The 256,233-nt window shown below is 49.7% G+C and overlaps 12 protein-coding genes and 2 long non-coding RNA genes across 46 annotated transcripts; 3 read left to right on the top strand and 11 right to left on the bottom strand.

Moving 5' to 3' along the window:
- Window positions 1-11,870: 11,870 nt before the first annotated feature.
- On the bottom strand, window positions 11,871-17,857 carry LOC100732570 (GTPase IMAP family member 7). Of its 2 annotated transcripts, none has more exons than XM_003469754.3 (2): window positions 17,711-17,857; window positions 11,871-12,968 (listed from the first exon to the last, which is right to left on the bottom strand). In XM_003469754.3, the coding sequence occupies exon 2, from the start codon at window positions 12,932-12,934 to the stop codon at window positions 12,059-12,061; it is 876 nt and encodes a 291-aa protein (XP_003469802.2). In that variant the 5' UTR covers window positions 12,935-12,968; window positions 17,711-17,857; the 3' UTR covers window positions 11,871-12,058. The 2 variants fall into 2 exon arrangements, with proteins under 2 accessions (XP_003469802.2, XP_063106795.1); XM_063250725.1 differs by lacking the exon at window positions 17,711-17,857 and adding an exon at window positions 16,293-16,422.
- A 22,902-nt stretch (window positions 17,858-40,759) lies between these two features.
- Window positions 40,760-51,878, bottom strand: Gimap8 (GTPase, IMAP family member 8). Its single transcript, XM_005003596.3, has 4 exons — window positions 51,365-51,878; window positions 48,899-49,559; window positions 46,804-46,849; window positions 40,760-42,723 (listed from the first exon to the last, which is right to left on the bottom strand). Exons 1-4 carry the CDS (start codon window positions 51,430-51,432, stop codon window positions 42,008-42,010), a joined length of 1,491 nt encoding a protein of 496 aa, XP_005003653.2. The 5' UTR covers window positions 51,433-51,878; the 3' UTR covers window positions 40,760-42,007.
- Window positions 51,879-74,096: 22,218 nt separating this feature from the next.
- Window positions 74,097-80,622, bottom strand: LOC101787289 (zinc finger and SCAN domain-containing protein 2). 5 transcript variants are annotated; one of them, XM_005003474.4, is made up of 3 exons: window positions 80,237-80,622; window positions 76,856-78,182; window positions 74,097-75,755 (listed from the first exon to the last, which is right to left on the bottom strand). In XM_005003474.4, exon 2 carries the CDS (start codon window positions 78,152-78,154, stop codon window positions 77,543-77,545), a length of 612 nt encoding a protein of 203 aa, XP_005003531.1. In that variant the 5' UTR covers window positions 78,155-78,182; window positions 80,237-80,622; the 3' UTR covers window positions 74,097-75,755; window positions 76,856-77,542. The 5 variants fall into 5 exon arrangements, with proteins under 5 accessions (XP_005003531.1, XP_013007788.1, XP_005003532.1 ...); XM_013152334.3 differs by lacking the exon at window positions 80,237-80,622 and adding an exon at window positions 80,102-80,229; XM_005003475.4 differs by lacking the exon at window positions 80,237-80,622 and adding an exon at window positions 79,662-80,033.
- Window positions 80,623-86,720: 6,098 nt separating this feature from the next.
- Znf775 (zinc finger protein 775) lies at window positions 86,721-144,484 on the bottom strand. Of its 5 annotated transcripts, none has more exons than XM_063250718.1 (3): window positions 144,363-144,484; window positions 93,499-93,580; window positions 86,721-88,819 (listed from the first exon to the last, which is right to left on the bottom strand). In XM_063250718.1, the coding sequence occupies exons 2-3, from the start codon at window positions 93,527-93,529 to the stop codon at window positions 87,222-87,224; spliced, it is 1,629 nt and encodes a 542-aa protein (XP_063106788.1). In that variant the 5' UTR covers window positions 93,530-93,580; window positions 144,363-144,484; the 3' UTR covers window positions 86,721-87,221. The 5 variants fall into 5 exon arrangements, with proteins under 5 accessions (XP_063106788.1, XP_063106787.1, XP_063106789.1 ...); XM_063250717.1 differs by lacking the exon at window positions 144,363-144,484 and adding an exon at window positions 131,446-131,579; XM_063250719.1 differs by lacking the exon at window positions 144,363-144,484 and adding an exon at window positions 102,817-103,605.
- Window positions 105,154-144,380, bottom strand: Repin1 (replication initiator 1). Of its 8 annotated transcripts, none has more exons than XM_063250714.1 (3): window positions 144,363-144,380; window positions 109,072-109,269; window positions 105,154-107,840 (listed from the first exon to the last, which is right to left on the bottom strand). In XM_063250714.1, exons 2-3 carry the CDS (start codon window positions 109,226-109,228, stop codon window positions 106,120-106,122), a joined length of 1,878 nt encoding a protein of 625 aa, XP_063106784.1. In that variant the 5' UTR covers window positions 109,229-109,269; window positions 144,363-144,380; the 3' UTR covers window positions 105,154-106,119. The 8 variants fall into 8 exon arrangements, with proteins under 8 accessions (XP_063106784.1, XP_003469574.2, XP_005003535.2 ...); XM_003469526.5 differs by lacking the exon at window positions 144,363-144,380 and adding an exon at window positions 109,918-110,444; XM_005003478.4 differs by lacking the exon at window positions 144,363-144,380 and adding an exon at window positions 109,918-110,442 and having other exon boundaries at window positions 105,154-107,837.
- Rarres2 (retinoic acid receptor responder 2) lies at window positions 109,322-130,085 on the top strand. 4 transcript variants are annotated; one of them, XM_013152134.2, is made up of 6 exons: window positions 109,322-109,481; window positions 127,956-128,198; window positions 128,390-128,494; window positions 129,455-129,547; window positions 129,716-129,837; window positions 129,991-130,085. In XM_013152134.2, the coding sequence occupies exons 2-5, from the start codon at window positions 128,025-128,027 to the stop codon at window positions 129,824-129,826; spliced, it is 483 nt and encodes a 160-aa protein (XP_013007588.1). In that variant the 5' UTR covers window positions 109,322-109,481; window positions 127,956-128,024; the 3' UTR covers window positions 129,827-129,837; window positions 129,991-130,085. The 4 variants fall into 4 exon arrangements, with proteins under 4 accessions (XP_013007588.1, XP_013007587.1, XP_063106792.1 ...); XM_013152133.2 differs by lacking the exon at window positions 109,322-109,481 and adding an exon at window positions 127,078-127,221; XM_063250722.1 differs by lacking the exon at window positions 109,322-109,481 and adding an exon at window positions 127,144-127,221 and having other exon boundaries at window positions 127,932-128,198.
- Lrrc61 (leucine rich repeat containing 61) lies at window positions 130,236-131,521 on the bottom strand. Its single transcript, XM_063250721.1, has one exon. It carries the CDS (start codon window positions 131,519-131,521, stop codon window positions 130,742-130,744), a length of 780 nt encoding a protein of 259 aa, XP_063106791.1. The 3' UTR covers window positions 130,236-130,741.
- On the bottom strand, window positions 134,940-141,707 carry Zbed10 (Putative protein ZBED10P). Its single transcript, XM_013152125.2, has 2 exons — window positions 141,571-141,707; window positions 134,940-139,433 (listed from the first exon to the last, which is right to left on the bottom strand). The coding sequence occupies exon 2, from the start codon at window positions 139,385-139,387 to the stop codon at window positions 136,247-136,249; it is 3,141 nt and encodes a 1,046-aa protein (XP_013007579.1). The 5' UTR covers window positions 139,388-139,433; window positions 141,571-141,707; the 3' UTR covers window positions 134,940-136,246.
- Window positions 144,485-145,022: 538 nt separating the features above from the next.
- On the top strand, window positions 145,023-149,671 carry LOC134476453 (uncharacterized). Its single transcript, XR_010048124.1, has 2 exons — window positions 145,023-145,149; window positions 145,398-149,671. It is a non-coding gene; the product is annotated as an uncharacterized LOC134476453 (long non-coding RNA).
- Window positions 148,803-153,904, bottom strand: Atp6v0e2 (ATPase H+ transporting V0 subunit e2). The gene is made up of 4 exons (XM_003469763.5): window positions 153,696-153,904; window positions 152,389-152,436; window positions 150,569-150,684; window positions 148,803-150,096 (listed from the first exon to the last, which is right to left on the bottom strand). Exons 1-3 carry the CDS (start codon window positions 153,890-153,892, stop codon window positions 150,591-150,593), a joined length of 339 nt encoding a protein of 112 aa, XP_003469811.2. The 5' UTR covers window positions 153,893-153,904; the 3' UTR covers window positions 148,803-150,096; window positions 150,569-150,590.
- Window positions 153,905-158,857: 4,953 nt separating this feature from the next.
- Znf862 (zinc finger protein 862) lies at window positions 158,858-186,612 on the bottom strand. 9 transcript variants are annotated; one of them, XM_013152205.3, is made up of 10 exons: window positions 186,356-186,611; window positions 180,951-180,991; window positions 176,465-176,597; window positions 174,516-174,627; window positions 172,339-172,443; window positions 169,680-170,368; window positions 168,145-168,310; window positions 164,084-164,188; window positions 161,175-163,289; window positions 158,858-160,327 (listed from the first exon to the last, which is right to left on the bottom strand). In XM_013152205.3, exons 4-10 carry the CDS (start codon window positions 174,574-174,576, stop codon window positions 160,251-160,253), a joined length of 3,318 nt encoding a protein of 1,105 aa, XP_013007659.1. In that variant the 5' UTR covers window positions 174,577-174,627; window positions 176,465-176,597; window positions 180,951-180,991; window positions 186,356-186,611; the 3' UTR covers window positions 158,858-160,250. The 9 variants fall into 9 exon arrangements, with proteins under 9 accessions (XP_013007659.1, XP_013007664.1, XP_013007661.1 ...); XM_013152210.2 differs by lacking the exon at window positions 176,465-176,597 and adding an exon at window positions 173,012-173,072 and having other exon boundaries at window positions 180,951-186,611; XM_013152207.3 differs by lacking the exon at window positions 176,465-176,597.
- Window positions 186,613-190,857: 4,245 nt separating this feature from the next.
- Sspo (SCO-spondin) lies at window positions 190,858-237,953 on the bottom strand. Its single transcript, XM_063249737.1, has 101 exons — window positions 237,907-237,953; window positions 237,501-237,683; window positions 237,080-237,162; window positions 236,755-236,934; window positions 236,288-236,532; window positions 236,109-236,208; window positions 234,527-234,685; window positions 234,362-234,441; window positions 233,826-233,978; window positions 233,375-233,546; window positions 232,971-233,211; window positions 232,547-232,691; window positions 231,793-231,910; window positions 231,162-231,337; window positions 230,852-231,079; window positions 230,549-230,714; window positions 230,137-230,371; window positions 229,346-229,535; window positions 229,146-229,240; window positions 228,669-228,925; window positions 228,267-228,401; window positions 227,383-227,579; window positions 227,163-227,290; window positions 226,975-227,084; window positions 226,389-226,538; window positions 226,191-226,284; window positions 225,940-226,109; window positions 225,574-225,807; window positions 225,168-225,389; window positions 224,504-224,740; window positions 223,783-223,874; window positions 223,465-223,699; window positions 223,202-223,354; window positions 222,715-223,110; window positions 222,483-222,633; window positions 222,063-222,216; window positions 221,886-221,940; window positions 221,300-221,404; window positions 220,792-220,995; window positions 220,575-220,702; window positions 219,931-220,087; window positions 219,695-219,845; window positions 219,260-219,311; window positions 218,704-218,761; window positions 217,532-217,693; window positions 217,083-217,226; window positions 215,947-216,117; window positions 215,697-215,861; window positions 214,677-214,856; window positions 214,482-214,601; window positions 214,269-214,398; window positions 214,049-214,174; window positions 213,852-213,943; window positions 213,294-213,464; window positions 212,880-213,044; window positions 212,011-212,263; window positions 211,201-211,247; window positions 210,879-211,049; window positions 210,468-210,599; window positions 210,140-210,285; window positions 209,010-209,104; window positions 208,663-208,715; window positions 208,306-208,491; window positions 208,031-208,201; window positions 207,864-207,943; window positions 206,995-207,164; window positions 206,466-206,512; window positions 206,182-206,364; window positions 205,901-206,071; window positions 205,515-205,715; window positions 205,157-205,253; window positions 204,866-205,065; window positions 204,476-204,642; window positions 203,434-203,594; window positions 203,055-203,287; window positions 202,196-202,237; window positions 201,931-202,086; window positions 200,826-201,035; window positions 200,453-200,620; window positions 200,196-200,327; window positions 199,850-200,096; window positions 199,451-199,603; window positions 199,327-199,373; window positions 198,790-199,134; window positions 198,308-198,475; window positions 197,141-197,271; window positions 196,855-196,979; window positions 196,549-196,595; window positions 196,051-196,329; window positions 195,802-195,960; window positions 195,553-195,669; window positions 195,151-195,289; window positions 194,863-195,065; window positions 194,577-194,704; window positions 194,331-194,473; window positions 194,203-194,249; window positions 193,349-193,566; window positions 192,929-193,024; window positions 192,725-192,785; window positions 192,324-192,454; window positions 190,858-191,082 (listed from the first exon to the last, which is right to left on the bottom strand). The coding sequence occupies exons 1-101, from the start codon at window positions 237,951-237,953 to the stop codon at window positions 190,873-190,875; spliced, it is 15,513 nt and encodes a 5,170-aa protein (XP_063105807.1). The 3' UTR covers window positions 190,858-190,872.
- A 507-nt stretch (window positions 237,954-238,460) lies between these two features.
- LOC106027613 (uncharacterized) lies at window positions 238,461-239,467 on the bottom strand. The gene is made up of 2 exons (XR_001201201.3): window positions 239,285-239,467; window positions 238,461-238,563 (listed from the first exon to the last, which is right to left on the bottom strand). It is a non-coding gene; the product is annotated as an uncharacterized LOC106027613 (long non-coding RNA).
- A 637-nt stretch (window positions 239,468-240,104) lies between these two features.
- On the top strand, window positions 240,105-249,625 carry Znf467 (zinc finger protein 467). 6 transcript variants are annotated; one of them, XM_013152272.3, is made up of 6 exons: window positions 240,105-240,531; window positions 241,916-242,031; window positions 242,267-242,342; window positions 242,668-242,784; window positions 243,571-243,681; window positions 245,742-249,625. In XM_013152272.3, exons 2-6 carry the CDS (start codon window positions 242,011-242,013, stop codon window positions 247,250-247,252), a joined length of 1,836 nt encoding a protein of 611 aa, XP_013007726.1. In that variant the 5' UTR covers window positions 240,105-240,531; window positions 241,916-242,010; the 3' UTR covers window positions 247,253-249,625. The 6 variants fall into 6 exon arrangements, with proteins under 6 accessions (XP_013007726.1, XP_013007727.1, XP_063106785.1 ...); XM_013152273.3 differs by lacking the exon at window positions 241,916-242,031; XM_063250715.1 differs by lacking the exon at window positions 241,916-242,031 and having other exon boundaries at window positions 240,105-240,875.
- The last annotated feature ends 6,608 nt before the right edge of the window (window positions 249,626-256,233 follow it).

The raw sequence follows: 256,233 nt of genomic DNA, 5'->3' as shown, positions 1-256,233 counted from the left end.
TTCTTCCACACCTGACTGTTCAGTGAGAGTTCACTGGGATTTAGAGTAGCAATGACTTAGATGACCAGTAACAGATATCTAAACTATGGGAGAGGCTCTGGAACTGGGTAGTGAACTGGAAACAGGTTGAAAGTATTTGGAAGTATGTGTTAGAAAAAGCCTGCATTGCCATATTATATTAATTCTCTTTCTCTAGGGAACTCAAAGCTGATACAGGGACACCTTGGGGACCAATCCACTGACACGTGGCCCTTTCGTGATCATTCATCAACCCATAGGAGGAGGTGAGTAGATCATGAGGTTGGAGACTTCATGCACGGAATGAGTAGATTGTAAAATATCCTGGCCAAAAAAGCGGAGGAGGAATGATGCTGTCAGAAAGCCTTTCTTTCTTCTGCTACCTGGGATTAGATTAGAAGATCACTCTCTGTGAGTGGTCCTTCACCAGACATGGCATCTACTGGAGCCTCCAGAACTGTGTCTGTTGTTTAAAGACCAGCTATGTGGCATTTTGTTACAGCAACATGAACAGACTGAGATAATATTGGTCCTGAGAAGGGAGGGTGCTCTGTAACAGATACCTAAACTGTGGAAGAGGCTTTGGAAATGGGTAATGAATAGAGGCCACAAGTATTTGGAGATGCACGCAAGAAAAAGCCTAGGTTACCATGAATGGTACATTCAAATGATGATTCTGGGAAGGGCTCAACAAGAGAAGAGGGGAGCTATAGAGAAAGCCGCCATGTCTTTGGAGAATTTCTAAGAAGTCACTGTATACTAATGGAAATGTGAGTGTAAAGGTCCACTTTGATGAGATCTCAGATAGAAAATAAGAACATATTATTGGACAATGAGAAAATGACCGTCCTTATTTTATAAAGTGGTGAAGAATTTAGCCGAATCCTGTTTGTGTTCTAGTATCCTGTGGACAGTAGAACCCGTGAATAAGGAAATTAGACTGTGTGACTGAGGAGATTTATTTTTTTTTAATTTTATTTAAAGAAAGACAAGACAAATCATAAAATGGGTAGAAACAATATATACTTTCAAAGAAAAAAATAAATAGTAATAAATCACTAGTTGATGCTTACATATTGTCCTCTTACAAATAATTGTTCAAGATACAAAAGTGGAACATATAGATGGGAATTCAAACAGGGAGACTGAAAATAATTCTTTTCAACTATCTAATAAAATCTTAGTAATACAGTTATCAATCCTGTACACTTAAACACACACATTTACCCATATCTTCATTTATGTTGAGATTAAACAAACCAAAGCAGACTAAAATCACTCTGAACAAAGAATAATAGTATTGCTGGATTTCACATCATGACACTCTGGAATCAGCATTAGGTACTGTAGTGCCTTTTTTCCTTCAAAGTATTTGTTCATTTCATCATGTGTCATAAGATCAGTTCTCGTAAACTCTTTATAGGTTTTACGCATATATGAGTCTTAACATGTATTTCTATCATTTCTATATTAGAGGGAAGAACAGAACAAAGCAGGACATAACAAAACATATTCCTATAGACACATAAAACTAAAAATATATATAAAATTGCTGTACATGGAGCTCTACCATGGTTACTGAGTTGTCTCTTGTTATCATCAATATAATTGGCTATATCATCAGATAAAATATAATTGCATATGTCAGTACATAACAGTATTAATAGGAATACAACTTTGTAGGTAATGTAGAACTACAAAAATAGGTAGTAATCAAACCAGAATGTGTATCATAGTGAATAATTGTCATTTTCAGTATAGTTGTCTATACTCTCTGACTTGATACTATCAACCTTAACAGTTTTGAATAAAATCTGTCAATAACAAACAGCAATCAAGCAAATCAGATTTAACTAAAATCAGTCACGATAAAACAGTATAAGTTATACAGGGATCCAGATTAAGTTAATAGGAAATTAAAGATGATTATTGTGCTATATCCTGATAATTTTGGGATAACTGTCTGTGCCCTCAGATCCAGTGCTTGTATACAAATTGGGATGGAATAAGTTCTATCTAAGCAGAATGGTGCAAGTAATATGGATTTTAATTCCTGATACACTACTAGAAATATCTTCTGCTGTCTTTTTTTAAAGACTATTTCTCCCTTTTCACTTCCCCAGGGTGTACTGTGCATTTTTGGGTCTCACCAACACCCTCAGTTTTATATTGGGAGGGCAACTTGCTATTTATCTAAGTGTTTCTCACTCCTGGCTTGATCTCTAGTTGTATTTCTTTGCCTATTAAATCTGTCTTTCCAATCTATCTGTAAATACTGGTCTAGTTGCCCCTATTACTCTCTGGTTCCCTATCACATTGAGTTCTGTTTTCTCATATTTAACTTTTGGTCCATATACCCTTCTTCAGGTTAATCATATTTCCTATTAAAAGCATCTCAGTGGACTCTATCTCTTGATCCACTCTGCCTGCAATTCTCTCTTTTTCCCCCATAATTTAGAGTATCTAGGCCATCTATATTAGAAATTATATCCAACCTTCTCTGTCTCATTTCTGTTGTGTCTTTTTCCATCATTAGTCTGTTTGTCTGTCTTCTTCATTTCACTTTTTGCTGCATTCATTGGGGCCCCTCTGCCACTGTTCCTGAAATCCTGGTACTTTTCTCTCTCTCTCTCTAGAATGTCCTGGAGTATTCTCTGTAGAGTTAGATTGGTGATTGCGAATTCCCCCAGTTCTTCTTTATCTTGGAAGCATCTTGTTTCTCCATTAATTTCTAGGGACAATTTTTCAGGGTACATCAATCTGGACTGGAGGTTATTTTCTTTCAGGACTTGGAATACTTCACTCCATGCTCTTTTCAATTTGATGTTTGTGCTGAGAAGTCTGCCATAATTCTGATGGGCTTTCCCTTGTAAGTAATCTGTTTCTTGTCTCTGATGGCTTTTAATATTCTGTTCTTATATTGGATTTCTGGGATCTTGATTATTATATGCCTGTGTATAGCTCTGTTTTGGTTGTAGGTGGCTGGAGTTCTGTATGCCTCATATAGCTGAATATCTTTTTCTTTTCCTATGTTTGGGGAGTTTTCCTTGATTATTTTTGTGAATAGCCTTTGTAGTTCCTTTGTTTGTACCCCTGCTTCTTCATTCACATTCTTTATTCTTAAGTTATAGATCCTCTTGTCACTTCTAGCCTTTGTACTGTTACTGCTTGTTTCCTTGTTATTTTTAAGAAATTTTTCCTTTCATGATCCCACATTGCAAAACTGTCCTCCAGTTTGGATAATCTATCTTTAGTTTCTTTCAAGCAGTTTTGCCAGTTTTTAATGGAGTTTTTAATTTCCTGGTAATCTCTTTGAACCTACTTCATGTACTCTATGTTCTATTTTCTTCATCAAACAATTCTTCCCTTTTTTTGTGTTCCTCCATTCTTCCATCTGTTTTTTCTTGAGAGGTGCTTAGCCTTTCTTTTAATATTCTATTTATATCTTGCTTTACTTGGTTAAATACTTCACTTTTGAGCTCATCTATGAAGTCCCGAAGATATTGCTTTATGTCCACTGGTGCCATGTCTGATATTGCATGTTTGCTGTCCTCGGTCTCCTTTACATTTACTTTTCCTGGATCAATGTTCTCTGGGTTGGGGGCTGAGGATCCTCTCTTGTTGCTTCCTCTTATCATACTTTTTGTTCCTTCCATAGAGATGTATATAGGAGGCCCCAGTTTCTTTCTTTGTTGGTTTCAGTTCATCTGAGGCATGCTGACTAGATGCTCCCACCCACTGCAGTGTACTATGGAGGTACAGACCAGGGCAGCCTATGCTGGGCCCTCCCTTCTGGGTCAGTCAACCTGCTGAGGGCTTTACTGTATTAGGGTGCACTGCCAGGCATAGGTACTTGGTTTGGGCTAGCCTATTGAGTCTCAGTCCAGGACATAACCCAGGTCAAGCGCTCCCTACTAATCCCACTTGAGAAGGAAGCAGCTGACTGAAGTCACTGCAGATCCTTGTTTTTGCCTATCTGCCCAGTCCCAAAATGTCAGCTGTTGGAGCCCCTTTTCTGTGGAATGGTTTTATTCCCATCACTCACTTCAGGTTGATGTAGGTTCCCCGCCAGCTCAGCTCTCCGTTTGGTTCACCAACTCCCATCCTCAGTGCGAGTGCATCTCCATTGAGTTGAAGCAGAGGGATTTCAGATGGCTCAGTAAGTCGCCACCTCATGAGTTTGGGCACTGCAGCAGGAGCACTGAGACATTAGCTGTTCCAATAGTAGCACCAGGACTGTATGTCTGATTATTTCTTCTCACTTTGGGTTGAGAGGATTCATCTCCCTCTGTTAGGGATTCCCCATGCTGTATTATGTTGAATTCTAAATTGACTATCTCAGGGAGCCTTTGTAGTCTGCTATTATCTATCCCCCATCTTTATTGGAACCAGCTGAAGAGATTTCTAAGCAAAGTGTTAAAAGTGTGACTATGACTAAAATATGAGAGAGAAAAATTGAAGGCAGAGTTGTAAGCAACAAGGGAGAATGACTGTAAAACAGAGCTGGGTGTTGGGGCCCATTCCTGAAATTCATTCATGTATTCTGGAAGACTGAGATGGGAGGGCACAGGTTCAATCACAGCATGGGGAATTTAATGACTTAGTGAGACAAACCCTGTCTCAAAAATAGATAAATTAAATAAATAAAAGCCTGGGAGTACAGTTCTATGCAAAAACCATGAGCTCAAACTCTGGTACCACCAAAAAACAACTTAGAAAATTCTCAGATTAGATGCAGGAAAAAATGGCAGCTTGCTAGGGGATCGGGCGGAGAGTCTCTCTGGAGAAATCATATTAGAAGCTAGAATATGACAACATGGAGAGGGCCAGACGAATGGATAATGATTCTTATTAACCAAGACAGCACAGCTGGAGGATTTAAAGTCGTGCTGAGACTGTGAAGGCTGATAACGGGAGGCTGCAAATCCCGCACCTTTAAATCAGCAAACTGACCCATGGACCCAACAGGAAAAGCTGTGTTGGCTTTTGGTGACTGCTGGAAAATGAGACCTGGGACCCCAAGAAGCAGCCAGGACTGCCTCGCTGCACCAGAGGAGATTGTGAAAGGCTCTGGAGCTCCGAAGCCCAATGCTGTGCAGTTTTCTGACCATTCCACACTGTGCCGAGAGCACAGGGAGGGCGAGCGGTGTGGTGTGCAGTAGAACCAAGAGGAGGACCTGCACTGAACCCTGGTGAGTACTGGGGCTGCTGGGGTTGGCCAGAGAACATCATGGAACTGGGCAGTGCCTGCCACCACGGGGACATCAATAACACAGAGAGTCTGGTGGCAGACATCTTAGAGTTGGGCAGAACCTACAGCTCAGTGACATCACCGAGTCCCCCTGTAGGGAGGGCTGGTGGAAGACATCTTGAAATTGGGCAGAGCCTGATGCCGTGCTGGCTTCAGCATCATACAGAGAACTAGTGGAAGACATCTTGGATTTGGGCAGACCTGCTGTCCTGGTGCTCCTGTCACAGAGAGGTCTGGAAGAGAACAGCTGGCATTTGGGCAGAAACCTGTGCCATAGTGACATTAGTCAGCTGCTTCTGGTACAGAGAGAACTGGCAGGAGCTACTGGGGCTAAACCAAGCCTCTGCTTGGGGCCCAATAAGCAGATACAAAATAGTCACGACTCAGTGACATCCACAAAGTACAGCCTAATTTACAGACTGACTGGCACAGAGGCTGGAAGCTAGCCTGTACCGCCCCTGCATCCCAGCCTACCCCAGATAACAGCAAATTGGGGAGGGCAGCAAAAACTCAAGTCAGCACACTTCTGAAAGGCCCTAAGCAATACGGAGAGGGCCAGGGACCCCCAGGACACTCCAGTCTGAAAGAAACCAGAAACATGACAAGAGATAAAAATAAAAAAAAATCTCCAGCTGCTGAACATGAGAAAATAAGCCCAGGAGAAGTAAACACTGAAGAGAACAAGCACAGTAATCATCCAATATTCGACACAGCATCAGCCGAAATTAAAAAATACCTTCATGACCTGATAGATGAATTTAAAGGTGTACTCCTGATCCAAGTGAGGCAAGATATAAAGAGATTAATTAAAGAAATGACAAGCCCCACCCAAGAGAACACAGATGGAAGAACTGAGGAAATCAGAAAAGAAAGAGAAACTTCTGAAGAAGAATTTAAACATAACTTAAAATACATGAAACAGATCCAAAGGGATTACCTGGAAACTAAAAACTTCATTGAACACTGGCAAAATGCCTTGACAGAAACTAAAGACAGCCTTCTGAAACTTGAAGAGAGATTTATGGCATATGATCGTGAAAGAAAAGGCCTCTTAAAAATAACAAGGAACCAGAAAGAAACAATTCAAAAACTAGAAGATGACAAAAAGATACATAACTTAAGAATAAAGAATGTGAGTGAGGAAGCAGTAGCAACCAAAAATGAAATACAAAGAATATTCACAGATATATTAAAGCAAAATTTCTCACGTATAGCAAAAAGAAATGATATCCAGATAAAAGAGGCATACAGAACACCAGCTACCTACAACCAAAACAGATCTATGCCTAGACATATTATTCCAGAAATCCACCAAAAGAACAGAATATTAAAAGCAGCCAGAGAAAAGATACAGATTACCTACAATGGGAAAATTATCAAAATAACAGCAGACTTATCAACACAAACTCTTAAGTCAAGAAGGGAGTGGGGAGAAATATTCCAAGTCCTGAAAGAAAATAATATGCAACCAAAGCTCATATACCCATCAAAACTCTCTCTCAAAATTAGTGGAGAAATAAGATGCTTCCAAGACAAGGAGGAACTGTGGGAGTTCATGGCCACCAATCCAACCCTACAGAGAGCACTGAAGGACATTACAGAGAAAGAGAGGAAGAGATACCAGGATTCCAGCAACAGTGGCAGAGAGGCCTCAATGAACTGGGCAGACAGTGGAATGAGGGAATAAGGTGGACAAATTATAGCAGTAAAGTGGAGTAGCAGACATGAGGCAGAGACGGTAAGCTATAGTCTTTAGTATAGACAGCTCTGAAACACTATTTTAAAAAAGGCAAAGGTCATTGTTAATGGTGTATAAGGATTTAAAAGACACAGTAGTCTTATCACCATATGTAGTTTGAATTTAATTTGTTCTGGTCTGTCCACTCATGTCAGATTTGAGGGCACAGACATCTTGACCCAAAAATAGCAGGTTATACCATGGTAACTATCCTTACTTTCCTATTAACTTAAACTGAAATCCTGTATTACTTACATTGTCTTACTATGACTGATCTTAATTGAATCTGAATCATAAGACTATGGGTTGGCCTTGGCTGATTTTATTTGAATTTGGTATGCTTGTTAGTATCAACCCTAAAAGTAGAGGCAACTACTCTGAAGATGACAAGATGTAAAGGATATCCATACTGGTATTAACTATTAACAGCTCTCAAATCCTACAATGCTTTCAAAGTTAAGTTTTTATAAAAATAGGTAATACTATGTTTAACTATAATAAGCCGGTGTTGTGGACAAATCTATTGAAAAAAACAAGAGAAAACATAGTAACTACAGAAGATCATCTATATTGTGGTCTTATATGTCTTATCCATTGTATGTTTTTCTAGGAAATTGTTTTGCTGTCTTGCTATGACTTGGTTTTCCCTATAATACAGGGAGGATAGATATATATGTAGAAATTCACACATGGGTTTTTTTTTAAATTATTTATGGGAACAGATTATATTATGCAAGATGTAATGAACAGATACTCTGAGGAAGAGATGCTAAGAAACCCGAGGCTAATTTTGTAGTATTATGGTATGAATTCTAGCAATACTATTGTTCGCTGATTAGAATGACATTGGACTGGTTTCTTGAGTTCAATTTCAGCATATGTAGAGATGGGGACAGCTATCACAAAGAGAATGAGAGATGCGATGGTGGTTATTATTGTCTTCCCTAATGTTAGATCTTGAAGACCTAAAAAGCCTTCATCATCCTGTAATGATTTGATTAGTTCTATAATATGCAGTAAGTATATAAAGTGGGTGAAGGTGGGGACAACTATTTGTAGGAAACTGGAGACAGTTAGATAGACAGTGAAGATCTCCAGTGGACTTGCTTTGAAATCTGTATTTCCTTAAATTGTTTTTTTTAACTGTTTTGTTCTGTTTCTATATGTTTAATCTTACCCTCTTTGAGATGTAAAACAAATGTGTAGGACTGATAACCATATTACTGAGCTTTTGTTCGATCATTGAGCAGAACTGTTTGTAGTGTCACTTTTTGAATGTCATTCTAAATACTTTAATTCTGTAACCTGAGCAGCTATTTCTAAGATGACAATATGTAACTTATCAACCAGCAATTTCTTACCGTTTGTTTTTCTGTAATTTTGTATTATTTCTACCCTTTTTTTTTTATCTCCATGTATTTTTTGTTTCCTTTTCTTTATATAAAAAAAAAAGAAAATTCTCAGATTAGACACATGGGAAAAATAAGAAAGCCCACTTGGAGAGGACAAAGGTACAGTTAATTATCTGGTAAAGAGATTGGTATGGATTTGCCATCTCCATGGCAAGTCAATGCTATTCACCAGGTGAGCGAGATTAATCTATGTAGCAGATTACACAGAACCCAGAGCCTCTTCTGGAAGACAGTGTAAGATTAACTCCAAAGCCATTTCAGAAATCACCAGGGCTACCTGTGCCACTGTAATTCGAGACACCAGAGCCTTGGGATTGTAGGGTCAAGACCTTCTGAAGCTGGAGTGTGGGCAGCTGATACTCCCAAACAGACTGCTGGCATCAAAGGTTGAAAGGGCAAGGCCTTCAAGCCAGTGATCTGGAAGGCCAGAGCATTACACTGGAATAGATAATTCTTTTTTTTTTTTTATGTCTTTTTCCTTTTTATCAGTACCGGGAATCCAACTCACAACTGCCTGCTTGCAAGGCAGGCGCTTATGCCGCTGAGCTAAATCCCCAGCCCCTGGAATAGATAATTCTTGAGTCTTAAGGTTTGGGACTTGCCTGGGAATTGTCATTCCTTTATTCTTTTCTATTTCTCCCTTGCCAGTCTCACCATTATGGGTTGCATACACACAGCATATTTGATTTTACAGTAAGAAAGCAATTTGCTTCAAAATTCTTTGTAAGTTGTCTCACTCATATCTAACTTGATGATAATTAGGGTGAGACTTTGGGTATAGGTTTTTTAAACTGATGCTGGAAAAAGTTAAGACTTTGGCTGTTGTTCAAATAGCATTAAAGTGTTTTTAAGTGACTTATTGATGTGAGAAGTGGTTATTAATTGGAGTGAGAAATGCCCTAGAAGACTTCCACGAAGAAGGCTGAACAATAAGAAACGACAAATCAGCCTCTCCAGGATCTGGAATCCAGACACGGGAAAGTAACAACCTGGGACAAGAAAAGAAGGAGGAAAGTAGGCCCCTGCGACCCAGGACAGACCTGAAGGGAAATGGAAGAGACAAACCACAGCAGAAAAGGAAGGGCAATCTGTACTTTCTCCCCAGCTCTGAGCCCATGATTTGAGAAAGATTGGGTCTAAGGAGACACAGTGGGTGACTCCAGAGCCTTCAGGAAGAGATGCTCCCGGGGAAGCGCGTACTGTGCACTCAGACTGGGGAGTGACAGCAGTCTGAGAGGTCGCCATGTCCCATGGGGGGACCTAGGGAGGGGCCAAGTGAACTTGAGGCTCCCAGCAGCCACGAGTTGGCTTCATCTCAGAGCTCCCCATGTCAAACTGCCAGTGACCAGGTAAGGAATGTCCAAACTGCATGAAATGTCCATGGTCAGGGAGTTGTGGTCAGGCCAAGCAGGGGACACACAGAGTGTTACAAACTAAATGATCCAGGCTCCAATCCCACGGCCAGAGGGCAGGTTCAGCCTAAACCCCAGAAGCCTGCTGCTCTAATCCTACTACCAGCTGGTTGGTGATTATTCTGCACTCATCTGGGCTCTGACAGCCTCCTTTGTCAACCAGCAACAGCCACCAAACTATGCTACCAAGCCCTAGAAGAAAATCACAGGCTTGAAATTACAGAGAACTCTCTGTCTGTCTGTCTGTCTGTCTGGCTCTCTCTCTCTCTCTCTCTCTCTCTCTCTCTCTGTCTGTCTTGCTCTCTATCTCTCTGTCTCTGTCTGTCTCTCTCTTTCTCTCTCTTCTCTTTGTTTGGTTTTTTTAATCATTTTTCCTTGTATGGGTGTTTGGTTTTGATTGGTTTTGGTTTTTATAAGCATGAATATTATTTAATTGTGAACTTGTTTTTATTTATTCTTTCCTTTTTCCTTCTTTCCTTCCTCCCTGTTTTCTTGACCAACTTCCTGAGGCTTGGGGACTCTTCCTTTGTCTTTCAGCCTTGCTTCTAATCTCATTTTCTTCTTTTATTTTTGTTTTTTTCTCTTCCCCGTTTTAAACTCACTCAATTGAATGGATATTTACTGTATGTAATTCCCTTAGAATAGTTTATACAACTATAAATCTTCTCCTGTGGTTAAAATTGACAAATTATTAGTTGTCACAGTTTGTCTTTTTCTAGTCTGTGTTGGCTGCTATTGCTATTACTAATTGTACTAATTTAACCAAGTGACACAAGTGTGATCAGTTGATCTTCCTTGTGTGCCAGAAATGCCATAGAACATAGGTAAAGCACACATCTGGGTGTGTCTGTGGGAGTTTCCAGAGCTGACTGGATCGTAGCCGCTCTAACTCTATGAGGTGATTAACCCATGGATGAGGTCGCAATGTGGCATCATAGAATTAGGAGTGGGGGACCAGTAAAAGGAAGTGAACAGGTAATGGGGGTGTGAATGGGTATGGGGGACTGGCTTTGGGGACTGTCTCTAACCTACCTCCCTTCTTCTCTGGCTCTTTCTGTCTCTGCTTCTTGGCACCGTGAAGAGAGCAGCTGCCCTCTACCACACCATTCTGCCATGATGTGTCTGCCTTGGTGCCAGCCAACTATAAAATGAAACTGTGAACCAACATAAACCTTTCTTCTTCTAAGCTGTTTTCTGGTTTGGAGCAGGGCAACCAAAAGCTGATCACAAATTCACAAGAATTTTGTGGTCTGAATGTTTATGTCCCCCACAGTTCCTATGCTGGAATCCTCCCTCCTGAGGAACTGTTATTAGGGTGGAGAGCATTGAGGGAGGGGGTGGTTAGGACACAAAGTTTGCTCCTGTGCCACATGAGGTTAGAACACAAAGATGGCAGTCTATGAGACAGTTGGCCCCCGGCAGACCTAGTGCTTTGATCTTAGACTTGCCAACTTCCACCACTGTAAGAAACAACTCTCTGTTCTTTATAAACTACATCGTTTATGGTACACTGTTATAGTAGCCCAAATGGATTAGAAATATAGTCAAAGGAAATAAAATAGGTACCTGGAAGGATATTAGCACCTCCGTGTTCATTCCAGCATTATGTACAGTAGACAAGATGTGGAACCCAAGTGTATGTGCACAAATGAAGAGAGGAAATGGTGTGTATGAGTATGTACCCATGTGTTCAGTGGAATATTATTCAGCCTTTAAGAAAGAAGATCCTGCCACTGGCAATAATAAACCTGGGAGACACTAGGATGCATGAGTTCAGCTAAGCATGGAAAGACAAATGTTGAAAAATTTCACATCTATGCTAAATCTAAGAAAGGGTCAAACTCAGAAGTAAAGAATAAAATGTTAGTTTTCAGAAATGGAAAGGTTGGGGTAAATAAGGCATTCATCACAGAACACAGAATAAATTCTGAAGGTCTAACATGCTGACTATCCTTCATAATGCTGTACTGTATTTTTGGAATTTGCTGAAAAAGTAAGTTGTTCTCACTGTACAAAAAGAAAAGAAAACTATGTGAGACTATGGGTATATGAATTACTTTATTTTAATCATTTCATTACAAGTGCAAATTAACAATTCACAAGTTTTATTTGTCAGCTTGACCTTAATATATGGGAGATAGGGGACTATGACTGTAGCTATCTTTGGAAAAAATAATATATTACCTAACAACAGGCAGGGAATTAAAAAGAAAGAATGTAATATACATTACTTCCAAAGTTCCTCCCATATATTGTAAATGATCTCGAAAATCTTTTTGAAGACATATTTAAACACATCATCTTCAGCTTTTCCCTTTACATTTTTTATTTTCTTATCATATTGCATCTTCACAGCCTCTATCGCTTTCTTCTTCTCTTCTTCTGATTTACTGCTGCCTTGTATTTGTTTGACTTCCTCATTTAATTGTTTAGTGAAGTTTTCCATTCTGAGTTTCTGATCCTTAATCTTCTTCTCTACGCCCTTGTAGATGGTGTCTGAAAAGTAGGCCCCTCCGTTGGCCTGCACCATTTTCTCTAACAGCTCCAGCAGCTCCTGCACCTGGCTTTCCTTCTCAGACCGGCCTGCTTTGTTGTTGATGGCGAAGCAGCGGTTCCCACACTCCTCGATGATGTCTGTTAGGTTTTTATCTGCATTTTCCAGGAAGTCACTTAGGCTGCTGCCATCCAGCTCATCTTTGCGAGTGAACAAGACCACCATGTGCTTCATGGCTGCCTCCCCAAAGACATGCTTGATCAACCTGACCGTCTTCTGCTCTTCCTCTGTGTAGCGGCCCAGCTGGATAACCATGAGGATGGCGTGAGGTCCTGGGCAGGAGGCGATGACACAGCGGCTGATTTCTTCACATGTAGTTTCTAGGTTGTCCTTGGTGTCAAAGAGTCCCGGGGTGTCAACAACAACAAGGTCTTTCCCGTTCCATTTCCGGGTTTGCTTTTCACAGTTCTTGGTAACAGCTTGGGCAGAGACTCGAGAAGGAAATTTTGCTGCCCCAAGGATGGTGTTTCCTGTAGCACTCTTCCCACTTCCAGTTTTCCCAACCAGCACAATCCTCAGAGCATTGTTCTCGTGTGCAGCCATGTTCATGTAAGGAGGCTTAGGTGCTCAGGTGTGTACAGGCCTTAAGGGAAGAAAGAGAAAAGTGCCAGTTCAGATAAATGGAACCATCCTCAATTCTCCTCTTTATTTTTTCACTCTGAAAATTCATTTTATATTCTTCCATGTATATTCAGGACAGGCAGAAAGACAAACAGTGCAATTACTAGAGAACAGAGATGATAGAGAAATTAAAGAATTACTGCACAACCGAGCACCTGGTCTAGATTTTACAGGCAACTACTATTAAACTTTTAAAATTTTGGTAATCTCCAAGCTGAAATGTTCATGATGATAGAAGAATGTCCCCACTCCCACCAGCCCACATGACAGGATGCTGGCCCACTCCCAAAGCCAGAACCAAGGGTGAGTGTTCACATCCCTGCCCGTGCCACCTGCCCACGTGCTCAAGCCAGGACTGAAGACTAGTGCCCCAGACCCCTGTACCCACCGCCACTACCACCAGTTATTGCTCTAGGCGAGGTGAGTTCATGAACAACGATATAGGAATCCAAGCAGCCAAATTGATAAATTTGAAATTTAATTAGTTGAACTCAGGGCCACTCATATACAGATTCCCCTGTTTCAGAGTGCAAACAAGTGGTCCTGAACTGGAAAGTTACAGAGCTTTTAAAATAGAGAACCAAAAAAGGCATCCTAATTTAGCTCGACTCTTACATTAATTTTTGGTTGACACCTGTATCCTGCTTCTTTTGTTGAGCAGGTTAATTTTTCTCCTGCGGGTACAGCTCATTCTGCTTTTCTCATGGGACTCATACCTTGAGTAATTTTTTTTATTTTTCTGGTTCAAATACAGGGCACTAGTTAAATGCAGGGCTCAAGATGGAGTCAGTTATGCCAAGCTACAACAGTAAGGAAAACTATGCTCAGCACCCAGCCACAGCAAAAGCAGAGGAGTCTTCAGGAAAACCCTTGGACTGTGGAAGTTATCTCTTAAAAATGATAGCGGCCATTGATATGCCAGATGTAGAAATATGATCATAGGGATGTAACAAGTATAAAAAATGAAAGATGGTCTAGTGCAGTGACACACACCATAATCCTAGAGATAGAGGCAGAGAGATTAAGAGTTCAAGGCCAGCCTGGGCTACATAATGAGTTCAACCCAATCCCCATTAAAATACCAACCCAGTGACACTCTTCACAGAACTAGAAAAATAACTTAAATTTATTTGGAAGCACAAAAGACCTCAGGTAGCCAAAACAATTCTGAACAAAAAACAAAAAAAGACTCACAAAGCTGGAGGCATTACAACATACGATTGCAAGATATGTTACAGAGCCACAACCAGAAAAACAGTATGGTACTGACATAAAAACAGACACACAGACCAATGGAATAGAATACAGATCCAGAAATAAATCCATACATCCACAGTTTTACTTATTTTCAACAAAGATGCCCAAAACATGCATAAAAGACACTCTCTTTAAGAAAATGGTGTTAGGAAACTGGATATTCACATATGTAAGACTAAAACCTGATCCATATTTCTTATGCAAAAATCTATTTAAAATGTGCCAAAGTCGTAAAACCCTCAAATAACTAGAAGAAAACATAGGGAAAACACTTCCGTATGTTAGTATTGGCAGTGATTTTGTGGCTAAGACCCCAAATGTATACATAATAAAAGCAAAAATATTGGGGCTGTATCACACTGAAAAGTTCCAGCACGACAAAGGAAGCAATCAACAGAGCAGACAGACAACCTGAAGAACTGGGGGAAATTGAAAGCTAGTCAGTCATATCATAAGTGATTAATATCCAGAACATATAAGGAACTCAAAATATTTGCCAAAAAATAACCTCTCTTAAATAATCCAACTTAATGGGCAAATGATCTAAATAGATATGTCTCAAAGGAAGAAATATAAATGGCCAACAAATACGTGATTAAGATCAGTAGTCATGAGAGAAAGGCAAATCAGGATCCTAGTGAAGGCTCATCTCACTTTTGTTCAAGCAAATATCATCAGTGAGGCAAAAGGAACACTGGTGAGGATATGGAGAAAGGAGAATTCTCAGATTAATTCTCAGTCTTACACATGTGAATATCCAGTTTCTCAGCACCATTTTCTTAGAGACCAAGCCACTACTCCAAAGAGATATCTCACTCCCATTTATATTGCAGCCCTGTTCACAATAGCCAGAAACCCATGAACAGATGAATGCATGATGAAATTATGGTGCATACACACAATGAGATGATAAGTCACAATAGTGAAATCCTGTTGTTTCCAGAAAAGTGAGTAGAATTTGGAGGACTTTTTCTTAACTGAAATGCAAGACCCAGAAAAACTAGTGTTGCATGTTATTTCTCAGGTATCAAGACTTTTTTTTAACTATTTTATTTTATTTTATTTTATTTTATTTTATTTTATTTGGTACTAGAGATTGAACTCACAACCTCAGGCTTGCTAGGCAGGCCCTTATGCCACTGAGCTAAATCCCCAGCCCTTTCTTTTTTTAAAGCCAATTCAAATGCAGACTAGTGATCACCAGGGCGCTGGGAAGGTTGGGGGTGCAGAGGATAAAGGGAAGTTAGATAATAGATACCAAAACAATGTCAGATATGCGAGGGATATCTGTCAGCAGCGCAGCACCTGCCTGGCAAGCATGAGATCTGGAGCTTGAATCTCAGTATGAAAAGAAAAAAACCAGCCAAGTTAGATAGAAGGAATAAGTTCCAGTGCTCTGCAGCAGAGCAGGGTGATCATAATTCATAACAACCTACTATATATTTTATGAAAAAACTCTAAAAGAAGAGCTTAAGGCTGTAAACATAAACGGTAAGGAGGAGTTGGGAATTTAGTGCGCTGGTGGAGTGCTTGCTTGCCTAGCAAGTGCAAAACCCGGCTTTCAGCTCGCATTACCAAAAAAGAAGATACTTTTCAGAGGAAATGATGAGACGGGCGTGGTAATTACACTGATGTCATCAAGCACATTACTTACATACACAGAAACATCATCCTGAGCCCCGTGAATGTGTATGCTTTTACGTTAGTCAAACAATAAAAGATAAAAACTCAAACACTAGTTTTATGAAACAAATATAATGCCAAAAACTATAGCTGTTTCTCATTTGTGAATATTGATACAAAAATCTTAAGTGAATGATTAAATGCAAACAGATAATACACTGTGTTAAGAGATTTATTGCAAATCTACTAGTGGGGAGGGGCAGGGATATAGCTCAGTGGCACAGCACCTGCCTGGCAAGCTCAAGGTCAGAGTTCAATTCCCATCAAAAAAAACACCTAGTATGGTTACATGAAAGAATATTCACTATTAGACTATATCCCATTAATAGACTGAGGTGAAACTTACCTAGATACAGAAAAGATTTTTAACCAAATTTCATGTTGATTCTTGTTTGAAACATTTTATAAAATAAAACAAGTAGAAAAAAAAAAAGAACAAGTAGAGACTGCTTTAGGAGAATTTCAAACAAATACAAATTTCATTTTGTCATCATCTTTTTTCTGTAGAAGTAAGAAATTGATCATAACATTTATTTGGTGGAAAAAAAGTGACAGTTATCCTGGACACCAAGAAAAAGAACAAAGAGAGAAAGGTAGTTCTATCTTATTGGGTCCTGACCTAGATCCCTAATCTTCCAAATGAGTGTACAGTGAAGGCTTAAATAAAATGAGACAAGTGGTATGATTTTAGAGCTCCAGGAGGGTCAAAGCCCTTTAGCTGAACTCGAGACTCTGAGGGCTAAGACAAAGACTTCTCTGGACCACCCATTTTTATTAGGCCCAACAACAAAGGGCAGGGAAACTGAGGAAAGCACAGGCAGTGAGCAGGACTTGGGAGTCACTTCAAGAACACCTCCAAGTAATGAATCATGTCAATTTAGTAGCACTGTCATCATGAAGACATGGAGGAAGTGAGACAGTGGGAGTAATTTCTACAGCTTCGGTCTCTATCTAGTTAATTGATGTTTGAGCCAAGTGTCCGCAGCTGTGGCCTTGTCTTGCCCTTTGAAGTATCTCTGGCCTCAGAGGCCACTACAGGCCTCAGCCAGGACCAGTGATTCATAGAGGTTCTCTCACTATGAATCAGCAAGGGGCCTGGGCCTAAAACAGACTCACAGATAAACATAGAAAGCCAGTCAGTAAAATTTAAATCCTGCTCAGAGCCACTTTGTAGTGGTCTCCACCAATATTTGATAATAAACCATTGCAGTCTTCATAATTAAAAGGAATAAGATGTCCATGAATCACTAGAGATGTAGAACCATGTAACAAAAACAGAAGACTCATATGCAGACCCCATGCTCATCACATATTCATTTGTAAGGAATTTGATCATCTTTCCTTCCACGTCCATTCTACAAGGCAGCATTGCCTTCTGACTCTAAACAAAATCTGCCTTCAGGGCTGAGAACGTGGGCTAGAGGGAGAGCACTGGCCTGGCACTGTGCTCCAGGCCTAGGCTGCATTTCCCAAGTTACACAGGAGGTAATCTGCTGGGGCACACCAACTGATTATTAAAATTACCAGGCAAACTCTGCATCTACGGCCACATGCACTGATGGAAGGTCATTTGCTCAAAGTTCATCCTATTAAAATAAACTGCAGGGACACCATGCTAAGAAATTTCCTTATACCTTGCAACCATGGTGCTGCTGAGACAGCACCTTCCCCGCTGCAGATCAGAATCCACCCCCACAGAAGTGCCCTGGCCCCACTGCCCCTTGCAGCTCCTTGGCTTGGGATCCACTTCCCAGCAAAGCTCACCTTCTTCTGAAGGAGCAGATGAGTTCTCCACTTTCCTTCAAGCAGACTGAGCTGGTGTTTCTGCTTCAACTGTGAGAGCAAAGTGTTTGCACCTCTGCACACACCCCAACCAGGAAGCCCTATTGGGTGGAGTCAGCCAAGAAACTGTCTCGGTGAGAAACAAACTTATTGCCCTGCAGGTTAGTGAGTGCTTCAGTTTTGCCAAATTGAAATGTTTTTGTTTATAAGACACTAAACTAACACTAAAACTTTCAAAGCTGTGTTTTTTCTTTTGGGGTACAGGGATGGATTTTTGAAAGCTTTTTAAAATGATGCAAGCATAGTGGGAACCTGATGAGTCACCTGGGGTAAAAGGAAAAACAGGTCTTTACCTTGATGCTTCAGGCTATGGAATCTGCAGGGGCTTCTTGGTGATTTTACAACAGGAATTTTCAGGAAGATCTCGAGTTACTCACTCAAAAATTAATTGCACTGAACAACAAAGCCAAAAGAGCCTGAACCATTAGGTAACAAAAACAGGAAAAAAAGAAAGATGAGAATTTTCTAACTACCCTATAGCTTCTCTGTTTTTTCCACACTGCTCCTCCAAGTTCGAAAATATATGTAACTACACCAGTAAAGATGCACCCAAAAGCTCAGAGCTTTCTCTGCTGCTGGATACAAGGCGAATGTAAAGTTTAACTTACTAAGACATTGCAAAAATAATAAAAATAACTGAAAGGAATATTTCTTCACACTGTCCTGGCTCTTGCGCAAATGGACTTAGTCTATCTGATTCCTGTGGTTTCTGTAACAAATTAACAAAAATGTAGAAGGTAAAACAACACGAAATTTATTCTCTCACAATCCTAGAAGTCAGAAGTCCAAAATGAATCCAAAGGGAATAAAATCAAGATGGTAGCAAACTCCAGGGAAGAATCACCCCTGGCCTCTCCTTCTGGAGGCCACCAACGTTTTTTTTTTTTGTTTTGTTTTGTTTTTTGTCTTTGTCTTTTTTTTTTTTTTTTTTTTATTGGCACCCGGGATCAAACTCACAACTGCCTGCTTGCAAGGCAGGTGCTTATGCCGCTGAGCTAAATCCCCAGCCCCCAATGTCTCTTGATTAACGTCACCACAATGCCTTCCTCCTCTTTTGAACGTCTTGCGTCTCTCCTATCAGGATTTCTGTGATTACGTTTAGAGTGCACCCAGATAAATCAGGGTAATCTCTCCACCTCAAGATTCCTGATTTAACCACATCTTCACCTCCCATTTCGGTGTGCAAGGTAACATGCACAGGTTCTGGGAATTTGGATAGATGTGTTACGTTTGAAGGCACATTTATTCAGCCTGCCATGATCTGCCACCTGGTTTGCAAACATTCATGTCATGGTGAAAGAAAAGACTGTTTTAGAAGGGAAGTCAGAGTAATCGAAGGGCCTGTCATGCCCATCAGAAGCACTCAGTAATCTCTCCTCTCTGGGATTTGCAATTTGATTTGTACAATTTCTGCTACAGTCTTCATTCTTCCCCTTGGCTTCAATGGCTGGGGATTCCGCTCAGTGGCATGAGTGCCTGCCTTGCGAGTGGGTGGTCATTAGTTTGATCCCTGGTGCTGATTTTTAAAAAAAGGAAAGAGTCACCTTTTGGTTTCATTTTCCTTCTTTCTTTGTTTTTTCTCTAAGAATACCACACATGAAGTCTTCTCAACTGCCTTGCTATAAATAATAAATACTATGCATCCAACTTACTGGGAGATAAAGGAACAACTGTAATGTACATATCAGTGTATCACACCATAAAAGTTTTTTATTTCTCATAATCCCTTATATTTTCAAGAAATGAGCAGGAAATTATTATAGGCAATTCACTTGTGTATAGAAAAAACACATATCCTGCCTTAGTCACACACACTTCCTTCCTTCCTCTTGTCTTTTTATCTTTTACTGAAAGTTGTGTTCATGTCTTAGGCAGCAAAACCAGGTTACAGGTTTTGCTTTAACCCTTCTTTGTAGCTGCTGAAGAGCTCACAGGAGCTGGAGGAGGGTTTGGACAAGAAGGAATATTCTCATTGTACTGACCTGTGCTGAGAAACCTCCGAGGGCTCCTGTAAGGCCAGCCCAAGGACAAGCAGAAGAGCCTTTCCGAATCCCCAACGTAGCCCGTGGCCGTGTTCAGAGTCGCCACTGCCACTCTAAGTCTAATGACTCAGTAAGTAACAGTGTAAATGACCTTAAAATCAGCGCTTATGGTGCTAATACCGTTTTAGAGCCCAGCAATGAAATTCTCAAGACCTAAGTGCTAATAACCAGCTGAGCAGTGTCATTACTCCTGGGTATGGCTTATCATATAAAAAAAGTGACTTAAAAATGGCATGTAACTGACTCACTTCTAAACTACGAAAGGTCGTGACTACTGGAATGCTGGACACCAGGGTTTCTCTCATCCTCTACTGGTGTAACATACTTGTTTTAGGAGAACACCAAGGACTTCCAGGTCACGATACCAGCCTGGCAGACAAGGCACAATGATGATACCAAAGTCTCCACTAGCATTTTTCCATTCTAGAGCAGCAAATACAAGAAGGGAAAAATACATTTTTATTAGACCTTCGCATTCAGTGCACAGAGCAAATGTGTGGACCAAGGGAACTGAATAAAAGACACAGAAACATCCCCAGGCACATTCAGCTATGTGATCTTTGACCAAGGGGGCAAAAGCATCAAATGAGGAAAATAACCTGTCCAGCAAATGTGCTGGGAAAACTGGTGATCCATTCACAGAAAATTGAGTCTGGACCCATATCTCTCACCATCTACTGTATGAAAATCAAAACAGATCAAAGCTCTAAACATTAAAACAGAAACATTGAACCTAAAAGTATTTCAGAACTAAACTGTGATATTCCATATCACCTAGCTTATCCCTGCTAGGTATTTTCCTCAAAGAGCTACAGACATGTACCAAGACGTGCATACCAGTGTTTATAGCAGCATAATTCATACTGGCTAAAACCTGGAAGCTGCTGGTACACCTGCCAATGGATGGAAGGCTAAAGAAAATTGCTATCTATACATTCTGGAATACTACTCAGCTACATAAAAGGTTAAATTTGAGATATTTGTAGGAAAATTGGGAAATACGATATTGAATGACATGAACCAGACACACAGCTGAAAGATCATACAGTATCTCTCAGTCGAGTAAGACAAAGTACAAATAAGAGAATGATAAAGAGTGGGTAGAAGAAGATAAGGGGATAGATTTCTTGCGAATGGGAAAGAGTCTATGAGACAGAAGATGAAGAGAAAGAAGGGGAAGTTGATAGAATTTTGGCACGGCTGAAAAGATAAGAAGTATGAAATATAAATGACCTTTATTTTATTTATTTATTTTTTTTTTTTTTGGTCTTTTTCGTTTTTATCGGTACCAGGGATCGAACTCACGACTGCCTGCTTGCAAGGCAGGCGCTTATGCCGCTGAGCTAAATCCCCAGCCCCTTGACCTTTATTTTAAAAATGTGGGGAGAGACCCCCCTGCCCCTCTGGGGTCTGGCATTGTCTCCGGGGGCTGGCATCCTCTCCCTCGGACACGTGTAGCTTAGGCTTGGGGTGGTGCCTAAGGGGCATTAGTGATGCACAGGCAGCCCATTGGTATTCATTTTGCGCCACAGGTAAACTCCTAGGGGCGGGGAAGATGAGCTCAAGATCGAGCCTCTTGGTTCTGCCTCCAAGGCTTTACCAGCTACAGTGTCCGGCCTAGGGCAAGACTCTTTCAGAAGTTAGTAGAAATATGAGATGTCACATATAAGAACTTCATAACCTCAGTGAATGTAAACATTAAACACGTACTAAGTATATAACAAGAACGAAAACAGGGAAAAGAAAGTTATAAATGGAGGAAGGTGCCAATAATCCCAGTACTCAGGTGGCTGAGGCAGGAGGGTGGGCGCAAGTTCGAGGCCGACCTGGGCAGTATGGCGAGTCCAGCCTGAACTGTTAGCAACACTCTGTCTCAAAAAAAAAAAAAAAAAAAAAAAAAAAGTGGAGGGAGGTGGGTAGGTGAGAAGGAAAGGAGCTAAAAGAAGAAACAAGCTATGTTATGCCCATGTACCCCCCTCCCCAGGATGAAAGTAAACATCACGTATTATAAACGTGCACTAATAGAAAATAAAAGAAATCAAATTATTATGATCCTCTACATAGAAAACCTAAAAATTCACCAAAAGATTTTTAGAATTATCAACCAAATTCAGTAAGTAACAGGATATAAAATCAACCCACAAAAATCAATAACGTTCCTGTACGCTAATAACCAACTGACAAAGAACTTGGGGGGGAGGTACCATTCATAGTACCACCAAGAGAAATTAAATACTTAGGAATTAATTAAGGAAGTGAAAGACCTCTACAACGAAAACCACAATGCCATAATAAAGGAAATCAGACAATGGAAAGATAGTCCCTGTTCCTGGATAGGCAGAACCAACATAGTCAAAATGGCTACACTTCCAAAATCCATATATACATTTAACACAATCCCAATCAGAATCCCAATAATATTCCTTTTTTTAATTTTAAAGAGAAAAAAGATAAAAATAATAATGAAACGGAGTTTCAAAACAGGTTAGTAGGACAGCTACAATAATGAATACATTATATAATGTTGTCTCCGTAGTAGCTATTCAGAGTACCAGATACAGGAATGATATCTTGTCCAAACAATATTAGCACGAACCTTTTGTTTCAATGAGCTGAGAGAAACTGGCTGTATAACTATCTTAGCTGTCTTGTGTATACATATACATTTTTTCTTTTTTCTTTTCTTCCTTTCCCCTTTTCCTCCTCACTGTTTCTTTTCTTTTGAACAGCTTCTTCCCAATTCACAGTATCTGTTGTACATTTTGGACCTTATTTACACATTCCGTTTCTCACACTAGTGACACAATAGGATATTTACACATACAGGCTGATAGAACTGTGGGGGGAGGAGGACCGGCGGTGGCTGAAAAGATAAGAAGTATAAAATATAAATAACCTTTATTTTGGGAATGCGGGGAGAGACACCTCCGACCCCCTGGGGCGTGGCATCTCCACCCCGGGGCCTGCGATCTCTCCATAGAACGCGTGGAGTGAGGCACATAAGTAGCCTCGGCTTGGGGTGGAACCTAAGGGGGGCATTAGGGATGCACAGGTCTTTGTTTGGCACCAGGGGCAGATTCCTAAGAGTGGGGGAGATAGGAGCTTCCTGGTTTTACCAGCTACAGTATCCAGCCTGGGCCAAAACCCTTTCACAGGCCTAGCTCGAGTTGTATGCATTTACCTATAAAAGTCTCCAGTTTATCCTTCTTTGTGGCTGAGTAGTACTCCATTACACAAAAAAAATCTTTTTTTACTCATTCCTCAATTGATAGACATGTGGGTTGTTCTCAAGATTTGGCTATTACAAATTGTGCTGCTATAAATATGGGTGCACATATATTGCTGTAGTATGATATTTTCAGTTACTCTGGGAAGATACCCAGAAGGGGAATAGCTGGGTCAAATGGGACTTCTAATCTTAGTTTTCTGAGGACTCTACACACTGATTTCCAAGGTGGTTGCACCAGTCTACAGTCTCACCAACAGTGAGAAGGGTTTCTTTTTCCCCACAGTCTCTTCATCATCAGATTGTTATTGATTGATTTTTTCCTTATAGCCATTTCTTCTGGAGTGAGATGGTATCTTGATGTTATTTTAATTTGCATGTCTCAAATGACCAATGATGTTTAACATTCTTTCATGTATTTATTTGCCACAGGTATTTCTTCAGCTGAGAAGTGTGTATTCATCTCAGATGCCCATTTTTGGATTGGGTCTTTGAATTTGGGGAGTCTGATCTTTTCAATACTTTACATGTTCTAGATATAAGTCCTTTGTCTGTAGGACAACTGGCTATAATTTTTTCCCACTCTGCTGGCTGTCTTTGCACTCTGTTGGTGATTTCTTTGGTTGTGCAAATGCTTTTTAATAAGGTAAGGTCCTAGGCCAGGGGTTTAGCTTAGCGCATAAGCGCCTGCCCTGGCAAGCACAAGGTCATGAGTTTGATCCCTGTACCAAATAGTAATTAATAATAATAATAATAATAATAATAATGTAAGATCCCACTTATTCATTGTCTGTAATATTTCCTTTGCAGTCTGGGTTTTGTTCATGAACTCCTGCCTACATTTATGTCTTTGAGACATCTACCTATTTTCTCTTCCAGTAAATTTACTGTTTCTATTTTAATATTGAGACCTTCGATACATTTTTACTTTAGTTTAATGAAGGGTGGTAGCACGGGTCTAGTTTTAGTCTAGAGAGCCATGTTTTTTCAGCGCCATTTATTAAAGAGCTTTTTTTCCAAAGGACACAATGACCCCTTTATCAAAGCTAAGGTGGTTCAGTGTTTGGTATTGGATCTGCATCTTCTATTATTTTTCACTGATGCTCGGGCCTTTTTTTCCCCCAATACTATGCTAATTGCATCATAGTACCTTTGTAGTATAATTTTAGGTCTGGGATTGTGATACTCCCTGACTTGCCTTTGTTGTGCAGAATTGCTTCTGCTGTTCTAGGTCTTTTCTGGTTCCAAATGAATTTCAGGAATATGTCCTCTAATTCTGTGAGGTATGCGAGTGGTATTCTGATTGAGATTGTATTAAATCTGTATAGTAGTTTGGAGATTGTATTAAATCTGTATAGTAGTTTGGAGAGTAGTTTGGAGAGTAGTTTTGGAGAGTACAGTAGTTCGGAAACATTTTCACTATGTTTGTTCTTCCTATGCAACAGCAAGGAGTGTCTTTCCATTTTCTGATTCCAACAGAGTTCTTCACAGAACTGGAGGAAACAATCCTAAAATTCATATGGAACCAGAAGCGACCCTGAATAACAAAATGAATCCTGGTGAGGAAGACCAAGACAGGAAACACCACAGTCCCAGACCTGAAGTCATATTAGAAAGCTACAGTGGTTAAAAAAGACCATGGTACTGGCACAAAAATAGACTTGAGGATCAATGAACAGAATAGAGGCTGCAGAAACGACCTCCAGTACATAAGTATATTCAAATATTTGCCCTTTGAAAAGGGAGGCAAAAACACACTCTGAAAAAAAAAATAACCTCTTTAAAATAAATGGTGTTGAGGAAAACTATCAACACTATCAAACTATCACTATCAACATAATACACCCCCACTACTAAACAACACTATCAAAACTATCAACACTAGGGGCTGGGGATTTAGCTCAGTGGCATAAGTGCCTGCCTTGCAAGCAGGCAGTCGTGAGCTCAATTCCTGGTACTGATAAAAACGAAAAAGACAAAAAAAAAAAAAACCCTATCAACACTAAAGATTGAATCAAGACCCACATCTTCCACCATGTCCTAAGCTAAAATCAAAATGGATCAAAGAACTAAATGATAAAACAGTGATCCAGCCTGCGGATCAATCCGTGGGGTGTACCTAGAGGGGAAACGGGGATTAAATAAAGACATAGGGGAAACAAAGAGAGACGCAAGCAAGTCAAGAGAATCTGATCAAGCCCCCGTTTATTCCGGAAGTGATTACATCTTTTATAGGCCAAGGGCAGGAGGTGGGACAGGAAGAGGCTACGGAGATGAATACAACAGGGTCATCGTCACATCCGGGTATGTGACATAAGCAGGAGAGGATTATGGTTAATGTAGGCAGACGCATTGTGCCATAGGAGAGAGAGAGGCAGGGAGGCAGCAATGGGGCTGTCGCACAGCTCCCTACATCTCCTCCCTTTCTATTTTATTTAATCAGGAGTATGGCAGGCCCTGTGAGGACAGCGTCTGTCTTAGGTCAAGGACCTCATTGCATGAACCCAACCAGGCCTTACCCGTCATGGGCTTGGAGAACAGCAGTTGGTCCTGTGCCTGTCTTAGGTGGCTGATGGAGTTAACATGCATGTCCTAGTTGCCCATCTCTGACTGCCTGTCCATTGCCCCAGGGCAGTTAGGCCACATCGTCATATGGGCCATTTGTAGGAATTCCTTCCCGGTAGGTTTGTTGATCTGCCATCTCCAGCTGATGATAGTGTACCTGAATGGGTTTTGTCATAAACACGTCTATCTGGTTATTAATGAGCATCATAATCCTCTGAAAAATACAAGGACTCACAGAAAGGAAAAGCAATAGGGCAGCTAGGGGCCCCAAAAGGGGCGCCAGGTAAGGGAAAAGCTCCCCCACCCCCACCCCGCACACACACATCAAGGAGAAGGGATTGGCAGCCATTTGTTGTTGTTGTTGTTAAAGTCATTTTTTTATTTTTTGGAGCTTGCCTCGCATAACACCGGACGCAGTCTATTTGGCTGGTTTATGTTTTTCTAGACTGAGAAGAACCTCCTCTGCAGTCACAGGGGGTTGTGTGTATGGCTGTTAGCAGTTGTAGTCTGTTTGGCAGGAATCTAAATCTACCATGGGTGTGGTACGGCTCAAGGAAAAGGCTGAGTAGGCAGTATAGGGCTCTGGGGAGTTGTGTCACCTGTAAGAGAACACAGGGGATTGTGCCTCAGGAAATGACATTATTCCTGGGCATTGTATGGGGTCTTTGAAGAACTGTCTACTTGTTTTATGAGGCTCTTAGGTAGCCATCTAGCTTTTCTGTCTTTTTGAGAGTAAACACATACTGAGCCTTGTCCCCAGATAAGGACTGGGTCGGGGCCATTCCACATATTGGTTAGCGGGTCTCTCTAGAAAACAGACGCAAACCGAGTTTGAGTCTGAGTATGCCAAAATCGAGATGTCGCAGAGCAGTCTGAAGCACCCAGGGTCAGAAAATTTAAAATAAAAAGAGCATGTGAAAGGACATTTTTAGGGGACCCCGGGTTGGGTACCATGTCTCCCTTTTTATTTTATCGATGGTGAATTTAAGGGAGAGATGTGCCTTTTTAATTATGTCTTGAACTTGAGGGTTATATTGATCACTGATAATGATCAATATTAAGATGTTGACAGAAACAAGCAAAGGCAGAACTAGCATAGCCTGGGGAGAGGTATAAATGAAACCACTAAAGATATTTATAGTTACATGAACATATTTAAGATTGCCAAGCTCAGGAATGTGAGTGACATCCATTTGCCATAATGTATTGGGGATAAGTCCTCTAGGATTAACCCCAAAGTGTGGAACTGGGAGGTGCATAGCACAAGAAAGGCAATTTTTTATTATCTGTTTGACTTGTTTTTTAGTGATCTTAATACAGAATTATAGAAAAATAAATGGTAAGAAATCACCAGTTGATAAGTTATACATTGTCATCCTAGAAATAGCTGTCTAGGCTACAAAACCAAAACATGTAAAGTGACATTTAAACAGTGACACTGCCAACAGTTTTGCTTAATGATCTAACAAAAACTTAGTAATATGGTTATCAGTCTTATATACCTGTTTTTTATCTCAAAGAGGGCAAGACCAAACATATCAAAACAGAACAAAACAGTTTTTTAAAAAGATTTAAAGAAATACAGATTTTAAAGCAAGTCTATTGGAGATTTTAACTGTTTATTTAATTGTTTCTAGTTTTCTCTAAACAGTTGTCCCCATCTTTATGCACATTAAATACACACTGCATATTATAGAACTAATTAAATCATTACAGGGTGATGAAGGCTTCTCAGGTTTTTAAGATCTGACATTGGGGAAGACAATAATAACTACCATAGAGTCTCTCATTTTTTTAGCAGCTGTCCCCATCCTTATATATGCTGAAATTAAACTCAAGAGACTAGACCAATATCACTCCGATCAGTTAAATGAGTCAAAGTAATTGACATTGGAATCTCTATCTCTGGAGTCTTTTTATAAAATGACCAGTCTCTCCACAGGCAAAACAGTGTTGTTTATGCTTTTGAGACAAGAACTGTCCAACTGCAAACCCCTGTAAGGTAGCAGCCACAGCAAAGGTGTGTATATCCTCTTAGGCCTGTTCTATTTTTATGAGGTCTGATAGCGGCCCAGCAGATGGTGCCGGTGTCCTCAAAAGCCAGCTGTTTAATAAAATCAGTGCCTGCATCAGTGCGGCCAAAGACTCTGCTAGCAGCAGCAATCAAATGATCAACCTCTGAAAAGGGTTTATCTGGGCCTTGTTTAGTGCTAGTGAGAGAGGAGCTCATATTATCTTTTGTAGGCAGCTTTTCTTATGCTCGAGTACCTGCTGTTTGAATTTGAGCAAAAAGTGCTGGATTAAACTCCTTTGGGGCCTCTCTGCCGACATAGACATCTTTTATTATTAACATATTAAGGTCTCACCCATTGCCGGCTTGTGTATTGTGCCTGGCGGTCTCTCTGCAATTTTTTATATATTCTGATTTTCACAAAAGATTATCCCCACCCGATAAAGCCACTCAGGCCAATCTTTGTCAGTCTGTAGGTGTGAGCCAGCCGTCAGCCAGAGAATTTAAAACAGCAAGAGTGAAAGCAACTGTAGGGCCATATTGGGTGACTGCTATCTTTAATTTTTTTAAAGCTGCCACTGTGAATGGCGTATGTGCCCTAATGACTTGTGGAGCTAGCAACGCGGTGCCCGTGCCGTCTTGTGGCTGTGCGGCACCATCTTGGGGAGGTACATTTGTTTCCATCACCGGAAACGCAATTTTAAGGCGGGACCCATGCGGATGTGGCACAAGTGAGGCAAGCACCATTTGAAGAGTGCCATGAGGCTTGCCAGAAGCAGGCGCCATCTTAGGGGCACTATAAGGCTCTGTAGCTCTGATGGCATTGTGTGACCATCTCCTCAATCTGAGGATCTGCATGACGCTGGGCAAGCAGCTCAGAGATTAAACTTTAATATGCAAAGGTGGTCACTGGAAACTTTTTTGAACAGAAAACCCTATATAATAGTCTTTTAAAGCATCTCTTACTCTACTCCACCTCTTGGTATCTATAGAACCCTCTAGGGGGAACCAGGGGCAAACCTTATGAATAAATTGAAAATACTGCAATAATTCTTTTGTTCTAACCCTTACCCCTCTTGTCTTTAATGCCTTTATAAGGCCTCCCACAAACAATTTGTGTTTGTTTAATGCTTGACCTATGTCCGGGAAAGGGAATGGGGTCACCTTTCATTCATGGTGACTCAGGCAGGCACATCGGGTAGTTGTCTACGCAGGCCTCAGTCCTTGATTTAATATCTTTTTGCTTTTAGCTTTGATCCTTGATTTAGTTTGCTCACTTATCACTGCAGTCTTTGGTTCAATTTGCTATCACTTTCAGCCGGCTTCCTAGAATGGCTCCCTCATTGACTCCCCCATGCCAGGAGCCCCACATTGGGTGCCACTTGATCTGGCCTGCAGATCAATCCATAGGGTGTACCTGGAGGCGGAACGGGGATTAAATAAAGACATAGGGGAGACAAAGAGACATGGAAGCAAGTCAAGAGAATCTGATCAAGCCCTTGTTTATTCTGGAAGTGATTACATCTTTTATAGGCCAAGGGCGGGAGGTGGGACAGGAAGAGGCTACGGGGGTGAATACAACAGGGTCATTGCAACGTCCGGGTATGTGACATAAGCAGGAGAGGATTATGATTAATGTAGGCAGACGCATTGTACCTGTAGGAGAGAGAGAGGCAGGAAGGCAGCAATGGGGCTGTCACGCAGCTCCCTACAAAACAGAAACACTAAACCTGCTGAAAGACAAACTGGGTAAAATTCTTGAAGATGTAGGTGCCAACAAGAACTTTTTGAACAGAACAGTGGTTTTCCAGAAATAATTCTGAAAATCAACAAATGGGATCATATCAAATTAAAAAGTCTCTGCATGGCAAAGGAAGCAATCAAGTAAGTGAAAAGATAACCTGTAGAATGTGAAAAATTTGCCAGTTGTTCCTCAGAGGACTTATATTTCAGATATATAAACAATTTAAAGCATTACAACCTCTAGAATAGAAGACCTATTTGAAAAATAAGCAAGTAAAATAAACAAACACTTCAGAGAAGAATTACAAATGGCTAATAAAAACCTAAAGAAATGCTCAATATCACTGGTTCTTTTTATTTATTTATTTATTTATTTTAATTTTATTTAAGGAGAAACAGAAAAAAAGCAGAGAAAGTTTACAAGTTATACAGATTTACAGAAAAAATAAACAGTAGGAAATCACTAGTTAATGGATTACATATTGTCATCTTAGAAATAATTGATCAAGTTACAAAATTAAAGCTTATAAAGTGGACATTCCAACAGTGAGACTGCAAACAGTTCTGTTCAATGATACAACAAAACTCAGTAATATCATTATCTATCTTATACACTTAAATAAACATACAGTTATATCATTTAGAGCACTTTCTTTTCCTCTCTTTTGTACAATGACAATTACACATTTTGGGTTTTGTTGCTCCCACAGTTCTTATTACTGTTTTGGAAGAGAGTAGAACCAAATGTGACATAACAGAACAGAGTCAGTCAAATCAAAAGGGTGGACATAATAGATAATGTAAAAGCATAATACAAGGTGATCAACAATGGTTACCATAATGCCTCCCACTATCTCTAATAGAATTGCCTATATCATCAGTTATAATAAAATTGAACAAAACAGTAAAGAACAAAACTAAAACATTGGAGACATTACAGGTCTTCAAAAGTAGATAACAGTCAACCAGAATGGGCGTCATAATGAATCCCACTATCTTCACAGCTGTTGCCTAAACTTTCAAACCTGGTACTATCAAGCAAAACAGAATAGAGGGACATCAATCAAAACAAGATGGTGAGAGCAATACAGGGCTTCAAATCAAGATAATGGAAAGTCAAAGTGGGATACTATAATATATCCTGCTATTTTTAAATTTATTTTTCCCTTAATTAAAAGGATAAAAATAAAATAAATAATAAAATGGAGATTGAGATAAAAGAGGGCATAACAGCAAAACAGCGCAGATCAAGACAACCATTTAAGCAAAATAGTGTTTCACCACAAGATAATCCCGACATAAAAGTAGTTACCATATGGTCTCTTTCCTTGAAATTTTTGAGTATAACTTTGTATACTGTAGCATCAAATATATCAAAACAATATAAAACCATTTAAGAGAATGACAGTATTACAGGGTATTTAGAATCAACTAACAGAAAATGAACAATGGTTTCTGTATAATCTCCTTGTCTATAAAAGTTTTTGCTTATACTATCATACACAATAAAATCCAATAAGATACAACCTGTTTAGATCAATGGAGACAGAAGAACAAAAGCTTGATGAGACTTCAAAACAAGATGATACTAAACCAGTATTACCTATTAAGACATCATTTTCTCCAAAATAGCTGTTCCTATCATCCAATCTTCTCTGCCTCATTTCTGTTAAGCTCTTTTTTGTCATTAGTTGTCAGTTTGTCTTTTTCATTTTGTTTTCTGCTCCATTCATTGTGGCCTCTCTGCCACTATTTCTGGATTCTTTGTAGTTTTCTTTTTTAGAATATACTGCAGTATTCTCTGTAGAGTTGAATTGGTGGTTGCATATTCCCCTAGTTCCTCTTTATCCTGGAAGCACCTTGTTTTTCCATCAATTTCCAGGGATAGTTGTGCAGGATATATCAATCTTGGCTGGAGATTATTATCTTTCAAAGCTTGAATTATTTCCCCCCACGCTCTTCGTGATTTGATGGTTTGTGCTGAGAAATCTGCTGTAATTCTGATGGGTGTTCCCTTGTAAGTGATCTGTTTCTTGTCTCTGATGGCTTTTAATATTCCGTTCTTGTATTGGATTTCTGGAATTTTAATTATTATATGCCTGGGTGTTGCTCTGTTTGGGTTGTAGGTGGCTGGGGTCCTGTATGCTTCATACAACTGAGTATCTTTAACTTTTGCTAAATTAGGAAAATTCTCCTGGATTATTTCTGTGAGTAGCTTTTGTAGTTCATTTGTTTGTGTCCCTACTTCTTCTTTTATGTTCTTAATTCTTAAGTTATAGATCCTCTTATCATCTTCTAGTCTTTGTATTATTGCTGTTTGTTTCTTTGTTGTTTTTAAGAAGTTTTTCATTTCATGCTCACATATTACAAATCTGCCCTCCAGTTCAGATAATCTGTCCTTAGTTTCTTTTAAGCTGTTATGCCAGTTTTCAATAGAGTTTTTAGTTTCCTGATAATCTCTTTGAACCTGCTTCACGTATTCTATGTTTTCTCTATTTTCTCCATCAAACAATTCTCCCCTCTTTTTCTGTTCTTCTATTCCACCATCTGTTTTTTCTTTGGTGGTGCTTAGCATTTCTCTAACTATTCTGCTTATGTCTAGCTTCAGGTCATTAATAACTTCATTCCTGAACTTGTCTATGAGGCTCTGGAGATAGCACTTTATATCTATTGGTGCTGTGTCTGCTATTGCCTCTTTCTCAGGATTGGGAGCCGAGGAGTCTTTCTTGTTGCTGCCTCTTCCCATATTCTTTGTTCCTTATATATGCAAGCGTATATAGGAGGCCCAGCTTCCTTGCCTGTTGGCCACAGTCTGATTGAATTGTGCCAGCTAGGTGTTCCTGCCCACCACCACGCACCAGGAAGTTGCAGACCAGGCAGCCTATGCATGGCCCGCCCCTCCAGGTCAATCTACCTTCAGGGGCTGGGACCTGGGTTGTGTTAGCCTACTGGGTCTCAGCCAGCAGCGTCATGAAGGCTAGGCACTGCTCACCAATCCCGCTTGAGAGGGGGATACGTGACTGAAGTCACTGCAGTGCCCTATTCCCGCAAGTCTGCCTGGTCCCAGAATGTCCTCTGTTGGAGTCTCCTAGACCGTGGGAGAGTCCCAGTTTCTCTCACTCACCGCAGGTCGATGCACGGTTCCCCACCCGACCTGCTCTGTTCACCGATTCCCGTTCTCAGAGCTTCCACGTCTCTCTCCCTGCCGAGCGGATGTAGACGCAGCAGCGGCAGCGGGAAACCCAAATCGTGGCTTCCAATGGTGCGGGCTCCAGCTTTCACACTGAGGCTTTTCTGTTCCTGTTATAGCACCAGGATTGCATTCCCAGTTGGTTTCTCTCAGCCAAGTTCATTCTTGGGTCAGCAGGGCATATCTCCACTTGCTTATGATTCCTTACTCCGTACCATTCCTGAATTCTAAGCTGGGTCTTTCAGAGAGCCTCTGTAGCTGCTGCTATCTGTCCACCACGTTCTCCCAGAAGTCTTATCACTGGTTCTTAAAGAAACATAAATTAAAGTAATGCCGAGATTCTATCTTACCCCAGAAAGAATGGCCATCATCAAAAAATCAAATAATAACAAATGCGGCCAGACTGTAGCGAAAAAGATACCCTTCAGTACTGTTGGTGAGGACATAAACTAATAGAACCTCTGTGTTCTTTTGGTTTTTGTTTTTGGTACCAAGAATCAAACCTCGAACATTGTGCTTGCCAGGCAGGAGCTTGTGCTGCTGAGCCATATCCCAAGCCTTGCAATCACTATGGACATCAGTGTGGAGGTTTTTCAAAATTCTGACACTAGAAACTCAATTGGCCCAGATATTTTCTTTTTAGGTATTTCCCCAAAAGAGTTAATGACATAATACTACAGGGGCCCATGCAAACCCACATTTGTAAGCAGCACAATTCATGATAAGCAAAATTTGGAAGTGGCCTATGTGTCCATCAGCAGATGACTGGATAAACAAAATGTATTCAAATACAGTGGAGTAGATTAATTTGAGTCATTTGAGCCGGGGATTTAGCTCAGCGGCACAAGCGCTTGCTTGGCAAGTACAAGGTCCTGAGTTGAATCCCTGGCACCAAAAAAAAAAAAAAAAAAAAAAAGAGCAACTGAGTGATTTGAAAGAAAATGAACATACCTTGAAGCCACATGTTAAGTGAGATAAATCAGATACACACACTTACATACTGCATGATTTCTCTTCTATGAGAAACCCAAGTACAAATAAGGAGTAAAATAAAAGACAGGTACCAGGAAGCAGAGGGGTCTTTCTTGAAAGGCAGGGGATCAACAGATTCAAAAGGTAGGGAGGAGAGAGAGAAGGGAGAGGGGTGACAAAGGAATTAAGCTGTGTTACCCACATGTGCCAACTCCACACGAAGGAAGTAACATCATGTATCGCAAATATGTACAAAATACAAAAGGTCAGGGGTCAAGAGATGGTGGAGGGGCAGGGAAGGGGGAGAGGGAATGGGAAGGGAGTTGGGGTGTATTACGTACGCGGACCCACTCCCCACAGGGGGTGTGGACACATGAACTTATACACATGTGCTAATGAAAAAAGTGTATCTTCTGTCGGCAGAATAAAGTCATATTTGTTTTTTAATTCATACTGTGAACTTGGGCCATGTGATCAAAAAGTTTAATCCATTTATACATCTTCACAGCACAGGCAATGCATAATAAATACATGCATCGTGGAGCGTTGGTGCTTAACATAATTACAGACAAAATAGTGTATTTGTCCTCCAATTTGCTATTGGTTTTCTGCTTTTTGTCGTGGTTCTTATTCTATCTTCAATTGCCGCATTATTTTGCGTTACAGGGTAAATTCCAGGGTGGTGTTTAGGTACCCCTGTCATTTCTTTTACAGTATTTTAAATATAATCTTCTTACATTTTCTTAGTAATTGCCATGGATATTACAGTTTACATTTTAACATACAACAATTGTAGCAAACCAGTGCAGAGTAATTCCAGCCTAATTATATTGCACCCAAAATTCTGCAGCTAATTCTGACTTAGCTCTGTTCTCTCCCCATCATCTTTTGTTCAGTTATTGTTATACAAATTACATCTTTACACATTGTATACTCAGCAGCAGGGATTCGTAAGCATTATCTTATATAGTTTTAAAAATTAAACTGGAAGAACTAAAAATAAAACTGCATTTAACTTTTTTATTTGTCTACCAGCATCTATCTAATGTACCTTTACAGGCACTCTTTCCTTCTTTGTGTTGGTGTGTCTGGGGGTCCAGGCTCCTTTCCTTTTGGCCTAAAGGGTTCCCTGTAGTGTTTCCATGCAGTGAAACCTCTCAGTTTTTATCTGGAAATGACCATGACCCCTTCGTTTGAAAGACCAGTTTTTCCCATAGAGAATCTGAGGTTGGCTGCCTTTGTGTCTTTTGAAGCTACAGAATCCTTGGGCTGCCGTGGTTTCTCGTGAGACTCTGGCTGTTATTCTTGTTTGTGATGAGTCATTTCTCTTTTCCTATTTTCATGATGTTTGTCTGTTTCCTTCTTCTTCGTCTTCCTTTTTAGTGTTGTAGTGGGGATTATACCGGGGCTTTCACATTGAGCTACATCCCTTTTTCTTTTTTAAATTGTTTATTTTGAGACAGAGTCTCATTCAATCACCAAGTTACCCAGGGTGGACTTGAATTTGTGGTCCTCCTGTCTCGGCCTCTAAATGCTCTGGGTGTGCACTGCCACTCCCAGATCTATGTTTGTAATGGTCTTATTATAATGTGTCCAGCTACGGCTATTTCTGAATTCTCCTAAACCTTATTGAGTTTCTCAGATGCATAGCTGAATGTTTTTCATCAAAGTAAGAAGTTTATAACCATTGTTTTCTCAAATGTTCTTCTGAGCTCTTTCCTCCTCCTCTCTTCCTAAGATTCCTTGGATTTGCATCCCTAGACATCTCTCATGTGGCTTGTTTCCCTTCATCCTTCTTTCCGTCTCTGCTCCCCAGAACATGTATCTCAAAGACACCGATCTTCAAGTTTGCTGATTTCTTTCCTCTGCTTAATCACCTCCGCTGTTGATCTGTGCAGTAAAATTTTCACTTTATTTATTATGTGTTTTCCAAAGGTTGGGGGTATACCTCAGCAGCATGAGTACCTGTCTGGCAAGTACAAGGTTATGAGTTCAATTCCTGGTACCCCCTCACCCCCAAAAAAGTCTATTATGTATCTTTCAACTCCAGAGTTTCTTTTTATAATTTTTAAACAATCTGTATCTCTTATTGGCATTCTCTATTTTTTGTGTGTGAGTTCATACTTTCTTTTTGATTCATTAGATAAAATTTCCTCTAGTTCTTTGAATATATTTTAAACAACTGGACAAAAAGCATTTTGCAGTAAGTCCAATGTCTTGGATTCCTAAGAAGAGTTTTATTAATAGGATGTGTGTGTATCTGTGTGTGTTTGGTATTTTCTTATTTCTTTGCCTGCTTAGTGGTATTTGTTGGACATTTTACTTTATTTTTGTGGTACAGGGGATCAAACCCAGGGCTTCATGCCAAGTGCTCTACTACTGAGCTACACCCTCAGCCCTTCATGACATTTTAAATAATGGACCTGGCTACGCTGCATCCCTATCCCCCACTACACCAAGGTTTGTTGTTGCTATTGTTTTTGTTTTGTTGTTTGGTGACGTTCCTGTACTCTCCATTCTGTGTGCTCATTGTAATCTCTGCTCAGATGCATAGATCTGTTCAGTGATGAACTAATGATTGAACAAAGAGTTCCTGAAGCCTTAGAGTCTCCCAGTCTTGGGTAAGAAGCTCCATGTGCTTCTGGAGCACACGATCAACACTCAGGGAACTTCCAACTCTGCCTTATTTTCATTTCCTCTTCTGGGACTGTCAGAAATGACATCTTGAGCTTCTCTGCTCCACACTCAGCATTTGCCCAGCCCTGGACAGGTGTTCTGTGCACTTTTGCCATCTCCTATACTCCTGGGAATGTGTACAAGGTTCCCAATGTCCCAGCAATGTCTCATTCCGTGACTTTTCCTTTTAAGCTTTTTGTTTAGTCCATTGCTTCCCACGGTTCTGTCCACTGCCTCATGCAGCCATGATACTTTTAAAAATTGGTTTCAGGGGGCCGGGGATTTAGCTCAGTGGCATAAGCACCTGCCTTGCAAGCAGGCAGTCATGAGTTCGATCCCTGGTATCGATAAAAACGAAAAAGACAAAAAAAAAAAATTGGTTTCAAAAAGCATCCGTGGGAAGAAAGCAGCGTTGGTGCTGGAGAAGCACCAAGTCAGGGCCAATGAAGACAAACTTTGCTCGTAGGGTCTCCCGCAGAGCAAAAGCCAGGTCACATGATGACATTCTGGGAGGCATGAGACTGCATCAAAGAAGGAAATGCGAGCTCATGCAGCCAACAGCGGTGCCATGAACATCTCGGGGCCGGCTGGAACAGCAGCAGAAGAAATGCCATGTATGGTAGATGCTACATCCTTGGTAAACCTGGCGGTGTTGACGTCCTGAAGACAAAGCCAACGGGCCTACTGGGTTCAGAGTCCTGCTGGCCAGTCAGTAGTCTCAGCGACCAATAGCAACAGAAGAGGACCCAGGTCAGGAGCAGTCAAACCACGTGAGCGCCACATGACTGGTGATGGAAACTGCGAAGAATGCATTTAATTCTCCTCTGGGAAATGACGTGTCTAGGGAAAACAGGATCTTTCTGCAGTGCCACAGCAGCAATGAGAGGGAAGCTAAACTAAATGTTCATAATTATTATTGTCAATGTGACTTCCTATTAAACCTCACCTTTCTGTACCCTTATGAAAAACAATTATAAATGTACTTCCTGGGGCTCTTTTAGGTTGAACCTCATGGCCAGTTTTTGAGTTCCTTTAATCTCTCCTATAATGTGTGGGTTTCTTTCCACACAATCACCTACTGACTTATGTGCAGACAGTGTTAAGTGACAAGCAAAGAACAAGACACGTAGGTGCTGAGGGGAGACATGTACCATGCTGCTCCCAGCCGGGGTTTGGTGCTGTTGTTGTTGTCATTGTTTTGCTTTTTGTTTTGGGTTTTTTGGGAGGTTTTTTGGAGACGAGGTCTCATTATGTATTCAAGCTGTCCTTCAATTCACTGTGCAGCTCAGGCTGGTCTTGATCCTCCTGCCTCAGCCTCCCAAGTGCTGGGATTGCACATGTGGGACACCATGACCAGCTTACAGCTGGGTTTTATACCAGTCTCTTGGGTGTGTCCTATTTTCACAGAATTTAAAAAGGAAAAGTCGTTTCCCAAACTTCCCCCTCCCTACTGCTGCTGTTCCTTGTTTTAATGCAGTAAAAGCAGCAACTCTTGTCCTTGTGAGTAAAATTTTATAAATTCCTGTTCCCATAACATCTTATTATGCCCAAGCAGGGCCACTAAGATACAAAACTGTCACAACTTGACAAACAGCCTTTGTTCTCCTGCTGCTCACCCACAAATTCCATGCCAAAAACCATAAAACTGGAGCCTGCCTCTGTCCAATGCTAAGCCATCTTGGACAGAAGTCTGCTATCCACCTATTGAAATCCTCCTGTTTCCTGCTGGTCTCACTGACCTCTTAAATTCTGCAACACTGGGCTGGGGATTTAGCTCAGTGGCTTAAGCGCCTGCCTGGCAAGCATGAGACTGTGGGTTCAATCCCTGCAATGCTGTGTCTGTTCTCGGAAATGTGAGAGTAAACAGAATTGTCAAGGTAAAGACCATGCTGCTTCTCGGGGAGATGCTTGATCAGCCACGTTGGTGTCCTGATTGGTTGGTGAGGAGAACAGTGAGCCAGGGCGAGAGGCTGGGCCCACAGTTCCATGGACAGACAACTGTGATGACGGTGTGGGAGGGTGAGAGTCTTTTCCAAGTTGGTGGCAGTTCCACTGGAGGTAGGAGCACAGAGGTTGATAGTCAAGTGACTGTGGAACTCACTGAAGAATCCAGCTTGCTCATGGACTCCTCAGAGCACACCAGCACTCAGCCTGCTCCTTTTTAGGAATTTATACAGCATGCTCTATCTTTTTGAAATCAGGAATTATTCTGTTTTCTTTAAGATGAGCCCTCCATAAAAATTAGATTCTTTGACACATCTTTCTCCATGCATGGGAGGGCTGCTTGGAGGAAGGAGAAAGACAGCCTAACGTGGAACCAAGCACATTCTTGGTGCACCCAGCAGAAAAGGGACGCTGTGGAAAGTGGAAACTACTTCCTTAGGAGTTCTCTCTCCCACTGCCTGACCCAGAGAGAGCCACACTACTGGACATTCTGCCACGTGGAGGATCTCTTCAATCGCATGCATTGTCTCAGTGTCGTCAGTACCACTGACATTTGAGGCCAGGTCATTCAGGGATAAAGGGCTGTCCAGCAGCTTCACATTGTCCACCAACATCCCTTGAGTTTGCTGACTACACACCAACAGCCTTGACTTCCCGCAGGGACAACCAGAGCACTCTCCAGGAAGTGCCAAATATCTGGGTGGTCAGCATACTGGTGGCCTAGCTGAGATACATACGCTAGAGAGAGTGGAAGAGCAAGTCTGGTCTGCAGGCTCAGAGAGGTGTCCTTAGTGAGGGTCGGTGTCCTTCCTAAGGTGCACGAAGCACTGCATACCTGACCTCTGTATGCTACTATGCCCTCAGAAGAACACTTTGAGAACCAATAGGCAGAAGCAAGCGAGGCCATACGCACCATCATTTCCGGTTCCCCACTGGAAGGCTATGAGCTTCTCACCTCAAGTTTGGACCCAAGGCCAGGCTCTTCCCATCATTTCCTGGTGCAACCTAGGCTGCCAGTCTTTGCCCAGTGCTCCTTGCTGAGCTGGCGTGGGCTTCCTGAGCTGCCTGCTACCCTTCTGCAGGTCAGCATCACAGCCCAGCTCTCCTTCCCCAATTCTGCTGCTTCTCTCTTTTGTCCTTCAAATGCGTTACCCGCCCTCAAGCCTCTTCCTCCTCTCTTTCTCAGCATGTGCTTCTCAGAGCAGCTGATGTGGCAGCATTGTCACCCTCTGAGGGGTGAACCGACAACAGTATGCACACTAGAGCCCACCTGTGAACCGAGGCCACATTGCTTAGCCTGTGCCTCCTCCACCCGGTACAGGTCCCAGGGATACCTACCTGCTCAGCCACACTAGCATTTGTTCCTACCTTGGACCAGAAGGGGAAGAGGCACAGAATGCCTTCCAGACTTATTCTCCCCATATTCCTGATTCTAACATAGGCTGTGTTTACTTGTCCTAACTCTAATGAAATCCTGGTGCAGGAGATCTTTAAGCCACAGAGGCCTGCACACATGTAGCTGTAGCTCATTCTAAAGATAAAGACCTTGCCTGTGTCAAGAGATCTCAGTTGCTACTTTTAGGTCAGGATTATCTGGTGGTGAAACACTATTCTGCTTAAATGGTTATGTTTTGATCTGTGCTGTTTCGTTGTTATGCCCTCTTTTATCTCAATCTCCACTCCATTATTTACTTTTTTATTTTTATCCTTTTAATTAAAGGAAAAAAATAGCAGGATATATTATAGTAACCCACTTTGACTTTCCATTACCTCGATTTAAAGCCCTGTATTACTCTCACCATCTGGTTTTTAACTGATGTTCCCCCATTCTGTTTTGCTGGATAGTATCAGGTTCGAAAATTTAGGCATCAGCTGTGAAGATAATGAGATTCATTATGACGCCCATTCTCATTGACTTTTATCTATTTTTGAAGACCTACAATGTCTCCAATGTTTTGGTTTTGTCGGTTTTATTCTTTACAGTTTTGTTCAATTGCATTGTAACTAACAATATAGGCAATTCTATTAGAGATAGCGGGAGGCATTATGGTAACCATTGTTGATCACCTTGTATTATGTTTTCACATTATCTATTATGTCCACCCTTTTGACTTGACCGATTCTGTTCTGTTATGTCACATTTGGTTTTACTCTCTTCCAAAAAAGTAATAAGAACCATGGGAGCAATGAAACCCAAAATGTGTAATAGTCATTGTACAAAAGAGAGGAAAAGAAAGTGCTCTGTACTATATAACTGCATGTATATTTAAGTGTATAAGATAGAAAATGATATCACAGAGTTTTATTGGATCATTGAACAGAACTGTTTGCAGTATCATTGATGGAATGTCCACTTTACAAGCTTTAATTTTGTGACTTGAACAATTATTTCTAAGATGACAATATGTAATCCATTAACTAGTAATTTCCTACTGTTCATTTTTTTTCTGCAAATCTGTATAACTTGTACCCTTTCTCTGCTTTTTTTCTTTTCTCCTTAAATAAAATTTAAAAAAAATAAAAATAAAATAAAATAAAATAAAAAAAAAAAGAGATCTCAGTTGCCTCCCCATGGTCAGAAACATAGGAATAAGAAAGAGAATGCAAATTTATAATTTTATTCATCATTATTTGATAGAGCTCAATACATTGATACACACATTTTCAGGAAGTTCTCAGGTTAAAAGGGATGTGGCATCTACAGGTATTATCAACAATCCATGCTCTTATGAGCAAATTAATCTTAAAGGTAACCAAATGTCAGGGGAAAAGACAATGGATAACACAGAATCATAGCATAGATTCTACCCTTCAAGCATGAATACAGTGGTTATTATTAAAAACATCCAATTCCCTATCTACCCAGGATGAAACTCCATAGTTCTGATTTCACACACTGCATACCTCAGGCAGCTTCCAAAAGAATCCACTCAGCGTTGGCAGAGCATCCCTGTAGGCACCGGGAGGCAAGCTTGCCCGCAGGAGTCAGAAAGACAGGAGGGAGCTGGAACTCTGATGCCCACCAGCCCAACACTGGGTGCTCTGGGGCTTTTTGATATGAGACACACTAAGCTCTGAGTGTGTTTAAACCATTATTATTTGTTTGTTTGACTTTTAACTTATTTATTAATATTTATAAAATTTTAAAAAGACAGAGGAGTGTGCAAAGGAGTTTCCAGTAACAGAAAATCTAGAATGAAAGTCAAAATTCTGCAAGATTCTGTAACTTGGAATTCTGGTGCGCTTCTAAAGTTTGTTCCGGCCTACTTCACTGTGCTGGGTGGCAGGAAAATCTCTTGAAACTTCAAGGATGTATTCATTTTCTTGAGGACAGGAGAGGAGAGGCTGTGTGCTGCGTTCCATCTGGCATGAAGGAGAAGGATGGAAGGAGTTTCCACGTGAGGAGAGGACCCTGGGGAACCTGAAGAAAAGCAGGGAGATCAGGGAGCCAGTGGACTGGAGGACAGATGGAGCGCAGAGAGGCCCACTGGAGTCCTCTTCCAAACCAGCCGTGCCCGGCATGTGCTGGGCATCACGCTGCTCTATGCTGGATCCCATGATGGATCTGCAGCTGTCTATCATCCGCCACCACAGCTGGCCTCGGCCTTGGCTGCGGCATCTCTCTTGGCTGCATCAAATTCAAACTCTCTCTGAGATTGCTCTGCCTTGTTCTCTCTTTATTCTTTACAATCCACTCGTTCCTGCCCCAGTCTGACTATATTTTTGCCCACAAATAGCCACAGGACCCCAGTGTAGGATACATTTGTCTCTTGAGCCTTGCTAGCCACGGATTTTCCTGCCATCCCACTAGTCCGACCGTACCCACCCCTCTTTCAGCCTGGGTGTGTTCCTAATATGAAGAAATCCCAGGCCTTTCTGCTACTTCCTTAACCTTATTTCTGAAAGTCTTTATGAATGCTTTGTAACTGTATTTTTTCTGGGCATTTCTAATTGGATAGCTGATAGTTTCCCATGTCAAGGAATACCCTGAGCCCTCATGACTCTTTCTCAGGTCATTGGCTTTCTTCAAAAGATCTTTCGCCTGGGCCTCCCGGGCTTGGTCAGTCCCTCTGTTATTGAACGCACAAACTGGCCACTTGTACTTTTTAAACAGACTCTTAAGGGCTTTGTGATCTGTGTTCTCAATGTAATCTTCAATCTTCTCGCCCTTGAGGTCTTCCTCCCGCGTGAACACCACCATCACATGTTTCATAGCTTCCTCCCCGAAGATGCTCTCCAGGTTTGACAGCGCTATTTCATCCTTTTGAATGAACCATCCAAGCTGGAGGACCAGGACAAAGATCTTGGTTCCTCCCTCACATAAAGACAAACAGCGTTTGATTTCATCCTCTAACCAGGGTAGGTCTCTCTCAACATCATCCAAGAAGGGCGGGGTGTCCACCACCACAATATCTTGCCCGTCCAAGGTCCTCCTGCCACTCTGGCATGTCTGGGTGACTGGCTGGGGTCGGAGCCGGGAGAGGAAGACCTGCCTCCCCAAGATCGTGTTCCCGGTCGCACTCTTCCCAGTCCCACTCCTTCCCACTAAGATAATGCTCAGGGTTTCTGTGCAAGAGAAATTGAGAATGATTTGTGACCGTAGACTGGTGTAGAACTCATCTTTCTAAGTCATTCCTAGGACAGCATGACACCATTGTGCAGAGAAGGTGCTCAAGACAGCCTAGCAGGTTCCTGCTCTCCTGGCCAGTCTATCCACACCCCGGGGGCTGATTTGTTCCAGCTCACGAAGTCTGGACTCAGCAGGAGGATTCAGACTGCAGCCGCTGTCCAGTGCTAATCTATGAACACAGCTTGGTTTTCATCCCTGAATCTGCTCCATACCCTATGGACTTCCTCTGAGTCCCTGTGAAAGCATGGTCTTACCCATGCCCCCACTCTAGTCTACACATCTCATTTCTGTCTTCTGCTTCTGCAGTTATGGCTAACTCCAGCCTCTCCCAGGTAATTGCAAAGCTATTCTTCAGAACAGGGTTTTCATGAAACAGTAACTGTATGTACCATCAATGGATCAGCAAGTCTAGTGTTTGGATCATGCTAAAATTCATTACTCAATAAAATCACATTGAAGCCAGGTATGATGCTGTATGCCAGTAATCCCAGCTCTCTGAGAGCCTGAGGGAAGAGGATCCAGGTTCAATCTCAGGCCTAGACAATTTGACAATTTAGAAGCTATCTCAAAAACTAATTCAAGGCTAGAGCTCAGCGTGGAGGTGCTGGGCTCATTCCCTAAACACACACACACACACTCACAAAATCATATGGAGATGTGTCTTTCGCTGATGAGTTAAGGGTACTTGGTGGTTCTGATAAAAATAACCATAACTGTTTTGTGCAGTGCTGATGATGGAGAAAGACAATAAGCTTCCCTGTAGGAGAAATTTACAGAAGCACAGAGGTCCTGCCATGTGCATCCCCCAGGAGGCTCTGGTCCTCCTGGGAGGGGCTTTCTTTTGTGAACACCTTGCCAGGTTACCTCAAAGCAACCTCAAAGCAAAGAGGGCGGAGCACCCAGCCATGCTCCTCCTTCTGGAAGAAACTGTTAAACTGCTTCTGCCAAACCCACAATGTCATCACTACACTACTTACATGGCATTGCACTGGTGCTAGGTTATGCTCTGGTGCCTGGGTGTATCCTGTCCCTGCCTCCAATCCTAGCTCCTAGTCCCAAGCAGCCCAGAGATCTGGCCTTATCTCCCTTTCCTGCAGTTTTAGCATTTAGACCCCCATGCCCATCAGGACCACTGTCTTCTGCCCTTCCCCAAGAGGCACAGTCAGTTCCTCTCCTGTCTGCAAGCTGTTCTGGGATTCCCCCACTTCCTGCCTACCCATTCTCCAAAACCTGTCTGAAAGCTCTAGCAGCCTCTCAATTGTCTGCCATGTTCGTACTTTAACAGAAGTTTCCATTTCTTTCTTTTTTTATTTAAGGAGGATAAAACAGAATAAAACCAATTAAAACAACCAGTATAAGAGATACGGGACTTCAAAGTATTATAAAATCAACAAGAGTTACTGTAATGCCTTTTGATATCTTCAAAATAGCAGCAGATAACTTCGGGCACAGTAAAGATCAAACAGAACAGAATAGAAACAATAAAAACAAGACAATGAATGCAATAAAGGACTTCAAAACAAGCCAGTAGTAAATCCAAAATGGCTACCATAATGTGTCTTGCTATCTTTGAAACAGGTGTTCCTGCCATTGGATTTGACATAATCAAACAAAACAAAAGAGAATAAAATTCAACCCAACAAAACAGTGGAAATGATATAGGACCTCAAAACAAGACCATAGGGAATCAACAATGGCTGCAACCCTCAGGAGATCCCATTCTAGATGTCACACTGCATCCTCTGAACCTATGATCAGACCACTGACCCTAGACCTGCAATGTTAGTGTAACACCAAAGCACCACAGGCATCCAACTGCATTTTACCTCCAAGCTATCAACACAGCCTGTGTTTCTTGAATAAGCCAGTCACTTTTGGCAGGGGCTGGGACTTAGTACTTCTTGTTTGCTAGCCCGAGCACCAGAAGGGGCTGGAGTTCAGCTGGTCCAGTCCAGTGGCAGCCAGTGCATGGCGCTGGTTCCTAGACTGGGCTTGCTTGCTGGTGTGGCCTTGTTCTCTCTACCTCCATTCTGCCAAGGCTCCCATTTCTGATCTAGTTAATAATGCCACTCGTTAGGGTCTGGTGCTTTTCCTCAGTGAGGACATCCAAATTAGATGAGTAAGAATGGAAGGGTCTCAGCTTAGGTCATCAAAACAGGCGGCAGTCACAGAGAGTACAAAGTGGCCTGACCACTGAAGCCATCCAGTGCCAGTGAGGCCGGTCCTTCGTGAGCAGTGCAGTCCCAGTCCTTGGCTCTGGACTACCTTCGCGTCTCACTGCCTGGACTAAGTATAACTTCTACTCATGCTGTCTTTAAAATGACCTCCCATTTCCAGTGGAGCACAGAATAAGAACCCAGAGAACATCAGGCTCAAGAGAAGAGCACAGCGCTGCAGATCCCAAGCCATCTCATCCAGCGCTGAGTGCCCCACCCTCAAACTCCCTCTCTCTCCTCCTTTGGGGACTTGGTCCACGGGTTAGCACCTCACATACCTTTCAGCCTAACTTCAGCTGATGACTCAGATTCCTGCACAAATACACGCTTGTGAGAGCCCTGCCAACAGCACTATCCCCCAAAACCACACAAACAAGTTCCTATGCATTTTTCTGTATTATTCTTACACTGACTTCTTTCAAAATAGGAAAAACCAACACAGTACAGTGGTTAAAAACAGTATCTGGATCCAGGAGCAGAGCAGTGATCACCAGAGGACACGGGAGCCTCCTGTTCCTCATCCTCAGCACCAGAGTATTAGACACCCATGTCAGCAACCACACTCACTTCAAACTATGCCTGAACACAGCAGAAATTAAGAGGGTGGCCCAAGGTCCCTATCCTGGCCAAGGAGTGACAACACCAGGCTTGCTCCACACCTAGCACTTCAGAGGTAAGAATTTTTAAGACACTGGGCTGTAAAGCAACCCCACCTCCCAGCAGCACTGTGTCCAGAGCAAAGCCCCACCCCCTGCCATCCCCCAGCAAAGCTCCTGACAAGTGCCCTGCCTCTGAGATGTCCCGGGACACTGTATGTGGCTCTGCCCTCTATCTTCAGTCCCTAAACCCTGTCATGTTCAGTTGCAGGTCTGTCTCTGAGTTTGGCCAAAGGGCACAAACAGAATTATGAACACCCAGACCTGAGCTTAGATCTATAAAAAGAAGGTATTGATACTAAAACGCCTTTCTTACGGGGAGGTTATGAAGACTAATTGTGCGTGTAAATGTCCTTGTACATATGATCCTATATGCTATGAAGGTTGAATTATATACACTCCTATATGATATTTCCCAGCCTAGGACATCAACTGCAATTTGTCACTGCTGTTGAAATTATAGCTTGTTGGGCTGGGAATTTAGCTCAGCAGCATAAGCACCTGCCTTGCAAGCAGGTGGTCGTGAGTTCGATCCCTGGTACCGATAAAAAAACAAAAAAGACAAAAAAAAAAAAAAAAAGAAAGAAAGAAAGAAATTATAGCTTGTTATGTTGAGGGGGTCCATTAGGACAGGGGCTCAGAATACTCATTTCTTACACAAGACTGACTCGGAAATAAGCTTAACATGCATCCATGAAGGGCTGTGTGTCCCCAGTGAGAAAGAGGGGATTCATGTGCATAGCAGGTTGCGGGTGATAAGGTTAATGGCAGCCCAGCAGTGACCCCATCAGGTTGATGTTGTCCATGAAGGAGTGATTTCTACTTTCCTAGTAGGAGGAAAACTCGAGCAGTGGTGAAACCAGGACTAGGAAGAAGAGGTTAACAAAGAAGCCTCAGAAAGCAAATTGAACTCTGTGACACATCAGAGGAAGCCAGGGATGCGGGTACTGTGTCCAGGACCTTGGCTGGGGCTGCACCAACTCGCAAGTGTTAGGAGTTCCGTGGGGACACGCATGGGCATGAACAAGGTCTCCGGGTGTATCTGGGTTCTTATCCATGTGTGTGACTCTTGCACCTCATTTGGCTGAAGAATGCCTTGAAGGAATGTAAACACAAGCCTGCTGTCTCAAAGAGATCAACTTACCACGTGGACCAGCCATCTCCTGACACGTGGCTCCATTCACACAATCCTAGAAAATAAAGGGGCAAATAATGCACACGGATCTCTAATCTCATCTCTTCCCAGAGAAGAGAAGTGGACATTTGATTCTGCATGCAGAGTAACCTGCTGACTAGGATGTGGCCATGCCAAGGCTATGGTCCTGGACCTAGCTGGCCTTTGTAGATCTGTCCCCAGCCCCACCGATGTCACTGTGACAGGTTCCCACAGGTAGAGACCTCCTCAGTGGCTCTTGGCCTTCTGCTCCCAGCAGGGAGTGAAAACTTCCAACATGAGGTCCATCAGATGGGCAAAGGGAGACAACAGGACAGGAAATCAGGCACACAACTGCAGTCCCTTCTCCTGCCTCATCAGGCCATGCAACTGCTCCCCCCAAATAAAAACAGTGACACACAACCTTGATGGATTTGCTCTTGTGCTGTTCTCAGAAACATACCATACTTCATTTTTTTATTATTGTAATTACTGGGATTTGAACCCAGGACCTTTGCACTAAGCTATACTCTCAATCCTTTTTCATTCTTTATTTTGAGACAGGCCTGAGTAGGACTGAAGTTTATAATCCTCCTACCTCAGCCTCCCAGAGTGTTGGGATTACAGGTGTGCACCACCACACCCGGCTCTAACCTTACTTCTGCTAATTCCCTCACAGGGGCCAAGGAAATCTTCCTCTGCTTTCTTACCTGAGCCCCCTGCCCCAGTCTCTGAACCTTCAATCATCTTTCTCCTGGGGTCCGCTCCATTTAGCTCTGGTTGTCAGATTTCTTTCACCTTCCGCTGCTCAGTTTCCTGAGCTTTGAAGCTACTACCTCTACAGAACATCTTTACACAGAGTGGCTGTTAAGAGTTGGTCAAGTATGTGTCTGGAATTCAGCAGGCGCTCAATAAGTGCCACAGCTCTCTTATTTCTATCCTGTTTATATTTATTATTTACCACCTCTAATAAGTCTCTCTGACCAAAACCCTCCCTGCACAAGCTTTCACTCTCTGACACCAAGGCCCATGGAGTCCTCTGTACCAACAATTTCCCGCCTACACTGAGCTGGGGGAGAGGGAGCCTGGGTTTCTAGGCAGAAGACACTGGGTTGCAAGGTCAGCTCCTCAGAAGACAAGCCTGCATTCTGGAACCTCCACTTACTCGCAAATACATTTTTTAAAAAATCACATGAAGTACTGCCCTGGCCATTATGGGTGAAATAGATTGAGAGAAGGAGGCTCAAGAATGAAGAAGAAAATCATCAGCGAATTAAAACAGCACAGGCAAGAAAGGACACTGGCTTGGGGCAGATGGTGGTCATGGGGACGGAGAGCAGTAACTGAAACTCAGGAACGCTGAGACTCGGTGATCTCTTGATGTGAGCTAGTTGTGGTTTCAAGCTGACATCTGGGCTTTGGTGTAAAGGACACAGTACACAATCACAGAGTCGAGAGGGAAACTGAAGCCTTAAGAGATTTAAGAGGAGATCTCAAAGACTGGGCGTGGTAAGGGTGAGACAGTGTGAGCGACCCCAGTGGAGAAGCCAAGGGGTGCCTGGGTAAAGCAGTCAGAACACAACAGCCAGGTTAGGGCTACTTACTTGGGGCCAGCACATAGAGCCCCAAGGCACAAAAGCATGGAGTCAATTGCTAAGAAGACAAAACAGAGTGGGGAACGGGTCAGAATGAAGCCCTGAGAGCCCCAGCTGGGAAAGCCAGAGATTGCAGGAAGATTCCACACTCTAAAGTCACCAGAAAGAGAGGACAAAAAAAACAACAAGGGAGATTTCAGTGAAGACTGAGGAACAAATAGCATAGAGCCATTTGTGTGTTTAATAATACAAGAGATGATGTATGAAAGGGCTAGGGGCTGGGGATGTTGTCCAGCGGCACAGTGCTACCTGGCAAGCACAAGGTCCTGGGTTCAATTCCTGGTATAAAAAAAAAGGCCGAGGTCACCCTGCTGATCCCTAAGTAACTGAAAGTCTGATCCCTATTCCAGAGAATGCACAAATGTTTCCTTAACGACACCCCTGTTCCCTCACACAGGGTGTGTTCCTCTTCCCCCAAAGCTAATTCTTGCCTGAAATCCAAGACCGTCGGTTCTGAGGTTCCCATGCCACGGTCCGTGACTCTCTACCAAACGCTCGACCTTGCAGAGGAGCTGTGACACCTGGGTGGTCCGCTCGGCCTCATCGGCTTTGTTGTCCAGGGCGCAGTACCGGCCTTGGTCTCTGCCCACCAATGCTTTAAGAAACTCCGTGCTTTCTATGTAATCCTGCAGGGAGTCGCTGCCCAGCTCCTCCTTCCTGGTGAAGACTATAAGGGTCCGCCTGATGGCCTCCGCCCCGAACTCCTCCTGGATGCCCCTGAAGGTCTGCTGGTCCTCGGCGGTGCAATTTCCCACGGGCACCACCAGGAGCAGCGCGTGGACGCCAGGAGCCGAGAGCTCCAAGCACTGGTCCACGAGGCCTGGCTTGGCTTCGGCACAGGCTAGGGAAGAGAAAATGTCAGGGGTGTCGATGACCTCGACCTGCTGCCCCAAAACAACCCCACTCTCTCGCTGGCACCTCACGGTCTCATGCTGAGAACCAAACCTCGAGACAAACACAGCTCTGCCCAAGATGGTGTTCCCGGTAGCACTTTTTCCTGCGCCCCGTTTGCCCAGCAACAGGAGCCGCAGGTTGGGTGTGGAGCAGCCCTGCTCCCAGGATGGGCTCTCCTGCATCAGGCTCCTGCTGGTTCTGTGGGGACAAGAAGCAAAGGTCAGGGATTCACTCCTGCACATGCGCCACAGGCTCAGAGCCAGCTTGGTCCCCCCACCCCCGCTGCCTTCCGGCTGAGGTCTTTGGGGGCTGCTACACCACCCAGCCTCACTGGCATCCTCATGCATAATATGAAGGCAGCATCGTCTGTTTCAAGAATGTTTTTGCCAGCAGTGGTGATTGAACTCAGGGAGCACTGAGCTACATCCACTGTCATGTTTATTTGCTTTTAATTTTATATTTTATTTTGGTTTTGGGTGTGTGCACGTGTGAATGACAGGATCTTGCTCAAGTCGGCCTCAAATTTGCAATCCTCCTGTCTCAGCCTCCAGATTAGCTGAATTAGAAGCAACACACACAGGTTATTCAGTCTTCTACAAATATCCTTCAAGCTGGTTTGATTATACACACTTGTAATCCCAGCTATGTGGGGGACTGGTGGCAGAAAGATCACAAATTCCAGGTCAGCCTAAGCAACTTAGAGATCTCATCTCAAAATAAATTTTTTAAGAGAAAAGACTGGAAATGTAGCTCTGTGATAGAGCACTTCCTCAGCATGCCTGAGGTTCTAGATCCATCTTCAATACAAAAAGAGTCTCAAGATGTTGGATAAGAAAATGACTCGTCCAACAGATACATGAAAGAAATTTTCAACAAAACAACTAATCAGATAAAGTAAATCAAAGCCACAGTAAGGTATTACTGCACTCCAGCCATAATGGCTAATATTAAAAAAGTAAAAGATCACGAATATCGGCAAAGATGGGGGAAAAAGGGAAACCCACACTATTGGTGGCGACGTAACACAGGCATGGAAATCAGCATATAGTTCCCCAGGTAACTAAAAGAGAGCTGATCCATACAATCTGGCCAGCCCACTCCTGATGATACACACAGAGGAAATAAAACCAATATATCGAAGAGACATTGGAAAGCCCACGGTTCTTACAGTGCTATTGACAGTAGCCAAGAAATGCAACGTAAGTGTCCATCAATAATGATCAGGTTTTTAAATATAGTACACAGACACAAGGAACCACTGCTTAAGCATCAAAAAAAAAAAAAAAAAAAAAAAATGAAATCCCGGCTTCCTGACACAGGTAGAGCATGGTGTTAGGTAAAATTAGCCAGGCACAAAAGGCACAGACTGAGGCTCTCACTCTGACAGGGAAAAGAAGAGATGGTCCCACTGAAGTTGAGAGTGGAACAGGGTAGAAATAGAAGCGGCAGAGGGTAGGAAAGGTTTTGTCAGCAGGTCAGGCTAGAGTTAGAAGTTCTGTGCTGGGCCAGTGATGTGGCTCAGCAGCACAGTGCCTGCCTGGCAAGCACAAGGTTGTGAGTTCGATTCCTGGTACAAACAAAATAAATAAAAGAAGTTCTGTGCTATTATTATGGACAGGAGTATACACTGCAGATGACACTGTGTACTATCAGTGTCAAACGGTTAGAGGAAAGGATTCTGGATATTTTTATCATAAAGAAATAATAAGTACTTGAGAATTCGGTTTAACCCAACTGAAGCACTCCTCCTTGGGCTGAGCACCCTCTCCTGGCACCCCTCCTCTGAGGAAAGCTGTCCCCGAGGCTTCCCCAGTGCCTGTGCCTCTCTGGCCCCATGTGTCCATGCAGTTCAGACAACGTGCTGAACCAGGGCAAGCCCTCCATGGAGCCCTGAAATCCAACCCAGCTTCCATGGGTCAGGCCCATCATCATGCTCACATACGTGTGCTCACATAGCACAGCCACACTGTGCTCACCCGCACTCACACACATTACACATATACCTCAGGTCTGTCCCCTGGCCTCCCACTGTCTCGAGAACGTCACAGTCGGCTTCGTCCCAGTCCTCCATCCTCCGCGAGTGGAAGGGCTGCTGGTTCCCTTCAGGTCAGCAGCAGTGACTTTTAAGGAGGGCCTGGCTCTGGAGGCGCGGACAGCAGGGACTGGCCACCCTTCAAGGACCTGAATCCCCGGCAGGAGGATTTCTGAGTGTGTCTGTTAAGGAAGAGGTTTCTACAAAGTTTCCACCTCAGCAGAGGTGTAGAGCAGGCGCACAGGAAACGCAGGGTCCTAGGTGCAATGTAGACACACACGGCAGCAGATGGGACTGGAGAAGGGATCAGGCCACACCACCTTCTGCAGAGGCCACTGCCCTTTGGGGTCACCACACAGCCAAAGGCTGTGGGAGTGCAGCCACTCACAGCAGGCCTTGTTTCTGGGCCACACAACCTCCTTCTCACTGGGCCCTCCCAAGGTCTAGATAAAAAGATGAAGGCTTGGTTCATTTCCTCCCCCAACCTCCACCTAATACGATCCTGTAGCACTTTACAGCTTTCTGTAAGGGGGCTGCCCTGTCTACCCAAGAGTCTCCTGGAAACCCGTCGTAGCCTGAGGCCAGAGCCCACCAATCAGAGCTGCCTTGGGGTGAATGACAGCTTCTCCCCAGTGAGCAGAATTCCAAATGGCAGAACCTGATGTTTTTGAGAGAGACTGTCGTGTCCCAAAACCCCAGTCTCAACTTCCCAAGTAAGTCCAGCACTTTTCTAGAATGAAAATCATACCACATGCTTGACCCTTCCCATACAAATCACCTTCAAGTGCACAGTGCAGCAGTGCGAAATACACTATGGAGACTGGACTCTTGGGGATGCTCTATAGAGGGGATGCCAGAGCCCTGGACCACAGTCTCGCCCCGCTTTTGTCTGTGTGGTTCTGATGACTTCTGACACTTCCAGGCCAATCAGCTTCTCTGCACTGGTGGGAACCATTTGCTCCGGGGCTCCAGGTTCACCCCAAGCAAGTCTCTCCCCAAGGGTCCCTGCACACGGTAAAGAAGCCCACAAAGCTGAGCTCACACTGGCTTTGTTAGCATCAGAGCGGTGCTGAACCCTCCCAACTGCTAAGGTACCGGGAAAGCTGTCGCGTCCCCTGGGCTGACTTCCCACACCAGCCTCAGGATGCCTTGTCCACAGTACCAACCTAGAGCAAAGCCTGATTGGGCTGGGGTGGCTCAGAAGGGCTGTGGGGGACACTGAGGCCACATATCGGTGGGAAAACCTCTCAGCCTCCTCCAACCCCCAGAATGAAGAAGAGTGGGACAGGCCCCCTTCCCCAGGCACAAGGGCAACACATATAAAACCAACTCATTGAAACGATGAGACCAAAATCTCAGACCAGACCAGAGCAGTTTCTCCAATGCGAAGTTTAGTCTAGAGACTAGTCTAGAGCTCACGCCCTAGCGAGATGCTTGCCCACAGACAGAACACAGAACAAGAGAGAAGAAAAACGCTCATAAATGAAATATTAAGCAGCTGAAGAGACGTCAGAGTGAAACCAAAGCTCTGGTAACTCCTCAAACGTTTTAGCAAGGTGATTATTTGCTGAGTTGACCGTTTTGCAAAACGGTTTTTCAGTAAATTAGCTCTCAGGGAACTGATCCTTCTGATGCAAGGCCTGCTGCCCTGGATTCCAGCCCGGCAGTGAGGAAGGGTAGGGTTCCGCTGCTCCCTAGTGGCTGCTTGAGTAATGACAGGGGCCGAGAGCTCAGGTTCAGCAGAATAAGCAGCAAGCTCCTTGTCGCTGCCCCACCCAGCGAGGCTCTCTCAGCAGTGGTCAGGGGAAAGCCACTGGACCTCTGCAAATCAAGTCGCCAAGATGATGCAGGGACGCACACAAGGAAGGGTCCACCAGAACCAGCACTGTGGCACCAAGACATGAAGACTGGCGAGTCCTTCTCACTAAAAAAGGTCATAGCCCCCACATAGGGGACAGCCCACAGCTGCCTTTAGGAAGCTGTGTCGCATGCGCTGTCAGGAGATGCGCTCAGAGCCCCCCAGCAGCAAGGAGAAGTGCTGTGGACCTTACTGTCAGGTAGGTAGCTGGACATTAGCAGGCCAGGGACAAATGGGAGGAGTCTCTGAAACAGCATACATTGCCTGTTGAGCAAAGAACGAAAGATACCAGCGTAAGATTCACTTACAATCACTTACGGGTCTCAGACTCAAAGAGATTCCTCAGTGCAAGGTCACACCTTGAAGTTCACATTCTGCTGACCCCTGGCCATCTGGCCGTGGACCCTCAGGAGGAGGCACACAGTACTGCTGACTGCCACAGCCTGCAGTCCAGTCACATCAGGAAATGTTCTTTAAACACCCTCCTGCCTTAGATCTGGACCCTGTTAATTAAGAATTTATCTTTTGTGAGTTCCTCAGATGATTAAAGATCCTGAGAAAACACTGACCATCTAAGAAGTTCAGGAAGATGTTTTGCAATCCCAAAGCAACTGCTAAGTAAACTGCTGATAGGCATCACAAATAGCCCAATTCTCCCGGCCCCAAGAGTGACCCTTGGATGCATAAAACTGAATCCAAACTCACACTTAGAGGCAGATGCCTTCATGGCACTGTCTACCTTGTTGCTTGAAGGATAATTCTCTGCACACCTACTTTACGATAAATTCTACCTTTCCTTTCAAATGTGCCGTCAAGGGCACAAAGGACCACGGACCAAGGACTTGAGGGTCTGGCTGCTTGCTGCATCGGGACCCAGCTTCCAGGAGACACTCCGACATGCAAAGACAACCAAGAGAGTAAAATAAAGATAAACTCATGAGCTGCCTGTTTGCTATAGCAAGGACTGCAGTGGGGAGGATGATAAGGTCCCAGAGAAGGGAAGGCCCGTATAGGACTGGTAACATCTCATCTCCATGTTATACCAATCTGCCTGTCAGGGGTCCGAGTGAGAAGTTTCAAGCTGAGGGAGACGGGGCCCAGCAGGAGACCCAGGTAGAGCTGGGGACTTAACTAGGTAGAGGGTTTTTGCAGTTGTCCAAGCCAGAAAAGAGGAGCCCCTGAACCAATGCAGTGACCAAGGATGCTGGCAGGCAAAGAAAGAGATTTGCAACACATTTAGGAAACACAGGTAGTAAAGAAATGGCAAACAAGGTGAACTCAGAGCTGCTGTCTGCCCGCACCCCCTGCCCCGCCGTGTACCAGTGACCATATTGAAGGGAATGCTATTCACAGCATGGGCAACTTCGTATTTTGAAAAACATTATCACACATTGTTTCCCTTCAAAGATGGAAAATGTGTGTGTTTACCAGTTTGGGCAGATGGCAGTAAAGTGTCTGGTAACTAAATTTATGTGTTTTGACAACTTTGTGATGGAATAACGTGTCTTTTTCAAACACAGTCCATGTTTATGATAATATTATTAATTATGAAATTGCCCAAGCTGGGCTTGAATTTGCAATCCTCCTGCTTCAGCCTCCTGGAGTGTTAGGATTACAGGCCTGTGCCACCACACCTGGCTCCACTTTGTACTATGTGGATATTGCTTGTTTTTCTGAACTGATTCCAAGACTTGGCTGCTGATTACAGAACTGACTGAAACAAAAGCATCCAGCCCCAGGGGAAGGTGTCAGCTGGAAGCCTGTAGCTGAGTCAAGCTTCTGATACACGCTGACCTCTGCATGTAGTCCAAGACCTGACTTCCCCACAAACACCCCGAGCCTCCCCCAAAGGCCCAGGAAGGTGAGCTGGAGGTGTTAGTCCGCCTCCTTCCCAGATTACCAGCAGCCTACATCAAACCTACTTTCTTTCACCTCGACTGTCATCTCTTAGGTTTTGCCCAAAGGATGAGGTTTCTGACCTGAGTTCAGTAGCAGATATCAGTCACTTTATTCCACCACATCTACCCCGTGCCTGCAGCCCCCACCAACAGCCACAGTTATGTGGTGACTCCAAAGCACCAACGAGGGCTCCCAGCCACAGGGGGCAAGAGCACAAGTCCCAGAGGCAGTCGCCAACTTGACGTTGATCCCTCAAAGACGGTGAGACCCTGGGACAGAGCCTCACCCTCTGTTTATCCCATGATTGTATCAGGGTCCCCTGCAACCACCTGTCTCCTGAGCAGATGCTTCCAGCCCAGTCCCAACCCCACTGCCTGCACAAGGGAACCAGGCCCTCTCTCTTAGACAGCAGTGATCCCCGAACCACAGCCAAAGTGAGTCCGATACCCATTAGGATTCTGCCTGCCATCTGTGCTGGAGGCATCTCAGCTGGGGAATGCAAGATGGTAGAGACACTTCTACTCAGACAGGAGGATGCTTGGGGGCAAGGAAAAGGGAACAACATAGGATCAAGGGCCTGTGATGTCCCGGTCACCTCGGCCAGCATGGGTACCTTGCCTGTATGTCCGCACCACTCAGTCTGCCCTGACCTGACTGGCAAACCCTTTCAGGAAGGGAGCGCTCATCCTAAAAGAAAGGCAGAGAATCACAGGGGCTGGGGACACAGACTGAAGAACACCCCAGCTCTTCCCACACCCCAAGTGCAGGGCGCAAACTCCCCTCCACCTCCTCACTGTCCTCCACGCCTCTTGATCCTAGTCACTGAGTCCTCCTGTCTCTCACAGGCAACTGCGAAGATGAAGCCAGTTACCCGCAATGACTTCTGCTCTCTCTTCTTCCTGACCTGTGGGTAAGGCGGGAAGATGTTAGAAACAGTCAAAGAAGCCATTAGGGGTACCCCAGGGTCCTGCCTCCCTCCTTGCTTGGCTTTGTCAAAATTTGATCATTACTTGGTGGCCAGGAGTCTTTGGAGGCTCTGGCCCTGTGTACTGTCCACAACACCCCTGCCTCTTTTTTGTGGGTACTAGTGGACACTACACTTTCCACCTGGAAAAATGGACGGAGTCAGGCTGGCTTTATGACATTATTTCCAATAGCACCAATTCCCAGATAGAGGACGGTCCACAAAAAGGTTTTCTGTCCCCTCTACCCAACATTACGAAGAGAAAAAAAAGAGACAGCCAGACAGGCCTGAGAGGGTGGCTGGACCCCAGTTCCCAGCAGCATAACAATGTGGGATGCAGCAGGAGGGGACAAAGAGAGAAACCAGCCACCAAGTATACTTAGGAAGGTGGCTTCGTGATTCCCCATGCTCCCGGCTCAGCATGGAAGCTGCAGACACAGGTGAACCTGGGACAGCTGCATAGGCACAGACAAAGAGGACCGAGGAGCAGCTGGTGGTAGATTAACATGCACACCCAGCTGGGGATACAGCTCCGCGGCACAGACGCCTGCCTGACAACCATAAGGTCCTGAGTTCGATTCACGGTACCAAAACATAAATAAAAAAGATGAAGACTTCATTGTGGAGTGATTCATAGGGACCGAGATTCTAAAAAAATAAAGTAAAATGGGCACTTAGATTCTTCCCCAAGGAAAAATTTCAAAGCATGTGGTTTTCTTTCATAATGCATTGCATATGTGTTTAAAGTGTAATTTTGTTTTTGTGTCAGAAAGAATGGGGAAGTCAGGTGCCAACAGAAAACAAACCTCAGACCGCCCTACCTTCTGGTAATAGGATGCCCAGTGGGTTTGGAGTCAAGGTGCCTTAGGTAGGGCTAGACATCATCATCCCCCCCGTGCCCGTGTTTTGTCTTTTTTTTTGGAGGGGGGACGGTATAGGTTTTGTTTTGTGTTGTTGTTTACAGTACTGGGAATCAAACTCATAAATTGGTGCTTGCCAGGCAGGCACTGTGCCACTGAGCTGTATCCCCAGCGTTAGTTGCTGTCAGTGGACTGTCCGCTTCTCACCATTATGCACCTGTCTCTCCACTGAAATGAGGAAGGGAAAATCTGCTTAGGAAATAAAACTAAATCCTTTCCTCTTAACTGTTACCCCCAAATTGTTAAGGTTAAAAAATCAAAAACAGCCAGGCATAGTGGTGCATGATTACAATCCCAGCACTCTGGGATTGTAGGAGGATCAGAAATCCAAGCTCTATCCAGGCTCAGAAAAAAAGGGGGGACCGAAAATGTAGCTAAATGCAAAGGACCCTCCACCCCAGAGCACACACATGCCAAACAAATAAAAAATCCAAAAACAGATTCCACGGATACTAGGCAGTGGAATCTTTTGACTCAGAAGCAGTAAAAATGAAACTAAGCCAAGTGTTACAAGCGCATGTCAGGAGGTGGAGCAGGAGGAATAAGAGGGGAATGCAGGGTTCAGCTGAAGGGTGAACCCTTCAGAGAAAGGAGGAATGCACTGTTTCCATGCCAAAGAAAGTGATGAGCTTTTACGGATTTGCCAGAGTGAGCTAAAAACCCAGTAAGTTTCCACCAGCAGGGGCCATGGTTCCTAAAGATGTCTTCTTACAAGACTCAGCCACCATACCAGGCATGGTGACACACACCTGTAAAGCAGTCAGAACACAACAGCATAGTGAGACTTTGCCTCAAAAAACAAATAAAGACTCAGACTCCCAGGCAGTCACAGGGAACTTCTTCCAGGAATTGCTAGGTTCTTCTTGCAGTCTGCTCGAGGCTTATGAAGGAGTTGAGGGATGTTAGGTCCTCGGATTGTTCCTGCTGCTAAAGAAACACAAGAGGATGGGTAAAAAAGTGGGGAGAAAAAAGGAAAAAGGAAATCTACAGCTCAAGAAGTCAACAGGCCAAATGAACCTTGTATGATACATTCGAGTGCTTTGTTTCGTTTTGCTTGGGTGTCTGGTTTTGTGTTGTTCTGTTGAGACAGGGCCTTACTATGTAGACCGGGGTGGCCTGAAACCCACATCATCGATACTTCTGTCTCAGCCTCCCAAGTGCTGGTACTACAAGCTTGGGCCACCATAATCTGCTAATTTTTGAACTGAACATTTTTAAATGATCAACAGACCCAAGTGGAATCTGTTACCCAAGAGTCAGGACAGGAAAGGGGACAGGCACAATTTGACAATAGATATGGCACACTTTATCCCGTTTTAGTCACCTGTTAGTTATTGCAGGCTTTAGGGAAAAGTTGGTGTTTTCCACAAAAGTTGTTTTCAAGTTACTGTAAAGTAACTCAGGCAAGTGATATCATAACCCACACGGCACAAATGTTCTTTACAATGAAATTGTAAGGGGAAACTAATAATATATTGCTCAGCCATGTGACCTCCAGATTTAGTGATTTTTAAGTCTACGAAAGCAAGTAAAGCTAGTTTTGGTAAGATATTCTCCTAGTAACAATTCCTTTGTTTTATGTAAGATTCCTGTTTCTGTGGTTTTGTCGGTCTCATGATATAACTAAGGAAAAGAGCACAGAGATGTAATAGTTAGGTTTTCATCACTGTGACCAAACATCTGAGAAAGTCAGTTTAAAAGAGGAAAGGTTTATCTCGGCTCATGGCTTCAGAGGTTTCAGTCCATGGTCAGCTGGTTCCAAAGCAGGAACATTAGAGTGAAATGTGAGACAGAGGAGCAGCTCAATTCATGGCATCTGGGAAGCAGAAATCAGGGAAGATGCAGAGCGGGAAGAGCCAGGGACCAGAGACTGTTCCCAGGATCACCTGCTGCAAGCTACTGACAACCCCGGCAGTGTGTCTACCAATACCTAAGCATCTCCCAGACTGACAATCAAGATGAACCACGGAAAGTAGCAACACACTGTGTGCAAAGAATGGTGATTTGTGACACCTTGGCATCTATTCTGCTGTCCCACTACGGTGGTCTCTAACTATCTCAAATGTCCTAGGATACAGCCACTTGGCAGGAAGAACAGTGTGTCCTGAGCAGACCTGGACCACAGTGGGAAGAAGGGAGGCCACTCAGAAGGGAGAAGAGGAGCCCTGCCCCAGGAGCCACAAAAGCCAGCAGTGGAGCCCAGATCCATGAAGCCACACCGGCACTAGGCATGGCTTGGGGATAAAGGAAGTACATGTGGACACTTGAAGGACTCTCCAACTGGCCCACTGCATGGTCACAGATTCTCCCTGGAAATCCCGACTAAGCACCACACAAAGGAAAACTTACATTTCGCATCCCAGGGACTCCGTTCTGGACAGACCGGCCCCCAAGACAGACACACACTGCAGTGTCCAAAACCCTTCTCTCTGCTGTTAGGGGCCTTGGACATCCACCTCCAGCTAGATGCAGCAGCCAGCCACTGGGTTCATGTTGACTGTGACCTGAGCTCACGACTCCGTGCCAAGGTCCTGCAGGTGATTCACTGCACGGAGGCTGTTGATTAAGGCCAGTGGGGAAATCCTGCCTGATTCAGTGCCCGTGTTGTGCCCAGGCACAGAAGGCTCTTGCTCTGAGAAAGGGGCCTTTAAATCAGACGTGGCAGCACATGCCTGGGATCCCCGCTGGGGAAATGTCTCAGCAAAGTGTTAAAAACGAAGTGTGGCTTTTCTCAAGCACCTCAAGTAAAATATAAACAAGAAATTAAGGACTGGCTTACTAAAAAGAAGAGAACACAAATGTAAAAATTTGGAGGTGGGCATTCTGGCACATGCCTAGAATATGGGTTTTCTGGGAGGCTGAGGCAGGAGGATTGCAAGTTCAAGCCCAGCCTTGGTAGCTGAGCAACTCAGTGAGCACTCAGGGTTGTGTCTTCTGCACCAGGGCCTGGGGTTCCTTTGACCCCTTCTGAGAAGCAGAGAACAAAGCAACCCTGAGATGCAACACCAGGTCCCTGCCTCCTAGCCCACAACCCTGTCCTCCACCCCACAGCTCTTGGCTAAAGGAATAGGGAATCAAGAGTCAGGGTGGTGGGGGACCTGCAGGGGAAGGCAAGGACTTTGGGACAAAGCTGGGTTTGAGGTACCCAGAGGCAATCAAAGACTTCCGCCTCCTGATCCCAAATTACATCCTTCCTCTCCTCCTGCCACTGTGCTGGTGGGGCCTCCGGCCCTGGCTTACTCTCAGCCTGGTCGCATCCAGGTTTTCTGCCCTGGCTCCTTGCCCATGGGGCTCTCTGTCGCCCCCTTCTGGTTCTCATCAGCTATGCCTTCAGCACATCTGAACAGCAGCCCTTAGGTGTTCACATTTAAAAGATATTTTTCCCAGAGGTGCAAGGTGGTGCACACCTGTAATCTCAGCACTCTGAGAGGCTGAGGCAGGAAGATTACAAGTCTAAGTCAAGCCTGGACAACTTAACAACTTGTTAAGACTCTGTCTCAACATAAAATGTAAAAAGACGCTGGGGATGTAGCTCAGCAAGAAGGCACTGGCTTCAACCCCCAGTACTAAAAGAAGAAACAAAGAAAGAAAGAAAGAAAGAAAGAAAGAAAGAAAGAAAGAAAGAAAGAAAGAAAGAAAGAAAGAAAGAAAGAAAGAAAGAAAGAAAGAAAGAAAGAAAGAAAAGATATTTAGACCAGATATTGGTGGCACATACCAATAATCCCAGCTACATAAGAAGCCAAGGCAGAAAGTTTACAGATAAGAGGCAAACTTAACAAGACTGTCTCAGAGAGAGAGAGAGAAAGAGAGCTGGAGATGTAGCTCAGCAGTAGAGCATTTGCCTAGACTGTATGAATCCCTGGATTCAATCTCCAGTACCACAAAAAGAATAAATGAAAATACAGGTCATTTATTAGGAGAAACATTTGAAAATTGCATATCTAATAAAGACCCCCCCTAAGGGGGTCTTTATCTAAGCCAATGATGGCAAACCTTTTAGAGGTGAGTGCCCAGACTGCAACCCAAAACCCACTGCAATTAAACCTGAATGCTGAAGTTTTAGTTTTAAAAAGATTTATTCATTAACAGTTTATTCCCCAAAAGAAAAACAACGCATGTCCATAGGTTCACCACCATCGATCTAGACTATATAGAAAGAATTCTTACAACTCAGTAAAAAAAAGTCAACTGCCCAGTTTTCCACGTGGGTAAAGGTTATGGTTAGATATTCCTGCAGAGGCTAAACCTGGCCCTGTCTCCTGAAATGCATGAGCTGGCCAGGCCATTTCCTTTTCCCTTCTGTTGACTCTAAGCAATGTAAATAGGGCGGGCCGAGGTGTTGATGGGTAATCTTCGAAGCTACACACAGTCCCTGTTGCCCCACCCCATGACTCCCAAAACATGGTTGAGCCAGGTAGGATGAAAAGTCATGGCTCCAGGGCTGTCGACTGGGTTTGAGTCTCGAGATAACAGGCTATGACTTCCCAGGGCAAAAGAGTTTGCTATCTCAGTGTTGTTACACAGAATGGTCTCTCTGCACATCCTCCTCTGCATATAGCAGAGGGGCTTTCTGGCCTCCTGGGCAGCCCAGCTCACAGTGCTCAGGTACTGCCCACCATTCTCACAGTCACTCATCCCCAAGCCAAGCCCTTCTTTGTGAATTAATAAAACCTAAACTGGGCCCTGGGTGTGGCTTTGTTCTGATGAACCTTCATCCTGGCCATTTTCAGACCCCTTGGCTCCCAATAACTATAACTATGTCTCGGGGTCTTTATTCTTGCAGTGGGTTGTACTGAATCTAGTAGACTGGGATTCATTTACCAAAATTCCAATAATGTTTCCATGGGATTCCACGTATAAACTTCCCAGACCAAGATGAGGACTGGGAAGGGCTCTGTGTAATACACAATAATCACCTGAAGAGGTGTTTGACGTCAGGGAAATGCAAACCAAAACCACCTCACACCCACAGGGAGGGCTCTGCAATTAAGAAGGAGCATGAGCAACAGCAGGGTAATAACAAGTGTATGGGTCACTGGTTGCACTTCCGTGGCTGTCTCGGTGTCCCGAATGGATTCCAAAGACTTACCTTTCCTGTCATTTTGACTTTGGGAGGAGCCAGAAGCTGCACAGCGCTGCAGTGAAAGAGGCAGACAAGCCTTATTTCCACAAGCCCAGCAGCAGCATCAGCGGTGTCTGTGATCACACTCACGAAGACACTCAGGGAGGAGGACTTCCAGAGCCACCTTAAGAAGCGGCAAGCGTGTAGTCCTGTGTTTGAAATGAGGGGAAGTATTTTGAAGGAGACTAATGGCGATGGGTTTTGTGCTGTGATAAGTCTTTTTTAAAGTTTGGCTGTGTTTGTCAGTCACCTCTTGTGTTGGGGTTGATGTGAAGACAGAGTCCCTGGTGGGAATGGGCTGCCATGTTGGAAACCAGTCCGAGAACTCGCCTAAGAGTTCAACATAGTATTACCTTATGGCCCAGAAGTTCTACTCTCCTGTATATTTCCTAAAGGAAGGAAAACATGGCTACTCAAAAAATAGTACCTAGAAAGAATAGCAGAGTTACTCATAATAGACAAAAACCAGAAACAATCCACGAGTCCACCGACTGATAAGCAGTGGGTGCCCTGGGTGTGGCTTTGTTCTGATGAACCTTCATCCTGGCCATTTTCAGACCCCTTGGCCCCCAGTAACTATAACTATGTCTCAGGGTCTTTATTCTTGCAGTGGGTTGTACTGGATCTAGTAGATGGATAAGCAAAACATGGTATTTCTAAACAATGAAATGTGATTTAGCCATAAAAAGAAATGAAGAAGCTGGACATGGTGGTATAGGCCTTTAATCTCAATATTACACACAACTAAATTTGCAGAAATATTAGAGGCAATCAGACAGGGTCAGGCCCTCAGAGGAGCCAGTGCAGAGGAGGAGAACACAGTGGGACTGTGGCCGGAGATGCATCCATCACCTGCCGGGCCTCAAGATAAGGATGGACTGAGCAGGTCTGCATGTCTCCCCAGGATAAAAGATCATGGGTATCACCTGGTCCAGCAAATTCTAGATGGACCTCAATCATCCCAGTGGGTGGCCAGGACCTCCTGATCCATCCCTTCCTAAAAAAGGGTCTGTTCTTTCCACGTACACTTGTTATGCGACCATTGGATCAATGTTATCTAAGCAATTATACCGTAATCTTTTTGGCTGATCATAGTCTGACTCAATGTTGTACCCACTTTGTGATTTTGCTCTATAAAACTCCCTTCCAGAATTGGGCTCATTGGCAACGCTCCCATCTATCAGGAGTTATCTTTCTCAATAAACCTTTTCCTAATCTTAACCTCTGTTGTTCCTTCGAGTTCATTCTTTGATTTGGGGAAATGAAAACCTGGTGTAGCTGACATCTAGCAGGTTAAGAGTTGTATTATTTCCTCTATGTCACCAGCACTCTAGGAGGCTGAGGCAGGAGGATCATAAGTCCAACCTCAGTCTGGGAAATTTAGAAGTTTAGTGAGACCCTGCCTCAAAATTTAAAAGAAAAGGGGGTCTAGGGAATGTATCTCCATCACCCTAGACTCAATCTCCAGTGCTACTATAGAAAAACAAGAAAGTACTGATACATGGTACAATAGAGCTATAGCTTGGAAATATTTTGTAAGAAGAAAAAAAAAGCAGTAAGAAAAATCTCTTACATATTTTCATTTATGTGAAATATTCAGATCAGGAAGATATATAGACAAAAGTGGATCCATAGCCTCTTACAGCGGATGGGATAGGAGGCTGGGGGATGACCCTAAGGAGCAGAGTCAAGAGGGGGTAAACACTAGAAACCTCGGAGCCTCACATTTCTGACAGGGCAGCTGGAGAGTCTATGAATCATTCTCCAAGCTGCTGTAGGCAGATGGAACTCCCCCCACCCTTTCCTTAATCTTGGTGATGTCCACAGTGAGTGGTCCTTCCTTCTAGGCTCACTCTTCTCACAATGGTCCAGGGAAACTTTTAGCTCATCACAGATTCTAGCGCAGACACCCGGGTCCCTGTGTCAGGGTGGAGCATGGAGAGGCCAGCCACAGTCTGCAGCCGCAGTGGGCCACTCCTGCATGAGTTCTCTGAAAGGTGAGATGAGTTTGACACAAAGACGTGTCTACTAGTTCCCAGGAGGACTCCTCTCCAGCTGCCCAGAGTGGAAACCAGCTTCCTGTTTCCCTCTCCAGTTCCCCCTCTTTCCCACATACCCCCCTCCTGTTGGTGTCTCCCAGGATCATCCCCCACAAAATGCTCTACACCTTAGATTCTTCATTTGGGGGGATCAAATCACAGACAGCCAATCAGAGCTGAACGTTAACCATGAAGACATCGTCTGTTACTAGGCTCAAACTGAAATCAACTCAGAGGGCCAAAACATTTCCAGCCTTCTCTGTCTATTCTCAGCTGAGTAACTGAATCCTTTGCCCAGGACCCTTTCTCCTGCCCTATAGGATCCTGGACTCAAAAATTTCCATGTCTAATTTCAAACCCCAGCTCGCCACTATCAGGTGTGTCGCAGTGGCCTTCACCCCTTCAAGCCTCCGTATTGTCAATGATAAGACAGGAATGGCTCAGACAGGTCCCAGCAGCTGTGCCGCTCTGCCCCACCTGTGCCCACCTATCCTCTCATAGGGCACCTTCTCCTGGGAGTTCAAGTTCCCAGAGGAAGGATGCAGCTCTGAGAGCGCAGTGCGGCCTCTGACTGAGAAGTGGGCCCTGAGCTCACAGTTTTCTCTTGGAGAGGGGACAGGAATCACATACGCTTTCTAAATGGCATAGGTTTTCCTGTTGAGCTCTAGATCTTTGGAAAATCAGGTCCCATGAAAGACTTAAGATTGTCATCATCCAGTGTGATGGTGCTCTTGAGTGTCAACTGGATTGGATTGAGAATTGCCTAGGAAATTAGTAAAGCAGGTTTCCGAGTGTGTCTGGGAGAAGTTTCCAGGCAGACCTCTGTGTGATATGAGGGTCAGACCCTCTCTCTCTCTCTCTTTCTGGCTGCCTCTGGTCTCCGCTCCTGATCACAGAGCTCTGCCGGCTCCTGCTCCTGGGGACAGACCTTGCAAGCTGAGTTCAGCATAACCTACCCGCAACATCTGAGACAGAGTGCAAAGAGCCCCAGTCATCTGCCACCCACCTCCAAAACTGCCAGGACACATCCATGTGGTCTCCCCTCCACTCCCTGTCTCACCGACAACAGCAGGTTATTTTGAATCACATCTCAGTCAGTGCCTGCCCTGAATGATACAGAGCTTTGTGCTAACAGGAGCTCGGCAACTGTAACCAGGAAAAGGTAACAATCCAGTAATGTCAGATGTCCTGGTAGTATCCAGTCCCCCAGTAACACCTACGTTTTAATCACTGTCTCACAGGTGGAAACAGTTCGGAGCTTCTCAGCTGGTTGCCCCTGGGCTTTGTCTATTCTGACTTCATGCTTTCTTCTCTCTCCTCCTGTGCACAGCTGAGACATTCAGCTGCAGTCATGCAATCCAGTCCTCATTGGAAAATTGCTATCGCCTTTTTATTTCCTCTTAAAACCAGAAAAAAAGAGTGGTCAAGGATTGAATTCAGCGGCATAAGTGCCTGTCCCAAGAGTGAGGTCATGAGTTTGATCCCCGGTACCAAAAAAAAAAAAAAGGAAAAGAGAAAAATTTTTTTAGCGAGGCATGGTGATCCAGCACTCCTCGAGGCTGAGGCAGGAGGATCACAAGTTTGAGGCCAGCCTGGGCAATTTAACAGGATATATCTGACATCTTCTGGATTAGCAATTAACCATTTCAGTTTTAAAGGGACAATTTATTTTTATGATTCCCTCCTTAAGGGCACCCTAAAAGGATGATTCTTCTCTACATTCATTCATTTAACAAAGACTGCTGAGCCTTACGTGGCCGGACTTGGTGATACTTTCCAGCATAAACGTAGTTCCTGCGTTTTAAACAGCTCTCTGCTGGTTCTCTGCTGGTTCAACCCGCCCAAAGTCACTTCCCGCAATGTGCGCTAGAGGGCGCTATGACCGGCCGGCGTGAGATACCCGGTTTAGCTCCTCTGGGTGCACGCACAACCAACCACGCAAACAATCCTGCGCAACTTGCGCTTTAAAACTAAAACAAATTTCTTTTCTTGGCTGCATAGACAAAGAGAGACAGAGAGAAACAGCATCAGTGTCTCCAAGCTGGTTGTCATAGAGTTTTCAAGGGAATCAATTTAATATAGGATACGTAATTCATAGGATTATTTTATAATATTTATCCAAAAAGTCAAACGCAGAAGGGTGCAAGAGACCTGTCCACATCCTAGAGACCCAGAGAACCCAACTGAGGGCCCAGATACCCAGACAAAGTTCTCCACAAGTCCAGCTGGAGACCTAGCGCCCACAACAATGTCTGATGCAAATCTGTATCTGCACTGGAAAGGCGCAAAGGTCAGTGGTGGAAGCCAGAAAGTCCGCTCCAGTGGGGTGAAGGATCGGCACCAGGAGGCTGAGGGATCTGCGCTGGAGCCAGGAAGCAAAGCTCAGGGTAAGGACCAGCGCTCCCCCAAAGAGAACCGCAGCCACCCTCAAGGACCTGACAGCAGGGACCTGAGCTCTTCCCATGATGAGAACAACTGAGTTCATCGTAGGAAACCCAGCGTGACAGGCTTCTCCAGGAGAATCAACAGCACCGTCTTCCCCTCCAGTTTTCTTTTTATGCTGTTGGTAAGGATCCTCAGGTGAGCCCTCCACATCCAGAACCACACTGATTCATTGCAGCCGTCTGTCACAAGTTGACCGTTAGTTAGTCCACGACACAGGTCTATTTTCTAGGAGACTCTGTAGGCAGGGAGCCTATGCCTTTATGGGTTTCATAACATTATGAAAGCTGAAAGCTGTTTCCACTCGACACCAGAGGAAAACTGCAGTAGACACATCTTCAAGTGAGTGTCTAACGCTGCAGCTTTGCTATCAAAGCCCAGTGTGGTGGTGCACATCTGTTGTAGTCCTGGTGGCTGAGGCAGAATTGTAAGTTCAAACCCAGCCGGAGCAACTTACCAAGACCCTGCCTTGAAACAAAAACGAAAGGAAACAAAACAGGGCTAGAGATGTAGCTTAGGGCCAAAGCCCTGAGTTCAATCCCCAGTACCAGAAAAAAAAAAAAAATGCAGTCTCAAAAATATTTCATTACTTTGAAATATCAACAGGCTTGATAACTTTTCATATTATCAAACATCCTCAGTAGGCCCAATAGTGACTAAGAAAGCGGAATTTATACATACAGCACATATGTAAGGAGTGCCTGAAGTGTCCTGGTCACCGTGCTGGACAGTAGAGACTCTGGGTCCCAACCCTTTGGAGCTCATGCCAGGAGGAGGAGACAGTGAACAGGCAAATAAATAAATGTCCTCCAGAGACCCACGGTCCCCAGAGCTCGGCCCTGGTGAGAGGCGGGAGGCCTGGGGGAGACATCTCTGAAACTTTAGCAAACGCTCTGTCTGCGTCCGTTGAGATAATCACGCAAGTTCTTTTTCTCCTTTAAGCCGCTGAAGTAGTACTATGCTTCTTTAACCAATTTTCAATATTGAAACCACCCTAATATTTGTAGGCTAAAACAGTCTGCGATCAGGATACATATATTTTGCTTGTTCATGTTTTGAGTTTTGTTTTGTTTTGTAAACAGGCTTTTGTTATGTAGTTAGGCCGGCCTCGAACTCACAGCCATCCTCCTGCCTCAGCCTCCCAAGCGTTGGGATTGCAGGCATGCACCACCATGCCAAGCAGGGCATATTTTTAAATATATCTCTATGTTTAATGTCTCGTTCGTTCGTTCGTTTGTTGGTACTAAGGATTGAACTCACAACCTACCGCTTGCCAGGCAGGCACTCACGCCACTGAGTTAAATCCCCAGAAATGTGTTCTTTTATTTTGGAGTTTTGCAATTGTGGTTCTAAATGAGAGCATTCTAACACTTCTTCTCTGGTACTCTGATTAGTTTTCAATTTTTTGTTTTGTTTTTTAATATTTATTTATTTATTGGGTCTTTTTGAGATAGGGTTTTAACATTCAGTTCAGTCTGGCCTTGAACTCACTTTGTAGCCCAGTCTAACCTCAAACCCACAGCGATCCTCCTGCCTCAGCCTCCTGAATGCTGGGGTTACAGATCTGCACTCCCATGCCCAGCCTAGTTTTCAGTGTTTTGATAGCTGTGTTAAACAAATTTAATACATATACTCTCCTGTTTTCTAGGACTCACTGTGTACCGAGGCTCAGTTTTTAAAAAGGTTGACACACCGTCCCAAAAAAACTATGTGGGCCTCTTATCTTAGTTAAAGTGTGAAGATAAGGGTTGTAATTTTTTACTACTAATTAAAGTTCTCTGATAACTATAGGCATATTCAGATTATTTTAAGTATGCTGCAGTAATTTGCATTTTTGCAGAAAAGTGTTTATTTCTGGTTAAAGTGAAATTGCCATGAATTGTCCATACTACTCTGCAGTGATTTTTTCAAAATCTTTACTATATTTATAGTTATCATCACCCCCTCACTAACATCTTTATTTATATGATCTCTGTCTCCCTTTCTTCTCTGTCTCTGTCTCTGTCTCTCTTCTGCCTTTTAAATTTTCTTTTTATGTGTACCCTTTGATTCTCTTTTATTGCCTGAGCATTCCATGTATGAGAACTAAGTGGAGAGGTATCTGGCCCAGTCCGGGGCTGGCCCACAGCTACCTGCCTTGTGCCAGTCCTCACAGATCCCTCTGTCACCCTTCTGGCAGGCTGAGCCCCTGCTGGGAGGTGGTGGCAGCCCCTCTCCGACCTTAAGTCACTGCAGCCGGAGCTCTCAACTTCAACTAGGGCCCCACTACCTGCAAAGAGAATGCGGTGGCCCCAAGGGAGTCGAGGGGAACAGCACCTTCAGCTGGGTGGCATCAGGAGCTCCTAGATGCTGGCGATGGCCATCACCATCCCTCACCCCACCCTCACCCCCCCACCCCCACCTCCATCCCCACCCCCACCCCGCGGTCACACTGCCCACCAGGCTTTCCGGTCCCATGGCTGGAGAAACCAATGGTGCAGAAGGTGCCAACAGGGCCGTGGTCTGTGGTCTTTCTATTTTTGCCAGAGGTCATCTGTCCACCCCCATCAAAGAACCAATGTTGAGTGTCTTTAATATTATTGGTGGGTTCTTTCTTTCTCTTTTTGTTTTGCAGTACTGGGGATCAAAACCAAACACAGTCCCTTTGCACTGAGCTATCAGCAACCCCTTGCTAATTTTTCAATTTTGAGATAGGGTTTGCAGATCCTCTGCCCCAGCCTCCCGGAATGCTGACCTAAGCAAGTGCCACAGTGCCTATTCGATTCCCTTTTATCTCTGTGGCTATTTTTCTGCTTCACTGTGCATGTTCTACTGTTTTGCTAACTTCTTAAATTGAACTTTCGACTTTTTAACTTTCAAAAGTTCTCCTTTCCTAACAGATACACTTAAAGCCAGACTAATGACTTTTTGAGTTGCATCACAGATGTTTGGAAATGTGGTGTTTCTAGTTATTCATTTGTATTTTATAATTTCCTTTTTTATTTATTTATTTTTGTACTGGAGATGGAACTCATGACCTTGTGCTTGCCAGGCAGGCACTGTGCCACTGAGCTAAACCCCGGCCCCTACAGTTTCTTCTTTGATCTTAATTATTCATTGTTTTGAAATCCTTGGGGTAAGCAGAAGCTTCTATTTGCTCTTTTTGTTAGCAACTTCTAATTTCACTGTATAGTGCTCACCAAATTCCATCTACCAGTGGCTTTGGTGTCTGTTGGAAGTTGCTTTATTGTTTAAAATAGAATTTACAGCTGGGGATCCAGCTCAGTGGTGTAAGTGCCTGCCTGGCAAGGGCAAAGTCATGAGTTTGAACCCAGGTACCAAACCTCCCCCCAAAAATAAAAGTAAAATGGAATTTACATTAACTGGCTCTTTCTCAAATTGTAAAATTTCATGAAGAGACCCCCAGTGATGGCCAAGGAACCAGGCCCACCTCCTGATACTTTCCAGGCATCAGTTCAATTCCCAGTATACACACACACACACACACACACACACACACACACGCATGCACACACGCACATGTGTGAAAGTGAATCGGAAGCAAGCAGCAGAAGCAATCAGCAGGGTGGTAGAGAGCTTGTCTAGCATGCATGAGACTCTGCGTTCCATTCTCAGGACTGCAAAAAACAAAACCAAATAATCTGTAGAAAAGAGACAGGGCTGGGGGGATGGATATCTGTAATCCCAGCCCCTAGGAGGCTGAGGCAGGAGGATTGCCCTGAGTTCCAGGCTAGCCTGGGCTACATAGTGAGATCAAGCCTGGACTATATCAAGACCCTGCTCAAAACCAAGAACAGGGGCCAGGGATTTAGCTCAGTGGCACAGCTCCTGCCCGGCAAGTATGAGATCTTAAATTTGATTCCCAGTATCCTCCCATTCCCCCAAAAAGAAAACAGAAGGCATGCAGGATGTGTTCTAGATGAGAGATTTGTACAATAAAATTTGGGGCCTTGAGGACAAAAACCTACAGAGTAGAGCTTGACAAGCCAGGAAGCCCAAAGTACAGCTCATAACACCCCACTCTGGGAACTGTGCTGGCCGCTTCCTCCATTCCCTCGTGAGCAAGCCCCCAGGATCCCACTCTGGGCCTCTGCCACCCTGACCCTAAAAACCTGCGCCCAGGGAAGCCCAGGCCACGCTAAGCAAGCACATGGGAGGAGCTGGGGGAAAGGTGACCTTGGGCGCCTGTGAGACAGCAATGAGGGCACCAGGAACTGCTGGGGAGGAAAAGCAGAGCCACATCCTCGAGGCCCAGGCTGGAACCCGTTAGCAAGAGAAACGCACACAGGTTTATCTCACGCATGTTTATGTGACAAGGAGCTGTGGGGAACCAATGCCCTAAGGAAGAGAAAACAGTTTCGTGGACTGTCCCACAGATGTGGGCCTGGAGGACAAAGGCTGGGATCTGAAGGTGATAACCCGGCCTCCAGCAAGGCCTGTGACCAGGACTTCTCTCCCTTCCCCCGGTTAGGGAAGGCTCCTCCAGAATGAGCACCTTCTGACCCACTTCCCGGAAGGTCAGAGAACTCTTTCTTGGTCACTCTTTGTCCAGGTGACAAAGGGAGGGGACAGGGAGAGCAATTTTGTGGCTTCAGCTGTTTTCTCAAACGCCAACATGCGTATTTGGGGGTAACCAGTCCTGAACCCCATCAAAGCCAAGCACAGCGGCAGGAAGAAGGAACAAGTGCAGGCCTGGAAGGAGCGACCTCAGGAAGGAGCACTGCTCAGGGGGGACGTGGGGAGGCCCTGTGCTCTGCCCCCTGCCATGCCTGGAACCCAGTACATTTTTTTTGGTACCTGGAATCACACTCATGACCTTGCGCTTGCCAGGCAAGTGCTTAAACCCATGACTTTTTAAGATTGAATAAAGACTGAGCCCCTCCCAGCTCCTGGAGCCAGAGGCAGTTTACTGGGGCCTCCTCACACCTTCTGCTCCTGTAAACAAGGGATCTCTTGGAGTCCCATGCTTTAAAGCCAATCTTGGGGAAGCCCGACAGCCTCTCCACAAGTTTCTTTTCCTTTTTTTTTTTTTTTTTTTTTTTTTTTTTTTTTTTTTTGAGACAGGGTCTCAGTATGTAGCCTATGCTGGCCTCAAATTCATAGCAATCTTCTTGCTTCAGTCTCCTGAGATCTGGGATTACAGATGGGCCACCACACACAGCACATCCACTGCTTTTTATATACCAGAGAAGAATCAGAGAGAGAGAGAGAAGAATAAGAGGAGAAGGAGGAGAAGAAAAGACAAAAAAAGGAAAAGGAAAGAAACTAAATGTCAAAGTGGTAAGGACCTTGGTAGGACTAGATCCCAGCCCTTGACCTGGGATTTACACATCTGTCCCTGGTCTGCAGTTGAGATGTGCTTACAGTTGAGGCAAGGGGCTACCAAGTTACCATTCAGGTCCACCAGCCTGGAGAGGGTCACCTGTAATCCGTGCACCCATGGGCAGCTCCTCACTGAAGGCCGGCAGATGCCAGCATCACACAGAAGAACCCAAGAGACTGGTCACATCTCCCAGGGCTGTCAAGCTGCCTGGAGTTGGTATTCTTAAGGCTCTTCACTGCCTTACGTGTAGAGATCCTAGATGGAGGGCCCCAGATGCATTCTTGTTTGCAGGGATGAATTGCTGAGAGGACCCTGGAGGACGAGAGTGGCTCTGGACCACACAGGTGGCTCAGCGAGGCCAGTGGGATGTCCTGGGGCAAGTCAGCAGGAGACCAGTTCAGCCTGACCCCACAGGGAAGCCCTGAGCAGAAGCTGCACTACCATGCCAGCCCCGGGTCAGCTGTCACTCACAGGGAGGCTGGGATAGCACCTGCACTCTGGGTAGCTGTGAGCTATTGGCAGCCAACACTTACAACAGCTGGAAAAGCTGGGGTGGGGGGACACCCAGTGAGAGCATCCACTGCAGCATCCTCTCATGTGGGCAAGACCAGGGCAAGGACAAAGAGGCTAGGAGATGTCAAAGGAGGCATAAGAGTTAGAGACAGGAAGTGGGCGGGGCACAGTGGGGCCAGGCTTTGCTTTTCATGAGCACCTGCTACTTTGCCTAGGTCTAGCCCCCTTTTTTGCCTTTCCTTACTGGACCAGGCTCTGCACTCCCAGAAAATTTACAAAAAGTCAGGCAAGGGGTGCAATTGATGTGAGGTAATGACAGCAACTGACCCTTAGGTTCTCTTGAAAGACAGCGGCCTCTCTGTCTCTACACCCACAAACTCATCCAGGAGAAAAACCTTATTTCCTCCTCTCCCCTCCAGGCAGCAGAGCCACCAGATTCGCTGGACCCAAAGCCCTCCTCACGGAGGAGGAAACCTGAGCTTGGTCCATGACAGTAGGGCCTGTGGCTGTCTCAGAAGCACCAGGGAAAGGAATGAGCCAGGCAGGCAGAGAACGGAGCCCCGCAGATTCTGTCTGCCAGGGCAGGTGACCAGAGACACAGCAAGAGGGACTGAGGTCCTCGTCACCTCCCAGCCAGTGCCCTTCTCAGTTGAAAGAGCCGGTAATTGTCCTTTTGGCTTCAACCAGCTTGAGTCAGAGGCCTCACCTGACTCACATCCTCTGCCCCAAGGGAACCAGCTTTCAGTGCCACAACATGGTTCCCTAGCAACCAAGCCACTCCCAACCCTCCTTGAACAATGAAGGGAACAGCTGCGGCTGAAAATCCAAGTCTGACAGATCAAGGAGCTAGAGTGACCCTTGGTCATGCCCAGGCCAAGCTTCTACCGTTAACAACTGAGTCCCATGGCCACTTGGTGGCAGGTGACCCTGGCACAAGTTCACCGTCCCAGCACCAGCTGTAGGAGACAGGCTGTGAGGCAGGTGGCTGGCTGCAGTTCTCCCTTGGGCAGGAGAAGGAGGGCAGCGCGCTCTGCACCTGTGTTTATAAGGCTTCATCTGCTCAGGTGCAGGGAGCCTGTGTTTGTTCATTGCTAGGGTTTTTGATACATGTTTACTATTGTGACTGACCTCCCAAGTCACCTTGAAGCTAACTTATCCTTAAGAGATGGGAACTAAGAAAGAGGTCACCACTCTATTCCTGGCTAAGCTCTCAAGGACCACTGTTTACACCAGCTGCCATCAAAGAGAACATTTATTCCATGCAGGCAGCTCAGGCAAGTGTCAGTGACTCCAGAAGTAGCCTACCTGGCCCACCATTACATGCATACCTGCGCATCCACTGTCCCCAAGGAGGGGATGATCTGAGGCCTCCAGTGCCCACGACTGACCCAGGGAAGTCAGCCCACCCATAGCCCAATAAAATGCACCCCCTGGTTAACTCCCACACCCTCTCCTCTTGTGGCCCTCAGCCCTGCATCCACAGCCTGCCCCATCAGCCAGTTGACAAGAGATTCCTGAGAGTGACAAGCCCAACCCTGGACTAGACCCAGGTGGGATTCAAGAAGAAATGACACAGTCCCTTGCCCTCAGGGAGCTCAAGACACACACAGAGACAGAGGAAACTGGAAGGTGACAGCATGTTGTACTTGACAGTGACATGGTAAGTTAGCACAGGAGAGCAGCCAGGTGCTGGGGACGCTCAGCCCTAATGGATAAGAGGGGCTTCAAGGGAGGGCAGGGAAGGGAGACATTTCTGCAACACAGGGACGGCACAGCAGTTATGGCAGGAAGAGGCAAGCTGGACCATCAGCACATGAGAGGTTTGCAGCTGAAGCTTGAGACTTAAGGACAGGGCCAAATTGACGCTCTGGATCGTGGAGCATCTCTGGCTTCTCTGACCTCCCAAGGTATCTACAATCCCAGGAAGAGGCACATAGTAGGTACGCAGTGAGAACCAGGAACCAGATCCACAGGAGAGAGAACCACAAGACCCTAGAGCAAAAAGTTACAAGTTTTCCTCCCACCGCTGCAGGTCCCCCCTTTTCTGATGGGTGGTAGGTGAGCACAGAAGAACTACACTGACCTGCTCAAATGGGAAGCTGACTCCATGCCCTGTAGCTGGCCGGGGACCTGCTCCCTTCACTTGTGTCCTGATCCCTCAGGGGACAGGACTCATCCACTTGGTTCTCACACTGCACAGGACTCACCTCCTTCTCTTCCCCAGTCCTCCCAGAAGTACCTGCCTGGGGCTGCAGGATTGGAAGCAGGAGTACTGCTGTCTGGATGTGGTTGGGGGGAGCAGGATTCCTTCCCCAAGTGGTCAAAGCCTGAACCCCAGCCTTCTCGGCAGGCCCGCTTCCCCAAGACCTCACCATGAAATCAGAGCCTGGGTTGAACACAGGGCTCCACCACACAAACAAGCAGCCTGTTAGGCAGAACCCGAAAAACAAACCAGCCCATGGAACCTCTGGCAATGTCAGGGGACAGGGAATCAAGTTCTAAAGCCTAGGTCTGGGAGAAGGGAGTAACTAAAAGGGTTTCCACCTCAGACTTCTTTATTCCCCAACAAGAGAAGGAGGCAGGGGGGTCGTTATATGTAGGGTGGCCTTGACTCAGGGGCTCAGTGAGGAAAGGGTGGCAGGTAAAGACCCCAGGCTGAGGTTTAGGAGTCCAAGGGCTCCTGAAATTGCTTGAAATTTTTTGCGTGTTTGTTCTCCTGGGGACAAGGTCCATAGCCTTCAGCAGATTTGCAAAAGGTTGAATGACCCCACAGTATGAAAGATCTTTCTGGCTCAAAAAGGAGAATGAAATGTGAAGGGATGGCTCACTTGTGATGGGAGGGTTTGACCCTAGAGCCAGATCTGACAGCGGCTTGCTGTGTTGGCTTTGGACAGTCACTTTCTGTCTCTGAACATTAGCCAAGTGTGGACAAGGCAGGGGCGGAGAAGCCAGCTCTTCATTCAGGTGTCATCCCCACCACTGCCACACAAGAGTCAGGGTTCGTGGCCATGCAAGTTGAGAAGCCTTTGCCCAGCCAAGACTCCCACCAGGCCTGGAGAGTTTTCCCACCAAGGCTTGGAATCAGAAATCAGCCTGTAGTTCCAGGCTTCATCAGGTTCCTGCAGGTCACTGCAAGGCACCTCCTGAGGTAGGTCTTCTTAGGGGATGTGTCCTCATGCCAGGGTGCAGCGCCAGCCAGGCTCCTGTGGGACTCAATTCATAATCTCTGTGCCCAGATGTGCCCTGCACCTCCCAGGTCAGGAGGTTGTGCCCGCTTTGCATCTGTTCACAGAAACAAAAAGATCAAGGTGAGATCTGCTGCTGTGCCTGGCCCTGTCCACCCCAGCACACGTACAGGGCTAGGAAGGGCCCTCAGGTAGCCCACTCTGAGTCTGGTTAGGGCTTTGAGCAAGACCTCTCAGCCCCTTTCCAAGCACTGCCAGGATATTAACCCCATTTACTCGAGACATCTGAGGTTCAGGGCACTTATGTGACTGCTCCAGATGCCCTAAGACCCTGTTTAACTTATTCTCAGCCACCAAATACTCATCTCCATTGCAATAACCACTGGGGTGGCAGGCCAAGGACAGAGATGGATCTGCAGGACCTAGCACAGGCCTGGGCATGAAGGGACAGCTCTCAAAGGTGCTCTCAAAGTCATCCCAAGGTATGTGTCTTCTGCATGCCTTCAGCCACCTAGGCCCCTAGATAACCCAGGATCCTTTCACACAACTCCTGGCCACATGCTAAGATCCTCTATTTTCTGTTTTTCAGCAGTAGAATTGAAAGGTTACAAGGGTCTAGAACTCACAACAAAACCTTGGCTTCACCCGCTGTCCCACGGGGCACTCCTATGATTTGGGGCAAACTTGGGCTCTCAGGTTCCTCATCTGCTGAACAACAGATGAGGCCCCAAACTCAGGGCATCAACTGGCAGGCAGAGTCCTGGCTTTCTCAGTTGTCACTGCTCGACCGTGGTAAAGCAGTCTAGCTGGGGCCTCACTCTCTTCTGCTGGATCACCCTGAGGCTCCTGCTTGTCTATCTGCCCTCCCAGAGCCTCAGTTCTGAACTCATCGCGTGTTTATCATTTAAAATCTCAGATGTGCCTTCCGCCTCACCAAGTCCTTCATAAGGCATGTCTGAGCCTCCTCAATGGGCTGCTCCCCTTGAAGACATCCCTGCACAGGCTTGCTCTTCCTGCAGCAACTCTAAGTGTCTTCAAGACTGGGTACAAAGTCACCAGAGTTCCCTGGGTGAAGCCAGTCACCTCTGATCCTGGAGTGTTTTACAGGTTGCCCTATTGCACAGCCCACAGCCCTCTGTACAGGCACTGGTCACACACAGGTGTCGGTGCCCCCACATCTGGGCCCAGGGTGCTCACCTGTGGCTTTTCCCAGGGTGGAACACAGCAGAGCAGGTGGCACAGAGTGAGTTCTCAGCCAAAGCTTTTTGGACAAGTGGCATCACCCTTCTCGGGCCAATTCTCACAGCCCACGGAGCAGGAGTCTCTGGTCTCCATCCCCAACTTATAGATGCATGAACTGAGACATGAAGTAGGATAATTTCCCTAGGACACCAGAAAGGGGGAGCCGGAGGCAGGAGGCCTTGAGGGCTGAGAATGGGTTTGGGGAACTGTAGCAAGCTGTCCTCTCCAAGATGCATTCAGCTCTGACATTCTGGGACCGAAGATCTGGTAAGCAGCGGGTCATACAGAGACCTGCACCACCTGCATATCCAGGACACCCCGCACCTCCACCAGATATGGAGATTCAGCACCACACACCCCACCCTTGAACCCCATCTGCAGGGCTCACCTGCCCTAGGCAGCAGGAGCCTGCAGAGCAAAACCAATGCAGGAGCCAAATGCCACTGTGTGCACGCACAAAAACCCGGAGGGCCCTGGGTAAGGAGAGAAAAAGGGCGGCCCGAGCCCTTCGGACCCCCAAGCCAGTTCTTCCCTTCTCCCAGATGCCCATCCTGAGCGGCAACCACAGCCCAAGGTAACCTCCAAGGCTTCCAACGCGGCTCCGGGTCTGCAGGCAGCCTATGGTGGCAGACAGCGTAGGCGTCATAGCACGCTGCCTAAATGGATCGCCGGGGCCTCGGGCCCATGGCCGTGGCTGCGCTGGTGGGTCTTGAGCGAGCCCTCACGCGCAAAACTCTTGCCGCAGCGCGGGCAGAAATAGGGACGCCGCTCCCCGAAGACGCCGGGGCGGCGCGGGTGCGGTGTGGGCGTGCGTGCGTGCGTACGCTGGTGATTGAGCAGGAAGCGCGGCTCCCGGAAGCAGCGGCCGCACTGTGCACAGCGGTGCGGCTTCTCGCCGCTGTGGATGCGCTGGTGCGTGAGCAGGTTCTGCTTGAGGCTGAAGCAGCGGCCACACTCGGGGCAGGGGAAGGGCCGCTCGCCGGTGTGCGTGCGCTGATGCACCTCCAGGTTGTGCTTGACGCTGAAGGCCTTGCCGCACTCCGGGCACACAAAGGCAGCGGTGCGCCCAGCCCCGGCGTGCGCCTTCTGGTGCCGCACCAGGCTGGGCTGCTGCAAGAAGGTCTGGCCGCACAGCGGGCAGCTGTAGGGCTGCTCCTCCGCAGGGTGGTGGATGACCAGGCCTCGCTCGTCCCCCAGGCCCTCCTCCCCGTCCCCCGTAGGGGACCCGTCCTCGGAGGACACCAGCTCAGTCATGGGCGCTCTCAGCTGCAGTCACGAGCCCCTGAGGAAACAGAAGCAAGAGAGGGGTCAGAGTGGACCCAAGGGTCAGCCAACAACCACTCCAAGGGGTCGCTTACCTTCCCCCAACCTCTGATACATTTTTCTTATAGCTAAACTTCCCCTCCTTCCTCGTCACAGCCTACCCTGGACGTTTCTCAGGTGCCACCTCCACCTAGAAACCTTCCTTGACTCCTTCAGCTTCTCTGTAAACCTTGCTGTCCAACCCTGCAACTCTCATCATCATGACAGAGCTACCCTAACTGGAGCGCTGAGCACTGTGCCCGCCACACAAGTGCAGAAGGTGATATTTATGGACTCCGGGTATTTTAAGTAATGCTTTACCTATGTGCACCTTATATCTCCAACCAGACTCAAAGAAAGGCAAAGGAAAGCACACCCCAAGCTGGAGGGTCATCGATGGTGTAAAGACATTTTTGCAAAGCTTTCAGCAGAAAATATAAAACCTTGTAAACTGGGAAGAGACCCTCCAGGGTTAGACATTAAAGGCAGCTCCTCTATCAAAATAGGGCTTGAATTTAAAAGGCTACAGGGCACATGTAGAATGGAGCATCAGTCTCAGCTTGAGCAGAAGGCTTGGCCTCAGGCTGAGACACACAGGAGCTCAAAGTACAGCAAACTGCTAAGCACCTAGTCCCTTCCCCTGATCCTCCTAGGGTTCTCCTTCTCAGATCACTGCACCCCCTCTTAAACATTTCCCACTGTCCCCACAGCAGCCCTGCACAGGTATAGAGCAGATGAGTGAGCCCCATTTATAAGTGGGGCACCTGAAGCTTGATAAAGTCAACATACTTGTCCAAGGTCACAGAGCAAGGTGACTTAAGCCCTAAATCTTGGGCTCACTGTTGAAAGCTCTTCTCAGTGTACCAGCTGTTCACCACTGCACACCCTTCAGTCACACACACACACACACACACACACACACACACACACACACACACACAGAGAGGCACGCACCCACATGCACATGGAGGAACCCACCACTCCCATCCCAGCTCCTGCAGGGCCATCCATTCCTAAAAGGCCACTGCTCCTGTCTAATGCCATCACTCCCATACCCTGCAAGACAGCTCCTGGGCATGAAGGTTTCACCCATCCCACACCCCATCAAGAAGGCTCTTGGGTGCCCCCTTGAACTTCCTGCAGTCCCTCTCTACTCTTACAGCCTCCTTTCATGCACTTGCAGAGTGGACTCTCAAAAACGCACTCCTGTGTCTTCCCTGACCTTCAGGGAAGGCCTGGGTAATAGACAAGTTCCCTGGCCACGAACCCCACCCACAAGTCTCTCCCCAGGTAGCTGCACTGACATTTGTAAGGATGGACCATGCAGTTCCTCTGCCAACCTTGGCCTGGCCCTGGCTGGGCAGCATGCTCTCTTTCCCCACTGTTCCCTCGACCGAGGCCCCGCCCTTCCCGGGGTCCCAAGGCCAAGGCTTTGTCCCTCCCTCCGGGCTACACTCACAGCCTGAGCTGCACCCCAGCTCCTCCCCGGGTCTCCAGCGGCGACGCTTTCTTCTAGAGTCCGCGCCGCGTGACGCAAACACGGTGCGGCTCCCGCAGCGACTCCCGCGCCTCTGCTCCCCGCCCCCATAAAGACAGAAGCCTCCCGCAACCCTGAGATTGCTAAGCAGCTGCGCGAATCCAGAGCGCTTCCCGCACCCCGCCGACCCCGCGCACAGCATCGCCAGCTCCTCGGGCCGCAGCGTCCCCGGAGCTACTCGGTCCCTGTGCGTCGCAGCCCCACCCCCCCGAAGATACCTAGGATGCCACCCAGCCGCGGTCCGCCCTGCCCTGCTGCTGCCCTGGCTCCCCGGGGGAACCGATGCGACCCGCCTCCCGCACCCGCAGCGCCCCCAAAGCACCCCAGTGACCCCGGGTAAACCCGTAATTAAGCAGCTGCACCGCTGCTCTGGGCAGGATCAGGCGGCTCTCGCAAATACGGTAGCGGCCTGCGGTGACCCGCCCCTCGGGGTCCCGCACTGGCCTCGGTAAATACGGTAACCGCCGCCGCTGCCCGCCCGCCAGGCCCGGACTCACATGGCGCCGCCTCCCCGGCCGCGTCCCCGCCGCAGCGCCGCAGTCGCGACGTCCGCAGCCGCACAGCAGTCCCGTGAGGCTGGGAGGTCCGCCTCGCCGACAACCTGGTGGCGGAAGAAGGAAGGCTGCTAGCTGTCGCTGCGCCTGCTCTGGCAGGAGAGGAGGCCAGTGGGGGCCAGTTCAGGCCCCCAGAGTTTCCCAGCCTGCTGCTCCAGGCCACTAGGAAGCAGGATGGGGGAACCGGAGGTAGCACCCCTTTCCCTGAGAGGAAAGGTGGTAATACAGGGGCCAGCTGGAGCATCCCAGAGTTTCTGGTTCCTGGGTGGGAGATTCCAAAGGGCAGAATCACAGAGCCAGCGGCCCTTCCTGCCAGCCTTGGGCAAAGCCTTCCTCCTAGACAGCCTGGTCCTGTCACTAGGATGGCCAGAGGGGATGGGGGAAGGAATGGTACTGAGTCCTCTGAAGTTGAGCTGCAGACAGACCACAGAAAAACAGCAGGTGTGATAGGCTAAACTTCAGGTCCCCCTGCCATTAAATGATAATTCCTTTTAACTGTACGTGCCTCTGCCTTTGACACACTTTCCCCATGTATTAGCACGTGGGAACTTCCAATATCCCTGTGCATGTCTCCTTGGGCAGCTGTTATCCCATTTTATAGATGGGAAAAATAAAGCAGAGTGGCTTCCCCCAAGACCTGCAGCTCTTAAGTGGCAGAGCCTAGTGAAAAGGCAGCTTTATGACTGGCATTTGCCACTGCACCATGCTGGGCCCCAGACAGCCACTCCCACAAGACCTCTTTGACACGAAGTATGCGATGGTTCTGGGCGTGATGGCGGGTGCCTGTCATCCTGGCACTTGGGATGCTGAAGCAAGACCACTGCCTCAAGTTCAAAGCCAGCCTGGGCTGCATAATGAATTGAGGCCCAGCCAGAACTGCATGGTGAGACCCTTCCCCAAAGACCAGAAAGGAAAAAGAAAAAAAGATGATTGTAAGAATTCTGAGTTCAAGAATTCAAAATTCACATTTGACAGATAAACAGGCCTAGCAGGGAACATGACTTTAAAGTTACAAGTGCCAGAAGCATATTACATGGGTGTTATTTAATTTACATTACTGTGGCCCCAGGGGCTGGGGATTTAGCTCAGCAGTATAAGCGCCTGCCTTGTAAGCAGGCAGTCGCAAGTTCAATCCCTGGTACCGATAAAAAGGAAAAAGACAAAAAAAAAAAAAAAAAAAAATTACTGTGGCCCCATAGTGGCTGCCAGGGGAAGGGAGTCACTGAGATCTCCAAGACCCAGGCACAGTTTCTCCTGGCAAATGCTGGCTGCGGCTGTAAGCTACTTTAGCAACTTAGGCTTGCAGGGACATGAAGACTCCCTCCCAGCGTCAGTCCTACTGGTGCTCCTTGTGCCTTTGGACACTAGGACTAAAGCATCTCAGGAGAGGCCCCTGGGCGGTAGGTCAGCACCTCACATAGATACCAGACCTGGTGGCCAACAGGTCCAGCTGGCCTAGTCTGACCCATCATTGCCTTCTCCACCCCACTGCTCCTGCAGCATCTCACAGAGGTCCCTGGACATGTGCATTATCATCCCAAAAAATTTTATTTTTTTGGTACCAGGGATTGAACTCATGAATTTGTACTTGACAGGGAGGCACTTAAGCCACTGAGCTAAATCCCTGACCCTGAAACTAGTGTTTTAAATAGAAGCAGCAGGGAGGGGCATGCTGGTCAGGACCAATGTATTATCCCAGGGACAAGCTTAGACTTCCCATGTCAGTGCCAACAGGACCTCCTGACTGCTGGTGGCAGCCCACCGTCCCTCTGCTCACACGATAGCCACACCTCAGAGCACTCCAGCTTCTCTTGCAGAAGTTGTCACCTGCCTGGATACCAGGTTTCCTTATCTCCCATACACCACACGAAAAATGGAGACATTCTGTGAAGATCGAGGTTTTCAAAAGCAGAATCAGTAATATACCTGAGGATGACACTCACATATTTAACGGCACTGTCCAGGTAAGCTGTGCCCCGGGTGTCTGTGGGAAATGTCAAGGACCAAGGGTGTCCATTCTCTAATCTGCCACTGTGCCTTTGGATGAGTTGCTTCACCTCTCCAGTTTCACACACGTGTATCTCCTGCCTCCCCCAGCTCCCACTCATCCTCACAAAGCATTCTAAATCCACAGTCCTGCTGCTGCCTCTGGGCCGGACAGTGGCCAGTGTGTGTTCTCCACCATCCCGCATGGCAGGTGGCTTCTGGACTCTGGACTGTACAAAGATTGGGGCTGCCCACAGCCAAGGCATCCTCAGGAACCACTGGTGGCCCAAGGCTCCTATGCAGACAAAGGAAAAGACCGCCCAGCGGGGACTGTCCAGAGCCCTGCCCTATGTTCACCCTGGGGCACACTAGATGGGCAGATGACCTTGGTGTTATGGTTGATGCCTTGTGTGAACTTGAGCAAAAGAAACCTTTCCTTCCTTCATTTTGGGTGTTGGGTATTTTGTGCCAGTAGCAAGAAAAAAAGTAACCAAGAAACCTACTTCAAGCTTCAGACCCTACTCTGCCCATCCTGCAGTTTCTCCTGCAGAAGGCTGAGTCCCCAGGGCCTCACACTTGGAGTGACAACCACCCCACCCTCATGAGCTTCTCCTGTTCTCAGGGATCAGTGTTCCTCATACCTCTCTCGAAATCATTTGGTGTTGGCCTCAGATTTGATTCAGCACACTTTTGTTATTCCCATCAGGCTGCGAAATTCGAAGGACAAGGACTGTGTTTTTAGCATCCCTGTACATTAAAGATCCAGGATATAATAATCATCTTTGGTCTATGTCGAATGAATGAGTGAATGAATACATGAATGTCTCCAAGCTACATCTGACAGCTCAGATGGGCAGCCGGAGAAGGAAAATATGGCCCCAAGCATGCTAATGCAGACATGAGGCATTTCGGGCTGAATAACTTTAACCGGGAAGAGCAGCAGAGAATCGGGAGGGGCTGCAGAAGGGCAAAGACGGGAACTCTTGGTGTGAGGTCTCATCTGATCTAAACTTTAGAATTAAAACCCAAGAAATAACCTACGACATCCGGGCTGTGGCCTCTCCAGGGGGAGAACTACCAGCAGTTCCTGAGATCCCCGCCATGTTGGAACTTGGGGCGCTGGGAACCAAGCAACCAGGCTGCCTCCCTGCTAAGCAATAATGAGCCTACTGATGCATGGGCTGAAAGTCAATCATCCACTTCCCCTGTAACCTTCCCCCCCCCCCCCGTCCCGTTAGCAAACGGGAACCAAAGGTCTGAGCATCTCTTGGGAGGTTGACCATAGCAAATAAGGGGGATTTCCTTCTACCATCTTTTTGAAGGCAAATATTTTTATTACTGTTTTGCTTTATTAAGATTAATGGTACTGCTCTATTCAATATTGTTTTGGTAAGTTCAAAAAAAACCAAGAAATAACCTACGACATCAACTGAACCAGAACCTTAACTTGTGGCAGGCCTGCTTAACCCAGGCAAAGGTTCGCATTCTTAAACACTGAACTAAACAGGGGGGGAATATTTTCTTCTGTCTCCACAGACACACATCCCCATGCAGCCATGCATGGTATTTACTTATTTAATATTTTTGGGGGGAGGTACTAGAAATTGAACTAAGTACCTAGCACTTGCCAGGCAGGCACTGTGCCACTGGGCTGTATCCCTAGCCCTTATCTACGTAATCTTGTTTGTTTTTGCAGTAGTGGGGACTGAATCCAGGACCTTCACACTGAGCTACATCCTTAGCATTTTTTTTTTATTTTTTATTTTTTATTTTGAGACAAGATCTCACTAAGTCACAAGTTGCTGGGCCCAAACTTGTGGTCTTACTCTCTCAGCCTCCCGGAGTGCTAAGATTACTGGCATATGCCTCATATCTGGCTTACACGTGGAGCTTATTTAAAATAATTATAATAGCCACCATTTATTGAGTGCTTGTAAATGCCCAGAACTCAGTCAATGGTAGTTATTAGTATACTTTGCCAGGGTTCCATAACTTAAAGAGCAAAAGCCAGGACTATCTGACTATAGTTCTTCCAACCAAAGGATCAAAGGTCTTTTTAGATTTGGGTCATGTATGAAAAGGAGGGAAGGTGAAGAAGGGAAGATAAGGCTTCTAACTCCTTGCCAATATGAACATCTTTCCTAGGCATTTCAATGAATTAAAATGAAGACAAGTTAAAATCCGGTTTCTCATCCATGTTATAAGTCACATTAGCTAGTGGGAATGGTACTAGGGGCATAGACAGAGTAACTGTCACAACATATGCTGTTGGATAGCACTGGCCTTGGACACTTTCCCCTCCAACCTGGGTGCCCATCCTTTCTTTAGCCTAAGGGACAACCTAAGTGATACCTCTCTTCCCTCTCTGTGCTGTCCCGGCCCGCACCTAGAAAGAACAGTGATAAATGAGAACATACTATTTTTGGTACCAACATTCCTCCTCTTGCCAAAAGGTCAAAGATATTTCTTTACCCAGCTCAAACCATGTTAAAAATAATGAAAGGTTTCAGAAGCACCCCTCCTTTGCCAGTTTCTCTGCCAGGTCCCCAGTGGCACTGGGCCTGCTCTGTCCCTTGATCAGTGCACTTTTGCATGCTGAACAGCTGCTCCTTGGCCTTCCTTGGACAGATCCCCACGGCTGTGCCCTGATACCATGGGGCCCAGTAATGAGCACCAAGCCCTCCCACAAGGCCTGAAGGCCTCACATGTAGACCTGATGTTCATGTTGCTTGCCAAAAAATTGCCACTGTTCAAGTACCTAGTATTTTTCTAATAAAAGCCTGTTCCCAATAAAAGAACAAGGGATTCCAGTAATCCCAGCCCCACCCAGTGGATGTGGCTTGTTGCAAGCCTGAATCCTTTAAGATCTTTGTGTATTCATGGTTGTTTTCATTCCCCTGTGCACCCCTGTAATCTCTCCACAGTGTCTTAAATAGGAAGACACTAGGATAACAAGTCTGACCTTGTCTTTGATTTTATGAGACATCGCTTCTTGAAATATTCTGACCCACTGTTATCACTTTAAATGAAAGGAAATGAAACCTGGAGTTGATGGTGCTATGCCATTCTTAGAGAAGTCCTTGATTTTGCTACTGGACACGGGATAACTGGAGGCCTGGGACCTACAGTCAGTCTGCAGCAAAGAACAAGTCATACTGGCCCAGCCTCATTTTCCTGTCAAATGGCACCATCACTGCCCTACCAATATCACCAACCATGTGAGACAGGAATAAGAAGGCCTTGCTGAGATGTTCCAAATGAACTGTATAGATTTTCCAACTCACTGGTGTTATCAAATTGGTTTTCCATAAAGATCTTTGGGCTCAAGGGCAGGGTGTATTTTACTCATGGGGCAAGTCTAGTAACACGCCTGGCACACAGTAGGCCTGACCTGGTCAGCAAGTACACACATTGGTAACTCATCATGCTAGGGGACTTGGCCCTGCCCCCTTAGGACCCGAAGCACTGGTGTGTCAGTCAGTCACCCCGGGAAAGTAAGGGAGTGTCCTCAGGAATTTGCAGGAGTGGGAACTGCCATGAGGTCTCATTCACCTCCAGTTCTACCCACACTGCACTTTATTGTCAAACACAGGCCATTTGCGGAAGAGAACCCCCATGCCAGCTCACTCTCTCCAGCATCTGCATTGCCTGATGCTGCGGGGATCCTGTGTTCCTGCAGGTCCCACGCTGCACACAGTGGGTTCCCACCCAGGAGTGAACGATGGTGCACAGATACTTCCCTGGAGTGGGTGAGCCTGCTTAGACTGACTGTGGGATTTGCTAAGTGGCAAAGAGGAAGAAGCAAATAACTTCGGAGCTCCCTCCATGGCTAGGTTAGGTTTTAATGTAACCAAGGGTACTGTGCACCTTCTGAGCAAGTCAAAGCCCCCTGGGAAAGGGGCTGCAGGAGAGGGGCAGAGCCTGAGGGGGAAAGAAGGGACACCCCAGAACTAGTGAGGGTCAGAGGGGTGTCCAAGAAAATCCTTCTGGTTTGGTTTCGTGATTCCAAGAGCTAAACACTCAGATAGGCAATGACCCCAGCACACCTCACAGTATGGGATTTCAGTTTGTGATCAAAGAACTGGACCAAGACCAGCAGAGGCAGGCTGGAGGTGGCAAGTGGTCCAGGCCTATGCAGGAACAGATATCAAATGAACCTGAAGGACAGAAGGGAAAAAACTCCTCTCCTGAAACCAGAATTGGCAGAGGGAAGCTGCTGTGTCAGGGTGAGTTCCCTGCTCTGGTTACGGGCAGATAGATTTCCTGGAGCACTGTGTGACCCAGGCTTCAGCAAGGGTGGCTCAGAGACAATGTGGAGTAGGCCTTCATTTTTCTCTTCTCAACTCCTGGGTGGATAAGGATCCAAGTCAGCCACAGCCAGCCAGTCCTCAGCACCCTGGGCAGCAGGGACACTTAGCCATGGAGAAGAAACACCAAACTATTCAGTTCTCCAGAAATATTTATTGGACAGTCATTAAAGAAGAACAACATCCTTGGTGTTGGGAATATGCCTGTCCCTCCCTACCCACCACCTCTGCTTCATACCTGGTTTCCGGAGCTTGTGGCCACTGTCCCACGCAGACAGCCCCCAGGCTACCCTGCAGTCTGAGTGTGGCAGACTGGAGATGCAGCTCACCAATCCTGGCCGTTTCACATCAGAAGTCTCTCTCAGGGACCAGGACAGCCCCCTCACCCAAAGCCCCAGGGGCCTAAGGTCTACCTTTTGATGGTGCACAGCACACGGTGGGGCCCAGGTCTGAGGGGAGTGTAGCTCTCACCTCCTGTGTCAGCACAACCTGGCCACTTTTCGAGGCACACTCAGGATGCTGCTGGAATTCCCTTCTCAGGCTTCAGCGTCTGGAGGAACTGCCTTTTGTGTGGGTCTCTGGGGAAATGCCAGCATGCCAGCCCTCCCAGGCCCCATACATACTGCACAAGCACCCTACAGCACCTCTTCCTCCTTCATCTCCTGACAGGCACTAGGCCGGGGCGCCAAGGCTCCTCGGTGGACACGCTGGAGCAGGTGCTGTTTCTGCCGGAAGCCGCGGCCGCAAGCAGCACACAGGTAGGGTCGCTCCCCTGTGTGATTACGCTGGTGCCGTACTAGGTTGGGTTTCTGGCTGAAGCAGCGGCCACATTCAGGACAGGCGTAGGGCCGCTCGCCTGTATGGATACGCTGGTGGATGGTGAGTGCGGACCACCATGAGAAGCTCTTGCCGCACTCATTGCAGATGAACTGGCGCTGTTCGCTGGGCCCCGCCTGGCCCCACAGAGCATCCCCTATCCCCTGGGGACTGCAGAGCTGCACAGAGTCCAGGTCCCCGGAACCCTCAATGGTTGGCTCAGGATGTGTCTTCCTGTCCTGGAGTGCGGGCCCAGGGTGAAGCAGCTCCGAGGCATGCACGCGCTGGTGGGCACGCAGCGCAGCACGGCTCGGGCAGCTCTGCCCACAGCGGAAGCATGGAGCCGCCTGCAGGCCAGGCAGGTGTGTACGCAGATGCTTCAGCAGGTGCTGCTTCTGGCGGAAGCCGCGGCCACAGTGCGGGCAAGGGTGTGGCCGCTCCCCGGTGTGGTTGCGCAGGTGCCGCGTGAGGTTGGGCTTCTGGCTGAAGCGGCGGCCACACTCGGGGCAGGCGTAGGGCCGCTCCCCTGTGTGGATGCGCTGGTGGATGTTCAGCGATGACCACCACGAGAAGCTCTTGCCGCACTCGCTGCATATGAACTGGCGCTGCTCCCTGCCAGGCCCTGAGGGGCCTGGGACTGAGTTCTGGGCCTCAGGCTGGCCCCACCAACCCTGGCACAACCCTAGCCAGGCCCACTCAGGACGCCCTCGAGATGACCCCGGCCGCAGGCGACAGGCCCTGCGCACCGCTGGGTCCCGTAGCGCCTCCTGCAGGCGGGTGCGCGCACCCTGGCGGTCCCGGGCGTGTGCACGCTGGTGGATGCGCAGGCCCACCTGGTGGCGGAAAGAGCGCTCACACTCGGAACATGAATGCGTGGTGGGTCGCAAGTGGGTCTTCTGGTGCTTAAGCAAGTGCTGCTTCTGGCTGAAACGCCGTGTGCACTCGGGGCAGCAGAAAGGCCGCTCGCCCGTGTGATGCCGCTGGTGACGGGCCAGGTTGGGTTTTTGGCTGAACCTCTTGCCACACTTGCCGCACAGGTAGGGCTTCTCCCCAGTGTGGGTGCGCTGGTGGATCTTCAGGGACGACCACCAACTGAACCTCTTCCCGCAGTCCATGCACACAAAGTGACCCTCGCCCGCAGAAAGTGCACGGCTCAGAGGGCCTGCGCCTGTCCCAGGGGCCCGACCTGCCAGCTTTACATCGGACTCAGGAGGAGGGGCCCACCCTGGACGCCCGGGCTCCTCCTGCACCCCCAAAGCCCGCAGGCGCCCCATGGTCTGGCATGATGGGAAGCTCTGATGCTGCTGGCAGATGTTCTCCTCGTCCTTCTCGGGGAGCGCAGCCTGGCCCGCCAACGCCAGCGTCTGCAGCAGACTCTCTGGCTTCTCCTGCTTAATCTTCATCGCCAGCCCATCTCCTGCCACAGGGAAAGAGAGGAGATGAGGAGAGGTCAGCAGCTGCTGATGGAGTGGAGAGGAATGAGTACATGGAAGATGGAGAGGAGCTGGAGGGACGGCAGTCTAGTGGAGAAAGGAAAATGGGGAAGAGGGAGTAGGGAGAAAAAGAAAGGACAGGATAAAGGCAGACAGAGAAGTAGGAGCAAAGGAAAAAATGCAGGAAGGATAAGTGAGTGGCTCAGGTGCCAAGGACAGGTCCTCCAAGCAGAGAACCTTAAGGAAAAGAGCCAGGTAGAGTCTTGGGAGTCCCCAGGCAACACGGAGAAAAGAGCCAGGCTTCAAAATGTAGAGGGCACCCCTAGCTGCTCAGTGGTTAGGACAACCAAGTCCCAAGTCACTGTTGTGGTCCCTCTACTCGTTGGGTCCAGGCTCTGGGGTGGTAACACGGTGCACAGACCTGTGCAGCCCTTTGCTGTTTGGTAACATACTTTTCTTCACCGAGGCCAACAGAACTGAGGCATCAGCACCCAGGACAGTGCTGTGCCACCCTTGTATTAAAGCCAATCTTGAGAGTGCCCCACACACTGCACCCAGCCACATCTCACACCCGAGGCGCACAGGTCTGCAGAGGTGCTCTGCCTGCCTCACTTCAGAACATAAAGAGCTGTGAGGATACATGTCCTTTGGACCCTCAAGAATACAGGGCTGGGATAGAGCTCAGAGGCACAGCACCCACTTGGCAAACATCAGGTCCTGAGTTTGATGCTCAGTACCAGAAAATAAAAATAAAAAATACAGAATACATACCACATGATTCCACTCATGTGAGAGCAAAGCCTAAAAAACTCAGTCATGAGTTAGGAATCAGGGTAATGGCTACATTAAAGGGCACAGGTTCTGAGGGAAATGGTGTCTCTGGTTGTGAGTACTGGTTACATGGGTGCAAGAATTTATAGAACCTGTGATCTGGGCACCCACACTGTTACATTTCAATGAAAAGTTCAAATTCAGCTAGGCATGGTGGTACACACCTATAATCCCAGCATAGTGAGCTCAAGGCTAGGCTGTACTACATGGAGAGACCCGGTCTCAAAAAGAAAGGAAGGTGGGCTGGGGATTTAGCTCAGCGGCATAAGCGCCTGCCTTGCAAGCAGGCAATCGTGAGTTCGATCCCTGGTACCAATAAAAAGGAAAAAGACAAAAAAAAAAAATGTATAAAAAGAAAGGAAGGAAGAAACAAAGAGAAAAAAAAAGCTGATAATCAGTAGATGGAACAATATGGGTGAGAAAACAGGAAACTGAATAACAGACTTCAGGACTAGAGATGTAGCTCAGTGGCATAAGCACCCATCTGGGAAGTACAAGGTCCTGACCTAGATTCCCAGTGCCAATAGATAAATAAGTAAATAAATGAATAGATGGATGGGTAACAGATTGCAACATTACAAAGACAACAAAATAAACCCAAAAAAGTAGGAAGATAAAAACAGAGGTGATAAAGGGAACACACAGATACAAAAAGAATTCTAAAAAATCTTAAAATGTTATGTACAGACTTTATACCAGTAAGTTTGAAAATGTATATGGTAGGTCAGACATGGTGGTGCACACCTGTAAGCCCACCACTCAGAAGGCTGAGGCGGAGGATCGTTGCAAGTTTAAGACTTTTTTGGCATATAAAGTGAGCTAAAGGCCAGCCTGAATCCCATAACAAGACAGTCTCAAAAAGACAAAAAAGAAAGAAAGAAAGAAAGAAAAGAAAAGAAAAAAGAAAAAGACAATATAAATTAAAACTGATTCAAGAATAGGTAGAAAACCTGAAGAGAAATCCAAAGTTCTACCCCAAAGCGGAATAAACCACATATCTGTATAAAAAGATTCCATTAAGAATTCAAGAGGATTTTTTCTGGCATCCAAGGAATTTTTTTTATTTTACTGAAGTTAATTTAAATCTAAATTTAAATTCATACAGATAGATGAGCTAACAGATACATAATGGATAGCACAGGTTTAGGAAAAATATGTGACAATCTATGACAAATGACATACCTAGAATATAAAAGACTCACATAGACATGATGAAAAGGGATTGAACCTCACCACTCGGGAAATGACAGTGCAGCACCTTTTTATCTACCGCACCCAGCAGAATGAGAAAATGGGAACCATCCCTGCTTCACAACATACAGAGATACCCAAGGGGCAAGGGTACACAAGAGTGTCTTGGGGCATAACTGGGAGTGTCTCCTTCATAATATAAACACTGGTGTAGCAGTAGAAAAGACAGAAAGAACTATGTATGTCAATGTGGAAAGACTTCCAGAACATTTTAGGAGAAACTGAAAAGCAAGTTGAAAAACCAGTATGAATCACCTGATCCAATTTATGAAAAATAAAAACCTGGTATCTCTCTATGCATATGAAACTGCAGAGTCCAGGGTGGGGACAGTGGTCCCCTCTGATAGGACATCAAAGACAGTACAGTAGGCTGGAGAGGTCAAAGGGGAACTTCACTTCATCTGTGTTGTTTAACTTTGTATGGGAATATTCAAATATTAATAATTTTTAAATCTTGATATTTTTTCTTGGTACCGTGAATTAAACTCATGACCTCATGCTTGCCAGGTGGACACTGCACCTCCGAGCTATATCCCTGGCTAAATCTTATTATAAGAATATTTCTCTAGCTGTACCCAACTGTTGGCCAACAGAAGTATTTAACTAGGTGTGCACATCAGCATCTGGGGGTAAATACAAGCTATACTCGAACAGGAAGTGACTGCAGCCCTGAGTGACCACTTCCCATCAATGTCCTTGTCTGTGTCTCGCCTGGCTAAATCTGGCTAAGCATCTACCAGAAGAGGCTGCCTCCTCCAGACCAGAAGATATCTCTGTGTCCAAAAGCCTGAGGACACCAGAATGAAGCCTTTAGATCTCTACCCACAAAAGGGCTTGGAGCACACACAAGCCCAACACAGGTTTCTGCAGGTCCTGAAACTCTAGTGGAACATGCCTGTACCCAAGCACGATCTTTTTTTTTTTTTTTTTTTTTTTTTAACTTTTTATCGGTACCAGGGATCAAACTCACAACCGCCTGCTTGCAAGGCAGGTGCTTATGCCACGGAGCTAAATCCCCAGCCCCTAAGCATGATCTTTTATGGTACAGTTATTGATACACAGCCCCTGACTTATAGGGAATGCTCCTCAGTCATCACAAGAATGTTTTATCTTTATTTTTACTTGATTGACTGATTGGGATTGAACCCCATGGTCTTCACCCTGAGCTCCACCTCAATTGTTTTCTTTATTTTGGGTGTTGAGATAGAATCTCCCTAAACTAAGCTGCCCAGGCTGGGCCCGAGTGCTGAGATTAGAGACATGCACCGTCACATAGGACTGATGTTTTAAATTTCAAATGGGTAAAAAGTAACAAGAAGGTGCCAAATGGGGATTATTAGTTCCTGGGGTAACAAAAAAAAAATCTGAAAATAGATGGTGGTGATGGTGTCACAGCATTGCTAATGTGCTTAATGCCAATGAATTGTATTTTTGAAATGGTTTATAAGAACTTTGCCACGATTCTAAAATCACATAACATATATATAACATAACACTTCCCTAAAACCACAGGCTCACCTCAGGAGCTTCCCTAAGCAGGGCAGAGGGCTCCAGTGGCGTCTGTCTCTCATGTCAACCAGGACTGCTCCAGCTATCTGAGTCCTGCTTGTGAGTTTATCCAGGGAAAAGGTCCCACCACAGAAGCATCTGGCATGCACATACCAGGCTTTCTATGTCTGCATCCTGCAGGAGCTCAGGCTCCAAAATAAGGTCAGGCTACGACAGCCCAGCTGTGCTCCCACCACTACCAATGCCACCACAGGGTCTGTGTCAGCCCTAGCCCAGAATCAGTGGCTTCCACACTTCACACTGCTGCCCTTGGACTTGCCAGGAACATCTTTTTCCCAGTTACTGCCTGATTTTTGTCTGTTTTCGAGCCACTGCACTGATACTCCGGAAAAGGGCAGGAGGCTCTCCCTACAGGGCAATAGAGCAGAGGCTCTGAGGTCCATGGGGCAAACCCCAGAGCCACCTCTGCTGAAGGGCAGGACTCTCAGACTCTCAGACCCAAGGACGCCAGGACAGGGGCTGCAGAAAAAGCAGGGAGAAAGGCTCACGGGAAACAGAGCTGCTGAGCAGGGCTTGGGCCAGGAGCACATGACCAGACTGGAAAATTTTCCACTCTGGGAGTACTTGCCTGGTAGATGCAGGCTCCCAGCCAGTAAAGACCCTGAACTCTGGGTGACCTCAGAAACAGCCTCAGAACCTTTGCTGATCAACAGCTGGTTTTAACCCACTTTCCTACCCAGGTGCTAGTCTGCCATGTTAAATTAGCAGAACCCTCTTAACTCCCCATTCTAGCCCTTAAAACACGCCTCAGTAATTTCTACCACTCCTGGCCTGTGTGTAACATTCTGGGCTTTGCCATTTCTTTGTTCCCACAGCTTCTGTCCTTGTTCTGTCCTTTGGGTGACCTTCAAAGTCCTGGCCCTCACCCTGAAATTGTACATTCTAGAAACCACTGCTAGGAACATCTTTTTCCCAGTTCCTGCCTAGATCAGCAGCTTAGTCTCAGCTCTAGGAGGATAAGGGAAGGTGGGCCTGGGAGGAGGGGGAGACCACTTCCCTTCTTCTCTCTTACCTGTGCTGTCTCCAGGCCGACTGCTCTCCATCCCTGGAGCTCTTGCACAGAGTCAGCACTGGCTGGGGCCCTGCCCTGCCATCTAGGGGTGAGATGAAAGCAAAGAGAATCAGCCTACAGGAGGAGGACAATACAGGGTTTCCCAGGCAGTAGAACGCATGATCTTTTTCCCAAGAGCTCTTCTATTCATGGCCTCAGTTCAATGTACAGGGACTCTACTTGCACACATACCTGCTGGGCTGGTAAAAATAGCCTAATTCCTGTTGTTTAAAGAAGAAATAGGGGGCTGGGGATTTAGCTTAGTATCATAAGTGCCAGCCTGGCAAGCACGAGATTGTGAGTACCAGTACCACAAAAAATAAATAAAAAATAATAATAAAAATAAAGAGGAAATAGGCCAGGGAGGACCCTGGACATGCCCAGAGTTGCAGAGTGCCAAGAAGGCAAAACCCCAGGTTTCCTAACTCCTGCGCCAGAGTTCACATCCTACACTCTCAACATCAAGGCATGGTGTGAGAAAGAGCCAGAAACCTCGGGGAAGGAATACGGTATGGCCCAGGGCAGTGTTTGCCAAGCAAGCATAAGGCCCTGGATTCCATTCCTGCCATCAAAAAAAGACAAAACAAACAAAACCCATGGCAGACAGATTACCGCTAGAAAGCAGAGCTGCCCGTGTTTTCTAAGCCACTGGCCCTTTTCTGAGTCCCCATCCATGTTCTACTACACACCCCTCCAGGGCAGGTCACAGCCAGCCCAGGATGAGAACAGTCCGTATTTCTGATCGAGCCCTCAGCATTTTCTTTATTTTATGCCCAAGCTTCTGAATATTTCCTGAAAGGTCGCTGGGGATGTCACCTTCCCAGGGTGGCCATCTCCCGCACCTTGATGCAGATTATCAACCTAACTCCACCCACCTGGGCCCTCTACCCTCTGACGTGCCCTTCGCTCTCCTGCCTGTTCCCCACCACCGTGAGGACAGCAACTGTTCATGCTCAGCGCCCAACCTCCAATGCCTAGGACAAAGCGCCCAACCTCCAGTGCCCAGGACAAAGCGCCCAACCTCCAATGCCTAGGACAAAGCCCGGAGGCCAGGGCACTTAACAGATGCATGCAGCTAATAAATGCATTGGCTTTAAGCTGTGGCTCAGAGAAGGGCTCATTATGCCCACCTTCATGTGTGGCCGTCCCTGAAGGGCACAATGGGGACAGCTGGCTTCCTCACAGACACCCACACTCCCATGCCTCCCTCCTGCAGGTGCCCTTCCTGAGTCCACTCTAGGAACACCTACCCAGGCGGAAAACTGTACTCTGAGCAGGCATGGTGGTGCATGCCTATAATCTCAGCACTCTGGGAGGCTGAGACAGGAGGACCAGGAATTTGAGCCCAGGTTGGGCATTTCAAGGACACAGCAAGATTCTTTCTTTTCTTTTTTTAAGATTCTGTTTCAAAATTTAAAAAGTGGGGGCGAGGCCGGGTATATAGTTTAGCATGCAAGCCCTAGATTCAATCCTCAGTATGCAAAAAACATCAACAAGAAAAAAACTAGACCATGGAAAGAGGTAGGAGAGAAGAGTACGAATCTAAAGCAAAAACACTTTCATGGTTGCAAAGGGGGAAGGGACACCCTCTTTTTTTCAGAGTACTTTCTTTAGAAACTTCTAATTGTTAAGCCTGACTCGGTCCTTTTGAGCCACTTGTAAATCTTCTGTGAAGCTAAATAAGCCCCAGGCCAGCTTTACAAACGCCAGAAGTTCTATCCTAAACACCTGGGAACCACTGCTTTGAGATGTAAACATGAAGGAAGCCAGGCCATCTCCCTGGAGGGCAGAAACCTCGCTCAGGCAGGAGCCTAGCTCCAACTTGCAAACTTTACCTCCTGTCATAAAAGTAGGAATTTATTTTTCTTTTGGGCAGGGGCAGTTGGCTAACAGATGGTCACCCAGTTCCCAGGTGAGTATGGATGGTGCTGAATGTCCCCTTGCTTGAGGGATAGCTACTGTTTATCTTGAGAACAGGTGTGTCATGGTGGCCTCTGCTTGGTGATCACCAGGAAGCAGATCACCTCTGGCTGAAGACTGCCCAAAGTGACATCACATTCTGGTGATGCTTATTAAATTAAAAAACAATAACAACAACAAAACTTCTTTCTCAAAAAAAAAAAAAAAAAAAACTTCTTTCTCTCCTTTTGTGGGGAGTGTCTGTAGGTTGGCTAGAGATTGAAGTCAATTATTTCCCAGGCAGGGGATCACCCAGTACCCCTACTGTGTTTTGTTATAGACATGGAGAGCAGAGGTGGCGGCACCAAGAGGGAGGGTCAGACCCACCATGCCAGGTGCAATTGGGGGATACAGGGGCTCAGACAGCAACTTCAGCTACCCCCTGACCCCCTCCAGCCCCATTGTGAGCTTCTGCATCCCAGGACACTGGCCAAGTCCTCTAACCACACGGACTCAACACCCACCTGAAGAGACTCAGAGAACTATGGACAGGGACCACCTCAACATTGATAGGATTATTTCCAGAGGATGAAAAATATTTCCAAAAGATGAGGAGTATAAAACAAAAGAGGCCTTTATTCTGGGAACATGGGGAGAGAGGACTGGCGCGCTGGCTGCTGGAATCTGGCGATCTCTCTCACCGGGACACGTGGCGTGGGGAAAATATAAGTAGCCTAAGCTTAGGGCAGTGCCCTAAGGCCATTAGAGATGTACAGGTATTTCACTGGCACACGTTTGGCGCCAGGGGCAGGTTCCGAAGGGTGGGGGGTATAGGGTTACAGGTAAATCTCTAGAGGCGGGGGAGGCAGGAGCTCCCTAGTTCCAGCTGAGGCTTTTTCTGGCTACAGTGTCCAGTCTGGGTCAGCAACCCTTTCAAACATCAAGAGACTCAGAGAGTCAAAGCTGGGGCCACAAACTGGGCAGGGTCAGAGGGCCAGGGCAAAGCCTACGCAACACACCTAAGGGTCCCTAAACCAAAACCAAGATAGTTTTACTTTATCTACACTAGTGGTAGTGTTATAGGCACCTGAGTTAGTTAGAAATATTATAGGCAGTGAGACAAGGCTGGGTCCTCTAAGGAGCCAATGCAGAAGACCACGTACCTTTCAACTTTGGGAGAGACAGAGACCTGCTGTGTGCCGGGCCTCAAGACAAAAGACCAAACAGATGCACCCATATCCTGAGGATTGATATTCTAAGTAGTTCCCTATCACCCTGAGGAAGCCAGGAGTCACCATTCTAACCCCCTAGAAAAGAGTCACTGCTCTCTAAGAGTGCTCGATTTCTATTTGACTCGCCTCACCATTTGTCCCTAATTTAATCAATTTTATTGGCTAACCATAGTTCTATCCCATCTTATGCCCATCTGCCTTGCAAGGTCCCATTTTTTCACTTTAACCCATCTCACGCCCATGATTTTACTCTATAAAGTCCCTAGAAAAGACAGAGTCCCTGGCAACCTGCTTGGGACCCCTTCTGTCTCTCTCAGACATCAGCTTTCTTTCTCTTAATAAATATGTTTTGTTCTTAACCTCCGTTGTTCCTAAAATTCATTCTTCAATTTTAGAGAACACAATCTTGTACTGGACATAGTAGGTTAGGAGTTTTATTCCCTAGATCAGTAGGACCTCGAAGTTGCCTCCTGTGACATCTGGTGGGCTGCTCTGTCCACGGCATGAAGAACAGCCCTATGCAGGAACAGAAGGGCCCAAAGGGATGAAATGAGAAAAGAGAGGGACACACAGAAGACAGGCATGGGGCAGGCAGCTATGCCTCTAGGGATCCAAGTCTACCTGTGTCCTCAGGCAGGGCAGATCTGTGGGCTACACCCTGCGCATGCCAAGCCAAGGACAGTGCCTCTATGTGGATACCTATTCTAGGTCCTCTGTGCCATCTTCTCTCTAATTCTATTCTTGTTTGGCTGCCTGGCTCACACTTCCTTCACCCCAGCCTAGCACATCTCACAGCTGCCAGGCTACCCTGCAGAGCCAGGAGTATGCACCCTGCATGTCTGAGGACAACTTGTCACATAGGCCCTGATCCCACCTTCCCACAACAGAGTCCAGGAGGACTCCCAAGTCACCTCCCACTTCCTCCTGCCCATCTTCCTGGGCCAGACCACAGCTGGGTAAGAAGCCCTCAGATAGAAGGCCCAGCTGCTTTGACAACTGGGAGCTGCATGGAGAGGAGGTGGGGGGCTGCAGCAGATGGTGAGGTCCAGGCCAGGAACGGTGAGAGACGGCTTCAGTGTCAGCAGAAACTTGGCAGCTGGGCTGAGGAACAAGGCCAAGGCCAGGGCCTTGGAGAGCAGCTTGGAGACCTGTTTGTCCCCAGGTCACAGAGCCTACAACAGCTCAGGGCCCAGGAAGGGAAGTGAGGAGTTCCCCACGCATTCTTTGTCACCAGCAAGGCAGGACAGTGCCTTTATTATAGACAGCTGCGTACGGCAGACAGGGCCAGGCCCTCGAGGGAGTCCGTGCAGAGGAGGAGAACACAGAGCTACTGTGGCTGGAGGCACAGCTGTCAGATGCCAGAGCTCAAAACAAGATGGAAGGAGCAGGCCTGCCTGCCTCTCCCAAGGATAAGAAACAAATTAACGGTTATACTACAATTGATATCACCCGGTCCAGTAAGACCTCGATAGACATCAGTCACCCTTGTGGGTGACCAGGACCTCCTGACCATCCCTTCCTAAAAAGCTCTGTGCTCTCTCCCCGTACACATGCTATGTGACCTGTTTACCCACTGGATCACAACTGCCTAAGCAGCTCTGCTTGTAATCTTCTTGGTTGACCATAGTTTTGACCCTTGTTGTACTTATCTTGTAATTTTGCTCTATAAAACTTCCTTTGAGAAGTCGGCTTGTTGGCAAGTCCCCTCCTGTCTCTCAGGAGTTACCTCTCCCAATAAATTTTTCCTACTCTTATTCTCTGTGGTCCCTAAGGGTTCATTGTTCCATTTTGGGGAACATGAACACGGTGTGTCTGACAGTGAGCAGGATGGGAGTTACAGTATTTGCCCCTTATCACCTGTACAAGGCATCATCTTACTTTGGTTCTACTTTCTCTGCACGTCCCCTGCCAGCCATGTCAGCATCTGCAAGGTGACAGGACAGGTCAGCCGGTTCAACACCTATGGGCTATTACCTGCTGAGGACCAACCTTGCCAAGCACATCACCTGTATCATCCTGCAGCTAAGGAGATAAAAGCTCAGAAAAGATCATTTACTCAAATTCACACAGCCAGTAAGTACTGGAGCCAGGACCAAATTGAGGGACCCTGCCCCAGCCCAGTGCTCTCTCGGTGACCTTGTCATCTCCAAATAGATAACATATGACATAGTCCAGGGCCACCTGTGGTCAAGACAACTTTCAACTACCCCTTGATTTCAGAGGTTTGGCTTTTATAGCCACATGAACATTTAAATTCAAATAAATTAAACTTAAAAATTCAGTTTCCTAATTATACTGGCCACACTGACATGCCTGTCAGCAACCTGTGGCCAATACTAGGTGGTCAAGGTCATTGGCATCTTCCTGGAAAGCAAGCTTCAGGAAGGCAGGGCTCAGGCCCTACCCAATCCTGATAAACAGGTGTTCAATCTACACAGAATTGATGCATTAAACAAATGGTGGACTCTGAGAGGTCACTCCTATAGCCCCTGACATTTGTCACAAACAACAAACCCCTGAAGGTGAGCCAATGTCCCCTGCCTGGGAAATGGGTTTCAGAAACAGCATTGATGTTGTCACTTTAAATGTATGACTGACTCACTTGCCATGACAAGAGTCCCATCGAAACCCAGCTAAGCAAACAACAGTCCAAAGATGCAAAAACACAGAGACACAGCCAGGTATGGTGGTCTGCAACCCAGCACCACTCAAGACTGACAGGAGGATGGAAAGTTCAAGACGAGCCTGAGAAACAACCCTGTCTTAAAATTTTAATGAAAGGGGTAGGGACATGCTGGAGATTTAGCCCAGTGTCAAGGCCTTGAATTGAATCCCCAGTATCAGAGAAGAACATTCACGTGACATCCATAGTATACTGTTGTGACCATTCTATTTTATTATTGGTTATTGTTATTCTCCCACTGTGCCTGATCTATAAATTAAATTTTATTATAGGTGGATATGGACTTGTAGGAGAAACAGTAAATGCAGGGTTCAATACTATCCATAAGGGTCTTGAGGGGGACTAGTGTATCTGTAAATACACAGAATCTAAGCTTTTAAAACTCAAAGACACACATATCACATACACACTAATGTGCCGATGGCAACCATGGCAGCAAATATCCTTTCACAATACTCATGAGTCTGTCCAGACAGTGTTCTCAAAGGTCCAAAGGCCCCTTGCTCCAAGAAATAGAACTCAGGGACACGGGCAGACGTACCATGTCCAGAGAGAGCCAGGAAGCTTTAGGCAGTCACCAGCTAGGTCACCTGGGCTTGGGGGAACAGGCTGATAAAGGAGGCAGAGCGCTGCAAAAAGCTGGTGAGGAGCAAAAAGTTCTGGAAAACAATGACCAGCAGGCCCAGTGTAGGTAGCATGAGGCAACCGCCTCTCCTTGCCCCCCGGGCTTGGCCTGTGGTATTTAGCCCACCAAAAAGCAGTGGCCCTTTTCCTTTGGCCACCTGGGGGGACCCTCAATTGCCACAGGGCAGGATTGTCAGCACAAGGCCCCCAACCTCAGCCCACGACCCGAGGTTTCAAAGATCTTTCCAAACTCACATATCACACCTGAAGGTAGAAATCAGGAGCCCTGAGTCCTAGCCCACCTGTCACTACCCACTGCCAACCCCTGGGAAGTCACTTCAGCTCCTTGAGCCTCAGGTTCCAGAGGGCAGGTTACTGAAAGCACTTTTTCCAAGGGTTGGTTACAAGCATCAAAAGAGGCTGGTTTGGAACTGTGACCTTTCCTGAACCCTATAAATCAGTGTGTTTTCTCTCCCTGTCTGAGAACACTCCCCCACCACACACACACCTTACAAGTCTTTGCAAACATCTCCCTGCTTCTCAGCCTTCCTGAACCATGACTCCTTCTAGCCCATTCAGAATCTTCAGAAGCCCTCAGCGAGCCATAGTAATCCCCAACTCTATCAGGCCTTGAGGGGGAAGCGGGTTGCCCACAGCTACCCCTGTGGTCCTGTCTGCAGAATCCTCTGCCTAACAAAGCAATTTATGTCCCAATTTATGTACAGATCAGGTGGCCTCCAGCCCCCTACCCCAGCATCAGGCATGCCTGGCTCCCATTCCCCCCATCATTCACCCTGTTCCTCTACCCCGTGAAACTGCCAGAGCTTTCCCACCAGAGAATGAGAACAGTTCACACCAACAGTCCCTCCTACCAGTGCCATTTTAATGAGTCCTAAGATCGCCCACTGCCCATGAGAGTTCAGGGCTCATTATTTCTCACTGGAAAGACTTCAACAATTCCATGACTTATTTTGCTCCCCTCAATTCATCCACCATCCAGGACCCAAACCAATTTTTCTAAAATTGAAATCTGGTCATTACTACCGTAGGTGAAATCATTCACTTTGAGATTTAGTTTAAAAAAAAAAAAAAATTTGGCATGAAAAAAAATAATCTGGTATGGACATTAAAAACTTGGCCTCTAGTCACCTCTTTCCATGGCACCCCAACATACACCATCATCTCCCAATCACAGTCCCTGAGTCTGTCACACCCTCTTATTCGAAGGTCTATGACACGTCCTGGGATGGCCGTGCTTAACTCTTCAACTCAGCCCAGACAGGAGCACTTTGCCCAGGAAGCCCCTGGGTCCACCGTGCTGTCCACAGCCTGTTCTGTTTGACCTGAGCACCATCCAACCATGTGGAGTTCCACAGAACGGCTATCATTACTGGTGCTGCTGTCTCCACATCCAGGCAGATGCCAGGCAGGCATCTTAACTAGGGATGTTTCTCTCTCCCCAATACCCATTACAGACGCTCTGTGTGAGGTAAACCATTGCTAAACATAGTTGTAAGGGAACATGAGGATTTAAAGAAAATTGCAATCCAAAATACAGTAGAAGAACGGAATCACGGGACCTTGAAGCTGAAAGAAGACAAATGCCATCTATCTCTTCATCTTACTGATGAACACTGGGAATCCAAAAGGACATGAACAGTAGACCCCCGACTGTCACTAGCCTCCACCTCTGGGACTTTAACCACACCCAGTCCCAGACTCTGTTGGTCTCCATCTTGCCCAAAGGGCTGCAAGAGGCAGCATCTCCACACAGCACCCCTTCACACCTAAGTTTACAGGGGAAGGAGCCCCTCCCTTTCACATCCCACCAGGCCAGACTGTTCCTTTTACTAGAATGGGTGTATGGGGATCCCCCACCCTGACACACACAGTTGCAACTTTTACGTTTCTTCCCGCTCAGCGTTCTCCACCCCCAATCTGTATGGCCTCTTCTGCAACCATGCATTTATTGAGCACCTACTATGAGTCCTTTTCGCCCAGGGGCTCCTAACCCAGAAACGGGTTTATCCAGGGGGCGGACACGGGTAGGGAACTCAAGACAACCGGGCAGCCAAAAGGGGGACGGCGGAGACACCCCATCCCTGGCCCTCCCTCCGGCCCGCGAGGCCCGCACCCGATGCCCGCCCACTCGAGTGGGCTGGACAAAGTTTGGGGCCTGGGACACGCGGGATCACGCGGGGGTGGGGGGGCGGTTGAGGAGTTCCCCCCATCACCTAGCTAGGTGGAACGGCGCGAAAAGGAGAGGGGCTGACGTCGGTTCACCGTTTGCCCTGCCCCTCCCTGCCCGAAATACAAAGGGATTGGAGGGAAGGGGGCGGGGAAATAAATACCTTTGACTTTGTAGCTAAGGTTAACGGAACGGCCTCCCCGGGGGCGACTCAAGCACCGGGCTCCGGCTCCTAGCCAGTCCCGGGACAGGCGGGGCGGGCACGCGATCCTGATTGGATGGTGGGCCAGGCCGTCCTCCGGGTCGTCCGGCCACACGATTGGCTATGAGACTCAGATGACCCGCCTGGCCCTATCGGAGCAGCCCGCGGGGCGGCCCCTTTGTTCTCCCGAGCCAATAGCCGGGGGCGGAGGGCTGACCCCGGCCTGCAGGCGCGCTCGGCGCTGAACGCTCGCGCTGCGGCTCCGCTGCGAGACTAGATCGGGTACGCCACGACCGCAAGTGCCTGCCACCCTTTCTCGCACACGAGCATGTTAAGGTGTAAGTCAGGGCGCACGAGCCCATGCAGTTATTAAGGTGCTGGGAAGCTACCGTCTCTGAGGCTTCCTCCAGACGCATGTCTGCTCTGGCCGTGTGCTGCCAGATATACGTACCTCGCGTGCACATCGTGCGGTGCCGCTGGCCTCAAACCAGGCGGCGCGTCGCGGCCCAGCGACATAATAAACGGTGCTTAAGAGTCCTGCACTAAGGGCCGTGGCATGGTCTTTCCGATTCCACAGCTCACCATGGCTCAGATGAGTCCTTTTTCTGGCTGCCAACCAGACCTGACTTTCTGCCAGCTCCAGTGTTGGTTTCCCTGAGACCTTCAGGACAGAGTACTTTCGATAGGGGGAGGTCCTCGAAGGGGATAGAGTGGGTTGCCTCCCACTGACAGAATTCTGGAGCAAAGGGAAGTTGGTGGACCTGTTGCCAACTAGGCAACAGCTAGTGAGCAGGGCCACGAGCCTGGCTGCTCTTGGGCCTCCGAAGCCAGGCGGAAATGGTCAGATTGTCCATTTTGCCATTAACTTTGCGTAGTTTAAACATACATTTTTTCTCTGGGTTTTGACTTATTTTTTAGTTTTCGAGTTGCCCCCATACCTTATTGAATTCTCGTAATTTGGTTTACCCCTGTAGGAGCACGTGTAAAGTTCTACATAAAGCCCTACACAGCCCACACATGTGACAGGTCAACCCCTGGGGTCTCATCCTCTGATTACTTTCTAGGATACCTAGTGAGGGCTCCACAGGGATGTGTGGGATACACTCCTCAGAAACCAGTGCTGTAGTCCTGTTCTGCCACCAGCCACGGTGGCAGAACAGGTGTGACCCTGTGAAGCCACTTTTGCCAGGCTTATTTCCTCCTCTTGAGTGAAGATTACCTCCAGACTGACATTCCACCACCAAGGACATTTCAGGAGTGGAGAAAATGAAACAGATCCAGAGTCCTATTCCCATTACCAAAATTGGGGGCAGCCACACATGTACGTGTGTCAGTCACAGGAAGCCATACCTAGAACACACCTCAAACTCTCCTGACAGCGTAAGGAGAAAGGTCTTGGAAGATGGGCTGAAAGAATCCAGGACTTCCCATTAAAATATGAACCTGGATTATTTCAAGTTGTTGTTTTTTTGAGATTGGAAGGGTAGGGTTGGTGCTAGGAATTGAATTCAGGACCTTGCACTTGTCAGGCAGGCGCTTGTGCCACTAAGCTATACTCCCGACCTGTTTCAAGTTTTACAGGATAATTTAACACCCTTGTAGAAAGAGAAAAACCAATTGTAGGGGAGAAGGGCAACTCCTAAAAGCAAAACTCTAACCCCTTTCCCAAAGTCCTTCTCCTCAGTTAGCTGGGACGAACACTGATCAAGCACTTGAGACAGGCAGTCCTGTTCCCATAACCAGGCCACCGTTCTCCTTTAAAATGATCATTTCCTTAAGGTCAGGACCTTAGGATAACCCACCCCGCCTCCCCACCCAGCACCAACCAGAACAGACACCCAAGGACTCATCCCCTCCTCACCCATCACTGCAGATGGCCACCTATTCTTCCCGAGTCATCTCCTCTTCCCTAGAAGCTATGTGATCCCTCAAAGAGAACAGATGTGAGAACAGAGGCTGTGACCAGGCCCTCTCCCCTGGGGCTCTGACAAACAATACACTTAGACTACACAGGTTTTAAATGGCTCCCTAACACCATAAACCAATATAGAGCTTTGAAGCTGTTGGCTTCTATCTACACACTGAGCTCTACCCTCTGTGGACCCAGGCCCTAGAGGGACAGAAATTAGGACTTACCTTTAAAACCCCTTGATTTCCATTACAACACTGGTCACACAGTAGGGATTTAATACTTGTGTCAACCAAGGAGCAGCACACTCAGTTTACCCAAAAAGCATGTGGTGAAGGGTTCAAAGCTAGACAGACCCAGATTTTGAACCCACATGTTTTATCAGTTATGTGACCTCGAGCAAATGTCATCAGGCATAAAAGGGTAACAAGACCACCTACCAAAGGAAGGTCACTTGAGGTGATATAGGGAAACTGCCACTACCCGCATAAGCAAACAGTGGTTATTCTGAAGCACTGGCCTGTGCTGGGTGCTAGGGATTAGTGCAGAGATCACTGACATTCCTCACCGTAACAAAACAAAACAAAACAAAGCCTCTGTACCTGACAGAAATGGGGACTCTAATTCGTGCAAAATGCCCAGTGCAGGGAGATGTACAAAGTGTGGGACCAGCATTGAGCAGGTTCGGTGGGAGAAAAACATCAGCCCCTTCCTCCTAGTAACTGGTAATTGGCACCTGACTCCTGTCTGTGGGGTCCACACACATGTGGGGGTATGTAGGCAGACTACCATCTCTGCTGCTCAGAATTGCTGCTCCTCTAAGTCCTTTCTAATGAGCTGTTGACCCTCTAGGAAAAGGAACAGGCCCCAGCCAACCAGTTCTAAAACCAAATCTTTATTCTCTAATTTGAAAAGGAGGGTAAACAGTTGTTCTGTTTAGATCCAGAAGACAGAACAAGGCCCAACAGGTAGAAATGATAGGAAAGCAGATGTCAATCATCATAAAGAGGAATTTCTAACAATTAGAATCATCCTATGACAGACCCAGGGCCTCAGTGCTCAGGCAGACCGCCATCCACACGCTGAAACGCTGCAAAGGAAACGCACCAGACCTTCCCTTGGGCTGCACCTAAAGGCCAGTCCTTCCCATAACATAGTGAGCTCTGCATGAAGGGTATCACCAGGAGATCGGGCAAAACAGCCAGGAAAGCCCTCAGCACTATTGGGGCAGGAGACAGAGCCAGACCAGATCTTCAGGGAGAAAGGGGGGTGGACTTGCTAACAAGGGCCTCTCCAAGTCTGGGATTTTATGCAGGGGCAACAGGGAAGGGGACAGGTAAGAGCAGGCTGGACTCACCTAAGTGCTGACAAAAAGCCCTGTGATGCCTAAGGAGGCCAGCGCGTTCTCAAAGTGTGTCCAGCTGATCCATTTTCCCTCCCTTTGTGAGTGCTCATTTACTAAGGACTGTTCTACACCTACTTCCAAAAATGACCTGAAGAAACTCATAGTGAAGACTGGGACATTAAGGCGTTAACACCAGAGGATGGAGCAGCTTCCTTCCCACTGGTGGCTCCTCTAGCCAGGGCTTTAAGGGTAGATGGAGCTGCTATTGCTACGTTTTCAGAGCACAGGACAGTCAAGATGGAACCTTAGGAACACCAGCTGGACGCTGGGTCCTTTAGCTCCGACAGGGGTTCCCTACCCACTGGACTGACTCTAGCAGGGCCAGCCCACTTGGCCTCTCCTATCCTTTCTGGGATTCCCACTGCCTCTTCCACCAGCACCAAGGCAGGCGCCAAGGGCCAGTGCCCCACTCCTGTCGTGAAGGTGGCCTATGCCCCCTCTCAGACATCGTGTTTCTTCTGGTGGGTCAGGAGGCGCTCCTCATCGTCAAAGGTCTGGCCGCAGATGGCACAGCAGAAGGCACCATCACGGATGTGGCTCTTGCGATGCGTGATGAGGTTGGACTTCTGGCTGAAGCTGCGGTCACAGTCAGGGCAGGCGTAGGGCCTCTCGCCAGTGTGGATGCGACGGTGGGACACCAGGTTGGACTTCTGGCTGAACGCTTTGCCACACTCCGGACAAACATAGGGCTTCTCGCCGGTGTGGATGCGCCGGTGCGCGGCCAGGTAGGGCTTGTGTCTAAAGGCCTTGCCGCAGTCGGGGCAAACGAAGGGCCGCTCAGGGGTGTGGTCGCGCCGGTGGGCCGCTAGGTGGCTGCCCTGGGAGAAGCGGCGGCCACACTCCTCGCAGGCAAAGGGCCGCTCGCCAGAGTGCACACGCGAATGTGCCACCAGGTGCGTCTTCTTGCCGAAGTTTTTCCCGCACTCTGCGCAGGTGAAGGGCCGCTCGCTGCTGTGCTGCCGCTGGTGCGCGCGAAGGAAGCGCTCCAGGCGGAAGCTGCGTCCGCAGTCATCACAGCTGTACAGGGACGGGGGCACCTCCGCCTGGTCCTGCGGGAGCTCCAGGGGGACTTCAGGCATAGGCTCTACAGCAGCCTCCGGGGCCAGCTTCTCAGGGCGCGGCTCCATTGTGGGGTCCGGAGCCACGGTTGGGACCTGGGGGGTCCTGGTACCCGAGGCAGCCTGTGTGCAGCCCTCAGACCGCTTGTGGATCTTGCTGTGCGACAGCAGGTTGGGTTTGTGCCGGAAGCGGCGGCCGCACTCGGAGCACGGGTAGGGCTTCTCACCAGTGTGGATGCGTCGGTGCGAGGTCAGGTAGGGCTTGTTGGTGAACCGCTTCCCGCATTCAGGGCACTGGTGTGGCCGCTCGCCTGTGTGTACTCGGCGGTGGGCTATCAGGTTGGGCTTGTGGCGGAAGCGCTTGCCGCAGCAGGCACACTGGAAGGGCCGGTCCACTGCGTCTCCACCGGGCCTGGGAGCTGTCACTGCTGGGCGCCCTCGGGGCCTGGGGCCCAGAGCCTTGGCTGCTGCCTCCTCCAATGCCTCAGCCACATGCACCCGCTTGTGAGCAACCAGCTGGTCCCATTGAGCAAAGCTCCTGCCACAGTTGCCACAGATGAAGGGCCGGGCCTCAGGGGCAGGGGGGTGGCATCTCCGCAGATGAGCTTGGAGCTGCTTTTGTCGCCAAAAGCGTCTCTCACATTCAGGGCAAGCAACAGGTCGCTTTGCAATTGAGTGCGCCTGCAGATGCAGAACCAGGGCCACCCAGCCTCGGAAGCTCTGCCCACAGAGGTGGCAGGTAAAGCCCAAGTCTGAGGTGGCAGCGGCATGAACCTGGCGGTGCAGTGCTAAAAATGGGGCATGGCGGAAGCGTCGCCCACATTCAGCACAGGGTAGGGGCAGCCGGGCCTGGCACTGTCGGGTGTGAAGCCATAGGGCCACCCAGGTCGAGAAGTGCCTTCGACAGTGGACACAGCGATGGCCCTTGCCAGGGGCTGGGCCACCTGCTTGGACCATTAGAGTGGTGCGGTGCCTCAGCCTGCTGGACTCCTTCTCCAAGGTCTGGGGTGACTCCTGGGATGGCCCAGAAAGGAGTCGAGGTGGGGCTGGGCCCATGGCCATGGAGCCCCGACAGCGCTGTTCCAGCATGGGTTCTTCTTCTGCTGGGGATGGAAAAACAGAATCACTCCAGGAACGGTCAGCTCTCCTCCGCAAACTCCCAGAGCCTTTGCCTCTAATCTAGGCTATCCCACTTCCTTGTGTGTTAAATATTATTTTAATCTCTAGATAACACTTCAAAATTGTGTCATATATGCATTGCCCTGAAAATGCAGAGGAGACTTGGACACTACTCATAGCAGCTACTCCTATGTTGGCTGCACTAACCTCCTGGCCACAGAACTCACCAGAAAACATGTTTTCACATCTCCCTACAGTGTCTCGGACTTTTGCAAGGCTTCCCCGTTGCCCTCTGTGTGTGCCTGCACGTGCCTATTGCCACATCGCAGCGCACAGCAGCTCATTGAGGCCAAAAGAACAGACATTGAGCTCCCTGCTTGACAAATGAAGCAAGTGGGAGGCATCAAAGACAAGAGTAAACCAAAAACAGAACCAAGACTGAGGCATAGCTCTTCTAAGCCCTCGGGCCACTGTTGTTTCCTCTAAACACCTGGGTTTACACAGATCTGGCAAAAACTGCCAACCTCTTTCATTCCTGCCACCGGACAAGAGAGGCACTTTCAGCTTCACCAGCCTCAGCCTCATACCCTATAGCATGAATAAGAAGAGAACAGCCTCTGCAGGGGGGGGCTCAGCAACCCCCCAGCACTGCCTACAGCCACTGCCTGTCCAGACTGCCCACATTCTGCCCGCCTACCCTCCTCCACCAACCTGCGATTAGGCAAAGGTAAACTGTCTTGAATCCAAGAACACCCACTACATACTGCCCTAGGGGCCCAGTCCTTGGCTCTGCTTCTTTTAGGGTGCTGTGGATTCCTGGGGCAAGTGAAGGGGAAGGGCAAATGAGATTGGAATCTCTGTCCCTTGCCTGATCCTGCCCCAACCTAGCCAGGGGCTGCCCCTCATTCACCTCCTCCACAGAATGAGGTCAGAGTAGCGGTTAGACTCCTGAGGGACTTCTGGTGCCAGCTCACAGGCTCCGTGCAGAGACATCTCCTGCATTCCCTACAACCTGTTCTCCTGGGGGAATGCTGACATGATTTATCCCCAGGGCCTGAGTGCAGCAAAGATCCCCCGAGACATGGAAAGGAATCCTTACACATACACAAAAACACACACACATCCTTTCCCTGTGCCACGATCCAAAGTGTGTGTGTGTCGGGGGGGATTTGCTGGGTATGGGTGCTTTGGGAACACAACAAAGCCGGACCCTACCCTGGAAACTGCAGAGCTGGGGATGAGGCTTTCTCCAGCTCTTCCTGGGGATGTTCCCGAGGATACTTCGGCGGCTGCAGCGCCTGCTTCGACCCACACTCCGATAGCCCCCGGATGTTAGAGAAAACTGCAGCAATAAAGACACCCCTACCCCCATGGCACAGCTCAGACCTCTGAACGCAGGGAGGCCAGCCTTACCTGCGGGAAGGGGAGAGAAAACACGTGTGAGGCTCTGCGCTCCCCGAGGGCGGTCATCTTTGTGTCACCAGCCCAACCCTCCCCCAACGAAGCTACGGGCTCCGGCCTTTCAGCATGTCAGAATGACCTTAATGGAGACTGGCTTCATGACTAAACGTGGCCCTCCGTAAGGAACCACACTGCTGCACTTGGGAGTCACCTTCCTTGGTAAGGTCAGTGCGAATTCTCCATTCTCCAGGGTCTTTTCCTGATGGCCAATGGCCGGCCTAGGGTAATAACTCCAGGATCCCTGCTGGCTCTCCCCCTCCCGCCCCCAGCGCTCCCAACAGAAATTCCAGGCTTGCTTCCCACGGGGGCTGCGCAGGGCACGCCAGCGTGACCGGACTCGGCCAAAATCCCCTCCAACATCTTGTACGGCCAAGGGTGGCAGGCAACCCACACCCCCCTTTTATACTGATGCGTGTCCATCGTCCGCGGGCACGCGGGTCCCGCTCATGCTAGTAGCCATTAGGGGTCCCACACACTGCGCAGCCTGTGGAGCCTGTGCGCAGGTGCGCGCCCCCCCCCGCCCCCCCTCCAAGCCGCGCACCTCGCGGTCACGCGCCCTGCAGGCGGAGTTGCCCCCGCGGTGCCCCCGAACCCCCATACCTCTCCCGCGGGCCGTGCCGGGGCGCGGCGCCCGTCCATGAAGCCCAAGGCCGGCCTCCGCGGCCCGCTCCCCGTCCCGCCGCGGCGACAGCGGCAGGTTCGAGTTCAAACAGCCAGGCCCGTCCCTAACCTCCCCCCGCCGGGTTCCCAGCGCCACGTGACTACAGGAGCTGCAGAGGGTCATTTGCCGGCTCTGCGGCCGCGGCCGCGGCCGGGGGGGTGGGGCGGCCGGGTCATCGGCGCTGGTACTTGGCACTGCTGCCGGGCTCCCCCTGCGAGCGCACGGGAGGGGCCTGCTTTCGTCGCCATGGCGACCCTTGCTAGGGTTTCCACTACGGGCCAGAGCTCAAGTTTCGCGACCCTTTGTCCTTGCAGAGGACATGCGCCAGCAGGCGACCACATGGCTGGCCTGTGGCCCCTGAGTCGGGCGCCTCCCGCACGAGTTTGTTAGAGGCTCAGCGGCTGTGGGCGCAGCGCAATGTCGCGTCTCTGGCTTTTCCCAGGCCATGCTCAAGGCGCACACAGGACGGCCGCAGCGCACCTGAAGCCTGCAGCTTAGTGTGCATGCTCCAAGGTGGAGACTAAAAGCGCTCGACCCTGTGGACTTTGGAAGAAAGGTCCTGGAGTACAAAAACTAAGCAAGGACAGGAGTTGCCCGGCTCCGCATGGTTGCGGGCCAGGCGCAGGGCAAAGGCCAAGGGGTCCATTGCGCGCCGGGTCACTGCACCTGGCCAAGCGCGCAGCCAGGGTGGCGTCTGCTCAGTCAGGTGCGAGCCTGCGCCAGAACTCGGTGATTCACGTTAGCAGGTGGCTTGGCTTTGCGGGGGCTTCTGGGCTATTACATTTTCATGTCCTTTCATGCTTTCAACAAGGGCAATTTTTGAATTGTACAATTATTTTAAAAACACTTTTCCCTTCTGTTGCATAAATAGGAAATAAAGGAAGTCAAGATCTTTTACCTAGAGTGAATTATATTTGATATTTTGGCATGTGTTTTCATTATACATATCCATTTCATCTTTGGCATGGGAAATGCCTTGTGGAAACACATTCTGCCTTTTTCAGTATTGTGAATTTTTTTCCTACTTTGTTAAATATTTTATAGCATGAATCTCAATAGCTGCACAAATATACAAATAGAAATTTTTTCAAAACAGAAGATAGAACCTAGAGCCTTTATTTGCCCTGAACTACATCCCAGCCTTTAAAATTTTGTTTGTTAGGCACTTGATAAATTGCCAGCTGAAACAGAACTTGAAATCCTTGTGTCTCAGCGTCCCACAGTACTGGGGTTACGGGCATGTGCCCTATCCAACAAATTTTTTTTTCTATATCCTGTGTATCTTTCACACCCAATTTCAACATTTAGGAAGTAGAAAACCGATGGGGTAAAAATAAGATATATTTTTAAATGTTTTCTAAACTATCAGGAAAATATTTTAGTTTTTTTCCCGAGACGTGACCATTTTTCTGTAGCCCTGACAACACAGGCTGTTTTTCAAGTCTGATTAACATGGCTATTTCTTACTGTTTTGATTTTCCTCGTACTAGTTACCTGGATTGCTTTTTCACATGGTTATTGCCAGTGTGTGTTCTCTTTATAAATTTGTTTTTGTCCCTTTGCCCAGTCTCCTGGTTGCTCGTTTTAAAAGTTGAGAAGCTAGTTTTATTCAGGAGCATATATAAAGTAAAGGTATTAGCTACTCATCATGTATGTTGTAAACGTTTTCCCTCAGATTGCATTTTTAACTTTTAGGGGAGTGAGAAAATTTTTGTTTTGTGTGCTGAAACCTGATAGTCTTTTATGATGTTTGTCTTTAGATTTATGTATAGGGAGGCCATGTCCACTCCAAATTACAGTTTATGTTTCTAGTTTTACTAGACAATGTAAGTTTTAATACCTACCTAGTAGTTTAAGTATTACACTCAGGAAAGGCTGTTTTGTTTGTTTTCATTTGTTTTTCAAAACTTCTTGGCTAGAACCACTCATTTATTCTTCCAAATGAACTTTAGAGTTTCTTGTCAATATTTTTTAAATCCTGTTGGCATTTAAGAGAATGAAGATTTGTGCCTCTGCATTTATTCAGGTCTTGTTTTACCTTTTACAATCAAGTTGTTCTTTGGAAATTAAATGTGAACATTTTATACTTTTCATAAAATTAAATTCACAAACATTAAAAAAAAAAAGACTTTGTCATATAGTTTGGAGGTTAGGGAAAATATGGTCCCAGCATATTGTAGAATATATGTCCAGTTTAGAGGTTACACAAGAATAGATTTTTTTTGCAATGAAAAAATCCTTGAGTTGTTACCTAAATGCTTTGTCATAATCGATAACTGTTAGGGAGTCTTTATTTTGTGTCAGGCATGGTGATCCAACTCTTCAAACACTTATTTATTTAGTGGTCTTGAGAGTTGAACCCAGGGCCTTTACACTAAATAACATCCCCAGACCTTTTAAATTTTTTTTAATTTTTATTTTAATTTTTATTTTGACACAGGGTCTTGCTAAATCATTAGACTGCCGAGGCTGGGCTTGAATTTGTAAGCCTTCTGCCTCAGCTTCCCCAAGGATCCCAGCCATGGGCCACCATGCCCAGCATACATCTCATCTCATTCTTTCAACAACTTTATGAAACATACTCTCTGGTCCTCATGTTACAAATGAAACAACTAGGGGCTGGGGATTTAGCTCAGCGGCATAAGCACCTGCCTTGCAAGCAGGTGGTCGTGAGTTCGATCCCTAGTACCGATAAAAAAAAAAAAGACAAAAAAAAAATGAAAAATAAAAAACAAATGAAACAACTAATTAGAGATATTAAGGCATTTCTCTGAGGCCACGCAGCCACATGTTGGCATTTTGAATGTGACTGATGCCACTCATTTGGTCACTGTTAACCACTATGGTCACAGCATGGGGAAAAGCACAGACTAAGGATGAAATGCCTGGGGTTGAGGCACACTGTGGTGCTACTTGGTCTACTTGACTATCTTCCTGCAGGGGCTCTGGAGAAGAATTCCCATTGTAGAAAGACATCTTCATGGTCTCTCTCAGAAGAAAAGTGCTTTACTTAACCAAGGCACTAAACTACCTCTCCCTTTAGCTCCCACTAGAAAAATTATCTTCTCTCCTAGAGACGGGCCAAACATCTGCTTTAACTTCCTCTTTTGGCCTCACCATAGGAAATGAGTATAACTGCCTAGCCACACAGGGAGGAAATGGGTGGCCAGGAAGCTGTGGAGAGACTCCCAGCCTTCCTGTGCCACCCACAGAGTTAAGCAGGACGTTGGTATCAGGGATCAAACTCATGACCTCGTGCTTGCCAGACAGGTGCCTTTGCTGCTGAGCTAAGTCCCTGGCCCTCAACTTCCTGGAGAAAGAGAGAGCTGGGCAGGGTAGGGCACTGTCTTTCTCACTGCGAGGACAAAATACCCGACACACACAAGTTACAATGAAGAGAGGTTATTGTGGCTCCAGTTGGTAGAGGCTTCAGGCCATAGTCAGCTGGCTCCAAGGTGGGCAACCTGACAGAGGGGCCTGGCAGAGGAGAAGCTGCTCAAGGCATGGGGAACAGGAAGCAGAAAGAGAGAGAAAGGGGATAGGAGGGAGATAGACCCTCCTGGCCATACCCTTATGACCCACCTCCTCCAACCAGGCTTTAACTCCCAACATCACCCCCAGCAATAAGCCCATCAATGGACTAATCTACTGTCCCACAACAGGGCTCCAGTCATAGCCCAAAAGCCCCATAAGGAGTGCATGAAGCTGGGGGTGGGGGGCATCCAATGACAAACACAGCAGGAGCCCACTTGGCAACAGGACACGGCCTCTGGGTGCATCTGTCTTCCCTGGCAGAACCTGGTCCGGCTCTCAGGTTAGATGGCTGACTAGGTGGGTGTGGCAGTGTCTCCAAAACCCTCTGTGAAGACACTGAGTCTTGTTTACCCTCCATCTGAACAGGGAGACTGCATCCACTTTGGGTAAGTATACAGCCCCACCCTTCCCCACAGGACCTGTAGGGCCACTAATATTTAAGTACTGCCCACCAATTGCCACTCTGCCAAGTGCTGAGCCTCGCTATGACCCCACAGAAATGATCTGTACTGCTGTTTTCCATGAGAAAAGATATCGAGAGGCTTTTAGCTCGTTTAACATTGCAAATAGCTCTCAGCTTAGTATTTAATACAAAGGAAAATCAAATGCTTGCTGGTTTTTGACTGAGTGACTGTCAAAAGGCTGGAGGAGACTGGGGACCAGAAGAGGATATGCTGGAGCCAGTTTAGGAAGAGACAGCAGCACATCCCCAACTGATTTGCATGAAGGACAAATCTGGGAGCGGCTCACACAGATGACAATCGCATAGAATGCCATAGAAGCTAGGTGACACCAACAGGAACAGCAGGGGACAACGGAATATGTTACCCCAAAACACAAGGGATTGTTGATACAAAAACGATGGTGTTAGTGCAAGCCGGGCATGGCAGTGCCTGCCTGTAATCCCAGCATTTTGGGAGGCTGAGGCAGAGAGGTCATAAATTGGAGGCCAGTCTGGGCAGCTTAGCAAGGACCTGTCACCAGAAATAGAAAAAGGTTGGGAATTAAGCTCAGTACAAAGGCCTTGGGTTCGATTCTCAGTACTGCAAGAAGAAAAAGAGGTGAAGGAGGAGGGATAGGAAGAGGGAGCCAAGGATGAGGAAGATGGGGAGAATGATGAGAACTCTGCCTTCGCTGGCCTCAGAGCAGGCTAAGTATCTGCAACGACAAACGCACTGGGGAGGACAGTGAGACCATGAACACAGTGCCACTGGTCACTCGCCAACCATGAGATGGTACCAAGAATCCCTGCACGAACAGCCTGTATGCTTCTGTCTCTGACTGCCATTTCCCTTTCCACGAGTTGCCACCCTGCTGAGGACTCAAGTCATTTTCCTGTCTTGTAATTTACCTAAAAATCCATCATTCTTTGTTGAAGATGCCAGTAAGCTACACTCAAAGCCAGCGCTTTGAGAACTGTTCATTTCCTGGGTGCCTCCAGAGTCCCTGTGAAACGCACATGATAACAAACTTCTGTATCTCTGTGCATTGCCTCCCTGACATCCCAGGGACTACTCCAGCTAAAACCTGCGGGGGTTGAGAACCCCCTCTGGCATTCTTGGCAGATCAGAGAAAATCTTTGCTGTGGGCTGGGGTGTAACTCCAGTGGACTGGAGTTGCTTCTGGAGTTCCCTCCCTTGCTTCTGTCAGTGGTGCAGTGTTGACGGGCAGGTGCAAGGCCATGGGTTTGAGCCCCGGAACTCCAAAGAGAGAAAAAATCCACAGAGAAGTGTAACTATGGTTGAATGTGATCTGTCTCCTCCAAACCTCATATTGAGATATGTGTAGCACAATGGTGATCAGAGTATTGAGATGGATTAAGGCCTTTCTTTCAGGAGTGGGTTGTTACAAAGCAAGGGTGATGACTCTGCCTTCTGCCCCTTGGATCTCCACCACATGATGGAATAGCACAAGGCCCTACCCAAACTTGGCCATCAAGTCCTCGGCTTCTGGCCTCCAGAGTCTTGAACCAGAGTAGAACTCTGTCCTTTATAAATTCCAAGGCTTAGGTATCTGATTATAACAACAAAAAAGACTAATAAGACAGCTGCTTTCCAAGGTTTATATGTGGAGTGGAAGGAAGCTTGCTAAATTGTATGGAAATTTTTCAGAAAAAAATCAAAGCATTCCTAGTACTGCAGTCCTAATATTTTTAAATGCATGAAAATGTACATAATGTAAGGCAAGGCCACAGGCCACAAAAGTAACTCTTGGCAGGAGGAGATAAAATGCCAACCCCCAAGACCCTGGGGCACAAACAACGAGCTGCTTTTCTACTATATATGTAGTTACCAGGTCTAATTTGAAAAGAAAAAGAATACAGTTGGTAAAAAGGACTCCAGGTAGATAGCTCAGGTTTCCTGCAGAGGAAACAGGTAAGTGCAGTGCCTCGAGGCTGAGAAACTCCTCTGCTGCCCACTCTGGTCACCACTCACTGCCACCTGGCCAGCTGCAGCCTCTGTTGCAGGGTCTTTCACAGATGCAACTCTGCCTTTGCCCAAGGATGCTGACCTTAATGAACTTGACCCTTTTATATGTGAAGCAGTCCAACGCCTTCCCCACTAGGGGACTCTGACATTCTGAATGGTATCTAAACTGCCACCACAGCTTGTGAGGCTCCAATCTGGCCTGGTTGCATCTGCCGCCCTAACTCAGTCTCTGTCATCCCTCATTCCTGCTGGACACTGCCCCAGGCATGGTCAGCATTTGCCACGGTCTCTGCTGGGTCATCATGGGCCTCAGCCTTCCCTGGAGTCACATTTTGATTTGGGTCCCCAGCATCCACTTGAATGAGCCTCCCAGAGCTGCCAGGACCAACCGCCACCAGCTTGGTGGTTTACTCAGATCTGGAGCTCGGGTGTCCAGTGTCAAGTTCACTAGGCCAAAGTCTAGGTGTCTATTGGGTTTTGCTTCCCGAGAGACTTGAGAAGGGTCTGCTCCCTCCCCTTTTTTGCTTCTAGAGCTTCCATGTTGAGCTCCTTGCCACACAGCCCTACTGTATACAATGCCAGCAGTGTAGAATCCTGCTGCACCTGTTGCTGTGAGTCTCTGTCATTGCATCTCCCTTCGTCCTCTCTTATAAAGACTTGTGATTGCAGACAGAGCCCACCTGCATCATCCAAGATAACTCTAAGAACAAATATATTATGGTTTCTATCTGGATGTCCCCCTAAAGCCCCATGCGCTCATAATAGGGCTTTTTGGAGGTGATGAGAACATGGAGGCATGGTACTGAATTAGCCCACTGATGGGTTTACAGCTTATGAGTATGATGTCGGGAGGTGAGCCCTGGCTGGAGGAAGTGGGTCACTAGGGGTGTGGCTTGGAAGGTGTATATCCCTCCCTTGCTTCTGTCAGGTTGCCCACCTTGGAGCCAGCTGATTATGAGTGGGAATCTCTACCAACTGTAAGCCACAGTAAACCTCACTTCCTTTAACTTGTGGTTGTTGGGTATTTTTTCCTAGCAATAAGAAAATAAGTAAGATTTAAAATATAAACAAAAGGTGCTGGGAATTTAGCTCAGCGGCATAAGCGACTGTCTCGCAAGCTGGGTGGTCATGAGTTCAATCCCCGGTACTGATAAAATAAAAAGTAAAAATAAAATATAAGATATAAACAAAAATAAAAAAGGTAAGTTTTGATTCTCCTCGTTACAAAAAAAGGAGGGACTCCTCTATGGCTAACCTCTTTGGTTAGAGTCTTTACTTATAATCCTGAACTTTTCCCTATCTGTTTGAGAGCCATGTAAATGTTTTTAAGTCTAAAGACTTGCCAGAGTTACAATCCAGGACTATTTTACTCAAAGCCTGGGTGCCAACTTCTTGAGATGTAATCATCAAGAAAGGCAGAGGATAGCCAGGTATAGTGGTGCACGCCTGTAATCCCAGCACTCAGTAGGCTGAGGCAGGGAATCACAGAGAGTTTGAGGCCAGCATGGGCTATGCAGTGAGTTAAAGACCAGCTTAAACTACATAAGGAGACCCAGGGGCAGGCCAGGATCTGCAAGAAGTTTAACTTCAGCAGGTAAATGGCTCGAAGATGCAAGTTCACCTCCTGCCGCTGAGAGCTCATTTCCCCTTTGGAAAAGGTAACTGGCAAACAAGTGTGGTTCTCCAGTGAATGTAGGGTGAGCCATGAGCAACACATGATATTATCTCAACCTCTGGCTTAAGGACCAGTCATCCCTCTTTACATGCATAATGGGTTGTGTCTTAGTCTATTTTGGGCTACTGTCACAGGGTATTTTATGAAGAACAGAGGTTTATTACTTGTAATTCTAGAGGCTGGGGAGTTCAAGGTCCACATGTGATGAAGACCTTGCTGCAACATCTCATGGTGAAAGAAGAGAGGGCCATAGAACACAAGTGTGTGCACAGAGAGAGAAAGAGGAAGGAACCTTTTCATCAGGAACTCTTCCAGCAAGAGCAAGTCACGGCTACAAGGCTTAATCAAAGGGAGACATTTCTATGTCTTTGCAGTCTCTCAGCAGATTGCCTGGAATGCATATTTCATTTGAACTGAATGCTCATTCAGAAATGAAACTGTTTTCTTTCTCTTCTGCCTCTGTGGAGAGGTTTTCTAGGTTAACAGGAGATTTTGTTTTTAATTATATTTCTCCCACATAATCTTCTCAAGTCAAAACTGTCCGCAGTGCTTTTTACCATATAAGGTAACATTCCCAGGTAGAGGGAATTAAGAACCTGGTTACCACCAGGCAGGGGGGCCACACAGCCTGTAATCCCAGTACCCTCAGGAGGCTGAGCTTCAGGAGGAGAGATGTGAGTTCAAGGCTGGCCTGGGCTGCAAAAGCAAATCCAGGGCAGCCTGCATTATATAGCAAGACCTTGTCTCAGGACAAACTAACTTTTGTGATCGAGTACTCAGCCCACCACATCATCAATCTTGCCCCCTTCCAGCCTGCTACCCAGCTTTGTCATTTTTCATAGCACTACTTTTTTTTAATACCAGGAGTCAAACTCATAACCTTGTTCTTGCCAGGTAGGTGCTGTGCCATCGAGCTATATCTCCAGCCTCCCCATTTTTTTTTTCTTTTTATGTGCTAGAAACGGAACCTAGACCCTCTGCACTGAGCTACATTCTCAGCCCTTTCATTTCTTCTTATGAGTCAGGTTTTCACTAAGTTGCAGTTTACCATGCCGGACTCAAATTTATGATTCTCTTGCCTCAGCCTCCCACAGTGATACATAGCACTTACAATGTAGTTATTCATCTACATGACTTTTCCTCTTTCTGCACCACAATATAAGCCATGGGAAGGCTGAGATATAAGAGCCACCCCATGGTTAAGCTAATTTGATTAAACCACACTGAATTGTCTAAGCACTATGTGCACTGATTTCCAGCAGTGGATCCGACTGTCACCAGCGGCCACTGCTGCATAAGCAGGAGATGGGCATTTGGTCAAACTCACAGCAAAAGTACTATCACTTTGAAGAGATTTAAATCAGTATGTGAGTAGGGAAAAAAAATCTTTTTTTTTTTTTTTTCCTTTCCAGTACTGGGAATAGAATCTAGGACTTTACAGTGGGGGCTGCATTTCCAGCCCATTTTAGTTTTTATTTGGAGACAAGATCTTGCTAAGATGCCCAGGCTGGACTTAAATTTGGGATCCTCCGGCCCTAGCCTCCCAAGTGCTGGGATTACAGCTATATGCCCGACTCTGGGAGAAATCCTGAGTCTAAGCACCACCTCTTTGAGGGACACTGGTTGTGTGTAGGTACTAGGCCCTTAAATGTATGCTTCTAGTTAGAAGTTAGCATTACTCTAGTTAGAATAATGAGGCAGGAGGATTGTTGCAGAAGTAATGCTAACTTCTAGTTAGCATTACTCCAGTTAGAATAACTGGCCTGCAACACCCTTTAGGGAACCTGTGCCGCTGAGGGGGACTTGAGGGCCAGAGACGCATTTTCTCCACTTCCTGTGACCACAGTCACAACGGTACCTATTGATGACCCCGTTTAGGCCTGTGCATTGCAGGAAAAAGCTACCTTCAGCCACCATAGGTAGAACTCTCCTTCATCACGAGAGTAGAAGTCTTCGTTCCCCCGCAAGGTCCCACTTCATCTATCCTTCCAGTACCTTGTCACTGTCTACGCCCAGCTGGGACCCAGTTAGGAAAGATGGGTGCAGAAGCCATGGCGTGCCCGTTCTTGATTTAGTATCTACTAAAAGCCCAGGTGGCCTGGAAATGGAAGAAATGCTAGACATAAAGAAATGGAAATGGAAAGAAACTGTAGCGGAAGCAGATACAATAAATACGTGATGACAGGCTACCGCAAATGTGTAGGAAAAAATAATCCCACACCTTTGATCGCCAGCCTGCGGGACTCGGTCCGCATACAAAAGGCAGCGAGAGCTCAGCGTCTCCCTCTAGCGGCAAGGTGCGTGGTGCGGCCCACGGAGGTGCGTTTGACCTTCACCTTGGGCTGCGTTCTGATTCCTGTGCCTTAGAAAAGCGCTTTCCCTAGGAAGCTGCCATTTATTATTGCTTCATACGGTGCACGTTCCTTTGATCAGTCTGCTGGGTTTTCCTGAAAGGTAATTACAAGATTTGAAATGTCAGTGTGCCTGGTGCTCGGATCAACGAAGTCCTCACACCGGGCCCTAACTTTTGTTTCCTGTGGCATTCAGATGTTAAAGTGTTTGCTGCAGCTCTCTGCACGGGATTAAAAAGTACCGTTTCTCGTCCCTATGTATGTAAGTGATGAACGGATGCAGATCATTATTTTCAAGATGATTTCTCATGTGTTTTCAGTTTAGGGTTCTTCTGCTCATCTCTGATTATGTTTTTCATGTTTTGTTTTGCTTTTGAGACAGGGTTTCATTGTGTAGTTCACACTGGCCTTGAATTTACTATGTAGCTCAGGCTGGCCCTGAACTAGCAACAATCCTCCTGCCTCAGCCTCTTGAGTGCTGAAATAACAGATGTATGCCATCATGCGTGGCTTGCATCTTTGACCATTGAGTCATACAAGAACTTGACTTTTCAAGCCAGGTGTGATATACTTTTTAGGAGCCCTTTCTGCCTGCACAGCTGGATGCTGCCTGGCCACAAAGGGTTGTACTGAAACACAGGAACTACGGAGCATGATCAATTCTGGAATAAATCCATGGGCCAGAGTTTGTTGTGCGCTTCTTTATGTTCTGGGATTTATCGTCCATATGTGAACAAATGGGAAAAGGAAGATGCTTGCCAAACTACACAGAGAAACAAAGCGGGAAGGGAAAGGAGTAACACAAAAGCAGTCTTGCCATAAGAGTCCCCAACCCTGCTGTGAATCCTGCTCCCCTCCTCCTCGCCTGGTAGTCTAAATTCTTCTCTTTACTGCATCTTCCTGAGCTAAGACAAAACACAGCACCATCTTCCTGGCCCACTGTTCTCCGGACGGCCCAACCTCACCTTCTCTTGCCAAGATTTCCTGGGCATTCCTGGGCCCACTGATTTCCATCACGGCTTTGCTGGATCTCTGAGCCTACTCTGCCCAACCCGCCCCTCCTCAAGCCCCTCACCCCCTCAGCACTGCAGCTCTGTGCTAGAGCCTCACCTCCTCCCTGTGCTGGTCTCGGTGGTATACACACCACAGAGCTGCCATCCACAGCCAGGGCACTCAGTCTCTCCCTCATGTGTCCCCAAGCCCCTCGGCCTCTTCTCTGGGCCTTGTCTCTGGAAGGACCACCGCCACTTCTGTGACAGTTCAAGCCAGAACCTGGAACTCGCTTCTGTACCCTCTCCATCCACCCCCACATCCAATCTGCCACTGGCCCTGGTACTTTTATTCCAGGGCGGGTACTTTCTTACCTCCGTCCCATGGTCACATTCATCTCTCAGCCACTCCCGCTGTCTCACCTTCCCCTTCCACACACAACCACCTCAGTGAGCTGTTAGAATACTGCTTGTTTATGTGGTGATTTAAGAATCTTTAAAATCAGCCGGGCATGTGGTGCACACCTGTAATCCCAGCACTCGGGGGTGGGGGGTTGAAGGAGAAGGAGTATTGCAAGTTTGAGACCAGCCTGAGACAAAGTGAGCTCAAGGTCAACCAGGGAAATGCATAGCAAGCTCATATCTCAAAAAAGAAAAAAAAATATTTAAAATTATTTTTATATTTAAGTAGGCAAAATTTCCACAACTAATGGAAATGGGGAAGTACAAAGGGTGTCTGTTTACTGTTCTTCTCTACAGCTAAACTGTTCCTCTCCTTGTAGGGAACCACTCGTGGGACTTTCTTGCTTTTCCTTCTATAAGTTTCCATGCATCTGCAAACATACATGCAGTAGAATATACATTATTCCTTTTTTTTTCTTGTCTTTTTGAGACGGGATTTCACTATGCAGTTTAGACTGGCCTTGAATTCACTTTGTAGCCCGGGCTGGTCATACTCACAACTGATCCTCCTACCTCAGCCTCCTGAATGCAGCAATTACAGGCAGGCGCTGCCACACCCAGCCTCATTTTTTATCTTTTAATTTTTGTTTTTGTAACACACTATACTATCTACTATCCCATATGGCAGCCACCTGCTACAGGTAGTCTAGAAACACTTATTGCAGCTACTGTGACTGAGGTTCCAGAATTTTAAAACAAGAGATTGAGTCGGATATGGTGCTCCATAACCCCAATATGCTGGGAGGCTGAGGCAGGGGGATCTCAAGATCAAGCTCACCCTGGGCAATTTAGTGATTTAGCAAGACTCTGTCTCACAGTTTAAAAAACCAAAACCAACAAACAAAAAAAACCCCCCAAAACAAAACAAAACAACAAGAAAGGCCAGGGATGTAATTTAGTGCCAAGACTCTGGTTTGATTCCCCAGTACTGCCCCACTCACACATGTATGCTAGATCATTTCCTGTGTTACTTCATTCCTCATTCCACTGTATGGGGTGCTAACTAGAGGTGTGTATAAGATGGATATGCAGAGATAAGGGACTTTTAGAGACACACACTCAAAACTCTTCATAATGCATGGTAGCCTACAGGGCCACAAGTCCAAGCAGGAACAAAACACAGCCTTACTGAATGAACACTCTGGCTGTCACACTCCCCATATGCTGGTGCATTACTCAGATTGGCCCTGTGGTCAATCAAGTAACAGACCACCCTGACCCTGCTGTGTCTTTCCCCTTTCCCCTTCTCAAAATCCTGTACCAATGTCCTTCCTGGTCCTTTATCCTTGCTTCCTGGGTCTATTAATAAAAAGCCACAGAAGTTTTAGATCAGGGCTGTCTGTGTGAGATTCTCTGCTGCTGAGGGATCTTGGGTAAGGGCAGTCCCTCTGGGTCTTCTTGGAGTTTGAAGTGGAATCTTTCATCCTTTGTGCCGTGCCCCAATCATGAGTCATGACACCACCCTGTGATATATGTGCCCTCAAATTTTCTGAAACAAAGTCTATGCAGCTGTCATGAGTACAGCTGCTAAAATCATTCAGTAGTTAATGTGAAAATGCTTTGAGCTGTTGATGTGGCTGCTGAAATTATGCAACTGTTGAGAGAAATAGCAGACAATCAAAGCTCAGTGGTTTGGTGTGGAAGAATTTTCCTAAGACTTACTGTACTCTTGCTTAACTAACTCCAAGATTTTCCAGAAAAAAAGAAATGCTTACTAAGCAGTTACTAAGATTTAAAAAGTTACTGTAGGTTTTTTCACTAATACACACTACATATAACTGAGCTAAATTTAGAGCTTAGTGGAGAATAAAGCTCTTTTGTGACTTAGTCAAACAAATGTAAGAATTTTGAATTAAATCTTTTCCTAATCATAATCAATAACTATTATTTTACATACAGGAATCAGCTGCAGAGGGTTTGTTGTAGTCAGGGGTTGTGCAGAGAACAATTAGAATCAGGACATGGAGTTTATAATATTATTTTTATAATGGTCACCGTGAGTTAACACAAGACAATGCAGGAAATCTATCCGCAACACCAAAGACATAGAATATTTAGTCAAGGGCCTAAATCCCACAGCAATATCCCACACATGAGTCCAGATAAAAACCCAGAGCTCATGACAATGCCTCCCATGGGTCCAACTGGAGGTCCAGAGCCCACAAGAAGGACTCACGCCAGTCTCTTTTATGGATCCGTGCCGGGAAGGCCCAAAGGTCAGTGGGGGAAGCCAAAAAGTCCATGCCAGCAGGATGAAGGAGCCGTGCTGGTAGGATGAGGGTTCTATGCTGGAGCCGAGAAATCACACTCACAACAAAGACCAGGGCTGTCCTGAAAGGCACCACAGCCATCCTCAGCAACACGGAGGCCCCAAGCTCCACCAACAACAAGCATAGTCGGGTACATGCCAGGAAGCCAGCGTGACGAGTTGGTCCTGGAGACCAAGCAGCACACATCTTCCTCTCCAGAGTGAGGAAGCAATGCTCGATGTGAGGACCAGAGCTTCTCCAGGAGAACCAACAGCTCAAACAGCAACACATAGGAGAACCCACAATGCCTCCATGCAACAACGCATTAACACCTCAACGCCTCAACACCTCCCTTCTTCTCCACCTATTTATGCTGGCAACTTTCCTCAGGTGGAGCATCTTCACTCAATGCCATGCTGATGTAATCCAGCTGGCATTAAGTTGACTACCAGTTCTTAATCCATAACAGGGTTAACTACACTAGACAGCACTATGTAAATTGACTATAAACATTATAAAAAATGTGAGGAACACTTTGATAATATTGATGAATTTGGCATTGCTTTTTGATTTACATGATGGCATTTTGTATTTGTTACTTATAACAAATTTACACAAGAGTCAGTATATTTACGTGGACAGCTGTGGTTTAAAAATGAATATGTTTCTATTTCAAAGTCAAATTGCTTCTTAAAAAAGATAAACTGATATGTAGTATTCAGGAAATTCTTTTTTTTTTTTTTTTTTTTTTTGGTCTTTTTAATTTTTATCGGTACCAGGGATCCACTCACCACTGCCTGCTTGCAAGGCAGGTGCTTATGCCGCTGAGCTAAATCCCCAGCCCCTATTCAGGAAATTCTTGATGCACACATGAAAAAAGATAAACTAGTTTGTTAATGTGGCTGGGAATATTAAAAAAAATTGTTCAGTTATTGGAAAGCTGAGTACAGAATATCTTGAATACATGAGGCTACCATGCTTTTCTTATCCTTAGCCATCATGATAGGGAAGCCCTGTTCCCACACCCTGGATGGGAGGTACCTGACTGGGCCCTAAATCGCCCCTTCACACACCCACACCTGTGACTTCTCTGCAGTAGAGATCCCCACTCTTCTTGGTGCCCATTTCACATTTCCTTTGCCTAATGTGACAATGATAGAAATCTCACTGTGTGGCCTCAACTTCCTGGACTCCAGCAATCCTCCCGCCACAGCTTCGGAAGTAGCTGGGGACTCTAAGTGTTCACTCTCACGCCTGGTTCTCCAAGGTTAAATTCCCATGGCGATTTACAGAGAGCCAGGCCAGCTCCTCCCTTTCCACTGCCACCACCCCGCTAACAGCCTCCTTTGCTCATTCTGAGGTAGAAGAAATAAAAACTACGGAGAAAGACAAAGAAGTAAGGTTGTAAGATTATACTTAAAAATAAAACTAACTGCAGCTTCAAGTCACAAAAGTTAAGCCTTTTTCCCCCCCAGGAAACTCACACCCACACGCACATTCACGCGCACGCGCGCACACACACACACACACACACCCTAAAGGTCCTTCACAGGAAGGGCAAGTCCAGGCTCCTCCATCCTCAGGAAGCAGTGACACTGGGAGGCAGCGGATCTCAACCCTAAATACATGTGTCCCCACAGACAGTAAAAACAGTCTCCCAGATCACCCATATTGAATTACCTAATAAGATGCACCCAGTGTACCCCATCTGAGTGCTTGCATGTGGCTTGAGTGCACCCTACAATCTCTAATGGCTCTTTTATCGACACATCCTGAAAATTCTTTTTCTGGGATGGGAGTCAGTGAACCTGCAAACTTATTTCAGAAAGGTGGGAAAGGTTCTTTAGTTCGGCCTTAGGACCTCTCAGCCAGCCTAGTGACAACCTCAGGACACAGCACTATAGGCTTAAGCCCTAGTATGCTGCCTCTGAGCACCACCTGCTGGTGTGGGTCCTGGCTTCAGTGACAATAGAAATGAAAACTGAGACATTCAGCACAAACCTACAGGAAAATGAAAAGTAACACCAAGCCAGCCCCCTAACAGAAGAATCAGACAGGACAGGAAAACAGCTTCCATCTGAGAAACTGAAAGGGATGCAACCCTAAGGAGTTCAGTCAGACTGGCCACCGCAGTTTTATGGGGTGGTGTGGCGGGCTGGGTTCTGGTTGATCATGATCTCAGCCCTGGTTTCCTTACTCCAAGGGAAGCGCATGCTTGAGGCTCATTTGGTCCCACAAGGTGATCATCTATGCTTGACAGGTGACCTCACCATGGGGTGGACTGTGAAGCTCTGCTGTTCCTGGAAGCCCAGGTGACTACAGGTTTAGGACCACAGCTGGACACTTGAAGGCATTGCTGTAGAGCAGTGATGGCAAACCTTTTAGGCTTTATATGATAGAGGCCAGGGATATAGTTCAGTGGTGCAAGTGCCTGCCTGGGCAAGTCCAAGGTCCTGAGTTTAATTCCCGATACCAAAAAACCCCAACTTTCTATGATAACAAACAGCATGATCTCACAGGAATGCCATAGATTTACCACCACTGCTCTAGAGGGATCCTAAAATACAGATTTTAAGCCAGGGATTTAGCTCAGTGGCCAAGTACCTGCCTGGCAAGCATGAAATTGTGAGTTCATTCAATCCGCGGTACCAAAAAAAAAAAAAAAAAGAAACACAGATTTTAAAAGCTGGTGACTGGATAATCCTGCAAACTCTAAAAATTTACTGTCTTGTGCCCTCAGGGTTGAAGCAGAAAGAAGTTAGGTGAGTTGAGGGCTAATCAACTCTTCCTGGCTGGTTTGCTTGCATGCAGAGCTGGGCAGAGAGCAGACCCAAAGTTTTAAGATAATAAAGGAGACATAAAATGAAGGCAGAGATGAGCAGCCCCATCTTGCTTCTAGTTATCTCTGAGGCATCTGCAGGTCCAGCTTCCAGATCACTGACCACCTTGGAAGAGAACACAGGTGACCCTTTAATGTCTACTAGGTTAAGGACCTAGGACTTTGTCGTCTGTCCCTATAGTGGTCTCTGGGTCCCAAGGATGAAACATAAGGAACAGTCAGGTTCAGACTGGATCTTGGACAGCACGGTCAGCTCTGTAGAGAAACCTTGTTTCTCACAGGGCAGGGAGAGCAGGGTGTGACTCCTCAATGCCTGTAGTGATGCCGGGGCTTCTGTATTTGTGGGGAGAATTCCCTGACATAAAGGTTTCAGGAGCTGGCGATTGCCTTCACCTGGTTAGAACCTAGGGCCTTAACTGGGTAGTGGGGCAGCCTCACTCCTAGGTGGTGGTGTTGGTGGCTGGGAGGAACTTGGCCCAGGGGGAGGAGGGATGAAGAGCAGGAGCTCTGGGTCTCCTGGTGAGCTGACAGCATGGCCAGGGTCAGGGTCATGGCTGGGAGAGGGGGAGGAGCGGCAGAGGCTGGAGGGGGCCCAGGAGGAGGGGCTGGAGCTGGGAGGGCGGTGCCACGATTGGGGGAGGAACAGGACAAGCGTGACAGCCGGCCAAGGTCTCAGTTGGGAAGGCTGGGAGACCCTGAAGCCACAGGGAAGGAGGTAAGGAGTGAGAGCAGAGGAAGGGTGGGTGTTAGAAGGACCCAAGCCACACATATAAAACCCTTGCTTCAAGGTGACAGCCCTGGGGACTTTTTCACAGAAGGCCTCACTTTCTGCATAGATGCCTGCCTTTTTTTTTTTTTTTTTTTTTTTTTTTTTGGTGCCACAAACTCATGACCTTGCATTTGCTAAGCAGGCACTTACCCAGCTGAGCTAAACCCCCTGGCCCCCAAGAGATGCCTTTCTGAAAAGTCCCAAGACTATTTGTCTGGGCAGGGCTCTCTGGGCAACTGGGAGGGAGGCAGTGGTGCAGGACCCAAAAAGAAGGCAAAGGAGGGAGGTAGGGCCTGGCAGCAGCTGCAGAGAGTGGGAGTGGGATGGGAGGGAGGGTATTTTTGAGTACAACAGAGCTGATGGCAGCACCAGCCAGGGTGAGGAGGGTTAAAGCATCCTCAGCCCACCCAGCCTCCGCCTTCCTGCCTGTTTATTCCCCCCAGGGACATTGGCCTCCAGCTATCTCCCTCCCTCCCCCACTGCTGGCCTGGGCCTGGGATGGGGTGCTGGCTGGGGAGCAGAGATTCTGACTGAGGGCTGGGCAGGGGGGTGAGGGCAGCAGTGTGGGAATGGACTAGAAAAGGGGCTGCTGGTGGGGAACTCCGCAGGCAGCGGTGGGGTTGGGGGGGGCAGTCACAGGGGTGATTCCGGGAAAGGCTGTTTCCTGTCCCCCCCTGCAGGAGGCAGCGGCTCCCAGCTGTTGGGAAGAACCAAGGACCACACGTCTTCATCGTCTGCAGGGCCAAAGCATGTGGCAGCTGCTGACCCTGCTGGCCCTGTGGCTGGGCATGGAGGGTGTGGGTGGAGTTGAGCTCACCACAGTGCAGCGCAGGGGTCTGCAGGTGGCCCTGGAGGAGTTCCACAAACACCCGCCTGTGCAGTGGGCCTTCCAGGAGACCAGTGTGGACAGTGCCGAGGACACAGTGAGTGGCTGTGGACACATCTGGTTGGGAGGCCAAGGGCTACCCCAAGATCAGCAAAATCCCAAGAAGCTGGCAGGAGAAAGGCCACCAGCTGGGCCACCTTCTCAGCTATGCTGGCTCATGGTGCACAGTTGGGGGCAGGGCTGGGTCACAGAAGCCAGCTCAGAGCAAAGGCCTCCTGTCTTCCACAGCCCTTCCCAGCGGGCACCTTTGTAAGGCTGGAATTCAGGCTCCAACAGACAGGCTGCCGGAAGAAGGACTGGAAGAAACCAGAGTGCAAAGTCAAGCCCAATGGGGTGAGCATGTGGAACTGGGCTAGGGCTGCTTGTGGACAGAGCTGGGAGGCCTAGGGACAAGCCCTGGGGAAGGCACCCTATTGTGAGGAGCCTCCCTGGCAGTGGACGGGGCTCCTGTGAAAACCATGGCCTGGCCTAGGTGAGCAAGGAAAGGACTTGCCTTCATCTGAGCGAGGCTCCTGCTGGGCCTCAGGTTCCTTGTAGCAAAAACCTTGGTGTGGGTCTCTCTAGTGCCTGCTCCCAGCCGTGGCTGCCTCACAGCAGGGCTTCACAGCAATCAGAGCACAGCCGCTGTTATGGCTGAGGGGTGCAGCCATCGGGGTTCCAGTTCCCGCTCTGGGAGCACCAACCCTGGGCTCGGTGGGTTTCCTCCATCTGCAGGACTGGATTTCATCAGTGATTTTCAAACCTAGTACACTGGAACCCCTGTATTCAAGCCAGATTTTACAAGACAATGTCAACAAGCAGAATACAACACAGTGGAGAGATTCCACTGGAAGGCAGGCGGAGTGCCTCTAGCCTGGACTGTTGCCTTTACACACTGATGCTTATGCGTGTGCTTATGCACACACCACAGGCTCGTATCCTCGTGGCATACACAACTGCACATGTACATGCATACATCAGGAAGGATACCTGCCTCTGTGAGCACTAAAGTGCCATGGTGTGAAACTCTGAAAAATTTTTAAAGTATTTTGACAAGGTCTTGCTAGGTAGTTCAGACTGGCCTTAAACTCACTGTGGTGCCCAGGCTGGCCTCAAACTTGTAGCCTGTCTCCCAAGTGCTGGGATTGCAGGGGTGTGCTACCAGACGGGTGTGCTCTGCCAACCAAACTGGCCTGCATGATCCCATGTCCCCCAGGCCACAGCCTGCCAGGGAAACAGGTCCCCACTATGGGTAGCCCCCAGCTCCACCTTCACAGTGCTGAGCGCCTCCCTCACCATACTCCTTCTCCCCAGAGGAAGCGAAAATGCCTGGCTTGCATCAAACTGGACTCTGAACATAAAGTTCTGAGCCGGATGGTCCACTGCCCCATAGAGACACAAGGCCAGGTAAGCAGACAGAGAGGTTGGGAAGGCAGCTGGAGAGAGCTAGCAGGACCTTGGATGAGGGGGAGGAGCAAGAAGGGTCTATAGGCATGGTGGGCATTCCCTAGAGATGCGGGCACTTTCTGGGCACTGCTGCCCTCCTGACAGTGCCTGACCAATTACTGGCATCAGCAGGAGCCCCTGGAGTCCCAATGCATCAAGGTGCAACGGGCTGGCGAGGACTCCCATAGCTTCTACTTCCCTGGACAGTTTGCATTCTCCAAGGCGCTGCCCCCAAGCTGAGCCCTGGACTGGTAGGTGACTGAGGGCAGGGATGGCCCTTGGGATGGAGACTGGGCTGTTGCTGGACTGCGGGTGGCAGGGATGAAGAGATGGACTAGAGCCTGGCAGAAAGCTGAGACTGAGACAAGATGGCACCCAAATCTCAGGTTTGCTCTTTTCTCTAGAATCTGGGCTGGCTTCCTGGACAGCAACAGTGGCCCATCCTCCCAGGCAGAAGACCCACTGCACCCAGAGCCAATAAAACTGTTCTATAAGCCTATCTCCTGTGCCCCTCATGTTGCCCTAGGTACTCAGCTCAACCTGTAGGAAGCCACGTGAAAAAGGGCAGTGGGGGTGTGTGACTGACAAGCACATATAAGGCAAGAGGAACTCTTATGCAGGCTGAGGCAGAACACCACAGACCAGCATAGACAAACAAATTCACAGAAGTTTAATAGACTGGGGTAAGCATGTAGGGTCGGCTCCAGGGAAGCACAGGCTGGGCAGAGTGGACTACTGTCCTCTGCACAGGCAGGTGTGGAAGGTCGATGTGCCCTAGTACCAGCCATGCCTGGGCTCTGCAGGGCTGGCTGGCTTGCTACTCCAGCCCTCCTCACCATACCGTGAGCAGAAGTAACCCTGTGCGCCAAGTCTCAGGCTGACAGCCAAGAGTGGCAGCTGCTGTGATCCTGGGCTCAGCACCCCTTTCCTCTCAGTGTATGTGCCAGCTGCCCGTGAGCACAACTCTACTAGAGGCTGCTTGAGAGCTCTGTCCTGCCCCATGTGGAGCAAGGATGGGGGAGGGTAGAGGAGGGCGTGGCTCTCAGGATAGGGATAGATGAACCCACAGCTGAGCTTGCAGGGTCAGTGGCCAGTGTGAGGGGTCAGCATGCAGAAGAGGAAAGGAACTGCAGGCATTGAGGCCACAGGGCCTATTCAGAAGACAAAAGAAGAGCCAGAGCCTTTGGGGCTAAGAGCCTGCTCAGCCCGGGCCAGACTGTCACTGGCCTGGCGGTCCAGGTCTTGGCACTCCTGCAGTGTGTCCTGGAACTGTCTGCAGGCCTCCTCCAGGATAGAACTGCTCCGGGGAGGCCAGGACTCCCAGTACCCAGGCTCCACCCAGGGCTGGGCCTCTATGGCTCTGGGGCCAGGGCTGGAGCTGGGGTGCAGGGAGCTGTCCAGGTCCCGGCACAGCTGATAGAGCTCACTGCCACGGCCACTCACGCGCTCCCCATCGATGACTTTCAGGCCGGGCAGCAGCTCCTTGACCGCAGCCCAGTAGGATGAGCTGGCACACAGTGGGTTGCTGAGCCGGGCCAAAGAGTCCCGGAGGCGCAGGTACTCCAGGTTCTGCAGCCCAGCCAGGCACTGCAGCTGGCCGGGTGTGGCTAGTAGGTTGCCCGCAGCGTTGAGACTCTGCAGGTTCTCACAGGTGGCCAGAGGCTCCAGCCCAGTTAGCCGATTATTGGAGACATTGAGCACGGTCAGCTGGCGCAAGGAGGCCAGGGGGCCCAGCTGGGTCAGCATATTGCCCGACAGGTCCAGCCACTCGAGGCCCAGGCACTCTCCCAAGCAGCCCAGGTCCGTCAGCCCAAGGCCTTGCAACTTCAGTAGCAGGATGGACTCTAGGGCGAACTCACCCGTGTAGGACTTCAGCAGCTGGGGCGTAATTCGTGGCCCAGCTGCCTCTCCTGGTTTCTTGTCTGGAGGCTCCATATGAAACCAGTTGGTTTGGATGGCTTGGGCCCTGGAAGGGCTGTCACAGGGGTGTGGGTGTCACTGGAGGTCAGCCGCTGCTCCCCTAAAACAGGCACCTTTGGGTATTCTCAGGCCAGTGCCAAGAGGCCTCGCTCTGGTTCCTGCCTGGAAGGCCCTCGGGTCCCTGAGGAGAGACAGCTGAGTCAGGTGGGCCTTTCTCAGGCCTGATGCCTACCCAAAGGCCTGTACTGCCAGAGCCAGCACCCAGGACATCAAGGCCTGAGACACAGGAGGGCACAGGCCCTTGCCTGAGGGGAGTGGCCCTGGCTGGTCCTGGTAGTGACAGCCATGCTGCTTGCAACACAGGGCCAACTTGGCCAGTTCTGTCCAACCTGACTCTGTCAAGTCAGGAGAGGGGACACAAATCCATCCTTACCAACCTCATCGAGGCACACATCTTTAAAAGGTAAGATTTATTTCTATACAGACAACAAGCCACCACCATCACAAATGTCCTTTGCTTCCTTACTAGGATAAAGGTGTCTATGCAAAGCCTAAGAACAGCACCCTGCTCTACTTCACTTACTCAAAAAATGTTTTCTAAACTGGGTGTGGTGATGCACCCTATAATCCCAGCACTCTGGGAAGCTGAGGCAGGAAGGCCTAAATTTGAGCACAGCCGGGGTAAGTTAGTAATTTAGGAAGATGGTGTTTCAAAAAAAAAAAAAAGAAAGAAAAATGCAGAAAGGAGGCTGGGAATGCAGCTCAGTGTGAAGGCTCCGGTTTCAGTCTTGAGTACTACACCACAAAAAGACAACTAAAGCTCTCTATTTTTCTAAATTTAATGTGGTTTCTAGAGAGCATCTTGACTGCAACCACAGGCCCTAAGCTTTTAGTATCAGGCAAGAAAGGCAATGGAAGTTAAGGCCAGGGAAGCCATGGTGTCAGTAGGCACAGCTGGTTCCCACTCCCTGCTGCCCACTCTCACCAGCACTTTGCTTTGGCATCAACTGATCAGAGATTAGCTGGTCACTGTGTCAGACCATTCACACTGGTCACTGTGTGCCAGGCAGCTGAGAGCCACCTGCAATACGATGTCACTTTATGAATGACAAACTGGTGGCGGCCAATGCTGAGGACATATCCAGAGGGAGGAGCAGGGGTACCTCAGCTGGCTATCAGGGGTGGAGGAAGTCGTGTGAGGCCCCAGGATTGTGAGGTCAGGGTATGAAGGGGGGTGGGCACGATAGTGATGCTGTCCAGAGGGCCAAGGCTTAAGCAAAGAGGACAGTAAGAGCGCAATTCCATTCCAAGGGCAGCTTCCCAGCCTGGGGGCTAAGCCAGGCAGGCAGGCGGGCATGTGCACATATGACACACGGAAAGGCTCTCAGGACCACTGTCTTGCTGCTTACAGAACCTGCAGGCACAGGGGCTGGTGATTTTAAAGTCCTATTTCACATGATTGACACTTTTATTTTTCCTCCAAGGAAACCAACTAGTCTTCCAGATTCACCCACCCTGCCAGCAATGACCTAAGGGTCCACCAAGGACCCACCAAGGAGTTGGGGGGCTTTGAGTGGATCATGCACACACCTCCCACACCCTGTCCTAACTGAGAGACTGACAATAACCAGAGCGTGGAGCAGGGTGTCACAGAACTGCCTAGCTCACAGGGCAGAGGGTGCTAGCAAGCACCAGCCACACCAGTTCTGTGCCACAAACACCAGCGAGACACAGATCCAATCCAAATGAGGGCATGGGGAACAGGTGGATGGACATGGCCAGGTGGCTGGCAAGGCTCCCTTCTTAGACCAGATACAGAGGGGACAAGAAGGGACAAGAAGAGATGAGGGGCTGGAGAAGTGGCTCAGTGGCACAGTGCCTGCCTAGTGTGCACAAGACCAAGTCTGACCCTCAGGAGGGTACAGAAAGACACTCTACCCTGCAGTGAGTGCAAATGATTGTGACTGTGGCTGCGCAGGAGTGCCAAACTGATGAAACCCAGACATTCTTAGCAGAGATGGCAGCTGGAACTCGAGGAGAGTATGGACTCACAGGCAAAGCTACTGGGAACACAAGCCATGTGATGCACCTGTGGGGTCTCCCCAGGAGGACCCCACCCATGATCAGGGGGAAACAGTTCAGAGATGCGTGCACAATGAGAGAGCAGGACCAGAGAACCCACCTGCTGCTGAGCTGCTTGGGCATGGGACACACACAGGCACCAAGGGAGGCGTGAGGCTTTCAAGGACGGATAGGGACACTGGTTAACACCCACTGGGCCTGACCAAGAGCAGGCCTGAGATGGAACACCAGATCAGCAGTCACAGGTGGAGGTGAGGCCAAAGCCAACCACAAAGGGCTGAGGAATGAATGGCCTGACGGACTGGGTCAGTGGTTTCTTTGAGACAGCACTGGAAAGCACCAGGGGGTGGGACACATGGGGATGGTGGCTGTGTACACGTACCACAGTGAGGCTTCAAGAAGTATATAGAGAAAACCAGGGAGCAGAAACACTCAATGGGAGCGGAACATGACTCTTCCTCATCCAAAGGGCCACGCAGGAAGGTAAGCACACACTGGCACCTGCTCCACTAGTGTGGGTCTGTCCTGCCCTTCTGGAGATGCTGCCCCTGGGCTGGGGGTGGATGAATGACAGCAGCAGTGTGTGGTCACAGGAAACCCTGACATTCCTGAGGTCACAGACAGGTGGCCCTAGGCAGGAATGAGCATTCCACAGCAGTGACCGGCCCTGTCCCCGCAAGGGCCCCAGCTGAGCCTGTGTGGTGTGCAGCCAGCCCCCCTACAAAGGAAGGAAATGCACCTTCTTGGCCCAGCCTGAATTCAGGATTCAGTACCATCATACTCAAGAGTCTCGAGGGAAGCTGACTATGATGGAGGGGAATAAGCCTACCCGCAGTGAGCCTCAGTTTACCTTTCTAGGAAATGAGGCTTAGGACATGACACGACAAGAGGTCAGATGGGGACCTCTTTCCCGACCACATCCCTCCTCAGACACTGCACAGACTATTCTGGAAAGTCAGTCTTTGCTGGCCTCTGCCCACCAGACACCAACAGAACCAGCTCAGCTGTAATATCCACAACTGTCTACAGATGTTGCCTAATATCCCTGGAAGGATGAAAGTGTTCCTGATCACAAACACGGTGCGAGTGCAGGACCACAAAGCTCTCAGCCTTTCTTTCACTCCTACCCTCTCCCCCGGGGAGCTGGTGCAGTGGTCACATAGCCCCAGTCACCAACCCAGGATGGTCAGGATGGCATGAACTCGTCTCCCAAAGGAGCCCACAACCACCGTCACCCACCCACTGCCCACTTCTGGTGCTGCAGGAAGCCAGAGGCGAACACTTCAGAAGCCAGTCTGGAGTTTGAACTATGTGACTTCAGCCAGTGAGTGAACACCATGCTTACAAAGCGTTAGTCAAAACTTGCAACTGTTTACTGTTAAAACAAAAACACTGCGTAAGAAATAAGTCATAGGATCTCTAGTGTAAAACAAGGACGAGGTCAGAGCACTGGCTGTGAATGAATGACACGACTACAGTTCATCTTTCCTGCTTTGCATTTTCAGTCCTTTCCCAATGAATTAGTGGGATGACACACCAGATTGACAACCTAGGAGGGGCTGGGGACAGCTTTTTGGGGTCACCATTCAAGTGAGATGGTTTATGAAGCTGAGACTGCACCTTACTACTGATGATCAGTGGCCATCTTGCTGAGTGACCAGGCACCCTCAGGGCTACTTGGACTCAAGTCCTGTGAGATGTGCAGCGCCCAGCCACTGCCTTCCTCTCCTGTCCAACGCCTCTGGTTCCCAGCCCTCAGGCGCCACACTTGGTGCTACGGGAGTGCTGAACAGTACCCTGCCAGCAAGTTCCTTACACATCCTCCCTCTCTTCCAAACATGCATCTTCCCTAACAGTGGCCAGGGGGAAGGAGGGACAGGTGCTGCCAAGTAGAACACGGACCCAGCAGGCTGGGGCTAAGCTCGGCACACTGAAGACTAGGGATCTCTCAGCTCTCTAGGCCAGCTGTTCAGTTCCAGCTCCTGTGGGTTCCCAGCAAGACCGCGCTGTGTGCATGCGTGCAGACACTTCCCCGCCAAGGTGACTACTCTGCCTCAGGCTTCCTCCCTTTCTGGGCAGGCTGTGTTCATTTAGGTAGTACAGGGGTCAAACCAGGGCACTTAACACTGAGCTACAGCACCGGTCCTTTTTATATTTTATTCTGAGGTAAAGTCTTCATTAAACTGCCCAAGCTGGCCTCAGACTTGCAATCCGCCTACCTCAGCCTCCCAAGTAGTTAAGATTACAGGTATGGGCTCCTGGCTAAAGCTGCTTCTTAAAGGAATGCTTCCATGTATCCACAAGGATGATCTGTGCAAGATCCTAAATACCCACTAATATGAAATATTTCATATCAGTTTTAAAGACCATACAGAACAGCTCACAGCCACACAGGAAAACAGTTAAGACCTTCCTCTGCACACTGTTGGATATACATGGATCAGTGAGGAGAAAGTGGGAGCTTATCAAGGACAGAGATGCTGACCCTGTAGTGACAGGTTTCAGAAGGTGACATCTAGGCTACAGCACTGCACTCCATGCAGGGTTTCCCTGAGTAAATCTGTGAACAGCAGACCGTGGCTGTACCTCCGAGCCCTCAAGGTTTGTGGAACCTACTGGTGCGGTCCCAAGTTTGCCCACTCTAGCATGGCAGGTAGGCTATGAGGTCTGCTCCCTCTCAGCCAGGTCACTGCTAGAGATGACAAGGTGCGGTGGGGTGTAGTGAGGAAAGTACTCCAGGTTGGTTTTTAGAAAGAGCAGGTGCTCAATGGCCTCTACTTTGAGTGGGGGCTTCTGTTCTACAATGGTGGGGCTGTCTAGAGAGGCCAAGACACTTTCTGAGAAGGCTCTCGTGGGCGGGCAGGATAGGTAAGTGGTGGCCAGCTGGGCCAAAGCTGGCCAGGCACTGCGCTTCCTTTCCCAATAGGCCAGTGGGTCCTCCTGAGCTCCAATGGTCTCGTTGTCCCGCAGATATTGCCTAACAATGACACTGGCCATGTGGTTCTCTGTGGAGAGAGAGGCCCTGCTGCTCTGTGATACCAGGAGGCCCACACTTTCCAGCTGCTCTAGCAGGCTCTTCTCCCTCTGCACCAGCAAAAAGGGGCCTGGGTCACTCTGCCTGCACAGAGACTCCCTCTGGCCTTTCCGCTCAGCCCTGGCCCTCCTGGTGGTGCTCGAGTGCATGCTCTTACATCTCCCACTGAAGGTAGGCAAGTATTCAGTCACCATGATCTCCTTGACCTTGTATACCAGGACTTGCTTCCAGTGGTCAATGTCAGCCCCCTCGGGCAGGATGGCCTCGACCTTGCCCTTGAAGCGTGGGTCCAGCAGGGTGGCCAGCACAAACTCCTCACGGTAGAAGAGCTCATTGAGCTGATGGTCTGTGGAGAGCTGCAGGGCCAAGCCCTCTGCCAGCCGCAAGGCTGTGCCCACATCCCCAACGCTCTGCTCCTGGAAATGCCTGTGCACCTGCTCCAGGAAGATGTACAGGTAGCGTAGCTGGGGTAGCACCTGGCTCAGGGAAGCCTGAGGCATGCTAGCCTCACGGACTACCATCTGGAAGGGCTGCAGAAGCTTCACCAGGCTGTCTGCCAGGCTCCAGAACACAGTAGACAGGGCAGTGCCAGCCTTGCCCAGCTGCTGACTCTCGGCATATGCTTGCAGGGCAGGCTGCTGCCCTACTAGCCACTCCATCAAGCGGTAGGCTGAGCTCCAGTCGTCTGACAGCTTCTCAAAGGGCTGCTGGGCTGGGAGGCCACACTGCTGCTGGAGCTGGCTAAGCAGACTCCGGGCCTCCACCGACCCTTTGAAATGGCTACAGATGGCCCTGGCCGTGCCCAGGATGATCTGGACGCTATGGTGATGATGCAGAAAATTGCTCACCACAGAGTCAAGGCAGTGGGTGAAACAGGGGATATGGGTGTAACCCTCGGCCCTTACTGCCCACTCCAGGCTGGGGTAGCCACCTGACACCAGGAAACCAGCCTTCAGGGAGCCACGGCCCAGCCATAGGCTAATCTGCTCCAGCAGTTCAGGCTGCACATCCTCAGTGGCTCTCTTGAGGGTCAGGCCCCGGACCCAGAGCACTGCACGCTTCCTCAAGCTTACTGATGCCATAGGTTTGCTGGTCACCCAGTGGGCAGCAACGGCCATGTAGCTCACCACCGAGTCCTGGGCGCATACAGAGGTGGTGAAGTGGACATGGCCACCCTCAGCCCACTGCATCTCCTCAAGCACCTTGTCACCCATGGCCTCATGCAGCGAGGGCAAGGCTTTGTCAGAGAAGAAGGCTGGGGAGGGCAGGTGGTAGCAAGGGTCCACTTGAGCCATGAACCTCCTGAATGGTAGGGAGGACACAAAGGAGAGTGGCAGGGCCAAGCCACACAACAGCTCTGCAATCCTGTGGTTCCAGGCCTGAGCCTGGGGCCAGGTGGGGTCATGTGTGTCACTCAGGCTGTCCTTGACTGACCCAGGGGAAGCAGGCAGTGGCAGCAGGGCTGGGAGTAGCTGCTCGCGTCTGTCTAGGGCCAGTTCCCTATTGCTGTCCTCCAAGGGCAGGGTGTCTGGGGAGTCTCTAGGCTCCCCAAGGCTGAGGGCACCAGCCTTCTTCTCCTGTGCCTGCCCTGCCCCTGCTGGCCACTGACCTGGGCTGCCTGAGACTGCCCTTCTGTCCCACTCCATGTTGTGCTTATTGGTCAGGTGCTGGATGAGACTTGAGCCTCGGGCCCGCCCTTCAGCTTTGTCCCGTCTGACACTGGCGCCACACAGGGTGCAGGTGACACAGTAGGCGTTCTTCAAGTCCCCAGTAAAGAACTGTCTAACATCTGGTGTGGCATGTGAAGGATTCAGGGATCCTGGGGTGGAATCTAAGCCCCAGGTCTCTACTTCTGTATCTCTGATCAATTTGTTCAAGCAAGGGGGCTCCGGGAGGCTTGGCTGGGGCCCCAACTTCTCTATCACACCACGAAGCAGATGCTTTTTCTTCCGTTGTTTGGGGTATCGCAGTTCCTTGACCGGATGTGCTGAGAGGATGTCAGCCTGCCTTGATGCCTCGTTTTCCTTGGGCTGGCTCACCTCCAACCTGTCAGGACTGGTGTTCTGGTGGAAGAGAATCTGGGCTGGAGTTGGGGTGCAACCTGCACTAAGAGACAGGGACCTTGTTTTTTTTCTTGTCTTTATCCCTTCCTCTTTCCGTCCACGTACTTTCGCCTTAGATACTTTTCTCTTCTCAAGCTGCACAGGGGGTTCTGACCCAGGAGCAAGGTGGAGATCATAGGCTCCACAGTGCCCCTTGGGCTTACTTCTTGAAGGGCTGGCCCAGCACTTGGCATGGGAGGCAGAGGACTGAAGATGAGGTTCCCCCAGACAGTGGGCTTTTCTCTTTCCATTGCAGGCAGGGAGGCCAAGAGCACCTTCTACCTGATTCTGTAGGTGAGCTTTGCCAGATGGAGAGACTGGTGTGCCAGGAGGCAAGGGGCAGAAACTGCTCTTCCGCCGAGGTGAGTCGCTTTCCTGCTTTCTTGGGGGCCTCCAGAGTCTGGCTTTCCTCTTATGGTCACTGCTGGCCTTGTCTCTATCAGGCAAATCAAGTTTGACCTCCATCTCTGGTAGGCCTTCTGGGGCAACCCCAAGCGTATGAAAGGTGTTGGTGGCTCTGGTACACAAGTCAGGGCTTGGACAAGCTAGGGTGGTGGCTGGGTTCTTGGGTCTGGTCACTGGGGTGCTGGCACTCACACAAGGCTCCTGGCCCACTGGTCCTGAGGCCCTTTGTCTCTTGGAAGGGTTTTTGATTTTTTCCATTTCCAATGTGCTTGGAAGCTTGGGGCAATGAGAAGATGGATGGAGGCTGGAAGGCAAGATGACAAGTACGGCTCTCAGCAGCCTCGCTAAACTCTGGGGGCACTGTGAAGAAGAGGAAGCCCATACAAGAAGGGCAAGAGACAGGCCCAGAGAGAAGATAAAGCACAACAGGATGGTGTAAACTCAGCCCAGGACAAGACTCCCATAGCCCTTGCTCACCAGAGGTTTCTGTGTCCCTCTTCCAACTGATTTTCCCCTTTTTTCTTTTGGGGTCTCAGAAGGCAGAAGGCACTTGTTGACTTCTCTGTGTGTTGTGGATAGAGGAAGACAGGCAAGGGCCCTATGTTCAGAGATAACGTGCAGAACCAGAGGCACTCTGAGGACTCAGGGGCGTGCTCTCATCACAAGTCCCCCAGAGGCCTCACTGCAGGAGAGGTCAGGAGGGAGAGAGACTCCTGACCTGTGTCCCCAGCACCTGGGCTCTCCTGGCCTACAAGGGCACAGCAAAGGTGCCATGGGCTCAGGGGTTGCTAAGTGAAGCCACCTACGGAGTCCTGAGCTGCAGTCTTTGCTCACACCCTTTGAACTGCCCTCATGAACATCAGCCTCCTACAGAGAACAGGGCTGGTGGCAGCTGTCTGACCCTAATCATCGTAAGCCCTGCACCCCCTCAGACTTCTGTCACAGACTCCCAGAAGGCTGCTCGTAGTCCCTCACCTCCCACTCCTCTAAGGCATACACAAGGCCCCAGGGACTCTGCTAGGCCAAATGGGCTCTGCCCCTGCACTTGAAGCCCTCACCTGCTTCCTCCCTCCGGAATACCCCTACTCTGCCCCACCCCAACACTGCTACTTGCCCTTCAAAGACTCTTTATAGGTCTCTCTGTCTGCTGAAGGTCCCTTCAGGCTGCTCCCTGAGCCCTCTGCTGTTTCTCAAACTTCTTTCCCCAACGCTTCTTGCAGCCAACCCTGTCCTGGTAAGTGGGCTGCCCAGCTGCTGACACCTATCCTACATAGTATCTTTCCTGTACCTTATGTCAAGTTCAAGGCTATGAAGAGACCAGACCTGAAGAAGTCACAAGAGACAGATGAGACAGAGAAAGAATGCAATGAGGCAGGACAAGCCTTGTAAGCCAGGGTTATTTCCCAGGGACAGAGGAAGTTGATTTAATACTCCTAACATGAATATCTGAAATCGGGGCAGCTGTATCTCTTCAAACCAGAAAAGGATGCAATTAAAGAAGATTAAGATAAAAATCCATGGATTTGGACACTAAGTGAGTGACACCCAACATTATGGATCACAGGAGATGCAGGGCTGTCTCTGACTGCCGTCCAGGAGCTCCTTCTGGCAGTGCCCCAGCCCTGCTCTTTCCAGGAGGCTTTGCAGAAGGCAGAGGCAGCAGCACATGCTCGATCTCAGAACCCAGCCAGCCCTTCCACATTACCAGGGGACCGGAAGGCCCACATGAGACTGTGTATGTGAAATGCCAGGTACTCTCCTAGGCCCAGGACTGCTCCCAGTGTCATGCAGCAAGGGACCCCAGCTCTTAGTTTATGACTGAAGATATTGCAACCCAGGCCATCTGTCCAAACCTCTGAAGCAGCTTGCAGTGAAGATACAGGACATGGCATTAAAACCAGGCCATGATAGAGAACACAGAACCATAGAAGGCACAGAAAAGGCACCAGGCGTGGTAACACAGATAATCTCAGTACTCTGATAGGCTGAGGCTTGTGGATCGTTTGCGCCTAGCCTGGGCAATTAAGTGACTTAGCAAAACTCTGTCTCAAAACTTAAAAAAAAAAAAGAGAGATTTGGGGTAAGGCACTGGGGGATTTAGCTCAGGGCATAAATGCCTGCTTGGCAAGTGTGAGGTCACGAGTTCAATCCCCAGCATCAAAAAAACAAAACAACAAAAAAACACAAAAATACCCCAGAGATTGGGGGTAGGGGTGTAGCTCAGTGTAAGGTCCTGCATTTAATACTCAGTATGGGGGGCAGGGCAGGGACTTAATGGAGAAATCTGTCAGAACTGTGGCCAGAGACCTATTAGTTACCAAAGGCACCAGTCCTGTTCTGTTTCCCATTAGCCTCATCCCACAGGACTCTGTAGTTTGCAAATACTCTGGATGCCTCTAACTGTTAAAGAACTTGGATTTTCCCTGTAAGGGGTGGTTTACCTTGGGCTACAGCTTCAGGGCTTTTAATCCTCAACAGCCCCAATGGATGAATCCAGGATCTCAGGAAATTGGCACAACATTAATGCTACCCTCTTCTCTTCCACTGGAGCACATCAGGGTGGAAGTGAGCCAGACGATGGTGACAGACAACCTTGAATAAATAATTCTAAATTGTAATTTGTGTGTGTGTGCATGGAGCTGGAGGAGTGAACCAGGGCTTAAGTATGCTAGGCAGACATTCTACCACAGAGCTAAACCCCAGAAAAACCATCCCCAAACTGCACTACTTTGGGATTCATGACACATCACAAGGTGACAACAGGGGAAGATTAGAACAAGACGTGACAGAGATTCCAGACCAGGAATACTGTAGCCTGAGCAGGTCACAAGTAAGCAGAGTCATCACCAGGTAGAAAGAAGTAGGGATAGGGGCGATGGGTGGGGTCATCTGGAGATCCACACAGGGCAAAGCTGAGACTAAGCAGGTGGCTCTTTTTAAACAAACTACCAGGCAGGCACCTTTGCACAGAAAGCAGAAATGGGCAAAATGTCAGGAGTAGAGAGTGGCTGACAACACTGGGAGGGCACAGGGGCAGCCCTCTGAGATGACTCGGTGGCAAAGGCAGCAGACAGAGAAACCTAAGTCGTGGGAGCAAAAGCAAGGGAAGACACTTTCCAGAAAGAGCTGCTGACAGGGCAAAGGCCACACCTGAGGATGAAGACAAGGTCCACCCCACAGCAATGAGGTGTGACAAGCAGGTATCCTGGTGGGTCAGGTCCAAGACTCCCAAGACGCCAGAATCCACAGATGTTCCAATTCTTTATATCCAATAGCAGTGTTTGGGCACAATGTATACACATCCTCTGCATCCTTTGAATCATCCCTAGATTTCCTGTAACACCGAGGCAACTCAAATACTATGGAAATAGCTGTTATCCCCTATCATTTAGTGAATGAAGACAAAGAAAAACTCTGGGTATGTTTGGAGCGGTTGCCAACTCTTCTTTTCCTGCATCTTCTGGTGGTTGTGGGTTGCAGTGCCTGCAGATGCGAGCCTGACAGGATCTGGCAGCTGCAGAAGGCCACCTACACTTGGGACTGTGGGGTGGAGATGCCTTGAGATGTCTCCAACAGAACAGGCCTGGGGACTGGAATGCGTGTGTGTGAGGCTCAGTACAGAGGAGAAATTCGAAATCAACACTAGGAGATTGCTCAGTGACAAGTCATGTATGGGACTGGCCTCTGGGTTTGGAAGAAATCATTTTTTCTGAGGGAAGGAAGAAGGATGGGTATGATGGCAGGGATGTATGGGCCCCGTGCAGGGTAGAGAGGGAACCAAGGCAGCCTATACTCCAGAACTGATCTGTGGGGGGAGGGGGCACAAGGGAGGAGAAAGGGAGCAGCCTTGGGCAGAGGGCCAGGCAACTTCAGAGAGGAGGAGCCTCAGCATTTACCTGCACCTAGGCTCAATGAATTATACTTTCTCCTGCCCACTCTCTCCAGTCCTTTCTAGCACATGCCCAGAGGGGAAAGGTGACTGTTTCTCTCTCACATCTTTCCCAGTTTTTCTCTTTTTTGTACTGGGAATGAACCCAGAGCCCTTGTACTGAGGTTTTTAAATCTTGTAACAAGGTCTTACTAACTTGCCCACGCTGAACTCAAACTTATGATCCTCCTGCCTCAGTCTCCCAGGATACTACCACACTCTCAAGTCTTACTCTCACAGGCCCAAGTACGCTTCCCTCTTCTCTCACTAGAGCACGGGGAGAGGAAGGAGTGGTGGTTCCTTCACCCAGTTCCCGGGGGACCCTCCCTGGCCTCCCTCCACTGAGACTGAACCCAGGGCCTTCTCACTGAGCTGCAACTCCAGCCTTGTATTTTCATGTCATTCTGAGACAGACTCTCAGGAAATGACTAAATTGCAAGCTGGGCTCCAACTGCTGATCCATCCTCCTGCCTCAGCCTCTCAGGGCAGGAATTAAAGAAATGCGTCACCACAACCGGTTCTCCCAGCGGATTTTAAAACACATGGTTGGCTCTCAAATCTTGGGTTTGTCCTTACCCCCTGCAACTGGAAGTGATGAAAAAGAGGAGAGAAATGTGAGGAAGAAAAAAAAAAAAACAGACCCATGCAACTCTGGCTATTTAGAAAACATGGGGAGCGAAACATGGTGGCGCACACCTGTGATCTCAGTACTTTAGGAGGTTGAGGTAAGAAGTCTGCAAGCTAAAGCCCAGACTGGAGAACTCAGCAATTTAGGCGACCCGGTCTCCAAAAAGAGGTGCTGGGGGTGTAGTCCAGTTCTAAGGCTCTAGGTCCACCTTCCCGCAAGGGGGTGTTTGAAATAATAAGTCAGCATCATCAGAGCTCACGTTAAGCAACAGTGTCATAAAGGAGACCCCACTAGCAGAATGCGCTATGCTTTCCCAGGAGGTCAGGATAGTCTGGGACTCGAAGCAAGCGTGGGATCCAGCGCCGGCCTACACGGGCTGCAATTCGGGGTTTGCTACCCACCGCGGCGCCTGTGCACTGCGTGTGCGGGAACAAAGGCAGCGCCACCTCACAGTCCTGTCGCGGCTGGGGGCTCTGTTTGCTGCAGACTCGGGGCGGTTCCCGGTGCCGAGGAAGCCAAGGCCCAGCGCTGGCGGTCCCGGGGGTTCCCGCCTCTCCGGAGGGACGTGAGGAGGGCAGGTGAGCGACAAGGGCGCCACGCAGAGCCATGTGAGGGCGGCGTGGGTCCAGCAGCCGCTGCCTGCAAAGTAGGGGCCGCCACGCGCCTCCTCAGCTCACCTTAGGCCAGGTGCAGACAACGATCCCACGCAGCGTCTCCGCATCCAGCCCGCCGGGCCTCAGGAGCCAACCGATGGGCAGGGGGAGGGGCCGCTCCCGGAAGTGACGGTGCACGCGCGGGCTGCTGGGGGTTGTGTCTCTGGGTGCATCCGTCCAAAGTTGCAAAACCTGGGGCGAGCCTCAGTGCGCAGGCGCAGGCCGCCGCGCCCGGAAATGAAAGCGCTTCGCGCAGGAAGTGGTGATGATTGGCCGAAGGGGTTTTTGTTGTTTTCTTTTTGGTTCCGTAAGTGGAACTCATGACCTAGCGCTTGCCCGGCAGGCGCTTGGCAGCTGAGCTATATCCCCGGCAGTCTCTTGTTTCCGTTTTGCAATACTGGAACCCAGCCCCTTCGCACTGAGCTATGTCCCAGCCCTTTTTTGATTTTGAGACAGAGTCGAGCAGAATCGCTCAGTTATCCAGCCTGGACTCATTCTGCCTGTCTCAGCTTCCAGGAGTGCTGGGATGACTGGCTACGAGGGGAGGCAGTTTTTGTTATGGGGCTTCCTTGGAGATCTTGGCTCCTTACTGATGGTCCACCTGCTGGAACTGGTACCCACTCATACCTAGCACCCCCAAAAGCCTGGATGCATCTTTCTCCCTGCAGTGTCCCCCTGGAAAAACCAAATGAAAGGCCGAGGGCAACGCTTAGGAGCCCAGTTGTCCCCCCAGTGTTTCTCTGCTTCCTTCGCAGGGAGTAAGTTTGGAAGTCGCTGAGGTCCAGATACTACAGCAGCGGTTGCCGAAAGCGTAAGTGTGTCTTCCGCGGGGACCGGTTCAGGATGAATGAAGACACTTGGTGCTATGACAACTGGTAGGAGCTATGCTGACATCTGGTGGGCAGAGGTCAAAGGTGCTGGTAAATTATCCAGCCTGCGCTGTCATCTTGTCCCTAGAGCCTCAGCACGAGGCCTTGTCAGCTTGTTTAAAATGCACAGGCCAGCCCTATCTGTGAGATTAACCCTGTAGGGTATGGCATGGGACCCATGGTCTTACAGGTGCCCATGCTGCACACTGACCAACACCATGACGATAGCCCAAGTGAGGAAGAGGAAGTGTGATTCTCACCAGCCCCAGCACCTATGTTGCCTGGCTACCCAGGACTCACCCCAATACTGCTCCCAAGGGGAGTCTTGCTCTAGACCCTGAAGTTCTGGCCTGATAGGCCCACCTTTGGGCCCAGAGTGCCATGGGTTCTTGTACTATTTTTTTTAATTTTTATTTTTTAAATTGATAAAATTGTAATATTTATCACGTACAGCATGCTGTCTTGAAATATGTGTACAAGCTTTGGTACATGCCTGTAATCCTAGCCAGCACCCAGGAGGCTGAGGCAGAAAAGATCACTGCCAGTTTGAAGCTGCCCTTGGTACACAGTGAGTTCAAGGCCAGCCTTAAGTAGATAGTGAGATCCTATCTCAAAATAGTATAGCAAAATGGGTGAGTGAAGCTAACATGTATATTATCTCACCTTTTTTTTGTGGTGACAACCACTAAAATCTACTCACTAATATGTTAGCGTTGCAACACCATCACTGTGTCATTCCCTCATGTCTTATTTTTTTGATACCAGGGATTGAACTCACAACCTCACACTTGCCATAGGTGCTTATGCTGCTGAGCTAAATCTCTGGCCCTCCTCGTGTTGCGCGCGTGTGTGTGCACACGTGCATCTTCCTGGCATCTTAGTGGAGTGTTGTGTCCTTTGACATCTGTCTCCCCAGTGAGTAATTCTTAGATTTGTTAACCAGAGTGTGGCTGAGCTCACACAGGACTTTGGCCCATGGCCCTTGCTGTTTTGTTATAAGCTGAGCAAACCTGGTGGCTCCTAATGGATTTTGTCCCTGGAAACCACAAGTTCTAATAAACCGATGGTGGCTTTCAGCACACGGGGAGATTACTGTGAGAGGGGACCTCTGCCATGGGGTTTCATGCCCAATAATTCCAATCATCTTGTTTCTGTGCAAAGCAAACAAAAGCACCCAAGGGTCTCACTCTGGGGCTCTGTGGGGAGAGGAACAGATTTGCCTCTCCCTGGTGAGAACCTTGAGAATGGGTGTTCCTGTCACCAGGGTCTGCCAGATCTCTCTGAGATTATGAAACAGGAAAAGTTCAAGGGCAATGGTGGGGAAGCCTAGAACCACAGCATGTAAAGTTGCAGGGTGCTTCAGTATTTTTCCTGTGATTTGCCTGGAACTTAGCAATTGCTCTATGGTAACTATAGAGCATGACATATCTTTGGAGAACATTTCATCTAGGCACTGCAGCTCTCAAGACTGGGATCGCCTGCCTCAGCCCAAAACCTTGCCCCCAGGGTGACAAGAATTGAACTCTTCCTCTGTGCCTGTGCTGCCCTCTGCAGGCCGTACACTTCGTATGCAGCCTGGTTTTACTTGGTTACTTGCTCATGGGCTTTGTCCAGGACTCAGCGGTTTCCAAGGCTGCGTTTCACTCTGCCATTTGGTATGGCTCAGGGGTACCTATGCTCGGCCACTGCCCGTTTGTAGAGATCTCAGGTGTTGGAAGCCTTCCTCTGAAATGTCCTCAGCTGGAGCATGGGGCCTTTTCTCCTAGTCTTTGAGGGGACAGAATCCCAGTCAGTGAGCAGATAGAGCTGACCCCGTGTCTCTTTAATGTTCATCAACCCTTTGTCATTTTGTACTTCCTGATCTGACCTGAACCCGTCATTCACCTCCCTGCTGTCACCCTGATTCTCCTTGTCAAATATCCTCTCAACCTCTGAAAATCCTCCAAGGGAGCTCAACTCTTTTCCTCACCATCAGTAGTTACTAAGATTGTTTGGTAGCCTTAACTGCGCCCCAGCTTTTTCTATCCTTGACCAAACCTGCTGGCACCTGCGCAGTTCTGCTTGGGAAAGCCCAGGATGCAAATCAGTTTTCCCCAAGGAATTGGGAGGTCCGGACAGGTCAGAGTGCAGTGGACAGCAGCTCTCAGCCCTCCCAGCCTTCCAGGACTGGCTGTGCTGATGTTTATGACCTTGAGTACAGTGGCACCTCAGTACTCTTCATTAACTTGTCCCTGGAAGTAAGACAAGTTCCAAATAAATTGCTTTAGCTAAAAAGGCAATCAACATCCACAAGTTCTATCTGGTGCATGGAGTACCAAACAAAGAACATGATTGGATGAAATTTCCCCTACCAAAAAAAAGCTTCCAGTACCAAATTGGAATTTGAAAGCAATGAGTAGTAAGGTCTGACTGTGCCTTTGTGTGCAGGACAAAGCTTTTTGTACTGGTTTCAGATTCACTTGTTTGGTCTGAATGGCCCAATCTGGACCTCAGAGAAAGCAACTACCCTAGATCCCCGCCTCTCTCCCCATAGCTCCCCACCTATGTCTCCAGGACCCGTGAAAATGTCTATTTCCTTCTCTGTCTCCTCATCATTGAAGAGCCTCTCCACCATAAAGGTTCCAAATTAAATAAAAGCAATGGCTGCACCAGAAGAAGAGCCGGGAAACCACAGGGCCAGCCTGGAGCAGTCCAAAGTGCCCAGGTGCAGGAAGCAGCTCTGCAGGACTTCACCTCCAGGAAAGAGGCTGCCTGTGCTTCCATGGGGAATCTAGCAACACACATGTCGCGGAAGTGTCAAGACACCCCAACAACGCAACACCAACAATCCAGCATCCAGAGAACAGGAAATGGGTGGAGGGAAGCAGCCCTCTGCAAGGAACTATCTCTGTGCCCAAGCCCAGGTCAAAAAGGATCCTGAACATCCCAGACCTGAGGTGCCAGTTTTGGACACATAGCACTTTTTAGCCTTTTATGAGCTGGGCATGGTGGCACACACCTGTGATCCTAGCACTCTGGGCAGCAGAGGCAGGAGGACTGTAACTTCAAGTACAGCCTAGGGAGCTTAATGAGACACATTCTCAAAATTTTAAAAAAAGGACAGGGGATGTAGCTTAGTGTGAAGGCCCTTGGTTCAATCCCCAGGACCACAAAAACCAAAAACTAAATGCTTTGTGGCTCCCTACTGCTCCATGGATCAACCTAAGCCCCTCAACCAGGTCCAGGTCATCAGCCATTGGTCCTATCTCACTTCTCCCCAGTTTCACTCCAATGCAGCAGACATCAACCCTTGGAGGTCTAGAATGAGGCCACTTCAGACATGGGACCTGCTTTATTGCATGACTGGGAGCTGCCCCTCCATCATCTAGGACACAGAGTGGTCATCCAGGTTCCATTTAGCCATCTTCCTCCTGTTCTTGGGCCAAACTCAGGACATATAGCAAGACCCAGGTCTCAGGAAATCGTGGTCCTCAGAGTTTATCTCTTGGAAATGTAGCTTCAAAGGCATCAGCTGCAAGTACCCTTTCCTGTCCCCGATCCACCCACGAAGAACTGGAAATCAGATGGCAGCTAGCAGATTGAACTGAGGCCAGGGTTTGCCCACCAAACGGTTATTTATTAGATATGGATCAGTTTTTTCAGTACCAGGCATGCTTGCCACCTCCACCCCACAGAAAGGTTGTGGAGGGGAGGAGAAAGAGGGATGAGGGGAGGGGCTGTGTCCATGCACAACCACAAGCCGAGTGGCCAGCAGTCCAGAGCTGAGAAATCTAGGTCAGACACATCAGCTGCTCCAAAACGAAGGCCACCACAAATGCAAGGGGCACTAAATAAATATTTAGTAGGGCCAGGAACCAGGCAAGGTGGGTGAACTCTCCTAACAGCTCTCGGTACTTGGGCAAGAATTGCTGTCCCTGTTCTGTCTCCTGGAGGAGCACAGGCACAGGCTGGAGGGTCCCAGGTTCCCTGGTATGACCTGTACTGCTCTCTCTCTCTGTGTCCCCCACACAGTGCCTTGCTGGGAATAGGCCCAGCCTTGGGAGCCAACGGGCCCTAGTGCCCCAGTACCACTCAGTGTCACCTGCCTCTCATCCTCCAGCTCTGGTCACTTAGATGCTGCTCTGTGGGGTTTTGAGGAATATGTTTCCCAACCAGGATAGGAGGGGGACAGCCACACGCAGCTTGACAGGCTCCAAGGAGGGGTCAGAACTTGACAGGTCCAAGGAGGGATAGAAAGAAGGCAGGACAGAATATTCCCAAAGAGACACAATTGCTCTGGCAAGTCATCAAGGGTCCTCACAGCTACAAAGATCAAGAGCTAGGTTTTGGGGCCGGGTTTATAGCTCAGTGGCACAGTGCCTGCCTAGCAAGCACAAGGTTCTGAGTTTGATTACACACACACACACACACACACACACACACACACACACACACAAATCTAGGTTTCAGTCTTAGCCCAAAGCACTAATGATGTATGAGTGTTTCTCTGAGACATTTTTTCAGAAATTTCACATCTCATCTTGACAGCAATGGGCACCTCACAGCTAGTGGGGACAGACCTTACCCTGGGGTCATGGCCAAGGACCCTGCCTTCACCTGTGCCACACCTCTGAGATGGATCCTACCTGGACCAGCTGTTCCCAGGACCTGCTTGGGCAGGAAAGAGAGGAAACCCCAGGGATATCCTGGCTCCAGCCTGGCTCTGGGCTCAGGGCTTTCAGACCCAATTGACCAAGAGGAGAGGGTATCCTGGAACCCACTGGGCCCTGGGCATGTGGACTCTGAGGTGCAAACACAGGGGAACACAGAGGAACCAGGACAGCTGTGGGGAAGGTGAGATGAAAGTCACCAGAGAAGTCGAGCCAGGGTCACTCAGAACACTGGTACACCTGAAAGGCATATGGCATTATGGTTACCGTTTTGTTGTGGGGACCCGTATCCCCTCCCTGGAAACCCACCTCAGCCCTGCCCTGGTCACTCAGCAAACCCTCACTGTCCCTCTCTTCAGGCTGCTGTCACCCAGCACAGATTCAGTTTCCCTGCCACCCTGTAGCTTGGGAATCACAATCCCACAGTGACCTGTGTGTGACATGCTTCTGGAAGAAGCCTTGTGAGGGCACAGACAAAGGTACCCTGGGGGTTGGCATGGTACAGGCAGAGAGCCACACATCAGCCTTTTTGGCTTTGCAAAATACGAAGCCTGAGTCCAACTGAGAGCTATCCCGTGGCTCTGCCTTTTTTTTTGGCACCAGGGATTGAACTCAGAACCTTGTGCTTACCAGATAAGCACTTGAGCTACTGAGCTAAGTCCCTGGCCCAGCTCTGCCTTTCTTTGCTCCCCACCCACCATCCCAATGGTACCTGGGGCCACACGCAGTGCCGGTCACTCCCACAGAAAGCGCACGTACCAGATGGTCTCATTCTTCAGCTGGGGCCCGAACAGGGGGTTCAGTTGGGCCAGGATAGCAATGAGCCAGCTGCCAGGGACAGCAGTGTGAGGGGTATCAGTGGAGTCACAGAAGGAATCCACACCCATGCTAAGGGAGGCCTTGGTCTCTTTTCTGCCTGCTTCTCAGGGAGCACCAGTCAAACTGCAGGTGGCAGGGCCAAGTGTCCTCTGAGCCAAGAAGGGACCCATGAAACTACCTACACCCCAGCAAATGTGAGGCAGTGGCCCATGGTTTGTGGGTGTGGGTTTGATTTGTAAGGTCCCTGAGTTAGGATTAGGGCTGGGATTAGAGGCAGCCTACAAGGTCAGGGCCCACTCCCACCAGAGCCTGTGTATTCTCTGGTCCAGCGCTCCCTGGTCTCTGTGCACCTTGAGCTCCCTAAGTCACACGCTAGCCCCAGACCTCTTTCTTCCTTTATTATTTATTTATTATTGCAGTATTAGGGATTGAACCTCAGGGCCTTTGCACTAAGCTACATCCCTTAGCCCTTTAAGTTTTTTTTTTTTTTAATTTTGAGACAGGGTCTCACTAGATGGCTAAATTGCTTGGGCTCGACACAAACTTGTGATCTTCCTGCCACAGCACCCCCAAAAAGCTGAGATCACAAGCATGTGCCACCAACTTTATAACCATGTTTTAAAGAATGAGCATCCCATCACTTCTTCTGTCTTGCCTGCGTTGTTCTGAATTAAGAGCACCCACATATGCCTATAAAAGTAATGTATAAGACACAGGAAGAGAAAATTCTGCAGGCTTAACATGATTTGAGCTGCAGTGAGAGAGGATGTCCTCAAAACTGGAACTTTGCCAGGCATGGTGGTGCATGCCTAGAATCCCAGCACTCAGGAGGCTGAGGCAGGAGGATCACTGCAAGTTCAAGGCCAATCTGCACCACATAGTGAGTTCAGGGCCAGTCTCAACTACATAGTGAGACTCTGTCTCAGAAAGCCAAACCAAACCAAGACAAAAAACCTGGAATTTGAGCTTCCCTTGATTTGGCAGCCGGGGCGATTTAAACCAAGAGCAATGTAACTGCAGTGTAACTGGGCTGGATGGAGGGGGTGTCTTCCTGTTTTTGTAAAGACCAAACAGTTCCTGGGACCGGTGTAGCTATTAAGGAAATGGAAACTGAGTCCTCTGGAACTGTGCCTTAGAATGGATTTTTTGTATCCCCAAGATACCTTTCCAAGCACAAATGTTTCTCTCTCCAAATGGTTCTAAACTGGCTGCATTCAGTGCCTGGGAACGCTCACCAAAAGATTCCTGCTGGGCACAGTGGCTCCCACCTGTAATTCCTGCAGTCTGGGATCCTGAAGCAGGAGGATCACAAGTTCAAGCCCAACCTGGGCAATTTAGTGTAAGACTCTATCTCAAAGTTAGAAAAAAAAAATTTTTAAAGGAGGCTGGGATGTAGTTCAGTGCAAAGGCCCTGGGTTCAATCCTTAGTATGGCAAACAAACAAACAAAATGAAAAACAAACAAAAAACAGATTCCTAAATGCAAGCGTGACATCTGGGATCTACTGCGTATAGGGTGAAGCCCAAAAGCTAGAGCTAAACAATCTGTCTAGGTTCTTCTGATGCTCAGTCGGGTTGACTAGGCAACTCTTTCATCTCACAGGTGGAATTTGCACCTCTGGGTTAGTATAAAGCTCACACAGCAGACATGTGGGCCACAGAGCCAAAGTCAGGAGGGCGGGCAGAGGACAAAGCTGGCAAAGGCAGTACTCACAAGAGGTAACAGCACACAGCAGTGGCAACCAGCATGGTGATGATCACCCTGCAAAAGAAGAGTACAGGTCAGAAGGCCCGGTCAGGGCTACAGAAACAGCTCTTGGCATCAGTTTTCCATAGACTCTCCTGATGCCCCCTGGACACAGGAGGCTGAGTACTACTCAGGGTGTGCAGTGCCACCTGGAGAAGAGAAGCTCTCAGTGTCACCTCTTGGGGAGGCCCACCCTGCCCACAAAAGTGACAGTGCCAATCCTGCCTTTATCTCCCTTCTCCATCACCCAACATTTCTCCATCTTACTGCAGATGGGAAAAGGTACTGCCCCAACATGGCACAACACTGTGGAGTGACCTCGAGTTCACTGGGCAACAAGGAAAACAATAGCCCAGAACACAGGGCAAGAATCAAGGAGACCATGAGCCATTTCTGAGGCTTGGCGATTGCAAGACAACAGTGTCCACTCGGAAAAGATGGAAGACAGAAGCTTAAACTACATCAGGAGCACCATAAAGAATTCACTAGGGTTGCAAGAGAAGTGAGGCTAAAATGCTTTACGAAGTGGTGTTGTGGGACCCATAAGCCCTGCAGATTTTTAAGAACAAATATGACATGGATCTCTCCAAGCAGCATCTAGCCAAAGCTTACATGCATCCACAGTGGCCTTCGACCTAAAGCACTTCAAGTTTGTGCTGAAGACTTGCTCCCTCTTTCACTATGACTCAGGGCTTGGGCCAGTCCTGGTTGGACACTGCGGGAGAGCATTTTGGACAAAGGGAGACTTATGGAAAAAGGGAGAGCATTTTATAACCAAAAATATGATAAGCAGATGCTAGGGCGTGTGCAGAAATCTGCCTGGGAACCTTCAAAAGTAACACCTGCTGAAAATGATCAAGTGCACAAAATGTGCCATGCACTGACGAGTGTTTTAAGCGCATTACTTGAATAATAACCCACTGAAGCCTTATGAGGCAGGCATTGGCATCATGCCCTTTTATTACGGAGAAACTGAGGCTCAAAGTCACACAGCTGGCGGGGGAGGGGAGGAGTGCACCAGCGCCCACCCCGCTCCTGTCTGGCTGCAGGAGCCAACGCCCCAGCCATCTGCATCTCCACAAAATCCCTGCTCCTAGTTTCAGTGTTTGTCCTTGTGCTTGGGCCTCCTTCCCGTTCCCTCATTGAACGCGACCCATGAGCGGTGACCTTGGGGAAGGCGACCTGGAGAGGCGTCCCCCGAGTGATGCTGGCGGTAGGACAGGGACAGGGAAAGAGGGGTCCGCAGGGAGCTAGGGCCTGCGCGCCTTCCTTACCCGCGGTTAGGTCCCTTTGGCACGAACCAGGGGCCGGCAATGCCGATGAGACCCCAGAACGTGGTGAAGACGATGACCGGAAGGGCAAAGGAGTGCGCCGTCATGGCCGAGGCCGGGATGCCCAGCGGGATGCAGGTAAGAGATGCAGGTGCTGCAGTACAGGTCCCTGTAGCGCAGGGGTCAGAGAGCATGCGCATTGGGAACCAAGCGCTGCTAGGCCAATCTCTGGCCTGGCGCACTGTCACTCAGAGACAGGGGGCGGGGCTTTTGGGGAGTCCACTGGTTGATTGCCTGAGTGAGGTTACGCCCCTCTCAGGAGGCTGGAAGTGCGGCCACAGGCGCAGTGATCGGATCTGAGTTGGCGTTGAATGCTTTCGTGATCCTTCCTTAATCCCCAAGACTCGGGAGTTTAGGACCACTCAGAGTAATCCCTTACCGAGTCACTGTGAGCCAGGCTTCCCTAGAGCGCCCTACGTCTCGCCCACGTTCTCCCCACCCCGGGTGCCTGGGGTCTGGGATCCAATGTTGGGGAGGTGCGCGAGACTGCAGGGGCTTCTGTTAGACTGGGAGCGCAGTGAGAAGGGGTGAGGTTCGGCCAGGTGGGTCTAAATTCATTCAGAGCCCGATGACTGACAGGCGCTTGGGATCAGATCCTTGAGCGAAGCAGCTAAAATCCCTGCTGTTACAGATCAGTGGCTCCAGGAGGCAGCTGCAGGAACGGATGCTGCCCCCATCAGCCTTCCAGGCTTATTCCCTGAATTCAGTGGCTCCACGGCGTGGGAAACGGTGATCCTCGGCGTGATGCAGAAGGAAAATGCACCTGGCCTCTTACCAATTCCTATTTTCCAGAAGTAGGAGCCAGTCACCTGCACCCTCCCTACGTACTGGTTGAGACCACAGTATCCCTGCTTTTAACATATGAGGGGGGTGTGTGCGCGCGCTTTTTTTTTTTTTTTTTTTTAAACAAAGATACCTGGCTTGAGCTTCCATTATATCCGTGCGAGATGGAGGTAGGAAAGCAGGTACATAAAGGGCTTACGTGTAAAGTGCCATCCTGGCTTTCTAAGGGTGTCTAATCCAGTTAAAGAGTGATATGTTGTAAAACCATAATGCTGATCAGACTAGGGTAAGAGTCGCTATCAAAGTAGTCCCTATCCATCTTGAGACTTCAGAGGATGGAGAAATTAGGGAAGATTCCCTAGAGGAGGTGATGTTTTAACTGGATTGCAAAGAATGGTTAGCCTTCCATTAGCCTTCCAGGTAAGGGGATACTTGGCATGCATGAGATGGCATAAAACAGGCTGGTCCTACAGTCCTGCACCAGATCACCACTACAGTTTATGGCTGTAGGTCGAAAAGATCAATGTCTGAAGCAAGCACCTCCCCTCCTTGGTAAGTGGCTGTGGTGTGGCAGACTGCAGCCCTTCCAGGCGGAGAACCACCAGCAGCTCCTGAGATCCACACCATGTTGGAACTTAGGACGTTGGGAAACCAAGCAAGCAGCTCGCCTTCCTGGTAAGTGGCTGCAGTGTGGCAGACTGCGGCCTTTCCAGGGAGGAGAACCACCAGTGTCTTCTGAGATCCACACCATATTGGAACTCATGAAGCTGGGAAACCAAGCAACCAGCCTGCCTCCCTGCTAAGCAATAGTGAACCTACTGGTGCACTGCCTAGAGTCAAACATCCCACTTCCCCTTCTCCTGTCCCCCGTTAGCAAATGGGAACCAGAAATCTGAGCATCTCCTGGGAGGTTGACCATAGCAAATAAGGGGGGTTTCCTTCTACCATCTCTTTGAAGGCAAATACTTTTATTACTGTTTTGCTCTATTCTGATTAATGGTACTGCTCTATTCAATATTCTGTTTTGATAAGTTCTATAATGTTCTGTATTTCATTTTATTTTGATTGAAAGAACTATTGTAAAGATAACAAAATATACTGGTGATACCTATTACTGTTATCGCAGTAACCTGCTGTGAAGTTCTGTACTAATTTCACTGTACAATCTTAGTTGGCTTTATTCTGTCTTGATCTGTTGTATTTTACTACCTTCAAAATAAAATTTTAAAAAAAGATCAATGTCTCTGGACTGTTTCATAAAAACAGTTCTCCGTGTAAACAAGCATAAGTGTGTTTTCTGTTTGTCCCTTGCTCAGTTATAGCAGCTTGGTTTAGGTGACAAAGGGTTCTGCTCTGTCCCCAGTAGGTTCTGAGTTCTCATTTCTGTCCTGGTTTGCATTTGTTGTACGTCATCTGTTGGACCCCTCTTTTGAGGTCTGTGGTGCACAACAGGCTCAAAGCCATACGCTGGCCCCAGTCCAACCCCAGGAGTCTTGTCTGCACTCCAGCTCTGGCTGCTCCCCAGAATGTGACTTAATGATGTGGTGTGCCTGGGCTGCTGCTCCGATTCCAAGGGTAAATGTGCGCCTGATTTAGCAGATCCTTAAAATATAGTTCCTCCTCATCACATGTTGATTTCCTAAAGCTTTGTTTTTAGCTGAAAGAGATCTTAGAGGCTGAAGTAATCCATTCCCTTTGTGGGTGATAAACAGAAGTAAGTTGCCCAAGGCCACACAGTTCTGTAGTAAAAGAACTGGAATCCAGGCCCACATCATGCGCCTGCATCCAGGAGCTTGCATCCAGCCTGAGGACACTGCTTTCCAAGGCACAGTTGTGAGGCCGAGGCCATGTTGTCACGTCCCCTGTCCTTTGGCCCCTGAGGTGTCACCATGTACTCTCAACATGGGGGTTTCTGCCACAGCTCATAGGAGTGCTTTGGGCACATTGGCAAATTTCCCAGGCAATGGAGTCTTTCTGCTAGTAACACCTAAGTTTATCCTTCTATAGATTTGGGCATTAGTGAATTCCTAGGAAGGGCAGAAGCAAAAGGAGCCGCTGAGAAGTGCTCTAAAATGTCCCTGCATCTCCTCAGCAGGAAAAGCAGGAGTGCCAGGTCACTGGGAAGCTATAGCTACCCTCAGAGCCTTAGGAATGACCTAGATGCCTCTACAGACACAATCAACTCTGGATGTCTGTCTTTTGCATGTACTTAGGTTTAGGATGAATGAAGCTATGGCTCTCCATGGTGGCTCCCCACTACAACCAAAGCAGAGATGGTTTGCACATTTGAAGAAAAGCTCTAGGAGGATTCCCATAACCCTAACCCTAATCCTTAGCCAAGTAAGGCTCAAGGCAGTATGTCCTGCACTTGTCCAGAGCATGCAGTGAGCCTTGGTGACCTGTCTGGCTCTAATTGGCCCACAAATCAGCACCCTTCAACCTTCCTGTCCCTGCATCCCCCTCTCTTGTGGGAGTATAACACTCAGGAACTCTTGTGGTCTGTTCAGGCTGTTGGTTCATGTTTACTTGCACAAGGGTACACATTTAGCATTGACACATACCCCAACATGCTTCATCTCACAGGCCCCTAAATGCATAAGTTCTTTCCTGCAAACCTCCACTGTTCCCTCCCTGAATATCTCCAGGAAGAAGGAAGATAAAGGACGGGTGACGATGGTGGTGATGCTGGTGCTGGTACTGGTGGTTTGCAATGCTGGGTATTGAACCCAGGGCCTTCACACTGAGCTACGTCTCCAGCCATTTAAATTTTTTTTTAAATTCTGAGACAAACCTGAGTCACCCAGGCTGGGTTTGAACCTTCGATCCTCCTACCTCGGCCTCCCAGAGTGCTGAGATTACAGGCCTGCATCACCAAGCCCAGCTAAAGGATGGATTTTATGATGAAACTCAGCATGGAGAGATGAAGCAGAAGGGCCATCCTGGAATCTCATAGGTTGGCCTGTTTACCCTGGCTTGTCAAACCTGCAGTCAAGAGCAAAGGGTCAGGTACTACTGTCCACTGACCTTCACACAGGACACTGTGACACTTCCCATCTTGTGGGGAAGCTCCCCACGCTTGCTGTCTGGCAGCAGCTGCAGCAGGGGGTTACTAGCATGGCAATGAGAACCCAAACTCCCTGGCTGAGGAGCTGCAATGACAACAGCCAGAGTGACAGACACTTTTACCAGGACTCCAGGATGACAGTGTCCTCAGACCCACCAGGTCACTTGTCTGAGTTGGGATCTGAGCTACCCTTGGGTCTACCTGTGTCATCCACAGGATGCTGTCCTCACTCAGGTGATCTCACTAGGAATGTGGGATGAGAGTGACACTGAAAATGGTATGTCCTTGTCACTCAAATGACACCTGAGCTCCCTTTAGGAGGCTGAAGATAAACCTATGGAGGCAACTGGAAACCCCACCCAAATGGACCCTTAGGCTTCTGTGAGCTGAGCACCCCAGCATTGCTTCTGGAGGCGCTCAAGTCCTTCAAATTGTGCTGAAGTCACCCAGCCTGTACCAAGTGTGTGACTAGAACTTCAGGAGCCACATGGCCCCTAGCCATCTTTGGGGCAGTAGCTCTTGTAGTGTGACAAGGGCCTTCCATCCATGGGACCACAAATGGCAAGGGATATGAGATGTAAGAGGTGAGCATACCAACAGCATAGGGTTTCCTGCTGCCACATGGACCACGACCACGAGAAACCCTGCAGCTTCGTCTCCCAGGATGGCATCCATGTTGCATGGTATGTGCTTGCTCCCTGCAGATCTTGCAACCCTGAGAGCCCTTCTGCTGAAGCAATGGCAGAAACATGCCCAGAAGAGTCCCTAGCACCTGGCCTGACTGTGACAAAAGACTCAAAGGTGAGGCATCTCCAGGCATCCATTCCCAGGTGCACAGGTAAGTGGCTGTTTGGGTGCCAAGTGTGGCAGGAACTGTGGTCCCAGGCCCCTATGTTCCCAGGGCAGTCAGGGCTGCTGGTGCAGGAAGGACTTTGGGACTGGATGGTCATGCTGACCCTGCCTCAGTATTCCTGGCAGACCCTGCCTCAGTATTCCTGGCATCAGGGACTGGGGCATCTCCAGGAAGGGCCTGGTAGTTGCACGCACACACACACACACACACACACACACACACACACACACACACACGCAGAGATAAGAAAGGCAGGGTTACAGTATACATCGTGAGTCTCGGAGGAGGCAGCTTTGCTGCCTGCTAAGAGAAAAATGCCTCTTCAAAGAGGGACAATCTGGCTGGCCTTCAGCAGCTTAACCTACCTCCTAGTTGTTGCTTAGGGATTTACAGGACAGATCCATGTGTGGAAATAAACTGCTTTATTGAAATAGCAAAAGATTTAGAATCAAACATGGTTATTCTAAACATGTGTACGTCATTGAACCAGGGCAAGTGAAGACATCCCTGTCAAGTCACCCTTGTGAGGACCTGGTGACCTCTGTTCTGTCGTGATCTGTAGACAGCACCCTAGGGACTCTCCTTTGTAGGACAGAAAGCAAAGGTCTGGAGTTGGTCACCCTCACAGATGTCCGGCCTGGACAAGGCAAGGCTCCCTCACCCCCAGAATCTCTAAGTATCTGGTACAATGCTGGTTATGTGGAATGCCTGCCCCCAGGGGCATCAGTAACGAGGGAAGAGGAAGAGCAGATGCCAGGATGACAGCATAGGTGGAGATGATAAGAGAAAGTGCTTTCTTCTTGGGGGACTCTGAGGGCCACCTCCAGAGCCTGAGGGGAGACACCTCCATGACACAGAGGCAGAAAGGAGAAAGACAGCAGCATTAAGTGCTAAGGCTGAGAGTGGATGTCAGGAATCAGGGTGTCTGTAGGATGGGCCGATGCCTGGATGCCAGCATCACAAAGCAAGGATACCCTGCAGACAAGCAGCAAGCAGGGCCCCTGCCCGTCTAGATGAGCCTGAGGCAGGAACAAGAAGCCCTTCGCACAGACATCCCCAGCTTCCCAACTGGCCAAGGAAGCAGAACAGGGACAACAGGTTCCCATCCAGCTCAGCAGCCTGGAATCTACCCAGACTGCACCGCCCTGGGAGGGGAGCACTCTCCCCAGAAGGGAAGGGACAATGGTGAGGGGTCTTGGGACCTACTAGTGCCAGAGGTATCCTATGAAGAGGATGCCCACAAAGTTCTAGGGCAGCTTCTTAGAAACCCTGGCTGCTAAGTGCAGTCCAGGGAGTGAGACTGTGCCCATCTAGGGCAGGGCATAGTTACCAAGCAGCGATGACAGTTCCAAGCAGAGTCCTTAGGGCAGCTTGCAGAGGAAGGGACATGCCTGTCCCACTGATGGTCCATGTGGACAGCACCTCTGCCCACAACAGGACTCAGTAGCAAGCTTCACACTAAGGATTGGGATGGGGCACGAGAGCAGAGGGTGGAGATGGCCTTCTCTCAAGGAATGCAAGGCTCTTGCTACTAAGCTGAGGCATAGGGAGCAGGGAGAGGCACTTAGATTCTCAGCTGCCATGGCTTGGAGAGGGAAACTGAGGCACAGATTAGCACAAAGGACTAATCACAGGCAAACCACTGCCCAGAGCAGAGCCTGGATGGCTCCTGGGCCACCAACTCTGAATTTGACCCACACAATCCTCAGGAAAACACAGCTAAGGATTCCCTTCCAGAGAGTGTGCCAGGTAAGACCCTTCTCAGGTGCAGGCATCTTGAAGGCTCCATAAGCATCCTTCAGAATCTCCAGGACTCCCCGGAGGGTGCAATAGGCCACTTCTGTGCTCCCAGCCCCTTCTTCCTCAGCCCTGTACCTGTGCAGGATGAGACCATGATGGTTACACTGAGCAAATGACAGCACCTTTCTAAACCAGACCTCATCCCAGGACTGTGTGAAAACAACAAGGCAGGCCAATGGGGACAAGGCCAGCTCTGCATCTGTGGCCCTCATGTAGCCCAGCTCTGCTCAATCTGTTCCCCTACAAAGGCCACAAACGCGTCACCTGGAGACACTTTTGATTGTCATGGCTGGGGAAGGTGTGGCTTTCCAGTGGAGAGCTAGTGGGTAAGGCCTGGGATCTGCTATGGCTCCCACAGTGCCTAGGGCCCAGAAGGCAGCTGTCACACACACTGCCTGCCAGTGTCTCTGCTGCCTTCCTCACAGCTGCCAGTTCTACTGTCCCTCAGAAAGGACGGCTTGTCCAAGGGCACACTTGGCACTTCTGTCTCCTCTGCCCCAGAGCTGGACACTAGAGCAGCTCCTTCAACCACGCATGAGGGTGAACTCACCCAAGTTCCTCTTGGCTCCTTTCATCTCACAGGGGAGAGGTACCCCCAGCTGACACTGCAGAGCCACCTGGCTTCCTGTGGAACCTGAATCAGTGCTGAGACCCAGGCATATAGCTAGTTGGGCAACAGAGGGAGACCTGGAGCCAGGCAAGTTGCTGTGTGGCACAAGATGCTCTTTGCACTATGCCTGCTACCCAGAGCCATGATCCCGGTCTCTAGCTGAGCCACCCATGGTATCTGTGGCTGGAAAGTGGCTGGGCACACTGAAGAAGCTCTGAGACCCTGGGATATGGTCTTTGGCTTAGCCCAGCATGGATGGATCAGCTGTTACTCCACCTTCACATCTGGGTTGGAACCTGGTTGTGCACCTACCTGTGTGGGAGCGGGCGGGCACCTGGGTACAGGCATAGACGTGGCTGAAGCGCCGGCCCGAGGAGGTCAGGTACCAGTGCTGGATGGCAGGCTGCGGGTTATACTCCGTGACTGCCACTCCATTCACCGCTGTCATCATGAGTGTGTTGAGCACCTCATTGGAGAGCTTGGTCCTTTCGTCGGTTCTAATCCGGTTCATGGCCTTGAACCCACGCTCACAGCACGAGGAGGAGATAGGCACACAGGCCACCACGGCCATGAGCTTGCTCAGCAAAGGAAAGCGGTGGTGCTGGGCCAGGGCACTTTTACACAGCATGGAGAAGGGGAGGTTCTGGGCGGCCACCTTCAGGCCCAGCCACTCCTCCAGCAGTGCCTCTTCACTATACCCTGCGGGCAGGGAGAGCTCAAAATGCCTGGCAAGGCTCAGAATGTCATCATTCCCGAAGCAGGCCAGTTCCACCCCAGTCGGCCAAGCCATGGTGTCAAACACCTCCATGTTCTTGAGCTGCACGGGGCGGTCTGTGTCAAACCTCTGCCGGAGGTACTCAACTCCCGTCAGTATCATCCTCTCCCTGTCAACCTGAAACCGCTGCTCTGCCATCTCCACCCTGTCCAGGAAGATGCCATGGAGCTGCCCATCCTGGAAGGTGGCGTTGAACTCTTCCTCTTTGGGTCCCGCATGGTGGCGGAGGGCCTCCAGCGCGATATAGGCACGCCCCAGCTCGGAGTTTATCTCTGTGATCAGTACCATCTCTTTCTGGCACACCTCAGCCAGGGACCTGTAGATGCTCAGGAAGTCCAGGAGGAAGTGGCAGAACTTGATGAAATGGAAGCCCTTCATCAGCTTCAGCAGGCCCTGGGCCCTGTGCCCTACTTGGCCCCCGGCCTCCACCACAGTCTGGAGGTGCCGCACCAGGGCGGGCCAGCTCACAATGAGCGCATTCAGTGTGCGCCTCTTGCTGGCCACCCAGCGGACAGCATTGAGGTCCTTCAGACGGACGATTTCCTGCTCCAGGGGCGCTGCACCATCCTGCAGCTCACTCAGCCTCTTGTTGGAGGACTGGTAAAACTTGAAGATGGTCCGGATGTGCCGGTCACACTTCCTTACCAGATCAATTCTCCCGCAAGCATCCACTACAGCCAGGTGCAGCTGGTGGGCCACACAGTGGACAGGCAGCAGCTGTGGAATGATCTCCTGGAACTTCTCCACGAGGCCTCCTTTGCAGCTCAACATGGTGTAACCATTGGTGCCCAGGCCCACCACCCAGCCAGGCCTCCGGAAAGGGATGTCCAGCTCATCCAGGGCTGCGATGATGGTCTCAAAGTACCCATCCACCGTCTCACTGTAGAGTGGGGCCAGGGTGATGTAAGACTCTTTCACCTCCAGCTGCTTAAGGTATCGGATATAAATCCCCACGCAGGCTTGATTGGAGGAGTCCCTGCAGCCGTCCAGCAACACGCTCATGCATGGGGAGCTGCGGATGTCCCCGAGGATGTCCTTCTTCAGGGTCTCTGAGATGTACTTGATGAACTGTGTGCATGCTGTACGGTTTCGGTACTTGCCTAAAATCACAGTCCCACTGCTTTGGAGGAGCTGCAGCATCTTCTCAAAATCATTCAGGGGCCGGGAGTGGTACGCGATGGAGTAGGCAGCATTGAAGAAGTGCTCCATGTTGGCCATGAGCTCGCTGGAGATCTCCGGGACCAGGGTGGTCTGAGGGCTGCTGTCTTTGACTTCCACGGTGTTGACACAGAGCTTGTGTGCCTTACTGACTTCGTGGTACTTTAAAGTCTCCACCTTAAAGGGCCCAGTGTAACCTTGGACTAAACGAGATGATTTGTCATGAAGCGTGGGTCTCTCTTTGCAGACTGAGCAGAACAGCTTGGTCTCAGTGGGGTCGACTACCAGCCATGGGAACTGCCCAAACCATGACCTCTGAATGGAGCGGGGTCTGTAAGTCCTCTGACTCTTTCTAGGCCCACCAACTTCTCCTGCCTGTGTGCTGGAAGAGCAGTTGCAGGCATGTGTCTTCACAGATGGAGGCGGAAGTGACGCAGACTCTGTAGCAGGGGCCTCAGTGTCTGCCTCTCTTACTGCTACCATCCTCTTTTTCCCTTTGAAGACAATTCAATCATGCTTAGCTTTGCTCTGCAGTTTTTCATGAATGAAGACACCACATCCAAAACGTGCCCCTTGTGAAAAGCATGATTCTTACAGATCACTCATGGCTCCCCCTTAAACCTTTCCCTGTCATTACCTGTGAAAGCCAATCTGTCCCCCTCAAGAGTGGTGGCTGTCCTTTGTGGGGTTCTCTGTGGCCTCCCTGCTCTACTTATCCAACTACCCTGGAACCGCGTGATACCAAATGCTAATGAGCTTAGTTAACCACCCTTGAGCAGAGGTATTATTAAATGGGTATCTTTAATCCTCTTCTGAGACTCCATAAAAAATGAGGTCAAACATCTTTAAGTCTTCTAACGTGTCTTAGAAAGCAGGGAGGTGCAGAAGTTTCCTTCAGTAACCAACCAGCCAGGCAGTTATGGACTGAGATGCGTGAAACAGCTACTTCTTAAACCCAGAGTATCATCACTGCATGCCCAGGACAAGGAGTACACAGCTGGTGCTAGTTCCTGGCAGCCAGGGCCCCTACCCACTCCCCCTCCTCCCATCAGCTGTGCCACAGCCCCCTGTACACTTCTGCTCATTGAAGGGTCTCATTTAATTGGCAGTATCCCAGTTTCCCAGATGACTGTATACTTTGTTGGCACGGTTTGTTTTTAACTCCCCGTTGTCTATCCTAGTGCAGGGCCTGGTCCTGGGTAAGTGTGGCTGACCCAATGGCATGTGACTTGCCATAGCACCATGTGCCTACCACGTGTCCTTCAGAACTCAGTGGGTTAAGACTCACCTGGCGGATGACCTTTTCCCCACTTCAACCCATTTGGATCCTTGATCCAGGGCGCAGCTCTCCGCTCCAGTTTCAAGATCAAATCTGGCTTGGCAGCAGCAGGCTCTGTTGCAGGAATGAAGAGTCACACGTTACACTGCTGCAGAACACCAGGTTAAGTGGCCCAGCTCAAGCTAGACCTGGCTCCGAAACATGCAGGGATTCCTGAATTCTATATCGGGCAGAGCGTAGTTGGCTGGGCCTGGCTGAGAGCACTCCTGTCCAGCATGGCAGAGAGGTGGCCTGGGTTGGCCATGCCCTTAGCCAGGATGGATCACTTCCACAGCTCTGTGGGCAGCCCTGGAGCAGGGGCCAGTAAAATGCACCCAGAAACATAGAATGAAACAGATAAAGAAGAAGAGAGCAGGGAAGAAAAGCAAAGCCACATAAGTAGTAAAGGTCATCTCTGGAATAACCTGCTGGCTTTTGGGCAGGTGGCCAACTATGCTTGAAGGGGTTCTAAATACATCTACCACTTGTGATGGATGCTGAAATTTGGCTAAAAGAGATCTTCCCTTCAAATAGGAGTATTATTCAGGGATGCACAAAGAAATCGTTTCCTTTATTTATAATGCAATCCATTACCATTTACTTATATATATGATTCTATCTATATGTCTGTTTACTTTCTTTGGAAGTACAAGCAAATGGTTACTTCTGGGTGCTTCTGCAGAGGATCTGATGGGTGGAGGAGAGGGGTTTATTTTTTACCAGCTTTTGTATCACTTGTATATAATTATTTTGCTATATAGGTATTTGTGTATATTTCCATATATCTACCAGGAATAAAAATATTGTTACAAAAATGGGATAGGTGAAACTTATATCCTTCTTCAGCAGAGGGATAACGGTAAAGGAACCCTAAATGGAAGAGGAAGTGGAATAGAATCACTAATGCATTATTGGAAGAGGACAAGGAGACAGAAGAAAAGCTGACACAGATCACCTGCAGAGGAGGTGACCAGGGGACACAGGCTGTTTTGCAAGACAGAATCCAGAAAGACTTAGAAGCAGGAGGCCCTAGAGTGGGGAAGGTGGAATTAGGGATATGCAGAGTGGGGGACAGGACTAAAGTCCCTGTGGAGACCACCTCACCCAGGAGGAGAGTGGAGACGGAGTCCACAGGAAAGCGCACCAAGAAGTGCTCCAGACTCTCGGACACAGAGGGAAGGGCGAACATGGTGCTAAAACAGATGGGTGAGGTTTATAGACTGAGGGGTGCACTGCTTGGTGCCAAGGATCCTGCTCAGTTTGTCCCCTCCAAGCTAGAGACAAGTTTTCTTTGCTCAAAAGGGATCTTCCCCCAGACAACTTTGGCAGGCTCCCCAAAGAGACATCCGGGTTGCAGCTGGTCTCCTGCAGTATCCCAGACAAGCATAGAACTTTCCATTAGTTCTTTTTTTTTTTTTTTTTTGTCTTTTTTCTTTTTATCGGTACCGGGGATCCCCATTAGTTCTTAAAAGCTTTACTGTGGAATAGGATGAACTTAGGAGAACATGCTGAAGAAAGCTGTCTAACACAAAAGAAAGCAAGCAGCTGTGGGCGCAGTGAAGGCTGAAAAGGGCTCAGAGGGGCTGCTTCTCATCTGAGAGTGCCCCGCCACTGGGGAGACTCTGAGAGAAGAAAAAAAGCCTTGACGCTGAGAACTCTCTAGCTTTTATTTAGAATATCAGTGTAAAAGAAAAATGGAGAAGAGTGGTTTGGGCACAGAGCTGTCTCAAGGCTGGGCAGTTTTTCTTGGGGAGGGGGAATGGCCAGACACAACATGTTTTAATATTCTCAACTTGTTGAACCACTGATTCTCATAGCACCCGTGTGCTGTTTTGCCCGCAGTTTAATGAGGTGTGCTTTGGCCCCATATTTTAACCATTCACTCCTTATAAAGCCTACATGTTTTCGTCCTGATATTTAAACTTTTAATCATCTACTTCTGGCTGGGTCCCCCAGACAGACATGCAGGAAAAGCACTGAAACTAAAAATCTCAGAGAGAGAGAGGCTTCCTAATAACCAGAATAGGGAATATTCATAGGTAAAAAGTCATGAAGGACGGAACACTAAAGTGTCTCTATGCTTGAAATATTAGAGTGCCTAGAAACACTCAACAGGAAAAAAAAAAGAATTTTTTGAAAAGAAAGTTGAGGAAATCACTAAGAAATTAGCACAACACAGACAGAAGCAGAAAACAGTCAGCAAAAACCAGATACAAAAATGAAAAGGCAGAGGCCCAGTCCAAGAAGTCCAATGGCTAACTAACACAGTTTTGGGGGGAAAAAAGAGAAAACTGGAAGAAATAATGTTTATTATAAACAACATTTCCTTAAACTGGAAAATGTGTTTCCTCATACAAGGTAAGTCCAAGATATGCAGAACAAAAAAGTAGCAGCCATATGAATGCATATCATGGAGCACTTCAGAACACTGGGATAGACTGGAAAAGCTTTCAGAGTAGAACCAATAGGCTGTGTTCAGAGATTTAGGAATTTGAAGTCATAAAACTTCTCAATAGCGCCAGTAAAACCTGACAGAGCAATGCTTCCCAAAGCTGAGGAAATTTGGTTCCCATCTAGAATTCCATGTCCATCCAGTTATCAATCAACTGGGCAATGCTTCTTGAAGGTATACAGTGTTCAAGTACCTACAGCTCAGTGCAAACACAAAACCTGTCACTATAAAACGCATGACAACTGAAGTCATCTCTGACTGTTTGGGGAGCCACTTAAGAATTATGAACTGCACTGAGGTTGTAGCTCAGTGGTAGGACTGAAGAACTAGGAATAAGGATAAAGTCTGCAAGGCACAAAGGTTTAGAAAACAATCCAAACCTTAGCTGCAGAGAAAGGAAGGGATATGACATCTGTGATAGCTTCGTTTTTTGGCATTTGCAGCTGTCATGGTGCAAGTGGCTGCTGCAATTCCCAAGTCACATACAGCACCCTGCTCTGCAAGCCTCTGCTGTGATGTACATTACACAAACAGAAGACTCCAACAGAGGGGAGATGAGGGGAGGGGAAGACAAAGGGGAGAGGGAAGTAGGAGAGAAGAGGGAAAAGGGAGGGGAGGGGAAAGGCTGTCTTTCCATCTTGATGCTGCCAAAGAACCCTGACTGCCTGTGGAAGGGTAAAAGAACAAGAAACATGCAGGAGAGGGAGCTATAAGAACCATTACCTTACTCCTAACTAGTTCTCCAAGGCCTAAGCCTAGGGACTTCAAGGCCCAAACCTGTTGACCCATGCTGGCACCTGGCAAGATGCAAGCACTTTGGTACCTCTGCCCAGACAAGAGTGTGGAGCCCACTAGGAGGCCCTCCACCTCCAGTCCTTGCTCAGGTCATCAGGTCATCCCCTTCCTACTGTATCTACTGGTTTTGCCTCCAGTAAAACTGTTCCTCTTTGGGAAGCCTTCCTGATCCCTCCTTCTGCTGCCCAGATTTACGAGGCTGACCTCAGCAGCTACAGGCACTCTGTCTGTCTGTCTGTCTGTCTGTCTGTCTGTCTCTCTCTCTCTCTCTTTCTCTCTCTCTCTCTTGGCAATACTGGGGATCAAACCCAGGGCCTGTGTGCTGAGCTACTTCTCCAGCTCATTTAAAAGTTCTTTTTTAAATTAATGATGGGTCTAGTTAAGTTGCTAAGTTGCCCAGGATGGGTTCACACTTGTGATCTCCTATCTCAGTCTCCCAGAGTTTTGGGATTACAGGCATGTACCACCATGTGGGCCCAGTTCTGCTACTCTTTAATGGAGCTTGTATCTCTGATGGTTTCTCATTCAAACATGTGTCTTGCCCACAAGCCTGCAACCCCAGTGAAAGCAGAAACCCTTGCTAGTGCGTGCCCTTCTGGTATGTACTAGCTGCCTAATAAGTGCCTGCTGGAGGTTGGACATCTGTATAACGTGGTGCTAAAGTAGAGAATCCCCAAAGGAGAGTTCCTTCCCTCAGAGGGCAGTAACAGCAAGGGGACCCCAAGCCACAGCTACTCTCTGGGGTTGGATAGTCAGCTTATGGTGGCACAAAAGGGGGCTTTACCCAGGGATGCCAACAGCTCATAGTTCATCTGCATCACGTCCCGGTACAGCTCCTTCTGCTGTTTGCCCAGCAGGCCCCACTCCTCCCGGGTGAAATACACTGCCACATCCTCAAACATGGCCGGAAGCTCCACAGGCACCTCCAGCTGTCCTTCCTCTGCAGGGGCCTGCAACAGAGAGCAGACACTCACTTCTGGGGTGGCCACATGACACTTCCGGTGGCTGCTGAAGACCCATGTCTCGGACACTCACAGTGGCCCCGACAGTCACTGAGGAATTAATTTCTCCACTAAAAGGCAAAGAATCAAATTTGGGAGAGCCAGAATTATCAGGTAAAATCAAATGGGCCTCAGTCAGAGCCTAGGCTTTCCTGGAAGGGAACAGAAACACACTGGTTAGGACAGGTGTCTAGTTAGAGATCCTGAGTCCTAATAGCAATGTCCTCTACTCATCTACCTGTGCCTGCACAGGCAACTCCCTGCCTCTGTGAGCACCTATGAGGATTTCCCAATGGGATATGAAGGTAACAGTGACAAAAAACTAAGGATGCTCATGATCCTTTGACCTCTACACAGGGTGACACCTGCCTCACTGCTAAAGAATGTGATTGCAAAGGTAAGGCCTGTTTGTTAGCTTCTTAGACTAAAAAATAGCAGGAACAAGAGGAAAGAGATTTGTTGTCTTTCTGGATTCTGGGAGGATTCAAATGTACTAATTTGAGCCTAGTTTCTTCTGATGTTAGCTATGAGGAACTTCGGAGCTCCTCTCTTCAGATTCTGGAAGGAAATACTAATAGTGCTTTAAAGGAAACCTTGCTTGACTGTAACAGTTGAGAAACAGGGAAGGTTCTAGCTACTCACAGGTTCCAACTAACATCATGCTTTTAGAGATCAACTTTCCTGAAAATTATCTGGTTAGAAAATAAACTTTAAGTGAGTGGTAGGTCATTTAAAGAGAGGAAGGAAAGCACCAGGCTAAAGGCTCTGGACTGAGGTCATGGGCTCTGAACTGTCACTGTCTGACTTCTGGGTGGATGTCAAGGCCCCTGAGCAGAGTCCAACATTTACCACACAGCTGTGGACTCTGGACATGTCACTTCAAGTCACCAAGTCTTAGTTTTTTCCAGAACAGTAAGTTGAATAATACCTGCTCTACCCACTCACAGCTCAGGCATATTACATCACACAGCATGTGTGAAAAACTCTGCAGTGTTAAAAAGTGTTACGTGATATCCAAGATAAAACTCTAAAAATACTGATACTTTAAGTGGATCATTTCTCAAGTTCTGCAGCTGCTTTGGATTCTGGATGAAGATTATCTTTCCTTTTATCAGAAGTTAGAACGGCCTATATCACTGATTATATTTTTTATCCACAAAAAGGTGATGATGATCATTGTGCAGTTGTCTGAAACAAGTAATACACTTACAAAGATACCTAATAGATTATGAATTACTCTTTTTCATCATCACTGTGCAATCTAGTTGTTCTCTTGGAAACTTTCCCTTTAAGATAAGCAATCATTATAATGTATTACCTGCCTGCAGAATTCAATACTGTCATTGCATAAAATGTCAACGTTTGCGGAATTGTGGGTGTCACTAGAGATTTCTTTTTGCCTTAAATCTGCAATGCAGTCCAGGTGCACTGTAGGTATTGCTGTGCTTGGCCCAGGGTCCTCCGGTTCAGTTCTTGAACTTGGCAGGAGCTTGGTCATCTTATCAAAGTCTCCCAGAGGCTCTGGCAGGTAGAACATGGGATAATTTTCAGGGAAGAGGTGCTCAGTGCTGGCCAGGACGCCCGCAGGCCCGTCTCTGATGCTCTGGAAACGGGCTGCCCAGATGGGGTCACGGGCAGCCAAGGCATTGACACAGAACATGTGGGCCTTGCTCTTGGCGTGGTACTTGAGAGTCTCTACCTTGAATGGCCCTGTGTAACCTTCTATTAATCTTGACCGTTTGTCCCTGACAGACGGGTATGCTCGGCAGGCAGAGCAAAACAGAGCAGTCTGCTCCTTGTTCATGATCAACCATGGAAATTGTGCAAACCATGACTTCTGGATGGAGCGGGGTTTCTTGCTTCTTCCTGTCCAGTCTTCCTTGACAGTGCCACCCTCTGGACTCCGGTGAGCAAGGCAGGCTTTCTTTGGAGGTGGCAGGTATGGTTCACTGTCCCAGCCAGGACTCTGCACATCCATTTCTTTCATGTAGCCCATCTGGCTTTTTCCTTGAGAGGAAAAGAGACAAATGGAATTTGCTTTGAAATCCTACAGACAGTGCTACTGCAACTCCCGGCAGCTCTGTCTGCTGGATACAGAAGGTGGGAAGTACATGCTCAGTCCAACAAGGATGACATGGCCTCTTTTTTTCTATGACTTGGAAGTATGTCATACTTGGAATTCTCTACTTTCAGTTCCCCAAGGCCCCAGTTTCCCCTGCCTGATACAGAAGAAAATCAAGGAGGTAAGTTTTAAGGGAATCCCGTTTCAAACAAAATGTGAAGGACCTGGCCCTAGGGACATCTTTCTACTTTGACCAATGCCACCTGAAGCAGTGGCGCCATCCTTAGAGGTCTGGGGGACTTATTTGTGAATAAGAACATGGCATCAGGGAACACAAGATTGAACAAGGTCACGTGACATAACTCTTTCCTCTGCAGGAACCTGGTCTGGTGATGGCCTCACTAAGGGACATCTACATCTTGCCCCTTTGGGGCAAGAGAGCTTTGTATGCTGTGGGCTTGACTCCCTTTTTATTTCTTTCTTTCCTTCAGTACTGTGGATTGAACGTAGGCTTCATACTGAGCTATATCCCAGCTTGTTTTTAAATTTTGAGATAGTCATCAAGTTGCTAAATTTTCCAGGCTGGGTTTAAACTTGCAATCTTCCTGCCTCGGCCTACCAGAGTTCTGGGATTATAGGCACGTAATACCACGCCGGGCCCTCAGAGAATTTCTTGTAAGCTGCAGTCTGTCTCTGGATACAGTAGTCTCCCCTTATCTATAGAGCATATATTCCAAGGCCCCACTGGGTTCCTTGGCCATGAAGTGTACCAAGCTCGGTATTACTGTGTTGTTTTTCCTATCCACACATACATGCTATAAAGTTTACCTTACAAATTGGGCACAGTAAGATATTATAAATATTATGTGAATTAAACCCTGTCTTTTATCCTTCTCCCCCTCTTCCTAAATATATGACTGTACTGACAATGGTTACCCAAAACCTTGGAGAGTAACTGTAGATAAAGGGTAGTAGGCATTGTACTTCTGCTGGTGATCCCCATCCAGCACTCAAGAGAAACTCAACTTCCGCTCTCACACTACAACCCTTCACGGAGGCGAAACCTTTCGTGGGCTCAGGAAGGTTTTCTTCTTCAAGCTGAAGCAGATATTTCTTTTACCTTTCACATGAAGTGCAGCTGAGAGGATTCTAGTTTCCCAGAACCACAGCTCATGTATCAACCTAAGCTCAGATGCCCAGTGGCTAATGATCCATCATTCTTTGCTCCGGGCTGATAGACCACTCTGCAAAACTAGAGCCAACCCAAAAGCACAGCTGTGCCAGAGTCGGTAGGCCCAAAATGAAGAACTGGGCAAGGAGAAGCCAAGTGAGATTCTATGGTTCTGATTCCTTAAGGAGCCACAAAGCAGCAGCCCACGGCTGTGATGGTCCATTTGAATAGAACCACAGGAGAACAAACTTCGTGACTCAACTCCTGTAGGATGTATTCACTCCCTCTTGATTCTTCCCAGGAGGAGCTACTTACTTGGTCATCTCACTAATAACAAAGTGCCACTGGCCTGGCTCCAACTAAGCCAACCCAAGAGCGGCTCACGAAGGAAGAAAATCCCTAGAGCTCAGCTACTAGCTTTTCACATATCTCTTCATACCCCATTCATTTGGTGATTATCTACTGCACAAGTACCGTGTGCCAGGTGCTGTTCTAGGTGGGGGAACATGGCAGCAGATCAGACGGTCATGCCTTCTTGGAACTTTTAATACAAATAAACACATGTTCTAGGGTAGAAACTAAAGCCAATGAGCTGAGAGGGGATGGAGTGAGGATGGGGAGGTGTGGTACCCAGGGGAGGTGAGCGGGGCAGGAAGGGCAGCATTTGCTGTGTAAGTGCTCGAAACAGGCAGGGTGGGGATGGGACTTAGAGCCTGGCGCCCTGCCCCCTCCCTCACCACTCACCGGGGTGATGGCCCAGAAGACTCCTCTGGCCGTGGATGCTGCCTATCCATGGCTCAGCCCCTCGCTCAAAGTCCCCAAGCAAGTTGGGGCTGGCCACAGTCGCTCCTGAGTGGGGAACAGAGAAAAGCACTGTGAGGGCCTGGCCTCAGGTCACATGCTAAAGAGGGCTCGGCTGGGCTGTCCCTTCATATCTCGAGGTCACAGGCAGAATAGGAAAGGAGTTGGGTGGTATAGACCAGGGGTTTGGAAACTCAGGGACTCATGAGAACCCTAGGAGGACAGGGGGTGAGATGCTGGGTGAAAGCAATGAGAGATTTTGGCAGGGCTCAAAGCTGTAAAACTGTAGAGGCTCACAACCCCACTGCTGATAGGCAGCTGAGGAAACCAAGGCAGGTGTGGGGCTATGGCGACCCAGAGGACTTGATCCTGCACAAGGGGAACTACACAGGTCTGGAAGGCCACCACCAGGGACATAGGCTCAGCACTGCCACATGTCAAGAGAAGCTGAAAAACCATATTTTTATGTGAAGACTCCCGTAGCCAAATATTGGCAGCTTTATTTATTTACTTAATTTTTTGTGTGATACTGGGGAATCAAACAAATCCAGGCATGCTCTCACTAAGCTACATCCCCAGCCCTTTTTATTTTTGAGACAAGGTTGACCAGGCTGACCTCAAACTTGTGATCCTTCTGCCTCAGCCTCCTGAGTAGGTGAGATTACAGGTCACTGCACCTGGCATTACATAAACATTTTAAAGAAGACAATCAAATGCAGTGAAAGCAAAAGCAATATTGAAAAATCTAGAAAATTCCAAGATTTGAAACATTCCAAGAGGACAGTAAAGATGTACCTATTGAGATGAGATGATTGTAGTGAAAGATGGGGGTTAAATAAGAACTGTGCATCTGATTTGCTTCTTCCTTGTACATTTTAAAAGACACACACACAAAACAGTCTGTGAGCCAAATCTGGACCATGCGCTGTGACTTCCAGCTTCTGTGATTCTCAAACCTTGTTTAGCAAGCACAGGAAGGAAAGGTGGCCTAGATATGTCCTTCCCCACCCAGAAAGCTGAGATTATCACTCTTCCAAGCTTTGATCCTTCTTCATGGGTAAGAAAGGCCTGGAGGTATACAATTAGCAAACACAGGTTGAGGACTTCCCTACAAACCCTGGGACCAGAAGTCTCAGATTTTGGAGTTTTTCAGACTTTAGAATACTATACTTGCAAAGACTTAATGGATGAGCAGCCTTAATTAGAAAATCCAAAATCTGAAATGCTCCCAAATCCCTAACTTTTTGGGTGCAGATGCCTCTCAAGGGTTTTGGGCTTTGATCCAGGTAGGCATGGTGGCACACAATGTAAATCTCAGCACTCTGGGAGGCTCAGCAGGAAGACTGCAAGTTCAAGCCCAGTTTGGTAGCTTAACAATTTAGTGTAATCCTGTCTCAAAAAAAAAAAAAAAAAAAGAAAGAAAGAAAGAAAGAAAGAAAAGAAAAAAAGTTTTGGGTTGTGGGCCATTTCAGATTTTCAGGTTATAGAAGCTAAATTTTTAGAATATGACTATGTGTACACGTGTTGAAACACAGCTACCTCTGTCCTCAGTGTAAAAAGTCTATCACAGAAGAGTGAAGAGGTGTTCAAAAAAAGGAGAGATCAAAAATAACGTATCTACATTTGTACAAAGTTTTAAATTGGTTTTGCATCATTAAATCTCTATCAGAACCCTCAGAAGAAAAAAGTGGAGGCTTAAAAAGGCCAAAGGCTCTCAGGTATCCAGTGTCAGAGCTGCGAGACCAGACCTCCAAATGGAGTTAGAGGCTTTCTGCCACCAATCTCTCCCTCCAGGGTTCTGTGACCTCCAAGCCCCACAGATGATTTCCTAGTAGGCACCCAGGATCTCTCAGGCATCCGGGATCTCCCAAGGCATCCAGGAGCCAGGCTGCAAGGTCAATGGTTGGCCAGCTGTATTTTCCTAGCCTGTTGGCCACTTTAGGGGGAGTGAGAAGGGATGATTTTGCATGCAGTTAAGTTAGGTATGAGATTGAGAAGACTGGCCACATAAAGATTGAAAAGTGTTAGGATTCTGGAAAATTCGCTGGTATGTCCTGCCCCAATTAAGATTGGGGATGCCGATCTGGATGGACTTGATGGAGACATGCAGGAGTCCATACCCAGCGATGCCACCAGCTTGTCAGAGCCACAGAGATCCTTCTGCTGCTGACCCAGCAGCATCCATTCCTCCTGGAGCAAGCATACTGTGATGTCATCAAATGTTACTGGAGCCTGCAAGGAAAAATGACACCTGCTGAATGCCACCTTCACCTACTTAACTTCCATATGAGAGGTAACCACTGAGCATCCCAGCTCTGGGAAGGAGCCAGGCAGGGTAAGTAGAGCCATTGCCAATCTGCACACATGCCCTCCACCCCACCTGTCGAAGCAAGGGAAGATGAACTCTTTCTTCTACACTGCAACAAAACCAAGCAGTGAAGGAGGCTGAGTCAAGGACAGCCAATCCTCTCCCCGTGGGCCCGTCACCTACTGTCCCACATGGTTTTCAGTCACTCATGGTTCTCAATCAGGGCTCAGCAAGGGTGGCAGGTTCAAGTCCAGCCTGGGAAATTTAGCAACATAGTGAAACCATATCAAACTAAAAAAGCTGAGACTGTAGCTTGGTATGAGGTCTTAGGTGTAGTTCCTATTACCCAGGAGGGAAAAAAGAAGAAAAAAGGAAGTCAAATAAGGTGACAGTGTTAAAAAATCTAGGAAAGATGAAAAAGTTGTGACAGCTGGCTCAGGAAATCAAATCCTTAGGTGACAGTGGACAAGGATGAGAAATGACCCAATTTATACCACTAAATTCTCGGAGAATTTAGTGCAGGAAACCTCTGGCCTGGGGTGAGGCAGACAGGCTGGAATAGTAAGGACTGGGACAAAGCTAGTCCCCAGCAAATGGCTCCCCAGAGTCCCTTCTCCAGACCCTCTGAGGTGACAAGCCCTCTGCTTCCATCTGCAGAGCTTTCAACAGCATGTCTGGCCTCTGCTGATAACCTGGCCCACCAGACACCTGAGGGGAGCTCTAACGGGGGCCCAGAAAGATCAAAAGGGATGGGGCCAAAGGCTGAGGGATGGGAGTGAGGCATGGAGAAGAAAACTTAAAAGCAATTATGAGTCCAGTATGGTGGCACATGCATATAATCCCAGCTCTCTGAGAAGCTGAGGCAGGAGAATCACAAATTCAAGCCCAGCCTATGACCAGCCTAGCTTAAAAAATGAAAAGAGGGCTGGGGATGTAGTTTTGTGTGAAAGCCCTGGATTCAGTCCCTGGGGCCAAAAAAAAGCAGCAAGGATAGTTGCTACTTTCCGAAAGAGGGGTATTAAGGTATTAAGGATGTGAAAGTCATAAAACAATCAGAACAAGAAATTAAAAACACCATTCTGCTTATTTTAAAAAAATATATACTGGGGATTGAAATCCAATCATCACCAGCTCCCCCACCTTTGGGACAGGGTCTCCCTAAATCATCAAGTTCCCTAGGTTGAGATTATACTTGCAATCTTCCTACCCCCTCTAACTAGGCTCCCAGAGCGCTGGGATCACAGGTGTGCACCACTATCTCCAGCTCTGTTCACTTTTTAAGTGTATCACAAAAAATGTATCACCTAGTAAAATAAAAAATTATCAACAAAACTAAATTTCCCACCCCAAAGAAAAATACCATTTTGGGAAATAGCAGCATGCCACTTAAAAAACATGAAACACATACTTAACTTCAATAGGTGCTACATATTTTTTAATCAATTACTATTATAAATTGAAAAATAATTTGAGTATTTTTCTTAGGTATCAATACATATTCACTACCAAAGATTTAGATAATAGAGAAAATATTTTAAGGTCACCCACATTTTCACCACTGACTTGCTATTAACACGTACTATATAATCTCCCAGTGTTTTGTGGCACTGTCCTGTGAAATGTATGCTTTAAATAACTGGGGTTCTATGGAAGGCAGCTCCCAGGGTAACTATGCACACCAGGATCAGAGGGTGACATGTGGTAAGTGGGGTAGGCTAAAAACTTGTGGCCAAAGACAACAAGTCTCCCACAAGTACCTACCTTCCTGATAAGCCATGGTGGTGGTAGGGGTGCTGTGGATAAGAAAGGTCACCTTGCCACACGCAGACTGGAGATCTGGATGGTGAAGCTCCAGAAGTGATCACTCCTCTTAAAATACATTTGCTATGGGTGTCTGAAGTATAAAGAAACCCACAAATCTGCTTGAATGAGATGAGCTCTTGGTCTACCAGAGTGCAGGAAGGATCTCTGCAAATTCCTAGTGCTTTCCGCTGCCTACAGGGTAAAGCTCTCACTTCCCAGCCTGGAAGACCTTTGGTCTGAACACAGCAGCCCTTACACACTTTGCTGTGCCTGGAGTCTCTCCAGCCAGCTTAGCAGCTCTGCAATCACCCTACCTTGCGTGTCTTTCCCTTACTGGACTGTCCAGCTTTAGATCCCTGACTGTCATTTCCTCCCACTGTTCAAGTCCCGTGCACTTTCCACCTCTTTCATGAGGGATTTCCCAAGTACCTAACACCAGCACTGCTCCTACCCCTGGTAGGAAGGCTTTATTCACCCTTCTAGGGCCAGGCATTCGGGAAACCAATGCAACTACCTTATTTTATACCTCCTTCACCAGAACCACCCTCTCCCCACCACATTGCACAGAAAGACTTTCATAGACATTTAATTCATTTTCATTTGATATACTTTTATTGTTTGTTTTTATGTGTTTGTTGCATGTTGATCACAGACATAAAAGAAATTAAAATCAAGGAGACTCAAATCTATCAAGTGGTGACAGGCAAGTATGATGCAAGTATAATACAGAGCTTATTTCAAAGAAAAATGATAAGTACTTGAAAATATTTCTTATGAGAAGTCCTTTTATGCCAAAGAATAAATACTCTGTACACATTAGCTGAATACAGCTCAATGGTAGAACATCTTCAAGGCCCTGGTATCACCGATAATTAAGTTAGGTAGAAACATTACAGGCAGGTGGACAGGGCCAGGCCCTGAGGGGGTCAGTCCAGAGGCTGAGAACACAGTGCAACTGTGGCTGGGGTGAATCTGTTGAAGGCCAGGCCTTAAGACAAAGATGGAATGACTAAGCCTACATACTTCCCCAGGGGAAAACTGGTATCACTTGGTCCAATAAAGTCTGGAGCCATCAGTCATCCTGATGGGGACAAGCCAATCCTTCCCTCCCTAAAAAGTTCTCTGTTCTTCCCATGTGCACTTCCTACATGATCTGCTTCTCCATTAGGTTAATATAACCTAAGTGGTTATACTTGTAATCTTATTGGTTGGGCATAGTTTGAGCAAGTTGTACCCACCTTGTAAATTTGCTCTATGAAAATTCCTTTTTTTTTAAATCAAATCATGTGGCTTCAAAAATTCCTTTTAAGAAGTGGGATTATTGGCAACCCACTTTTGAGTTCCCTCTTATTGAGATATCTCATTCAATAATTCTTTTCCTTTGTGACAGAGTTTCACTATGCAGTTTATATGCTGGCCTTGAACTCACTTTGTAGCCCAAGCTGGCCTTGAACCCACAGTGCTCCTCCTGCCTCAGCCTAGTCAGTGCTGGGATTACAGGAATACGCCACTACACCTGGTGACTTTTCCTACTCTTAATCTCCACAGTTCTTTTGAATTCATTCTCTGATTTTGGGGAACACAAACTTGGCATGTCTGACATCTTTCAGGTTGGAAGTTATATTATTTCCCCTATATCATTTGGAGGTCCCACCAAGATAATTAGAAAGGAGATAAAAATATTCATTTTTTAAAAATTTATTTTTGGTACCAGGAATCAAACTCAGGGCCTTGTGCTTGCCAGGCAGATGCTATACTGCTAAGCTATATCCCTGGCCCAAAAGTTTGCTTTTATTTCATGAATTCTGGATTGTGACTTGTTTAGGTAATGAGAACTTGTCATCCTTATTTGTCAGTTGTTAATGCCTTTAATTCTTATGTCTGGTCTTTTTCACACATTAATTTTTGCTAAAATGATAAATTTAAATTGAGACTATGGGAAGGCTATGGTTTCTTTGATGGGACATTTCACTTTTGCAGGCAAGGTCTTGTATTCTTGTTTAATATATGCTGCATTTGGACTACTAATTGCTGAATTCATTAGTGCTTCTTGCCTGACCTATTTGACTTGTTTTGACTGTTACAGTTTATTCTCTTGGGAGCACAAGGGAAAAGTAACGTTAAGAGTGTCCCCTAGTGCACTTTGATACTAACTAAATGTGACTTTATAAAATGTTATAAAATGGGTCTTTATGAAATCTAATTTATATTTACAAAATATGCATGCCTATTAATAAATCATGGGACTTCAACTTCCAGTTAAAAGGCAATAGGCTGGCAGCCATTCTTAGAACTTGGAGGACAGTTTTCACTGGGACAGTCTGGTCTGATCTCCCCCTACCCTCTAAAGGGGAATGTCGAATCTGCTGTGTTTCAGTTTCCTTTCAGGTTTGATCTTCCAATGGTGAGAAAGCAATCTTAGCTCCTGAGATTCTCCACTCTCACTTTTCCAAGCTGAGGGTGATGACTCATGCGCAAATCTTCTCAATAACTTACCATGAGCATGGGGAGGAAAGACTTTCTCTTTGTGATCTTACTTCTGAAATCTTCCTGGTACTTTGTACTTTCTTTTTGGTGGGGAGACATGTTCCTGCTAACAATTAGAAAGGGAGGAACTCTGAACTGTCTCAACCTTCCCTTCCTATCTGTAAGAACTTTTAAGCTGAGCCCACAGAAAATGAGCACTTGCTACCACTGAAGTAGGGAAGTTATTTTAGATGAGGAACACATACCCTGTCTCTAGATCAGATGAAACACTGGAATTTTGCCCATCCAGGAGAACACACGTGGAAGTGATGTCTCTACTTAGTGTTCTGGACACAGTCTCCTGGGTACAGGAAACTGAACCTGAGACTCTGTGGAAAGAATCAATTTCCGGGTGACCTAAGGAGAAACTGTTTCCTAAAGCACATTATTTAAAGGACCAAAGCACATTCAGGTTAAGGGAAACTTCCCAACCTCCAGGCATACTCTCTCCCTTCCTAGGCCTGGCTCTTATTATTTATCATTTAAATATTCTTAGCGTTTATGTATTTTCACTAATCTGTAAGTTGTGGTTGTTGAACAAAGGGAAAAGGTTTTAACCTGTGACTTTCATAAGTGTATTACAGATATAGAGACACAAATTTTAGAGTGAATTTCACATAAAACTTAACCTTGTCTGGCTATTAAGGAAGACTGCCTAAGTGATAAGGTAAACAGCACAAATGTCTTGGACACTTCTTTGCTCTTGGGTTCAATGCAGGATTTTTCTGAGCCATTGCATGCCTCTGTCTATCTCTATCTCTGTCTATCTCTATCGAAAGAGCTGATCTCTTTTGCTCACTGGGAAGTGCTCCAACACTTCCAATTTGTCCCCCACTTTTTTCCCCCTCTCACTCTCTTTCAAATAATTGGAAAGCAGTTGTACAGGTCTCCTGATTATTGGTTTAACTGTGCTAGCAATACTTCCCTCTTTAAATGTGACTGTTACAACTGGAATCAAGCTGTAGCTTGGGCTTTTGGAAACACATGCTGGAGTTAGGTATTCGAGTTTCCAGAGAAGACAAGGATACACAATGGTAAGGGTGGCCAGTCCAACTCAACCTATTTCCTGGTCACTCTCCAGATGACAGCTGCCTGCTCTGGAGCAGATCACCTTGGGGTATGCCTTGAGAGGATATAAAAATCAAGGAGGGATTAAATGGGGTGTCTATTTTCCCCTTGTTGTTTTGCAGATGAGAAACTCAAATGCTGAATTCTCTCTTTTAAAATGTATTCTTAAGCACTAGAAATTGTTAAGACACTCGTATATTGAGAAAGAGTTGTTAATATTTTTTTCTACCTGTGCATGTCCTGCTCATGCTCCTCAGGGACAGATTCCCTTACAGGAGGTGGGTGGAGAACTTGGCCCTACCTGTTTCCCTCAGTGACCTCAAACAAATCAAACAAGATCTGGAGAGTTTTTAGATGAACCTGGTAAGTATATCCAGGTCTGTACTTACCCAGACCTATGAATTAGACTGCAAAGATATAATGTTACTCTTAAATCAAGCATTGACTTCTAATGAGCACTATAGACTGCTATTACACTTGGAGTTGAATATCATATTGTTAATTCTGGAAGGCCAAAAGAGAGACAGCTGGGGAACAGCTGACTCCTACTGGAATCCCTACGTAAGATTCCCACTAGCCTAGCAACCAAGTGGGAGATTAGGATAGGAAACATCTTCAGACATGTATGTATTTTTAAAGGTCTAAGAAGGTCAAGAACTAAGTCCTTCAATTATTTTAAATGGTCAACTACTGGAAAAAGATGAGACCCTCTGGCTTTCTTAGATCATTTACAAGATAAAACACACATGCCTGGCTCCTGATTCAATAGGACATTATTCTTAAAGACAATTTTATTGCCCAGTCTGCTTGAGATATTAAGAAAAAGCTACAAAAGATGGCTTTTACTCACCTGATACTTTAGTGAAAATCACCTCCTTGGCATTTTATCATCTAACCACGAGCAGGCCAAAGGAAGAAAACAAAGAGACCAAGAGAAAGCTGCCTTAGTTTTGGTCTTAAAGGGATACACTCTAAGTCTGATTCCCAGGGCACCAGAAGAGCTTGATGACTAAACCCACTTGCTACTGCTTGGAAAGCCAGGACTCTTTAGGGATTGTGATCAAAACTGTCAAGGACAAGAGGCCCCCAAGCCCTGCCCTGATTGCAAAGGTGACACTGGAAACTGGACTGCCCCTTAGATGGAGGTCCCATCTTACAACCTGGTCCAACAAGACCGAGAGCCCCAGTGCACTCTGTCTTCTCCTTCTGGTCCTGACTATCATCCTCACTGAGGAACCCTGTATAATCATGACTAAAGATAGAAAAGAGGCCAGCCTATTACAGGACACTGGTGCATGCTTCCCAGTCCTTTTTAATTCCAGCCTTCCTTCCAGCTGTCATACTTTAGTGAAAGGAGTCACTAAGAGGTAATTGGCTATTTCTCACAACATTTAGGCAGTCACTGGGATGGCTCTCTTTTCTCATTCCTTTTTTATTATGCCCAAAAGTCTGGTTTCCCTCCTAGGGAGAGATATGTTTTTTTTTTTTTTTTAAAGAACTTAACATATTTACTGGTGAGGAAAACTACAGAATACGGTTATACTGCCATTAAGCTTTTGACTTAGTACCGCTCCCATAAAAACCCCCAAGCATTTTCTAGATGAAATCAACTTTTTCATACATCCAGAAGACATACATAAAGATTAATCAACACACCTTCGGAAGTACATACTATAATTGGATACTAAACAGTATCATAAGGCTATTTCAGTCATACATTGTTTAACAACTGAAAAACATTCTAAGAAATGTGTTAATTTCATTGTCGTGTCCCTATAATACAGTTCTGTAAATGTAGGTGACACAGCCTTCTTCATACTATATATGGTATAGCTACCATCAGAAATGAGTCAATCACTGAATAAAACATTGTACAGCATGTGACTGTATTAGTTCTCTATGGTGTGCAACAAATCACCACAGAATGGATAAGATACAGCATTTTTATATGCTGGAAAGTACTCAGCTATAAAGAAGGATAATCATGAGTCTCTTCTAGGTAAATGAATGCAACTTCTGATCATGCTTGAGTGAAATGGTTCAGACCTAGGTTAACATCATGGTGATAACAAGCTGAAGTATAGTATAACAAGCTGAAGCAGTTGGCATGTCTGTTGGCATGGGCAGCTGTTTTGAAGATAACAAGAGGCATTGTGGTAGCCAATGCTGATTTCCTATTATCTTGTTTTGAAATCCTGTGTCAGAGATATCTTATTTTGTTTGAATACTGTTATGCATGTACTCAGGTCAGGTGTGTTACCTTCCTCTCATAGAGACAGAAATAAATCCTAAAGTATGGGTTACTAAAGATGAAATAGGCAGAGCAATCAGAGCTGCCCTGGTGCAAATATATCTATCTCAAAGATCCTGTTATCTTTCTTTACCAAAGACAATATCCTCTAAGGCCTGAAAAAGGACTATTGCCCGTAATCAACATGAATTTTACTTAACAGCCCTTTTAACACTCTAATCCAGAGTTCAAAAACCCAATGGAGAGTGGAGGATGGTACAGGGGCTTAGACTGCTAAGTGAGGTGGGTAGCGCCAATCTACCTGGTAGTATCTAACCTCTACACATTCCTTTCTCAGATCCTGGAAGATGCCAGTTGATTTTCACTGTTAGATTTAAAGATGCCTTCTTTCATATTCCTTTACATAGTTTCTTTTTGTCTTTGAAAATTCTTAACTTTGACTGTGCTCCCTCAGGAGTTCAGACAGTCCTCAAATTTTGGGGTAAGTGCTTTCCCACAACTTGGCGTGTTCAGAATTTTCCCAAGTCATAGTCCTACAATATACAGATGATATATCATTATGTGCCTCCTCAGAAGAGCTCACTAGCTAAGACATCCATGCTCTGCTAAATTTTCTAGCAGAGGTTACAAGGTCTCTAGGTCTGAGGAAAACTACAGCTTTAAGGTAAAATACTTGAGCTTTATCATATCTAAGGAAACCCAAAGGCTGGGGGAAGAGAATTAAACCAATACTTTCCTCTCCACAGCCCAAGACCCTAAAATAGCTAAGGGGACTCCTAAGAATTACAGGCTTTTGTTACCTTTGGATGGCAGGGTAGGATGAGATTGCATGGCCCCTCTCTTGGCTTATAAAGGAAGCCCAAAAGGCAGATGCCCATATTTTAACCCCGAAATCTTATGCCCAAACTGCATTCCAGAAGCTTAAATAAGCACTTCTAGATGCCCCAGCCCCGAGCTTACTGACAAGACACTGTTTCAGTCTATATGCTGATAAAAGGTAAGGGACCTGCTCCACAGCCTGCAGGGTTTCTGAGTTACAAATCAGACATTATAGCAAAGGGATGGCTGTATGCCTTCGAGGCTGTGGCTGCCATAGCTCTGGTAACAGAGGCATCTAAGCTGACCTTAGGCAAAGATCTCCCTGTGTATACATCTCACAACGCGGCAGGACTTCTTTCTTCCACAGAGAGCCAAGGGCTATCAGACAACTGACTTCTTAAATACCAGGGTATGCTTTCAGAAGAAGCAGCCATTCAAATAAAGACACGTTCTTCCTTTTATACTCCTCCACCTTTCTACCAGAAAAGGAGGAAACTGAGACTAAAAGACATGACTGTGAACAGATAATTCTCCATACGCAACCAGAGAAGACTTGTTGGAGACACCCCTTGCTAACCCCGATTTGATCCTCTTCTGTGATGGCAGTTCCATCATAGAAAATGGGACAAAAAAGGTAGGACAACCAGCAGTGACTCTGTATCAGCCACTTGAAAGTTCCTCACTTGCCCTTGGAACTAGTGTCCAGCTACCAGTGTCCAGCTCTGACAAGGGCTTTACAACTCAATGAAGGACAAAAGCCAATATTCATATTGATTCACTGCTTTCCTAGTGCATGCTCATGCAGCCATACAGAAAGAAAAGAATTCTCTAACAGTCCACAGGTCCCCTATAAAGTATCACAAAGAAATAGATTAACTTTTATCATCTGTCTACATATGCTCCAGAGTAGCAGTAATTCACTAGAGATCATCAAAAAAGGAGGTGGCAAAGTATCTCTGGCTGAGGCAGCCGCAAAAGAAGTTGCTCAAGGGCCCACCCTTCAGATCCCCCTCATCTGGGAAGGGTCCCTTGATCATACTCGACCCAAATATTCTTAGTCAAAAGTCAAATGAGTTGTCTCATTTGCTAATTTCCTGCTAATCAACAGGAAATTATTAAGTCTTTACAACAAACTTTGCACTTGGGGAGAGACAAGACCCATCAGATGACCTCAAAGTTACTCACGAAAAGGGAATTTCTCAGACAGTACAGAGATAGTTAAGACTTGTAAGCTCCGCCAAAAGAACAGTCCTCTTAACTGGGCCACAGCCCCTCCAGATATATAGAGACATGATAAACACCCTGGAAAACACTGGCCACTTAATTTTACTCATATGCCAAAGAGTAAGAGGCTCCAATACCTACTGGTCTAGGCAGATACTTTCACAAACTGTGCTGAAATCTTTCCTTGTAGAACAGAAAAGGCCCAAGGGGGAACTTGTGCAATTGTAAAAGCTAAATGTTATATATATTCCTGATCTTTCTGCTACTATCTCGGATGGCTAGTCAAGATATTAAGCAACAGGTTAATACCATGTCAGATTTTGAAATTCCTTAGACCTTTTCCTTACCCTCTCTGTGGGAGGCTATTATTGGCTCTTCCTGGTAGAAACATTTGTTGGTTATATTCATAATAATCTTTTGATATTATTTAGCCCATGCATACTTAACTGTTTCTATGGCCTTGTCACCTCCAGACTTAAAAGTTGTATAGCTACCCAAGATAAGAACATCTGGACTGAGGGCCATTAGATAGATTTTCTGGGGAGCACCTCTGACTGATTATCACAACTACAACCCTATCACTCAAAAGTAGCCAAAATGGTCATTGTTCCTTGTCCCCTCAGTTAGGGGTACCTCTTCAAAGGGGGAAATGTTATAGACAGCTAAATTAGGTAGAAATATAGGCAGCCAGACAGGGCTAGGCCCTCCAGAGAGTCAGTCCAGAATATGAAAATACATTACTACTGTGGCTGGAAGTGCATCTGATAAAAAGTTGGATTAACCAAGCCTACATCCTTCTCCAGGGGATAATTGGTATCACCTGTCTAATAAAGTCTAGATAGACACCAGTCATCCGGGTGGGTGACCAGGACCATCTGACCCATCCTGTCCTAAAACATTCTTTGTTCTTTGCATGTATATTTGCTGTGTGATTCTGCTTCCCCATTACCTAAATGGCTATAATTTTAATCTTATTGGTTGATCATAGTTTTGACCCATGTTATACCCACTTGTGATTTTGCTCTATAAAACTTTGAGAAGTGGACTAGTTTCAATCCACTTTTATGTTCCCTCTCATCTCTCAGAAGCTATGTCTCCCAATAAATTTTTCTTGCTCTTAACCTCTCTTGTTCCTTAAAATTCATTCTTTGATTTTGGCAAAATGAGCTCAACATATCTGACATCTTATAGGTTGGGAGTTTTATTATTTCCTATGTATCACTGGTTTGATACTCAACTTAACCCTTTCCCATACCAAAAAAGAACAGGATGTCAAGAACATAAAAGGCCTTAATCCCAAGAGGTTCCCATTGCTTCCACATAAATGATCTTACAAGCACAGGGGTCTTTACTGACGCTGCCTGCAGTTTCAGCCACCCTGCACGACTATTTTTAACTACTACTTTCCCCATATCAACTTCCAAACTTCTTGCCCAAAGCCTGAAGCAAATTTCCAGAATATGCTTGGAAGCAATGCCTAAATTCTTTCACGAAGTAGAGAAGCCAGAAACATTAGTGGGCAAGAAATATGCTTGTGGCTTCTGTTTTTCTTTTCAGCCCTTTCTTGGGAAGGAGGAGGCAGGAGGGCTAGAGCTTCAGCCCGCCTCTGATCCCACCCTTTGGCTCCCAGCCTCAAAGCCTTAGAACCACTTGGGCCTCCTCAATAAAAACGTCAATGGCGATAGCTGGGAAACAGGAACCGCTACACTGGGTGGGTCCCCCACCCCGGCATCAGCAGGCGACCCCCCGTCCAGAGGGCCAGAAGGGGCAAAGGCAAAACAGGGAGGAGGATGCCAAGCCCAGAGGGTGCCGGTCCCTCCCGAAGCAGGCACAGGCGGGCGAGCCCTTCCCTGCAAGGCTAGCTCGGCTGCGAGCCCTTGCCCGTTCTGCATAGCCTCGCCCAGCCAGGGTCGGGGATTCGCGGGAGGCGGGGGACGACCCCCGGGCCCTTCCAGTCCTACCTTCCCCGACTCCCTGCGCTCCATGGCCCCGCTTTCGCAGCCCGTGCTGCCCCCTACCCCCGCGGCCTGGCTTGAGGATGCTGCCGCAGCGACCCAAGGGAGACCTGGGCTGCCTGAAGGTAAGGCGCCCAGGTGGGGACGGAGCGCGCCCAGGAATCTGGTTCTTGCGCGTTGGAAGGCAGTAGCGCTCTCTCAGCAAGCAGCGGCGCTGAACTGGCACTAGAGTCCTGCCAGCGAACAGCTTTACGGCAGCCACCTCTCTGACTTCGCGGGGCATCACGGGCAACGTAGTCCAACCTCTTGAAGCTACGACAGGCTGCCAGAATGCGGGGCTCTGATTGGACGCTGGGAAATTCGCTTTCCGCTCTTCCTGACTTCATTCGGAGATGTTACTAGGCAACGTGTTTGCGGGTCTCCTCAGGACTCCCCCCGGCATAGGACCTTGACTGACTTGTGCCAACGTCAGCCTTGAAGGTACTAGGTCTTATTTAATCAAGGAAGGATACACTTTTCTTACTTTTTTATTTTTTTTTGTACTGGGGATTGAACTCACGACCTAGCACTTGCCAGGCAGGCGCTTATGCCGCTGAGCTAAATCCCTGGCATCCTTCGTTTTTATTTTATTTTATTCTTGATTTTTTGAGACAGGGTCTCCCTATACAATTCAGGCTGGCCTTGAGCTTACTGTCTAGCCCAGGCTGGCCTCGAACTCGCGGCAGTCCTCTTTCCTCAGTCACCCAAATGCTGGGATTACAGGCCTGTGCCACCACACCGGGCTCTTACGTTCATTTTTAAAAGCAGCATCATTGCATCAGTCACTTTGCTCCGTTTGGGGAGTATGAAGTTTAATGAGACAGCCCTTACCTTCGAGCCCTTACTCATGGTTTATTAGGGAAAAGAAGCAGAAAGGAACATTACCAAATAGAGGCAAGTGCTGTGAAAGAAGTACAAGACTAGCAAAACCCCATCACCTTAGAGTGAGGTGGCAGGGGGATAGGGGGTGGTTAGTCATAAAGATTTCTTGAGGACACGGTGTCTGAATTGAATTGAGAGGTGGCAATTAGTCAGGTAAAGGAGGTGCTGTGGACTGAATTGTTACCCCCTCCAGATTTATGTTGAATTTTCAACATGGTGGCATTTAGAAGTGGAACCTTTGGAAAGTTAATAGGTTTAAATAAGATCAGGAAGGGAAGTCCTAAGGATAAGATTAGCGCCTTTAAGAGATGAAACAAGACAGAGCTTTCTCTTTCTCCACCAAGTGAGGACACAGTGAGAAAGTAGCCTCCATAAAATGAGAAAATCGCCCAGGTTATAATCTGGTAGCAGTACGAGAGATAAAGTGAGGTATCAGTTTTGTCCAGAGACTTGGATTTTCTAGATATTGTGAGAAGAATTGAAGGTAATAAGAAATCACAGATGTTCTCTCTTGCTAGTCAAGAGAGAACTAAGCACAGGATAATTGATTTAGAAAATAGGACTCATTGCTGGAGGACCATGACAAACACACCCAAGAGGGGTATAAGTAACCAGGTGGGAGCTGAAAGACTAGGAAAATTAAATCAGAGAAGCAAAAGGAGTTTGCAGGAAACAATGGTTTGAAGCTAAATATGCTCAGTGGTAGCCCCTTTCAGGAACCTCATTGGTCTGGGATGACAAGGCCCTAATTTAGGGCCTTACAATTCAAGTTGCAGTAGTCACCTAAGAGTTCCTGTACTATGTCGAACTCCTATTAACTACAGTCTCTTCATTTCTCCCTTAGATTTTATTCCTTTGCCAATAGCTCTAGCTGGATGAGGCTGTCAATATTGGGGTGTCTGAGGCATATGAGGGAGCACTGGGGTAACAGCATTAGCGAGCACCAGAGCAGGAGTGTCTGCCCTGCCTCCAGCCCTCCCTATCCAGGAAGTACAGGCTGAGACAAGGATGTGGTCCTGGAAAGGATCCAGTATGGCAGTGTGGTCAGACTCAACAGAAGCAGAGAAGAAGAAAAACTGATTTAAGAGTACATTTTAGAGACCTTTGCTTTGAGTATTGGGGGCCTGCTTGCCCTTCTGGGAATTGTATAAAATGATGCCCACGACCATCTATCTGAGGCATGGGAGGCTGGGGCATTTATCTCAGCCCTCATCTCCAGTGGTTGAGGATGTTTGCTGTTAATTATATCCCATCCTTGCATTTATACTTCTGGTCATGCTTGTGCAAAGGCCAAGCTGATTCCTTTGTGTCAGAAAAGCCCTGGACAGAAAACAAAAGAAACTTGAAAAGAGAAGAAAATAAAAATGAAGGAAAAAATAAAAGCTCAACATCATTAGTCATTGATATTGAAGAAATACAAATAAAAATGAAATAAAACTGATGCAGGTTAAATATCATATGGTGTCTCATATATGAGAAGCAAAGTGTAAATAAAGAGCAAAATAAAACATAAGCAGAAATGGAGATAATCCTTTTGCATACTGGAAGGTGATCTAGAGATGAAAATGGGAGGGAGGAAGAGCGTAGGGAAATTAAAAATGGTTAAGATGTGATATGCACACGTACCAACTCCCTATGATGAATGTATTCATTTATGTATCACAGACATAGTCATAAGAAGGAAATATAAATCAAAGTCTCAACAAGGTACCATTTTACACCCACTGAATGTTTTTTGTTTTGTTTTGGTTTGGTTTTTGGTACTGGAGATTGAACTCATGACCTCATACTTGCCAGGCAGGAGCTTGTGCCGCTGAGCTAAATCCCCAGCCCTGGTTTGTTTGTTTTTTTAAAGACAAAAACAGGTGTCGGAGAGGATGTGGAAAAATTGAAACCTTTGTAGTTAGTGAGAATGCAAAATGATACAACTGCTTTGGAAATTTCTTAAAAAGTTAAGCATAAACTTACTATAGGGCCTAGCAATTCTGTTCCGAGGTATAAAGTACCCTAAAGAAATGAAAATATGCATCCAGAGAAAGATCTGTACAAAAACATTTATAATAGCTTTATTCATAATAGACAAAAAAAAAGGAACTGGTCTGAGAATGGGCAGACAATGTACAGTACATATACACCACACTTTAGTATTTAGTAACAGAAAGGAACAAGCTAACATGTACTGTATATGAGTGAACCTCAAGATCATCATCTTAATTACATGAAATGCCCAAAAAAGGCAAATCTGCCGACATGGAAAGCTGCTTAGTGGTTGCTAGGGGCTGGAAATGGGAAAGGTTGGCTACACATGGGTGTGAAATGATTGAAATGTTCTAAAATTGAATTGTGGTGATGTGTGTGCAATTCTGTTTACTTTCTATAAAGGTCAGTGAAGTGTAAACAAAATCAGTTTATTTCTGAATATGTGAAGTATATGTCAGTAAGACTCTTGAACAAAGGAGAAGCGGGCCTCAGCCTGAGCATCTCTGAATGTCTCTATCACAGTGCAGACCACGTCCCTCTGGGTGATGAAATGCCCAGGACACTAGAGATGTCCAGCACAAGAAATCTTTAGATTTTACACTCAACCATGTCCGGATCCAGAAGAAGAAACCAAAGTTCAGTTATGGGAAGTGCCCAGCCCAGGTCCTCCAGCCGTGGGGGCCATGTGAATCCATAGTGGATCCCCACAGGTCCCCAGGGATAGAGTCCTTATAGTCCTGGCAGGGCCCTGGCCCACCCTTTATCCCTTTCTCTGCTGGGCCGCAGGACAGAGATTACACACGAAGTGGCTACAATCACTTTATTTGGGACATGCTAATACCAGGCATAGATTTCAAGTTGGGGACAGGTGAGTGAGTGGGTACTAAAGGACCTGATGGGAGTGAAGAGCCCTATGCTCACAGGACAGCAGTGGACACATCCCGCGGAGCCTGTCAGTGCTTTGAGAAATCAGCTCCTGGGGAACAAGTGAGGGGAAGAAGAGCTAGCAAGAGTGGTCCGGCCGGGCGGCGACAGAAGGTCTGCAGTCTGGGCGGCAGAGGAGGTGAGGCAGAGCTGCCCCAGGCGCCCAGCGCCAGCGTGAACTGTCCTGCCTTGCCCCATCTATGGCATCTGCACCTTCCTTTGGTCTCTCCCCCATCTGCTAAGCGAGGTGACCTCATCGGTTCTACACCAGGTACTTCACACTGTGCCTTCCTCACGTCCTTGTCCCAAGCTTGAGCAGAGATGCCAGCCATTAGGTCCCCGGAGCGAGGGTGGGGCTCAACAAGGAAACGGGTGAGTTGGATTTTTTTCTTTTTTTTTTTTTTTGAGTTGGCATTTGAACCAGATATATTCCAAACACCCAAGATTATTTATAATTGGAGAAGAAATAACGTTGAGGAGAACAGATCGGATAGAAAGAATTCAAGGAAGAACGTGGGCAGGGAGCTTTATGTGTTGTCTCACCCTTCAGAGCCAGTCCTGGCCCCAGAGTCCCGCCCAGCCCCCGCCCTGGCCCCGCCCCCACCCTGGGCCCTCCCAAGCCCCACTCCCCAGACCCAATCCCAGGCTTCGCCCACCCGGGTCCCGCCTTCCAGAAAGCCCCGCCTTCCCGTGCCTACTCAAGCCTTGCCCTCCATGTAGCCCGCCCCCGGGATCCCCCAGACCCACCCTGACCCACCCTGGCAAGCGCTGCACTGGCAGCTGTGGATCACCGGCAGCACTGCGGGCTCCGTGCGGCCATCGGGGCAGCGCAGGTGCAGGATCCTCACGGGGCTATCCGGGTCTAGGCGGTAGCTGCAGCAGTCGCACTGGCTCTGCAGGTACGGTTCCTGGGTGGGGGTGGGGGTGAACTGGGGAGGGGCCACGCGAAGTTTTGCCCCTTCTTTTGAGCGCACAGGACTAGATCCCAATGCTCCTGGCTAAGCAGCCTAGCTGGGCCAGGAAAGGAGATGTCACCACTGAGTCCCCTTCCCTGAAAACCCACCTTCTTTACTGTAGCCACCACCCATCTACCCATCTGAATGAATGCCCAGCAACCTGCAAGTTAAATGAAATGCAGGGCATGGGGACACCGCTTCCTCCTTGGGGTCTTACTAACTAGATAAAGGGATATTCATAATACACGAAACTGCGTATTATTATTATTATTATTATTATTATTATTATTTTTTTTTTTTTTTTTTTTTTGCAACTGCGGATAATTAAACCCTGCTGCACCGTTCTGGTCCTAAGTACAGTGTGCTCTCCTTCTGGGGCAAGCCCCTGGGGCCTGTGATTGAGTTTCTCTTGCAGGTCCCACAGAGCACTGGGTTTAATTTCATCTGTGGTCATATTTCTAATTCCCTCTTGAAACAGGTAATATAGTCACACGATGCCATTTACAAACTGTATACAAAAGTTATTTGCTTATATCTTCAACCTACTTTCCTTTCTCTGTTTTAAACATGGCCAGGGTGACTTGGGAAGGAATCCCCATGGGAGCAGCAGTGTGTTGAGGGTTGGAAGTGGCATCTCTGAACCCCATGGAGAAAACACCTTTCTCTTTCCAGGCCTGGAAAACTCAGGTGGGCTGAGGTGGAAGGAATGGTCCTCTGAGAGAGGAGCTCAGGGGCTGGGGCGGGAGCTCTATACAAGAAGATACTGGGAACACAAATCACAGCTCTTCAGGGTCAGGGCTAAAAGATTCGGGGGCCACTGAGACCCTATGAAGATCCTAAAAGAGGAGTGGGGCTCGGAATCTAGGAGAGCAAGCATGGAGACCCTTGGCCTCTGGACCTCTGGTTCGAGGGTACAGCTTGCTAGGAGCCATCCTGGTGCCCTCCTGCCCTTGGCATGGAGGCTCTGCCTTCACAGTTGGCCTCCTCCTCTGTGCCCTTCTCTGTGAGGTACACAGTGGCCTGGCAGCATGCTCTAGGAATGGTCAAGGCCACCGCAGGTACAAGGCTCTAACCATGCATAGCCCAGGCCCGACTGCTAGCCCTGTGGGAGTGGACTGTGTCCCACCTGTCCCCTGGGTTTTGTCCAGGTCCCAGGCTGGCCCTTGTGGGACTGTAAGAAGCCCCAGAGTCACCTCAGTCATGACGTTGGTGCTGGACTGGCAGTGCCCACTGCAGTAGCTCACTTGCACCTGGTCCAGGTGGCAGGGCCCCTTGGTGAGGTTTCGAAGCTCGGTGAGGTGCCGGCAGGAGGCTGGCTGTTTCTCTGTGGGGGTAGAGGTAGGTTCTATGGCAGGAGCTAGGGCAGGGAAAGGGGGAGGCTGTAACTGAACACAAACCAGGGATGGGGGGACATGTAGGGACAGAGCCCAGGATGCTGGAGCATGTGGTCTAGAGTGCCAGCTAGTACGATACAGCCCTGGGGTCTCCATGCCCATCCTCAGGTGGGTAGGTGTGGGGAGGGGGGGCATATGCCAGGCTTAAATGGTGGCTGGGGAGAAGTGTACAGACCAAGGCACCCAGATGACCTCCATACCGGGAGTCTCCTGCCGGCAAATGGGACAGCAGCTCGCTGGCTCCTGCACCAGCGCCTCACCCTGTGGAAGGGGCAGTCCCAGATCCAGTGAGGATGGCCCGGTCACCTCCAACCTCACACTGACTACGGACATCCTAAGACCAGCCTCTGAGGAAGACCCCAGCAAAGAGGCAGAGAGACACCCAAGCAGGTGACAGGGGTTACCTGAGCGCAGGTGAGGCGAGGGCAGAGTTGGGTACAAACACTTGTGCCTCCCAGGCAGCGACATCTGTCACAGCCCTCCTGCCATTCAGACCCGGGCTGGGGGTGGGGCAGGAGAGTCTTCTCTTGGTTTCTCATCATATTCCATGATAACGCCCCCACCCCAGCCCAGGAATACCTGGCTGGAGTGATGGATTAGGACTAGCATAGGCAACAGGAGTCTTAGGAGGGCCAAGGAAAGTTTGGGTAAGGGTAGGTATCCAACCCAAGGCTGGGCATGGTCCATGGGGTGGCCCAGTCCCATCCACTGCAGGAAAGCAGGAGTGTGTTGGGAGGGCAAGAGTGTCATAAAACAATTCAGGAGGTAGGGAGGTCTGGGATCATGAAGGAGTGGGTGACAACAGGAGGACATGGTAATCTCACCAAGTGGAGATGCCCAAGGTGCCAGCACTCGCAGCCGTCTGCGGGGACGCAGGGACCTGCTTGGCTGCGGAAGTATCCTTCCTGGCACACGCAGCCGGGGGCCTGCGCTACACTGCAGTTGCTCTGAGCTGCTATGGCATTTGTCTCCTGGCACGTCCACTCACAGGGCCCCTGCTCCCCTGGGGCCACCTGCTGCCACCTTTCCCCAGGGGGACACTCTGCAGGGAAGACAGTCTGCTCTACTCTTGGCTAGCCCTGGATCTTGCCTCTGTCCCTCACCCCATTGGGCATCCCTCACTCCCTCTTTCCCTTCCCACCCGCTGCATGCCTGTCCCCCACCTTCTCAAATAGCTATGCCAGGCCATGTCTCACCCCTGACCAATGCTGTGCCCCTAAACTCTGCCTTCTCAAGACCAATGTCACATCCCATGGGTGTGGTCTGTTTGTCAGACCGAGAGGTGATCTCTGGTCTCCACCCTTGCCCACCAGGCTGGGAGTGCTGAGGGGCTGGCTATGAATCCACAGAGCGCAGGGCCGAGCACAGGGCAAATGTCCCAGCCCTGGGCTATGCCAGGCTGGCTTCCCATTTCTGCTAATGCCTCTGGGCCTATTTCCTCCTTGGCAGGAGAGTCTTCCACCATCTGGCCTCCTACATTCTTTGCTAAGTGCATGAACCAAGAGCTCAAGGAGTACTGGGCAGAGAGCACTGTATCTCCAGGCAGCGAGGGGCCCTAGCGGGCAGAGGGAAGCTTCCTGAAAGAAGTAGCTTGACCTCGGTAGTAGGCAGAACCCTTCTCCCCCACCCAGGCCAGCCTGACCTTGGATTTGTTGGGGCACAGACAGCCACATCTCACCCGGGCAGTCAGCAAGGGAACAATTGAAGGTGCCACCTTGGCAGACACTAGGGAGACAGAAGAGCCACTCAGAGGCTTCCTGGGCCCTCCTGTTTCTCAGCAACCCTTCTCATCACCTGGGCACTCACCAGCGGGTGCAATTCTGGTGGAGCACAGTCCCTGGGGGCAGCTCCCGAACCAGCTCTTCATCAGTCAGGCTGAGGCCCCAGGGCAGGGAGCGCTGGGTACAGGGGCAGGCAGCAGGGGGCACACATGTGCCACTGTGCAGCAGCTGAGGCAGACAGACTCAGTTCTACTTGGGTCTTCATCTCTTGCCACCTCACCACCTGCCTGCTTCCCCCATGTAGGAGTTGGGACCCAACAGCAGTACCCACCTGCCCCTCAGGGCAGTCACATCCAGGCTGGCAGGGTTGCTGCACACAGACGGCACCAGGCTGCAGGTGCGAGCAGAGCCTTGGGCAGGAGGTGGCACAGGTGCTGAGCACCTGCCCAGGAAGACACTCTGGGAAGCAGAGATGGTGAGGTGGGAGCTGCCAGGGAAGTGCTGTCTCAGACTGCCCCTTCTTCTTGAGCCCTGTTCTGGCACTGGGGCACAACCTGGGTGCAGCGACAATGGAGACAAGGGTAGAGAGACCCCCTGCCTGGGCCCTGGACACACACCTGTGCAGGGCTGCAGGTTACACTCTTGCTGTTGCTCTGTGTCCTGTGCCTGGCATGGTGCTGCCCCGGGATGCTCCTTGCAGTTCCGATGGCGTTCTGAGATGCCCCCACCACAGACAGCTGAGCACCTGCTCCAGGCTGACCAAGGGCCCAGGAGAGGGCACTCAAGACGTGGGCACTCCAGGGACCCATTTACACAGGTGCTGTGGATGAAGGCATGCAGCTGGCCTCAGGCACCGGGTCAGGACGCCCATCACCCTGACACTGCCCATGGCCCAGGCCGCATACCAGTTGTGGCAGTCCAGCTGCACCACCTGAGCTGGGGTTAGCTCCCAGGAGGCATTGGCACTGGGGAGGCCACAGCGGCAGGAGGAGATGGGCACACAGTGCCCATCCTGTATCAGCTGGCCTGGGGGACAGCGGCAGCCTAGGGGCGGGAGAGAGAAGGACAAACAAGTTTTGGCACTCAGGCAAGACAGCCAGGGTGGGTCCTCTGTCAGCCAGAGCAGGTATAAAGCCTGGTCACAGTCTCTCCCCGTGCCTGTGCATGAGGTGCCACTTGTGTGAGCATCCCCCAGTAGTTCTTATGGCACCTATGAGCACCTGCCCTGACATGGCAGGTCCTCACACTGCCTCACAGAAGGCAGGGAAGCGGGCCCAAGTGTTCCCAGAATCCCCGGGCACAGCTACCTGGATGGCAGGGTCCCTGCAGACACTGTACGTGGTCCCAGAGGTCGGCACAGGTACGAGGGCACTGGTTGGCACAGTCAGGGGTGAGCACGGTGCCCCGGGTCTCACAGCTCTGTGCTGCAATCCAGAAGGGAGGAGTCTGTTGGGGACACTGTGGGTCCCAGGTGCCTTACCTGCCACTGCAACTCCCTTCGGGTGCCATTTTCAGTGTTCCAGTTCTAGACCTCATGGATGCTGGGATGTGTTTACCTGGGCAGGACTCCATATTGCAGCTCTCAGTCTGAGCCCATGGACCCCGGCAGGCTCTTGAAAGAGGGCTCCCTGCCTTTCTCCAGCGCAGCCGGAATCCCCCACTGCAGGGCACCAGGCAGGGGCTCCAGGGGCCCCAGGAACTCCACTGACATGGGTCTGGGTAAGACAAACCAGAAGTCAGTGCCAGGGCCCACCTGGCCACTCCCTCCCCTCTACTGCTGGTCCATCTGTGCCCCTCCTCATTACCAAGGCAGGCTTCAGGGTCAGGGCAGAGGCGTTGCTGGCTAAGGGGTGCAGTGCACAGGTGAGGGTCTCCAGCCCAGGGCCACCCTGTCTCAGGGTCCAGACAGAGGCGGTGGCGATACTGCTCTGAAGCCAGCAATGGGGCCGAGGTTGGAGAGAAGCCTGCTGTGTTCAGACGCCAGCGCTCCTCCAGAGCGGCCCTGGAGGCAGAGGCCAGGGTACTTCGGGGCAGGCAGGGTCCACAGGGTGACCACTCCGACCAGTCGCTCAGCGGCAGAAGACCTAAACGGCAGGGTGTTGGTGTCCTTTCCAGGGTCAGGCAGGAGGGACTGGGGGTTGTGACCAGGAAGGGCAAGAAGTAGGAAAGGCTGAGAGAAGTACGGGGGCAGCATAAGGTCTGCCTTATCTGGGGTTATCCGGGTTTCATCACTGAAAGTCGCTTGCCCTGGAAACCCACAGCTCTGAGTAGTGGGGACAGAAGTCATCCAAAGCCACAGTTACCTTTACATCCCTGGCTTGTGCATTGCAGCTCTCCATGTTGGCACTCACTGTGGGTAGGGAGGGCATCAGGGTGGGCTTTGGGAGAGACAAGACTCAGCCCAGAGCCAGCGAAGGGGCTTGGATAGCATAGCCTAAGCTCTGGGTATACTGGGGCAAGGTGAGGGAGCTGCAGGGTCACTGCCTACTGGTGGGGCTGGGTCCCAGGGGCTTAGTTTGGCCTTCTCTGCCTGGGTCAGGCTTCCCCCCACCCTGTAAGGGCTGACTTGCTCCCTGGCCTTCACCTCCCTCCCTTTCCCCACCACTCACCATTCCTTACAACCCAGCTGCAGATGTTCCCCAGGGCTCAAGGTCACCTCACCTCCCTCTCCTGAGGTGAGCCGGCAGTTACACTGCTCTGGGGGAACACAGCTACCTGCCTGCTCCAGCAGCCCCTGGGCAGAAGGAAGGATGGGTCAGGATTGTTTGGAGATCACTGCCACCCCAACATCTTACACCGTGCAGCAGTGCACATGTGTGATGCTGAATAGCCGGCCAGGCCAGCACCATCTGGGAGAGCACTTTTCCCTGAGAGTTCCCCCACTCCAGCTCTCACCTTGGGACAGTAGCAGCCAGGCTGGCAGGGTGGCAGGTCCTGGCAGAGCTGAAGGCTCTGGTGTGTGGCACAGAGCCCAGCACAGGCAGAGCCGCAGGCCTGGAACTCAAAGGGAGGCATGCAGCTGTCCTCTGGGGAAAGGAAGACAGGTTGGTGGGGGGATGGCCCCAATACCCCTGGCCAGAGACAGCACAAGTCTGCCCCTAGGGAATGCCCCTCACATGACATCCCCGGGGCACCCTCCTTAGTGTGCCCCCAGGAAGTGTTAGAACAGTTTGGGCCTCAGAGCGCCTGAAAACTGTGTAGAAGGGGGCACTTTGGGAATTAGCATCCTGGCAGGCATCGCAGGGACTGGCAGATAGGGGTACTGGAAAAGCCTTCCCCAAAGGGCCACTGATGGCCAGGTCCAGGGCTAGTGATGAGGTGTGATCAAAATATAAAATGAAAGCTTAAATTTAAATGCACAATAGAAGACACATTGCCATTGGTCCCCCCAAGGTCCCCTGCCCCCAATTTGAATACACTTGGCCCACTGTTTTTGCCACTTTCCGAAGCCCTTCTGTAAGTCCTCTTTGGTGAATGGCTTTCCTTGCACCTCTGATGGCCTGCACTGATTCAAAACATTTCCCTTTTGTGGGCATCATTTTGATTTTTAGGGAAGAGCCAGAAGTGCACGATGCCAGATCTGGCAAAGACCTGGATGAGGACATGCTGCCACGTTTTCACAAGCCTGCCTTTCTGTTGGATGGCGCTCAGGGCAACATTCACTGCATTTATGATCACACATAAAGACAGGAAGGCACTCCTCCAAAAGTGCTTCAGAAAATGGCAAGAGGATGGGATAAGCATGTTTGAGGTAAGGAGGAGGATTTTGAGGGGAATGAAGGGCAATATATCTTTTACTGTAATATATTTTATAATTTAATATACCCTGTGTGTTTTGCTCAGCCCATCCAAGGGACAGAGCCACTGTGGAGCTGGCTGCTTCCACTTGGGTAAGTTGTGGTGAGCAGCCGAGAGGAGAGATGCTGGGGGACAGTAACTGGGCACAGAGGCAGGAACCAGGGCAGGCACAGGCCACCACCCTGAGGTCCTAGGGTTTGGGGTGTGCATGAAGGTACTGCTGCTGCCCTGACAGCTGCCTGGCTCCTGGCTCCTGGGCCTCACCTGAGCAGTTGCCAATGGAGCATGGCCGAAAGTGGCCATCCAGTCGTGTGCAGAGGGGTCCCTCAGTGGCCCGTCCAGATGCTGGTCCCTGGTGGCGGTAGCGCTGCTGCACAGGCACCTGGCAGGAGCAGCGTGTCCAGCTGCTCCAGCTACTCCACACACACTCCTCTGGGGACAAGGTGGGGACATCAGTGGGGCTTCTTAGGATCCCCCCAGCCTTTGCCCTGCACCCTCCCCTCTCATCCCTGCCCTAGCCAAGACCTTGCACAGGAGAAAGGAGAAAGGAAACCTAGGGTTCAGAAAGGCTGTGTTAGGTAGACACCCCTGACCTAGCAAGAAGGTCAGGCCTCTGAAAGAAAGAGGTGACAGGAGGAGCGGGACAAAGCAGAGTGTCAGGGACAGAAGAAGCCTGGGGCAAACATTAATCTGTGGCCCAATATAGGGAAGTAGGGGAGGAGACTTTGCCTCCCAGGCAGGCTTACCCAGGCAGGGCCCCGGGTAGCAGGCCTGGGTCTCCAGGTGTGTGACTGTGCCGTTGCACATGGAGTCAGCCTTGGCCAGCAGGCAGGAGCAGGAGCCAGAGCGGGAGGTCAGGCCTGGGCCACAAGTATGAGAACAGGGCCCCCATGGGCCCCAGGAGCAGACGTCCAGCAACGGAAGACACGGCTGCTGCCCACAGTACTGGGTCTCAGTGTCAGAGCCCAAGCAGGGTGGCTCACTGCGCTGAGGGACTGACACCATGCAAGTCCGAGTGCGGACCTGGTGTCCACCTCCACAGGAGACAGGGCAGTCCGACCAAGGAGACCACAGTGTCCAGCCACTGGGCGCTGCTGGATGACACAGGTGAAGTTGGAATGGGATGGGTGGGCAGAAGGAAGACACAGAGGGTTGGGTCAGGACCTCCTTGCACGAGGATGGCAGCAGGTTGGTGAAAGGGGCAATACAAGACACAGGGTAGATGGCCTGTAATGTAGGGGCTAGCAGGGTGGACAGACGTCAGGGTCAGGAGGGAACCAGACCTGCACACTTGGTGGTGTCACAGATCACGCCTTCCGGAGTGCAGGAGCTGAGGGAGGAACCTGGATTCAGGGACCCGCTTTCTAGCCGGACAGTCTAGTCACCCCTTCCCTGCCTTGTACATACCACTGATGACACTCTCCCTGAAGCCAGCTGTCCCCTAGGCTTCGGGGGAGGGCACCCTGCAGGCACAAGGGTGGGCATGGTGGTTGTGGGCATGGCTGGCTCTGGGACTGCTCCTCTCGGCACTCTGGGGCCCATGAGCCCGATGTAGAGGACCTGGTAATGGAGCCAGGGAGGTGAGAAGCAGCCCAGGACCCGATTAGGCCTTATACCCCAGGGAGAAACTCAAGGTGTGCCTGGGCCACAAGGGTGGCTAAGGCAAAGCCTGTGACAAAGCTGGGCTGGGACACTGTCCAGCAGTGTCACTGGTAGAGCCAAGCCAGGACCGCTGTATCAGGGACATATACCAGGCAGAGGGGCCCCCAGTGGAGAGAGGATATCTTGCCTCACCCAGCCTCATACCGGAAGCGGCTTTGCTGTCCTCCCAGTCCACATGAATGGCTGCAGTGACTCCAGGCTGACCAGCGGCTCCAGGCACAGTGGGCAGGTGGTGGGCAGGGCAAGGCCGTGCAGGAGAGGCGCCCAGCCTGGCAGGAGCAGTTATTACAGGCATCTTGGTGCAGGCTTCCTGGGGCCCAGCTGCGGCCATCGGCATCTGTGCATTCGCAGTGCCTAAGTGGCACACAGCTGCCATCCTGCTCCAGGGACCCTGCAGCAATGTGGCTCTTGAAGACTGATGCTGGTGGCACTGGGACCACCTGCCATCCCACCGAACTCCCCATGACCTGGAAAGGCCTCTGGCACACACCCTCAGGACACCGACAGCCTCGCTGGCAGACCTGATGATCCTCACACACTACTCCATCCTGCAAGTCTGAGCAGCGGCGCGGGCAGTAGTTGGCACAGTTCACCAGCTCCATGCCTGCTGGGCAGTCCTCCTCTAAGTGGAGGAGGAGGTCTGGCATCAGATTCTGATGCCTACATCCAAGGCCCTCCATTTTCTCAACCAGTCAGGAAAGTAGCAGCCCTTCTCCCTCCACACCCCAGGTGTTGCCCATGTCTTACCACAGGGCAGGGCATTGCAGACCCGTGTGTGATGCCGCTCTCCGGCACAGGAGGCACCCCCATTTTTGGGTGGGGGGCTCAGGCAGCTCCGGGTCCTCAGAGATCGTCCCCCTCCACAGCTTCGGTCACACCAGGACCAGGGGCTCCAGCGTGACCAGCCCCCTGGCACTGTGTTGGAAAGAACAGCTCCATGGGATCGGCTCAGGAAGAGGATCTCACACAACTTGTGAGTCTCAGCCTGGGCCTGGCTGGAGAGATGGATGTGGCATCCTTGGGCAGGCAAGGTGCCTGGGAAGGAGTGGGTTGCTAGGCCTCCCAGGAGCAGCCTGGAGGAAGGGCTGAGGTGGAATCCAATGCTCCCTGTGTGCCTCACCTGGGCAAGCACGCAGGTTGCAGAAGCGGCGCTCCTGGTAGGCTGTAAGGATGTCTGGGCACCAGTGTCCACCAGGCCTGGGGGGATGGTACGCCCGCAGGCGACGCTGCTGGCCCACCCCACAGCTGCGGGAACACGGCTCCCACGGGCCCCAGGGGGTCCAGGAACAGTTCTCTGGCCCACAGCCAGGGCCAGAGCACAGGGACAGCTCTGCAGGACAAAGTGGAACTGGCGCTGGCACAATTGCCCCATCCTCTCCTCCCCCAGCCCTGCCTTCCTGCTCCAGCTGGGCCCACTTGCAGATCCTGGCTCCTGGTCCCGATCTGATACTGACAGCTGCATGTCTTTGGCCTCTGGTCTCAGTATCCCTTTTCCCCATGGCAGATAGCAATCCCTGACTCACAGGGTTGCTGGGGGCGGGGGGGGGGGGACGTTAGGCATAGACACAGCATGATCCCAAAATGCAGTGAATATTTAATTTTTAAGAAAATTACAGTAAAAGACACAATGCCATTAAGCCCCCTCAGAATATTTCCTCTCACTTTAAATGCATTTATCTGGCCGCTTTCTGAAGCAGGTCTGGAAGTCCTCTTTCATAAGTGTCTTTAGTTAGGATTTGGTTCCTGCTTCAAAGCCCTGAATCAGTTCAAAACTTTTCTCTTTTGTGGCCATTTGAACTCTGGGGAAGAGCCTCAAGTTGCACAGCACAAGATCTGTTGAATTAGTGGATGAGATACACCGTGATGTTTTTTGAGCTTGCCTTTGCGTTGGATGGCACTCGATAACAACATTCTCTGTATTGTTGATCACACCTCATAAAGACACTCACAAAAGAACTTCCAGAACTGCTTCAGAAAGTGGCAGGAATGATGGGATAAGAACACTCAAAGCAAGGGGGAGGATTTTGACGGGCATGAATGGCGAGAGTCTTTTACTGTGATTTGTTAATAAAATATTTTCTGTATATCGAGTTCACACCGTGTCTATGCATGAGGACCAAGTGATTTGCTGGGCCTTGGAGGTGCTCCCCATGGCCTGGAATTGGACACTGATTTGAGACCTGAAGTCATCTGTAGAAATCAAGTGGGCTGAGATGGGATGGTACCTGTGCAGGATGGCAGGTTGCAGGGACGCTCCTGTGCTGGCTCCCCAACAGTACAGTTAGCCAGGCAAGGGCGCAGGCGGCTGCGCCATGCAGGGTGAGCAGGGTCAGTGCAGCTGCGGGAGCAGGGGGACCATGGAGACCACAGACCCCAGCCACCTGGAGAGGGAGGGAGGAGGGGCAGAGGTGAAGCTGGGTTGGGGTTGGAGGAGGCTTTCCCTTCCCAAAGGGAGGCCATGTGGGAGAGGTGGGGGGGGTCTGAGGCTACCTGGAAGGGCTGTCACTGGCTCCATTATGGACCCTTCAGCTCCTGTGCCAAAAAAGACACAACTCAAGAATGCTCTCCAAAAAAAAAGGGGAGGGGCTGGGGATTTAGCTCAGCGGCATAAGCGCCTGCCTTGCAAGCAGGCAGTCGTGAGTTCAATCCCCGGTACCGATAAAAAGGAAAAAGACCAAAAAAAAAAAAAAATGCTGTCCAACCTGCAGGCACCTGGACCATGCCTAAGTCTGGCAGTCCAAACAACAGCCAGCTGCTGCTCTCCAGCCCAGCCTTCTCTCAGCTCCAAGGTCTCCTATGGAGACTACAGGACCAGCTCAGCACTCTCCAGCTGGGTCAAGGCCTCTGCTCAAGCCTTTTCTGCTCCCTGGCCTTCCTTCCCTTCTAATACTCTTCCCTCCAAACCTATCAGATTCCACCTCTTCCAGGAAGCCTCTCTAGCTTGTCCTTCTAGAATTTTCTCCCACCCTAATTTCTACAGCACATGTACCTTTCTCCAGGGCCCACCCCATGCTAAAATGGGTTATCTGAGTCGCAAGAGTAGGATCGGGGCTGGGTATTTAGCTCAGCGGCATAAGCGCCTGCTTTGCAAGCAGGCAGTCATGAGTTCGATCCCCAGTACTGATAAAAAAAAGACAAAAAAAAGGTAGGATCTTCGCCTTCCACCACAGCCTCATAGTGTGGTGCACCTGGCTGGCTCTCCAGAAGGGCTGGCTAAACATACTTGAATAGAAGTCAAGAGCTAGGGGGTGGCAGGGAGGAAGACCCAGAGTGGCCACAGCAATGGAGGGGCTGGGGCAGGCAGAACCAGATGAATCAGACCCTGTCACTACTGTCCTGCGTCCCTTACCAGGGCAGTCTGGGTTGTAGCAGTCCTCCAGGTCCTGTCTGGGCCCCAGGCAGTCCTGCCATCCAGGAGCAGGCGTGGGGTGCATGCACTGACGGATGCGGGTGCGGGTCCCCAGCTGACCACAGGAGTGGGAGCATGGGCCCCATGGGCCCCATGAGTCCCAGGCGCTGAAGCCACCCTCAACCTGGGAGCAGTTGTTTGGGGAGCAGGACAGCTTTCCATGCACACAGGAGCTGAGGAAAGAGTACAGACATGAGGGTTCAGCCAGGGAGGGCTGAGGAGGGCCTGAGCACAGGTCTGAGGGCCCCAGAAAGAGGGAAAGGACAGGCCCAGTCTCACTCTCATCCCAGCACAGACCCCACCCTGCACAGCCCCTCACCAGTTGCTGCAGCCGATTTGAAATGTCTGGCCTGGGTCCAACTCAACTCCAGGCCCAAAGTACTGACCCTCCTCTCCCAGAAAGGGTGGGGACATCCCAGACTCAGTGCTGGTGGCTCCCAGCTCGTGCAGCAGCGTGGCTGTCAGCACACAGGGGCACTCCTGGGAGGGGACAGTAAAATTATAACTTCGTGCCTGTGTGCAGTCTCGGAGACTCAGCAGGGGGAGGAAGGGCTCTGGGCCCCATGAGGGCAGTTGTGGCTATAAGTGGGTTGGTGGCCCTTTGATGGACATCAAGGCATCATGGATGCATGTGGACAGGGAGCTGGGCCTGAGGGATCACATGGCACAAGCAGGTGTCACCAGAGGCAACAGGGCTTGGCAGAAGCAGGAAGAGTTCAGCCAGGAAGTGGAGGAGTTGGGATGGCCAAGTTTAAGTCCAGCTCTGCCCATATCTGTGCGATTTTGCTGTCCCTTCCCCTCTCTGGGATCAGTGTCATCATCATCTAAGTCAAGAATGAGGGACCAAACAGTTGCTCAGGTCCATGTGGCTACAGCATTCTGGAGGCCACCAAGATAGGGACAGGGCTCCTTCATTGCCTGCTGGGCTCAGCAGGGCAGAGCTGGTACCTGCAGGCCACCTGCGCTTGCAGCAGGAAATAAGTTAGGGAGCTAGGGCCAGGCAGAGTGAGGTGAGGAGCTGCTTTCTCCACAAGGTATAGGAGAAATGAGAGAAGCAGAGAAGGCCTGCATGGCCTGCAGTGCAGGACAGGAAGTCAAGGCTGGGCTTGGGAACCCCAGTGGGGCAGGTATGGCTGCTGAGACAGCTGCATTTGAGGCACCACACAGGACCGGGGGCAAGCAAGCCCTTGTGGACATTGCTGGGCTGGGAGATGTGCTGGTGGGAGCCAGGCACTGTCAGGGCAGGGCAGGTAGCTCCCACTGTCCATCTGGCCCTCTGGTTTTCCGTGTCCAGTGGCCGCAAGTCCTCAGAGGGTGTGATGGGCTGCTGAGTGTGGGGCAGGGCATGGCTGAGTTCTGACCTGGACACAGGCTGCACGGTGCTGGAAGGTTCCCTCAGGACAGTGGCAGCCCTCTTCACAGCTGTTGGAGAAGCAGGCCACCTGCCCCATGATGTGGGCGCAGGAGAAGGGGCATCCATCACTGGGCTGGCATTCACGGTACAGACGGCCAGCTGGGCAGCCTGCCTCTAAGGCAATACCTGTGTCAGTGCTCGGCTCTTCCTGTCCCCTCTGTGAACACCTCCCTGGGCAGTGTCCTTCCTACAGGCTCTTCTGCATCTCCCATTGGTGAGAGAAGGGGCAGGGTGGCAGAAGGGAAGGAAAGGTCAAAAGGCACCCCTGAGTCAGGACCAAGGCCACCATGGGACTTGAAGCTTTGGCTATGTCCAGTACTGATGCTGGCAGTCTCACCTGTGCAGACCTGGGTGTGGCAGGTACGGCTCTGCCGGGCCAGTCCAGGGCAGGGGGGTCGGGGACAGAGCCGAGAGCGCAGCTGCTCCCCTTCCCCACAGGAAACGCTGCAGTCCTCCCAGGGGCCCCAGAACCCCCACACGCCAATGCCAGGGCAGCTGGGCACCTCCTGGCACTGTAAGATGCCCGCCACACAGGTGCTGGGGACAAGGGAGGGGACTTCAGAGATGCCCTGGCTTATTCTCAGGAGTGTGCTTCTGCCCGGCTCCATCCAAAATCCTGTTTGCTTACCAGTTGTCACACAGCCCAGTCACTACCTCCCCAGGTTCCAGACTCTCCCAAGAGCTGAGCCCAGACGCTGCTGACCGGCTGTGGTTCTCAGGGATCCCTGAAGGGTGCAGGAGTGAGGGCTGGGGAGCTCTGGACAGCTCAGCACCCCCATGAATCCCTCCCTCTCCCTGCACCCTAGCCTTCTTGCACTCCACCCCACAGGCTCGTGTCCTGCAGGCAGGACGTGGAAGGCTATTCCAACTTGGACTAGCCTGGGGTGTGAGGGAAAATGAGGGTAATGTAGGGGTTTGCAGGGGAGTGGGCATTGTAGAACAGGTACAGGGCCAGGCAGGGTGGCAAGGGCTGGAGAGGCACTGACCCATGGCTCCAGGCTGGTACTGGCAGCGGCAGTGGACTGGGAGCACACAGAGCCCGTCCTGGGTGAGCCGGCCCGGGGGACATCCGCAGCTGGGCTGGCACCCCGTGGGGCCAGTCTGGCACATACTGCCTGCGGACAGGTCCCGGCAGGAGTGGGGACAAGGGCGTCCACAGGGCAGAAGATCCTGGCCACCTCCACAGTCTGAGGCAGGAGGGAAGCAGGGAAGATGGGTGCAGGAGGCCTCCTGTGAGGCCCACTGCCCACGTGAAACCTGCCATCCTGCCATGGGGAATGACTTAACGGGAACAAGTGTACAGGGGTTGGAGGTCAGAGTCAGCGTCTCCCTAGATTTATGAGGCTCTTCCGGCTCCTCCAGAGGCTCCCACCTGTGCACTCTGTGGAATTGTCCCAACATGGACGACTCTGCTCATGGGCCCCAGCGCACGGTCTGCCTCCCTCAGAGCTGGGTGGCTGGGTGCACGTTCGCCTCCGATAGGACTGCCCCACACACACATCGCAGGAAGACCATGGTTCCCAAGGGCTCCAGGCTCCATCCACTGTCCAGGAAGACAGAAGCACATGTATCTTAGGAGCTCCAGGAACCCCAGGGAATCAGGGCTGGCACAGACACTGGGGAGCTGGCATAGGCCTTGAGTGGGCAGCTCACCTGGGCATGTGGTGGAGCTGGGGCAGGCCTCCCTCTGTCGCTGAGCCCCTGCCTCCCCAGGGCACAGAGCACCACCGTGCTGAGGAGCAGGGCAGGCACAGGCCCTGGAGCGGGTCCGCACCTGGCCCCTGCAGGGCTGGGAGCACGCTGTCCACTCTGACCACGGGCACCAGCTTCCGGGAACTGCAAGGGGAGTCCAGGTGCTGGGTAATCCTTTTCCCAGGCCTGGCCCCTCAGTGACCTTAGGGCCATTTCTCCTCCCCTCCCTGCTGGCAGGCTCGTACCTGGGCAGGGCAGGTCGGTACAGTTGAGCCTCCCCTCCAAGCAGGTGCTGGGCAACAGGTGCAGACACAGGAGAATGAAGCAGCAGCTCAGGGCCCCCAAGGTCCCCCTTGCAGCCTCCTGACTGCCTTTCTCTTCATCCCCACCAGCATCACAGTCTGTGCCTGTCCTCAGGCTCCAGCGCCCCCTAAGCCTGCTCCCTGCCTCACTCAACTGGCCCCATGGGGATGTCACGGCTGGTGTGACTGGTGTGAGGTCAGTGAGAGCAAATGCTGCCTTATCTGTGGCCCACCCAGCGAAGCACCACTCCTCCCAGGAGCACATGCTAGGCTCTCAGCAGACACATAGGGCTAGCTGCCTCGGTTTCCCCATTTATCAGACAGGGCTCATGGCGTCTGCCCTGTGTTTCTCAGGAGTGGTGGATTTCTAATATTTCCCTCATCTGAGACCTGGATCTCACAGGGATACACACCCAACAGGGCCACTCTCAGGGGATCCCTGCCTGCTGACACCAAGGTACAGCCCGCTCACCAGTGGTTGCAGCCATCAGGCCTGGCCAACTGGGCACCTGGACGGTGCCGCTCCCCAGTCAGCAGGTCCAGGCAGCCACAGTGACTGGGCTTCACACAGATGGTCCCATCAGCACTCAGCACCAGGCCCGGAGGGCAGTAGCAGCCTGGCTGACAGCGCCAAACACAGTGCTACAGGGACAGCGGGGGCGGGGGAGGGGTCTGGTCAGCACCAAGCAGTGCCTTTGGGGTGGAAGTCAGAGCTATATAGTCCTCTGGGGCATACAGAGGAAGGAGGCTAGAGAGGAGGAGGAGGGCAGCAAAGAGGGGAAAACTGTGACCTTCAGCTCAGAGGCTTCCATTTTAAACAGTTTATGCTTGAAGTTTTGTTAAGAAAAGGAGGAAGGGAGCCAGGCATGTGGTGCATGATTGAAATCCTTGTCACATTCAGAAGGCTGAGGCAGGAGGATCACCATGAGTTTGAGGCCAGCCTGGGGTACACAGGGAGTTTAAGACCAGCCTGAACTACATAGCAAGCCCGTATCTCAAAAAACAGAACAAAACAAAACGAAAAAGGCAGGAAAGGGAACAAGCCTTCTTCTTCTCCCCAGACTGTGGCATTGGGGACAGAGACCCACACAGTCAAGGTTTGTACACAGAAATGCTTATGGCATGTAGGGTGATGTAGTGGGGTTGTTTTCCCTTCCTATTTGTGCTATGTTTGGAATAAAAGTTTGACTTTGAGAAGAAGTGCCAGCCTGGCATGTGCTGATCATAGCTGAAGTCTGAGACTCATCTGCCCAGCAGGAGGACAGCCCAGTAGCCCAGCCACAGCCATGATGTGGCCCTTGGGTCAGGGACCAGGCAGTGATGCTGAGGAACCCTACTCACCGTGAGGTCATCGCAGGAGTGGGGGCAGGGAGGGCCACAGGAGCTGTACTCAGTCCCTTCGATGGCTGTGCAGTTGGTCACTGGGAAGGGCACCAGATGGGCTGAGCCCAGTGCTGCTCCCCTACCTTCTCCTCTGCCCCTGGCCCCACCACATCCCTGGAAGGTACCTGGGCATGGCTGAGCCTGGCAGGTTTCCCCCTGCGCCTGAGGCCCCTCGCAGAAAAGTCCCAGGCCCTCAGGTGGCGGCTGGTCACAGGCTCGGGTCCGGCTGTGCAGGCCTCCTCCACAGCTCCGACTGCAGCTGGACCAGGGTCCCCAAGGCCCCCAACCCCCTTCTCCTGAATGACAACAAGAGAAGGCATATTGAAGGGCTTGGTAGGGCCCGGGGCCAGCTTGCAACACCTCCAGGGCATGTGTTGGTCCACGGGGCTGGGGCACTCACGATCACAGGCAGGCAAGAGGCACAGCTCCTCCTCGGCCTCTGGTCCTGGGCAGAGGGGTGTAGGGGCAGCTGAGAGGGGCGCCACGCTGGGGGTGCTGGGACAGAAGTGGTGCCGCTGGCGTCGGGCAGGGCCACAGGAGGCTGAGCATTCACTCCAGGGGGTCCAGGGTGACCATTTGGGCTGGCCTTGGAGTACACAGAGGAGAGAAGGTGAGGAGGTGAGGCGGGGTGACACGATGCACCATGCCCTCCTCCAGTCCACACTGTCCTGACAGCTGTCCTCCAGTCCCAGCTCTTGCTACCACTGACACTGCCAAAAGAGCGGGCAGGGCCGGTCACAGAGGGGACCTTTCTTACCCTCCTCACAAGGCCTGGCTGTGCAGTTGGTGATGACCCCAGAGACACAGGAGCTGTGAAGGCAATGGCAGAGGACTGTGTAGTCTCCCCTGGACCCTCCATCCAAGCCCTAGCTCCAGGACAGGTCTCACCAGCGTCTTTGCAGAGGCAGCCAATTAAAGAGTGGTCACTGAGGGTGGCCCTAACCAAAACTAACACAGACAGGAAGTGAGGCCAGGGATTGAGAGGGTGTGGGCAGGTTCTGCCTTGGAGGGCTGGATGCCTCTTCTGCCACTGAGGAGGCACAGAAGCTCAGCAGGAGCCTCCAGAGTCACCAGGCCTCAATCACTGCTGGACAGGAGTCTCACCAGTTTTCACATGGACTCAGCACAGCACTGTCTGGAGGGTGAAGGCGGCCCCTGTGGGTACAGGGGCAGTCCTGGGCGGGCACACACACACTGTTCTGGAACAGAAAGCTGCCTGTCATCTCTAGTTCCAGTCCCACTCCTCCCAGCCAAAGCCGCACCCAGCCCTGAGGCCCTTCACACCCCACCCCTCCACAAACAGCTCTCCCCAGCCCTCTCCTGCAAGGCGAATGCAGACCCTCAGCTGCGGGGGTATAGGGGGAGGATGCTCCCCAATTTCTGTAAGTAAAGGACCACTTTCTATACCAGAACATAAGACTGAACACCTAAACTGCCAAATGCCCTTAAAATTACTTAAGAAAATATGAAATGTGCAAATTTTTATTGGCATATTGGTGGCACAGACATGTGCCACCACATCCAGTTATAATATGTAATTTGAACAGTTGTGGTGACCCCACCCCCAATCATCATCAACAGAAGAATGGAGAAAGTGATGTAAGCAGGAAGTTTGGATAGAGACCGCTGAAATTTAACCAAAGCAGTCATTGGGCAGCATGTGATTCAAACTCAAGTGTCTGGGTATTTCTTGGCTGGCCGACAGGCACTGCACCTGCCCCACCATCCTGACTCCAGTGAGTAGGACCATCACTGCCCTAGCTGGGATGTGAGAACCTCTACAGATGAGCCCGATTGGGAGGCAGACCTCACTACACCTGTCCCTTACCCCATCCTATGGTGTGGTACGGCAGCAGCCTGGAACCTTCTGTCCAGATCTCTCCACACTCATGGTACCCAGCCCTCCAACTGGAGTGGTACCTCCTGCTCTCCTGGTTCTTCAGGGTCAGGCTTCAGAGCAGGACTTCCTTCTCCAGGAGGCCCTCCACTACTGACCCAGCCTGCTCTACAATGTGCAAAGCTTAATTTATGTCTCAAGTGTTTCTGTCTTCCTTCTGATGGCCTCAAGTCTGGCTTCACCAGACTAAATGCTTCATGAAGGTGGATTCTGTTTTGCCCTTCAATATTACCCAGCCCAAGAATGAGCATATGGGTGTCTGTTCCTTCCTGGTCACCCTGGCTCGAGGTATGAAGAGATCCTGCCTGTTGCCCTGCCCTGCAGAAAGGACACTCACCAGCAGGAGCATGCTGGATGGGCAGTAGCAGCCAGGGTGGCAGGTCTGGTTAGTCCACTGTGGGGAACTGAGCTCCGCACAGGAGGCAGGGCCCTGAGCGCAGGCCTGCCACTGCTGTCCCCTGGGACATACACCAGGCACTGGCCCTGGAGACAAAAATCAGTAGCTCTGTCCCCTTGGCTCCCAACCTGGAGAGGCATCTGCTCTGGGTTTGGCTGGGGTGGTTGTGAGGCTTCACAGGATTAAATGACAGGACTACAGAGAGGAAGTTAACAGTGCCCTAGGTTTGTGGGGACAAGAACTGGGGGATCTCCAGGGCAGTCCTTACCTGCACAGGGCTGTAGGCTGCAGGTGGAGAACTCCACAGGGCTGCGTGGGCCACTGCCTTGGGTGCGGTTCCTATAGCCACCACCACAGGGCACGGAACACTGAGTCCAGGGACCCCATACCCCACCAGGACCTGGGGACGGCACCCAGGTCACTGAAGGCCCTGCCTCCCACAGCTAGACACTAGAGGCAACCTTCCCTGCTCACAGTGCTAGTCATTTCACCCGGGCACTCAACTCCGCTGCAGACTGGCTGCCTCTAGGGAAGGGATCTCTCTGGGAATGGTCTTAGCAGTTCTTGGACACCATCTTAGTGGCATCTCTCAGGCAGGTCCTTTGCATTCCTCACAGAGCCCTGGAGGATGCCATGAGGGTATTCTAGCTCTTGTCTGAGGACACAAATCTGCTCTCACCTTGACATGGCTGAAGACTGCAGAATTCAGCTTCCATGTCAGGGCCCTGGCACTCAGCACCTCCAAAGGCAGCTGGGGGTGCGGTGCCTGTACGGAAGCGTCGCTGAATGCCCACATCACAGCTGCGGCTGCAGAGACTCCATGGGGTCCAGGGGCTCCAGCCACAGGCTACTGCCAGAGCAAAGGGGTAGCATGTGTATATGAGATCAGGTCAAATCACACTAAATCCTCACTCATCCTAGGTACCACCTTGCTCCCAGGGGCTCATTTTGGAAGGGCCCAGGTACCCCTTGTTCCCTGATACTGGCCCCATGTGTGGTACCTGGGCAGGGATCCGAGGTGCATACCATCTCACCAGAGACACAAGTGCTGCAGAGAGAGGATTAGTGAGATCTGCCCTGCCCATCCCTGCCATAATCAATCCCTGCACTATGCACTGGCCTCAGCGGGGGCAGCCAGCCACCATGCCCACTACCCGTTGCCCACAGGTGGAAGTTCAAGATGTAACCAGCAGTCTCTCCATTCACATCTACCCTCAGGGGCTTCACACTGCTCCAGGCACTGGGTGTCTCTTTATCACAAAGCTTCATCAGGGAGACACCTTTTCCTTTCATTTGTTACTGACCATTGTTTGGAAATGACCCAGAGTGACAAGATTAGGAGTGATTTGGAAAGAGCAGGGTTACTGGGTACCCTTCCGTCTCTGTACTTTTTTCCAGTGTATGTTTTAAAGCCTGTCTGTCAAATCCTGGAGGTTACAGGAAAATAATCGAAGAGAAAAGAAAGAAAGGAGTTGGTAGAGGAATAATAAAATAAGGAACTGGGGTGCAGCATAGACTAAAAAAGGAAAAGGTGGTGGGGAAACTGGGTGCAGAGCACCCTCTGCTGGCAGAACCTGGAGCGACTTTGTTTGAGTCTTGTGTGCTTCACCCCTGAGCAGAAACAGAGTGGACCCCTCCGTGATAGCAAGGCAAGAGAAACAGGAAGCAGTCAGGAGGAGAGGTCAAGAGTCCCCTCCAGTCTCAGTCCATCATATATCGCCCCACACATGTGAAAGCCGTCCTGTTCCCTTTGGGAGTCAGTTCCCCAGTACATCCTCTACCCTCCCTACCCCGCACCCTTTGGGACCTACCAGTTGTTACAGGTGTCCAGGTGAGCCACCGCTCCGGGTGCATAGAGCTGCCCATGCAGCTGGCAGGGGCACTGAGTGCGGGGCAGGCAGCTGGTGTTGTACAGAAAGAGGCCAAGGGGGCAGGCACAGCTGGGGGCACAATTGCCCATGCACTCCACCCCAGGGTCCTGTGCTAGGCACAGCCGAGGGCATGGACCTCCCTCCTGGTGACACTGTTCTGCTGAGCGGAACACCATGTCGCTGGGGCACTGAGCTGCATGGCAAGACAGAGGAGGTGTGGGCAGGGGTAGGAGGGAAGAGATGGAGGCGACTAGGGAGGGGATTCTGCCTGCAGTGACTCCGGAGAAGTAACATGGCCCTCCCTGTCCTCCCTGTTCTCCCCTTCCAGGCTTGCTCCAGTGCCTGGAATGTCACCACTGAAGAGTCCTGGCTTTACTCCACCTGATACAATGTGTTTTGTTTTGTTTTGAGACAGGATCTTGAGATTTATTCCAATGTTGCCTAGGCTAGCCTCAAACTCCCAGCAATTCTCTTGCCTCAGCCTCCAGAGTGGTGGGATTATAGGCATACACACCCCAATTAATACAGATATTCTTAAAACTGACCCATTCCGGCGGGTTCGAAGAAGAGCAAGGAGGGAATATGCTTCCTACAATTCTGCCCACAATTTTGGCTTCGCTGGAGGAAGCCACTCTTTGGGCCAGCAGACAGGGGCCTGGTCCTCAGTGGGCAGGGGAGGGGAGAAACTTGGCTCAAGGAACCACCTGCCCTGACATCCAAAGTCCCAGATGTGTGAAGCTGTGGGATATGTGTCAGACCCTGGGAGCAGCAGGGCGTGACCAGCTGGAGGATAGGTCAAAACCTGGTACCTGTGCAGGGCTGTGTGTTGCAGTCCTTGGTTTGACCGTGGGGTCCCTGGCACACGGAGTGTCCAGGAGCCAGACCATTGCAGCTGCGCCCACGGAACTGCACACCTCCACCGCAAGACACTGAGCAGGCGGACCAGGAAGCCCACAGACCCCAGCTGCTTAGCACTGTAGAGAGAGACCAGGTTCCCAGTCACAGCCCTGGCAAAGATGTGGCCGGGAGGAGTCAGAGCTGGGGGGTGTGGGGAGCCCTTAGCCATATCTCCCCAGCAGTCAATCATAGGCTGGTTTCTAGGGGCTGAGGAGAAGCTTAAGGACAATACCCAGGTGTGCTCTCACCCTCTGTCCCCTTCCCTCCGCTCCAGGGCTCATGGGATCCCACCCCACTGAAATGTCTGTCCACACCAGGGTTCATGCCTGGGCACAGAGGGGCGCTGCAGGGCTCCTCCTGAATTGCCTCTCCATGGCAGGCATCCTTGGGGCCAGGGCAGAGCCGGAAACGCCGCTGCCAGCTGGGGCCTCCTCCAGGTACAAGGCAACTCTGGGAGCAGGGGGACCAGGGTGTCCAGGGCGTCCAGCCCAGTGCCTCTGCAGAAGACACAGTGGGCCTATTGCATGACACCAGAGAGGCTAGGAGGCTAGGGAGGGCTTCTGAGAATGACAGGTACCACGCTGGGTTCAGGGGTGGCCTCTGTTCCCTCAGGTGGCTGGGGCCCCTGTACTCCAGTTCACTTCTCACACTTAGGGCAGCAGTAGGAGAGCCTCCTAAAGATGCTTGTTCTTCCACCCTGCTCTGACACCTGGGCCACCAGCATCTTTCTGAGAGTCTGTCTCTCTCTCACCAAAGCCCACCCAGCAAAATCAGCCCAGAGGTTGTCCCCAAATGCAGAAGCTTTGCTGACTCCCCACCCAGGGGACTCAGAGGTCCTCTCCCATCGTGTGGGCCAGGCATAGGGAGGTGGGCTTTTGCCATACCTGTACCACACTCTGTGTAACAGGCCTGCAGCTCCTGACTGTCACCTTCACAGGGGGTACCTCCGAAAGCTGCAGGAGGGTTGGAAGGAGACCTGGGGAGACAGGCAACCCTGGGCACCTTGTCCTCCTGTCTCTCCCCACTCCCCAAGCTTTGACTATCTTCTTCCCTGTTCTTCCACTGTCTTTACCCTGCCCACCTGAACCTGGCCTTTACTCCAAGACCACAGGATTGGTCACAGGGAGCCCAGGGGGACCAGGCTGACCAGCCGCAGGGCTGTGGACAACTACTCGGTTCACACTGCAGTTCACCCTTCTCGCAAACGCTGCAGGGAGGGGGAGGACAAGGAGCTGTTGGGACCAAGAGGCCCACTGCAGGGCCCTCCCGAGCCCAGCACCCTCCCTGCCAGGCACCCTCACCAGCGGCTGCAGTTGTCCATCAGGAAGGACGACCCTGGCTGCTTCAGCTCTTCACCCACAAGGCAGGGGCATTCGGAGAGCGGCAGGCAGTGAGAGTCATGGAGAAGGAGCCCCGGGGGACAGCGGCATCCTGGGGTAAAATGAGGGGAACCTGGGGTCTAAGGACAGTGGCCTGGGTGGGCACCACTCCCTCCCATTGCTCAAGCCTCTCACCCTCCACACACTGCCCAGTGCAGCTTGAGGCCTTGAGGTCCAGGCAGGAGGGTGGGCACAAGGGCACCAGCCCCTCCTGGCATAGCTCCACATTCACATGCACACGGCCTGGCCCGCAGTCTGGAGGGAGACAGGCACCTTGTGGGATGAGCCTAAGGAGGTCCAGAGAGCTGCCCATGCCCAGAACTCTCTTACCTGTGTCACCTGAACAGGGCTGCAAGCCACAGGGCCCCCACTCTTGGGAAGCCCCAGGACAAGCATCACCACCATTCTTGGGTGGAGGGTCCACACAGCTCCTCCGGCGACTCTGGTGGCCACCCCCACAGGAGACACTGCAGGGCCCCCAAGTCTCCCACTCTGCCCATGCCCCAGCCACTGTGAGGGAAGGAAGAGCAGAGGTCCAGCAGAGAGGTTTCAAGGGAATCCATGTTGTCCTGGAGAGGGGACTACAGGGGCGGGAGCCCTCACCCAGCCAGCAGGGCAACACAAATCCCTGCAGCTTCCTCCTCTGTCCAGGATTCCTCTGTCTCCCAGAGGAGGGAACCTAAGGAGGTATTGTTGATGCCTCCCAGGATAAAAGCTCTGTACCCTATGAGGGTCAGTGCCTGTGCAAACCCTGGAGTGCACTCAGTCTGGTGCAGCAGGTGAAAGAATGTGGCCAAGGGGCGATGGAGGGCAGATGGCCAAGGGGAGCCCTCCACCATGGGAAGCTTCTCTCTGGAATACATGGGAAAGTGGGGACCACTCCCTCAGATTCATGAGACAAAAAGGCTGTGAAGTTTTTGGCATGGAACCCAGGGACAAGTCAGCTGATGTCTGAGGTCTATCTCTCTGCCCTCACTGAACTCCACCTGCAGAGGCTCTTCCATCCTCCACCCATTCATCCATCTGTCCATCCATCCATCTATTCAACCATCTACGTATCCATTAATGTACATCCATCTACTCCATCATCCATCCATTCATTCACCTACCCACCCACCCATCCACCCATACTTTACCCACTCATTCATCCATCTATCCTTCATCTACTCATCCACCCACCCATCCTGTATCTACTCCCAGATCACCTTCCTCCACCCTCGATGCCTTCTGATGTGGGATGATCAGTTTTCCCACTTTCCAGCAGAGAGCTAATGGGGCTCACTTCAATGGGTAGTGGGGGCCCAGAGAGGCCTGGGGGACCAACCCCATTCCCTTGGAGGACCTGGCTACCTGGGCAGGCTTGCACAAAGCAGGGCTGGCTGCGCAGCTGGTCCATCAGGCAGCTCCCCCCGGGCAGGGGAGGCCGCAGCTGCTCCCGCCGCTGGAAGGTGAAGCCCAGGCCACAGCTGCGGCTGCAGCCACTCCAGCTAGACCAGGGTGTCAGCACACAGTCCACTGAGGAGACAGGTTGGGGGGACTCAGAAGGGGGTCATGGAGGTGTGGGTCCCTTAGGTGTGTCCCCTGTCTGGGCAGCACATACCACAGTTGTCCTCATCTGAGCCATCCTGGCAGTCGGGGTGCAGATTGCACCGCCACTCAGCGGGCAGACACTCTCCGCTGCTACAGTGCAGCTGGTTTGGCGAGCAGAGTGCCCTCGAACCCGGCAGCCCAGGAAGCACAGTGGCAGGCACTGTGAAGGGCTCTGCACTCACTGCTTACGAAGTACGGGAGAGAAGGGAGCCACGTGAGTGATAAAATGAGTCTCTGAAACCTCAGACCAGGAGTGGGGATGCGCTTGCTGGCCAGACACCTGGCCTCCCCTTTCTCCTAGTGCCTCTGATCCCTTCCACTATTGTGAATGGGGTCTACACAGGCTCTTTGGTGTATACTGATCTCACACAGTCTCTCTACTTGTCAAAGGTTCTTGCAGTGTCCAGAGAAGTCAAAGCACTAGAAAATTGCTCCCTTGAGTACCCTCTTCCTAAATGAGTACTCCTTGGGGTGCCCTTTTCTATGACAGGTTAATGCTTGATTTCTCTTATCTGGAATGCGAGACAAAGCTTCGATCATTATGATCTTCTTTGGATGAATGGGTGGGTGGATGGAGAGATGCATGCATTAATGGATAAATGGTAGGTGGGTGGGTGGATGGATGAGGTTGAATGAATGGATCAATGGATAAATGGATAGATGAGTGAGTACATGAGTGGTGGACAGATGCATATGTGGACAGATAGATAAAGAATGAGTGCATGGGTGGATGGATGGGTAGATGAATGGGTAGATGGATGGATGCAGGGTTGAATGGCTGGATCAATGGATAAATGGGTAGATGAGTAAGTGGATGGATAAATGGATAGTTGGAGGATGGATGGATGGATGGGTGGATGAATGAATGGATCAATGGATGGATGACTTGGTGAGTGAATGGATGGTTGGATGGATGTCAGGTAGATTTATAAAACAGGCTGAGACCCAAGGCCTATTCCATTCCCCTTCTTCACCATCTCTGAAGACATTCACATTCCTAATTGTTTCCCTTTTCAGTTTCTCTCCACTCCCTGCTACCCTGTCCTCTCCCAGATCCTTCCCACATTAGCTAGAAATGGGCACGAGCATATCCATACCTGGAACCCTCTTGCCACCCCTAGTACCTGACACAGACCCTATGCTCACCACAGTGCTGCTCATCAGAGCCATCCAGGCAATCTTCCTTGCCATCGCAGAGCTGTACCCACTCCACACAGCCCAGCACCTTGCAGGCCACCTGCCCAGAATTGCACCGCACAGGTGGGAAGGGCTTGGAGGTGATGCTGTGGCCTGTGGGTCAGTGAATAGATGAATGGATGCAGAGTGGCTGGGTGGGTGGATGAACATTAGCATCCCATAGCCAGCTCACCAGGTGGTCCCCAACCTCTTGCCTCTTAGCATCTGGGGTGGCCCATTTCCTGCCCCTCTTGGAATGATGGAAATGGAGTGAACTGCATCAAGAGACTTGGGTCCTGGGCCTGACTCTACCAACAGTGGCTTTGAGCAATGTGACCTTGATTGACTTCCCAGGACTCTGTGCCCTCCTAGAGAAGCTGGGCTCATGGATTTGCACAAAGAAGGTCTCAGGATCTTACCAGCAGGAGTCACCGGCATCACTGGGTGTATGGGGAGTACAGTCACAGCTGCCATTCCTGGTTGCAAGCTCAAGGCCCCAAGGTGGGGTATGGAGGTGGTGGGTTCCCCAGAACTAGTGTGAGGAGACTCAGAGGCTGCAACAGGACTCCCTGGCCTCTCCTCTGTAGGTGAAAGAGGAAGTGTGTTGATGCTGCCATCTCTCCTTGCCATGAGAGGAAGCAAAACAGACCCTGGAGAGTGCACTCTGAGCTTTAGGTCAAAAGACACCGTAGAAGTCGACCTGGGGACCTCTCCTTGAATGCAGAGCAATTGCTGTAACATTACAAATTGAGTTTTATTTTTATGCATTGGTATTTACAGAGTATCCATGTTAGTCTCTTCTCCCTTCAATTGGCTCTAAGCAATACAAATAAGGCTAACTAAGGTCCTGACAGATAATCTTTGAAGCCAACCTGACAGTTTTGTTTCCTCACATAGCGCTCTCAGTAAAATATTGAGCACAGCAAGATGGCAGAGCCATTCAGCTGCAGGAAGGTCAGCTGGGTACAAGCCTCAAAGTAAGAGGCCGTGACTCTCCAGGGCACAAAAGTTTATGTAGCAGAAACTGAAGCAACAGCCTCCTAAAGCCATGCTACCCTAACTGAGTTATGCAGACCGATCCTTGTGCATATCATTCTCCCTGCGTTTTGCAAAGTTGTTTTTCTCCCCACCTGGCTAGCCAGCTCTCTTACCCACATAGTTCCTGCCATCCTCACTCACCATCACTCATTCTTCAACCCTGCCCTTCTTCACAAGATAATAAGCCCTGGGAAAGGCCTTCAATCAGGGCCTTTGACCATATATCCTCACTTGAATTAGACTTAGGACCCCTTGGCTGCCCTTAACTTAGAATATGTCTTGGTGGGTTACATTGGAGGTAGCAGATTGGAATTGACTTGCTGGGATTCCAATAATGTTTCAATGGGATTACAAATAAAACTTTCTGGATTGTGAGGAGGACTAGAAAAGGGATTACAATACTTGGATTACAATACACAGCATTTGGATTATAATATATAATATTGAGATGTCAATGTCCAAGGGCTGTCAGAGGATCTCAGCCTGAGATGTCACTGCCACATGCTCTGAAATGGGAGGGATTTGGGGGAGGGGCTGGAGCTTGTGCACATACCCCCAGAAGTTGCAGGGTACCTCTGCTTGGGATGCCAATATCCGGTCTCTGCCAGACCCTGCAGAAGGACAGGACTCAGTCACCCACTGTGACCCAGGTACTGAGGGGGCTCTGTGTGGCCTCGCCCACTTCCCCTGACTTTCAGAAGCAGTGGAGGTGGGTTGAGGACTAACTGCTGCCCTGCAGGTGAGCTGGGTGCACACCCCAGGGCACTCATTGGTCCATAAGGGCCTTGGACCCTGATACTGTGCTCTTCCAGGCTCTGAGGGTAGACACTGGGCATCTGCCCCACAGGCCTCTTGTCTCTAAACTCCTCCAGGCTGGCGCCCTGCCCTGTGCTTCTCTGCACCTTTGTCTGTCCTTTGGGTCCCTGGCCCCTACTTGTACCAACTTGTGCCCCAGAAGACTCCCAGGTAAAAGGCCTGTCAGAGCAGCACCAGGAAACACAAGTGCAGGAAATCAGAGAGGAGGGCAGTGACAGCAGCAGCCCTGGTGAGGCAACGAGGCCTGGGTGTTTTCCTGAATCCCTATGCCTGCCCCAGAGCTTCCAACTCACCTCCTGGGGCTCGGTGGAAGAGAGAACTAGGGTCCTGGCTGTGGGATGGACTCTGTGAAGAGAAATCACCAACGAGGTTCAGGGTCTACCAGCCTAAGGGGCCCCATCCAGGAAGGGGTCAGGGGACCCTAGGCTAGGACGGACATCCAGGAAGGACATATCCCACTAAACTGGACAAAGATGAGTTCTAAACAAGGCTGTTCTTTGCTCGTGTGTTGGGATCACCAGAGCAATGTGTGAAGGGGCCCTCATATGGGCCAGCAGAACCAGGCACTGGTGCTGCTGGGCCAGGACCCCATGGTTAGTGCAGATGCTATGGGGAGGTACAGATCCCCAGCGTCCCACAGCCCCATGGCCTGGGGCTCCAGGCATGTAGGGCTCACAGTCCCTGGGGATACCTCCCACACAGCTGTCCCCTCTAAATCCAGGTCATACCCTCCAGTTCCTGCAGGCAGGGGCTCACAGCCCTCCTCATCAGAGCCATCCTTGCAGTCTGCAGCTCCATTGCAGCGCCCCCCACTTGGAGCACACTCCCCGCTGGCACAGTGGAGCCTGGCTCCTGGGCACTGGTTTGCCATTGGGGACACTGTATGTAGGGGAGGATGTTGTTCAGGGTTTCTGCTGTCCCCTCAACCACTCCAGTCCCTACCCAACCCTTAACCCAGCCTTACCTGGCCCACAGCCCAGCAGCTCTGCCCACTGGAAGGTGCGGTGGCTGACTTCACTGTGGTGGCTGGGGTGTGGCCCAACCCTTACGTACCTCGCCTGGACCATCCGGTCAAATGTCCATACTTTGGGGGCCACATTGGCCCAGCTCCCAGGGAAAGGCTGTGGCACAGGGGACCTGCTATGACCCTGACTCTGCAGGGTCTTCTCCCTGCCCATCCAAATCCCTCCACCTTCAGGGCATGGATCCCTCTGGTGGTAGCATCAGGTTCCCCAACATGGTAGAGTCTCCCCTGGCTGAAGCTCCTCCCATTGGACCAGATTGTGCCCAGCACTAGGCCAGGTGCTTCTTAAACTGTGGTCAGCTGCCATTGGGGCTGAGTCTTCTGCCTCATGGGGCTTGTCTCCCTTGGGAAGATGCCAACCCTGGGACATCCGCCCAGTGTGACCACTCCGGTGCTTCCTGACATCCACTTGGCAGAGGTACACAGGCCCTCGACTCTGTGGTTCAGTCCCTGCTACTTACCAGGTGTTCCATGGGCATCTATTGCAGGGACCGTCCTCAGGGAGATTGAAAAGCCCTTGGGGTCAAAGACTATGGGATCCACAAAGGGGCCAAGTAGGTCACTGACCCTTGGGTGTTTGGTACCTTGGGTACAGGCAGAGTGCCAGGCAGGATGGCATGATACTCATGCCAGTGTAGACCATCACTGCTGAACTGGAGGGAGAAGCTGGGGATACGAGCATCAGAGGACTGGGTCCCCTGCACCATGATGCCTGGGAGGAACCAGGGCAAGGACAAGATCAGTGCTGAAGGACACACTCCTGTCCCACCCCCTTCCCTATCCTTCTTCTTCCTCACTGACCAGTGAGGTTCCGAGCCCACAGCAGGTCCAGGTGTAGATAGGGAGGCTGGGGGTGCTGCTCGGCACGAGTGTCCTCCCCAGGGTCTTGGTCTTCCATGGGAGGCCCCAGGAAAGCCATGTAGGTGGGGTGCTCCGGCTGTGGGGATGATGTCCCCAGGCTGCCCTTGGGTAGTTGGACCAGGCCCAGGGGCGCATAGCAGGAATCTGGGTGTGAGAGATAGAGAGAGAGAGAGAGAGAGAGAGAGAGAGAGAGAGATGGCTAGAGGGCATTGTAACGGTGCCAGGGGCATAGTTAGCCTCAGGCTGCTGGGATACAAAAGGCCACAAAAGGGCATTGGCCCAGGGCACAGGGATGAGCGGACTTGGGATAGGATGACTTCTGACCTTCAGGATGACTCCCAGCATTTGGGGAGCAAGGGTCCTCCCCTGGTTCTCTCTCTGCCACCAGGCCCAACCAACTGAGGGTACCATGCCCCTAAGTATCCACTATGACAGCACACCGTCTCACCTCCCAGTGGGGGCAGAACGTAGGTGATCAGAGCAGATCCAATCTGAGAGGTGGAGGCTGGAGCCAGGGCTGCAGTGGCCATGGTGGGTACTGTCTGGTTCTCTCCTGTGTGGGAGACCCAAGAAGGCTCACACCAGTCCTGGCTGAGTACTTTCTGTTCCATGAAATCCCAGGAATAAGCCCCCTGGGAAGGATGCCTCTTTAACCTCATTGTGAACTGGGGGTCTTCATACCCATTGAACATTTAGAGAACACAGATTAAAACTACCAGTCCAGAGTCACTCAGGACCAGGATGGAGCAGGTGTAGCTCCTCACTCAGGGCTCTTGTCACTAACAGTAACCTCTGTGAACATTAGGAAGCAGCTGGCCCTGGGTGGAAGCTGCCCTGCGGGCTGGAGTCCTTCTCCCACTCATCAGATAACTGTGCAGTGTACAACTGTATTTGCCGGCTGGCCCACTCCTAACCTCACCAATCTGTGGGTACATTTTTCGGATGAGGAAGATGGAGTACCCCAGCTTTAATTGTTCCTGCTGTATCCTCTTCCTGCCTTTGGGGCTCCTTGGCCACCTTCCAGACCCACTTACCAGGCAGGGCACAGTGGCAGCATGATTCTCCCACTCCTTCCACCAGGACCCAGCTCTGCAGGACACAGAATTCAGGCCACCTGCCACCTCCGACATTCTCCTCCAGTCCCCCAGAAACTGGCCTCTCCAAACACTCTCCTCCCAGACCCTGCTTACACCAGCTCCTGGGCACCTCACCTGGGGGCAGCTGCCCAGCGGGCAGTAGGGGGAACAGTGCACGGTGCCAGAGTCCAGACACTGGCACACCTCACAGGCACCCCTGCGCCAGCGCTCCCCCACACGCCTCACGTGGCCCTGCTGCTCACAGCCCTGGCATGGCTCCATCTGGCACCTGGTGGCAGAGGGGAAGCTCAGCCTGGGGAGGGGCTTGCCTAGGGTGACTACCCTCCAGAAGTCTGCCCCTTATGGGATGCACGAGCCACAAAGCTGAAGCAGAAGCCTGGAGCCCCCAGGGAGTTCCAGCGTTTAGACAAGAAGGCAGAGAGCAGGCCCCACACTTGGGGTCCGGAGGAGATGCAAGGTGCCCATCCTGGGAAGGGCAGGCAGGAAGCCTCCTGTGTGGGAGGTAGAAGTGCGGGGCCGGGCTCCAGCCGCTACCTGCGGGCCTTGCGGTGGATGCCAAGGCACTGGCGACCTCGGCCAGACTGGCGGGGGTTGTTGGGGCTCCGGAAGGACCACTGGATGCTCTGGCTCCCACAGGGGCCCAGGCACTCAGCCCAGGGGGACCAGGAGGACCAGCCACAGTTCACTGAGGAGGAAATCAGGGCCAGGATGAGAGGTGGGAGCCCCACTGGGACCCCAGGGAAGGGCCATTGCAGGAGGTGCTCACCAGCACAGTCTGGGTTGGGTCTGCAGCGCCGGGGCCGCCCATCCTGGCAGACACAGAGCTGGCAGCCAGCCTTGATTTGCTGCCCAGGCCAGTAGTGGGTACCATCCACCAGGCAGGGGCATTGCTGGGGCCACATGCACTGCCCTTCGTTGCCCAGCACCTGCCCTTCAGGGCACCAGCAACCTGAGGAAGTGGCAGGGTAAGTGTTGATATGTAGCATAGTTGCCTCAGACCATAGGCCCAGAGCCCCCGCACCTGGGCTGCTGCAGGGCTGCTCAGGCGGGCACGTAGCCTGGCTAGAGACATCGTCACAGGTCAGAGGACAGGGGGCACAGGGCCAGAACACCAGCTCCCCAGAGCAGGTGGCGTTGGGGCAGCCATCCTGAGGGCAAGGCTCTGCAAGGGAGCAGAACCAAAATGAAGGTCAGGGGTGGCTGTGTTCCATGGGGTCCCCAATCCCCACCTGGATGCTCTTCCTGTCACTCACTGGTCTCTTGGATGCTGGGAGGGTCCCCAGGCAGCAGGGCACAGGCCCGGCCCCCATTCTGGGGAGGGTGACACTGCCGCTGCCGCATCATGGTGCCCCCACATGACTCAGAGCACGGGGACCAGGGAGACCAGGAGCCCCACACACCGTCCACTGCAAGAGGACGAACCATGAGGGCAAGGAGGGACATGAGGCAGGGCAGGGCCCAGTGGACTCCCCTGTTCCCTCTGTCCCTGTACCTCCCTGGAGTCCCCAACCGTCACCTGGGCAGGCCTTGGCAAAGCAGGCCTGAGACTGGTGCTCAGGGCCCAGGCAGCGCTGCAGCACTGGGAGTCCAGGTGGGGAGCAGTGACGACTTCGGCTTTGTACCCCAGACCCACAGGTCTGACTGCATGGCTCCCACGGGTTCCAGGGTCCCCAGACCCCACAAGCCTGCTCCTCAGGGGAGCGCTCTGCCTTCCCCAGGGCAGTTTCACAGTCAGGCTGCCCATCACACACCTGGGGATGTGACAGGCTCAGGGCTTGATCTGGGCTTAGGGACACATTGACTCTGTCTCCCCCACCCCTGTTCCTACCCTTACCTGCTGGAAGCCAATGCAGATGCCATTGGGGCATGAGTATTCTGGGCAGGGGACCCCTGTCCCATTGTGGTCTCCTGGAGCTGGCAGCCCCCCTGGGGAAAAGAGAAAACTAGTCAGCAAGAAATTGGGGCTACTTCCTGGTTCACCCCTGCCTTGGACCCCCTGGAGAAGAATAGGTCCATATCACACCCCAGCTCATCCTCACCCTGGGGACAGTCAAGGAACCCACTGCAGAGCACTGGGGCTCTAGGCACAGTCAGGGGGCCAGGCCACAGCAGAAGCCGCCAAGCCTGGGTGGATCCTGTGGGCACCAAGGCACCCCTTACTCCTGTGCCCTGAGGTCCCCTCCCCCAGCGGGTGGCAGAGAGGCCAAGGCACAGGAGGAGGGAGGCAAGTGGAGACAACCAAGAAACTGGGGTCCTAACAGGGCCTGCAGACACCTCCTCTTTGGAGAAGTGACAGGCACCTGAATGGCTGATTTTGCCAGGCTCAGGGGTGGCAGGGACCACCCGCCTTCTAGCCGGTTCTTGCCCCAGTATGAGCACAGACAAAAGCCTTTTCTTCTGTCTTCTCCAGGGCAGCAAGGAAAAGCAAAGTCTCAACGTTTCACAGAACACAGAAGTCCTTCAAACTCCTGTCCCCAGACCTGTCCCAGTCTAGATGGCTCCCACGCGTGCCCAGCAAGGAGCAAAGGTGGGGTGTCCTGGGAGGCCATTCTCACCACAGGTCTCTGGACTCTCGTCCCAGCCGTCTGGGCACTGGGGCTCGCCATCGCACAGCTGGCCCAGGGACAAGCAGTGGGAGCTGTCACGGGCACAGAGCACGAGATGCGGCGCACAGGGCTCCGTGCAGCCCAGCTCATCGCTGCCGTCAGCGCAGTCTTCCTCCTGGTCGCAGCGCCAGCCACGGGGGGCGCACTCACCGCTGCTACAAGCGAACTCCGAGGGGCTGCAGGGCGCTGAGGAATGGGGGTGGGGAAGATCTGAGCCACGGGCTTCCCCCCGCCCAGCCTGGCCTTGAGCCTCGCCTGAGGTGCCCACCTCCCTTCATCCCCTCTTAGGGTCCCACTAGTCCTGCGCCCTGCCCCCCACCCCCAGCTGCATTAGACCCTCCAGGTGCTCAGAGGGAGGCAAGAAAACAAGGTTGGGATCTCAGGGCCTCTCAAACACCTCTCCTCCACCACCCCGCCCCATTCCTTCCAGCAATCCGCTCCCACCTTAGCCTCCCAGAATTTCCACTGGAAAAAGCTGGAATTTCCACTTCATTCCTTCTAGTCTCTAGCCCCAGGGCCCTGCCCAATGCAGGCCTCTGAGATGCCCTCCTATATTCCCTCCTTGGGGGGTCAGACCTCCAGCTTTTGTACCCATCTCCTGTGGGAGCCTCACCAGGGCTGGCACTGCCCAGGGGACTTTGAGCACTTTCCAGGGAGCCCGTGAAGGGGCTAGGTATGGTGCCAGAAGGAGGCATGGGCAGAGAAGGCAGGGGGCAGTGTCCAGGCCCCTCGTCAGCTCCATCTGGGCAGTCCCAGACGCCGTCACACAGCTGGAAGGCCCCCACACAGGAGCCATCGAGGCAGGACAGCTCCCCAGGGATGCAGCTCACCTGCCCTGCAGCCAGAAAGAAGGAGCTGGTCCCTGCCCTCATTCTCACTGTCTGGGGTGCTCCCACCCATGCACTCATTCATGCCAGCTTCACCTGTGGGCCCTGGCAGAGGAGTGGAGGGATTGGGGTTCACTAGATGCTGGATCTGGGGTAGTAGGTGGGCTGAGGTTCAGAGCAGAGACTACTCACCCAGGCAGGACTCCTCATCAGCAGCATCCAGACAGTCGGGGTGCCCATCACACAGCAGAGCCAGGGGCAGACAGCGCCCATCAGCACAGGTCATTGCATCAGAGGGGCACAGGCAGCCCTGTTCATCTGTGCCATCTCCACAATTGTCCTGCCCATCACAGAGCAGGGCCAGGGAAACGCAGTGCCCAGAGCGGCAAGACATCTGGCCCTGCTCACAGCCTGGGGTGGCACAGCCTGGCATAGACACTGGGGTCAGAGAGCACCCTTCCTGCCCCTTACCCGCTCAGGTCATTGCTCTTGGCAAAGGAAATGGCAACTCAAGAAGCCACTCTTGGGACACTGCCTCACGCAGGCAAAGACACTTACCCTCCTCATCTGAGCCATCACCACAGTCGTCCTGATTGTCACAAAGCCACTCATGTGGCACACAGTGTCCACTGTCCTGGCATTGAGCCTCTCCTTCTGCACACTGAGGTACCAGCTCCTCACAGAAGGGGCTGTCACCCCCGCAATGCCACTGACTGTCCTGACATGTGCTGAGCACAGTATCCTAGGATCAGTCACAAAAGGGCTTGATGGGCCAGGGGACTAGGCTTCTCCCAGGGGGCCTCACTCACCAGTTTCCACAGTCCTTCTGCAGCACTGTCCCTGGTGGGAAGAAGCTACCATCGAACTCACAGGGACAGGCAGCTGGCTCCACACAGTCTCCTCCTGGGGTCACAGAGCATGGGACTCAGGGCTCAACCTCACTGCAATGGCCTGTGGCACTTTCCCAGTCCCACTGCCCCATGGCCTCTGCCATCTTGACCACACACCATGCAGCAGAGCCCCCGAGGGGCAGAAGCAGCCCTCCACACAGGTGACAGCCTGGCAGTGCCATCCAGGTGCAGGACGGTGATCAGGGCAGGTGGGGGGACACACGGGGCCACAGGCTTCATACACCTGTCCCCCTTCGCACTGTAGGGCTGTGTGGAGAAGAGAGAGGCTGGGATCATAGAGGCACAAGGGCACCAGGAAGCAAGGTGAGCGGGCTGAAGGTGTGACACAGGTGTGTGGCGTGGACACACACCACCCCATGCTGAGCATCCCATGGTGAGTTGGGATGCATCGACCCTACAGGGGTGCTGTTCTTTGTGTGTGTGTGTGTGTCTTTTTCCTTTTTATCGGTACCAGGGATCGAACTCACGACTGCCTGCTTGCAAGGCAGGCGCTTATGCTGCTGAGCTAAATCCCCAGCCCCCAGGGGTGCTGTTCTTGCATGTTTGGTTCATCTAGAAAAATCATCAGGTGGGCACAAAGCACCCTGTATGTGTTTGACCTTGGGCAACATTTAAGGAGGAGGTAGGAGGGCACCCTTCAAGGGATGGAGTGGAGACAGGGCTGGGGGCAGGGTACACTCACGGCAGAGCTCCTGGCTGCGCCAGCGCACATGGTGCCCATGCCTGGAGCACTCATCCGCATAGGTGGCAATGGCCGAGCAGAGACACTCACAGTCACCCCCCGAATCACAGCTGTGGGAGGGAGCCATCAGCCCAGTGCCCCCTTCCTCTTCTCAGCACCCCACATGCCCCACAACCAGTCCTCCTCACCTGCAGGCATCGTACACACACCACTCATAGTGCTGCTGCGGGGGCACCTCTGCGTGGCATCGGGCAAACAGCGGCTGCAGCATCGTCCCACAGTGGGCCCGGGCCCAGGCTGCCCGGTGGGCATTGACCTGCAGCACAGGATACTGTCTGCAGCCCCAGGGCCACCTGCCGGACCCCAGAGCTGCTCTACCTCCTGGCCCTCTGTCCCGCCCATGCTCACAGTGCAGGGATGCAGTAGGTCTCCCGGCTCGGGGCACAAGGGATTGAGGCGCCAGGAGTGGGCTGCCAGCTCAGCTGTGGGCTCCAGGACTCCTTGGCGGCTCCTCAGGTCATTGCTGGCATCACCATCAAAGTCTCCACACAGGCCAGCCACACGACCACGGAAGTTGGGGGAGAGCTGCACCAGTACCCGGGTACCTAGCGGTGGCACAGTCCCAAATGACTCCACTGGCCCTCAGCAGATCAGGGTGGGAAGAAAATCTGAGGTGCATAACACTGTCCTGCATAGGGTCCAACAAGGGTCCTGATTCCCTCCTATTTTGGGGTGTGATGTGTGGTAAATAAAGAGACAGATATTTGGAGGACATGGAACTCCTCTATCAGTTCTATCTGGACAGAAATCCTGAGATTTTTGAGGCCCTACAGCCCTTGCTGGGCCAGGTCCATAATCGGGTATTTTGGTTTCTCTCAACTTACCAACAGTTACATTTCTAACACATCAACTGCTTGTGCTTGGGTGGTGGAATGTTAGGAGATCTATTTTCATTTCTTTTCCCTAAAAGTTGGTATTTTCTAAATGTTTCTTGGATGAGGAGGTATTGCTTTCACTATGAAGGAAAATAGAATTATGAAAACAATTTGGAAACTCTGACCACTTGTGTGGGCTGGGAGGTGGGGGCAGCACCAGGATGGGGTACCCAGTGGAGGGTAGGAGGACAGGGGTCCTGATGTGGTTTTCATGCTGGAAATTGCTCCTGTAGGTGATGCTGGGGTCTCAGCCTTGACCCTGGAGCGAGGCAGGCCTTGGCAGGGATGGTTTAGGGGAGTCCAGCCTGGAGGTGCTATGGTCAGGTGTGGGTCAGGTGCCTGAGGGCCAGGACTGACCTCCATCCCAGAGCAGGCTGAGGCCCAGGCGTGTCGTCAGCAGCAAGAAGAGGCCAGCATGGTGCAGGCCCAAGCCAAGGCCTGAGTAGATCTTGGGGGGTTTTATGGGCAACCCATTCACTGTCACTGCCCGGCCTGTGGAGGAAGAGAGGCATTCAAGGGAGAGGTCTCCTGGGTCCAGCGAGTCCCTCTTAGACTCCCCTGTCAGACATTTTTTTGCTTCTCTACCTCTGTGACCTTGGGCAGGTCACCAGATTTCTCTGGGCCTTGATTTTTGGAGCAATCAAGAATTATGATTCATAGGAGAAGAGCCATCAGTCCCATCACACTAAGGACAACCTGGTCCCCACCACACTGTGAGCTGTGATGCCTCCCCCACCCTTTGGGATGTCAACCAGCCACCTCTGAGCATGTAGATAACAGTGCTCTCCAGACGCACAGTCAGGGCCTTGGTGCAGGTGAGGCCACTGGCCCCACAGGGCAGGTTCTGAGCAGAGACGCTGAAGCGGCCACCAGCCTCTCGCACCAGCAGATACTCACAGGCCCCAGGGAAGGTGAAGGACAGCCCATCAAATGTCACATAGTGGTGGGCGCCCAATGCCTGGCACCACCTGCTGCACCGCTGGCCTGTGCAGTGCCACTGCCGGCCCTGGCACACACTGTGAGCAAGGGATGGAGACAGAATCACTGAGGACAGGATCTTGGGAGCTGCACATAGCCAGTCCAGGCTCAGCAACATAGGCCCTCGGCACAGGGCACCCAGGCCATATGGATGTCCCACCCCTCCAGCCACCCTATCGCTTCTAGCAGAGGGCAACGTGCCATTCAGGGGAACCGGGCAGTCACAGGTCAGGTTACAGGTCCCAGGGCTGGGCATACCAAATATTGCAGTCCTCCTGGATGGTGGCATTAGGCGGGTACCACTGGCCACTATGATGGCAGGGACAGAGGTCAGGAAGCACACAGTGTTCATCCTGGGAAGAGGATGGGGATGCTGTTTTGGGCAGCTGGGAGCAGGGCAGTGCCCTGGTGCAAGGCTGGCCACCCTGGTGCTCCACACAACCCCTCCACAGCCTCACCAGCAGCACAGTGCCCGGGGGACAGACACAGCCATCAGTGTTGCCCGCAGGGCAGGAGTGGTTAGCACTAGGGCTGTCACAGGTGAGGAGGCAGGCGCCGGGGGCATAGACAAGCTCCCAGGGACAGAAGGCCCGCTGTGGGGGGCAGTGGTGAGCCGTGCAGTTCCAGAGGCCCCTCTCCTGGCAGACACTGCCGAGGAGAGAGAGAATCAGAACCAGGCCCAGTGGCCTCTGCCTCCAGGACCCACTGACCTGGCAAGAGCCTCAGGAATCCAGATGCTGGGCCGCTGAGTAGCTCACCCCCAAAGCTTGCCAACAGTGCAGGGAGTTGGCCTGTGCCAGCAGTCCTGGGACAGGACAGTCACCCCAGCTCCGGGGGACCATTCTGGGAGGTCTGGAGGAGGCTAGGGGTATTAAATCACCCCATACCCTACCCAGAGAGGAGAGGGATCTCACCAGAGCCTACCAAACCCGCCAAGCTCGGCTCTCAGCCCTGTCCCCTCAAGCCTGGTCCTACCTTGGTCTCTTAGCAGTAACATGTCCAACCTATCTGAGGCCCAGGTTCCTCATCTGCACAGTGGGAACCCCATCTCCCACCTTCTACTTCATTAAGTGGTCAGAGTACATGAAAGTGCTTGCTGGACTCAAAAGAGCCCTGTCCCGCCAAGGGGAAGGATCTGCTCCCCTTTTGTGCTGTCACCCTGCAGCAGCACAGCCCAACCCATTCTCTCGCAAGACCCCTCTTCATCCCACAGTGCCTCCCCTTACCCCAGAGACGGCCCCACCCTCACCAGTGGTTGCAGTCCTTTAGGGTGACACTGCCAGGGGTATAGCGACGGTCTCCAAGCTGACAGATGCACAAGCTGGGGGTCACACACTGGCCCTCAGGGTCCCACAGCAGCCCTGGGGGGCAGTTACAGCCAGCCACACAGCTGCCCAGCTTGTCACAATCCTCTGGCTCCCCGCAGTGATGACCACATGCTGGGGCACACTCCTGGTACATCTGGCCATCAGGACATGGGACAGCTAGACACAGGAACAGATGCAAATCAGAGGCATAGCCACCTCCTTGGGCCCTATATCCCTTGTGGTTCCACAATAGGAAAAGTCCAGAAATCTACCAAGGTGTGAGGCCCTGACCTTTCCTCCTAGTAGGGGCAGAGGTAGGGATTAGGGGAGAGCAACTGGGCTTTAGGGACTCACGGCAGAGGGTCTGGTTCCTCCAGAGCAGCAGGGCACCCTCCTGGGCACAGCGGCGTGCATAGGCAGAGAGCACTGGGCACCGGCAATCCTTCTCAGGGGCACAGCCACACACAGCTGCCAAGCAACGCAGCTGGAAGGGCTCCCTGTCCACCAGCCTGTGGCATGCCTTTAGGAGAGAGGAAAGGAGTCAGTTTTTCTTCAGAACCCCCCATCCACTTGTTCCCCATTATTGTCTTCCTGTGTCCTGTAGCATACCCTTTGGTCCCTTAGCTGTACAGGTATGGAAAAGACCACCCCCGTTACCTGGAAGGCCGGGCCATGCAGGATGGCACAGGCTGCCTCTGCAAAAGCCAGGCTCTGGGAGTGGGTGCTGCAGGGGGAGAGCAGAGCACTATCCCCTGGAGGGCACCCGCTACCATCTGCCACCTGGAACTTGCTAGCAAAGGCAGCAATGCTGGTCTCCACATCACCAGCCGGTGTCAGGAAGTCGTCCTGCTGGTTCCAGGTGAAGGTGCCACATAGTCCTTGCATCTGGGCCATGGAGGATGTGCAAAGTGGTCAAATCCAGTTAAGTTACAACCCCACCTAGCCCCTTACCCACCTCCTGGCATACCTGGTGGGCATGGCGGGGGTCTAGGGTGATGTAGGCTGCAGGGTCGGCCACTCCCCAGAGGACCTGGGCCCCAGACCAGTGCAGCAGCAGGAAGGTGGAAGAGGCTTGGGAGACATGGAGGCCTGCAGTGCCAGTCCAGGGCACACTCACATCCTGCCCGTCCACCAGCACAGCTCCTGGAATAGTGGCCTGACATGGGGTGGGGCAGCCGGCAGGAGGGGGCATCGCAAAAGGAAAGGCTTTGGATGGGAGCCGAGAGGCTCTGGGTCAGACTGGGACCCTGCAAAGCTCACTCTCTCTGTGTGACCCAAGGACTCAGAATGGGTTGGGGAAGTTGGAGGGACCATGACTCAGAGCGGTCCACCTGGTCTGGGCATGTCCAAGGCCTTTGGACCCTCTTAATTGCATGACTTATTGGTGAGGGCAGAATGAAAGATGGCCTGGAAAATGTCCTCTGGACTGTATGTCTCCCTCAGAGATGGGAGTGTGGGGAAATTTAGGCTGTGATTTTGGCTGCAGGAGTTGTGTCAGGCAGTGTGGAGAACAGATGCTGGATGGTGACTGAGTCCAGCAGGCAAGGGGGAAGGGACAGCAGGCATGGTAGATACCCACGGGAGAGAGCCTTGGCTACCTGAGTGTCGGAGCTGGATGTGGGTGTCCTCCAGGTAGACAGAGAGGGCATGGAGGCAGCTCCCAGAGTTGCAGGCCCCATGCTCCAGCACCATCAGCAACTGCTCCTGAGCATGGTCCTAGAGCAGACAGAGAGGACAGGAGCAGGGCAGCCATTCAGGCTCCTTAAGCAGACCTCTACTGACCTCTACCTTCTCACCTTCTTCCATCTCACTGCAGGAACCACCCACCCACAAAGTTGTGAGCATGTCCTAGCCAGGCAGCCCATGAGGTAAGAGCTTGACTCTTCCCAGGGCTTGTATGCATGGGTGTGTGTCTGTGTGCACACATGTGCAGGTGTTACATGCATGTGCACGTACATGTGATCACATGATTGCATGTGCCCGTATGTGCAGGTATGCATGTGGGGGAGATTTCCCTTTCCACCTGTGGGCATGTATGTTCATCTGTACACATGTGACCCAACTTTATGGGAAAGGTTGGTGGGAGGAGGGATCCTTTGTCCAGTGGCAGTGACGTGTGAAGTGGCCTGTGGCAAATCCAGCCCAGTCTGTGAAAGAGGTCCTATTTCGCAGCTCAGGAGGAGGTGGGGACTGGCTGGAGACATTCTGCATTGCCCTCTCTGGGCTTTTCCTTTAGGGCAATGTATTTTGTTTATTTATTTGGTACATTCCTTACTGTTGCCTCCCCCAGGGACCTCCCAGGAGAGCCCTAATCTGTTAAGACCCTCTTCCCAGAGTTTGTCTTCTGCCCACCTGCACCAGGATGTAGCGGCACCCTGAGCCACCCCGGAAGGAGAAACTCCGTCCATCAAAGGTGAGGTAATGCCCGTCACCGCCTACTGCACATTCAGCAGGGCATGGGGCCTGAGCACAATGCCAGCGGCCACCCTGGCACACACTGTGAACATATGGGGTAGAACAGGGCACTGTGGTATCGGCCCTAACCCAGATAGAGAGACTGAGCTGGCATCTTCCTTTCCTAGCACCTCCACCCTCACCTCCACTGGAAAGAGTAGAGGTTAAGGGCTGTCAGTCATGCCAGGAGAGGTCACAAGCCTTGTGCAGAGCCCCTAAGGAATGACCACTGAGGTGGAGGCAGGTTTTGATCCCCCAGGACAAAATGAGGGATCCAAGGGAATCACATGACTGCCACTCCCAACAAGGCTTGAGGACCCACCATGGGTTGCACCGCTGGTGAACGGTGTCGCCAGGGGCATATCGCTGGCGCCGGTGGTAGCAGGGGCAGCTGGCAGCAGGTACACAGTGGGTGCCATCCCAGAAAAGCCCTGGTGGGCACTCACAGCCGCTCACACAGTCTTCCCCACAGGGCCCCTCCTCACCCTGGCCCACCATGGAGCAGCTGGCTGGGCAGGATGAGATGCAGTCGGAGTAGAGCTGGCCTCCTGGGCACAGGCGCTCTGGGGGTACAGGAGTGGGCTGTGAGGGGCTCCCATGGGCTCCACAGAGCTGGAGACCATGGAAGATAGCCAGAAGGGCCACAGGGGGTGACTGAGCCCTCAGGAAACAGGGCTCACTCAAGGGCCCTTGGTGCATCCCTCAGGATGGCAGGCCAGGCCATACCACAGAAGCCGGGCTTCCTCCAGTGCACGTGAATGTGCTGCCTGGCGCAGGCCTGGGCAAAGTTGGCAAAGGTGGCGCACACAGCCTCCCGCCGGCCATCTTGGCCGCTGCCCGCTGTAGCTCCTGTGCAGTAGGCAAAGAGGCAGGCCTCATGGTACTCATCAGGGGGAACCTGCCAAAAAAGAACAGCAAAGACCTTCCTGCTGGCACCTCCCACCTCTTGCTTTCATCCGGCCCTGACTTAAAATCAAACAGGGTGAATGCTGAAAGCAACCTTAGACATCACACATGACCCTATCTTGTCCCTAGAGATAAAGCCTAGGACAGGGAAGGGGTGGCCAATTGTCAGTGCAATCTTGTGATAGGACCAGGTCACCTAGTTAGCACCTCTCTGACTCCTTGTGAGATTCCTGCCCTCTAGAGTAGGTCGCCACTTCTATGCCATCCATACCTGGGCATGGCATTGGCTGAATGCACCCTCCAGTAGCTGGTGGCACACGTCCTGGGCCTCAGCCCGCAGCTGACCAGGCTGCATACCTGCTTCTGCGCCCTCCATGGGGCCCTCACAGCCCTGGACAGCCTCTACTGCATCCAGACACCCAGGCTGGGGACAAACAGACCAGGCAGACAGCGATGAGTGATGAGGGATATTTGCCACCAGAGTCCTCATTGTTATACTCACCAGCCCACATCCTGGCTGTGAAAGGTAGCAAAATGACAGGGCCAGGTGGATCGAGGAGCTGGGCTATAGTCAGCCAAAGGCAGGAGTTAGAGAAGCTAAAGGACCAGAGCCAGTGGTGACAAGTTCAGTGGCAGCATCCCCTGGATGGTCAGTTCACAGGAATGTAATGGAACTTCCTATGGGATATGGGGTCTGTCCACTCTGCTCCTGAGGTCCTGCCCCTGGACATGGCCTGTATCCTCCAGCCAGGAGCAAAGGCAGGGGGTGTCCAGACAGGCAGCCGGGGCCTAGGATGGCAATCTTACCTCAGAGCCAGGGAGTCTCCAGGAATTTCCAAAGGTGGCAGCCAGCATAGCCAGCCTCCCCCCTGGCTCCATGAAGTCATCTGAGGAGGTGTGGAGCAGAGGGCTGGACCTTGATCTTGTCTCTGCTTCCTCCCTGCTCCAGCCCCCAAGCCGCACCCTACCTACCCTCCTGCCGACCACTGTAGAGTCCACAGAGGCCCTGTGTCCGTCCCTGGAGCTCGTGGTCCACGGAGACTGAGACTGAACTGGACCTGTCCAGCCGCACAACGACTCCCAGGTCCCCAGACAGCACCAACCAGTCCCCCTGCCACTGCAGGCTCAGCCCTGGGAAGAGGCATATTATGGTTTCTGTCTAAATGTCCTCCTATGCAGTCATAGGGCTTTTTCAGAGGTGGCTGAATCTTGAGTGTGTGATGTTGGCATGAAGGGCATCATTCTAGATAGGATTAAGGGTTTGAGTGCTACACTCACCCTCGGGTGGGTGAGTAGCTGGTATACAATATAAGGGACAGAAAGGGGTTTGTCTGGCTCCTTTGTTGCCTTTGCTATCTTGTGGGTGCCATGAACTGTTCTCTTCAGTGATGGCCCCCTGCCAAGACACCCTGCCTTGGAGCCAGCCAAATATGGACTGAAACCTCTACAAACTGTAAGCCAAACAGACCTTTCCTTCTTTAACTTTGTATGTGAGGTATTTTGTCTTAGTGGCAAGAAATATAACTAAGACAGGGCAGTCATCAGGCCACCAGGAGCCACATTCTTTGCCCACCACCATAGGGCTCCAATGGCCTGGGGAGGGAAGAAATCTTGCAGTTCTAAAGAGCTCAGCCCTTGTTTTCCTGAAGTGGAGCTATGCATGCTCTTAAGAGAGTAAGATACAACACATACCACACACACCATACACACATGCACACAACACTACATATAAAGACCACAATATACAACACATATACCATACATATAACACATGCACATGCACCATATGTACACACCATGTATAGAAACACACCATAAAAAGTATCACACATATACACACAACATACACAGCACACACACCATTCATATGCCATACACACTATCACACACATACCTCACACACACCACACACATGTACAAATTACACACAAATATACATATACCACACACAATATCACTCACCTGTCATATATACACATGTGCCACACACATAACTCTATATACACACCATTCAATACATACAGCCTCATACACATATCACATATGCATCACCACACCACACACACTCTCCATGCCCATGTATACAACACTGTACACACAATACACCTCACAGACACCTCATAATATACACATCACCTATACAAATACACATTGCATACATCATATGTACACAGCATACACACAACAAATACACATGCACCACAAACACCACAGAAATGTGTACAGCACACACATATCGCATATATACAAGCACATATTACACTTACACATAGGCACACATTTACATATACCACATATATGCAACACACATACACACATTCACCCTACTGTGATTCCAGCTGTGGTAATACCCCTGTGAGGCAGATGGGGAAACTGAGGCTCAGGAGAGTTAAGCAGTAGGACCTGCCCAAGGTCACATTTGAACCAGGTCTAGCCCCCTCTGGGCTCCTCACCTTCAGGAGTGTCCTAAGGACCATAGTAAGGATATAGCCACTCTGCCCCTCTACTGCCCTGGGTGGGGGAGGCACTCCTTGAAAAGGGACAGGGTCCTCACCATGGAGCAGCCGTGACTCCCCCTCAGGTACTAGCTGCCCCTTCACAGAGACGACACCACCCCGGATCAGCACGTCCTCAGAGCCCATCATCACCCGGACCTGGGGAGGTCCACAACGAGACTTGTCAGTGACTGTCCTTCTCTGTGTCCAGTCCTCTCCTTGGGGCTGCCCCTCTCACCAACTGGCAGTGCCCAGGCTGGGAGCAGTTGTCTCCAGGCCCCAGGTGGACAGCCCAGCTGGAATCAGCAGCACCCGCCAGCAGGTAGGTGCAGTGACCCAGGAAGTGGTAGTGGCGTCCATCAAAGGTACGGTAGTGAAAGCCTGACCAGGTGGCACAGGTGGCTGAGGGCTGCTGGCGCTGGCTCCAGAGCTGGCCCACAGCCCCTGCAAGGGGCTGCAGGAGGGCTACAGAGGAAACATTGCCTGGGCAAGACATGTTACATCAGAGAGAGGATCTGAGTGCAGGGGGTCAGGGTTGAGCTGAGGGCACAATCCTGGCTCAGGAGGCATGGGGACAGGGAATGATCACTCTGGTGGGCAGGGAAACAGACAGGACCCCAAAAAATGCCCAGAGATCAAGGCCTCGGGAGGTGTGGGGGTGATGGCCACAACATGTTTGTCTGGAGCTGGGGCCCACAGACTCACCTGGAAGGTATCTCTTGGGGCAATTGAGACAGACCTGGGAGCTGCTATCCTGCCAGCTGTGTCCCCAGGGTTGGGCACAGCACTCCTCTAGGCTTCCTGCTGAAGCATTAGCTGAGCCTGCCAGAGGCTGACACTGCCATGTGGCAAAGCAGTGGCCATCAGGGCTAGTGTCAGCAAGGGCTGTGGTGGGTGGAGAGAACCGGGCATGCTCAGGTGTCAGGATAGGGAAACCTAGGACTCCCTAAATCACAGATGGGGGTTAGGAACCACAGATTCAGGTCTGCCCAGGATCCCAGAAGGGACACCCCAAAATGCCTATGCTTACCATCAGTGCACTGTGTTCCCCCCCAGCCTGGGCAGCAAGCCCTCACTGTCCGGTTCTGGATGACAGGCTTGGTTTCAGGGGGTCTGCATGCAGAAAGCAGGGAGAAACCTTAGTGCCCAGCCCAGTGCTACTGCAGGGAAAGGCCTGGATATTTAGTCTGGTCAACTGCTCTCAGAGTGTATCAGGTGATCACATAATTTAACTCCTCTGGGCCTGAATTTCCCCAAAGGCAAAGTGGGAAGCACTGCACCTCTTCCTGTTCTGCCCCACCTAGCCCAATCTCATACTCTGTGCTCCCCCAAACCAACTAGGCCCTAGTTCCCATATTCCTGCTTGTGTCACGTCCTCCCACCATAGCAGGATGTCTACCTGGTACTCCTTTCCTGCCCCACAGGCAGCCCAGGCTCTGACTCTCACTCACTTGTAGATGGGACAGAGCCCAGGCGCTGGGGACTCAGAGAGCCCTGCACGGTCACTCCAGGGCTGATCCAGACGCCAGCCTAAGCGGCTATAATGATAGAGGCTGGTACAAGGCACCAGGTCCTCCTGCCGGGGAGCTACTTCCTCCTCCATGTGGATGATCTCTGTCCATTCACACCATCGCCTGTCCAGGATAGGAGGCCATAGCTACTACCACCGCCTCTTCTGTCCTCAGGAAGCCCTGGCCTCTGGCCCCACTTCTCCCACAAGAGCTAATTCCCAAGGGAGGTCCCTGAAAAGAGGAGGCTAAGGTTGAAGAGAAGCAGAGAGTCAAGTCTGGTGCCACACAGGGTCCCTGAGTATCAGCTAGAGGAACTGAGCTGGAAGGGTCCTGGTGGGCTGCTTACCCATTAGCCAGCACCCACAGCATCCCAAAGAAGACAGGAAGCAGCATGGTACCCCAGGCCACCCTCAGGCGACCTGGGGCTCAGGTTTGGGCAGTGTTGCCACAACAGAGAGGATGCCAGTCTGTCCAAGCCTGGGCCTTGGTAATAGAGAGGCTTTATCCTGGCCTCATGCCCATGGGCCACAGCTGTTCAGAAATGGATTGGACCTGCTGGCACCCTCCCCTCATAGGCCAGCTGGAAGTGGGCCCCTACTAGCCCTGGTATTGTGTGTCACTCATGGGGGAACCACATCCAGGCATTATGAGCCTCTGGGACTTCCACACAATGCAGCCACACTGCAAATTAACATGGGCCTCTAGGCAAAACACTTCCTTTGGGGCCTCTGTGACCAGTAAAAACTTCAGGGACTTCCCAGGGATGCACAGATGGGACTCAAGGACTCCATGAGTTTTTTGAAATTTTGTGTACACACATTTTTTTGGAGGACAGTTTCAAAATTTTATTAGATTCTCAAGGGGAGCCCCACCAAAATGTTAAGTTACTGGGCTAAATGATGGATGAAAATGACTTTATTATGGGGTTTTCCCTCTTCTTTTCCTGCTTCCTCTGTTCCCTTTTCCATCAGGCCATGCACACGGAAATTGATGACCAGGGGACCTGGAAGACAAGAGAACGTGTACCCCTTCCTCTGTGGGACCTGACATCTTAGGAAGGGTGATTCTGTGTGGCTGGTCCCTGTGAAAACTTTTCAGGGTTCCTGGGGTCCCCAGGGCATCAGGGATGACGACTGAGAGCATGATGAGAAGTAAGATGGGGAAAGGGGCTGAGCTGAGCCGGATGGAATAATCCTAGTGTCCGGCTGGGAGGGGGCAATGTCAGGCTCCACCGGAGAATCCTGGTCACATCCTGGTTACCAGCAGAGCTCCGAGGACACCAGGCTGGAATGTGGCCTGGATGTCAGACTTGGAGCCCTCCACCTCCTAAGCCTGATGTCCCATCCAACCTGAGTAGTCAAAGTTGGGCCAGTATCTCCTCTCCTGGGCACACAATAGGACCTGGACCTAAAACAGAGTCCCAGGAGTTGTGGGGAAGGACTGTCTTAGTCTCTCTTCCTCCAGGCCCCCTCATGCTCTCACTCTTGAACATGACCTCCTTCAGTGTCCTGCATGTGAGGATTCCACACCCCTCCCACAGCAGGTGTCAAACCCCACCCAGTGCACACATTCTGCTCCTGAGACACCTGCGGTCTAGTAAGCACTGGGATTTACAAGAGCTTACAAAGCTGAACCCGAGGGGACATCCCTCCCAGGGCTTCTCCAGGTCACCCAGAGCAACAGCCTCTCCCTCTAACCATTCACCCACAAAAGTCAGAGCACACCTGCTGTGTGCTAGAGCTTCGATGTGTCCAGGTGTCCCCATGGTTGTGATGGAGTAACTAACCAGCAGCACTGGTTCCATCCACAGGTGTTATTTCCTGCCTTCCCTTCTCAAGTCTCCCAGCTCTGGGTTGCGAGCTTCACTTGGACTGGAAAGAAAGGCAAGCCACAGCCGCCCCTGTGCCCTTTCCCTTACAGCGGCTGGAAGGAGGAAGTCAAAGCCCTTGGGAGTATGCAGAAAGACTGTGGGGAGGAGGCCCCACGTAACCGGCCAGGATTGGAACTCGAGCAAGTCAGGATCTGGGGCGATCCAGAGGTGGAGGTGCACCGGGGGAACGCCGGGAAGAAAGGGCTGAGACTGACTGCGACGCCGGCGGCACTGGCGGGCGAGACGCACTCTGCACCTTAGTCCGGAGTTTCCAGGGCAGCGCCCCTTCCCCAAGCCGCGCCCCGCCCTTGCAGTCTCCACCCCTAATCCCCTGCAGCCTTGAGGTTAGCCTCGCCTTCTCCGTTCACAGGGGACCCAGCCCCAAGCCTGCAGCTCCCCAGTTTCTGCCCGAAGGGCCCAGCTCGCATATCCCCTTCCACCTCCCAGGGCTCCTGTCCCAAGTCTCCGATCTGATCTCAGTGGTGGATCCGGCAGGATCCGGCTCGGATTTGAGTGGAAGCCGGGCCACGGTCTCCCTAGGACTGCCGACCCATAGCCACCAGCTGGAACCCGCGCTGTAGACGGCAGCGCGCACAACCACGATCCCCTCTCCAGCGCGCCCCTCCCCGTCCCCCAACTCCTTACCCTCCACCCCCACCCGGCAGCGCGCTCCACCTTTCCCAGCTCCTCCCCCCAGCACCCTCCTCCCGCCCTCCCTCCCTCCCCGCAGCCCGGGCGCCCTTCCTCCCCTCCCCGGATCCCACTTCCCTCCGTGTCCCCGGGCCTCGCGCCTCCCGACCACCACCTGCACACCTAGCGCCCCGAGCGCCCTCCTGGGACCCTCACCCTTGAAGGCCCCGGCCCCCGCCTCCGAAAGGAAGCCCCAGCTCTGCTGCTTCGGTCCCCGCCCCCTCGGGCGCCGCTGCCCGGCCTCTCTCCCCGCCGCGTGCCCTCCTCCTCCCGCGAAGTTTCGGGCTGTCAGTCCCTAGGTCTCGGGCCGTCCGCACCGGGCAGCAGGCAGCGGGCGCCATTGTGCGCGGAGCCGCGGACGCGAGCCCGGGCGCCTGGGTCCCCACGGGCAGCTGCCGGGAGACCGACCAGGTAGGAGCCAGGTGCGGGGCAGGTGCGGGCGGAGCCTCTCCGCCCCCTCGGGCGCCCGGCCCGCGGCCCGCGCGCAGGTGACAGTAGGGGAGGAGGAGGGGGTACGGCAGGGGGTCGCGGGGTCGAGCGCAGAGCCGGGGAACCCGAGATAGGCGGGGGCCGGGAGGTTCCAAGGCGGGCAGTGGGGAGGGGGGTGCAGAAGGGAGGAAGATGAGAAGGAAAAACGGGGCGCAGGGTCGCGCCGTTCAGCAGGGTGGGAGAGAAAGGGCTGACAGGTGACCGGAACCGGAGTGACCCCGAAAGACCGCGCGTGGGGACCTGGTCTCGAGGAAAACTTGAGAGGGGTAAAAAGTCCTCGGGGAGCAGAAATGGGGACGGGGTCCGGAGAGGGGGGTGTGCCGGCGAGAGGGGGGTTCCGAGGGGCGGCAGGGCGGGGAGGGGCAGGGCCCGCGGGAAGGTCCGGACTGCGCTAGGTCACTGGAGCCGCAGGCTGGAGGACCCGGGGAGCAATCTGGAAGGGGAGGGGAAGAGCAGGGGGGAGGGGAGCGAAGCTGGAGCCGGCTGTTGGGGGAGGCCGCGGAGGGAGAGGGAGAGCTGCAAGAGGGAAGAAGGACGGAGTGGGCAGAGGGGGGAGGAGAGGAGAAGGAAGGGAAACCGTAGTGAGAGGAGGGGGAGGGGAGAGGGGGAGGGAGAGTAGGGGAGGGGAAGGAAAGAGGAAGGCAGGGAGGAGAAGGGAGGGGGAGGGTAAAGGTAGGAGAGGAGAAGGGAAACCCAAGTGGGGGAGGGGGAAGGGAGACTTGCCGGGAGGGGGAGGGCGTGTGTCGAGGAGGAAGGAAAAGAGGAGGGGAAGGAAGGGAGAGAGTGCAGCTGGGGAGGGGGTGGAGCGGGGAGAGCCGCGGGCGGGCAGGGAAGGGCGCTGAGAGGGGGGAGGGGAGCGCAGCCGGGACCGCCCGCCGGGCGCAGGGTGGGGGGCGGAGGCCGACCCGGAGGGGCGGGGCAGGGGGCGGAGCTCCTAGCGGCTGCTGGATTCAGTGGGGAGGGCGGAAGGCAGGGGGGGATGGGGAGGGGCCGAGGGAAGCCAGCCTGGGAGAGGGGGAGGGGAGCCTACTGGGGGAAGGGCAGGGAGCTACAGGAGAGAACTGGGGAAGGGGACCAGAGACAAGGGTACTAGAGATGGGAGGTGGTTGTTTGTGTGAGGTGTGTGCAACAGCCTGGGGGGTGTCCCAACTCCGGGAGTCTTGTGGGGAGGAGGTGGTTTGGAGATAGGGGTTTAGGAAGAGGAAGCTAGAGTCATTGCCTACTTTGAACAAGGACTCTTCTTGGAGAACCCCCTCCAGCCCTAAAGTGACATTCACCTTGCCCTGGCTGGTTTCTATTTCACCAGCCCCTGCAGTGACAGCTGAAGGACCAAAGGGATGAAGTTTTCCACACCCTGCCCACCCCAGTGTCCCACCCTCCCCTCTCTGCCCAGAGAATCACATGGTTCCTGCATTCCCCAAGGCAAGGACACTGGGGTGCCTGAGGGAAGGTGCTGCAGATGGGCTAGGTAGGGCTGGCTCTGGTAGACCTGCCAGGCACTTTAAGACATGGCTTCTTGGGCCCTTCACCTTCTAAGGTCTCTGCTCTCATCTATACCTGGGGATATCAGGTAGCTCCTGGGCAGAGATCATAGGGCAGCCAGGGTGCAGGCAGGAGCTGGCAGGAAGAACCTGAAAAAGCTGTCTCCTCTCCTTAGGGTCTGTGGCCTGATCCCCAACAGGGGCTATTCCTGATTGTCATGAGAGAGACCCTGGAGGCGCTCAGCTCCCTGGGTGAGTCAGACCCTGAAGGAATGTGGAGGGGCCTTGGCACATATAGGGCAGAGTCCTTCCAGGTCCTGGGGTGTTGGAGTACCTGGAACACCGAAGTTGTGTCTGTCTGTGTGACCATGTACACCCACAGAGCACTGGGATTTAAGTGTATTTTCTTTACTCTATTTCTTCCTCCTCCAACTCGGAAGGCCTGAGTTGATATCAGTTAAACAGTGAATTTATGCTGACAGCTAGCCTCTGTGCTATGTCCTTTCCAAGCCGGTCCTCACCTCACCAGTTCTGGGTGGGGGTACCTTACTTGGACCCATCTTTCTGTCTGTGACAGGATTCTCTGTGGGACAGCCAGAGATGGCCCCCCAAAGTGAGCCTCGGGATGGGTCTCATAATGCCCAGGAGCAGATGTCTTCTGCCAGAGAAGAGAGAGCCTTGAGCACGCACCCAGGTGAGTCAGGTGGGGACCATGCACAGTGGTGCAGGGAGTAACCCTTTTGGTTTTCATTCCTGTCTTCCACCAAGTAGTTACTGAGCATGTACTATGTGCTGAGTACTAAACATTTGGGATATCTTAATGATCAAAGATCTCTACCTTCAGGGAGTTAAATACCAGAGTGCAGAGTCACCCAACAGTAAATGTAAAAATGAAAAAGGTTAGAAACTGTTAGATCTGTGTTGTGAGGGAAGGGACAAAGCACAGAGAGATTGCAGGCTGGGGGAGATGCATCGTAGGATTCTTTAGGGTACTGAGAGTAGGTTGGATTGGAAAGATTTGGAAGAGGTGGAAGGTAGCTAAGGGGATTCTCAGACAAGAGCTTCTGGAAGAGGGCAGCCAGGACTGGACACCTAAGGCAAGAGCATGCGTGCCTGGCCTTTTGATGTCCTGATTCTCAGCAATGATTTGCCTTGCAACTGGAGTCCATTTAGGGTCTAGGGGCCCACCTGGCTCCTGAGAAGCACAGGTGATCCCTTAGCTAAACCTCAGGCCACTACCTCAGAAGCACCTCTCAATCATAGCTCCCCCGTGCTACACACCCTTAGCTGCTGCCCTCTGGGAAGGAGCTTGAGCTTTTCCATGGAAGCTGGGCATTCAGCCTGCAGCTGTGATGTAAAACCAAGTCCTGTGGGTAGGGTAGGAGTGGTGCTTATGGTGTCCCTGCTTCCCAGTACCAATGGGGACCTTCATCTTCCTGTGATGCTTCCAGAGCCCTTCAGGTCCCCTCTTCCCTACCAGGACCCGAGGTCTGCCCAGGGGAAGGTGCCCTGACTGAACAAGCTGAGGCTCCCTGCAGAGGTGGCCAGATGTGCACCCCACAGAAGGCTGAACCTGTGGGCTCCTGCTCCGGTGAGTCTGCCTGTTCCTGCATCTACTGTGGGGTCAGGCCCCAGAGCTACTGTTTGCTGAGGCAGGTCCACCCCTTCCCTAAAGACAACCAACTTAGGCTCTTGCAGCCAGCACCAGTTCAGGCTCTGGCTCTTTTCTTCCATGCCCAAAGCAGCAGACCTGAAAAGCCACTCCCGAAAGAGAAAACACCTTGCCTCATACCCTGCTCTAAAGGCCCTGATTTCCCTCGTCATGTCCCCCCACTTAAATACACGGCTTTGCTCCCCTGAATCACAATGACCATGAAGATGAAGGCTGTTGATCAACCCTTTCACTGTTTACCCCATCCTGAAAAATCTCTGCTGATCCCAGGGGTACCATGTAGTCAACTCATCTCTTCCGTACCCAGGGCCATCACTTCACACTCACTTCCTCCCACCACCACCTTCCAGATCACCTTTTGCCTGAGTGATACCACTTCTCCAACACAACTTATTCAGTGACTACTATGTACAGGCTATGTTGGGCGTAGTGTGATTGGATTGGCCCTAGACCTGGTTTAAATACTAGCTGTACATTTAGAGTACCTGCTGAAAGCTCTGATAGGCTGGCTCCTCATCAGGAGCTGGTTTGTCTCTCTGTGGACCAGGATAATGGTAACTTCATGGTCCTGAAGGTGTGTGATAATGTACAGACATTGGCCCATATAGTGATGATCCTCATTTTTATTTTTTGTCAGACACAGAAAGACACATGAGTTACTAGATATGGACAGAATCAGAACAGACATCTGCTCTCTAGAAGCTGAAATCTAGTTGGATTAATATGAACCAGGACAAAGAACTGAAAACTATATGAAATAAACGGATAGATGCGCAGGTGTTCCTAGAAAGTGCTACAGGTTTATGGTAGGAGATCTGTGTGTATTGGATCTGTTAGAAACGTTTCTTTGTGCTGCATCTTGATGGAGGTGTAAACTCCAGCACTGAAGCGGGGTCAATGCAGCAAAGAAAAACATTCTAGGCTGAGAAAGACTTCGAAGCAGAAAAAGTGGCATGCACATGACTGGGTTGAAGGAGTAGCAGAGTAAAAGGGACGGGGCCACATCTGGGAAGAGTTGGATAGGTTTGGATGAGCCTCCGATACACCCTGCCTTATCCTATAATTGGGAGCTTTTGATGAAAGGCACAATGAAAATGCAGGTGACAGCAAAGTATGACAAACAATTATTTGGAATCAGTGGATGGATAGAGGATCTGGGAGGAGATAAAATTGTAGCAGTCTGTGGGGAATGTAGTCAAGGGTCAGGCTATGATAGACTTTTAGGGCCACACAGGAACTCAGATTATCTAGTTCAGTGTTTCTCAAGACAGACTGTGGGAGCTCTAAAGAAAGAGAACACAGCCAAGCATGGCGGTTTTTGCCTGTAATTGGGAGACTGAGGCAGGGAGATAGCAAGTTCAAAACAAGCCTGGGCAAGTTAGTGAGACCTGCTCAGTGGTAACACCTTCCCCAGCATATGCGAAGCTCTAAGTTTAACCCTCAGTTCAACAAAGGAACACACAAGTATCATGGCTCTGCCCACACCATAGAAATGTTTTGTGAAAGCTCCCCAGGAAATGGGGTACAGAATAGTCCACAGTGAGGCAGAGAGCAGCAGAAGCAGCAAAGGGAAGGTATCAAGATTCTGTTGGGAGAAGGAGGATGCAATCTTTCTCTCTCTCTGTTTTTTTTTTGTAATCAGGTCTCTAACTCAGAATCTTGCACTTCCCAGATAGGCCCTTTGTTGCTGAGCTATATCCCTGGCTGAGAAGCTGCATTCTTAACGTTACAGTTAAGGTCAGGATAGCACTACTAGGTGTACCTGAGGACTCCCCAAAACAGCAGGAAGGGAAATCGTTGCACACACAACATGCAGGAAAGGGCTTCAGGAGAAAGGCCCAGGAGGATCCATGCAAGCCTTGGATTTGGCCAGGCCCTGAAACCTGTGATGGGGGAGGGGCGGGGGATTCAGGCCCTGTGTAGCCAAAAAGCATGGCGGTGTGTGGGTTTAATAGACGCTTCTTGTTTTGAATGTTCAGGCGACGAGTGGATGATTCGGAAGGTGAAGGTGGAGGATGAGGATCAGGAAGCAGGCGAGGAGGTTGAATGGCCTCAGCATCTACCGTTACTTCCTAGCCCTTTTCCCGCACCTGACCTGGGGCACTTGGCGGCCTCTTATAAACTGGAGCCCGGAGCCCCAGGGACATTAGGTGGGCTGGCATTGCCCGGGTGGGTCCCAGAGAAGCCCTACGGCTGTGGAGAGTGCGAGCGGCGCTTCCGGGACCAGCTGACGCTGCGGCTACACCAGAGGTTGCACCGCGGCGAGGGCCCCTGTGCCTGCCCAGACTGCGGCCGCAGCTTCACGCAGCGAACTCACATGCTGCTACACCAGCGCAGCCACCGCGGCGAGCGCCCCTTCCCTTGCTCTGAGTGTGACAAGCGCTTTAGCAAGAAGGCGCACCTGACGCGCCATCTGCGCACGCACACTGGGGAGCGGCCCTACCCTTGTGCCGAGTGCGGCAAGCGCTTCAGCCAGAAGATACACCTAGGCTCGCACCAGAAGACTCACACCGGCGAGCGACCTTTCCCCTGTACTGAGTGCGAGAAGCGCTTTCGCAAGAAAACACACTTGATCCGGCACCAGCGTATCCACACTGGTGAGAGACCCTACCAGTGCGCGCAGTGTGCGCGCAGCTTCACGCACAAGCAGCACTTGGTGCGGCACCAGCGGGTGCACGACACCACCGCCAGGGCCCGACCCTCTTCAGAAGCACCCACTGTGTTCCATTCCCCCTCTACGTCCCCGACGCCCTCCCCTCCCGGGCCTAAGCCATTTGCCTGTTCCGACTGCGGCTTGAGTTTTGGCTGGAAAAAGAACCTTACCACGCACCAACGAATGCACCGCAGCGAGGGTCACCCCTTTGGGTGCGACAAGTGCGCCTTGGGTACCACCACGGACCCTGCCACCACTGAGTCTTTGTCCTGTGCCCCTGGTGGCCCAGGCTGCAGCCCTGGCACCGACATGGCCCCGCACAGCGTCCCCAGTGAGCGCTCCTTCTTCTACCCAGACTGCGGGCGCGGATTTGCCCACGGCCAGCACCTAGCTCGGCATCGGCGCGTGCACACAGGCGAGCGGCCCTTCGCCTGCGCACAGTGTGGCCGTCGCTTCGGCTCTCGGCCCAATCTTGTTGCCCACTCCAGGGCTCACAGTGGTGCCAGGCCTTTTGCCTGTGCCCAGTGTGGTCGGCGCTTTAGCCGCAAGTCACACCTGGGCCGCCATCAAGCTGTGCACACTGGAAGTCGCCCCCACTCTTGTGCCATCTGCGCCCGAAGCTTCAGCTCCAAGACCAACCTGGTCCGTCACCAGGCCATCCACACGGGCTCCCGCCCCTTCTCCTGCCCACAGTGCGGAAAGAGCTTCAGCCGCAAGACACACTTGGTGCGGCATCAGCGCATCCATGGCGAAGCCACCCTCCCACCCTCTGACGCAGACCTGGCAGCCCCAGCCTGGCCTGCTCCCACTGAGGTGGCACCAGCCCCTCTCTTCTGAGCCTGTTCTCACCGAGAGCCTTCTGTTGCTCAGATTTGAGAGCTGCATGCCCTGAGGGCCTGGTGATCCATCTACACTATGATGTGAACTCCTATGACCATTGGCTTCCCCTTGTGTCTCTGCAAAGCCCACCAAGCATCCCCAGCTCTGACTTGTAAGGCCGAAGGCACAGAGAACTATTGTGGGTGCCACGTGGAAAGACAGAACATGGCTGAGGCAGATGGGCTGGGAACCCATAGGGGGATGGAAAGAATTTTTACCTGTGTTCTGAGTGTCATTAAAGTTCAAATCCCCCAAGTCCTGGGGCTGTTAACTGATGGGAAAGGCCTGACTTTTCAATCCACTGGCCAACCTCCATTCACAAGAAGTGGCTCCTTCCCTCTCTGTCCTGGGCAAGTTGAACATGGCTGGTTGCTATTAATTGACTGCTTGTAATCAAAATGTAAGATGCTTAATTGCCAAACCTCTACCCTGGTTCAGAAAACGGACTTGGAAGAGACGTTTGTGAACATTCCATTTATGCCAGGAGTTGTCAACTAGAGCCAGAGGGAAGGCAGAGAGGGAACCTGCTACTCTGACCATAGCCATGGAGACAGCATGCCACCCTGGGCTCTGGGCTCTGTCCTGTCTGTCTGCAGCTTTCCCAAGAAGGCTTCAATACCAAAGCCTTGTGTGCTGTAAGTGGAGAGTACCTGCAGTAACACGTGTTCCAGGTGCTCTCCTGATGGAGGATGCTTGGTCCAGAAGTCCCTACAGCTGCCCTTGCCTGATGGGTTGTGGCAACTGGGGCTGGTTAGCAGGGCAGTGGGGATTTCCCGGGTTTTTAGAGGACAGATTTGGGGATTTGGAGAAATGGCATTCATTCCCCTGGGCCTGGGCTTTTTTCAGTAAGAATTGGTGTCAATGAGAGTGAAAGCCCGTTCCAAATGTGCATTACTAAAACAAAAAATAACCCTAGTGAATGTTTATTGGGTGCTTCCCCGCTTTACTGGGCACTGGAACAACTGGTAGTGAGACAGCAGGGACCCTGTCCTCAAGGCTCACAGCCAGTAGAGCATATACATAGTGACATCCATAGACTCGGGGGCCCAAGCCCCCAGTGAGGGAAGAGAGGCCAAGGACCTGGCCTGAGGCATGAAAGGCCCTTATTAGTTGTTATGAGTTCAAGAGTTTGAACTGTATCCGAGGGATGTGGCCCATGGTGGGTTTGGGCAGGGCAGGAAACTGGCCACTTCACAAATTTTAGATACGTGGCTGAGGCGAACATGATAGAGGCCAACACAATCACCAGTGTGCAGATGGCAATGACCGGGGCTGGCTGTGCTGGAGGACGTGGAGAAGTAAATTCAAGAGTGCTTACTAGACAGATAGATGTGTAGGACTTACTGTGTGGGAGTTGGGGGTTCGGTAGAGTTTTCTGGATTCCAGGAACTAGATGACAGTGGTGTTCCCCTAAGAAAGTTTTCACAGGAGTAGCTTTGTGCTAAGAGAATAGTTTTGGAGCTGCCATATTGGTGACCAGCATGGGACCCGTGAGAAGCAAGCTGTGCAGATGCAGAGTTCTGGGAGCCAGGCAGGTCTGAAAGCCGTGGGCTCACTGACAGAAGCTGAAATCACTGAAGAATTTCCCTCAATCACTGAAGAAGATTGAGAGGATGGGAATGGAGGTGTGGAGAATAGAAAGGATACTCACAAAGAGGCAACCAGGGAGCCAAGGTAAGAACAGAGTTTGAGGCTGGAGGGGGCAGTCCAGGGCCGCAGCAAGCTCACACATTCTCAGGATGTCCAAGCATCTTGCAGTAAGCAGTCATTCACTGTGACAGCAGTGTTAGGGTCACTGCAATAAAGTGAGACCGCGGTGGTGAATCCCAAAAGCAACAACCCAGAGCAAATAGAAGAACATGAGACCTGGAGATGGGTGAGGGATGGACATTGTATAGGAAGCAAGTTTTCTAGTTGGGCTGGGGGTACATGAATGCCGCTGAGTTATTGAATTTCATGGCTGAGAATGAGTGAGCAACTCCAGGTTAATGCTGATGTGACGAGCAAACAGGAACCGCTTTGTTCGCTTCTCTGTCCCTGCAGTATTTTAAATATCTTGCAATTTCACATAAAAATCTGGACTTCCATCACCTCTTGTAAAAAAAAAAAAAATGGGAAGATTTGACAACTAGTGTCTGGCCTGTCTGGACCAAGGGTTCTGTGTTCTCACTACTGCCCATTTTGTTCAACCCAGATTAGTTTACCTCTGAAGCCACTTACCTGGCCTCTGATCCTAGGATTCCTACTGAAAAGTAATTGCACAGATTTTTAAATTCAAACACATGAAAACTATGTTTATGTTCATTAAAATAATGCTTTCTCATCTCCAAACATTCTGGAATTCTTGTCACAGCACAGCTTTGGGACCATGTAGCATATTTGGTGAGACCTAACATGTGCCAGACATTTCCAGAATTTTGTATTCGCTGAGATTCTCTACGAGGCTTGGCTTTGTCCTTTGAGCTTGTTTGCAAAGAGTAGACTCTTTTGCTGTCAAGCCTGGTGGTGATCAAAAACAAAAATGTGTGCTCAAAAGATGCAGTTGGCTGTAGGGCTTTCCAAAGGCCGTTCTAAAGAGGAGTTTGAGACTCAGTCTGCGGTGGTCTCCTGAAAGCAGTATTTTCCCTCACATTGTGCCAGGTATGGCTATCTTGGCAAAACATCAAACTTTTTTACTTTAAAACCACATCCTGGAGAGTGACAATACTTGAAAGTAAAACAGTTTGCTATTTCTATATGCAGACATCTTTTCTTAATTAACTAATGTTTATTTGCTTTTTTCCGATCTTCCAAAAACACAGTTTTGCTATAGCTCATGAGTTTCTGTAGCATAGCCAGTATGTGCCAAGTCTGTGGGACAGAGATATGCCATTTGTCATAAAGGACTTACAGTCTGGTTGGAGATGAGATGTCCATGTGCCATGCAAGTAGAGAATGTCAGTTCTTGTGGCATTCTGGGGAATCTTTAGACTTGAAAGAACTGAGAAAGCTTTGGGGAGAAGGTGATGCTGGCTAAGTCTGTATTAGTAGAAAGCAGGAGGGAGGGAGAGAGGGGATCCTAGCCCCACCTCACCCACCACACATTGCTGCAGAACCCTCTGTCCCCTTGAGTCAGAGGCTCTGCTTATTTTCTTGATCTCCATGGGAACCTTTGCTTTCCAATCTTTTCTTGATTTTTAAAAAATAATTTGGTGGGGCTGGGGGTTTAGCTCAGCGGCATAAGCGCCTGCCTTGAAAGCTGGCAGTTAAGAGTTCGATCCCCGGTACTGATAAAAAAGAAAAAGACAAAAAATTTTGGTAACATATACATAGAATGAAATTTACCATTTCAGCTCTTTTAAGTATGCAATCCAGTAATCTTAAGTATACCCACAACACTGTGAAACCATCATCCAAATTTATTTCCAAAGAGTGATCATCCCAAATGGCAACTCTGTTCCCATCTTTTTATGTGATAATGCATTTAGATGAAGCTGGTGTGAAAGTCATGGAGGAGGCAGCCCAAGGCCTGTGTTGGTGTGTGGGCTGCTATGGACCCCACCTGGTGATCCTGAGACAGAGAAGGTGACCAGTGCAAACCTGCCACTTGCAACAGATTAGGAAACTGTCCCATTCCTTGCACATGAGAGCAATGAGGCCTTGTTCACATATCACCAAATGATACCATCCAGCAAATCTCTAGAGTCCAGTAGTTCCAGAAATCAAAAGCATCTTGGTGGTCAGACTTGATGCCAAGTCTTTCTTTGGGGTTTACTTTTACTAGTGTTCATATTTCTCTGTATTCTACTCTTAGTTCATTTCCTATTGCTACAACAACATCTAGGAGTAGATAATAACGTTTTATTTTTGAAGCATTCTCACTATGTCTTTCAGGCTGGCCTTGAACTCATAGCTCTCCTCATGTCTGAGCCTCCCAAGTGCAGGAATTATAGCCATGCCTGGCATAAAGAAGGTCATTTTGGTTCATGGCTGTAGATTCTAGGAAGTTCAAGATCAGATGCTGCCTCTCCGATGAGGCCCATGTGCTGCTTGCTAACATGTATAGGTCAGAAGGTCAAGTGGGCATGTACAAAGACCCAAGGGGAGACCTCGTCCTATAATAGCCTGGTAGTAGTCATCAAATCATGAAAGATGGAGAACTCACTTAATTAGAGCACAATAAAGGCACAAGCCACTGAATGCCTAAAACGTGGAGCAGAGTCCCACCTAACAGCGAGGACAGCATCTCTTTCTTGATTTGGACTTCAAGTCCACCCCCAAGGATCATCCAGCTCCTTAGCACACGAACCCCAGGTAACAGACAGCAATGTATTCATGGCCCCACCCCCGAGTTGCTGCTACCATCCCAGCTCTAGGAGGGATGTGGCAGTGGGTGATCCAGCGTGCTGTATTTGTAGTAATCCACATGGTGTATTGTATTGGAGGCTGTTCAAATGCCCAGAATGCCTTGGTGACCTAATCAGTAATACAGAGTGTTTGGAAGGGATAGAGTCAGGGGCTGGGGATTTAGCTCAGTGGCATAAGCGCTTGCCTGGCAAGTGCAAGGTCAAGAGTTTGATTCCTGATACCACAAGAAAAAAAACAAAAGAAAGAAAGGGGTAGAGTCAGAGCAGAGTGAAATGAGTGGACTTCAGTAGCATGTGATCCCAGTTTTACCGAAATTTGCCATCCTATAGTTCACAGGACATAAAATCCTTCAGGAAACCTGGCCTCCTGCATCTCCTCTCTCCCCGTCTGGGGGTTTGGACATCGAGAGCTACTGGTCAGTGCAAACTGCCAGAGATGGCTGCCAACCTTGAATCGGAAAGATTTTACCTGGATCTCAGTTTTACTGGCGCAGACTGGCATTTAATCTACCCCTCGTGAAGACAGGCTGAGTTTTCAAATCTACCAGGCTGTGTGCCAACTGTAGGGAAGAGACCAAAAGTTTTTGCCTCCATGAAGTTCATTGTTCAGAGGCAAGACAAGTATGTGACTCACCTAAGGGCCTGGAGTGCCAAGTGCTCTGGGAGACAGGAGGAGAGCGAGCCGTGGTCCTGAGCTGGAAGAGGCAGGAGTCCACATGTCTGGACCAGCATGGGGGTTGTGTGGGCCTAGGTATTGCATCCTGTTCTTCAGAAAAAAGGGTAGATGTGGGCTGGAGAGCTCAAGGGTGTTTTCTGGAGGGCGGAGGGCCTGGGTGCTGTTATGGGAACGAGCCAGGACGGAGGAACTTGGGAGAGACTCAAGACCACTGTGTGATGAGCCTTGAGCCCCAGGAGGCCATCTATTTGGAACTGCAATTAGGGATGGGTGGAATTATCTAACTGGGTCTCAGCCCAGAGGAAACTCTCCCCTGCAGGGACTATGAACTTGACCATTCTAGCTACTTCCTATAAATAGAATCCTGTAATATTTGTCTGCCTTGTTTCACTTAGTGTGAAGTCTTTGAGATCCACCCACATTGTGGCATGTGTCAGAATTTCCTTCTTTGATTGATTGAGTTTTAGTGTTGGAATTAAACCTAATTTCCTTCCTAAGGCTGAATAATATTGCTTGGTGTATCTATAATACTTTTTGTGTGCTCATTCATCTGTCCATGGATACTTCACGGCTGTTGGAAATAGTGCTGCTGAAAACAGGATCTACATATATCTGAGTTCCTGATTTAGCTTTTTTGGATATATACTGTTATGGATTAAAAACTGGTTGTCAACTTAACACTGGCTAAATTAAATTGGCACAGTTCTGAGCGTAGATGGCCCACCTGAGGAAAGTTGCCAGCATAACACGAGACGTGGAGAAGAAGAGCGTGGTGTTGTGGGTTCTCCTGAGTGTTGTTGTTTGGAGCTGTTGGGTCTCCTGGAGAAGCTTGTCATGGTTAGCTTCCCTGATAGGAATTCAGCCATTATTATTGGAGGAGCTTGGGACCTTGTTGCTGAGAGTGACTCTGGTTCACTTAGGGGGAGCTCTGGTCCTTACATTGAGCATCGCTTCCTGGTTGCAGAGGTGAAGATGTGTGCTGTTTAATCTCCAGGAGGTTTGTCACGCTGGCTTCCTGATATGTATTTGTCTGTTATCATCAGAGGAGCTCGGGACCTCACTGTCCCTGAGAATGACTGTGATCCTTTTCAGGGGAGCCCTGATACTTATTTTGAACATTGCTTCCTACCTCCAGTGTAGAATCCTCAACCTACTGGCACAAATCCTTCATCCTGCTGGCACAGGCTTTCTAACTTCCACTATTGACCTTTGGATCTTCCCAGTGCAGATCTATAAAACATGAGTCCTTGTCGTGGGCTTTAGATCTCCAGCTGAACTCGATGGAGGCATTGTCATGAGCTCTAGGTCTTCATCTGGACTCATGCAGGATATTACTGTGGGATCCAAGCCATCAGATGGATTTTCTAGCTCTTTAGTGTGTGGACAGATTTCCTGCACTTTCTTGTATTTAACCCTGAGTGACCATCATAAAATAATATTATAAATTCTGTGTCCTGCATGTATTTGTTCTTGCAACCCCTGACTACAACATATATGCAGAAATAGAATTTTCAGATCACATGGGTAACTCCATCTTTAACTCCACCATATTCTTTTCCATAGTGGCAATAACCATTTGACATTCTCATGGGTGGCAGTACAGTTCAAATTAGTCATCCCCCCATCTAGGGCTTTACTTTCTGTGATTTCATTACTGGAAGTTTCAGTAACCTAGAGTCAACCACAATCTAAAACACTAGATGAAAAATCTCAGAAATAAACAACTAATAACTTTTAAATTGTGTACTGTCCCTTGTGTGTGATGACATCTTATGCCATCTAGTCCTGTTACATCCATAACATGAACAGTGCTTTTGTTCAGAGCATCCCACCTGCCCGTGGGTCACTTCATATTCATCTCAGCTATCAAATCAACTGCTGTAGTGTTGCAGTGCTTGTGTTCAAGTAATTTTAAGAGACAGAGAGAAAGAGAGAGAGACCACATTCATATATAAATTTTATTACAAGGATCTATATATTTTTTTCAGTACCTGGAATTGAACTCAAGGCCTCATGCTTGTCAGGCAGGTGCTGTGCCAGTAAGCTATATCTAGGGCTCCTATGACACTGTATTATTATAATTGTTCTCTTTTATCACTTGTTAATGTCTTCCTGTGCCTAATTTATGAATTAAGCTGTGTCATAGGTAGGTATGTAGAGGAAAAAGCATAGTAGATATAAGATTCAGTAGTACCTATGGTTTCTGGTGCTCACTGAGGTCCATAAGAATGTACTCCATGGATAAGGGGGCATTACTGAGCCCTACGGCCTTAACAACACTCATTTTCTGTTTTTTTGTTATTTGTTTTTTTTTTTTTTTTTTTTTGTACCAGGGATTGAACTCACAACCTTGTGCTTGCCAAACAGGCACTTATGCCACTGAGCTGAATCCCCAGCCCTTGTGTTATTTTGTTTTGTATGGGGAATCGAACTCAGGACTAGTGTCTAGTCAGATACTGTGCCACTGAGCTGTATCTCCAACCCCAGAAGTTTGTGTCTGTATTTATATTGTTTTGTTTACAGTGCTGGAATTGAACCATGATCTCCTGCATCCTAGGTAAATACCCCTAAGCTATACCCCCAGTCCTTGTGTTCTGGTTTTGTTAGTCGGCACCTGTTTTAATTAATTTCCTTGTCACTGAGACACAATTCCTGACACCTACAACTTAAAGGAGGAGTGGTTTATTTTGGCTCACAGTTTGTTGAGGGTTCAGTTGCAGTCAGCTGGCTCTGAGGCAGAGGGTGGCACAGAAGAGGGGCGTGGTGAAGAGAGTTGCACTTGGCACGGTGAACAGGAAGCAGAAAAGAACAAAGGAGGAGCTGGGGAGGGAGAGGAACCCTTCCAGGCCGAGCTCACTCTGATTCATCTTTCTACCAGGCCCCACCTCCTACCAGCAAGTCAGCTATCAGCCACCGCCATGGCCCAGCCCCCTTTCAAAAGCTCCCCTTTGAGTGCCTGAGCTTTTGGGGGGACATCCAGATGTAAATCATCATGCCATCATAGCACTTGGGAGATGGTATCTCATGTTGGGTTTGACTGGCATTTTCCTTTAAAACCTTAGACTCTGCATTTCCCTTAAAGAGCAGATCCTCACATTCCTGGGGCTTCGGGGCACTCACAGACTCATGAGTGGGTCTACCAATAACGTGTAAGAGATGTGAGTGCAGGAAGGCACGGCACAAAAAGTAACTAGTGTTGAGTTGTTCCGGGAAGACCAGCAGGTGACTGTGAGATCAATTAATTTGGCAGGATTGAAAGCCCTTGGAATGGGGAGCATGACTGAGGCCTCCAAGGAACACTAGCCATCTGGAAAAGACAGGAAGACATTTTACACTTCCAAAGTAGCTTCTAAAAAAGAAATGTCCCACACCTATAATCCCAGCACTCAGGAGGTTGAGGCAGGAGGATTACTGTATGTTTGAGTTCAACCTATGTGACATAGTGAATTCAAGGATATCCTGCCCTACAAAGTGAGACCCTACCTCAAAAAACCAAAAATGAAAAACAAAAGTCCATGAGCATCATAAATATTCTAGGTCCCTGATCGTGAGGAGTGACTCTTGGGTGCATAAAAAGATACACAGGCTTTGCTGGGTGTGGATGTCTTTATGACTCTACCCACTCTCTCTCTCTACTTGACAATAAATTCTACCTCCACTTCTGCACAACCACCTGTGTGTCTTGACTGAATTCTTTCATCAAAGCCACAAAGAACTCAGGAGGTTCAGGGGGACATGTTTCTTGGGGCACCAGGACCCAGCGCCTTGGTGAGCATGAGCCCTCCTTCACAAAGTGCCACAAGCTGGGGTGGTAGCTAAAAATCGCAGTGTCTCCTTGCAAGGCACTGGAGGCCATGGGTCTGAAGTTTGAGGGTGTGACCGAGGCAGACCTGGTCACACCCTCCCTCTAGCCAGGC

Source organism: Cavia porcellus, unplaced genomic scaffold (assembly GCF_034190915.1).
Source record: "Cavia porcellus strain 051 isolate PalLab524CR breed Dunkin Hartley unplaced genomic scaffold, mCavPor4.1 scaffold_6, whole genome shotgun sequence".
NCBI lineage: Eukaryota > Metazoa > Chordata > Mammalia > Rodentia > Caviidae > Cavia > Cavia porcellus.
This window is presented reverse-complemented; position numbering and strand designations above follow the sequence as displayed.

Coding starts and splice junctions, on each gene's coding strand:
- LOC100732570 (XM_003469754.3), bottom strand. CDS start 12,934: ATGAACATGGCTGCACACGAGAACAATGCTCTGAGGATTGTGCTGGTT.
- Gimap8 (XM_005003596.3), bottom strand. CDS start 51,432: ATGGAGGACTGGGACGAAGCCGACTGTGACGTTCTCGAGACAGTGGGA. Junction 49,560..51,364: donor GGCCAGGGGACAGACCTGAG/GTATATGTGTAA, acceptor TTGTCCCCACAG/AACCAGCAGGAGCCTGATGC. Junction 46,850..48,898: donor CCGACGGTCTTGGATTTCAG/GCAAGAATTAGC, acceptor TTTATTTTCTAG/GATTGTGTGAATGGAGCCAC.
- LOC101787289 (XM_005003474.4), bottom strand. CDS start 78,154: ATGACTGAGCTGGTGTCCTCCGAGGACGGGTCCCCTACGGGGGACGGG.
- Znf775 (XM_063250718.1), bottom strand. CDS start 93,529: ATGGAGAGCAGTCGGCCTGGAGACAGCACAG. Junction 88,820..93,498: donor TCGGCCTGGAGACAGCACAG/GTAAGAGAGAAG, acceptor TCCCTGTGGCAG/GAGATGGGCTGGCGATGAAG.
- Repin1 (XM_003469526.5), bottom strand. CDS start 110,101: ATGACCCTCTGCAGCTCCTGTAGTCACGTGGCGCTGGGAACCCGGCGG. Junction 109,270..109,917: donor CGGCACGGCCCGCGGGAGAG/GTATGGGGGTTC, acceptor CCCTTCCCGCAG/GTAAGGCTGGCCTCCCTGCG. Junction 107,841..109,071: donor CCAGCTCTGCAGTTTCCAGG/GTAGGGTCCGGC, acceptor TTCCATCCCCAG/CAGAAGAAGAACCCATGCTG.
- Rarres2 (XM_013152134.2), top strand. CDS start 128,025: ATGTGGCAGCTGCTGACCCTGCTGGCCCTGTGGCTGGGCATGGAGGGT. Junction 128,495..129,454: donor GCAAAGTCAAGCCCAATGGG/GTGAGCATGTGG, acceptor CCTTCTCCCCAG/AGGAAGCGAAAATGCCTGGC. Junction 129,548..129,715: donor CCATAGAGACACAAGGCCAG/GTAAGCAGACAG, acceptor TACTGGCATCAG/CAGGAGCCCCTGGAGTCCCA.
- Lrrc61 (XM_063250721.1), bottom strand. CDS start 131,521: ATGGAGCCTCCAGACAAGAAACCAGGAGAGGCAGCTGGGCCACGAATT.
- Zbed10 (XM_013152125.2), bottom strand. CDS start 139,387: ATGGAAAAAATCAAAAACCCTTCCAAGAGACAAAGGGCCTCAGGACCA.
- Atp6v0e2 (XM_003469763.5), bottom strand. CDS start 153,892: ATGCGCATGCTCTCTGACCCCTGCGCTACAGGGACCTGTACTGCAGCA. Junction 152,437..153,695: donor CCAAAGGGACCTAACCGCGG/GTAAGGAAGGCG, acceptor CTTCTTTTGCAG/GGTGATCATCACCATGCTGG. Junction 150,685..152,388: donor GCTGTGTGCTGTTACCTCTT/GTGAGTACTGCC, acceptor TGTCCCTGGCAG/CTGGCTCATTGCTATCCTGG.
- Znf862 (XM_003469749.5), bottom strand. CDS start 186,379: ATGGAGCGCAGGGAGTCGGGGAAG. Junction 164,189..168,144: donor TGAGCTGTTGGCATCCCTGG/GTAAAGCCCCCT, acceptor TTCCTGCAACAG/AGCCTGCTGCTGCCAAGCCA. Junction 163,290..164,083: donor GGGAAAAGGTCATCCGCCAG/GTGAGTCTTAAC, acceptor TTGTCTTCAAAG/GGAAAAAGAGGATGGTAGCA.
- Sspo (XM_063249737.1), bottom strand. CDS start 237,953: ATGCTGCTTCCTGTCTTCTTTGGGATGCTGTGGGTGCTGGCTAATGG. Junction 227,291..227,382: donor ACCTACTGCATCCCTGCACT/GTGAGCATGGGC, acceptor CCTGTGCTGCAG/GTCAATGCCCACCGGGCAGC. Junction 194,705..194,862: donor TAACCTGCAGCCCTGCACAG/GTGTGTGTCCAG, acceptor TCTGCTTCCCAG/AGTGTCTTCCTGGGCAGGTG.
- Znf467 (XM_013152272.3), top strand. CDS start 242,011: ATGGTTCCTGCATTCCCCAAG. Junction 242,032..242,266: donor TGGTTCCTGCATTCCCCAAG/GCAAGGACACTG, acceptor TCCTCTCCTTAG/GGTCTGTGGCCTGATCCCCA. Junction 242,343..242,667: donor GGAGGCGCTCAGCTCCCTGG/GTGAGTCAGACC, acceptor TGTCTGTGACAG/GATTCTCTGTGGGACAGCCA.